The sequence below is a fragment of the Cetorhinus maximus genome, chromosome 15, assembly GCF_964194155.1.
Source record: "Cetorhinus maximus chromosome 15, sCetMax3.hap1.1, whole genome shotgun sequence".
NCBI lineage: Eukaryota > Metazoa > Chordata > Chondrichthyes > Lamniformes > Cetorhinidae > Cetorhinus > Cetorhinus maximus.
In genome coordinates, this window is record NC_135893.1 from 90,851,269 (window position 1) to 91,099,741 (window position 248,473).

At 42.8% G+C, this 248,473-nt stretch overlaps 4 protein-coding genes and 1 long non-coding RNA gene across 13 annotated transcripts; 3 read left to right on the forward strand and 2 right to left on the reverse strand.

The window, feature by feature from the left end:
- The first annotated feature begins 2,799 nt into the window (after nucleotides 1-2,799).
- LOC144690310 (transmembrane protein 94-like) lies at nucleotides 2,800-28,072 on the forward strand. Its single transcript, XM_078557665.1, has 8 exons — nucleotides 2,800-2,880; nucleotides 10,952-11,051; nucleotides 14,788-14,896; nucleotides 21,674-21,857; nucleotides 25,235-25,312; nucleotides 26,752-26,837; nucleotides 27,682-27,763; nucleotides 27,998-28,072. Exons 1-8 carry the CDS (start codon nucleotides 2,800-2,802, stop codon nucleotides 28,070-28,072), a joined length of 795 nt encoding a protein of 264 aa, XP_078413791.1.
- Nucleotides 28,073-47,485: 19,413 nt separating this feature from the next.
- On the forward strand, nucleotides 47,486-93,508 carry LOC144691001 (transmembrane protein 94-like). Of its 2 annotated transcripts, XM_078558966.1 has the most exons (5): nucleotides 47,486-47,630; nucleotides 51,742-51,839; nucleotides 55,926-56,019; nucleotides 56,630-56,800; nucleotides 93,377-93,508. In XM_078558966.1, the coding sequence occupies exons 1-5, from the start codon at nucleotides 47,512-47,514 to the stop codon at nucleotides 93,447-93,449; spliced, it is 555 nt and encodes a 184-aa protein (XP_078415092.1). In that variant the 5' UTR covers nucleotides 47,486-47,511; the 3' UTR covers nucleotides 93,450-93,508. The 2 variants fall into 2 exon arrangements, with proteins under 2 accessions (XP_078415092.1, XP_078415093.1); XM_078558967.1 differs by lacking the exon at nucleotides 56,630-56,800 and having other exon boundaries at nucleotides 93,377-93,487.
- Nucleotides 93,509-93,833: 325 nt separating this feature from the next.
- Nucleotides 93,834-126,422, reverse strand: LOC144691002 (uncharacterized). The gene is made up of 3 exons (XR_013579026.1): nucleotides 126,284-126,422; nucleotides 97,564-97,637; nucleotides 93,834-93,944 (listed from the first exon to the last, which is right to left on the reverse strand). It is a non-coding gene; the product is annotated as an uncharacterized LOC144691002 (long non-coding RNA).
- A 12-nt stretch (nucleotides 126,423-126,434) lies between these two features.
- On the forward strand, nucleotides 126,435-197,813 carry epn2 (epsin 2). 6 transcript variants are annotated; one of them, XM_078558944.1, is made up of 10 exons: nucleotides 126,443-126,545; nucleotides 140,817-140,950; nucleotides 142,798-143,590; nucleotides 164,525-164,637; nucleotides 179,129-179,236; nucleotides 180,481-180,634; nucleotides 181,324-181,512; nucleotides 183,139-183,234; nucleotides 184,642-184,860; nucleotides 192,266-197,813. In XM_078558944.1, the coding sequence occupies exons 3-10, from the start codon at nucleotides 142,993-142,995 to the stop codon at nucleotides 192,583-192,585; spliced, it is 1,797 nt and encodes a 598-aa protein (XP_078415070.1). In that variant the 5' UTR covers nucleotides 126,443-126,545; nucleotides 140,817-140,950; nucleotides 142,798-142,992; the 3' UTR covers nucleotides 192,586-197,813. The 6 variants fall into 6 exon arrangements, with proteins under 6 accessions (XP_078415069.1, XP_078415071.1, XP_078415074.1 ...); XM_078558943.1 differs by lacking the exon at nucleotides 140,817-140,950 and having other exon boundaries at nucleotides 126,435-126,545; XM_078558945.1 differs by lacking the exon at nucleotides 140,817-140,950 and having other exon boundaries at nucleotides 126,435-126,545; nucleotides 181,324-181,488.
- b9d1 (B9 protein domain 1) lies at nucleotides 194,113-243,568 on the reverse strand. Of its 3 annotated transcripts, none has more exons than XM_078558962.1 (7): nucleotides 243,399-243,568; nucleotides 233,220-233,288; nucleotides 210,405-210,516; nucleotides 210,100-210,196; nucleotides 205,906-205,968; nucleotides 202,167-202,234; nucleotides 194,113-194,804 (listed from the first exon to the last, which is right to left on the reverse strand). In XM_078558962.1, the coding sequence occupies exons 1-7, from the start codon at nucleotides 243,459-243,461 to the stop codon at nucleotides 194,638-194,640; spliced, it is 639 nt and encodes a 212-aa protein (XP_078415088.1). In that variant the 5' UTR covers nucleotides 243,462-243,568; the 3' UTR covers nucleotides 194,113-194,637. The 3 variants fall into 3 exon arrangements, with proteins under 3 accessions (XP_078415088.1, XP_078415091.1, XP_078415089.1); XM_078558965.1 differs by lacking the exons at nucleotides 233,220-233,288; nucleotides 243,399-243,568 and adding exons at nucleotides 213,633-213,759; nucleotides 224,097-224,114; XM_078558963.1 differs by lacking the exon at nucleotides 194,113-194,804 and adding an exon at nucleotides 200,977-201,206 and having other exon boundaries at nucleotides 243,399-243,565.
- Between the last annotated feature and the right edge of the window lie 4,905 nt (nucleotides 243,569-248,473).

Sequence of the window (248,473 nt, forward strand, 5' to 3'; positions counted from 1 at the left end):
GGATCTCCCTTTCCCAATGTAACTTTGAATCCAATGCCAAATCAAGGGAATGTCTTGACATGCAGCAGAAGTGATGTCAGCGGGCAGTGTAAGCAGCCAATCACATTGAATTATCCTCACAGACAGCATACCAGGAAGTTAAAAGTACTAAATTGCTTGACTTTTACTTTAAGATTTCAGATGGCAAAATAAATAATTATGGTTGGATTAAGATAGAAACTAGCATTAAGATGAACAACTTCAAAATTTTTTATTATTATTTTAAAGATGTGGAAATCTTTTATCATAATGGAGAAATTTAACATTCGACAAATACATATTAGCTCTCGGGGTCAATAAGGGTGTTCAGCAGTAATTATCAACTTAGTATGCCATTAAAAATGCAGGGCAGAGTCTTCCAGTCCGCCAGCAGCAGGTAGCTTGGTGGACCGGGCAACTTGATTTGGCGTGAGGCCAAAAATTTCCCGACAGTGGATTGAACTTTAGCAATTAAGTTCTTGGAACTTTAAAGATAGGTTAAGGGTGAGTCTAGCTTCCTGACGAACAATGTTGGGAAGTCCTTTTGCATACATTAGCATTCCATGCATACTCATTAAAAGACCAGCTCGCCAGAATTAAGCGCAACCTCCAAATTAAGTTCCCCACCAGCGAGAAATTAGAAAGTTCACTTTTATGGCTTGTTACAGACAGGAGGGGGTTTAATTTAGAACAGCCCTGATTTCTCCACTCACCAGCCATTCGTAAACAGAAAGGTGTTTTTGATTTTTGATTTCCCTCTTTTATAAGTAAGTTCCCCAATCCTTCAGTTTGGAGTGATCCAATCCTCTATTAATAACCCCACAGCAAACTTGAGATAAGGTCAAATAAGACGGTTGGTTTATATTACACACAACAAAATGCGGGAAAGGGGTTTTGCAACGTCCACCCCTTTTTGCATTCAATCAATAAAAGAGGGATAAGGGAAAGAAAGGGGTTCAGGGCAGAGACCACGATAAAAATAAGAATTATGGTTTCACGTGAGTCCAGGGTCCTGTAAGTCAATGTCCAATGAAAGTTCTTTAAAGTGGCTTTGTTTGGCAGAATTCCTGGTCTTGGTCCTAGGAACTCAGTTGCAGGTTGAGTCCATTGAATGTGCAACGAAGTATTCTTGTATCCTGGAAATTAGCTCATTCAATAGGAAATCTCTCCAAGTCTGGAAATCAAACTTTGAGAGAGATGGAGGTCAAAGGCAGGCTGCTAGCCTGGAGTCTGGTTCTCTTCAGAGATTAAACCACAACTGAAGATAAAATTCAAAAGCTGCTTAATTAAAGGAATTCAAACAGCTCAAGTCTCAGTCATGTGACAGGGTGGTTTCGCATCAAGCTATTCAACTAACGAGGTCGCTTGTTAAAACCTAATGTGTTTTGAGCAGGTAACTGTAAAGCCATTAGCACAACGTTGGAGATGAGGAGTCACAAATAGCTTTGCCTTTGTCCTTAGCTGGCTGTTGTAGACATCTCATCTGCTAATCCATAGTGTTGGTTTGGCAGGAATGTTTATGCAATGCAAGGAGTGTTACATTCCAGGAGTTTGATGGTTATCCTTTGCCCATGTTTAAACTGCTCAGAAACTTACCATCATGTGGTCAGCAGTGGCTATTTTATCAGTCCCGCCATTTGTCCATTTAAATAAAAACTATAAAGTAGCCAGGCTGACGTAGATGTATGTATTTTCCTTCCTGTCTCCTGGATGGGACAGACTGCACATAAATGCAGTCTTCCATGAATAACAGTGAGTTGCTGCTGCATTGTCCTCTTTGGGGAGCAAAGCCAGTCTATGCTTGAGACCAGGCAGTTGCATGAGGATGACCAAGTAAGAGAGAAAGGGTTAGTGGGGAAGGGTGGAGCAGTGGCCAGGTGAAGGTGGAAGGGATAGTGCAGGCTGTCAGGGTACTTTTTAAATATCGTGCCCGGACCATTGACCCTTTGAAGTAACAGCTGGGGCGATGACTTCTCGTCTGCCTCCACCACGAAAACTGGCGAGTTCCTCATGGATGCTTATTTAATGAGCTGAATAGCACAAGATTGTGCATGGTCAGCTGTTCCCCCTTCCCACTCCCTGCCAACCCCATCAGCCAAAATCATTCCCACTTGCATCCCTGCCATCAAATTTAGATTCCAGAATGGGAGATTCTGGCCCCAGTTACACCTTATTCAACAAGGTGGAACTTTCTCAAGGATTTTTATAGGAAGGTTAACATTGTAGGAGTGCAGGTTCTCATCAGTTAAAAGTCTCCCATTGACTTCAGCCTAGACCAACCTCAACGCCACACCCCCCTGGAGAAGAGTAAGATCACTGACAGCAACTTTTGGGTTTCCACATTATTCTGCATGTATATGGACTCCAGAAGTTGCTACCAGTTTCAGTTGGGTCATGATGGCGAGTACTGACAGTTTCACCGCAAAATCTGGGCCATGGTTCCCAGAACCTCTTGAGGCAAAACACTTTGTGGAACTGTAGTGAAGGAATCCATCAATATTTCTTGAATGCTCAGGCTATACATATTGATTCAATATGTAACTTTGTTTAAGTAACTGCTGTGGTTCCAAATTTTTATACAAAAATTCTTAGCAAAATATTTAATGATATAAACATTCATTGTCTACCTAATTGGTGATATCCATGGCTTTATTATAACAAACACAATATATCTTTACTTGAATTTCAGAATTAAATTTTGAGCAGGAAGATAATTTACACCCTCTTGGCAATCAGATCTTACTTGGTCTCATATCCTCCCAGTACCAAGCCAGACTAGACATGGTCCATCTGATTGATGGCTTGGATAATGCCTGCATTCGATTTGTTTACTTTTCCTTGGAAGATGAACTGAAAAGCAAGGTATAGACCCAAAAATACAAATGATTACTGATTTAACTATTGAGTATTGTGGCTGTGTTCTCTCCAGGGTATGAGGTCACCACTTGTTGAAGACGAGCTAAAGACAAAGTCATTTCATAATGTCTACTGCAGGATGTTTATTCTTGAGGTTGGAAAACTGATCGTTAATTCTACATAAAACACAAAGGCATTGGTGGAAGATTTCTTCTGTTCCCTACTCTGCATTAAGTACACATTTACAGCCTTACTATGAGTAGCAAACACAACATGTTGTCCCCCATTGAAAAGGCACAATGGTCCTCTGCCCTTAAATCTATTAAGATTTTGCCCTCAGATTTCCTTACTGTAGTGATAGCATCAAAATGGCTACTCTGGTATAAGACTTAAAGACAAATATATTGCTACACAAATATATTGCTACGTTCTGACCTAAATTATTTGTATTATGGTGTAATATTTTTATGATAATGCTTTAAAAGCTCCTTGGTACATGCCCATTACAGTTGAGTGCAGGATGCCATCCTGTTATAAACACTGAGAAATGGTGTGTGCTCATATTTGCATGTATTTTAATAATAAAAATAAGCTCCTGCAAACAATGTTCAAGAGCTGTCTATGTGGGCATCAATTGGAAATGGGCTCATTGCAGGGGGCTTGGGGTAAGGGAATTCCTACAGGGACTAGGTGCAATGGCCCTTGTAAAATTTTCTGATCTCTATGTGTCCAACTCATGGGGCAGGATCTTCCCATCAGCGAGCAGGGCATGCATGCAAAGGAGCACTCCGATCTCCCTGAGACTAAATACTGCCTCAGGGAGATCGGTTCCCAAAATAAAAAAGTTACTGCAGTGAAAATTTCATTCACCATCCATGTCCCCCATATGTGACAATGTCACATGAGTTGGGACATGGACCTAATGTTAATTAAAAGTGTCTCTTAATTTTTTGATTCAGCAATGAAACTTCATCCCGCCCGTGGATGAGATTTCATGCTTTTTCAGGCGGTCGCCAGTACTCCCGACCTGCCCGCCAACCTTAAGGTTGGACGGGCAGGTCCACTAATGAGCTTAATTGTTTTTTGAATGGCCTCAATAGGCCGTTGACAGGTGGGCGGGCGCACTGCTGACTCAGCTGCGCCCTCCCCTCCGCCGACCTGAAAATGCAAATGACGTGCAATGACGCCGGGAGTTCCACCTGACGTCATTCCGCGTCATTTTATGCGTCGTATATTCATAAATTGAGTCAATGTTGTTTCATGTGTGTCTTGCACGATCTTCATAGAATTAGATAGAATTTTACAGCTCATTTTTGAGCACAGGTCATTTAGCGTAACAGTTCTATGCTAGTGATTATGCCCCACATAATTATTCATGTTACACATATTCCATCTTATTTTATCTGACCCTATCAGTTCCTAATCTTTTCTCCTACATGTGCTTATCTAGCTTCCCCTTAAATGTATCTCTGCTATTTGCCTTAATTACTCAACTTCAGAATCTTCATTTAGGCTTCAGTACTGACTGGGTTAACATAGACGTTAAAAAAAAATACTATTTGTCAGAAAATCTGTACATTTCTCTAAATGTTTGCAAGCTTTCCTCTTGCTGTGTGATTTGAGTTAGTTTGACCTCACAGCCCTCTGCTGGTACATTATAGAAATGGGCAGATTACTATAAGCTAAAGTGCAGGCACATCTTCACTATTTTGGACACTGTCAATGGCGGAGAATATGTTCCAAAATATGAAGTTAGTCCATTTATACCAGGGCATTTAAACATGTAAATACTTGACTGTCTTTGCAGGGATTTGCTGAGAAGATGGGCCTAGAGACAGGTTGGAATTGTCACATCTCCTTGCAATCGGATGGATTTGTCATAGAACCATATCATTTAATGTCCACTTCTCAAAACACTGTGGAGCAACAAGGTCATACATTACATTTCCAAAGTTTAATACTGCTTATTACTTGATATTTGATACCTAGCTACAGTTTTTCTTACAGCCATGCCCTGAAAATGAAGGCTTATTTAATTCAGCATTAACAAAGAGCTTTCATCAGTGAATTCTAAGCATTGGCTCTTAATGAAGAATCAACTTTCTGTTTGAAATTTAAAAGTATTGCAATTTTATCTCATGCTTATTCTACCGCTCAAGGAATTCGTGTTTATAAATGTCAGTTAACAATCTTACTTCACAAGTTTGTCATGTACATACTAGCTATATAAGAGGTTTTACTTCATAAATTCTAACCATGTGCACTTTAAATTGTCAAATAGAGTGCTACTCATGAGTCTCTTTCATGACTAATTGATGGTTTTCCTTAATGAATACATTATCTCTTCCTCTTGTTGCTATTTGCAACATTAAGGAGCGTTTGAAGCTAATTCATTCTCATAGTATGTATCCTGTAACTTCCATGAAGATTCAGAACCATTATCTGATCACTTATGCCATTTCTACTTATTAATTTTGCAAGTCCATTAGTCAGTGGGTGAGGTAATTCCAAGACAAGAGTAATAGAAAATCAGTGATTTCATAGAAAATCATAATAAGAACCTGTGAGATTTGATGTATGTCCAACAGTGGCTAACCTGATGTCACAAAAGTCATGGAATTAGAATCTTAGGGTGGAATCGTCCTAGATTTGCACTAAGTGTGGTAGCGGGCGAGTAAAATGATATTTTACCCGCCGGCCATGATGACAGGTTATCATGCCGTGTTGTCCCAAATCCGCTGCATTACTTATGCACCCCCGGGAAACATGTCGTTTCCATGGCAGGCGGGCTCTCATTCGCCCGTCACGCCATCACCTCACCACTTCATCACACCAGGCGCCATATTTAAAGTGCAGCCGTGCACACACATCTCAGTGCTTCCAGTCCAAGATGACTGCAGGGAAGATGTCCACGAAAGGCAAGAAGACTGCAGCCCCCAGGTTTAATGACCTGTCACTGGAATGCCATTTGGATGCCGTGGAGGCCTGCTGCGATGTCCTCTACCCTTGCTCTGGCTGCAGGACAGGCAGCGGCATCATCAATCCAGCATGGCAGGCAGTGGTCAGTGCCAATGCTGCACAGAAGAGGTTGACCATACAATGCAGAGAGAGGATGAATGATCTAATCCATGCAGCCAGGGTACGGCAACTATCTCATCACTCTAAACTCACACATTCAAGCCCATCACACTTTCACTGGCATCTCACTCACTGCCAGCTCAAGGGACATCATCACCCATTCTCACACCCTCACATGTCCACCTGGCCTCATCTCCTCTGGAGACTGCCTCCTCAGCCCTCACCATCTGAAGGCCACTTGCACAGATCAACATGTGCCCCCCCCACCCCCCGTCCCCGTCCCCACACACACACCCTGGGATACCCTCCTTCTCCAGTACAGCCCTCGCCCTGCAGCCTCTTCCCTTGCCTTCTCCCCCTTCCCCAAGCAAGATCTTACCCTGCAGCCAATTAAAAGCCACCCACATGTGGCTGATCTGGCAGGTAAAGACCTACCTATGAGCCCCCTAAAGGTGATGCGGTGTTGTCTGTGAAGCCTGGTGCTGATGCGAGTGCTGACTGAAGCAAGATAGGCAAACAAACCTTGAAGTCCCGAGCAAAGTGCAACCCACCAGGTGCCCATCACTTATGTGCTGTTGTGAAACGCGTCAGCGTGTTTTCCCACCAATATGGGCAGACGATCCAGCATGGTGGATGAGTCCAGCGGGCTGATCTTGTAATGATATGCTGATGTATTACATTGAGGTTCCCAACATCTGCTGGTGGGAAACAAGGCACGCTATCGACGGGCTGAGCGGACGATCGCAAACTGGTTTCACAACGTCATCAAACCGATCATGCCATAGTGCCTGCTCAGGGGCATGAAAAATCTGAGCCTTAGTTTCAGAAATGTAAACAATAAGCATGGACCATCTCCTAGGAAATCAGCTGGCTTCGAAATTCAATGGCTTAAAATTGAAGCAGCGTTAAATGAGGACTTCCACCTGTTTCTCTTTCTCTCAACCAATATTTGGCACTGAACTTTTCTATCAACAAAAAAGATGAGATAATTAGTTGACAAAAAATGGAACTAACACTAACATGAAGGCATTCTATCTTTAATTTTCCCATTCTACCTGGCCCTCTCTACCCACAGATTGATAGGGCTGCATCTTACCTATGTCGGGCAGGGGCGGGCGCAGAGCCGATCGCTGCCCGCGATTGGTTGCATGCCGCCATTTTATGTGGTGTAATACGTGGCCGGTAACCTGTGCTGGCGGGGGGAGGAGGGAGAGTCAGGGCCTGCGCTCTTTCGCACTGGGTGAAAGAACACAGCAATCTCCCTGAGGCACGGAGCCCCAGGGAGATTAAGTTGGTAATGTAAATTTTGAATAAGTGATCTGAAAAATTATTTAAACATGTGTCACATGACAGTGTCACATGAGCTGGGACATGTTTGTGCGTTTCACATATTTTATTTAATTTTTTAATTATACTTTCAGGAAACCTCATCTCGCCTGTGGATGAGGTTGTCTGAAAAATGCGAAGGCCACTTGGGCTCTTTGCCTGCCCGCCAACTTTAAGATTGGATGGGCAGCGCTGTTAATTAGCTAACTTACTTTCTTAATGGCCTTAATAGGCCTTTGACAATTCAGCGTGCACTCGCTGGATGAAATATCTAAATGACGCACGCCCAACATCATCGCACATCATTTTGCGCATCAGCGTGTCGAGCCGGCCCCCACATGCCAACAACAATATTCTTGCCATAATATTTTAAAAGTTTATAAAGCAGATAAACAAAGCGAAAGTGTTCCTCTCCTTCCACTTCCTTCTCCCCTTTCTCACTCTTTCTATTCATCTATCCACCTTTATACAAACACATTAGCACTTAACATAAATTGTACCTCAACTTTTGAAATCCTGGAAGAAGATCATCCAGGCAAGATTCGGTGGAGTGCATGGAAAGGTAAACCTAGAAAATCGTGGCAGGGAGCCAGAACACAGAATAATATTGGCCCTGAAATCCTGTGGACCCACAGCGGGTCTGTCATTGTAAACTCTGTCAGAAGACTGACAGAAAGAACAACTACAGGCAGCAACGTCTCAACGTGGATTACAGGAGCGTTACCAAACAAAATTTAACAGCAAGTCACACAAGAAGATATCAAGACACAGGTCTTGGTCAAACAGGTTTTAAGGAGAACTTAAAGGAGGAAAGAGAGGTACATAGGTGGATAGGTTTAGGGAGGGAATTCTGGAACTTAGGGCTCAGGCAGCTGAAGGCATGGCCACTAGTTGTGGAGCAATTAAAATCGCAGATGCTCAAGTCAGAATTAAAGGAACACAGGTTTTTTTGGAGGATTATAAGACTGGAAGAGATTACAGAGACAGGGAAGGGTGGGGCCATTGAGGGATTTGAAAATAAGGATGGGAATTTTAAAATCAAGATGTTACTTAATCAGGGACCAATGTAAGTTAATAAGCGCAGGGATGATGGATGATGCAATTTAGGACATGGCAGCAGGGTTTTGGATGACATCAAGTTTACTAGGGGTAGAAAATGGGAAGCTGACATTGAAATAATCAAGTCCAAAGGTAACAAAGGCATGGATGAGGGTTTCAGCAGCAGATGAGCTGAGGCATTGGAAGAGTTAGGCAATGCTAAAGAGGTGGAAATGGTCCTATTGATGGTGTCAGGGTCAAACACAGCACTACATTTTTTTGAAGAATCTGGTTCAACCTCAGATAGTTCCCAGGGAGAGAAATGGAATTGGTGGCTAAGGAACAAAGTTTGTGTCGGGGGTTAAAGTCAATGGCTGCCTGATATTGAATTGGACAAACATTTCTGTTCTTCCATTATTGGATGTCAGATAAACAGTGTGACAATTCAGTGATAGTGGAGTGGTTGATGGAGGTGGTGGTGAGGTAAAGCTGGATGTCGACAGCATACATGAAAAAGCTTGTGTGCAGTTTCTCTGGGGTTCCAACGGTCTCCTGCTGGAGCTACGGTGGGAGACCAGTGATAGCCTCACTGAATTTTAAGGCCATTGTATTTTTTCAGAAGTGTATTGGACAAAAGTAACATTCATACCAACTTGTGAAGAGCTCTCAAAGATAATGTTTTGAATTGGACATCCTAAGACTGGTCTAGTTCTTTTAGATTCTGAGACTCAGAAACTGATGAGAGAGGATGGGAGTCTATCAGGAACAAATGGGCAAAGGACACCAGACAGTGAAACATGCAGCTTTATGGAGGATCTCAACCGGGTGAGATTGATGTATTAAAATTTATTGTGCTTGTATATTTGTGTGTACAGCTTTATGCATTCATACCCTGAGATGAAGTGTTGCACATATACCATGCTTGTTTTTCATTTGTGTTAATTTTTTTTATTCATTCAGGGATGTGGGCATCGCTGGCTAGGCCAGCATTTATTGCCCATCCCTAATTGCCCTTGCGAAGGTGGTGGTGAGCTGCCTTCTTGAACCGCTGCAGTTCATGTGGTCTAGATACACCCACAGTGCTGTCAGGGAGTTCCTGGATTTTGACCCAGTGCCAGTGAAGAAACGGTGATATATTTCCAAATCAGGACGGTGAGTGCCTTGGAGGGGTGTTTCCAGGTGGTGGTATTTCCAAACACCTGCTGCCCTTGTCCTTCTAGGTGTGGGTTTGAAAGGTGCCGTCTAAGGAGCCTTGTTGAGTTTCTGTAGTGTATCTTGTAGATGGTACACACTGTTGCTACTGTGCGTCAGTGGTGGTGGGAGTGAATGTTTGTGGATGGGGTACCAAAAAAGTGAGCTGCTTTGTCCTGGATGGTGTTAAGCTTCTTGAGTGTTGTTGGAGCTGCACTTGTTCAGGCAAGTGGAGAGTATTCCATCACAGTCCTGATTTGTGCCTTATAGATGGCGGACAGGCTTTGGGGAGTCAGGAGGTTACTCACCACAAGATTCTTAGCCTCTGACCTGCTCTTGCAACCACAGTATTTATATGGCTAGTCCAGTTTGTTTCTGGTCAATGGTAACAGCCAGGATGTTGATAGTGGGGGATTTAGTGACGGTAATGCCCATTGAATGTCAATGGGCAATAGTTAGATTCTCTCTTATTGGAGATGGTCATTGTCTGGCACTTGTGTGATGTCAATGTTACTTGCCACTTGTCAGCCCAAGCCTGGATGTTGTCCAGGTCTTGCTGCATTTGCTGCACATGTTCAAAGTAATTGGAGGGTCCTGTTCTCAGGTTAGCGATGAATGTCAGAATGTTTAATCCCGTTTGTTGTGCATGAGTTCCATTTTTGCCCCTTATTCTAACCTTCTTTTCCTTCCTCATGGGCACAGTAGTGTGGTGGTCATATCACTAGACTAATAATTCAGAGAATGGAAGTTCGGATCCCAGGAATTTGAGAAGTTGAACTCAATTTATATAGAAGTAAAATTGCCTGTGACCGATTGATTGTTGTAAAAACTCAAATGATTCACTAATATCAATTTTTATTGGGCAAAAGGGGAATCAAAAGATATGTAAAGAGGATAGGAAAGTGAATTTGAGTTGGAAGATCAGCCATGATCTTAGTGAATGGTGAAGGTGGCTCGAGGGGCTGTTGAGAGACTTGACACCATTCAGGACAAAGCAGCCCACTTTTTTGGCACCCAGTCCACAGAAGCTCCTGCTTCTGTTCATTACATTCTCTTGTAAAGACAGTAGCTGAAGTTTAGGGGATGGTCCTGATGGTTCCGGTAGCCTTAGCCTAGTGGCCATTCTTCAGAGGTGAGACTAGGAACTTGGACAAGGCACCAAAGGTTGGTTGGAGCCTGTAAGGCAGTGCCTCAGCATGTGTCAGTGCTTTCAGAAGAGGAAGATTGGAAAATGGGGGGTTACATTTCTCCCACTGTCCCACCCCCTGACATTGCTCCAAATTTCCTGTCATGCTGTATTTAATGAATTTCCAGTGAAATTCCCATAATTTATGTATACTTCAAAATGAATGAATTACCTTGTGGAATGTTTGGGTGGTAACGATTTTCTCAGTTACAAGGTTGCAGAACCTCCTGTTAATAAAACCTGATATTTGTTTCACAGGCCAAATTACCCAGGGGGGTTGAGAACATTCGACCACACCTAGAGCATGTTGACAACGTTCCTCTTTTAGTTCCGCTTTTTACAGACTGTACTGCAGAAAGTAAGTACTGATCAGACACTGGGGTACCAAGTGAGCAAAAGTAAAAGAGAAATGTAACAGAGCACTTTGCTGCAATAAAGTAAAACCCCATTAAACCTGCATGCCACTCTTTCTTTAAAGGATGGGAGATTGCGTCATACCTGATATTGCTTCTTGATGCCAACTGACAGCAACTTGCATCTTGAGTCTAACCAATTTTCTTTGTTCCACTATAGGCGGGCATGCCTTCAGCTGCTATGGCCCTATAGGCTGTGGAATTCCCTCCCTAATGCTCTCCAATTTCTACCTCTCTCTTGTCCTTTAAGATGCTCCTTAAAATCTACCTCTTTGACCAAGCTTTTAGTCGCCTATCATAATACCTCTATGTGGTTCATTGTCAAATTTTATTTGATAATAGCTCTTGTGAAGCACCTTGGAGTATTTAACTATGGTAAAGATATTACATAGATGCAAGCTGTCCTTGTTCTATCAGGCAATGATATTCATGTGTAAGGGCAGTTCTGCCCAGAGGGAGTATATCTATTAAAGCAGTGGTGCCATACTTATTACAATATTCCAAACTGTGTTGCTTCATCAACGATGCAAAATATGTAGTGACACACCTGCCCAGCTGGCTCAAGTCCAGGACTTCGCTTCGGGCATGTGATGACATCAGAAGGGGAACCTCACAACTCTATGGGTTCAACATTTCCAGTGCAAGGCCAACATTTTAAGTTTGCTTACGCACATACATAATTTTCTCCTGACAACAGTCATCAGGTTGGTGGTGTAACTTGATGCTGCCAGTTTACAGCACTCCCAAAAAATACCTACAATGCAACTGACTCTGCTGAATATTATATTGTTGTGTTTGTGCAAGGCTGCTTTACCGTGTTACATACATGTAACTAATAGTTGACTATCGTGTAAATGTTTATGATCCATGTTGATATCAATAGTATTCAATGAAACAAGTGTATTTGCGATGGCTATTACACTGGTAAGATTGTAGTTTATTTTACAATGAGGCAGCATGGATGAATTATTTACTTCCTTGTACCTCTGTGAAGTGCTTTGAGGCGCTCTTCCTATGTTAAAGGCATTCCATAAATGTGTTTTGCTGTAGTTCCTTCTAAACCATCTAATTATACAGGGGAACTTTGGTGACATGCTACCAATCTCCCATCATAACTTTGGAGAAATGGGGTAAGCAGCTGTTTTTGGCCATCTAGCCATTTCTCCAGGGGTTTTGAATCATCACCCAGCAGAGAACTCCCATGGACATTCTAGGCCTATTTTGTTTAAATTACTAGTGAATTTTCCACAGCATTGTCCATAGCCAGGTGATGAATATAAAGCTTTTTAAATTATAGCTATGGTGGCAGTGGAATTGGGAGAAAGAATCTAGCAGCTCACTTCACAGTGCCACCTGCTGACCACAGCCTGCACTGCATTGTTACAGGCAATTGTTAATATACAAAATTTCCATCCTAAATGTTTTAATGGGCTACCGAAGTGCTAAATATTTGCAGAAAAATGTGAACAAAAACGATGACAATAGGAAGTGTGAGAAAATACAAGATTTTAAATCATAAACTATCCATAAAAAGATCATTTTAATCACCTCTTTTGTTTTAACACCTGGAAACCAAAATTTAGCATTATATGCATCATAAATACAATTAGGAAATTTGTTTCAAAAAAGGAATTAAAGAAGAGTAATTTTCAATCACGGTTAAATTCAATTGAAAATATCAGAAGCTAAACAGAACCTTAGTTGTGTGTTGAACGCATTTATAAACTTAATTTGGAAGTGAGTTAATTTAAATCAAAATATGCATTTTATTTTTCAGGACAATCAGCATAACTGTAACTGCCATTCATTGGCTGTTGACTGCATTTATCCTAGTACCAAGAGTAGACCAAAGTTGATGACATTGATTTTAACTGAGGAAATTATTCATGAAAGGTTGGCAGACAGCGAGTTAAATAAGTTCCAGTAAAATCACCAAATTTGGAGTCTCTGCGAATCACATTTAAGACTGGCATCCATGAATCTAGCTTCACCTCACATCCGTGTCACAAATTGGGTTCCAGGTGTCAGCTGTGACCCAGTGGGTTGCACTCTTGCCTCTGCATCAAAGGTTGTGGGTTCAAGTCCCACCCCGGAGACTTGAGCACAACATCTAGGCTGACACTTGCTGTGCATGAACCGGCAAACTTGGATCCCTCTCAGGTGGACATAAAAGTCTTCATTTTTGAAGCAGAGTGGTGGGGAAGAGAGGGGGTTCTCTCTGGTGTCCTGGCCGATATGTACCCCACAATCAACATTCACAAAGCAGATTATCTGGTCATTATCACTTTGCTGTTTTTTCTGGGACCTTGCAGTACCCAAACTGACTGCTGCACTTCCTACATTACAACAGTGACTACTCTTCAAAAGTACTTCATTGGCAGTAAAGCACGTTCTGAAGCTGTGAAAGACGCCATATAAATGATTTCCCATTTCTTTCTGTTTGCCAGCCATTGTAATAATTGGCAGAAGTCTGACATTTCTTCATTTTATGAGGAAGGCAAGAAAAAAGAAAAACACTGAAAATAATTAAAAAGAAAAAAATAAGTGATATTAACCTCTGAATACACTAATTTGATTGGCTGTGAACTTGATGGTGGGTTGATATTAATCAAGCATTATAATTTCCACTGTTTGAGAAATAGAAAAGGAGCATAAATCAGGTGGGAGAAGTAGGCCATAGTTACAGTGCCGCCATCAGAACCCTTCAGTGCTGCAGCAATGTCTCTTGAAGGTGGCCTCCTTTCTGACATTAACTGGGGATTAGTTTTGAGCAAACAGTAGGTCAATATTAATATAAGATAGACTATAGATTGGGGAATTCTCCAGTCGATGGTAGAACTTGCGGGAATGTTGCAGTTAGTTCCAATTTAAAAGGAGCAAATACACAGAAAAGAAACAAGCTTTAATTAGAAACCACACTTTTGCTGTGTACATTGCAGCTACAGAATACAGCTACTGTACACCTGATAATCATCATAGCACAGAAGGAGAGAATTCAGTCCATTGTGCCTGTGTCAGCCATCAAAGATAAAATTGAATCTTCACAACTACTTTTATGCACATATTTAATGGGTGTCCTTAAAGATCCGGCTCTGAATTTATTTGAAGTGTTGCATTAATGAACTCAGAGCAAATTTTTAAAAAATTACAAATTTACATTTCATGTATTTTTGATATCTGGGGCCACATTTTGTTTTATTATTCTGTGAACATTTTGTGAAATTTCAGATCAAAATAATTGCGAAGCACTATAGGGGAATTTTAATTGCGAGTGGGGTGTGGGCAGGCAGGGCCAAACATGCTCGATAAAAACAGCATAGGGCCCAGGGTATTTTAATGCCTCTGGCCAGCTGCCCCCATGAAATAGGCAGAAAGCAGCAGTGGGTTGGTTGGTCAGTGGAGCAGAAGCTGAGGACTGGACCTGCAAGGAAAGTAAATGAATTTACCTGAAACGGCCTTTTCTGGTCCTGGGTCCTCGTCTGGTTACCTCCTCCTGGCAATAGCAGCTTCCCACCTCCCTCAGACCTGAGATAAAACTGCAGTCGCCCCCAAGTTACAGAGACATGGATGCAGCAAGTGTTATGAGTTCGCATAGAGACCGCAGCATTTCAATGAACACACTTATTGAGCGTTGTGCCAAGTGTTATTGTCTGACGTGACTTATTGTCTCTCTCCTCAAAGCCATGTGCGAAATGGTGCGAATAATGCAGGAGTATGGAGAAGTGGTTTGCTGCCTTGGAAGTTCTCTTAATATAAGGAACGTTGGAATGCTTCTGCAAAGTGATATCAGGTAAAGATTTAAGCCATAACCTGACAATATGGCATGCTGCATTTCAAAATTATGTCTTGTTGGTAATTTTTTTTAATGTCATCAGGATTTTTCTTTTCTGTCTTCTTTCATGGCAAGATCGGCATTTGTTGCCCATCCCTAATTGCCCTTGAACTGAGTAGCTTGCTAGGCCATTTCAGAAGGTAGATAAGAGTTAACCACACCGCATAAGGACCTCAGCATGTGCGATCTTGTTTTGACACTTTTGAGTACACAGTGTCAGCTTGATGCATTTCCCAGGTCAAATATGTAACAGGCTGAAGTCCTGCCGCAAAGTTGACTCCACTGTGCTCTTTCCCCTGTTCAGTCTGAGTTCAACAATTTCTCCTACTCATCATCCCAACCTTACCACAAACCAAGCCCCTGAATAAGATTGCCAATTAATGGCAAACCGTTTGGCACCAATAACCAGCAAAGGGGAGGAAAATGTAATTTTATCAATCTGGGTTCTGTTCAAACCTGGAGGTGATAAGTACTGTGCAAACATATTGCATTGCCCATTCCCAGCACTGGTGACATATGAAGTAGTAGATCTGTTGGAAATTGTTGCTAAGGGGGATACAGCCACACAGGGTCCGCCACTTTTATCATGAGTATCTCTGCTCCATTTAGTGAGTTCTCCACTTTGGCCATTATGCCAGTCCAATGTGATGGAAGGGTAGAATTTCTAGGGCTCTTTTCCTGATCTCTTTCTGAAACTTCATTGGCCCAGAACTTCCGATCTCCAGATGGACGAACCCAAGAGGTAAACGCCCACCACCAAGTTGTGCTGGGGACCTCTCGGAGGTCACCAACACTGACGACAGGGGAATTTCCTAGGAACTTTGGACTTCTGATAGGCAATTCCCCTGCATCTGGAACCCTCTGAAACTTTGAGTTAAAATCGGAGACTTCGAATGGTTCTGATTCACTTACCAGAATAGTTACCCAGGAAAAGTTAGAAGGTTTAGAACCAGTTCTAACTCCTGACTAACTATACTACTGACCCCTGACTATCCCCACATCTGACTACCCCACCTGACCCCCTGACTACACCCCTGACCTGACCACCCCTGAACTCCTGACTATCCCTCCGACTACCGGCTGACCAGCTGACTACCACCCCTACCCGACTACCCCACCTGACCCCCAACTACTCTCTGACCCCACCGATAACCCCCCTGACTACCCCACCTGACCCCTCAACTATCCCATAACTCCCCAACTACCCCCCACTCAACTACCCCATCTGACTCCTGACTACCGCCCGACCCTGTCCCCCCCAAACCCACCTTACCCCCTCACCCACTAACCTTCCACACTTACCTTCTCTCCGTACCTTCTCACAGTGGCTTTGGGACATTGAAATTTATGGGAATATGGCACTCGTGCCATGAAAAATGGGCTTGTCTTGGCTTCCTTCAACGGCTCCTGTACTACGAAGGAGAGACTCCCGAACGGGCGCACTCCACATCTCTGAGAAGGCCTGGTTTGGAAATCCAGCTGTGAAATGCAGAGCTTCAGTGCAAGGTAAGTAAATAGGAGCAGTACGGCAATCCAATGGTGATTGCCACTCCTCGGAAAATTTGGCCCTACTTCATAGTCACACAGAGCGGAATTTTCCATTCCGGCACTATGTCCTGTGACGGGGCCAGGAACGGGGAATGTTTCCAGCCACAGAGGCCGGTGGGAATTTGCGCTGTATCACGCGACGTTGGCCTCATTAATGATGCAGTTGGGAGTTTCCCAACGTTTTGGGCGGTGGGGCAGGCTGGATGGCTCACACCTCGTCATCATATTTGGGTGCCATATTTAAAAGGTGCCTGGACATCAACTGACCCACCGTTGAAGATGGAAGATCCACCTCCTGGAAGATCCTGAAGACAGATGATCCACCTCCTGGAAGTTCCTGAAGACAGATGATCCACCTCCTGGAAGATCCTGAAGACAGATGATCCACCTCCTGGAAGATCCTGAATACAGATGATCCACCTCCTGGGAGATCCTGAAGACAGATGATCCACCTCCTGGAAGATCCTGCAGATAGAAGATCCACCTGGTAGGTGTTTCACCCGCCCACTGCACATGGTGTTCAAGGGCCCACGGTCACTGGAGGCCTCCGTCTTCCATCCCGATCCCTGGAGGCTTCCCCAAGTCTTCTTCAAGTAAGTCCCAACATCTCCACGCCATGTTAGTCCAACCACTGGTGTGATATCCCGCTGGTGGTGCAGACAATCAGGCAGGGGGGGGACAATTGCAGTCGGGCCTTCATCTGCATCCCGTTAATGGGATACAAAATGGTTTCACACCGGCCTCTGGCAGGAATGACAACCCGTCATGATGGGAGGGAGCGCAAGATCCTGCCATCAATCTACACCGGCGGGAAAATGATTTTTCAGCTCCCGACACATTGTCCTCTTCACCGCCCACCATTAAACCCACCGCAGGGGGGCTGGAAAATTCTGCCCATAATATATATATAGTTACATAGAATTTACAGGACAGACACAGACCATTCAGACCAGTTGTTTTATGCTTCTGTTTATGATCCGCATCCTCCCATCCTTTTTTATCTCACACTATTAACATACCCTCCTATTCCTTTTTCCTTCATGTGTTTATCTAGTTTCCCCTTAAATGTATCCATGCTATTTGCCTCAACTACATTTGGTGGTAGTGTGATAGCCCATGTGCTTCTAGGGAAAAAAACGATGGGTGGAATTTTATGGCAGCAGGATTTTATGTTCCCGCCGAACTTAATAGAGTTTAGAGTGACTCGCCGTATTGTCTGGCCCCATTCCCACTGCAACGGGTCTGTAAAATTCTGGCCTATATTTTATGTGCGGTGGTGGTCCCTTGAAGCACTAGGCTTCTCTAAGATCTGATTTCTGGTAAACAGCCACTGGCTTCCAGTAAATGATCATGTGATCAGGTTGCCTGGGAGATAAATAATAGAGCGAGAAAGGGTCAACATAAGTTAATTATGGAGGGTGGTTCTCTGTTCAAGCAGTTTAGTTTTAGAGTTTAGAACTAAAGGAGTGAGGGAAATATCTCCTTCTCTCTAGTATATTCCACAAATGTCTGGCTAAGTTTTTTACTGACATTCTAAAATATTAACTGATATGCCTTGGGAACCAGATCAAAAGCATCAAGTACTGCATTTCTAACAAGTTTAAAAATGTTACTGCACAATCCAAAGATTGCTCTTCCGAAAGACTCGAATAAACATCCATTTCCTTACTCACCAAAATAATGTGTCATGTGGTGGCCAAGCTTTATCACCACTTTCTCAAACAACACAAAATGTCTTCTAACTCCATCCTCAGTGAATTTAGGCACTAGACAAAAACTTTTTGTGAAATCAAACTCTGGGTGAGTGAAACTTGACTCATTGTCCGATCTGTTAGTTTCCCTTTCACCCCATAATTTAAGCTTCTCTTTAGCCAATTCATAAGAGGGTCATGTGGAACTTGTATAAGACACCATCTGACCTCAGCTGGAGCATTGCGCTTAGTTCTGCGCACCGCACTTTAGGAAGGACCTGAAGGCATTGGAGAGAGTGCAGAAAAGATGCACGAGAATCATACCAGGGATGAGGAACTTCAGTTTTGGAGATAGGTCAGAGAAGTTAGGATTGTTTTCCTTGGTGAAAAGAAGGCTGATAGGAGATCCGATAGAGGTATGCAAAATCATGAAGGGTCTGGACTGAGTGGATAGGGAGAGACTGTTCCCACTTTTGAAAGGATTGAGAACAAGAGGGTTCAAATTTAAAGTAATTCGTAAAAGAAGAAAAAGTGATATGAGGAAGAACATTTTCACGCAGTTTGTGGTTAGGGTCTGGAATGCATTGCCTGTGACTTTGGTGGAGGGGGGTTCAAATGAAGTATTCAAAAGGGAATCAGACAGTGATCTGAAAAGGAAGGACGTGCAGGATTACAGGGAGAAGGCGGAGAAATTGAACTAGGTGAGTTGCTCAATCGGAGAGCTAGCGCAGACACAAGGGGCCAAATGGTCTCCTTCTGTGCCATAATAATTCTGTGATTCTGTGATAGTGTCTGAATTCTTTCTCTTTAAGACTCTCTGCCTCTTTCCTTGTCTCTTTTCTCCCTTGCTAACTTCTCTCTCTGGAACTTTAAGTTCAACTTTTTAAAATTCCATTTGCTGTGGTCTTTCTTTTTCTTCTCTCTTTTCTCTAGATCATTTTTTTCAGATATTTTTCTTTTTCTTCCAATTATTGGCAACTGAATCCTGGCCAATTCAAGCTGCAATTTACCTGGGTTAACCTTTTCTTCTTTAAATTCCAAATGTTGTGCTACTGCATCAAATATTTCAGCTTTTTTAGCCCCTGCTTTATCTCTAATTTCAACTCTCCCGCTCATTCTATGAACCTGGTTAATTGTTGCAAATCACTAAGGGATAAACCTTCCCTCTCCAAAAAAGTCTTCACAACTGACAGAGCTATCCTGCTTTTTGCTATGTACGGTAAAATTCACTGTGAACTCATGTTAGCCTAAACTTTAGCCAATATCCCAGTGCACCTAACACAGCCTCTGAGTTCATGATCCTAATCGTTGTGATCTCATTACAGACGTGTAACATTTTATTTTTTTAACTCTTAAAACCCAAGTATTTGCTAAAAGAATGAAGCCGCAGGTTCACATTTTAAAACAAAATAATTTTGCTACATCAAAGGCAAAGAACATGAATCCTAATAACTATACGCTAACTTAAATAACGAGTTACATTAAAGATATTGAAAATACGATGAACTCCGTTACTTATAACCTAAGTTGAACATCTTAACTCCACTTTCCTTCTACACCCATTTGGCTTACACCCCAAAAATTCAAGTCAGATACTTACCAAATATTGGATGACTAACCATTCAGTCTGAGTGCTGCTCCAAAGGTTCATAGAAGGGTTGAGGTTTCTTGGGCCTCCAACTGACTTCCAAAAAAGTTGTCCCTTCAAATTTCTTTGAGCTGCCCAATGGTTGTAAATGCCCCATTCAACACAGGCGTCTTCAATGTCTTAAACATGACCATCTCAGGTCAGAACTTTCCTGGGTCTAATATTTTTTAATTCTGGAGCTTTGCATCTAAATCTTTCTCTCCTCAGCTTGGCAATACCAAAAATTCAACTCACTGGTAGAAGGTTCCTTCAGTTAACAAAAGTTTTAACTATTTTAGCCAACACCCAGAATTTCAACCAAATTCTACTGAAAGAGATGTTTCCTTCACTCCAGCTTGTTCTAAGCTCTACAACTAAGCTGCTTGAACAAAGAACCACCCCCTATAGTTAACTTAATTTATCCTTTTTCTTCTCAAGTGTTTATCTCCCAGGCAACCTGATCACATGAACATTTGTTGGAAGCCAGTGGCTGTTTACCAGAAATCAGATCCTAGAGAAATCCAGTTCTTAAAAGGACCACCAGCCCACAAAACATATAGGCTTCCACCCCTCCTTCCCCAAAGCACATGGCCATTATAGTGGTGAGCTTCATGTTCTCATGGGTCTTTGGGTGAAGCGGTTTCTCTTGACTTCCCAACTGGATTTATTAGTGACTATCTTATACTTTTGGCCCCTAGTTTCGGACTCCCCCACAAGTGGAAACACCTCTATATGTTGGGTAGAGATCAGCAGAAGCCTTGGAGAATTGTCACGAAAGGGCCATTTCTCTGAGGTTTTCACTGATCTCTCGCCAAAGATTTGGCAAAAAATCTGAAAATCTAAGTGGAAATTCCATCCACTGGCGCTTCCCCTTAGGAAATTACTTAAACAAAATCCCTTTGGATCTATTAATTTAGATTTCAGCTGCGCGCCCGCCGAACTGTCAAAGGCCTATTAAGGCCATTTTAAACCAAATTATTTCAATTTAATGAGCTGTCCACCCAACCTTAAGGTTGGTGGGCAGGTGAAGAGCCTGAGCGGCCTTCACATTTTTCATGAAACCTCTTCCAGAGGCAGGATAAGGTTTCATGAAGTGTTTTAAAATCTAATAAAAATGTATACATTTATTCTTTGACATGTCCCAGCTCATATGATAGTGTCACATGAGGGGAGATGTTTTAAAAGTGTTAAAAACCTTTATTTAAAACTTTAGCACTGAAACAAATCTCCCGGGGGCACCTCCATGCTTCAGGCAGATCTCTGCGCTCTTTGGCGCACATGCGCGAAAGAGCACAGGAAACCTCTCAGGTAATCCCCCCCGCACACCCGCACAGCTTCCAGGTGAGCGTCACGCTGGGCGGGCCTTAATTGGCCCGCCCATGTAAAATGGCGGCGTGTCCCTGATCGGGGGCGCCAATCAGGTTTGCGCCCGCCCTTGCCCGCCCCTGCACAACCCCCCCGTCAACGGGGGGAAATTTAGAAGTTTGGAACTCTCTTCCGCAAGCAGTAATTTATGTTAGATCAATTGTTAATTTTGAATCTGAAATTGATTGATTATTGTTAGCGCAGGGTATTAAGGGATATGGGGCAAAGGAGGTTATATGGCGTTAGATCACAGATCAGCCATGACCTCATTGAATTGCAGAACAAATTTGAGGGACTAAATGGCTATTTCTATTCTTATGTTCCCTTGACAGAAATAAGAGGGGGTAAGTGAAGCAGAATTATCAGATGGAATGTTTCAAAATTAGTTCTGATCAAACGTATCTTTTTTATGAAATGTTATGGATTATGACATCAATAATACTGAGCTGTGTAAGTTAACCAACCCAGTGATGGAATTTTTGCTTTGAAATTTTGAATTTGCAGTTTTTCCCTGGATCCCTTATGTTCCTCATGCTGCAGGGAGCCTTGCAACAAAGATCACGAATACTTAACATCACGGTCACAGAAAATTACACCAATCTACTTGGCCAGCCTCTTTGGTAGCCTAGCAAGCTCTGTTCACCTCAGAAACCATGGTAACATCAGCATCATCCAGCTAATCAAACAGGTATTTGAGAATAAAGAGAACAATAAACATCTGGTATAAATGCAAACGAAATCCATGAATCCTAGAGATTCCAAAATAAAAACAAAAAGTCCTGGAAATGCCCAGCTGGTGCATCATCTTGTTCACATCATACAACATATAAACACCTTTATCCTTTGCCTTTCCGGAATATTCTGTGCTTATTTCAGATTTCCAGTATCCATAGTTTTCACTTTTAATTTTTGGTCTTTATGTGATAGATTGTTAAGATTTGAACAATTTAATTTTAAACCAAGCTCCTCCTGCCACAGATCTCTAAGTTTAGTCTCCAAACTAAATTGATCAGGAAGTTGACAGTAGATTCATTTTGCCTATATAAAAAAAATACTTGCCTTTTCTGTTTAATACCATTCTTCTGAGCAGAAACCCTGATAACAATACACCTTTAACCAAATAGCAGTTATTTTTGCTAAAGAGAAAACTTACATTTAGATAGCATCTTTCATGAGCTCAGGTAGTCCCAAAACACTTTTATAGCCAATGAAGTACTTTTGAAATGTGGTCACTATTGGAGTGGTGGAAACATGCAGTCAATTTACACCTAGCTATCTCCCATTAACAGCAATGTGAAAATGACCAGATAATCTGTTTTTGTGATGTTGATTGAGGGATAAATGTTGGCCAGGACAATAGGGATAACTCCCCTAGCTGCTCTTCTTCAAAATAGTGCCATGAAATCTTTAATGCCCACCTTAGTGAGCAGACAGGGCTTGTCTATCTGAAACATGGCACCTCCAAGAGTGCAGCACTCTCTCAGTACTGCAGTGGAGTGTCAGCCTAGGTTTTTACACTCAAGTTTCTGGATTGGGACTCAGACTCACAACCTTCTGACTCATGAGGCCAGATTGCCACCAACTGAGACATAGATGATGCTTTGTCTAGCTCTTTATCCACCTCTTTCACCATCAGTGTACTGAGTGTCACTACTTGCATGTTGTTGCACTGTCTTTAGTACAAAAATAACGTAAAAGTGATGTTATCTAATGATTCAATGTGGTGGCAGCCAATCATGTTCAGTTATGTATATCTTACTAAAGTGCATGCTAAGGTGTCATTGTGTCAATGAGCTGTGTATGGACTGGAGATGCCTGTGGTTGCATTATTGAAATACAAATGAAATGCAATCACCATCTGGCAGCAGAAGGAAAGATTGGGGAAAGACTGCCTTCAAACTCATCCCATCACTCAGTCTGTGTGCTGCCTGCAATTTGCCAGGTTCCATTTAAAGAGAAGCCAAATTTAGTGCACCCACTGTTCTCTTGGTTGAACTTGGTTGTCAACACAACCAGGGAGTGAACTTGGGAGCTTCTTGATCTCCATGACTCAATATCATACCAAGTAGTTCTCTTAACACCAAATCACTGCAGTAGTCTAACAATTTTATTTGTACAGTGTGTTGTTGTGATCTGGAATGCACTTCCTGAAAGGATGGTGGAAATAGATTCAATAATAACTTTCAATAGGGGAACTAGAAAGGTACTTGATAAGGATAAATTTGAAGGGCTATGGGGAAAGAGCGAGATGAGTGGGACTAATTGGATAGTTTTTTCAAAGAGCAGACACAGGATGGGCCGAATGGTCTCTTTCTGTGCTTTATCATTTTATCAATTAAAATGAGTCTTGGCCTTACAAGAGCTCTGGCCTTTTGCCAGGTACACGTGAGTTATCCTTGCAGTGGCAGAGCTGCACAAAAGTTAAAATATGCATATCATTGAGTCTTTCATAAACATTTCAAATTGTTTCACAAGGAATGAAGTTTGTTGTGAATTGACTGCCTTCAAACCCATCTCATCCTCATTTGTGACCCATCATTCAGCCCATGATTTGAAATTGGTTAAGTCAACATAACAAGGGAGTACATCGGCAAACATAGCATCTAAAGGCGATTGAGCATCCCATGTTCTGTTCGGCAACATGGTCATTGTTTGGGTGATCCATTAATTCTGCTTCATTTGGTGTTTGTTTAAAGGTGGTCTGGCGAAGTGGGCACTGGTGCTGGGGGCTATAATTCTATTTCCTTCAAGGTGTGAGAGAAGGGCTAAGCATCTAAGGTATTTTCTAAATGGTCTAAAAGGGAATCTATAGATCTAGGAATCCATTTCCCTGGCCGATCTTTGCAAATGATGGGTATTTAAACAAATAAGGTTAGCAAAGAGCCTAATAACCCTTGCAAGTCAAAAGAGGGCATGCCTTAATAACATTAGTCACCCGACACTACAGAACTTGAGTATTGCTGAAAAAAATAAATCATGCGGTCAAAGCTTTTCATCTTGCACTCATCAGGACAGATGCAAGAATGCCAAATTTCAAAGGGAACAACAATTTATAATGAATTAGAAAAGGGATGCTGATTGGTTGGCAAGTTAGCTTTGGTCAAGACATTGCCATGACAATTGTACCCAGGAGCTATTGTCCCTCACGCTATTGTTTATTCAAAAAAAGTACAATGTCTGGGCATATTCCTTTTGCCTGCAGAGGACAGGTCCCTGCATATGAATATATGTAGCTTCTAGCAAACGTAAGTGAGCTACATTGCAAGCCTGACTGATAATCTTAAATTGGTTATTACTGCAATTCTTAGTGCACTCGGGATTATTCAGCAAATGAACAATGAGTAATGTGATATATGCAATGCCAGGTAACAAACAGAACGTCCCTTCGTCTGTTCACAATAGGCAGAGTACTGACCATATTCAGCCAATCTGTGCTGGCAAAACTCACAACATAATAGCTGGAATTTTACAGTCCCATCTGGAGCGGGAATCGTCGCAGGCAGGAGAGAAAATTTGGCAGACCAGCCAAAGGTCTGTTGACTTCAGGCAAGAATTCCCGGTCCCACGGTGGGCGGGACCAGAAAATCCAGACCAATGCCTAATATTAAATGTGATTCCATGACTGGATAGCATTTGCTGACTAATCCTGAGTGTGCTTTGAATTACACTAATAACCAATTTAAGATTATCAGTCGGGCTCACAATGTGGCTCATTTACACTTGCTAGAAGCTACATATATTCATATGCAGGGACTTGTCCTCTGCTGGCTAAAGGATGATGTCCAGAAATTGCAATTTTTTTGAATAAACAAAAGCATGGGGGACAATAGCTCCCTGGTGCATTCACCATGGCAACATTTAGGCCAGTCAGAGTTGACTTGCTAACCAATCAGCATCCCTTTTCTCATGCAGTATAAATTGTTGTTCCCTTTGAAACTTGGCATTCTTGCATCTGTCCTGATGAGTGCAAGACGAAAAGCTGCAATAACATGTTTTATGAACATCAATTCAGTTCTAAGTCTCTGTTTAAAATATGTTCAATCCTAATATTCTATTGCTGTCTAGGCTCGGCAAATGAGCTCAGGAATTAGGAAATGTTTTCTGTTTCACCTTCAGTGCCAGCTTTCCCTGACAATGATACAGGTAATTTATAATTATTTTTGTTACACATAATGTATAACTGATGACTGAAATCTTTAGCCTGCAGAAGGCAAGTAAAGATATCCTGATCATGCAAACCATATGGTATGAAGTGTAAGCAGGCATCAGCAATGGGAACTGCTGTAAGGAACTGCTTTTATTGTTGTGGGCACTGCATCCCTTAGACATGATTACTTACCCTGGGTCTCAGGTACTCCAATTACATGAGTACTTGAACAGACTGTGGTTACTCTGATGGAAGTGGCGATATGGAGCTCCCTTGACTCATCAATTGATAACTACACAGGTCGGTGTGGTGCACAGCCATCATTGTGCTATATTCTCCTTAGTTCATACAGATTTTCCCTTGAGTCTTTGTTTATAATAGGCACTCCAAGTACATCTGCGTGGAGCAGTTTCAGTTTTCCCATAGGTCCTGAATCCTTAATAAGTCTATGCACTTGGTAATGTGCAGGCTCTCAGTATGCTATCATCCATACGTATTCTGGTGAATCTCGCATGTCTATTCACTCTGGTAGGTTGATTACTTTAGATACCTGACTTGCATGTGAAACAGCTTGAATCTGAGAAAAGCCCGAGAGTATACAACAGCCACCTGCCAAGTTGTGCATATATTTAGCATTCAAATAAATTAGTGAATTCCTGATGTGATTGATTTATGGATGTATCACACATCAGCATGGAAAGCTGGCTGGGCTGGATCCCTTTGGGAATGTAAGTGTCTCCAGACAATTTAACACATCTACTCTACAAAGATGAAGGAACCTTTTTTAAGAATACGCTTTTTAAATCCACAATATTTTTGGCCCATTTAATGTTTCAATGTTAGAAAGATGTAACAGTGAAATCTTACAACCAGAAAGATTTTTTCATTACAGTGAAGGGGAAAGTCTGAGTAAATAGCTTCCATGGAGCTACACTTCACTATAACCTGGATACTAGACCAGCTAATTGTGGACATAAATAAATATGAAGCAAGTTATGTTGTATAACTTTTCATTCATACTGGAACTGTATTTTCACAGTGTATCACCTCACCAGATAGAGATCTATTAATGGGACAAACTGATTTGGAGCAGGACTCAGTTTTTCTGTAATTACATTATTAATTCTATATTGCTTGTTCTGTGGGTAGAAATTGTATATTATGTCCAATTGTATGCATTACATGTTACATTCTTTTTCACAAGGGACTCTGGTTTGAGATAACTCAGCTTCAAACTTAGCAAAATTTGAAGGATAGTAACATGATTAGTGCAAAGAAATAAATACTTACCTTACAAAATATTCCTACCAACAAACATCACATAAGGCGAAAAACTGTGTCACGGTCTTATGGGAAAACTGGTATAGTTATTATTATATGTCTCAGAATTAAAATACATAGACATGAGTCTAATTGTATGTTTCATGCCAATCAGGTTCTGGCTTCTATGGCTCAGCTACCTCCACCTCTTGGGACAACAGACGTGTTTTGTCTCACTTGTGTCTACTTCCCTCTCGTAAGGTGAGACTTTGCTTTCCAGACACCCTTTTGGTCTAATCAGTTTGTGAAAGGCCTCCCATGGAACTACTATATAACTACCATTTAACAGATGACAGAAAAAAACAAATTCAACTGCAAGCTGTAATTTATGGCCTGGCACATCAGTTACAAAAGAAAGTTGGGAGTGAAAATACATACAGTATTTTTTTTAAAAAAAGCTTGCCTGAATTCTGTGAAAAAAAAATCATTGTCACTGTTCTGGTTCTAAGCCTCTGTTCTTTGGAGATGTTTTGTACTATCCTGTTGAACAGGAGATAAGAATGGAATGAGTTGTGCCTCGCTTTGATCTCCATAAGAGATGATGCAGCTGGGACAAGCATGGGGAATGTTGGTGTTCTCTGGTAAAAAGAGAGGACATCATGATGAGGCCATCCAGTTGAGTGAAAATTGATTTAAATAACTTTTAATAAGGGCATTTTCCCTCTAAATCAACTTTTAAATGGCTTAACCCAGCGGCGTATTTCACTTAAATCCCATAAAATTGCATTTTTAGCGCATTTGTGTCATGTCTTATATCTAGTGTTGTTTGATAATTGTACACAAAAAAACTGATACTCTTCCATTACAGCAATTCCAAAATCCAAAACCGCACACTGCTACAAGCTAATCATACCAATTCAATTTATTTTGGACTTTTTTTTGAATCTGCCAAATTCATTTAGAGAAAGTAGACTGTATCAGCAATAGGACGATTGTGAAGCATTAAGAATGTAGGTCTTGAATATTTTATTATCTGTGAAGCATTTGGGAATACCTTCTGGAATATACTAACACATGTCAAATAACAAGTTATGCATCTTCACAGCATTTCCCTCCTGGGAAAACCTCCAGACAGCGCAGTGATGAAACTGGCTACAGGAAAGAACTTCAAGATCCTACCAAAAAAGGCAAGTTTCAAAAAGCTAACCCATTTGACACCAGTTTGTACAGGGCAGTTCAGCTGGTTTGCTATGTTTATTGTGATTGTGCTGTCATGTGTTTTCACCCACACGCAGAGGGTGATATCTAATTTTAGCGTGGGATGGGTGGGTGTGAAGCAGGATCAGTCACTCATTATACACTGTTCGAATTTCCTCTTAACTGGTACATGATTTAACTTAGTTGTTCATTTCTGCCTGAAGGAAACTTTGATTGCTAAGCTTTCTATGGATTTAATTGAATTGTTGAACATTAACCCAACTGAGGTCCCTGCATAAGCCAGACATATATAGTCTGCATTAAATCAAGGTTGATTTCTGCTTCACCATAACACAAAAAACGTGCTGTAATAATTAGACTGCTATCCAACATTCAGTACTGGATGAGCAGAATTTCCTCCAATTAAACATTGGCAGGACTGAAGCTATTGTTTTTGGTCCCTGCTCCAAACTCCACTCCCTTGCTACTGACTCCATCCCTCTACCTAGCAACAATCTGAGATATGACAAGTCTTAAACCCAGAGTTTAAACATAGGTGTTACATTTGACCCTGAGATGAGTTTCTGGCCTCATAATCACACCATCACTAAGACCGCCTATTTCCACCTCTGTAATCGTACCTTTGTTATATTTAACCTTGACTATTCTGATGCGCCCTGGCTGGTCTACCAAATTCCACCCTCTATAAACTTGAGGTCATCGAAAACTCTGCTGCCCATGTCTTAACTCGCATCACGTCCCACTCAACTTTCACCCCTATGTTCGCTAACTTACACTGGCTCCCAGTCAAGCAACATCTTGATTTCAAAATTCTTTCATCCTTGTTTTAAAATCCCTCCACAGCTTCATGCCCCCTCTATCTCTGTGATCACCTCCATCCTAACAACACTCTGCGATATCCTTTAGTTAGTGCTCCTTTAGTTTTGGCCTCTTGAGTGTCCCCAATATTAATTCCTCAGCCTTGGTGGCCATGCCTTCAGTTGCCTAGACCCTAAGCTCTGGAATTTGTTCTCTACATGTCTCTGCCTCTCTACCTCACTCTTCTGCTTTAAGGGACTCCTTAAAACCTATGACTTGACCAAGCTTTTGGTCATATGATCCAATATTCTGTGGCTTGGTGCCATATTTCATTTTATAATGCTCCTGTGAAGCACCTTGTTATTAAGTTAAAAGTGCTATATAAATACATGTTGTTGTTATAATTCAATTGTATAGTTACCCACACCATTCTTAGGCCAAACTTCTGAAACTCCAGCAAGAATTTGTCCCCCATCCCTTTGGCTTGTGCTCACTGCTCCATTGCTAAAGCCAATGTGAACCAGAAGTTAAAAAAATAACAGGCAATTCCTATTTTTTAAACCTTTTAATGTTGGCAGAAACTATAGCGAGTGTGATAGTTACAATTCAAATCAGATACCTGTTCATTCGGTTTCCCTTTGCAAGAGAAGTGATGTGATTTAGAATTGATTCACTGCTACTAATCTTTAAATAAACATATAAACCAATGGATTAGATCAAAGCTCTGCAGTTCTGCACCATCCACTCATCAATGGTGGTGGAGAATTAAGCAACTAACCGGAGGAGGAGGCTCCACAAACACCCCTGCCCTCAATGATGGGGTAGCCCAGCAAGTCAATGTAAAAGATGAGGCTGAAGCATTTACAACCATCTGCAGCCATCTTCAGCCAGAAGAGTCGAGTGGATGATCCATTTTGGCCTCCTCCTGAGGCCCCTACCATCACCAATGCCAGTCTTCAGCCAATGCGAGAAAATTGGTAGGGTATATCCAGCTCACAAAAAGCAAGACAAATTCAGTTCGGCCAATTACTGTCCCATCAGTCTATTGTCATGAAAATATAATCATTTTCACAATGTTATTGGGATTTATCGTAAAGTAGGAATAGTGGGATTTGGATAGTGTGTGTGTGTGTGACTTAATTGAATTAAAGACAGCTGGTCTGAAGACTTTGATGTATCAGAAGAGAAGCTAGATTTGAAATTCTAAATAAGTAAACATGGTTGAAGTTTTAGAATGTGAGGTGTAAAGGAAAATTTGCGTTTTTAGATAAACCAGAGCAGTTTGAGTTTCAAAAGTGATGGTGAAATGTTACACTCAGCCAGAAGAAGCCAAATGGTGTGTTTATTTTTCTGAAAGCGTACTGATAAAATTGGTACGATGAAAGAATTTTATTATTAGAAAGGTAAAGTCCAAAGACATATTGGAACAATGGGATTTACATTAAAAAGGGAGAAACATGAGATGAGGTTATGTGTAAGGAAAGAAGGAATTCTAAGATCTAACAAGTGTGATAAGCCTCCAGCCTCTATGTACCAGACTGCTGCCTGTAGGAACCGAATCTAATAGAATTCACTGTGAATATCCCTGTCCAAAGTATCATGTGCTTTGCCTGGGTCCATTAAAATCTATTTTGGTTTTACTGTTGCCTTAACGGAGATGTAATTGGGAGCCAGATTCATTAGGGGATTTAGGAGTTATTATAGCAGTAATTTGTAGACCTATGTATGTGCTTAAAATTTTTTCTACTATTAATAAATGTTTAATTTAGTTTTGTAAAAAACCTCTAAGACTCTATGGTCTTAGTACTGCTGAATTCAAGGCACACATCTCAAAATAAAAAACAAATTGGAAGAACAGCTGTGGCAGCTGTTTCAAGTTTCCCTCTGGGATTTGAGCAGCTCAGCATTTACCATCTGCTGTGCCATAACACTATGCTCAATCATCATCAAAGTGATGATCATTGACAGTGCTATCAAGCAGCATTTATTCAGCAATAACCTGCTCACCAATGCTTAGTTTGGGTTCTGCCCAGGGCACTTGGTCCAAACATAGACAAAAGAGCTGAATTCCAGTGGTGAGGTGAGAATGACTGCCTTTGACATCAAGGCAGCATTTTACCAAGTGTGGGAATCAGGAGGAACACTCCATTGGTTGGGGTCATACCTAGCACAAGGGAAGATGATTGTGGTTGTTGGAAGCCAATCATTGCAGCTTCCAAACCCACGACCTCTACCACCTGGAAGGACAAGGACAGCAAATGGGAACACCACCACTTCCAATTTCCCCTCCAAGCCACATACCATCCTGACTTGGAACTATATCGCCGTTCCTTCACTGTTGCTAGTGTAAAAATCTGAAACTCCATTCTGACCAGCACCATGGGTGTACCTACACCACATGGACTACATGGACTTCAAAGAGACAGCTCACTGCCATCTTCTCAAGGACAACATATTCTGATCTTGCCAGTGACACTCACATCCCATGAAAGAATTAAAATATTCCAAAATTTCATTCTAAGGTGGATACAAATTTTCAATTTTTACTGTGAATGATTCTGTAAATATAAAGGTATAAATAAATACTGATAGTCTCCACTAGGGGGCAAGATTGTTTTATTGAGTGATAATTCATAATTTGCTACTATATACCACTACATGGAGCAGAATCTCATCTTGAAATTTAAAAGTATTAAATGTTTGGTTAACATGTGTTGATTGGTATATTGTATGCTATTTATCCTTCACAGGTTATGCTGAAAATAGGGCCAAGGGAGTAAAGTCTTACAAAACAACTCAGGGAACAGAATAAAAAGTTACACGGTTTCTTCTCTTTCCCAGTGATGTATAAGTATTATCTCCCAATATGTTAGAGAAAGTATTCAAACAGGATAGATTTCCTCTCTTATTTTTCATGATATAATACTATTGGCTTGATGGACAAAATTTTAGTGAAGTCCAAAGAACCTTGAAAATGCAAAAATGCTCCCTGTCCTTTCACTACCATCACCACCGTGAGACATCCTTTTGTGTAGTTTTGTCTATTTCTTGCAACATAGATGATGGAATGTTGGCCTTGACAGCTCAAGTCAAACAGTGAAGTCAATTGGAAAGAGAGTCAGGGGTGGGTGGGGGGGTGGTGCGGAGAGCGGTGGGTGGGGGTGGCAGGGGGGTTGAGACAGTGAAACAGGCAGCCAATGAGCCACCCAAGAGGAATTTCATCCATTTTCATGATCGTAGCATAGGGCCGAATGCCTGCCATGCTGCTGGCTGCCTCTGCATTCAGCAGGGGGGCCGAACAGTTTTCATTAGCAGCATGTGGTGCATCCAAGCTTCTGTTCTTAAAGGCAGTCTATCCCTCTTAAAGCATAGCTGCACTGAATTACAAGACGCTGCTGCTGGATATTACAGTATGGTCCTGCATTTCGTGACTTCCTTGTCCATGTTTTAACCTATCCACGCTTTGCACTTTGTACACTGCATTACATTGCATGAGCAATGTTCCCTCATCCGTGTTTTCTTCTCCATCTCTCCTCTTTCCCCAAGGAGACAGCAGCCATGACAATTGGTTGCATCATTCCAATGCCAGGATCACGTGACACGGGCAGACGCTCACATGACTTTCTTTTACAAATGGCTTTTGGCTGGTGCTGAATGTCAGTGTGTTGATCCAGGCGGGAAGAAGTTTCCCAACATGCAGGCGACACAGCAGCTTGTCTTCTCGCCTAGGCTCTTTTTTTAAAAAGAAAGTGACAATCAAGGCATTTTGTTTGGTCAAATGATTATTATCCTGGGAGCTGCAGTGCAGCCTGAACAACGGGATTAACCCAGAAATGTCCGAATCTCTCAGTCCAGAACTGCAATAACGATGCTGTTCAATTTTGAAATCGTCACCAATGTATTGTTCAGAGGCTCCTCTGTCTTCGTATACAGGTGTTGCACCACAATTTGCTGTAGAGTAACTGCCCAAACCAATGCTGCCCTTGCATAGCTGAAACCTATCCAATTGATCCCCGTTGAAAAACATGTAAATTGTTTGCGATTTCGCTGTTTGAAAAATTTCGCAAGAACGTAACCCCCCCACCATGAACGGCTGGACTTTACTATATTGCTGCAATTGTAAACAATGAAAATGGAACACCAATGCAGAGAAAGGGCTCCAGGGTCATGGATGTGACATTAGAAGTCTTAATGATGGAGGTGGACAGGAAGAGAGATGCCATGGTTTTCAGGGGTGTGGGCTAGAGTGGGGGCAGAAGTCTTTAAAGATAACCCTCAGAAGGCTTTGGGAGGAGGTGGCCAGGGAGCTCTGAATCTCAGGATGTGGCAGCAGTGCCACAAGAAGTCCAATGACCTCACTGAGGCAGTCAAAGTTATTGAATGATTCTTCACATGACATTTGCTACCTGCTGCTCTACCAGTCTCTCACACTGCTCAATGCACCACACCCCTTGACTTAACCAGCACCAATTCCTGGCACTCAGGACTCATGCCAAACACTCAGATCTTCCACCTCACCTTTACACACCTGCCAATGCTGCCTCTGCATTTCTTTAGCTGTTCAGCTATGACAGGCACATTACACAAACACAGTGCAACACAATCACTGACATTCGTCCTTCTCTCTTGCAGGACAAGGTGGCCTACATTAGAAGGGAGCAAAGCAAAACCAGTAGATGACAAAGATGCCTGCATTTCCCAGCCCCACAGAGGAGATGGTTCTCCACATCCTGGGGCCGGCTGTGTGAGCCCATGACATCCATGTCACCGGGCATTGAGGATGATGGTATATTCCTGCCAAGTATCGCTTCTCAATTCACAGCTCACTCTCATCCTGCTGTTTAATACGATGTGTAAGCTGCAGATGGTGCCACCATGTTCCTCTTACTTTCCATTCCATCCCCTTCTCTCACCCCAATTTCCTGATTTCCTGCTTGTAGATGTCCAAGAGCTGCTGCCCGCCCAGCCACTGCAGCTCCAGGAAGAAGAGAGAGATCAGCAGCGCAATTATAACCAAGTGGCCCTATCATTTTATCTGACACTCGCAGCCACTAGTTCAGGTTCTGGCCCTGCACATACATTGGAGGCTAGTACAGAGTTGGAATCAGCACATGGTGAATCATCCAGCACAAGCGGGCTACAGCCAGGCTAGGGATGTTGGATGGCTCTTGGGCCAGTTCCACAAGCGCAAGGTCACAGATGGGTTCCGCTGTGGAGGACTCAGATGAGGATTTCGATGGGGCAGTATACAAAGAGAGTTGATGTGCATTCAGACTGGGATGCTGGATGCATTGGCTGACCTGCCAGACAGCCTCCTGTGACAAGAAACATGGAGGAGTCTGGCTCCCTGCCAAATCCAGAAACTCCCACCAACATCTCCAAAAATACTCCAGAGTACTTTGCCGTAGCAGAGGTAATTTAATATCACCTTTCCTGCAAGTTGGATACCTGACCCTTTAAATAACGCTAACGCAGGGCCCATCTTGCAGCTGAACACTTGATCTTTTGATTAACCAATGAATTCAACCAATGGGCCTGTGTGGTCCAAATTTGGAAAATGAGCATTACATAAGTCAGGTGAGGTGTGTGACATCATGCTAGGATGAGTTCAGTTGCTTCTGGTGTACATAGGAGATGCCCACACAAGCACGCTTCCCAAGATGGTGTGCTGTGTAGGCCTGCCAGAAGTGGCTGGTGGGGGACTGCATGCCCCCAGAAAGACATTCAGCTTTAGTTTTAGGATCAGAATTTTATGCCCTAGAAATCTCAATTGCAACGATGTCAAGTGACTTAGGCCCTGGCTGCACTTAACTCTTTGGGGGTAAGTCTATGCCAGCATATTACTGATGTAACTAGGATACTTGGACAATTCAGTCTGTTTTTGCAAGGGGACGCAGAGCTGTGTAAATGAGTAGCAGAGTGCTTATCTGGAAGCGGCACAAACAGTTCAAGCTTATTCAGGTGTACCGATGTTTCAGTGTAAAATGGATTTCTCGCAAATTTTCTTGCGAGAAACCAACACTGTGTTTGCGCTGAAAAGTTTCAGGAAATTCCAGGCCTATATGTTATTCCGGAAAAATTGGCAAGCCAAATAAAGAAAGGTTTAGAGAAGGCACTAGATTGATTCTTGGAGGAGAGGGATCTCCTATGATAAGAGGCTGAGTGATTTGGCCTATGCTCTGTGGAGTTTAGAAGAATAAGAGGCCATCTCATTGAAACATACAAACTTCTGAACGGGGTTTGCATTAGTCTCCTTGATCTGCTCAGAATCTCTGATATGTGCCAACAGCCTAGGATGTGATGCTTAGATCTGAACCTACAATCTTATGAATCTGAGCGAGTGAGCGTGGACTACATTTAAACAAAGAGCGAGGAGACTTCATTTAAAATGATTGTGGAGGGCAGCTGATTGGTGAGTTGGATTGGTGAATATTTCTAGTCTTTAGATTAAAATTAAGATCTATAGTTAGTGTTTAGATCTCTCGTCTTCATTTTCTCTTTCCTAAAAATTGCTTGTTAAGTATAAGATCTATACTGGTGTAAATAATTAATTTCAATAAAGTATAAAGAGCAGGGATACCAGAGTAATTAATTAATGAATTAAATAAAATAAGATAGCAATGGCAGGGCAGGCGATATGTTGCTGTTGCAGCATATGAGAGCTGCTAGACACCGAGGTGATCTGGAATAAACACATCTGTAGTGTGTTTGCAGCTCGAGGAACTTTGGATCAGAGTTAAGGAGCTGGAGTCTGAGCTGCAGACAATGTGGCACATCAGGGAGGGGGTAAGTCACCTGGACTTTGCTCCAGCAGGCGGTCACACCCCACAGGTTAGATAATTCAAATTTGGTCAGGCTATTTTGGATCTGGTAATGTGTAATGAGGCAGGTTTAATAAATGATCTCAGAGTAAAAGATCACTTAGGAAACAGTGACCATAACATGGTGGAATTTAGCATTCAGTTTGAGAGTGAGAAACTTAGTTCGGAAACAACTGCGCTAAGCTTAAATAAGGGTAATTACAAAGGAATGAGGGCAGAGTTGGCTGGAGTGCACTGGGAAAGGAGTTTAGCAGAAAAGAAATTGATGAACAATGGCAGAAGTTTAAGAAAATAGTTCATGGCTCGCAAAAAAGATATATCCCAGTGAGAAAGAAGGATTGTAGGAAAGGGATAAACCAACCATGGTTAACCAAGGAAGTTAAGGATAGTATCAAAGTGAAAGAAAAAACATACAATGTGGCAAAGATTAGTGGTAAGCCAGAGGATTGGGAAAGTTTTAAAAACCAACAGAAGATGACCAAAAAAAATGAGGGAAAATAAACTTGGAGGGTAAACTAGCAAGTTATATAAAAACAGACAGTAAGAGCTTCTTTAAATATATAAAGAGGAAGAGAGGGGCCAAAGTCAATGTAGACCCCTTAGAGAATGAGGCTGGGGAAATAAAAATTTCCTGGGGAACCAGGAAATGGCAGAGGAGTTGAATAAATGCTTTGCATCAGTCTTCACAGTAGAAGACACTAATAACAAATAATCATGGGGCAAAAGTAGGTGGGGGGGGAGGAAATAAATACAATAACTACCACTAGAGAAAAAGTACTAGGGAAACTTGTGGGGCTAAAGGCCGATAAGTCAGCTGGGCCTGATGGGTTGCATCCTAGGACATTAAAAGAAAAAGCTGCAGAGATAGTGGATGCACTGGTAGTAATCTTCCAAGAATCCTTAGATTCTGGAAAAGTTCCAAAGGATTGGAAAACTGCCAATGTAACATCCTTATTCAAAATGGAAGGGAGATAAAAAACAGGTAACTATAGGCCAGTTAGCTTAACATCTGTCATTGGGAAAATGTTAGTGCCTATTATAAAGGATGTAATAGCAGAGCATTTTGAAATGCATAGCATAATCAAGCAGAGTCAGCATGGCTTCATGAAGGGGAAATCATGCCTGACAAATTTATTAGAATTCTTTGAGGAGGTAATAAGTAGGATAGGTAAAGGGGAGCCAGTAGATGTAATATATTTGGATTTCCAAAAGGCGTTCAATAAGGTACCGCACATAAGGCTACTTAATAAGATAAGATCCCATGGTGTTGGGGATAGTATATTAGCATGGATAGAGTACTGGCTAACTAATAGAAGACAGAGAGTTGGGATATGGGGGGCATTTTCAGGATGGTGACCTGTAACTAGTGGAGTGCCATAGGGGTCAGTGCTGGGGCTACAATTACTTAGAATATTGTTTGCCAAGTTTGCAGATGACACAAAAATAGGTGGGAAGGCAAGTGGTGAGAATGACATAAAGATGCTACAAAGGGATAGAGACAGGTTAAGTAAGTGGGCAAAAACATGGCAGATGGAATATAATGTGGGAGAATGTGAGGTTATGCACTGGCAGGAAGAATAAAGGAGCTGAATATTATTTAAATGGAGAAAGACTATAAATCTGCAGCACAGAGGGATTTGGGGGTCCTCACGCATGAATCACAAAAAGCTAGCAGACAAGTTCAGCAGGTAATAGGGAAGGCAAATGGAATGCTGGCCTTTATTTCAAAGGGAATGGAGTATAAAAATAGGGAAGTCTTGCTAAAACTATACAAGGCACTAGTTGGCCACACTTAGAATACTGTGAACAATTTTGGTCTCCTTATCGAAGGAAAGATATACTGGCATTGGAGGCAGTCCAGAGAAGCTTCACTAAGTTGATCTTGGGGATGGAGGGATTTTCTTATGAGGAGAGGTTGAGTAGGTTGAGCCTGTACTCATTGGAGTTTAGAAGAATGAGAGGCAACCTTATTGAAACATATAAGATTCTTAGGGGGCTTGACAGAGTAGACGCTGAGAGGTTGTTTCCTCTTGTGGGAGAGTCCAGGACCAGAGGGCATAATCTCAGAGTAAGGGGGTGCACATTTAAAACAGAGATTAGGAAGAATTTCTTCTTTCAGAGCGTAGTGTATCTGTGGAATTCTTTACCGCAGAAGGCTGTAGAGGCTGGGTCATTAAGTATATTCAAGCTGAGATAGACAGATTTTTAAACAGTAAGGGAGTCAAGGGTTTGGGGGAAAGGCAGGAAAATGGGTTTGAGGATTATCAGATCAGCCATGAATGGTAGAGCAGATTCGATGGGCCAAATGACCTACTTCTGCTCCTATGTCTTATGGTCTTATGGATTGACCAGCTAGACACTGAAAAGTTGTTTCCCTTGGCTGGGGAATCTAGAAAATGGGAGCACAATCTCAGGATAAAAGGTCGCTCATTTAGAACTATGAGGAATAATCTCTTCACTCAGAGTGGTGTGAGCATTGGAATTGTCTACCCCAAAGGGTTGTGGATACTCCATCGTTGAGTATATTCAAGACTGAGATCAAAAGGTTTTTGGTTTCTCAGGGAATCAACGGAAATGGGGAGCAAGCAGGAAACTGAAGTTGAGGTTGAAGATCAGCATGATTGTATTGAATAACGCATCAGGCTCGAGCAGCCAAATGGTCTACTCCTGCTCTTAGTTCTTATGTTAAGAATAGTTTTCTGATAAGGAAGTCAAATGATCAATGGCAGAAACTGTGAAATGTCAATGCAGACATTTTCAGAGTTGGAAACAAAACAAGCCAGGGCAAAGAAGTATGTGCTGGATGCAAGTGAAGCTCAACTGTTTTAAATTAGTAAAACTTGATACAGATCAGAAAAGGGATGGAAAGAATGTTAGCTATGACTGGAGAAGGTGTAACCCTACATGATCAATGCATCAGGACAGAAGAAATCCTCACAAATTGCCAAATGTTTCCCAGCATTTTCAGAAGTTAAAAGAATGTAATACTAAAACTTTCTACTGTGGGGAGAAAAAAATAAATCTACCTGCAATGCACCAGCAGGAGTACAGTAGCCAGGTCACAATGACTGAGACACCAGCTTAAAGGCCGAATTCGTCAATCAAATTCTTCACACTGGGGCTGAAATTGGTCAACACCAGTAGTACCGTAAGGGCCGTTAGCAAATCGGCAATCTTTTTTTACACCACACCTGTATTTTTCAACAAATAGAATTTCTCTCCTCCCCCTCCCCCCCTTTCAATACATGTAAAATGGCATCTAAACTTTAAATGAAAAAAAATCATGCATTTATATAGCACCATTCACAATTTCAGGACATCCCAATGAAGCGGATTATAGTCCTGGCCTCTTTTTGAGACTATTCCCAATCAGCCGTACTCCTCGGATGATTACTCCCACTTAAGGTTGAAAAAGACAGGCCTCATAGACACATGAATGGGTCTCACGAATTGATCCAACACTTCCTGAAGGGGAGGACCCACCAGAGCATATTACCGTCCTCTAGATAGCCTTTCTAAAACATTTCAGCCAGATTATAACAACCTGGATATTATAAGAATCTGGGAATCTCTCCTCAACAATGTTCCTCTCCATTGAAAAGTGTATGGAGAGTGGGGGGCGCTGGGTGGTATGGAGGGGCAAGGGCTACCCTGCAGTTGAAGGTAGTGCACAAGCACATGCAGGGCTGGGGGGAGGGAAGTGGCAACACATTAGGGAAACCTTGTATAAAGTGACCATTCCTCTGCAGCTGAGACAGTTCAGATGCAGCCACATTGACAGGTGTGGAGTTGTGCCTCTAGCTTATCTGCCCACTCAAGCAACGTAGAGGAATGAAAGTGCCACCAAGTGCTCCAGAGCTTTTCACCCTTTGAGCACAAACTGCAAACTACAAAAAGCATTTTAGTGGACTGCAGAACAGTTGGACGTGGAGCAGTCACTGGTGGAGGCGCTCACAGCCCCTTGCAATGTCATCATCCTGTTTGGACCAGTCTCCCCCATGGTTCAAGCTAACAGCGCAGCCTTGCAGTGGGGGTTGGGGGAATGCCTGTGCCTGAGCTGAGAGCACAGCGTGCGATCCAATGGGCAAAGCTGCCGCCAATCGGTCAGGTGGAGTGGGGCAGAGGTGGGTGGGACAGCCATGCAGCACACTAAACTCTGGCCATCCAAGTGGTGGCCAGCATTCTCTGGGATGCATTAAGGGGTCTTCATGACTTAACCAACAGAGGTTCTTAGTATACCCAAGCTAACCCACGCATCTCCCTCTTTCACCCTGCAGGAGAAGTACATCAGGAGCATGGAGCCTAGTGAACTAGCTGTATTCCTCATGGCGTACAGAGATCGGAGATGACAGAGGCACCTGGCTGCGCAGAGGGAGGAGCAGCACCTTCAAGAAGAAGGGGTGACTGGGGCTTCTGCACACATGGCTGAAGAGCCACAGTGAGCCGTCACTGGTCGGCGCCTAGCTAGACCCAGGAGCTATAGACGCCGCCTTTCATTCCTGCAGGTGACTGAGGGCCAGTGTCGCCAAAGACTATGCATGTCTAGGGAACTGGTCAGTCACATCTGCCAGCTACTGCAGGATTTGATGTCATGTGGACTTGGAGGGCATCCACTGCCAGTGGCCGTGAAAGTGACCGCGGTGCTTAATTTTTACACCAGTGACTCCTTTCAGGGCTCGACAGGTGACCTCTATGGGATATCACAAGCCTCCAGCAACAAATGCATCCACAAGATCACGGATGTCACCTTCACGAGTGTACATGAGTTTGTGCATTTCACCTGGGACCAAGAGAGCCAGGATGCAAGAGCGATTGGATTCATCCAGATCTTGGGTTTCCCACAGATGCAGGGTATGATCGACTGCACTCATGTGGTGCTCAGATCTCTGTCACAAGAAGGGTTCAACTATGTCAACTGCAAGAGCTTCCATTCGCTGAACGTGCAGCTGGTGTGTGGCCACCAGAAACGCATCCTGTAGGTCTGCGTATGGTTTCCAGGGAGTGTCCACGACTCCTACATTTTCAGTAGGTCACGGATCCCTGACGACTTCCGGGGTCCACAAGGCTGCAGGGTTGGATCCAAGAGGACAAGGGCTACCCGGAGAGGACATGGTTGATGACATCACGCGGCAGCCTCAGACTGCAGCAGAGCGAAGAAATAATGAGGCTCATGCTGCAACTCTCAACTTGGTGGAGCAAACCATCGGGATGCTGAAAATGAGGTTCCGGCACCTGGGCCGGTCTGGTGGAGTCCTGCAATATAGTCCACAGAGGGTATTACACATCGTTGTCACCTGCCGCGCCCTTCACAACCTGGCACTGTAAAGGAGAGAGATGCTGGCTGAGGAGGAGATGTAGGAGTTGGAGATCTCCTCCGATGAGAAGGACGTCGACGGTGATGAGGGTGAGGAGGTCCTTGAATTGATGATGATGGTGATGAGGTCCTCGCGCTGGCTAGATGAGGCAGACATGTTCAAGAGGCCCTCAGCTGCTAGATTTATGGAGTGTGATGACGACATGCAGTGAGGAGACGCCATGGATCCTCATATTGCATCCATGAACGTTTGACTCCAGTCTGGGTTATGGCAGCGCACATACCCTCTGCGATAATGCTCCTGCCATTGAGACGCAGTGGAGGCCTTAATAGTGACTCGATTACAGGAGAACAATGACGACATGCAGTGAGGGCACTCGATCGATCTTCACATAGCCTCTGAGAATGTCTGACTCCTCTCTGGCTGAGGGCAGCTCGCTTGCATTCTGTGATCAGGGTCATACCATGGGGATGCAACCATGAAACTTTAAAAGCATCTGATCCTTTGTCCGCCTTCAGCACTTGAGCTCTTCAGGAGCACAGCATCACTGGTCACAGATGCTGAAGAGATGGGGGCCAGCCCCACCTTAAAGGTGCTGAGAGCACACAGAGAGCATGTTGGAATTCTGTGACGCTTGGCCACGACATCCTGGCAGCAATGACCAGCACTGTCAAAGTGCAGACATCATTAACATGTCCGGGGTGTGTGAGGCTGGACCATCACTTTGGTCTGAAGGCTGCACAAAGCCCAGGGAAGAGGCCCTGGACTGAGACACCTGCCTTTATCTTGTGCAGAAAGGTTTCATATCTGAGTGACACGAACACTGCTCATCAGAACAAGGAGCCATAGGCAGGGAGGCTTTCTTGGGAGTTTATTTACAATAGTGAACATTATGTACAAGTGATTAAAACCCGTGCTCAGGCTGTGCAACTACATCTTCTTAACTTTCATAACTCTGTGGATGACTGGCGATGAGGCCTGGACATCCACAGTGGACTGGAGGCAGCCTGTTGACTACTACACCCTGTTGTCTGTGATGACGTTGGCGGGTGTCTTCTGGAGGGCCAAGACCTGGAGGGCCCCAGCCTGCTTTCGGCACCCTGCTGTGTGGCAGTGGCACCCTCTTCGGCCTGTGAAGCTGGAACTGCTGGAGACACAGGAAGAAGGGATTGGGATGGGCCGGACACTCTCGGAGTCAACGGGATGGATGGCCTCGGGGTGTAAACCTGCTGATCCTCCTCCCTATGGGTGCCTGAGGGCCCCTGACTGACTCCTTGAGAAGGGGTAGCTGGGGTGAGATTGGGCTGCCTTTTACCCCTCTCACATACACACAGTTGTAGGCCAACAATGGCATCAGTGATGGAGTTGAGCTTGGACAGCAGTGCAGGAACGACATCCTGGACCAGGTCTCCATGGGAGCCACCATCCTACCAGTGTTGACCTTGGTGCGTTGGCAAGCCAGCACTATCACCTCAGCCTGAACATGGACGGACTCCTCCATCATACCTTGCAGCCTGCGAGTGTAGCGGACATCCTTTCCTGATGTTCCCAAGCTTGCCTTTGCAGCTCCAGCAACTGTGACATCACTGAGTTCAGAGGCTCATCATCTGACTCGGACTCAGAAAATGTCTGGCCTCCAGCAGTCCTCTGAGTGCCAGACACCTGGAAAGTCCCTGCCACTGCCTGCTGTGGATCAGAAAGTGTGATGTGCTCACCAGATTGTGATCCCGAGGCTAGGTCCCCCCGAGGTGTGTGTCTCTGCGCTGGTGGAGGGTGTGGGTAAGCACTGTGATGGGTCTTCAGGGAGGGTTTCAGCGCATTCATCTTCTGAGCTTCCCTCGTGGCTTGATTGGCGGCCCTGGGTTGTGGACTCTCTTGGCTGTTTTCCCAGATGTGCCTGCAAAAGCAAGGAGGGATAATTAATGCAAAGCAGTGGCCTGTGAAAGAGGGCACATCACTCACAGCATGGTTGTCTGATGGATGTTGCACTGCTGGACCTTACTTGGTACAGCACCACTGACCTCACCGTCAGCACAGGACCAGTTCAGATCATAGCCAGCCAGCTGGATGGCTCTGTTTTTAAAGTCCGTGAGGACCTTGATTTCAGGCATTCCTCCACCGGTCTGCGACCTCTCTCTGTTGTTGTCTGCCAGCTTGTCCTGCATGAATAGAGATAGAGAGAGTGAAAACAGGATGCTTGTCAGGCCTGATGATAAGTATGCCTGGCCTGTGTGGGTGGTGAGTGGTCCTATGGACAGGATGCGGACAATGAACGTGTGTGAGAGAGAGTGAATGGTGATGTCCCTTGAACTGGCAGTGAGTGAGGGCCCCTTGGATGTGTGATGGGTTTGTGAGTGTGTGAGTTGAAAGTGATGAGAAGAGTGACTTACTCTGGCGGAACAGAGGAGATCATTCATCCTCTTGCAGCACTGGATGACTGTCCTCTTTGGCAAGGCTTTGGTGCTGACCACCATGCCTCCCAAGCTGGATTGGAGATGTTGCTGCCCATCCTACAGCCAGAGCAGGGGTGGATGACATCACAGCGGGCCTCCACAGCGTCCAAAAGGCACTTGAGAGATGTGTCATTGAACCTGGGGGCTGCAGTCTTTTGCCTGTTGGGGCCATGTCTTCCATGCAGCAGTCCTGGGCTGGAAGCACTGAGAGGTGTGCGTGTGGCTGAGTTTTAAACATGGCGCCCAGCGTGATGACGCGGTGAGGTGATGGTGTGGCGGGTGAATGAGCCTGCCATGGAAATGGTGTGTTTCCTGGGAATGCATAACTAATGCGGTGGGTTTGGGACGATACAGCACGTGAAGCCGCCATTGCATCCAACGGGTTAACCACCTGACACCGCACTTAGTGAAAATCTGAGACAATTCCACGCAATGGATCTTCTAAATTATATAACAGTCTATTTCAGAATTGAACATGCAATTCACATTTGATGGCAAGTCAGTCGCAACAATGATAGTTCGAGGAAAAGAAAGTATAATCTTGTTTCTAACAGAGACACTGGGCAGAATTTTCTGCCTGCCATTGACAGGTCGGCGGGCACACAGCTGATTTCGCTGTGCCCCCGCCTTCCTGAAAATTTAAATGGGGCGGGATGATGTCGGGGGTTCCACCCAATGTCATCCTGCGTCATTTTACGATTCGGCGAGCGGGCCCGCCCCCTGCTCGCCAACGGCAAAATTCTGCCCACTAAGTCTTAAATCTAAACAATGGTTACGGAGAGATATTTAAGATATCCTTCAAAACTTAAAGCAGTATTTACCTTAAATCCCCCAGTAGAAAACTAGAAGCATGGTGAGATACCTCTATCCCAATTAAGCAGAGAACTATCGTGCCTACACTACAGTCAGCCGTACAATTACCTTGAGAGACACTGGAGTGAATCCAAGAAATCTAAAAATCACATTGTGTGGCCCAAATATTCCTACCATAAAAGAGGTGAACCATCAGGCAGCATGTGAACACGTGTGCTGGACAACACCTTCTGTATTAGTCAACATCCTTCAAGCAAACAGGATATTGAGCAGTGACTGATCACTTTCTTTCTACACCAAGATTCGGTTGACAAATGGTTTAGGGGCATCCTTAAGGTTATCCATTGTTAGATCATGGTATCTTACAACTTATCAGTACCTTAGTGAGGTGATGTAGAGGCCAGTTCCTGTCTTGTTGTCCTTAAGCACACAATTAGGCCCAGGCATGTTTAGAAACTTCTGAACACCTTCATCAGCAGACAAACTCTGCTTTTAATTTTTATCCCTACTTCATAGGACAATCACTCTTTTTAATCGTGGAACTACGTATTTATAGCTGGATATTCTTATAACTCCAAATTTATAACTGCGTTCCTTCACACCAAAAGTGCTTCATAGGCAATGAGTTATGGTGTAAGGTAAGAAAATGCAGCAACCCATTTGTGCAAAGCATTGTCCCACAAACAGCAGTGACCAACTAAATTATTTTTAGTGATATTGGATTAACTGTTGGTCAGAACACCAGGCTAGCACCTCTTCTCTTGTTTAAATATAGCCAAGGAATCATTTATGTGAGGGCTGACTGGACCTCGATTTAACATCTCATCCAAAATCAGCACATCTGACAATACAGTGCTCTCATTGCTGCACTGGAGTATCAGCCCAGATTACTTGCTCAAGACCTGGAGAGGGGCTTGAACCCATGATATGCGATTGAGAGGTCAGTGTTATCACTGAGCCAAGGCTGACAACTACAACACCAACTTATATTTATATAGCACCTTTAGCGTAATGAAACTTCCCAAGGTGCTTCACAGGAGCATTAGAAAACAAAGTATGACACCGAGCCATATAAGAAGATATTAGGTCAGCTGACCAAAAGCTTGGTCAAATGGGCGGATTTTAAGGAGTGTCTTAAAGGAAGAAAGGAATTTAGAAAGGCGGAGAGGTATAGGGAGGGTATTCGAGGGCTTAGGCCCCAGGCAACTGAAGGCAATGACACCCAGGGTGGAGCAATTAAAATTGGGGATGCACAGAGGTCAGAATATGAGGAATGCAGATATTTCAGAAGGTTTTGGGGCTGGAGCGATTATAGAGATAGTGAGGGGAAAGGCTATTTGAAAACAAGGATGAGAATTTTAAACTCAAGAAGTTCCTTGACCTGGAGCCACTGTTATTACATGACAGGTGATGTGTGCCAGGCTTCATTTCCTTAACCCATCTTACACTATCTCCTAAACCTATCTATATGCTCACACTATTACATTACCAGATACGTGCATTAGCATAACAATATATATACAAATCACAATAATATTATGAGAATTATTATACTTTCGTGACAGCCACCTAAAATTAACAATATAAACAATCATAATTCCTGTTATGATCCAAGCTGAGGTTACCCCTGGACCAGCCTGATCCCAGAGTGGAACCCAGCTTGATAGATCCTAACTTTTATTTTTGTTTGTTTAGGTACGTGGAGAGTAGCTACTGAACAGAAGCATAGGAGTCAGCTGTTGAACTTTAAACAAAAGAATAAAACATTTATTCAACAAGAAAAGATGAACTATGTTACAAGAATATTCTTTCACCCACAACTATACCTTTACAGATATGTACAGATTTGTAAGGATAACACAAGTTACAAAAGCTATCTTATACTCTAATGTTCACAGTAAGTTCACAGTCCATGTAAACCTATGGCACCCTGTGGTCAGACACACCACACTCTGAAACCAAGTGACAGATGTCACCTCAAAAAGATGCTATGGATCTCTCCTCAACTCCCCCAGACGCTTGTCACACTGTGAGCCAACCAGTCTCACTGAATTCCATCCTTCACACGAATGTTTCCAATCTCCACACCCATGCCTTGGAATCTTCTCCCAAACTAATGTTTTCAATCAGGCACCTTCCATAAGGGTTCACCTCCAGGATTTCGAACTCTCCTTCTGATGTTCCTCTTCCCTGGGTCACCACATGCACTCAAGCTGTCTTCCATGCACTCTCTCTCACCAACTCAGCCTTAACAGTACACCATTGCTTCACATGCCCATAGCAAAGAGTTACAGACCTTCAGTTGTCTCTTTGAACCTTCTTGCTTCTTGCAAGCTGTTCTCACTTTAAATCTGAAGCTTAGAGCCTTTCTGTCTGTTCCCCACTCTTAACTTCATTTAACAGGACCTTTTCCCAGGTTCCTTTCCTTCCTTTAACTATAAGGTCTTTGGAATTTCTCTTTTTCCATTCCCCTGGACCTTTGGGGTTTTTCTTAGCTTGGGACTTTCTATCTGTCCCCTTTTAGGCTGCTTCTGCTTCACAGCTGCCTTCAAACCAACTAAACCCAAACAGCTTCCAAAACAAACTGCTGTCTTTCTTCTTGTGTGTGTGTGTGTCTGTGGGAGGAACCTGCCTATCTGGCCCCCTGTTGCTAGATAACAGCACTGTTCTTCCTACTCTTGTGTTTACTTTCACTCTATAGGGATCGTAAACATCTCATTAGAAATGCAAGCAGCTTTTTAAAGTGAAACTAAAACTCCATTTGACCTTTCTTAACACACAGATACAGAAATACAAATCAAACCTAAACTTCAAAGCTAAAACTCATTCCTAACACCTACAAATAAAAGTATAACTTACTTAAGCTGTCTCTCTTTCCTAACAATTCCACTAGCTGAGCCAATCATTATTCCACTATTTGAGCAGGCAGGAAATTAACTGATGTAAGATAATGTATTATTCTAATGAATATGCTCATTAATTTGATTGTGCTATAATTCGCTTTAGATACCCAACTCACTAATATGCCCACTTCAACCCAGTTTAGTCAGGTGGCACTGTGATTGCTTGGTATTTGGTAAATTGCTTCCTCACTAAATTATTGGGTGAAATATCTCCTCATGGATATATCCAACCCTCCATCCATTTTATCCTCCAAATTATTTCTCATGTCCATCGGCCACTATACATAGTAACATCAACAGCAACATGAAGAGTAGAGACATGTCTGCCTGAATGTTTGAATTCAGAACCTGAATGTTCTGTTGAAGAGTCATGCGGACTCAAAACGTTAACTGTGCTCCTCTCCACAGATGCTGCCAGACCTGCTGAGTTTTTCCAGGTATTTTTGTTTTTGCCTGAATGTTTATAGTTTGTGGAAAATGGATAAGAAGCAACAAAAAAAGGAAATACATACTAAAATATATTTTGAATTCAACAGAAAATGCTGTGGTGTTTGACTAGTTGTTTGCTCATGTTTTATTCCTAGACCCAGCAGTTTTTCGTGCTGTATTTTTTGATGAAGGCTGGGTTGACTATCTGCATGCAGTTGACATGCTTTGGGTTGATGCTGCATGGGTTCTGTGTGAAAGGACAATCTAAAGCCAACTTCTCTTGTCATCCATTTGGACCATTCATGTAAGTGGTATTTTGATATCTGATATTTTAGAATTGTAGAATGGTTACAGCACAGAAAGAGGCCATTTGCCCCATTGTGTCCACCCAGACTGTGTGATACTGATTACTTGTTTGATATATTTACATTTGAGGTCAGGTTAGCTCAGTTGGCTGGTAGGTGGATCAAATTAATGCCAACAACGTGGGTTCGATTACTATTTCAGCTGAAGTAGGCTTGGGGTCTGCCTCCTTGTCCTATCCCCAAGGTTGGGAAGCAATGACAAACCGCCACTGACACAAAAATTGCCCAAAAAAAAAAATCTCAGGATGAAACATCAACAGACAATGAGCCATGGACCTGCTTTTGGGCAGAGCACACATGAATGAATTTATAGATTTTTTATGAAATATGCATGCTATTTGTCGGCAAATCACAAAATCTCATAAGACCATAAGACATAGGAGCAGAAGTAGGCCATTTAGCCCATTGAGTCTGCCCCGCCATTCAGTGAGATCATGGCTGATCTGATAATGCTCAACTCCACTTTCCTGCCTTTTCCCCATACCCCTTGATTCCTTTACTGATTAAAAATCTGTCTATCTCAGCCTTGAATATACTTAACGACCCAGCCTTTACAGTCCTCTGCGGTAAAGAATTCCACAGATTGACTACTCTCTGAGAGAAGAAATTCCTCCTCATCTCTGTTTTAAACGGGCAGCCCCTTACTCTGAGATTATGCCCTCTGGTCCTGGATGTCAAGAACTGGTAATTCAGCTGAACACCATCTTTCACATGGCACTGTACTGTACTGTATACAGCCATCTCATAGTGACATACAGCAGATACAATACAACTTAACTCTGTCATGTTTAGGATGTGAACTGGAAAGGAGCACAGTTGCCGTGAGGAAAATCTCCAGTTTTGTAGCAGGCTACATTAAGTATTTGATAGTAAAGCTAGCAATTCAAATGTGTGTAATTACCAACAGCTATGGGAGGTCATCTGGAATCACTAGCATTCATCGCACATGTATGTATATCTGATTGTGAGAGTAGTCCCAATGAGGGAGTGTGGCTCTACTGAGATATATGATCCAGGTTCATGTCCATCATTCCGATTGAGGAAGGGCATGAAGAAGCAAGTTGCTGCTGTAGCAAGAGAGAGATCAATAGTTGATGCTGCATTAGCATGTCAACAACAAACAGGCGACAGGACATCTGATTAAAATTTTAAGGGATAAAAGGATTGGTATAATTTTCCCTCCTTTACAAAAGTGGATGCTGGAAACCTGAAATAAAAGCAGAAATGCTGAAAATATTCAACACGTCTGGTAGCATCATGGAGACAGAAATAGAGTTAACATTTCAGGTTTATGACTTTTCATCAGAACTGGGAAAAGGTAGAAACCTGATAAGTTTTGAGCAAGTGACATGGGGAGGGTGGGAAGAATAACAAAAGGGAGTGTCTGTGATAGGATGGACGGCAGAAGATGCCAGATGACAAAAGATTTCTAATGGTTCAAGGTCTTATATCTTCTTTCTCCTCATCATCCAAGGCCCCAAACACTTCTTCCAGGGGCAATAACAATTTACTTGAATATCTTTCAAGTTAGTATACTGTATTCACAGCTCATGATGCGATCTTCTCTACAATGGGGAGACAAATTGCAGACTGAATGACCGCTTTGCTAAACACGTCCATTCAGTCTGCAAGCATGAGCAAGCATGACCAGTCCTCTATTGTTTTAATTCCCCATCTTGCTCCCACTCTGACTTCTCTGTCCTTGGCCTGCTACAGTGTTCCAACGAAGCTCAACACAAGCTCAAGGGATAGTACTTCATCTTTTGACTGGGCACTTTACAGCCACATTGTGTTCAACAATTTTAGATCATAACCTCTGCCTCATTTTGTTTCGTGTTTCTTTGCTAGTTTAGTTTTTTTCTCTCATTTCACTCTTATTTCCTTTATTTTGCACTTGGATGACTGTTATTCAGGACCCTACCATTCACATCTCCTCCAGGCACACCTTTTGTTTCTTTACTTGTCCCGTTACCGCTCTCTTTTGCCTTGTAGCATGAAACCATTTTTCATTTTGGGTGGAATTATACTGACTGGGCGGTGTTGAGACTGTGTTGGGGGAGGGGGGGTGGTGGCACTGCCAATAAAATGCCAGGAAGCTCTGTTGAGACGGCTTTCCAAGCAGCTGGAACAGGAGCTACTTGGCTTCCAGCCAAACAGAGGCAGACAGCAAATTTGCATGATTAATGGCCCAATTACCAGCCATTGGCGTTTTGCCAGTGCAAAGCAGCCCACCCCCGCCCCCCACCGACCTCCACCATGTAGGGAGGCCACTAGCTGCATGAAAGTGGCCTCCTTGTGGATTTCTGGGAGGCGGCATGGGCGAAGGGAGGGAGCCACTGGCAGCAAATAACGTCCCCCCGACCCCAATGACGTGGCAGGAGGTTCCACCGCCACCCACCACCCACCACCTCCCCCCCCCCCCAAATTCTCCATGCACCACCTGCTTGGCCTACAGAAAAATTTATTTAATGCTCACCCTTCTGAGGGCATCTCTAAATGGAGCCGCCCTCGCGTTTGCCTTGCTACCTCAGTAGTGACCACCTCTCTCAGTTGGCTGCCACAGTTTCAGAATTTACAGCCCTCTGATTGGCCAGAGGCATGGAAGGCCCACCCCGCTATCCTTAACTGGCTGCCTCCCTGCTTGCCAGCTCTTAATTGCCTTCTCTTGACAATATCGTGGCAGAAGTCTTGACTCCCACCCGAGTGTGCCGGCCACTGGAAAACCACCCTGCTGACGGGAGCTCCACCACTTTGGCAAAATCTCACCCTTAATCACTTCTGCAGTCTACCCTATCACAGAGCTTCCCTTTTGTTCTTCTTCCTAACCAATACTTCCTCTCATCCTTTCACATCCTCTTTAACAGTTCTATTTCAGTTGCAGTGCTATTTTTATTCGGCTTCCAAAACTCCACTGTATTTGTACTGAGAAGCAGCCAAATAGGTCATAGAGTAATAGAATGATACAGCACAGAAGGAGGCCATTAGGCCCATTGTCCCTGTACCAGCTCTTTGGAAAAGCTATCCAATTAGTCCCACTCCCCTGCTCTTTTTGACATAGCCCTGCAAATTTTTCCCCTTCAAGTATTTATCTAATTTGCTTTTGAAATATTTGAACACTGGAATGTGGAACAAAATGGTTCCAGATGCCTTGGGACCTCAAAAATTAACAGGTCTAGAATGTGTAAGGCAAAATGCGAGACCATGGATATTCCAGAATTTTACTTAATTTATCTTTGGTGTGCAGAAGAGGGAAAAAAGTGACTTTGTAGAACCTTCCATTCGGAGATGAAATGGGGGAGGGTAATTTCCATGATAAGGCAAATTGCACATTATCAAAATAACTCATGGAGTCTCTTGTTCCTATTCCTCTGCCAATTTTACACTGTAACAAGCTGCAGGGAATTGTAAGGACAAGAATAGCCTTTCCTTGCTATATGCTTTATGTTCTTACAACTCTCTGCAGCTTGTTACAATGCAAAATTGACAGATGATATATGAGCAAGTCTCCCCTGCTCCTTCTGCCAGTGAATGCTGAGAAGGAAAAAGTGGAAATGCAAATTTAAGAAATAGGGAGTTGCTGGTTGTTAGCAGCCTTTTCTGATCTAGGGCTCAATTCCTGTTAATTAGCACTCTACCAACTGACAGTTTGTTGCTTATAGTGCTTGTAGGTAAGATTAAAAAAAAGGGAATAAAATGTTAATATTAATGATTAATATTCCCATGCAATATTAAGACATTTGTGATGGGGTTATCAAGACATTTTAGCATAACATTCATTTCTAATTAATTGTGTAGAATTGTACATATCATTGATTCAATTATTAGACAGATCTTTTATGTATTACACAATAAATCCTACTTTAGCTGACTGATACGTTGTTTGACATAAAATCTTAAATGCATATAATTCAAGAAGAATTTTAATCAAGCATGACAAATGTTTAATAATTACATGAGTCTCTTACAATTCAGAGTATTAGAAGAACTGGATACACATGATATGGCCTTATGGTACTTATTATCTTTGCACTTTAATCTTAATTGAAACAGGAATTCAACTAACACGTCACCCGATTGGTTTGGAGAATATGAGAACGCTCTTATGCTGGCTCAAAAGATAGTAGCTTTTTTCATCCTTCTGCATGGATGTAAGTAACTAAGATTATCAAAAGATCTAAAATTGAAAGATATCAAGGAAAAAAAGCTTAGAAAATCAAGTTCTTTAAAATCTAGTCTTTATTATGATCTGCATCTGTATGAAACCTTGATGGGATTTTCAGTGAGTCTGCTAATATGGATATACATCTGTAATGTTACTCCACTGTTGTAGCTGAAATTATTTCTATACAAATGGTCATCAAGGCATGGTTTCATTTTCTCTTTCTTTTGAATCCAGTGAAAACCAAAGTCTCTAAGGTGTAAGCATTGAAGTGCATGAGATACAAATTGTGACTGGCCTACATCCCATTTAATAGTTTTAATCTTCTGACTGATACATGAGACTTCAAAATTCTGAAAAAGGATCTCCTGACTTTTGAGCAATTGTTGTACAGATTTACATTCTGGAAGATGTTTTTTTTCTGAACTGTTCCTCCTTTTAGTCCTATTCAACTTTAATTATTAATTACGTACAAATACCAACGAAACAATGGTGGGGTTTACTAAGCAAATTGGGTTACAATTTCAAAAGAATTATGTTCATTTGATTGCGGGTAGGTGCCCCAAATATCAAGATCACCCAACTAATGGCAAATAGTGTGCAACTTAGCCAACCATTAGTAGATCACTAATAGACGTTACATTGAAAAATATTCAGTTCAAGACATTCAATAAAAAACTCAAAGGGGAGGATTTTTCAGTCGGCGTGTGGGGGCTGGCCCGACATGCTGACGGGTAAAATGACGCACGATGATGTCGGGTGTACAAGCCGACGTCATCGCGCTGTCTCGCGATGTTTCCTTCGGCAGGCGCACGCCAGAGTCGGCTGTGTGTCCGCCGATATTTAAACGGCCTATTAAGTAAGTGATTAAGGTAATTGTTAACGCTGCCCATCCAACCTTAAGGTTGGCGGGCAGGCGAAAAGTCCAAGCAGCCTTCGTGTTTTTCAGGAAACCTCATCCACAAGCAGGATGAGGTTTCCTGAAGCTTTTATTAATGTAATAAAAAAATTTGCCTACATATAAAAACACGTCCCATCTCATGTGACACAGTCATATGAGGGGACATGTTTAAATAAATTTTTAATCCATGTACCTAATATTATCAGTTGCAATTCAATCTCCCTGAGGCAGCTCCGTGCTTCAGGGAGATTGAAGCGCTCTTTCGTGCACATGCTGGCCCTGACTCTCTCTCCTCCCCCCACCCACACAGGTAGCACTGAGCACCACTGCTCACGTCTTACGCTGGGGGGTGGCTTTAATTGGCCTGCCCACGTAAAATGGCAGCGATCAGCTCTGCACCCTCCCCTGCCCGCTCTAACCGAGCCTGCCCGCCGCCTGAAAAATTCAGGCCAAGGTGACCAGAGGACTTTAAAAATGAATGTTTTTAAAAGCAAGTCTACAAGTGAACGTTTCTTTGAGGCTTCGTTCCATAACGTTCAGGAATTCTTAATGCAAACAGAAGACTATTACTGGAATACATTCATCTTTCTCCAAAATGATTTAAAATGCTTAAAGAAGTTGTGTTCCAGTAGGTTCTTTTCTGTTCAAAGATCTAAAAACTCTACATGTTGTGAGTGAGGCACCTTAAGGAGTGTAAGTTTGGGGACAGAAATTAATGCCCTCCCTCATGATGAGTTTGGTGGTGGGGGCATTTAATCAGATGGGAGTGTGGTGGGTAGCGTACCCTCCCTCTTCCCACCACTGCCCCGATTAAGTCCACATCAGGAGGTCCATAGACAGCCTTGCTGCCACACCAGCAATTGAGGAACTTAAGTGGGCAATTAATGCCCACTTAAGGGCCTCATCCCACCACTGCTGGTATTCACCTAGTGGTGGCTGGGCACTTCATCATGCAGGAAGCCCAAAAAGCAAATCCTGTCATGTTTGTTTGTGGGATGGGTCCCTCATTATCAACCACTCAGTGACCCCACCTCCCTCATCATCACTCACCTGTGCCTGGGTCCATGGCGATCTTAGTACTCAGATGAGTATAGTACTGACAGTAGATACCACCTCCCCAGTGGCGCTGCTTAGCAATGAAGAGCTGTTGGCCTCTGATTATCTGGCAGCTCACAGTGGGCAGGACATTCGCACGGGATCCTAGATACTGTGGAAGGCCTGTCACTGCCCAGATAAGTATATGATGCAGTGCGACTTCTTGAAAAGTAACAACATGGGGTTCTTAGCAGCTTTCCAGCTGGCGGGTGAAACCCCCATCACCTCCATTAAATCCTGCCCTGGAAGTCTAAAACTGCTAGTGCAATAGTAATTCCTAGATCCAAGAACTGAGAGCAGTGTCTTTACTAGAAAGAAGGAGGTCATTTCACAAACAGCAAAAAAGCATTCGGGATAGCCACAGTGAGTGATCTATAATTTCAAGATACTGAACAGAATTTCCACAAGTCATTGGTCTCTGATTTCAAAAGTCAGGTTCTGAGCCAGTCACAAACCCACAGACTGAAAATGTTCAAAATCAGTGCTCTCCCCATCAGATTTTATGTATAATGAACCAAATGTGACATCAGTGAATTTTCTGGAGGATGACGAGTAATGGTTAAGTGCTCAAATAAAATTAATGGTCCAGCTTTTGCATTAATGATGGCAGTGAAACTGTAAGTGTTTGCTGTTATTACTCCACTAACTGACAGCAACCACACGTGCAGAATAACGTGGAAATCCAGAAGTTACTGTCAGTGATTCTATGCTTCCCCAGAGGGCGCATTATTAAGAGGGGCAGATTTTCGTTATCGAGGTGGGAAGCTCGGGTTGGAAAATTTCCCGATTCAGCAGACCTGTCTCCATACAAGTGGCCCCCGTCTGCACTGTTTTCACTCCAGGGAGGTGGGTCAGGATTCGGTCGGGCCCGCCGAACCCGCAAGCAGTTCAGATGTGGCCAGGGAAGTGGGCAAATGCTGAAGAGTGCAGGCTAGGAGGCCTGCCTCAGTTGTATTAAAGGCTATTAGGCCCTGTGACACTCACCCCTCAACCCCATCTGAAGAAACAGATGTCAGGCCATTTGTTTCTGTTAATACAGTTCACAGATGGTCTCATTATGAATTCTTGGTTGAGCTCCAAGACTTACTAATGGATCAATTCAGCAGGGGCCTGCTTTCAGAGGTGGAAATGGAGCGTTTAATTGATTGACATGGTCAGCATGTGTCCTTCAGAAACTGTCCTTACTCCACAAAAATTGCGCTGGTGTATGAGATGCCTATCGCTGCAATGGAACCAGCCAGGTCAGGAGCACCACAATGAGGGTGGGAATCTTGCAATCAGGTCCTGCTCGCCATCTTTAAAGGTCTCCAAAGTCAGCCTGACTCTGCAAAAATGAGGTCCAAACATTCCCCATTCTGCTGTCACCACCCACCACCCCCCCAACACCCCCGCCCCTAGCATGCATTCAATGGGAAATCATTGGAATTGACAAGAACTTCCATCTTATGCTGTCAGTCTCACTAAAAAAACCTTTATAAAAAGTGGCAAGTTGATGAATGAGGTGTAACTGGGGTTGTTAAAGACTCACGAATTTCATAATTAGTGCCAAACACCCTCACTGACCCTTAAAAGTGAATTTCATGTTTGTGGAATGTCAAATTTCTCCTTACTATTTTTCAAAATAGTTTGCTTATCTTTATTTTAGCTTCTATCTTAATCCAATATAATTTTCAGCTGGCAAAATAAATGATTTAAATTAAAAGTTAAGGGTATTACATGCTTTTAATTTCCTGGTTTGCTGTATGTGAATGCTTGATTGTGTCTGGCTGCTTACCACTTGCTGACTGCTGCACCCCAAGACATCTCCTTTACTTGGCACCAGATTTAAACTAATGTCAGGAAGGGGGTAAACCATGATATAGCAATCACTACGTGTCCGTGGGCAGCTTTCTTCCAGGTCAGCAGCAAGTGCCCTTGCTTCTCCACTGACTGCAAAATCAAGGCAATGAAATGCTTGTGACATCAACAATCAAGGTTACAATTCATTGATGCAGAAAATGATGATAAAATTAAATTTATTGGTTGCATCATAAACTTAATTTATGATTAAGTCTTTAAATGCACTCTTCTATTTCTCAGTGTGTACGTCTATGAGTCATGTTCACCGATCCAACCCTTTGTGGAAACAGAGCCCGCTAAGTAACCGATGGTGGTGTGCTGCTGTCATTATTGCGTAAGTGTAACTCTTGCAATAGTTTTACAAAAGAAGATTTGGCTTATCATGCAGATGTAGAGTGCAGTAAAATCTGATAGACTAAATTATGCACAATGCAGATGCTTGTGTACAGGATGTAACTTAAGTAACAGTGAGACAAAGAATATAATTCATTAGTGAAACTGCAAATGAATAATTCTCAAATGAATTAGTGCAGCATTGCTTTGCTCATTTAAACTCCCACTCAGGCTATTCATGGACACTAAAATGACAACAAATATTAAAATGAAGACAGTCACTTCGCCTCCCCACAGATGCCCTCCCCGCTCCCAACCCCCCCTACCCCCATCGCCATACTGATTCCTGTACCTAAGAGGTCATGGACAGGATTTTCCCTGCAGGCTTCTATAGGGAGTTAAGAGATGCTGAGATTGAAATGAAAATGTTTTCTGGCTCAAATGAGCAGCGTGAGCTTCTTGGAAGCAGCTTTAACAATGGAGCAGACATAGCAGTTCCAGTGGGGGTCAAACTTTGATGTACGGAGACTGAGTAGAGGTTGGCCTAGATGAAAAAAAAAGGGGAAATGTTTTCAATATCACCTCAACACTTAACCATATTTTATCTTTAGGTTTCTTCTTCACGTTATCCAAATAAATGCAGCCTACTGCATGTGGAATCATAAATCCTCACCTCTTGCCTTTCACTTCTTGGACATTCCAGCAGCAGCTTGGTTTCTTGGTTTCCTCTGGCTGATCCCACTGATGGTCATTAATGAATTTCTTAAACTTCATGAAATTAGGTGAGGGTGAACTTGACTATTTATTTTGCAGAGGCTATACATTTCTAAGATCAAAGGAAATTGGGATTAGAAAAACATTTTCCTAACTACTATATACAAAACGGGAAAGTGCATTAAGATAACAGTTCATTCCTCAGCAATCAGTGCTGTATATATTTTACATTGGCAAATTAACGTTCACAGATATGCATGAAGCTGCCTTAGGGTTGTGATCTCAGAGCTAATCTAGTACCTAGGAAAGCAATTTTTGTGCAGTGGTAGTTTAAACTATAAGAATAACAGATATGCCGTTTCTATAGATTTGTCAGGAGTTTGCCAGTGGTGGTTCAATTTGTATCAATAACAATGGGCTGAATTTTCTGTTTGTTGGACGGGGGTGCCCGACACAATTGGCGGTGGGCGCGTAGCCAATCACCGCCAGCGAAACGGGCCGCGCCGCCATTTTGCGCGGACGGGCCAATTAAGGCTTGCTCAGCGCGTTTCAGACTCCTGTGTTCAGCGGGAAATTCAAATCTGCGGCGGGCGTGTTCAGACCGCCGATGCCAATGGGGAACCAGCAGTCTGTATAAAGAAAAGCCAGGCAGCCTCCTTTAGGCTGTTCACCATGGCCAGCGACCGGGCTCCAGAGGGGGTGAGGGCAGAGGAGGAGGAGGGGGGCAGGCTGCAGGGTAGACCAGCGGGGGGCCAATGAGCCCCTCGGTTCTCCGATGCCTGCCTTGCTGCCCTCCTTGAAGAGGTGTCAAATCATCGGGAGGTGTTGTTTTCGGAGGATGGGAGGAGGAGGGCCCCCCACGTGACCAGGCAGGCATGGCAGGAGGTGGCGGAGGCTGTAAGCTCTCAAGATGCTGTGCGGCGCACAGGAACCCAGTGCCGCAAGCGCTTCAATGATTTGTTGCGCTCTGGAAGGATGAGTACCATGTTGGCCTTGGCCATTTTACCCAGCAGGTAGCCTTAGCCTTTGAGGCCCCCCCCACCCCATGTCTTAGTGTCGTTACTGCATTAGGCATTTGACGCAGGCTGGGTGGACAAACAGATAGTGACCATGCTTACATCAGCCTTAGTGGTTGAGGAGAAAATGGGTTCTCCCCGCAACATATGTTGCTGTTTGTCGCATTTGAGTAGTCTGGGGGCAACCTGCAGGGGAGACAGCTAGGCACATACTCAGAACTCCAACACATGTCTTATTGATTGTGATGAGATGGTGGAAGGGGAGCCTCAAGGTGTCGTGGCCAAGAGCCATCTACTGGCCTCGGCGCCGCACCTAGTTGCGCCTCCTTGCCATGGGCGCTAAGACCCGTGTGTTACTGAAAGTGATGGACGCTAAATATGTCCAAGGTGGCCGTTGGGGGAGGGGGTTGGGAGCAGTCGTACTATCTTCTGGTGACTTATCACCAGTAGTGTGGACAGGAGCCGCTGGAGGTCTCAGATGGGCCACTGTGGTTGGGAGGCAGTGTGCGTGTGCAGAGTACATGAGCGATAAATGCTCTTCTCTGTTCTGCAGGCAAAAGCAGAGCACAATAGCCAGGAGCATCTGCGGACTGGTGGTGGGCACGCCGTGCTGCAGCGCCTCACCGCTTATGAGGAGCAGGCCATGAAGCTGGGGAGGAGGCAGGCGGCCAGGTCGGCAGGTGTCTGCGAGGCTGGGGTGCAGCGGCCAGGTAATTGAGGGCCACAGACCCATCCACTCTGTCTCCCCACCATCCAAAGCATTGATGATTGCTGCAATCATTAATGCAGCAACACTGCTCATTCACAGACTGATACAGACAGACATATGGGTCATGCACAAAGGTCCCTTGGCCCCTTGAGGATGCGCATCTCTAGCACCTTCCAGTCGCCTTATCCCACTTGTGACCACTATCCCCATGGCCTAACATGCCATGGCATCACTGCTGCACATCCAAAGACTTATTGCATTTTAAGAGGGTTTGTACCTCCACCACCCTTTCAGCCAGTGCATCCCACATTACTCTGTCCAAAACGTCCTCAGCACCTCGCCTGTCAACCTCATGGCACTCAACTTAAATAAATGCCACCACGTTAGTCATCCCTGCACCAAGGGGAAATGTTGCCTTCCGTCCACTCATTCTATGTCCCTCATAATGGTATGAAGGTCAATAATGTGACCTGTCAATCTCCTGTGCTCCACGGCAAATGTCGCAAGTGTATGCAATGTTTCCTCATAACTCCAACTCTCCAGGCCAGCATGCATCCAGGTCAGGACCTCTGCACTCTCCCCACTCCAATGCCATCCCTCCCATGAAGCGCAGGTCACAAATGAATGCAGAAGTGTAGATGTGGCCTCAACAGCATTTTCTGCACTTGCAACATGACCTCCCTTTTCCTACATTCTATTCCTTGGCTAATAAAGGCAAGTCTGGCTTTGACCTTGTTAAATGCCTTATGTTCCTGTTCTGCTACCTTAATGGGTCTGCCCAGCAAGGTCCCTGTAATTGTCGTGACTTCCCACGGCCCTGCCATTACTCATGTATTCCCGTACCTTGTTTGTCTTGCCCGAGTGCTTAACCTCACACTTATCCACATAACATTCCATGTGGCATTCCTTAGGCCATCTGACCAGCCTGTCTGTATGTGTGTGTAATGTTTGAGCCTCCTCTTGACTATTTACCACCCCACCAATGTTCGTCTCCTTAGGTTCTCGAAGGCTGAGCGCACTATGAGCCCGGGGTGGGGGACTGAATGGTGTTGCTGACTGAACGCTAACTGATATGCTGTCCTTGTTGTTAATTTCAGCATCACCACCGCATGGCCGCCAGGAGGACGTCCAGGGTCCCCCCTCCACACCTGAAGGGCATCAATTGACACTAGCGTCACATCATTTCAGCAAGCCAGGCACCTGCAAGCCCTCACAGCGCTAATGGCCACAGGTAGTCACTCACAATGTGGGAGATGTTCTGGGCACCAAGTGTCGCAGCTCGGTGCCCATCCACCTGCAGTAAGCAGGGAGGTCCAATGTGACCTCACGTTGGCGCAGCAGCTGCCTGTCGTCACTGTGAGCTCCTCTCAGGGCGCTCCAGACGAGGGCAGCAGCTCCTCCGCCCCTCTGCCAGTGACCGTTGCATCCGTTGAGGCTGCGACAACTGGGGAGGTGCCAGTTCTGGAACTGGCCACTCCCTCCCAGGCGGGGCCAGCACAGGCTCCACAGGCCAGAGGATGGCCGCCAAGGTCATCGAGGCCAACAGGACAGCAGAGCCAGCAGGCTGTCTCACAAGCCACTCTGAGCGATGGGGCAGCACCTAGACGTAGCACCTGCAAACATAAGCATAAGGTACGTTAGACACTCCACAGGTTTGTCACTGGTGATTTTGTGTTGGCCCTAGATTAGGGAATGTTTGATTCTCAACGTCAGAGCGACGTTTGTTGTTTATTTGGTGGCAATAAAGTCCACTTTTCTGACCATGGCTGAGGGTGTTTCCTTTGTGCTGCATTTGTATGTTTCACAGACATATCATGAGTGTTTGAGTGGACATTGATGTTTCTGTACTAAGCCCTTAGTTGCAGCTGATGTGGTGGAAGATGTAGCACCTAAGTGCCATGTTTGGAAGCGCCAGGCAATGCTGGTCCTGCTGATCCATGTGTGTGGAGCTAGCTGAAGGTTCATTGGATTAAAGTGTCCCAGATGTCCCTGCCTCCTTGGTGTAGTAGCGGGTCGGCGTGCTGCTCCTCATCATTGCCCTGTGCTTCCCCATCCTCCAAGCCACTGCTGGATTCATCATGTGCAGCCTCATCCACTGTGTCAAGGTCTTCATCGTCAACTGCATCCCCCCTTTCCAGCGACAGATTGTGCAGAGCGCAGCATGCAACCACTATCAGAGAGATGCGATCTGGGGAGTACTGGAGTGCGCCCCCTGAGCGGTCTAGGCAACGGAAGCGCATCTTGAGAAGACCAATGGCTCTCTCCACCACAGTCTTTGTGGTGCTGTGGTTCCTATTGTAGCGCTCCTCAGCTTCTGTTCTTCGATGGTGGAGAGGCGACCTTCTGAAGGGATAGCCCTTGTTACCCACCAGCCAACCATGCAGCCGAGATGGAGCACTGAAGAGTCCCAGCATCTGGGAGTGTCTGAGGATGTAGGCATCGTGGGAGCTGCCTGGGTACCTTGCACAAACTTGCAGAATCTGCATCCTGTGATCACACACTATCTGCACGTTCATGGAGTGGAAGCCCTTCCTGTTGACGAAGGCACCGGGCTCACCTGCTGGCGCCTTGATGGCCACATGTGTACAGTCTATAGCACCCTGGACACGGGGGAAGCCAGCAATGGCTGCGAAGCCTCTGGCTCACTGTGCCTGACTTGCCTGGTCGCAGCGGAAGTGGATGAAGGTCAATGCCCATCTGAATAGAGCGTCTGTAACCTGCTTGACACAAGTGTGGACAGCTGATTGGGAGACACCGCAAAGATCACCCACAAAGCCCTGGAAGGAACCAGATGCATAGAAGTGGAGGGCAACTGTGACCTACAGAGCCGCTGACATGGGGTGTCCACCCACACAGTTAGGGGAGATCTCAGGGCCAATCATCTGACAGATATAGTTCACTGTCCCCCTTGAGAGTCACAGCCTCCTTCAGCACTGCACCTCAGTCATATTGAGGTAGCTGCTTCGCCGCCTGTATACCCTGTCTTCTGCGGCCCTTTCCACCTTGGACAACCTCTTGGCCCTGCGCCCCTTGTGCCTGCGCCTGGCCTCCCAAAGGTGGCTCCCCTGGAGGCTGATTGTCCAATCCTGGCCTCCTCCTTATTCTATCCCTCCCTTCCTCCTCAGAGGAGCTGCCTCCAGTGGAGATGTCAGAACCCATACCCAGGCTAAATGGAGGCCTCCGGAAAGCTGCAGGCCCGATAAGGATTACTGTCTGCAGACTGGTGAGCTGAAGCTGAGAGAAAGCTATTGAAAATCGATCTGAACTGCTAACAATCACACAGGCAAGTTTAAAACACTTTCTGCAATAAATACTTCAGATAAAACATTAACAACCCCTCTGAACGCACATATCCTGCCCATGGATGAGGTCTGTTAAAAAATCAGTTACCCTCCTGCCCGTTGCCCCCATGCACTGAGCCGAAGATCACACGGGCTCCTCAAAATCAGCGTTGATTGCCGAGTTAAGGGCCTTAACAAGGCCTTTAATTAATGGCGGGCGCGCGTTGTGCTTCATAGCGCACCCACCCAGCTAAATATCACGATGCCACGCGCTGACATCGGCACGCTCGCCCGACGTCAGCGCGCGACATTTTAAGTGCTGACGTGCGGGCTCCGCCACCCGCATGTCAGCCATAAAATTCTGCCCAATGTGTTTTTGACCCAACCATTAAAAAAGTCCAATAGAGCGAAATACTCAGCTCTTGAAACAACAGTATATTGTCGCATATTATACACTCAGCAATAGTTCCAAGGAACAGACACTGACAGGTTAAATCTCACTTATATCGGGCACTTGGTAAATAAGGGATGTGATCCACGACAGGGGCTGCATGGCTTTGCTGTGCCATCTACATGTACCAAAACAAGTATGGAATGAGAAAAGGTTATTCATTTTTTCCAGTATATCATGTACAAATTGCCCTATCATGGATTTTCCTGCATTGCCTGCAACAGCAATCACACGTTTCTTTGTAAAGAAGTTTCATTCCCAATTATCACTTTCTTTTAGCTTGGAAAGTTACTCACATTTTTCCAGGTTTCTCACCTGCCTTGTTGTTTGCACTACAGGAGAGGCAGCAAACCTACTGATAGGCCTATGTAACCAGCCACCAGGGAGTGCACTAGAACAGCCACTGCGGTGTGCCAAGCTAAAAGCAAAATACTGCGGATGCTGGAAATCTGAAATAAAAACAGAAAATGTGGGAAAACTCAGCAGGTCTGGAAGCACTTGTGGAGAGAGAAACAGAGTTAATCGGCTGAAATTTCCTCTCGGGCTGGCGCGCGCCCCACCCGAACGAGTAGAATAGTGCGCGATGACGTCGGGACGCTCACCCGACGTCATCGCGCACTCTCTTGATATTTGATTCTTCCTCAAGTTGAGCACTTGCTGGCTCCATCTGGCACTCAGCTGCCACCCAGTGTGGAGAGCCCGAGAGATCTCATCCCATCTTCAGTCATTTCTATAAAGGGACCTATACCATATTTTAAAAAAAATTCTGGAATAGAAATTTTCTGTGGTTTTGCTTGTCCGGCCCTAGCAGCACACTTCTATCAAACCTCCTTCAATTGCTTGGGATTTCCTAATTAAATGCATGTCTTGACCTTTATCCAAGCCATTTCACCTGACTCCTGCCACAGTTGCAGTGAGAGTCTGACAAAATGGCCAAGGGAATTCTGATTCCTCCTTCACTAGTTCACAAGATAAATACAAATGGGGGAGGGACTTTTGCTCAGTCAATCCATTTCTACTGCTATTGGCAGTTTTAAAACCTCCAGAAGCTGCAGATCACTTATATTTACAGCATCACTAGAATGCTCTAAAAAAAAATTAGCTCTCTCCTATAATTTTCTGTGGGCATACAAGGAGAGATCCACTAGCCTGTATTCAATTTCACTGCTGCCATTCTCTACATTTACAGATCTTATTGTACTTCTTTTGTTATGGTTATGTACATACGAACATACGTACATACAAATTAGAAGCAGAAGTAGGCCACTCGGCCCCTCGAGCCTGCTCCGCCATTCAATAAGATCGTGGCTGATCTGATTGTAACCTCAAACCCACAGCCCTGCCTACCCCCAATAACCTTTCACCCCCTTGTTAATCAAGAATCTATCTAACTCTGCCTTAAAAATATTCAAAGACTCACGAACCTCTGAGAGAAAAAATTTCTCTTCATCTCTGTCTTAAATGAGCGACCCCTTATTTTTAAACAGTGACCCCTCGTTCTAGATTCTCCCATAAGAGGAAACATCCTCTCCACATCCACCTTGTCAAGACCTCTCAGGATCCTAAAGATTTCAATCAAGTCACCTCTTACCCTTCCAAACTCCAGTGGATACAAGCCTAAGCTGTCCAACCTTTCCTCATAAAACAATCCACCCATTGATGGTATTAATCTAGTAAACCGTCTCTGAATTGCTTCTAATGCATTTACATCTTTCCTTAAATAAGGAGACCAGTACTGTACACAATACTCCAGATGTGGTCTTACCAGTGCCCTGTACAACTGAAGCATAACCTCCCTACTTTTGTAATTAATTCCCCTCAGTAAAACAATAACATTCTATTAGCTTTCCTAATTACTTGCTGTACCTACATACTAGCCTTCTGTGAATTATGCACTATGACACCCAGATTCTTCTGCATCTCAGAGCTCTGCAATCTCTCACCATTTGGATAATAAGCTTCTTTTTTATTCTTCCTGCCAAAATGGACAATTTCACATTTGCTCACATTATACCCCATTTGCCAGATCTTTTCCCACTCGATTAATTTATCAATGTCCCTTTGTAGCCTCCTTATGTCTTTTTCACAATTTACTTTCATACTTATCTTTGTGACATCAGCAATTTTAGCAGCCATTCCTTCGGTCCCCTCATCCAAGTCCTTTATATAAATTATAAGAAGCTGAGGCTCCAGCACTGATCCCTGTGGCACAACACTCTGCCACCCAGAAAAAAGACCCATTTATGCCAACTCTCTGCTTCCTGTTAGCTAGCCAATCTTCTATCCATGCCAACCTGCTACACCATGAGTTTTTATTTTCCGCAATAACCTATGATGTGGCAAATTATTAACTGCCTTCTTGAAAGCTAAATACAGTACATCCACCGGTTCCCCTTTATCCACAGCACACGTGACTCCTTCAAAGAACTCCAACAAATTGGTTAAACATGATTTCCTTTTCACAAAACCATGTTGACTCTGCCTGATTGCCTTGAATTTTTCTAAGTGCCCTGCGACAACATATTTAATAATAGCTTCTAACATTTTTACTACAATAGATGTTAGGTTAACTGGCCTATAGTATCCTGCTTTCCATCTCCCTCCCTTTTTGAATAAAGGAGCTACATTTGCTATTTTCCAATCTAATGCAACCTTCTCCGAATCTAGGGAATTTTGGAAAATTAAAACCAATGCATCAACTATCTCACTAGCCACTTCTTTCAAGACCTTAGGATGAAGTCCATCCAACAATTTGCCCAATACCACTTCCCTGGTGACTGTAATTTTCCCAAGTTCCTCCCTCCCTTCCATTTCTTGATTTACAGCTATTTACTGGATGAGGAATCTATCCTGGACTAATATTCCAGTGAGTGTGGTTTCAAATCTCACTATGGTAGTTTGAGAATTTGAATTCAGTTTAAAAATAATCTGGAAATAAAAAAGTTTGTGACATGAAACAGTTGGATTGTCATAAAAACCCACCTGGTTCACTAATGCCCTTTAGGGAAGAAATTCTGCTGTCAATTGCCCGGTTTAACATGTATGTCACTCCAGGTGCACATCAACATGGTTGGCTCTTAACTGCTCTCTGAAGTGGCCTAGCAAGCCACTCTATCATATCAAACTGCTCAAGGCGGCCCACCACTACCTTCTCAGGGCAACAAGGGCTGGCAAAAATGCTGGCCTTGTCAGCAACATCCACATCCCAAAAACTCCTTTTAAATGATTTCTACCTGCTTCCCCCAATCAGCCTCATCTCTAGTTTGATATCATATGTGAACTTGACCACTTTAGCTTAGTTATTTCCACTTCATCGCAATGAGCTCTTTTAATCACAGAAACAAGGCAATATGAAATAAAGAAAATAAACCAGAAGAAGTGGAATAAATAATCTGTGAATAAGACTAACAAAAGCCTCAAATACATTATGATGATAACTATATATGATTAGCAAAGCAGTCACAAGTAAATTGGTTCTTAATAATAGGCAAGGAAATAATTTGTGAACCGAAGCTTGAGGTAGACATCACACATAGGAAGAGCCCTCACGTCATATCAATCAAAGTTCCCAGTTTACTATGACATTATAATAAAAAAACTAAAGTACTGGTACAAATAGAAACTCTGTGGGCTGATGTAATTCTAGATTTACAGATCTCCCTTCTGATCTCAAATAACGTAAGCAATATGACTTGGCCAAACACATATTAAGAGATGAAGCAGGGCTGAAATAAATCATGGCATAATCTACCCATCGCAGTTAAATATTAATCATTCAACATGCTAAAATATTACTTAACCATCTCCAAGAAACCATATATTTCCACAAGGACAGGGCTTAGGCAGCAGGAAATGCACTAATCTGCAACTAGCAATGATAAAAGGGAAATGATAAAAATGCATTGAATGGCAGCAGACTGGCAATAAATTTCAGCAACGACAGAAGGGCTTACAATCTGACAAGTGATATCATCTGAATCACAGATTAGTGCCAGTTTCAACTATACTGAACATTGTATTAATGATTCTAATCAAAAATATTCATAAAAAGATCATTGCACTTGTTCAGAGAAGGATCAAAATAGTTTATTTCAAAAAATATAAAATGTGCGCTACGAGTACGACAGAGGGCACAAGTCTAGAGCTCTCAACTTTTTTAATAATAGTCTGTGAAATACAATTGAAATGCATCCAAATTTGATCTGCATTTGAAAGTAACATTTTAAGAAATAAAGAATTTGAATGCACAGGGTCATTTAATATACTCCTGCAAATATTAATATTGCAGTTTTGAATTCATCTTATTTATTTTTCCTCATGCCATGTTGAATTTGGTAAAAAAATAACAAATGTGTTAGAATTTGTTTTTAAGATCGATATCTTTATAATTGCTAATTGCTAAACTGCACCATTTTGTTCCTATATGGCTTTCAGGGCTGATAGCTGGGGATGAACATGGCTGCCATCTTCCTCACCCTTTCCCAACCCTTCCTGATCTCCAATAGTCAGGTCAACTTTTGACATAGCAGAGTTTTATTTCCTCACTTACACATTTTTATGATTTAGTTAGGTCCTTGCATAATGTGCCTGAAGTTCAAAAGCTATTTCAATAACATTACAGAGATGATGATGCATCATTTCAAATGCTCCAGTGGACAAAAGTGAAGCATTGTTGTCTATACTGTAATTCTTTCGTTCTATCTTTCATTCTTTTTGACAACTGTTGTACTCAACCATAGTTCTCTAAGTACTACTCCTGCTTCTGAGTCAGAAGGTTGTGGGTCCATAATCCCGCTTAGGGACTTCGTGAGAATTTTGGCCGTCACTCCAGTCATAGATTTTAGGATGAGAAACCAATACCCCGTCTGTCCTCTCAGGTGAAAGTAAAAAGATCCCATGGTACTACTTCAAAGATCAGCCGGAGAGTTCTCCCCGGTGTCCTGGCTAGTACTAATCTCAAAACCATTATCACTAAAACAGATTATTGGGCTATTATTGCATTGCTGTTTGTGGGACCTTGCTGTGTGCAAATTGGCTCCTGCATTTCCTATATTAAAACACTCACTATGCTTCAAAAGTATGTCATTGGCTGTAAAGCATTTTGGGACTTCCTGAAGTTATGAAAGGCACTATATAAATGCAAATTCTTTCTGTCTTTACTATATGAAAATAATTCAAGCTTCCAACCCCACCAAACCCTGAACTGTGGAAAATTCCAGGCATCAAACTGTTAATCTGGCTGTGTTTCAACCAGTGTTTAAAACCAAGGCTTTAGATATTAACATAAAGTTATTCCCATGGGATTACAGTCAAATTCCTTCCCCATGAAGTCACACAGGACAATCTTTTGGCCTTTCTTGCAATCACTGAAGGATAGCATTAGAAAAGGCTGAGAGAAGGGCACCACACCACTTGGCTTCAAAACAGTTTTGCTAACTCAAAAAGGAAGAGAAAACAATTCTTCAAAATGGAGGGAGGTGTAAATTAGGCTAAAAGAATACTGAAGTTTACTTTTTCAAAGGTCAATCATATTAAAGGATGGGGAAACAATCGCTTAAGAGGCACATTCATGAAACAGTTCTGCAGTCACTCTCCTTTCCAGGGATGAAATTCTTCCTGTGTATAATTTTTAGTGAAAAAGTTGTTGAGTACATAAATGGAAAATCTCAATCTGTTGTAGCTTTTCCTAAAATTATTGATGGTGCATTTTTACCACATTAGTGGCACTCTGAAGAAAAATTAGTGATTGTTTGCAAAGGAGGACTGACTTTAATAATACTGTTGTGACAACCTTTGACCTGGAAGCAGAACAGTAAGAAAAATTTGTAATTTCTTTAAAATGTCCAGGGAATCTGTTTTCAAGAATGTTTGAAAAGGAGTTTGCATCAATTACAAAGGGATCAATTGTAATGTTCTTGGAAAATAAGAAATACATGAGACCTAATAAAGAATTGATGCCTCTACCATCACTATCCATAGCTCCAGGCTACAATGTTCACGTAAAAGTGTATGTCGCCACAGGAACTCAGACTCCTTGGGCGGGCCGGTTAGATCAATTGGCTTGATGGCTGGTGTGGATTAGATTGGTACCAACAGCTTGGGATTCAATCCCCATTCCTGCTGGGGTGCATTCAGGACCTGCCTCCTTGCCTTAACAGCTACTGGAGGTCATGGCACTATGGGTCAGGCCTGCCATCGGTCAGAGAACTGAAGAAGTGACCTGGCAACCCTTGACCTGGAAGCAGTACCTATAGGAAACAGGTTCAATACAGAAGCCATTTATGTGGCCGGAAACAAAGGAGAGCTACGAGCAGGAGAGCTGCAGGGGAAAGGCGATTAGCCCTAGAATGCAGACACAAAGATAGAGCAGACAGTGACAGAAAGAGGAGCACATCAAATTCTTGTGAGAAGAAGAAAATTTCTTTCAGGAAGAGGTCAGCTTTCTGTTTGACAGAGGAGGATACAGGAACTTTTGGAAGCAATGTGGAAGCTGGCTAAAACCTGGAAAGCTGTGTGAATAGCTCTGAGATGCTAAAGAGCTTGATGTTTTCCCAGAAGTGGTCAAACTGTGAAGCAGAGTGTTCCTGGTTGATCAGTTGAAAAGGAACTCTGGAAAGCTATACCAGACTGTCATGACCCAAGGGAGAGAGGGTTTGTAGACATGTACCTTGCTGATGATAATTGTGCCCATGAAACTTGGAGGTGAAAGCTGCTGTTGGATAAGACCTCTGACCTATCCTGCATGAATAAACAACAGCATATTGTGGAACTGTGTTGCTACATAGTACCACATACATGCGGGAGTGATGTGGGTACTTGTAGTTGTGTAGACGTACCTTTGTTGTATAGATCATTTAAAGTGAAATTTACCTTTTCATTTGAAAGTATGATTTGCATGTTGATTCATGTTTAAGTTGGTTTGGTTCTGATTCATGTTAAAGTCTTGTTGGTGAATTCTTCATTTGGGGGTCGTTTGGTAACTTTGGTTATTTTGGTTTATGGTTCCCCCATGGGGATTGTAGCAATGTTCATAGATGGTCCTAGTTGTCATCATTGGCTGTCCCGCGACTTAAGGATGATGCTTACTAAGGGTTGCAAGTTTCTGCCATGGGTCTTCATGGGACTGAACAGGCTGATTCCTGTCCTGGAGATTTTTGGGCACATGAGGCAGGACGTTTCACAAAGTAGTGAAATCCAGAGTGCAAGATTTGCTTCCTTTTCTTTCTTTCTCTGCTGACGCTCTGCATCGTCATTAAGACACTGTGACTCAAAGCATGATGCAGCTTGATGGACAAGTAGTTACCATTTTAAATGGTTGGTAGCAAGCACCTCCGAGTCATTAATGTCAATGCTGCTGAGCTTCAAGCCAAACTTCAGAGTGTCTCTGAAACGTTTTCTTTGCCGTCCATGTGTCCAGTAATGCTAGCCAGTGTTAAGCAGGCAGCCTCTGTGGGTGGGTGGCGTGAGGTTTGTTCATTCAAAACTCAATTCAAAACTCATACTATGCAAAACTAAAACAAAAACAAAAATACCTGGAAAAACTCAGCAGGTCTGGTAGCATCTGCGGAGAGGAACACAGTTAACGTTTCGAGTCCGAATGGCCCTTCAACAGAACTAAGTAAAAATAGAAGAGAGGTGAAATATAAGCTGGTTTAAGTGGGGGGGGGGGGGGACAAGTAGAGCTGGATAGAGGGCCAGTGATAGGTGGAGATAACCAAAAGATGTCACAGACAAAAGGTCAAAGAGGTGTTGAAGGTGGTGATATTATCTAAGGAATTAAGGGTAGAAAGCAGGACAAGCAAGGTACAGATAGCCCTAGTGGGGGTGGGGTGGGGTGAAGGAATCAAAAAAGGCTAAAAGTTGGAGTTGGCGGAAATGGCGGAGGATGATCCAACTCCAGCATGATGCCACCACCAAACACATCTTCCCTTCACCCCCCCGGTGGCATTCTGCAGGGATTGTTCCCTCCGGGACACACTGGTCCACTCCTCCATCACCCCCTACACATCAACCCCCTCCCACGGCACCTTTCCATGCAACTGCAGAAGGTGTAACACCTGCCCCTTTACTTCCCCTCTCCTCACCGTCCAAGGGCCTAAACACTCCTTTCAAGTGAAGCAGCATTTCACTTGCACCTCCCTCAATTTAGTCTACTGCATTCGTTGCTCCCAATGCGGTTTCCTCTACATTGAAGAGACCAGACGCAGACTGGGTGACCGCTTTGCAGAACACCTTCGGTCTGTCCACAAGCATTACTCAGACCTCCCTGTCGCTTGCCATTTCAACACTCCACCCTGCTTTCATGCCCACATGTCCATCCTTGGCTTGCTGCATTGTTCCAGTGAAGCTCAATGCAAACTGGAGGAACAGCACCTCATCTTCCGACTAGGCACTTTACAGCCTTCCGGACTGAATATTGAGTTCAACAATTTTAGATCATGAACTCTCTCCTCCATCCCCACCCCCTTTCCGATTCCCCCCTTTTTTTCCAATAATTTATATAGATTTTTCTTTTCCCACCTATTTCCATTATTTTTAAATGTATTTCCATCCATTGTTTTATCTCTACCTTTTAGCCTTTTTTGATTCCTTCACCCCACCCCACCCCCACTAGGGCTATCTGTACCTTGCTTGTCCTGCTTTCTACCCTTAATTAGCACATTCCTTAGATAATATCACCATCTTCAACACCTCTTTGACCTTTTGTCTGTGACATCTTTTGGTTATCTCCACCTATCACTGGCCCTCTATCCAGCTCTACTTGTCCCACCCGCCCCACCCCCCCCTTAAACCAGCTTATATTTCACCTCTCTTCTATTTTTACTTAGTTCTGTTGAAGGGTCATTCGGACTCGAAACGTTAACTGTGTTCCTCTCTGCAGATGCTGCCAGACCTGCTGAGTTTTTCCAGGTATTTTTGTTTTTGTTTTGGATTTCCAGCATCTGCAGTGTTTTTCTTTTATCTATGCAAAACTAAGTTGGGAACATTTAAAATTGTGAGTGTGCCCCTTGCTGTCTTGTAGGTAAAGATACTTTCCAGTCAACACAAAGCCATGTAGACTAAAAGGGACCAATTTCAAATTCCTCATCTGTGCTGAGTTGGCTGATCTGAAACAAGTGGCGCTACAGTTTGCCTCAGAATGACTACATGGGGGATATACTGGCGACAATGAAATAATGTCGTGTTGTGAGTCAGCACCTTCAGGGGAGCAGGAGAAGGCATTCAGGATACAAAATTGAACAGAAACATAGGCACATATAACATCTGTTGGTTGTTCTAGACAACCTGCGTGTAATACCGGCAACAATGGCATCATATCCTAGTCTGAGTCAGTATTTCAGGAAAGCAAGAAGGGTGTTAAGGATACAAAGTTGAACAGAGGTGTGGCCATTTGTAACATCTATTAGCAGTTGCATCTGGACAATTTGAATTACACATTTTGTTCTTAATTTGTTTATGGATAGAGTATCATTGCTCATAGGATATTGTGAGAGTTAAAGTTAGGGGAGAATTAGCAGTTTATATACAATGCAGACCATACCCAATTCTGTCTGCACTTAGAGAAGTAATTGATTACTTGTCTGCCAGTAAAACTTGGAACATGAATGTATCTTTGTGTTAAGAGCATAATTTTTTTAATTCATTAAAACAAAACAAAGAATTCTTTTGTTTGTAATGAATAATACACCTCTTCATTAGAAACAAAATGGGTACTGTGCAAAGCTTTTATCTGAGGGATAATATTCTGTCATAATGTACGTAGAAAAAAACAGCCAAGATGGGAAAATTAGTGATAAAACATCAAATAAATTAAATATCTGAATAATCCCCATACTTATAACAAGTAACTATATTGTATACAAGTAATATAAAAGGGCACTTCCCCAGTGGTCCAGTAAATGCACCATGTAGCACTGAGCCATACTAACTAGGGAAGTCTGAGGTATGATCATATTCTATGCTAAGTTAGCCAATTTAGCAACAGGATAATTTTTTTAAAAATCCATTCACGGTATGTGGGCTTCACTGGCTGGGCTAGCATTTATTACCCATTCCTAGTTGCCCTAGAGAAGGTGGTGGTGAGCTGCCTTCTTGAACCGCTGCAGCCCATGTGGTGTAGGTACACCCACAGTGCTGTTAGGGAGTTCCAGGATTTTGACCCAGTGACAGTGAAGGAACAGCAATATATTTCCAAGTCAGGATGGTGAGTGACTTGGAGGAGATATTCCAGGTGGTGGTATTCCCATATATCTGCTGCCTTTGTCCTGCTAGATGGTAGTTGTGGGTTTGGAAGGTGCTGTCAAAGGAGCCTTGGTGAGTTCCTGCAGTGCATCTCGTAGATGATACACACTGCTGCTACTGTGCGTTGGTGGTGGAGGGAGTGAATGTTTGTCAATGTGTTGCCAATCAAGTGGGCTACTTTGTCCTGGATGGTGTTGAGCTTCTTGAGTGATGTGGGAGCTGCACTCATCCAGGCAACTGGGGAGTATTCATCAAACGCCTGACTTGTGCCTTGTAGGTGGTGGACAGGCTTTGTGGAGTCAGGAGATGAGTTACCCATCGTAGGATTCCTAGCCTCTGACCTGCTCTTGTAGCCACAGTATTTATATGGTTACAGCAGTTCAGTTTCTGGTCAATGGTAACCCCCAAGATGTTGATAGTGGGGCATTCAGTGATGGTAATGCCATTCAACATCAAGGGGTGATGGTTGGATTCTCACTTATGTGGCTCGAATGTTACTTGCCACTTGTCAGTCCAAGCCTGAATATTGTCCAGGGCTTGCTGCATTTGGACGTGGACTGATTCAGTATCTGAGGAGTTGCGAATTGTGCAATCACCAGCGAACATCCCCACTTCTAACCTTATGTTAGAAGGAAGTTCATTGATGAAATAGCTGAAGATGGTTGGACCTAGGACACTACCCTGAGGAACTCCTGCAGTGATGTCCTGGAGCTAAGGTGACTGACCTCCAACAACCACAGCCATCTCTCTATGTGCTAGCTATGACTCCAACCAACAGAGAGTTTTCCCCCTGATTCCCACTGACTCCAGTTTTGCTAGGGCTCCTTGATGCCACACTCGGTAAAATGCAGCTTTGATGTCAAGGGCAGTCACTCTCACCTCACTTTGGGAGTTCAGCTCTTTTGTCCATGTTTGAACCAAAGCTTGTAATGAGGTCAGGAGCTGAGTGGCCCTGGCGGAACTCAAACTGGGCATCAGTGAGCAGGTTATTGCTAAGCAAGTGCTGCTTGATAGCACAGTTGATGACCCCTTCCATTACTTTACTGATGATGGAGAGAAGACTGATGAGGCAGTAATTGGCTGAGTTGGATTTGTCCTGCTTTTTGTGTACAGGACATACCTTGGCAATTTTCCACATATCCGGGTAGATGCCGGTGTTGTAGCTATACTGGAACAGCTTGGCTAGGGGTGCGGCAAGTTCTGGAGCACAAGTCTTCAGTACTATTGCCGGAATATTGTCAGGGCCCCATAGCCTTTGCAGTATTCAGCGCCTTCAGCCTTTTCTTGATATCACGTGGACTGAATCAAGTTGGCTGAAGACTGGCACCAGTGATGCTGGGGACCTCTGAAGGGGACCAAGATGTATCATCCGCTCGGCACTTCTGGCTGCAGATTGTAGCAAATGCTTCAGCCTTATCTTTTGCAATGATGTGCTGGGCTCCCCCATCATTGAGGATGGGGATATTTGTGGAGCCGCCTCCTCTAGTGAGTTGTTTAATTGTCCACCACCATTTACAACTGGGCACGGCAGGAGTGCAGAGCTTAGATCTGATACATTGGTTGTGGGATTGCTTAGCTCTGTCTATCATTTGCTGCTAATGCTGTTTGGCATGCAAGTAGTCCTGTGTTATAGCTTCACCAGGTTGACATCTTGTTTTTAGGTATGCCTGGTGCTGCTCCTGGCATGCCCTCCTGCACTCTTCATTGAACCAGGGTTGATCCCCTGGCTTGATGGTAATGGCAGAGTGGGGGATATGCCAGGCCATGAGGTTACAGATTATGTTCGAGTACAACTCTGCTGCTGCTGATGGCCCACAGCGCCTCATGGATGCCCACTCTTGATTTTCGAGATCTGTTCGAAATCTATCCCATTTAGCATGGTGATAGTGTCACACAACACGATGGAGGGTATCCTCAATGTGAAGGTGGGGCTTCATCTCCACAATGACTGTGCAGTGGTCACTTCTACCAAAACTGTCATGGACAGATGTATCTGCGGCAGGCAGGCTAGTGATGATGAGGTCAGTATGTTTTTCCCTCTTGTTGGTTCCCTCACCAACTGCTGCAAACCCAGTCTAGTAGCTATGTCATTTAGGACTTGGCCAGCTTGGTCAGTAGTGGTGCTACCGAGCCATTCTTGGTGATGGACATTGAAGTCCCCCACCCAGAGTACAGTCTGCACCCTTGCCACCGTCAGTGCTTCCTCCAAGTGACGTTCAACATGGAGGAGCACTGATTCATTAGCTGAGGGAGGCCGGTACGTGGTGATCAGCAGGAGGTTTCCTTGCCCATGTTTGATCTGATGCCATGCGACTTCATGGGGTCCGGAGTCAATGTTGAGGACTCCCAGGGCAACTCCCTCCCGACTGTATACCACTGTGCCGCCACCTCTGCTGGGTCTGTCCTGCCGGTGGGACAGGACACACCCAGGGATGGTGCTGGTGGTGTCTAAGGCATTATCTGTAAGACATGATTCCGTGAGGATGACTATGTCAGGCTGTTGCTATTCAGTGGCACCAAGGATGAAGAATGTAAAAATTGTCTGGCATTTCCAGTGCCAATCAACTATTAGTACTACAGTAAACATGTGTGCGGTTACACAAGAGCTGGATCAGACTTTGTTGGGTACCAATCTTTTTTTATATTTGTTTATGGGATTTGCACATTGTTGGCTCGATGAGCATTTATTGCCCATTCCTAACTGCCCTTGAGAAGGTGGTGGTGAGCTGCCTTCTTGAACCACTGCAGTCCATGTGGTGTAGGTACAACCACAGTGCTGTTAGGGAGGGAGTTCCAGGATTTTGACCCAGCGACAGTGAAGGAACGGCGACATATTTCCAAGTCAGAGTGGTGTGTGGCTTGGAGGGGGACCTGCAGGTGCATGTATCTGCTGCCCTTGTCCTTTTAGATGGTAACAGTCATTGGTTTGGACGGTGTTGTCTAAGGAGTCTTGGTGAGTTCCTGCAGTGCATCTTGTAGATGGTACACACTGCTGCCTCATGCCAGAAGAATGATTACTTGGTACTGGATAGCTGACATACATTGTTGCCATCAGCAGAAGAAAGCTAAGGGAAGAAATCTAGACAGATTATTTGAGGAGAGGGAAAAAAATCAAAGAAATTAGATCTTCTGTAGCATTACTCAGAATGAAACAAGACCTGGAGCATGGGTTTTGAAATAAACATCCTTTGTAGCCTCAACTCAGTTGCCAGCAAAGCTCCTATGGTTTCTGAATCATAACTGGTGCCAAAGTAGAGCCTAAGCAATGTGAAAGAAAACTGATGAAACTTTTTTAGAAAGCAATTGATCATAGACATTAATATCATGGATTGGAATCATGGTCCAGCAAGTTCTAAACCCTGGGGAGACAGTGGTGTAGTGGTAATGTTGCTGGTCTAGTAATCCAGAGGCCCAGGCTAATGCTCTGGGGATATGGGTTCAAATCCCACCATGGCAGCCGGTGGAATTTGAATTCAGTTAATAAATTTGGCATATGAAACTGTCATCAATTGTAAAAACCCATCTAGTTCATGAATGCCCTTTTGGGGAGGAAATCTGCCATCCTCACCTTGTCTGACCTCCATGTGACTCCAGACCCACAGCAATGTGGTTGCCTCTTAACTGCCCTCTGAAATGGCCCAGTAAGCAAGGGCAATTTGGGATGGGCAACAAATGTTGAACTTGCTGGTGATGCCCACATTTCATGGAAGAATAAAGAAAAATCGAAGGGCAATATATTCTATCCCGTGCTAACCTGCATAAAATTGACTCTTGATACAGTCGCACCCTCTTTATGCAGTGTTTCACTAACACATAGGGGGGAATCGTCTCAGATTTGCACTCAGGGCGGTGGTGGGTAAAATGACATTTTACCTGCCGGCTGCAATGGTGGCTTTTCACGCTGTATCGTCCCAAAGCCGCCATAGTAATTACGCATTCCCGGGAAACCCACTGTTTCCATGGCGGATGGGCTCTCATTCTCCCGCCCACCATCACTTTACCATTTCATCATGCTGGGCACCATATTTAAAGTCCAGCCACGTGCACACTTCTCAGTGCTTCCAGCACTACTGCAGGGAAGAAGTTCAAGAAAGGCAAAAACTGCAGTCCCAGGTCTAAAGGTGCATCACTCGAATGCCTTTTGGACGCTGTGAAGGTCCACGCAATGCCCTCTACCCCACTCTGGCTGCAGGATGGGCAGCAGCGTGACCATCCATGCTTGGGAGGTGGTGGCAGTGGTGGTCAGCGCCAACGCCCTTAAAAAGAGGAAGCCACCAGGGCCGCAAGAGGTTGAATGATACCTTCCGTTCTGCCAGGGCAAGTCACTCTTCTCATCGTTCTCAACTCACCCAATCACAAACCCATCACACATCCACAGGTCCCTCACTCACTGCTGGTTCAAGGGACATCACCATTCACTCTCCCTCACACACCTTCATTGTCCTTAGCCGGTCCATGGGACACTCACCACCCACACATGCCAAGCATACTTATTATCTGGACTGGCAGGCATCCTGTTTACACTCTCTCCATCTCTATCCATGCAGGACAAGTTGGGATACAACAGGAGAGGTCGCAGACTGTTGGAGGTATGCCTGAAATCAAAATCCATGAGGACTTTGAAAACAGAGCCATCCAGCTGGCCAGCGACAATCTGGACCATTCCTTTGCTGACAGTGAGGTCGTCGGTGCTCCACCAAGTGAGGATCCCGCAGGACAACATCCATCAGAAAACAATGCTGTGAGTGATGTGTCCTGTTTCACAGGCCACTGCCATATACTAATTATCTCAACTTTCTTTCGCAGGCACATCTGGGAAACAGCCGACAGAGTCTACAGCCCAGGGCCTCCAATCAAGCCCCGAAGAAACCTCTGAAGAGAAATCTGAAGGCACCCTCCCTGAAGTCCCGTCACAGCGCTCACCCACACCCTCCACCAGCGCAGAGACACACACCTTGGTGGGATCTAGCTTTACAGTAGCCTCAGGATCACAATCTGGCGAGCAGGCTGCAGCAGGGGCTTCCCAGGTTTCCGGGTGGCCAGAAATTTGTTGAGTCATGCACTTTGGTAAGAAAAATCAAAAGGCAGACTATTATTTAAATGGTGAGAGACTCCAAAAAAGTGCATCACAGAGGAATCTGGGTGTTCTTGTGCATGAAACACAAAAAGTTAGCATGCAAGTGCAGCAAATAATTAAGAAGGCAAATGGAATTTTGGCCTGTATTGCTAGGGGGTTGGAGTTTAAAAATAGGAAAGTTTTGTTACAACTGTACAGGGTGTTGATGAGGCTGCACCTGGAGTACTGTGTACAGTTTTGGTCCCTGTATTTAAGAAAGGATATACTGGCATTGGAGGCAGTTCAAAAGAGATTCACTAGGCTGATTCCTGGGATGAAGGGGTTGACTTATCAAGAACAGCTAAACGGGTTAGGCCTTTATTCATTAGAGTTTAGAAGAATGAGGGGTGATCTTATTGAAACGTACAAGATTCTGAGGGGGCTTGACAGGTGGATGTTGAGAAGATGTTTCCATTAGTGGGGGAATCTCTCACTAGGGGACATAGTTACAGAATAAGGGGACACTCATTTAAACCTGAGATGAAAAGGAATTTCTTCTCTCAGAGGGTAGTGAATATCTGGAATTCTCTACCCCAGAGAGTTGTGGAGGCTAGATCATTGAAGTATTTAAAGAGGACGTAGATAGGTTTTTGAAATATTGGGGAGTTGAGGTTTATGAGGAGCTGGCACGAAAGAGGAGTTGAGGCCTGGGGCCGATCAGCAATAATCATATTGAATGGTGGGACAGGCTTGAGGGGCCGAATGGCCTACTCCTACTCCGATATGTTCTTATGAGTCCAAGTCAGATGACAAGCCTTTGGACTCAGTCATGTCACAGTTGTTGGAGCTGCAAAGGCAAGCTCGGGAACATCAGGAAGGGATGTCCGCTGCACTCCTCAGATTGCAAGGCACGATGGAGGAGCCCATCCACCTTCATGCTGAGGTGATAGCGCCAGCGTGCCAATACACTGAGGTCAACACTGATAGGATGGCGGCCACCAAGGAGACCCTGGTCCCGGATGACACTCCTGCACTGCTGCATGGGCTCAACTCCATCGTTGACACCACAGTTTGCCTCCAACAGTGTCTACATGAGAGGGGTGCAGGGCAGCTCAATCTCACTCCAGCTATCCCTTCTGCTCACAGAGTCAGCCAGGGGCCCTTGGGCACCCATAGGGACGGGGATCAGCAGGTGTACCTCCCGGGGTCATCCACATAGGTGACTCCAGGAGTGGCTGGCCCATCCAAATACCCTCTTCCTGTGACCCCATCAGCTCCAGCTCCACAGGCCGAGGGTGCCAGTGCCACACAGTGGGACCCAAAAAGCAGGCCTCCAGGTCTCAGCCCTCCTGAGGATACCTGCCAGGGTCATCACAGATAGGGCGTAGTAATCAGCAGGCCGCCTCCGCTTCTGCTGTGGATGTCCGGGGAGCATCAGCAGGGTTATGCAAGTTGAGAAGATGTAACTCTTTTGAGTTATCAACAGATCGCATGTAACTCTTTCGAGTACATTCACAGTTCTTGGTTTCCGGGAGTGGGACATGAACCCACAACCTTCTGATTCAAAGGCGAGGGTGCTATGAACTGAGCCACGGCTGAGTAGTTGCACAGCCTGGGCATGGGTGTTAATCACTTGTACAGAATGTTCACTATGGTCAATAAACTCCCATGAATGTCTCCCTGCCTATGGCTCCTTGTTCTGTTGAGCAGTATTCATGTCACTCAGATGTGAAACCTTTCTGCACAAGATAAAGGCAGGTGTCTCAATCCAGGGCTTCTTCCCTGTGTTTTGTGCAGCCTTCAGACCAAAGTGATGGTCCGGCCTCACACTCCCTGATTACGTTACTGATGCCTGCACATCCATGGTGCTTGTCATTGCTGCCAGAATGTTGTGGGTAGGCGTCACAGAGTACCATCATTTTCTGTGTGCTCTCAGCAGCTTTAAGGTGGGGCTGGCCCCCATCTCTTCAGCATCTGTGACCAGTGACGCAGTGCTCTTGAAGGGCTCAGGTGCTGAAGGCAGACAAAGAATCAGATGCTTTCAAAGTTTCATGGCTGCGTCTCTATGATATGACCCTGATCACAGAGCATAAGCAGGCTGCCCTCCACCAGATAGGAGTCAGACATTCTCAGAGGCTATGTGAAGATCTATGGAGTGTCCTCACTGCAAGTTGTCATTATCCTCCTGCAATTGAGCGACCATTAGGGCTTCCACTGTGTCTCCATGGCAGGAACATTCTCACAGAGGGTATGTGCTCTGCCATAAGCCAGGCTGGAGTCAAATGTTCATAGGTGAAATGTGAGGATCTATGGTGTCTCCTCACTGCATGTCGTCATCATCCTCCACAAATCTAGCAGCTATGAAGGCCTCCCTAGCATGCCTACCTCATCTGGCCAGTGCCTTCAAGGACCTTCTCACCCTCATCCCCATTGGCGTCCTCATCAGCTAGCTCCTCTCCCTGTTGCAGCACCAGGTTGTAAGGAGTGCAGTAGACGACGATGATGCATGACACCCTCTGTGGACTATGTTGCAGGGCTCCACCAGACTGGTCCAGGCACCGGGACCTCATCTTCAGTATCCCGATGGTGTGCTCCACCAAGTTGAGAGTTGCAGCATGAGCCTTGTTATACCTTCACTCTGCTGCAGTCTGAGGCCGCCACATGATGTCATCAGCCACGTCCTCCTCGGGTAGCCCTTGTCCCCTGGGATCCAACCCTGCAGCATTTGTGGATCCTGGAAGACTTCAGGTGTCTGTGACTGACTGAGAATGTAGGAGTCATGCACAAACCCTGGAAACCGTTCACAAACCTGGAGGATAAATTTCTGGTGGTCGCACATTCAGCGAATGGAATCCCCTGTGGTTGACATATATGACCGCATGTTGCAACGGAGATCTGAGTGCCACATGAGTGCAGTCGATGGCACCCTGCACCTGTTGGAAATCCGAGATCTGGTTAAATCCAATCGCTCTTGCATTCTGGTTGTCTTGGTCCTGGGCAAAATGCACAAGTTGTGTGCCCTCATGAAGACAGCATCCGTGACCTCATGGATGTATTTGTGGGTGGAGGCTTGTGATATCCCACAGAGGTCACCTGTGGAGCCCTGAAAGGAGCCACTTGCAAAGAAATTGAGCGCCGCGGTCACTTTCACGGCCACTGGCAATGGATGCCCTCCATGTCTCCGTGGCGCCAAATCCTGAAGTAGCTGGCAAATGTGACCAACCACTTCCCTAGACGTGCGCAGTCTTCGGCAACCCAGGTTCTTGGTCATCTGCAGGAATGAAAGGCGGCATCTATGGACGTTGGGTCTAACTAGGCGCCAACCATTGATGGCTCGCTGTGGCTCCTTGGCTGAGTTTGCGGAAGCCCCAGCCGCCCCTTCTTCCAGAGGGTGCTGCTCCTCGCTCTACGCAGCCAAGCACCCCAGTCGCTTTCTTCTCCACAAGGACGCCACAAGGCATACAGATAGGTCACCAGGCTCCATGACCCTGATGTACTCCTCCTGCAGGATGAAAGAGAAAGATGCGTAATATCACAGTTAGGGGATCTTCTTCCCTTGATTCCTAAATTTGAAATATTTATTTACATACTAAATGAAAGTGGCCCCAACACAAACCCATCTGGATTACCACAGACACAATGATTGCAGGGAAACCCTTTTATGAGTGGACACAAAATTTGTTACTCCTTGGCAGGCTTCTCAAGATTCCAGAAAACTTTTTTTACATGCAACCTGTGTGATTGTTGGGTTTACACTTGTAAACCTGAATGCATGTACACGGGAATGTATACCATTCTATGTGCAGGCAGATTTAAATGTGATGCATTTGTATAATACCAGTATTAGTTATAATATTTAAGAAGAAACTTGAAAAGTACATGGGGGAGAGAGGAATAGGAGGAAATACAGATAGGGTTAGATGATGTAGGGTGGGCCAAGGCTCATATGGAGCATAAACACCAACAGAGACTAGTTGAGCCAAATGGCCTGTTTCTGTGATGTAAGTTCTAATATCTGTTATTCAGGGAGTACCCATGATGCTTTTATTGTGCTATGATCCAGTATGCTTGCATTATTTGAAGGTCCAAAGAGAATAGCTGTTTGAAGGCTAGGGCTAGTGTGTGCAGTCTCTCCCGAATTACAACTGAGAATACCATAGGGATGCTGAAACAAAAACTGTAAGAATGAGTGTTGAATCATATAGACACCTGGTCCAGCAACATCTCGGTTTTAAAATTCTCATCCTTGTTTTCAAATCCCTCCCTGGGCTCACACCTACAATCTTCCAAGATTCTGATTTTCATCACTCCATTGCAGTTGTGCCTTCAGCAGTCTAGGCCCTAAAATCTGCACTTCTATAGCTCTCTCTTCTCCTTTAAGACACTCCTTAAAACTTAACTCTTTGACCAAGCTTTTGGTCACCTCTCCTAATACCTCCTTATGTGGATTGGTGTCAAATTTTGTTTGTTTACACTATATAAATATAGGTGGTTGTTGCACTTTACAGCACTCCCTTAATGGAAAACTCATTGAATCCGGTGTGAGATTTGCCCTTTGGGAAGGCCCAAACACCTCACTTACACCAATATAAATGGGTTTAAAGTCACTGCAAACTTTCAGCATTGATAGATTTTAGAAAACTTCAGCTGCCCTCTCCAGTTTTAAGATGTTGCTAGGGACGAGAAACAATGCCAAGCTTTTATAGGAGCAATGAGGGTGATGTGGATGCAAGACGTTTCTTTCTACGACTATAAATATTTCACACTCTTACAAAGATTAACAATAGCTAGAGTGTAAGCATTTCTTTGAATACCTGGGCAGAATTTAGTGAAGCTGCCAGGAGCGAGAGATGAGGCAGGTGGGGGAACTTAATTGTACGGGAGGCAAAATGTCAGCTTCAAGATGGTGGGATGAAAGTTGGGAATTAAGTTGGTGGCAGATTAAAGGCGGATTGTGGTTCCCAAAGGCAAGTGGCAGGAAGCTCTTTTTAATGTAATGCATACTCATTAAAACACATGGTCACCAGATTAAATTATACCTTTGCGATTAAGGCTGCAGCAAATGAGAAACACATGCTTTCAGATTCACCACTGGTTAAAAGTGGTGTGTAGCAGGTGGGGCAGCCTTCCCTTCGGATATGGCGTGAGTAGGAGCTGCTTTTCTACTATGTGGAGCTTTGTTGGACCTAGGAGAGGAGGCTGAACTGTTGCATCAAGCTCAGGTGGCAGCTGTCCAGGGAGGTCGGAGCATGGCTGTTTGCAGAAGGGTGGGTGGTGGCTGTTTAGGGAGGTAGGAGGGCAGTATGGGGTGTCAGATCAGCTGGTGGTTGTAGCAGCAGATTTGCGGGGCGGTCAGATCAGCAGTTTGCAATCAGCAGCAATTAAACTTCCAAAACAGAGAAGGTTGATAAGGGAAACACTGTTGATGTGGTGTATACGGATTTTCAAAAGGCATTTGATACAGTGCCACACAACAGGCTTCTGACCAAAATTCTAGGTCATGGAATAAAAGGGAAAGCAGGCTCTTGGATAAAAAAATTGGCTGAGTGACAGAAAACAGGTAGTGATAAACGGTTGTTTTTTAGATTGGAGAAAAGTCTGTAGTGGAGTTCCCCGGGGGTCAGTGTTGGGATCCTTGTTCTTCCTGATATATATTAATGACATCGACTGTGGTGTGCAGGGCATGATTTCAAAATTTGCAGATGATACGAATATTGGAAATATTGTCAACTGTGACAGGGATAGTCTTGAATTTCAAAATGGCATAGACACGTTGGTGGATAGGGCAGACAAGTGACAGATGAAGTTCAATGCAACGAAGTGTGAGGTGATTCATTTTGGCAGGAACAATATGGTGAGGCATAGGCCCATAACTTCTGCGCTCCCCGGTGTCAGATTTGGGGGGTACCCCAAAGGTGCACCAGGGAATCCCTCTGGCAAGTTCCCAGGTAAGGGTTTGCACGGCAATTGCCCAGAAGTGCTAGCTTCCTCTGGACAATTGCGCTGCACTGGGACAAATCTGAAAATGCGGTTTAAATCGCAAACTTCGCATGGTTCTGCTGGGGTTATACCGATAGTTATCCAAAAAAAGTTAGAAAAATTTAAACTTCTTCTAACTTCTGGGTAACTATTGTAAAGGCCCCGGCTGACCACAAGGGACTCCCACAAGCCTCTGACCCTGCCCCCCCACCCCCCACCCACGGGAGCCCCCCTTCCCCCGCCGACCTCGGATCCCCCTGACCTCGGAACACCTCCCTGACCTCTGACCCCCCCCCACCCCTCCCCTGCCGACCTGGGCCACCCCGACCCCGGATACCCTTCCCCCAACCTCGGAACCGCCCCCCCCCTCCCCCCACCCTGACCTCAGAACTCCCTCCCCCCACACCCCAACCTTGGAACCCCCCGACCTTGAAACACCCACTGACCTCGGACCTCCGACGCCCCCCTGACCTTGGAACCTCCGAACCCCCCTCCGCACCCCCACCACCCCCCAAGCTCAGAACCCCTGACTTCAGAAACCCCTCCACCCCAGACACCCCCTGCCCCCGACCTCAAACACCCAACCCCCACCCCAATCTCAGACCCCGGGACCACCCCTGCACAACCACAACTCACAAATCCTATCCACTTACCTTCTCCCTGACCTGCCAATGTCCCTGGCCTTTTAAACTTACCTGCTTGACGGTAGCTAGTGCTATAAAAAAGGGGTCGTGGCCTCCTTGAATTCTCTGGAGCTACACTACGCTGGGGCTTGCGAGGAGTCTTTTGCTGCAGGCCCCAAGCAGCTTCGGTGAACAGAAGGGGCCACACAGTTTTCAAGACCAGGTAAATACGTGTTTATTTCTTCTAATTTCTGCAGCCAGGGTGAAACCCAGCTCGATAGATACTTGGAGAGTAGCTACTGAACAGAGTCACCGAAGTCAGCTAATGAACTTTTAACAAAAGAATAAAGCATTTATTAAACAAGAAAAGATTAACTATATTTCAATACTTCTTCACCACAACTATACCTTTACAGATATATACAGATTTGTAAGGATAACACAAGTTACCAGAGCAATCTTATACTCTAATGTTCACTGTGAGTACAGTCCACGTAAATCGACGCTAGTCAGAGGTTACGGCCTAGAATAAAATAAAAGGAGTGCCTCCAAAGGACGTGCAGGAACAGACGGTTCTTGGTGCATATGTACATAGGTCATTGAAGATGGCAGGGCATGTTGAGAGAGCAATTAATAAAGCATATAGTATCTTAAGTTTTATTAATAAGGTCATGGAGTACAAGAGTAAGAAGGTAATGTTGAACTTGTATAAGACACTAGTTAGGCCTCATCTGGAGTATTGCATCCAGTTCTGGGCACCATACTTGAGGAAGGATGTGAAGGCTTTAGAGAGAGTACAGAGGAGATTCACAAGAATGATTCCAGGGATGAGTATCTGTAGCTATTGTATGATCCCCAGCTGAAGTTACCACTGGACAAGCCTGATCCCAGGGTGGAATCCAGCTCGATAAGATACTTGGAGAGTAGCTACTGAACAGTCACTGGAGTCAGCTAATGAACTTTTAACAAAAGAATAAAGCATTTATTAAACAAGAAAAGATTAACTATACTACAATACTCCTTCACCTACAACTATACCTTTACAGATATATACAGATTTGTAAGGATAACACAAGTTACAAAAGCTATCTTATACTCTAATGTTCACTGTAAGTACAGTCCATGTAAACCAATTGGCAAACCGTGGTCAGACACACCACACTCTGAGACCAAGTGACAGATGCCACCCCAGACAGGTGCTATGGGTTTCTCCTCAATTACCCACCCCACCCCCCGCTAGACGCTTGTTACACCATGAGCCAACCAGTCTCACTGAACACCGTCTTTCACACGAGGATTTCTAATCTCCACTCTCCAAGAACTCACTTTGGAATCTTCTCCCAAACTGATGCTTTGTCTCAGATGCCTTCCACAAGAGTTCACCTCCAGGGTTTCGAACTCTCCTTCCTTTCCTCTTGTTCCTCTCCCCTGGGTCATCACATGCATTCAAGCTGTCTTCAAGCACTCTCTCTCACTGACTAAGCTGTCAATTGTATACCACAGCTTCACGTGCCCTTAGCAAAGAGTTACAGACCTTCAGCCATCTCTTTGGGCCTTCTTGTCTCTTGCAAGTTGTTTTCACTTTAAATCTGCTTTCTGCAGCTTTCGTCTCCTTAAATCTGAAGCTTGGAACCTTTCTCTCTGACCCTCATTCTTAACTTCATTAACAGAACCTTTTCCAGGTTCCTTTCCTTCCTTTAAATAGAAGGTTTGCTTGGGACTTTCTCCTGTCCCACTCCCCTCGATTTGGGGACTTTCTTCTTTAGCTTGGAACTGGCTATCTGTCCCTTCTAGGTGGCTTCTGTTTGGCAGCTGTCTTTAAGCTGAACTCAAAACTGCTGTTTCTTTAGTTTTTCTGTGTGTGTCTGTGCAGGGGACCTGCCTCTCTGGACCCCTGTTGCTAGGCAACAGCCCAGTTTCTCCACTCATTGGTTTAACTTAGCCGCAGCAGTCGTAAACCTCCCATTAGAAATGCAGGTACCTTTTAAACTAAAACTCAATTTGACCTCTTCTTAACACAAAGATACAGAAATAGAAATCAAACTTAAACTTTAAAGCTAAAACTCATTCCTAACACCTACAAATACCAATATAACTTACTTAATCTATCTCTATTTCCTAACACTATGAGGATAGATTGGAGAGATTGGGACTCTTTTCCTTGGAGAAAAGAAGGCTGAGAGGAGACTTGATAGAGGCATTCAAGATCCTGAGGGGTATGGACAGAGTAAATAGTGAGAAACTGTTCCCACTCAAGAGAACATCACCAACCAGAGGGCACAGATTCAAAATAGTTGGCAAAAGGAATAAATGAGATGTGAGGAAAATTTTTTTCACCCAGAGGATGGCTGGAATCTGGAACAAATTTACTGAAAGGGTGGTGGAGGCAGGTTCGATCGAGGTATTCAAAAGGCAATTGGATTGCTACCTAAAAAGAATGTGCAAGGTAACAGGGATAAGGCAGGATAGTGGGACTAGGTGGAATGCTCTTTCAGAGAACCAGTGCAGACTCAATGGGCTGAATGGCCTCCTTCTGCACTGTAAAGGTACTGTGATACTCACACAGCCAGACTGATGCTGCTGAATTGCAGGGACCATGGGAGTGTATGCCTGTCTGGGTGCATTTTAAATATGGCACCCAGCCTTCCAACCCTGTGAGGTAATGGCAGGGTTGGTGACTTCCTGCCCAGCCTCACTGCACGATTGGCCAGGCTCCTCAACCCTAAATATCTAATTGACTGGCTGCCAGATGATTGTGCATGGTCAGCCATTCCAGCCTCTGAGCAGATGTCACACGCACTTCCGGTTCTGCTGCCGGAACACTTGACACAACTACACCAAGACTTTGATAAAAGCAAAATACTGTGAATGCTGGAAATGTGAAACAAAAACAAAAAATGCTGGAAAAACTCAGCAGGTCTGACAGCATCTGTGGAGAGAAAGACAGAGTTAACATTTCTCTTCTCCGTATGAGTCTTCTTCGACTCAAGACTTTGTCAGGGTGTAAATGAAGAGGGAACAGTGATAGAGATTGGCTACTGAAATGTGCCAAAGGAACTTCGACTGTACATATCATCCAGAGATTCAGCTGCTGGGAATTCCGGTTGTTTCAAATTCATTAAAAATCAGATTTCATACAAATAAATGTAAAATATACCAATCTTCTGTGCAACATTCTCACTGTAAAATTGACGTATCATTCAGATTTCTATGCAATGGAGACATGCAAGCAACCTAGATAATGATAAAAAGACAACCTTTGAATAAGATTAGTAAGTGGGCAAGCTTCCAATCACTTCAAAGAAAAGCTTTATTGTTTTGCAGTTTGAACTCATGTCAGCTGTGGTTATTGACCAGTTGGTGCAAGTTTCATGGTGTAGGGAAAGAATGCCTGTGTCTCTGATGACCTTTACTGCTAAAAGCACTGACAGAATGAGGAAATGCTGTCAACAAAGTCATTGGCAGAGTTCCTGCATGGTTACGATTGCTCATGGTGAGCTGAATTTCTGGAGAGGTGCCAATAGGAAGTGTGCTAGACTCTGGCATTGCGCCTACATAGTATACTCATGTTAGCAAAGCCATTTGTGATAGGTTGTAAGATGTCTGTAAGATGAAGAGATTTCAGCTGCATAGTCACAGTGAGGTGAGATTGCCATTTCCGGATCTCTCTGTATGTACAACTGTTACAGCATTCACAGGCATTTCTCCCCCCTGCCCCCTCCCAAAGGATGCATCAGTTAGTGTGATCTTTTATGGCACTTCCTGTAATCAATAAAGCCCATTAATTCTTATTTCTGTATTCATATTTATCATATTGCAAGTAGGGTGGGGTGGGAACTGTGTTAAGAGTCAGGAGATAAATAACCAAACCCCAGGAAATAAATATAGGAAAAATTCACATCATTAGGGATGACCACAGAATTAAATTGTGAAACAAGAGAGATCTGCGTGGACTTATGCAATATTATCCTGGGTTATTGTGACAGTTACCTGCTTTATTCAATGGAAAACAAGGTTGGGTGGGGTGTAAAATAGGCTGCTGATTCATTATCACTCATTCTACACTGTCGCCCAAGATCAATTTCACCCCAAATGAATCAAATAAAGATTCAACAAGGGCTTTTGAAATAAATGCAGATGAATAGCAATACTTGTACAAAAGTTCATAAATTTGTAGAAACTGAAATGCACAATAATTCAAAGAAATATTTGCACTCCAAACATCATTGCTATCCAGAATACCCATGCTGGTACTACTTTTAATCATATCCTAGTAAAACTTAATCTTGAAATGAGTAGCTTATATTCTTTTGTGTAATTATTTCTAAGATGGATTTTTGACAAGCCACAATCAGTAAATCAAGTTCCATTTTCCCTTAAAATTGATGCTCCTGTCAACAGTGTATTCATTACAGCTAATTTTTTTACCAAGGATCATGCTGATTTGTTGTCACAGGGCCTTTTAATCAAGCCTGAACTGAAAATCATAGGCTAGATGTGGATCCTTTAACCTCTGCTGTTAGGTTTAAATGGGCCAAAGCCATTCAGCATCTTGCATTGAAAATTGCTGTGCATAAATTGAGCTGTAAACCTGTGTACACTAAATTACTCTGTCATCATGTAACTCATGTTGTTGATGTTCCACCTTCAAAACATTTGGAGGAAATTTTATTCTACTATTGGAGTTTCTTTTAACAATAATGAAGCTATTTCCTGTGAAAAGAGTATTTTGCATCACAGAGAGGATTCAAATACTCAGTTATTTTCATGCCATTTGCTTTGTATTCATCTGTAACATTGTTGGCAATCATTGCTATGGACTTATTTGGCTGTATTCCCGCAAACTAACCAATAGTTTGAGTTGAATGGACAATCCACAATTTGTATTGGGAAAACTATTTTCAGGATCTTTAAGTCTGAGCTTTGGATTCAGATTTCTTAATGTTTCAGTATGAGGAATGAATGGCCATATATCTGTTGGTGTACTTATTGGATGGAACTGAATTGTGTACATTGATCTGAATTAAGCATACTAAATGGTGAAAAGTGGGAATGGCAGGAAGCTAAACTAATCTAAAAATAGCCCAGTGCAAATAACCTACTCACAATCACTGCTCAGCCAACTGTGCCACACAAGAGTGCTTCTTGTGGGATTGTTTGAGGTCAAAGTAAACATTCAAAACTTTAAAATAATAAATATAATTTGTAACAATGTATTTGGTTCTACAATAAGCAAGCCATGCCATTTCCTAGAGATTGATGAGTTTTTGGTGAATCATTGCTAATATATTGTGTCTCTAACTGTGCCTTATTTCACTGTATTGAATGTTGCAGGAATCCATCCCCTTCCTAATTTAATCAGAATGGTCAGTTATCTGTTGGTAAGTATTGTGTTTGACAAAAACTAACCTTACAGATAGATCACTGGAGACTAAAGAGACACTGAGCAATTGAATCTCTGCAACAGTCCTGTTCACTATAACTTTAGAAGATCTGCAGAAACCCAAGAGAAATGGCTTGGATCTTGCAGTCGGCAGCAAAGCAATGGTGCTCACCAATGACCTTGAAGAAAACACCCACAAAGATCTCGTAATCTCCATGGCATGGGTTTTTCCCCTTTCCCAACAGCAGTTTAAAGTCTGGCGCCATGTCAAGGGGATGTCTTGGTGTGTCACAGCAGTGATGTCAGCAAGCAGATAAGCAGCCAATCACACTGAAGTATTCACACACAGCAAACCAGGAAGTTATAAGCAACTTTTATATTTCACCTTCATTTTAAATTTTCAGAAAACGAAATAAAATATTCTGGTTGTATTACAATAGAAATATAGATAAACAAACATTTATTTTTAAAAATGAGCATTCTTTTATCTTTACGTAGAAGCTAGATATTCCACTCATATCAAATTAGCTTTTCAGGGCCAGTGAGTGTGTTTAGTAGTATTTATGAAGTTAGAATGCCATTAAAAAATCCAGTTTCACCTCATCCAACAACGCGTAACTTTTTCAAGGATTTTTGCAGTGAGATCAATACTGCGGAAGCTTTCGTCAATTCAATTGATTTCCCATTGAATGCATTTTGGTGGGAGTTTGGGGTGGTGTGGGTGTCTCAACAGCACAGCCTCTGGTGCAAGGCAGAATCACTAACAGCAACTTCTGGATCTCCGAGCTACTCTGCGCACGTGCAGCTTCCAGAACTTGCTGTCAGTTTCAGTATAGTAATGACAGCCATTATTTCCTCAGAGTTGCTGCGGATGATCAGGAAATGCTCTTCATCAGGCCAAACCTCTCAAGAGCATAATTCAGCTGATTTTGTTTGAGTGTGAGAGGCTATGATTAGAATAGTTTACATTTAGTAAACTGTCTTCATTTTAATATTTTAATCAGTAAGTTGGCTCAGTTGGTTCTCTCTTACCTTGAGTCAGAAGAAGTTGGTTGAAGTCTTATTCTAGGATTTGAACATATAAATTAGGCTGAAACCCCAGTTCAGTAATGAGCATTGCCACAGTTGAAGGGTCATTTTCAACCAAAATCCTATTCACTATAATAGTCTAGATATGGTTGTGCTAGCACAGAATATTTGTAGAATTTACTAAGGTAAGGAAAATGATAACTTTATTGGAACATCTCTTAATATGGCTTCCTTGCCATAAGATCTACAAGAGAGAGCAAGATCATGAGATATTACATCACCTCCTGTGATGATGTACGCTTTCATTAGCATATCACAGTTAAAATGAATCCCTTATACTATATCACGCCGCCCCTCCACCCCCCGTCCAAATCTCTCAATTTCTCTTTTATAGGGACAACCACTATGGCAGTTTCACTAGTCTACCTGAACAGGCCCTCAGCTCCTTTGGAGGAGATTGAGATTTGAGTTCCACGGGTGATTTCTCAGACTCTGCTGAGCAGAAAGAGGATGTGTAGATGACTCTGGTTTACCAATCTGGTTGTCATCTAGATCTCTCAATGAACACGGCATCTCCGGTCTGTTCAGTTTGTGTAGATGACTGCTTCACCTGTGTAGGAGATTGCTTCTGTGTGGCAACTAGTGAAGGCCTGTTCTGTCACACCGTTTCAATATTTGTTTGGTTGAGGTAGGACCATGGATATGGTGCCTGTTCAACCACTTGCACGTAGCAAGCTTGGTCTCAGATCCAAGCTGGCTCTTCTGGGTGGAGGTCTGGCAGGTTGCGTGCTTTGTGACGTTTCTTATTGTTCCATCTGAAGTAGAGCAAGGATTTCTTCTAGATTTCTGACTGACATCCCACCCTCAACCAACACCATTCTTATTTCTTTGCTGTTTGATGGATTTGTGCAGAATGGTATCCACATTTGCCTACATAATGACAGTCATTTCATTTTACATTAATTGTAGGTGAAATGTTTTAAGACATTTCTGAGATGTAACAAGGAATTATATAAATGTAAATCTTTCGTCTTGAATACAAGGCAAGTTTTTAAAAAAATGTATTGAGATTAATGAATGATAAGGAAACAGATGTTGCTTGAAACAGTGAGTGAACTTTTACTCAAGACTGCAGGGATTGATATTAGTTTTATTACATGTTCCACTGTAAAGGACATTATTTGAATTAAATAATCTTGCTTTAAGTAGTAGTAGCATACAACTTGGACTGATAAACGTGCCTTTATGTAAGAATGATAATAGGTGAGTTGAAATCTCTGATTTTTGATGGAATTGCAGTGCTTCTTTCCAATGTAGTACTACCAATGTAGTACTGATAGCTTCACCTGGAGTTGTACAATGGGTTAACCTGTGGGGTGTGGTGGCTGCCCCTAAGTGCAGTACGATAGTTACTTATAGTTCAAAAGAGACATCTCAAAGGTAATTTATTTTAAGATTCAAGGGCTACCTTGCCCAACTATCAATTAATTTTCTGTACTTTAAGGTTGTCATAAATACCAACTTCAGTTTAGATATAGTTCCTTGTGACCACATCAAAAAGGGACAAACACACTCTGATCTTTTTCATCTCTCCTCAGTGATAGTAAATTCCCATTACAGATTAAACCTGTAGTGTGTAAGATAATAAGCCCAAACTGTTCTCTATGGTTCACAGCTCCTGAGCATGCAACTGAATAGGTATTGTGTAAGACGCAGCACCAAACTGTAAGTGGAATTTGTGGGAAGACTGGGAAATGGTTTGTGAAGGAGGCTCCAGCCTATATTGGTCCATTGCTTACCAATCCTTGAGGAGAAATATCTAGTTCAACTCCATACACGTGGCTCACCCTCTCCAACTGTTTTATCCCAGATTCTGACATTAGCAATATTCTTGCTGTAAGGCCCCATGAATGCTGGAGCACTAACTTTTTAGATGATTGGAACATCAAGGTACTGCCATGTCATAAGATGTTTTGCATAGATCCTTGTACAATGTCAAAAGCAGATCTCCATCATCCAGCTCCTGAAGTAGTGCCAAAGTTTGGGATAACCAACACTGGAATGTGTTATCTGGAGGCTGAATGTAAACAAGTATTCATGTATCCAGGATGCGGTGTTTTTCCTTGACTGGGTCATAGTGAGGCACATTTTATGAAAAGTTGAGCTGCTCATCATACCACTTGGTCTATGCTATCTGTCTAGTGAGCTCTCAAATCCCCACATTAATGACCAATTACTAGTGGCAGGAACAATAGGAGAATGGGTAAGCAGGGTCTCTTTCAGAATTGAGTCAGTTCCATGGTGACATTTGAGGCAATGAGAAATTGGAACTGAGTTAATTCTCTATGGCAGAGTTAAAAATCCAACTGGAAAAGGCCCACAATGTGCCAGGACACTGCTGTTGACTAGGTAGCCAGGCTCCCTGTTATGATATGGAATGCTGGATCTGCTTCTGGGAGCTGGGGTTCTTCCCAGTTAAGTCCAGTTAACTCTGCAAACCAATATGCTAATGGATACTGTGGTCCTAGTTGCACAAGTACCACAACATTTAGCAACGCCACGTGTTGGTCAGCAGTGCACTTATAAGGAGATTACATCCCACTAGTCCATATAGTTGATCCCTAAGTCTTGGATCATGCTAACCTGTAAATTCTCAGTGTTTGGGTAAGTGGAGTGCATTTTAGTGTAAGTGTATGTTGGACAAAGAGAAACTATGCAAATTTGGATTTCACAGTTGTTTGGTTTGATAACTCAAGTATGATGATGGGTTTCTGCTGATGGGTTTCTGCACACATCAGACATCTGGCTGACCAAAGGCAAAAAGCCTCAAGTGAAAAAACATAACGTTTTTGTTTTCATGTTTCTTTCGTTACAGAATGCGAAGGCGTTACCAAAAGAAACAGAAGTTGCAGTTTGATACCAAACTTGGAATGAATTCCCCCTTCTGAGAGAAACTGGGAATTAACGCAATTTCTGATTAAAAAACATCCTTCTACTTAGAACTGAGAATGAACTCATCCTTTAAATATAAACTGAGGAAATTTGTCTCTGATTCTGCATTTAAGCAAACGTTTTTGAAAAGAAATGGTATTCAAATAACAGCTCACGACTTAATTAAATTGATATAAGTAATTAGTAAAACGCATTAAAGCATTTCATTAGTTTTTTTTAATGAGGCAGTGCATGATTTCTGTATTTCCATAGTAAAATGTAGTCATCACTTTGCATTGGTTACAAATGTAAACATTATTTGTGCATATTATACATGACTCCCAGCTGTACTTGAAGCTATTAATAGAGCAAATATATTTTATTCAATAGATGTTACTAATTCTGATCAAAAGTTGTAGAATTGTTTCTTTAGCTGTCAAAAAAGACAGTGCAATATTTTTAATTAGTTGTTTCTCTGCCATTGAGTGCGGTGCAAGAGAGGAAACAGATGGCTGTAAAACGTTGGGGAAATCTGAATCAGTTAAACAACTGAATCTAATAGAATAAGAAAAGTACATTAAATTTAACAACTTAGTATGGAGTAAAATACCTTTCTTAGAAAAAAAATCAATTTGTTTTGAATTAGAATTTGCTGTCAGTGGATTTCCTATTAATTTGTAGTTGCCATCCTTAACCTGTGTGGTTGAGAGGATATTTTTTCTACATCTTGTTTACCAAATGCTATAAGGACATTAGGTGGTTCTAAACCTGTGGCCATGCATAACATTTGGAAATAATGTCAGCTAATGGATCAATTATACAATATTTCCTTAATTAGTGAAAACTATGTCACATTGATACAAGAAGTGCAACACAAGTCCAGCTTCTCAGCAGAAAACCGCAAGCGCTTTGAATTGTTTTTGGTGGTGCAAGACCAGCTAAGTGAGTTGCATAACTTCAGCTTTCCGCTCGTAAATGCAGCTGGTGCAAGGCTAAATTTTGTAAGTCTTCAAACAGTCCACTGAACCACCTTTTAATAAAGGTTGAGCTTTTAATATTAGGAGGAATTGAGAAGTTCACAAACCCTTTTGTAGCTTTAAAGATTGCACCATTAGTTTTAGGCTTATATTTAAGGATGCTTTCACAGAACAGCATTTTGCCTGTTCAGGCAGCATAAATCTATACTGTCCACTGACAGCATGCTAAAACTAGTACAAGTGTCAATCTGGTATGTGCAGAATTGCTAACATGTAAACTGTGAGCAGTATATATAAAAACAATGAAAACTGTCAATTCAAATAGCAAATTCTGATAGTTGTGATACTTTTTACATATGAACCCTGATAAGTAAAAATATAGGAAGTAAAATCTGATGCTTGCATTAGGAGTGTATTTTGGCCAGGATATCTAAACTACAGTTAAAAATTGCCTATTTTGTAATCAATTTCACAATTCAATTCAAAATTAAAACACTACAAAAGTTTTTTTTTTAAAAATACAAAACACTAATTTTTAAATAAATGGTTAACAGTGAATTTGCCATGTTGGGTGGTTTGACTACATTTTGTGCATTGAATAAGGAATGAATGGGAAGTGGTTTTGAATTCAATGGCTGGATTGAGGGATAAGGTGAAAATATTTTTTTGCCATTTGTGTAAATTTGAACATTTTTTGCTGAACATGTTAATTAAGAAGTGTTTGAATGATCACAGTATCTTTGCAATCGCCAGCTACACAGAGTTGTATGTTGTATTTTATAATCTGCATAATTATGGTGAAACTTCATTATGTCTGCCAGGTGTCAGCTGTACCAGCTATTTACATTAGCATGTTAATGTCCCTCTTCCTCTCCTTCAGGTACCATGCCCTAACAGGGCTTTAGTGACTATGAACTTCCATTGGACTGATCCATGGTTATGCTTAGCAAAGTACTGCAGTGTGGCTGACCAGGAAACTCTCCCACTCTTTACTGCCTGTCATCAGACATATTAGAAGGATCTACAAGCTGATAAGCACCCTGTTTGGCTATATTATGCACACATCTTCCATGGCCATCAACTCCTGAAATGGGACGAGTTTCTGGCCCAGAGGTAGGGACTCTACCACTGCACCACAAATTTCCCTGTGCTAATATCCCAGTAAATGTAAATCATACTTCTCTCAATTCCAGAGTTGGTAATGCACACCAACTTTACTGCCAAAATCATGCTGATATGAAAGTTTGCCCTCTACTTCTGAATTGCAAACTGAGATAACACCAGTATCAATGCCTTAAAATTTAAAGTGCAGTATGCCTAGTATTTTGATGTAATGAGACTGCAATGTCTCTAAGCAGCAAGAAACACTTTTTACGAATATAAAATTATCTGCGAATTATATTAAGATTTAAGAAGTACAAAATTGAAGGAGATCGCTAATGCGTAAGTAAACGCCTTATAGCCACGAGGCACTGCACTACCAAGTGATCCAAAAAGAAACAAAATTACATTTTCAAGACAAAAACAGAAACAGAAATACCTGGAAAAACTCAGCAGGTCTGGCAGCATCGGCGGAGGAGAGCACAGTTGACGTTTCGAGTCCTCATGACCCTTCAACAGAACTAAGTAAAAATAGGAAAGGGGTGAAATATAAGCTGGTTTAAGGAGGGGGCGGGGGGGGGAAGAGAAGTTGGGGGGGGGCTGTGGTTGTAGGGACAAGCAAGCAGTGATAGGAGCAGATAATCAAAAGATGTCACAGACAAAAGGAACAAAGGGGTGTTGAAGGTGGTGATATTATCTAAGAAAATGTGCTAATTAAGAATGGATGGCAGGACACTCAAGGTACAGCTCTAGTGGGGCTGTAGACTAAAGACTCTAGACTAAACGCAAACTGGGCGACCGCTTTGCAGAACACCTGCGGTCTGTCCGCAAGAAAGACCCAAACCTCCCTGTCGCTTGCCATTTTAACACTCCACCCTGCTCTCTTGCCCACATGTCTGTCCTTGGCTTACTGCATTGTTCCAGTGAAGCCCAACATAAACTGGAGGAACAGCACCTCATCTTCCGACTAGGCACTTTACAACCTTCCGGGCTGAATATTGAATTCAACAACTTTAGATCTTAAACTCCCTCCCCCCATCCCCACCCCGTTTCTTCCCCCTCCCTTTTGTTTTTTTCAATAATTTATATAGATTTTTCTTTTCCCACCTATTTCCATTATTTTTAAATCTACAACTGTAATACCTTGTCAGCCTTTCCACCCCACCCCCACTAGAGCTGTACCTTGAGTGTCCTGCCATCCATTCTTAATTAGCACATTTTCTTAGATAATATCACCACCTTCAACACCCCTTTGTTCCTTTTGTCTGTGACATCTTTTGATTATCTGCTCCTAACACTGCTTGCTTGTCCCTACAACCACACCAACCCCCTCCCCCCCACCTTAAACTAGCTTATATTTCACCCCTCTCCTAACTATACTCAGTTCTGCTGAAGGGTCATGAGGACTCGAAACGTCAACTCTTTTCTTCTCCGCCGACACTGCCAGACCTGCTGAGCTTTTCCAGGTAATTCTGTTTTTGTTTTGGATTTCCAGCATCCGCAGTAGTTTTTTGTTTTTATTGTTGTCCATATGGCAAAAATTATAAACAACTCAGACAACCATTGTCGCTATGGTACTAAATAACCAACAAACCAAATTTAACCAATGGCTCAGGTAATTATCACAACCGCTAACATTGCATAACTTGTACATAGCAAAAAGTACTGATGAAAAATAATTAGTAGAAACTTTAGCAACCAATTAATATTTGAAAGCTCTCATTCATCCAGCCAATTAAATTGCTCAAATAATTTTTCACATTACTTTTAGCTGCCATTTTCTTTCATTCTCAGGTCAATGCAACCAAGAAATAACTGGCATCTCAAACGATACAAAGAAAATCACAAAATAAACTCTGAAAATTAGCTCTAGAATTAAAAATGCCTGTCAGAAGTTCTCCTAAATGCATCAATGATTGATTCTCTTGGCAGGCTGAGGCTTGAGTTAGAAATTTTAGCCTGCCCTCATGTACTGGGGATTTCCAGCTGTTGTGAACGAATTCTGTGTGTAAATGTTTGACATGATTGGTGGAATTTCTAGTTTTCTCCCTACCTCCGTGAAACGTCACTCAAAGCTTGCAGTAAAATCCAGGCATGACGTTTCCAAATACATATGAGGTGCAAATCCTGGAAGAGAAAACTCAAAAGAAAAAATGATTTAATTTTATGCTGTTTAAGCCATTAAATAAAAATTGTGAGTCAATGGTATTGCTTGGGGCTTGGGATTTTATTGTATTGCTGAGTGTTTTTCCAAGGGCCAGAGGGGATGTTTATGAGCCTCTTTGATACTGATATCAGAGGTTGAAGATTGAATCTTCATCTATTCATTAACTGAGAAAAATGGAGGAAGCTTTAGGAAGACAGGAAGAATGAATAAATAAATAAAATGGCACTTTAATGAAAAACTGCAAATCTTTTATTGAAAGGAAAAAATGTAACTAATTACAAATAAGATGTTGTGGGGAGGAATGTACAAACAAAGCTACTTTCATCTTGAGTATTCTTTCTAAAAATATAGTACCCAGATTTTCTAAGGTCAGACTGAAGGAAATAAGTCATTAGACTGGTGAAGTTTGCCAAGGATTTCAGGAGGGTTTTTCTTGATCTCTTGTTGGGACTTTGATGGAGGATTGGCAGAAACCCCCAAAGAAATAGTGTAAATGACAGAATTTTTACTCCTAGCGGATGATTTCTGTGTCACTAGAACCTCAGCTGGATTTCTATTGTGTGTTTGGGAAATGCAAGTCCGGAGTGTTTCCAGGTCCCAAACCCACTCCATGGGAGGGAACAATAATGAGTTTCACAGTGGTGGCCACTTAATTGCTATGGAGGCAGGTTTGGCAGCCAATTAATGGCCGTGGGGGAAGTGAATAGAGGCAGGAAAACTCAAGTGCAGCCCGATTTAAACTCACCATGACAGCAGTGGCTGCCGTTTCACTGCTGTGACTGCAACATGAAAGATCACAGAGTACTTCAATTCCACAATGTCTCAGCAGAGCCACAGGCCCAGAACCCGGTGCAAGTTAGCCCCTCGATTTTCAGGTGAAAAGTTGGAGATCATGTTGAAGGCCATGAAGGAGAGGAGGAGATCCTCTTCCAGGAGAGTGGAAAGAGGAGGCCACCAACCCGACCAAGCAGCTTGGATGGATGTTGCTGCCATAGTCAGTGAAAGAAGTGTGATCAGGAGAATTTTGATCCAGTGTTGAAAAAGGTTCAATGAACTGATACACTCTGGCAAGGTGAATGTTACCTCCAACCCTCAGAACAGGTCTTCACCCTCTAGCAGACACACCAGCTGAAGAGCCTCAGAGTGCATGCTGCTCCAGAACATGGCAGAGGTGCGTGCACAGGGCACTCAGTGACCCTTCAGAATGGCTCAGAGCCATAGTGCTGCTGAGGGCCAGTAAAGCAGCGGGTGCCATTCAACACAGAGGGCAGCAGTGGTTTTATTCATTCACTTTTGTCCTTGCAGGAGAAACAGGCACGTAATGCCCAAGAGTGGGCCCATACACGTGAAGGTGTCAACGTACCTAAGGAGGAGGGGGTGAAGGAAACAGCCAGGTTGGCAGACCAGAAAGAAATCGGCCATGGTGAGTTGGGCACTCATGCTGGAGATCGTGATTAGTCAGGGCAATGTGCTAATTAAGGGGGTGCATTGCACTCCACCCCATCTGACAGCATGCCAAACACTGAGTTGCATTAGAAGCATCAGCATCAGCCTCTGCTCTCCAAGGCTAGCTCTCACGGTCTCTTCTTGTATCTTCCACAGGTACAGACAACAGTCCAAGGAGATCTTCTCCCTGATCATTACCAAGCCAAGAGGAGTAGCAAAGTTTCAAAGAAGCATCATCACACTTTATAAGCATACCATCCACCAGCACACATACACTTCTCTCAATGGGTCCTCGCATGCATTTAAAACAGGGTGGCACTGTGATGACTATGACATTAGTGTGAATAAGGAGGTGCCGGAGGCAGAGACACCTGTGGGCAGTTGCCCTTGGAGGAGGAAGGTCAGACACAGCTTTGCTCAGCTGGGCACAGATGCAGTGCCTCATGAGTCACTGGAAAGGAGGCTCTATCTAGACGAGTAGCAGGAGGTGTGCTCCCACATGTCAAAGTTCCTTAAGGTGGTGCGGGTTCATGGACGGAGAATGGAAGAGGCCATCCAGCTCATGTGCACCATGGCTTAGGGCTTTGAGTGCATGAGCTTCTCCATTGTATGAGTGAGCTTGTGGAGAGTTGCATGCGACTGCACTTACATGCATACAGGAACTGCACACTGATATTCACAGAATACATGCCATATTATGTAGCCTAGACCAATTAGTGGCTCTGGTGGCACAGACGTTTGGCTGGAATGCCCCAGCTGGTTCTCCGCTCCAATCATCCAGAGTGCCAGCCAAGGGCTAAGGATGTCACCAAGAAGGATGAGAGTGCCACCCCTCACAGGGCACCATCATCATCTTTGGCCCCCTTGGCTCCTCTGACAGAGGAAGCATCTGTGCAGCAGGGTTCAGTGATGGAGACCGCCCCTGCAACGACTCAGGTGCAGGAAACTCTGGAGATTTCCCTACTGGCACCCTTACAACGAGAACAACCACTATGTGCATCTCTGCTGCAAGCCAAGTGAAGAAACTGCCTCCAACTCCTCTGAGGTTACCAGAGGAGAACTGCATAGAAGTGGCTGAATGCAGAGGCCACCCCATCACATGGAGCAGTGAGTGGGTTGCTAGGGTGTCTTCTACCTGTAACAGTGCACTGATTTCCTTTAAGAGCACCGTGTAAATTATGACTCATGAAGCCGCACTTGTGAGACTTTTTATTGATGGCAGGACAAAACAGATATGAAGTGGTGAAGGAGGTCAAGGGTTCCTTAACATTGACAGCAAAACCTCTGGGCAGAAGTGCTTCCTTTATTTGTGGTAAGATTTTATATGTTCCAGGCTGTGTCCTCAATGGAAGTGATAGCACAGGCACATCAGAATGAGTTCCATACCATGCTGTTTATCCTGGGTTGAAGGGACTCAGTTGAAACGTTCCTAAATTGAAAAGTAGCTGCCATTCATGGTATCCTGAGAGCTTTGGGCCCTATGCCATGCCTAGCCACTTCCTTGTCAGTTGGAGCACCTCGGTGTGCTGCATCCTTCTACTCCATCTCCTCATCCTCCTCCTCACCAACGTCTTTTGTCTCCTCTTCCTTTAATAAGTTGTGTCCTTCCAGGCTCTCAATGTCCTCAAGTTCCACGTCTCTCTGGAGGGCTATGTTATGGAGAGTACAGCAGACCGCCATAATGAGTGGGACCCTTTCAGGAGGGTATTGCAGGGTGCCATGCGACCGGTCCAGGCATCAGACCTGCATCTTCGGATGTCCAATGGCCTGCCCAATGTCGGTCCTGATAAGCAGGTGGCATTGGTTGTCTCTCATCTGTGCCTACCTGGGGCTCTCATAGAGCGGTGAGTAGCCATTTCTTCAAGGGATATCTCTTCTCCCCTAGAATCCATCCATGGACTTTGGGGGTTGGAGTTAAGTGGTACGGCAGCTTGGACTGCTGGAGGATGAATGAGTCAAGGCAGCTGCCAGGAAAATGACGCACAAATAGAGAAAACCCTTGGTTGCAGACCAGCTGAATTCTAAGGGAGTGAAAGCCTGTTGATGAAATTCACTAGTTGGCCACTCGGTGCCTAGAGGGACATAAGGGTGCAATTGATACCCTGCATCTGCAGCGATGCAACAATGGCAGAGAACCTGCTGCCTTCTGTGCCTGCAATGTCCCATCTTCTGTGAATTGAGTATATTGTCCAGCTCTGGCAAGTAGGGCATCAGTGACCTGTGAGATGCAGTGGCGTGCAACCGTTCGCAAGATGCCAAAGTATGAAGCTGATGTCTGGGAGCAGCCAGAAACAAAAAACAAAGGAACAAAGTTCAAGGCCACAGTGACTTTGATAACTACTGGCAGGGCATGGCAACCAGTACTGAGAGGTGTGAGGTCGCCAGTGACGAGGGTGCAGATGTTTGTGACCATCTGCCTGGAGAATCGCAGTTTCCTGTGGCACTGGTCCTTGGTTGGCTGCAGTTAGCTCTACCTATGGCAGCAGATCCTTTGCTGAAAGCATGACCTCTGTAACTTCCTGCTCCTCTTCCCTGTCACTCAGATGCTCGGGGCTTCATCCCACCTGTGCAGGGTGTTGCTCCTCATTGCCACTGGGCCCAAAATCTGAGAGTTGCAACTCCATTGCCAGCTGTACACAGATATCACCCCCAGTTTTGCTTGGTAGTCTTGCTTCCTCTTCTTATGCCCTCACAATGCCAGGAGGGTGATGACCCCTGCATTGCCCAAGCGCTTACCTCCACTTTCGCTACCACCTGTGACAATGGCATCTGTTTCCCAATAGCCAAGGCCCCTCTGTGGCTTTCACTCTTCTATGGGGCCCAGCTAATTCCATGGGGTAGCTATGACTGGCGCCCCACTATGTACCCACCCCTATTCACCTGATCTGCTCCAGAAGGTGTGTGCAGCCAATGTGCAGAGGGTCGCAAACTGGCTTCCCAACAGCATGAAATCGATTTTTTGCCTTCTTGTCATATTCCCCCCACTGGCCTGCCATGACGCCTGACACCAACAGGGCTGGAAAATTCCGGCCTATGTCCTAAAGATAAATTCAGATGTTAAGCCATGGAAATTCTCTTGCAGCATGCCTCCATGTTATCATTGGTACAATAGCATCTTTATGATGTCTTAACAAATCAGGTATAGATAAAAATTTTAACAGTCTCTGTAGATTTTTATGTTATGTTTGAAAATAGTTGTTTTAGATGATTGTGTTAAATTTGCTGATCTCAGTTTCATAGGGTAATTGCAGCATTGCTAAGCTACAAAGGCGAAAGTAAAGGATTTCTAGCATCTATCTACTTAGCCTGCTAAAAAAAAGTGCGTGTGTGGGCATAGGTTTGGAAAGGGTCAAGCTCAGTTGTGATGACCTCACAGCTGAATAGCTGGTTGACACTCAATTCCAGGTTGCACATGAAGAATGGGTGTACTTGGGTGAAGTACTGAAGAATAGGGCACCCCAAGAGTCAGCATGAGTTCGTACTTTCAGGATAGGAGGAAAATTTGGAGGGATAATTTAAATGTTTAAACAGCTCAAATTTGGTCAGGTAATGGGTTGAAAAATCGTGTTGTCTTCATTTATACAGAACAAATACAACCATAAAATCCCAAGATGTCTGTCCTGAGAAAAATAAACATGCACCGGGCTCAACAGGCAAACATTATAAATGTGACTGGCTACAATAGAGATTTATAAACATTCTTTAGTTGCGATACCTTTTTATTCTGGTCAAGCAATGCCTACTTCTGATCACTATTCAGTGACTCTTGCTGGAAATGTACGTGTGATCATTGGGTAATGTGACATCATGGTCATATAAGTCTCTTAATATTTAAGTACATTATTTTCAATGTTTAATTGCAATTTTAGCTATTTACAAAGTGTTGAAATTATACTTTTAATTTCAGAATCTCAGGCTTTCAACATTCAAGAAATATAAGATAATTTGCCATAGTTGCAAAATGTCTGTGAGTACACCTTACCTAAATATTTCTGGAATTTCCATTGTTTTCTAAAGGAATTCCTGTTATTCTTAAGGTTTTTTGGGGGTTGAACAGGTTATAGCTGGGGCCAGTCAAAACAATAGAAAATCACTATGTAAGCCTTGTGTAAGTTTTATGATTAGCCAAAATTTTGGGCTTCCAAAACAAAATATTGTCAGTCTTGGTTTTCCCATCCTGGTAATTTCTATGTTCTTGTGACATTAGTAAATGACTTGGAAATTACTATCAGTGATATTGTCAAACTCATAGGCAGAATTTCCAATTTATGAGACTAAGGCTCGAATTTTCCATCCCCGTTGGCATCGGGCGTCATGGTCGATGTGAGCGGACAATATGGCGAGAAGGCCAAAAATCGGTCTCACACCTTCATGAAACCAGTTTGTGATCATCTGCTCCACCAATCAATGGCGGGCCACGTTTCCTGCCATCGCGGGTTGGGAAAGTTTTTTTTTAATACATTTGCATCTAATTATAAGCCCTGCTAGATGGAATCATCCACCCACGTCAAATTTACTGCCAACATCAGTGGGAAAACAAGCTGGCCCAGAATACGTCTTGACAAGTGTGACGTGCAGAAGTCGGTCGTGGACATCCAAGGCGCAGAAAATGCTGGAGCCCTACAGCTACCAGACCCTGGAGGGACATGTGCATTGCATGCTGGGTGGATTATCATGGACATGGGCTCCACCGTGAAGCAGCTCACAGAAGATGGGAGGTTTACGTATTTTTTATTCATTCGTGGGACGTTGGCTTCACTGGCGCCAGCATTTATTGACCATCCCTAGTTGCCCTTGAGAAGGTAGTGGTGAGCTGCCTTCTTGAACCACTGCAGTCCATGTGGTGTAGGTACACTCACAGTGCTGTTAGGAAGGGAGTTAAAGGATTTTGACCTAGCGACAGTGAAAGAACGGCAATATATTTCCAAGTCAGGAAGGTGAGTGACTTACAGGGGAACTTTCAGGTGATGGTGTTCCCATCTATCTGCTGCCCTTGTCCTTCTAGATGGTATTTGTCATGGGTTTGGAAGGTGCTGTCTAAGGAGCCTTGGTGAATTCCTGCAGTGCATCTCCTGGATGGTACATACTGCTGCTACTGTGCATCGGTGGCGGAGGGAGTGAATGTTTGTGGATCCGGTGCCAATCAAGCAGGCTGCTTTGTCCTAGACGGTATCAAGCTTCTTGAGTGTTATGGGAGCTGCATTCATCCAGGCAAGTGGGGAGTATTGCATCACACTCCTGGTTTGTAACTTGTAGACGGTGCACAGGCTTTGGGGAGCCAGGAGGTGAGTTGCCCGACGGCAGGGTACCTAGCCTCTGACCTGTTCTTGTAGCCATAGTATTTATATGGCTAGCCCAGCACAGTTGTCCATCACTGCTCCTGCAGTGAAGTTCTGGAGCTGAGTTGACTGACCTCCAACAACCACAAACATCTTCTTTTGTGCTAGTTATGACTCCAACCAGTGGAGACATTTCCCCGTGATTCCCATTGACTCCAGTTTTGCTCAGGCTCCTTGATACCACACTCAATGCCTTAATGTCAAGGGCAGTCACTCTCACCTCACCTCAGGAGTTCAGCTCTTTTGTCCATGTTTTGACCAAGGTTGTAATGAGGTCAGGAGCTGAGTGGTCCTGGTAGAACCCAAACTGGGCGTCAGTGAGCAGGTTATCACTAAGCAAGTGCCGCTTGATTGTACTGTTGATAACCCTTTGCTTTATTGATGATCGAAAGTAGACTGATGGGGCGATAATTGGCCGGGTTGGATTTGTCCAGCTTTTTGTGTACAGGACATACCTGGGCAATTTTCCACATAGCTGGGTAGATGACAGTGTTGTAGCTGTACTGCAACTGCTTGGCTAGTGGCATGGTGGGCTCTGGGGTCTGCTTTGGGACATCACAGTCTTGGCCATGGGCTATTATGGATGACCGTCAAGGGGGGGGGGGGAAAGAGGTAGGTTCAGCTGTGAGTGGGAGGGTAAGGTGTACCGGGGAGGCGCGTGGGTGGGGTGCGATAGGGTTGTCTAGGTTTGACTGGGACAGGAAAGTGTCCCGGGGAAGGGGGTGGGGGTGAGGTTGGGAGGGGAGGAACAAAGGTGTCAGTGGGGGGCTTAGGCTGGGAGTGGAACAAAAGTTCAGGGGGGTTGAGGCAGGGAGGAGGGTATAAGTGGGGGAGAATGCAGCAACTGGGGAGGTGGGTGTAAGGGCGGAGGAAGGTGTAAGGGAAGGAGTTTGGAGTGGGGAAGGAGTTCGGAGAGGGGCAGGATGTCAGGGGGAGGAAGGACTTCGGAGGGAGACAGGATGTCAGGGGGAGGAAGGACTTCGGAGGGGGAAAGAGTCCGGGGGAAGGAATTTGGGGTCAGTGGGGGGAAGAGGAGTTCATGGGAAGGGAGGAGTCCGGTAGGGTGGGAGAGTGAAGGTGCGATGGTAGTGGTAGAAGGGACGGCGAGGGTGGTTGGTGGGGACTCGGAGGCAGACATGGACCCTGGGAGTGGGGAGGAAGAGGTCAATTAGGAATGGGGTGGGATTCTTGGGAAGATAGGGAACATATACGTTCACCTGGACATTCTAAAAAGAAAAGGGTTCTGGTTGGTAGGTGATGGTGGGGGAAGAAAGGCCCACTTGTGTTCACCCTTCCACCTCACAGCCATTCCACAGTCTTTCCTCCCCTTTTCCCTAAAAGTGTTCACCCTTCCCCCTCACAGCCCTTCCACAACTTTCCTTCCCATTGCCTACCTTGTGTTCGTCATCCCCACCCTTGCCTCACACCCCACTCCCAGTTAAAGTGCTAATTTCTGAAAGTGGAGTTCTGCCTGGCTACCACTGCACAGTGGTGCCCTTGTGGACAACGGTCTCAGCCACCGGAAGAAGAAGACCCCTGTACTCCCCAACCTGGGCCACAGTACTGGTCACTGTCTGAAAGTGGAGGCCTGCATGGTTACTGCAGCACAGTGATGTCCTTTGGGACAAGATAGGCAAAGAGCAGGAGCAAACCAACCTTATAGCCCAATAGTGTGGCATTCATTTCAACAAGACCGGCATAGCGCAATGGCAGGTAGGCTATGTATGTTGCACTCACCTCAAAGTTACAAGCAAACTGAGGTCAGACTTGTGCACACCACTCCCTTTCAAATGGGTTTGAGGCTGACATAATTTCCCGCTGGCATGACGCAAGATTGGAAGGCGTGACAAGATTGCGTCGAGCAGCTGTTTTAATGAGCATTCATGAGGTGTTATTGAATGCAAACGGTGTTCACGTTGGTGGGATAACTGACGCTGGGAGAATTGCAAACTGTTTTTACACCAGTGGATTTCCAACATTTTGCCTGGTGCTAAATTCTCCACTCCGCCCATCACAAAACCCCACCACGGGCAGGATGGAAAAATTCCATCCAATGTATTCAGTCCAATTCCCACTCCTTACTGTTTTAATTGAAGCATTAACACATTTAAAATATATTTGATATGAGTGTGTTAAGCATTTATACAATAACATTACTGTCAGTAATTTCCAGGCTGCTGATCATAGAACTCTTACTAAAGAGATGATGTTGTCAGTTAAGTGACTCAGTTCCATTACTTATATTGATGTGATTGTAAATGGTCTAACATCTCCCAAAAAAAATTGGCTGAAAGGCAATACAACTCAGATCATTATCATGGCTCTTCCAACATTGCATTGGAAATGTTTTGTCTATTTGAGCAACATTTCCAGCTCACTTTGAGTCTTACAGCTGAGACCTGAAACTTTAATGTTGCTCTTGGGGAGCGGTCCCTTGGCCCTGTCAGATAGTATCTAATGCTGAGCTCTGAATTCAGCAGGACTGAACTTATAGCTATTTTTGAGCATGTTTTGAGAGCGTGCGTTAGCCTCATTATAGTGCCAAAACATATCTTGATTAATTCAAATTAATCCCATGTTATATGGCTTCTGAACCTTGTGCGTGCTGTTAAAACTAGGCATTCTCGCACATTTTAATAACTTCCATACTCCATAATTAAGAGAGTTTTAATCTGAAAAAAGAAAAACAAAGGTATATTTGGATTTTCAGAAGATAAACTCAACCATTAATTGTCCAAGCATTATCTCAACAGCAATGTTCCCAAAACTACTTCCCCAGTTCACAAAAGAACTTTAGCCTCCCAGACCAACTTCACTGAGACACTGTAAACTATTTAACTTCTTAAACCTTTCACAAACGGATATCTTCTCCTTTAACCCTCCACGTTCATCCTGCCATTTCAACTCATTGGCAGTCAATTTGGCTCCTTAGACCCGCTCCTTATCCTGAGATCAGGGTGGCAATCTCCTGCCCCAGTCCTCAGTTAATGCTGGCATTCTCCTTCCCAACCAATAACATTACTCTAAGCTGCAATATCTTTCTTCTCCCTCTCCCTTTCAATGCAATCCACCACCTTATATTATCCATTTTCCACTTCAATTGCCATCCGTTTTCCCCTTTCATTGGCATCCATTTCTCCTTCCTTTTCCTCTGCATTCCCCTTTTGACTTTCCCCACCACTGCCACCACTCAGTCGCCCTTGTCCGTGTCCAGCTGCCATTGTACCAGGTGAGGTTCTCTTTCCTCAGTGCCACTGCTGGTTCTAACGTAAGGATTGCCATCTCTGTATATCATAGGTGGGAACTCCAGTTCTCAGAAGAGTTCTGACTACAGTATAGAGACTGCTATCTTTTCCTTAACTCTAGCAATGACTGAGTCCTAGACCAATACTGTAGCAACCTGGCTCAGGTAGAAATGGCACCAGAGGTAAACCCAGTTTGCAGTGATTTTTATCAGTAAAAGCTGACACACTGACCAGCCCCCCAAATGCTGTCACCATGAAATGCTGATGCCTGGCATGTATACTGCAGACTCATGTTGGTTTTCTGTCCACCAAAACATTAAATTTAAAATCTTGACCTTGGGTTCAAAATCCTTCATCATCTTCCTGCACATATCCCTGAAACCTCATTCAGTCTTCTAAAAAATCCTTTTCAATCAAGCTTTCAGTCACCTCCCATAAGTCTCACATTATAGTTTGGCTTGTGTTCCTTCATTCCTTTCATCTTTTTTCCTTCTCCAAAGCCCCCATGTAAAGTGCTATGGCATATTTTCCATGTTAAAGGTGCTCTTATAAATATAAGGCATTGTCACTTTGCTGGTATGATTGAGCTGTGAGATCACTGCTGGGCACATTCATAATACTGGCATTCCTTTCCTTTCATTGAGTGCATTGTTAGTCAGCCCTACCTTGGCACCCTTTCTCAGTCTGGTGAACTACTTTCTCATTTGCTCCCACAATCTATGAACATAGGAGGCTGCATCCACTCAGGCGGTCATGTTTGGCCATGTTTTCTGTGGGAGTCAGGGCTCTCCTCAGCTTCAAAAATCATCATCTTCTCATACTGTACTTCCTCTGGCAGCACATCCAGGCTCAGTTGCCACCACTTGCTCCAGGGTGCACAAACATCTTCACCATTGTATGTTGAACAACCTGCAAGAAAAATAAACAGTAGTCATTTAAATGAAGTAGCCTTTTAAGGGTATACTCCCACACACCTGCTGATATATGACCCCCTCCACACTGAAAATACACAGGGAGGATAGTTAAAATTAGGTGACCTCACATGTCCATTGGGATTTGCAGCCTACCTTATCAACACATCTGCAGACACAAGCATCAGCACTGCAACTGCATTTTTCTCATAATTGAAGAATCAACCCTATAATTCTGTCAGGATATGGACTGTCTTAGTTTTATTTAAAGTACATTGTTCCTTTAAAGTGGCTGAGGAAAGTTCTGTTGATTTCATAAACCATCAGAAATAGTTTGTGCTCTAAAACATCTAAGATCACGCTGATTGCCAAGATCCAGCAAACAGCTGCTCCACCTGCTTTAGTACATTATTTTCCCAGAGATTTTGGTGTAAATAATGTACCACTGATTTATATTCAAAGTTCAGCCTGTTGGGAGCCTGAATAACATTGTGGTTAGAGCATTGTCCTTTCACATCTGAGAGTGGTTTCAATCCAGCTCAAACTGATGGAATGGAGATAAGGGTTGGGGATAAACTGGGATGAAGATAAGATCTTAACTGAAACAAGTTTGGGCAGTCTGATTCCATTCCTGCTGCTTATGAGTTCATGGCACAGAAATAACTCAGACCTACTTATAAAGGCCAAGGAGACAAGCTGGTGTGAGAAAATTAAAATGTCCTGAGGATACAGGTGAAGCACACTGAAGATAATTTACTAATATGTAATATATAATTTGCTGTTTAATATATAATTTACTATATATCCAGCCAGTGCTGTATTTGACCTGGGAATGCTAGATTTTGACATCTGGGATAATTTGAACACCAAAAACAGGTGATATGTTAAAATATTAAAAATCTCAAAACCACCTACTTCTGGTTTTAATGATAGTGGGACAGGGTGCGAGCAACCAACCTACTTTCAGGAGGTGGGCTGGCAATTTAAATATTATAATCAGGCTGTGTCTCATGTTTAACCTGTGTTCCAGGTTTTACCCTGGCTAGGTGGGTTTTCTGGGCTTTAGGGAACCCAGCAGCTGAATGAAGATCAGAACTGGTTTGTGGAAAAGTTAAATGTCTTTACAGCATTGCTTGTGGGCCAAGCAAGAGTGCTTCCTCTCAGCCAACCAAGTTTACTTGCTTCCCAGCCCATCAATGGACCACTCTGTCCAGGTTTAGGAATCAGACCCCCTCCACGGTGATTGCTCCCAATCTAATTGCAATCAGACAATTCCCCCTCCACCCAGACTGTGGGCTTCCACCTCCAAGTTTAGGACCTGCACCCCCTTAAACTCCCACTAATCCAACTGCAGGTTCCTTTCCTCCTCCTGGGCTGCAGCCTCCTCCAGAGCATTTCCTGCCAGTAGGGTACCAAGCCTATCAATTAGGTTGGCTTCCGGGAGGGAAGCCTGCTGGAAAAATAAAGATGCACGCTGTGGGAACTGCACGGCTGAGCCCATCGAAACCTCTCCCTGTTGCTTACAAGACTCATCCCAGTAAATTTCGGGGCCATGGTGTCAGAAATGGAAAAGTGTCAATGTCCACCATTTATTAAAATTCAAAAAAAAGTTCACCTTGATATTGCAATTAGTCCTCATGTTAGACAATCATTTACTGATCATGTTAATTATTCCTTTTAGAACTATTCAGTTTGACAATAATGCCTTTTTAATAAACATTGTAGAACTGAAATATCAAAAAAAAATTGCCAAGGTATATTAACCTACAACAGAGAATTAATGCAAAGTTGCATGTGATGAGAAAATGTAAAAGCTAACTTCTGATGCGAGGAAGGGCCTAAGTCTCGAGCATCAACAGGAAAACTTGTAGGCGTTATATATGCTCATATTTGACTTGTGTTTTGCAAAGTCAAGTTTCCACAAATCCTAAAATTAGAATGTCAACCTTTTAGGCGCAAATAGTATTGCTTAACTGGATACAAATGAAAAGGTGAGTGACCACTCAACAAGGATAAAGAAGGTTGCTTTCTTTTCTATTAGCGGTAAAAAGGCAGGGAAAATAGTAGATGTTTGCAATTCTGGACAGCTAAATGGAAAAGTTGAATGAACTTGTTCTCTCAGTTCAGTGATGGTTGATTCAGAGTAACATATTTAGTGTAGGCGGATGTTCAACTTGTCTATTTTTGTTCCTGGAAACAAATGAGTGATTATATTTAAAGTTCTCATTTTCAGAAAAACATTTTCTTTACCGAATTCAGTAAACCATAATGTGCTGAACATAGAAGAGTTATTGAAATAAATTGCATGGTGAAATAACACAATGAAACGGGTGAATTATGTTGCTAAATTAAAACATATGCACATCTTTGGATAAATGTAAATACTTCAAAAGCAGTAAACCACACATAATAGAAATAATGGTCACTTGGAATGAAATACAACACACTAGGTGTTCAAACATATTCTGAAATTATATATGAGTGTTGTAATAAGTTTTGTAGAGCAAACTTAAACAGGATGCAACCCATACTAACCTGTGATTAGATTATGAGCAATCAAATACATCAGTATTTGGTAAAGAAACATTGTACTCATTAGAGTATATTGATTATGAATCCCTGTGCTTTGTCGGTAATGCTGAATGCTGACAACACTCTTTTCTGCTGCTACAGGTTAAGTAGTCACCACCATTTAAAGATCTGAAAGCTAAAGTGAATGAAAATATGAGCCTGTTTATGGTTTCTAACTAGACGGAGTTAAAGTGAAGGTTACAGTATATTGAATTTTCTGTATTAAATTATATTGTGTTCACAATTTAAATAGAATTTTTTATAATAAAAATTAAAAACAAACATTAACTGACTAGATAACATCCAGCAATTGTTCAAATTCAGCTTTGTCTCATTATAAAACAATATTCAAAAGCAAAATACATACAAAGCTACAATCTTTCAATTTCCTAAATAAAGCATATTAAAATATTGCATCAGACCTTTGTAAATAAAAATCTTATTTATTCTTCAGTTTTAAAAATAATGTGTACCATGAGTTTTAAATTAGATAGCTCCACTGATGCATATCAAGCAATAACAGATGACCAGCACATGCACATTATTGGTTTCACTACACTATTGATGGCTTTCCCTCGTGCTAGAGTTAATGAGGACTGTATGGATTTGGTTTTAACTCTCAAGTGGGAGCGTGGCAAAGCATGCAGCGACCTGTCTAGGAGGAGGGCAAGGGAAGCTCAGACATTTTTAACGTCCGGCTTCATTAACTTTCCTCCTACCAACTTCTCAACCAAAATAGCTTGAAAGTTGGCGGGAAGCAGCTGGTCAGCCAATAAAGTTGGCACCCAGGGAAACAGTCCTAGGACAAGGCAAGTAGTCTGGGGTAGGAGATGCTCAAAGTTTAAGTTATTTTTTAATAAGTGCCTTCTGATCCAGACTGCTGTTCTAGGTATGTTTTTCCTGGCAGGGAAGTAACCGCTATTCCCCTCGCTCAGGCACCTCCGGTTAAAATAGCCAATGAGGCCCAGATGATGTTATTTATTGCCTGGAAACAGGCAGTGTTATGACACAGCAGTTGGTAAAGGCTGAGTTGTTTAAATCGCAGAGGGAAACTTGAACAACTGTCATAATCTATATTTTCATTTGGTATGTTTGAGATGCAGCTCTGAATTCAGGAATAAGACCACTGAGCCTCGAAAGTTTTTTTAATATAAAACTAAATTAAACGTATTAATTTAACAATAAATTAAACATATACACATCTACAAATTACTACCATAATAACTTTTAAACAAATCCCCAAATTATTCATTCCCAGGTAAATCTTAACAGTAACCCATAGACTTTAAACAGAAACCAGGCAAAGCATGTTTGACATTACGAATTCAAAAAGAGGTTCTTTTCAATTTGTTTCCTTTGCAGACACAGATGTAGGCTTACAGGCTGGTTAGATCTTAAATGCCTCTGGCTCATACACGCAAACTCCTTTCTGTTTATAAAAGCAAAAAACTGCGGATGCTGGAAATCCGAAACAAAAACAAAAATACCTGGAAAAACTCAGCAAGTCTGACAGCATCTGCGGAGAGGAATACTGTTAACGTTTTGAGTCCGTATGACTCTTCAACAGAACCATGGAAAATAGAAAAGAGGTGAAATATAAGGTGGTTTAAGGTGGGGTGGGACAGGTGGAGCTGGATTGAGGGCCAGTGATAGGTGGAGATTGCCAAAAGATGTCATAGACAAAAGGACAAAGGGGTGTTGACGGTGGTGATATTATCTAAGAAATGTGCCAATGGTGACATTAAGGGTAGAAAGCAAGACGAGCAAGGGACAGATAGCCCTAGTGGGGGTGGGGTGGGGGGAAAGGATCGAAATAGGCTAAAAGGTAGAGATAAAACAATGGATGGAAAAACATTTAAAAATAAAGGAAATAGGTGGGAAAAGAAAAATATATATAAATTATTGGAAAAAGGGGGATCGGAAAGGGGGTGGGGATAGAGGAGAGAGTTCATGATCTAAAGTTGTTGAACTCAATATTCAGTCCGGAAGGCTGTAAAGTGCCTAGTCGGAAGATGAGGTGCTGTTCCTCTAGTTTGCGTTGAGCTTCACTGGAACATTGCAGCAGGCCAAGGACGGACATGTGGGCATGAGAGCAGGGTGGTGTGTTGAAATGGCAAGCGAAAGGGAGGCCTGTGTCATGCTTGGGCTCGGCACGATGCTGAACTCTTCTTCCGCCGCCTTCGTCTCCATGCTCATTTCTTTGGGCAGGAGTCCTCTCCCCGTTCAACGGATCCTTTTACCCACCTCCAATATTCTCCCTCCACCTGGACCCCTTCCTCTGGATTCTTACCTGCTCTTAATCTTTTAATTGAGAACTGTTGGCGTGACATCAGTCGTCTTAATTTCTCTCCTGCTCTCACCCAATCTAACCTGTCTCTCTCTGAACTTGCGGCACTCCGTTCTCTCAGGTCCAACCATGACATTGTCATCAAACCTGCTGACAAGGGTGGTGCTGTTGTTGTCTGGCGCACTGACCTCAAAGAGGCTGAGCGTCAACTCGTAGACACTTCCTCTTACCTCCCCCTGGACCATGACCCCACCACTGAACATCAAGCCATTGTTTCTAGGACTGTCACTGACCTCATCTCCTCTGGAGATCTTCCCTCCACAGCTTCCAACCTCAGTCTCCCAACCTCGGGCGGCCCGCTTCTACCTCCTACCCAAAATGCACAAACAGGACTGACCCAACAGACCGATCATGTCAGCCTGTTCCTGCCCCACGGAACTCATTTCTTGCTATCTTGACTCCATTCTTTCTCCCCTTGTCCAGTCTCTTCCCACCTACATCCATGATTCCTCTGACACCCTACATCATATCAACAATTTCCAGTTCCCTGGCCCCAACCGCCTCCTCTTCATCATGGACGCCCAATCCCTCTACACCTCCATCCCCCACCAGGATGGTCTGATGGCTCTCCGCTTCTTCCTCGAACAGAGGCCCGAAAAATTCCCATCTCCACTACTCTCCTCCGTCTGGCTGAACTTGTTCTCTCACTGAACAATTTCTCCTTAAACTCCTCTCACTTCCTCCAAATAAAAGGTGTCGCTATGGGTACCCACATGGGCCCCAGTTATGCCTGTCTCTTTATGGGATATGTGGAACGTTCCTTGTTCCAGTCCTACTCCGGCCCCTCCCACAACTCTTTCTCCAGTACATCGATGACTGCTTCTGTGCTGCTTCATGCTCTCGCTGGACCTGGAAAAATTTATTAATTTTGCTTCCAATTTCCACCCCTCCATCATTTTCACATGGTTCATCTCTGACACTTCCCTTCCTTGACCTCTCTGTCTCAATTTCTGGTGATGGACTGTCCACCAATATTCATTACAAGCCTACCGACTCCCACAGCTACCTTGACTACAGCTCCTCACACCCCGCTTCCTGTAAGGACTCCATCCCATTCTCTCAGTTCCTTCACCTCCGTCGCATCTGTTCTGATGATGCCACTTTCAAAAACAGTTCCTCTGACATGTCTTCCTTCTTCCTTAACCGAGGTTTTCCACCCATGGTGGTTGACAGGGCCCTCAACCGTGTCCAGCCCATTTCCCGAGCATCCGCCCTCACACCTTCCTCTCCCTCCCAGAACCATGATAGGGTCCCCTTTGTCCTCACTTGCCCCTTTACTTCCCCTCTCCTCACCATCCAAGGGCACAAACACTCCTTTCGAGTGAAGCAGCATTTCACTTGCACTTCCCTCAATTTAGTCTACTGCATTTGCTGCTCCCAATGCCGTCTCCTCTACATCGGAGAGACCAAACGCAGACTGGGTGACCGCTTTGCGGAACACCTTCGATCTGTCCGCAAGCATCACCCAGACCTCCCTGTCGCTTGCCATTTCAACATACCACCCTGCTCTCATGCCCACATGTCCATCCTTGGCCTGCTGCAATGTTCCAGTGAAGCTCAACGCAAACTGGAGGAACAGCACCTCATCTTCCGACTAGGCACTTTACAGCCTTCCGGACTGAATATTGAGTTCAACAACTTTAGATCATGAACTCTCTCCTCTATCCCCACCCCATTTCCGATCCCCCTTTTTCCAATAATTTATATATATTTTTCTTTTCCCACCTAAATGTTTTTCCATCCATTGTTTTATCTCTACCTTTTAACCTATTTCAATCCCTTCCCCTCACCCCACCCCCACTAGGGCTATCTGTCCCTTGCTCATCTTGCTTTCTACCCTTAATGTCACCATTAGCACATTGCTTAGATAATATCACCACCGTCAACATCCCTTTGTCCTTTTGTCTATGACATCTTTTAGCAATTTCCACCTATCACTAGCCCTCAATCAAGCTCTACCTGTCCCACCCCACCCCCTCACCCTTAAACCAGTTAATATTTCACTTCTTTTTTATTTTTCCTTAGTTTTGTTGAAGAGTCATATGGACTCGAAACATTAACTGTATTCCTCTCCGCAGATGCTGTCAGACCTGCTGAGTTTTTCCAGATATTTTTGTTTTTGTTCCTTTCTGTTTATACCTAGCTTCCCTTTGAATGTAAATTTGTATTACTAGGTTTTTAATGTTATCTTTCCGAACAATAGTATCCTTTCACTCCACCAATTTTATTAGTAATATAAACACATTGCTTGGCATCTCCCAGCTAGGTGTGAGATTTTACTCCCACTCTTGAAAGCTTTATTCAACAAATGCAAATTTACACTTTACCTTTTAACTTCCTTACGTTATCTAATTAACATCTCAAAACTACTATACATCAAAGCACCCAGACTAGCTGGCTTTAATCCAATTAAACCACACACAGACATGCATAGACACAGACCCTACTACAATTCCAATTTAAAAATAATTTCCAATAACATTATAGACATTTATTAATGACAGCAGGAAGAGCATCAATTTCTCCCCTGTAATTTTGTTAGGCCTTTTAAAGTTAGTCCACATCATCTATTCTCAAAATCATGAATCCACAATAAATGGGTGGTATAGCTATAACATATTCTCATTTAACCTTGTCTGAGACCAAGCCAGACAGATTGCCTGAAGTGTCTTTTGGTCCGACAGCTGTTGTTGGTTTCAAAGGGAAATTAGTTTGTGCAATCTCAATTTAGTTTGCAGAAGATGCAACTCAACAAAGCTTACCCTAAAATTTGGCAAAATTGACCCTAATTTAGGGAATTAATTCATAAAGACCAAAAGCAGAAACAGTATGGAAAATAGAAAAATTATGGCCATGTAATTATAGCCATAGGAGTGTTTCTCTGAGGATAGTGCTGAACTACATTGTGAACACAATATAGGCCCCTGCAATGCATTTGGGGGAGGGCATAAAGCGGTTCAAAGTTGTCCTTGGGAGTATGTTGCCAAAAATATCCAGTTGCCAATGCTAATTGTATATTATAAATAAAAACTAAAATTTGCCAGAAATACTCAGCAGGTCGAGCAGCATCTTTGGAAAGAGAAACAGGGTTAATGTTTCACGTCTGATGAAAGGTCAACAACCTGAAACATACTTCTTCAAATATATATAAAGGAAGAGAGAGGCCAAAGTGAACATAGGCCCCTTACAGAATGAGGCTGGGGAAATAATAATGGGGAACCAGGAAACGGCAGAGGAGTTGAATAAATTCTTTGCTTCAATCTTCACGGGAGGTAACACTAATAGCATGCCAATGCTAAAAAATCAAGGGGCAAAAGAGGGGGGGGGGGAAATAAATACAATAACTATCACTAGTGAAAAAGTACTAAGGAAACCAATGGGGCTAAAGGCCAATAAGTCCCCTGGACCTGATGGGTTGCATCCTAGGATATTAAAGGAAGTACCTACAGAGTTAGTGGATACACTGGTAGTAATCTTCCAAGAATCCTTAGATTCTGGGAAAGCCCCAGAGGGTTGGAAAACTGCCAATGTAACACCCTTATTCAAAACAGGCGGGAGACAAAAAACAGGCTATAGGCTACAGGGTATATATAAGCTAACAATAGGCCAGTTATCTTAACATCTGTCATTGGGAAAATGTTAGAGTCTATTATAAAGGATGTAATAGCAGAGCATTTAGAATTACATAATCCAATCAAGCAGAGTCAGGATTTCCCGGCAAATTTAATAAAATTCTTTGAGGAGGTAACTAGCAAGATAAAGGGAAACCAGTAGATGTAATATATTTGGATTTCCAAAAGGCGTTTGATAAGGTACCGCACATAAGGCTACTTAATAAGATAAGAGCCCATGGTGTTGGGGGTAGTATATTAGCATGGTCAGAGGATTGGCTAACGAATAGAAGACAGAAAGTTGGGATAAGGGGGCATTTTCAGGCAACCTGTAACTAGTGGAGTGCCACAGGGATTAGTGCTGGGGCCTCAATTATTTACATTATATATTCATGGCTTAGATGAGGGAAGTGAATGTACTATTGTTAAATTTGCAGATGATACAAAAATCGGTGGGAAGGCAAGTGGTGAGGATGACACAAGGAATCTACAGAGGGATATAGACAGGTTAAGTGAATGGGCAAAAAAGTGGCAGACGGAATATAATGTGGGAGAATGTGAGGTTATGCACTTTGGCAGGAAGAATAGAGGAGCTGAATATTATTTAAATGGAGAAAGACTATAAATCTGCAGCACAGAGGGATTTGGGGGTCCTCGCGCATGAATCACAAAAAGCTAGCATACAAGTTCAGCAGGTAATCAGGAAGGCAAAATGGAATGTTGGCCTTTATTTCAAAGGAAATGGAGTACAAAAATAGGGAAGTCTTTCTAAAACTACACAAGGCACTAGTTAGACCACACCTAGAATACTGTGAACAGTTTTGGTCCCCTTATCTAAGGAAAGATATACTGGCATTGGAGGTAGTCCAGAGAAGATTCACTAAATTGATTCTGGGTATGGAGGGATTTTCTTATGAGGAGAAGTTGAGTAGGTTGGGCCTGTACTCATTGGAGTTTAGAAGAATGAGAGGCAAATTTCTTGAAACATATAAGATTCTTAAGGGGTTTGACAGGGTAGATGCTGAGAGGTTATTTCCCCTTGTGGGAGAGTCCAGGACCAAAGGGCATAATCTCAGAGTAAGGGGTCACCCATTTAAAACAGAGATGAGGAGGAATTTCTTCTCTCAGAGGGTAGTTAATCTGTGGAATTCTTTACCACTGAGGGCTGTGGAAGCTGGGTCATTAAGTATGTTCAACACGGAGATAGACAGATTTTTAATCAGTAAGGGAATCAAGGGTTTTGGGGAAAAGGCAGGAAAGTGGAGTTGAGGATTATCAGATCAGCCGTGATCTAATTGGATGGCGGAGCAGACTCGATGGGCCAAATTGCCTATTTCTGCTCCTATGTCTTATGGTCTCATAGATGGTTCCAGGCCTGCTGAGCAACATATCCTCTAATTTTTTTTTGTAATCTGTGGTTGGTTTGTTTAAGTATGCAGGCCCTTTAATTTTTTGTGCAGCAACAATAGCAACAGCTATTCACAATATATATTAATGATTTAGATGAGGGAACCAAATGTAATATCTCCAAATTTGCAGATGACACAAAGCTGGGTGGGAGGGTGAGCTGTGAGGAGGATGCAGAGATGCTTCAGTGTGATTTGACAAGCTGAGTGAAAGGGCAAATGCATGGCAGATGCAGTATAATGTGGATAAATGTGAGGTTATCCACTTTGGTAACAAAAACAGGAAGGCAGATTATTATCTGAATGGCTATAAATTGAGAGAGGGGAATGTGCAACAAGACCTGGGTGTCTCCGTACACCAGTCACCAAAGGTAAGCATGCAGGTGCAGCAAGCAGTAAAGAAGGCAAATAACTACTGTTATAGTGACAGGATTCGAGTACAGGAGCAGGGATGTCTTGCTGCAATTATACAGGGCCTTGGTGAGACCACACCTGGAACATTGTGTGCAGTTTTGGTCTCCTTATCTGAGGAAGGATGTTCTTGCTATAGAGGGAGTGCAGGGAAGGTTTACCAGACTGATTCCTGGGATGGTGGGACTGACATATGAGGAGAGATTGAGTCGGTTAGGATTATATTCGTTGGAGTTCAGAAGAATGAGGGGGAGCTCATAGAAACCTATAAAATTCTAACAGGACTAGACAGGGTAGATGCAGGAAGGATGTTCCTATGGTGGGGGAGTCCAGAACCAGGGGTCATAGTCTGAGGGTATGGGGTAGACCATTTAGGACTGAGATGAGGCGTAATTTCTTCATCCAGAGAATGGTGAGCCTGTGGAATTCGCTACCACAGAAAGTAGTTGAGGCCAAAACGTTGTATGTTTTCAAGAAGGAGTTAGATATAGCTCTTGGGGTGGAAGGGATCAAAGGATATGGGGAGAAAGCGAGAGCAGGCTAATGAGTTGGATGATCAGCCATGATCATAATGAATGGCGGATCAGGCTCGTAGGGCCGAATGGCCTATTCCTGCTCCTATTTTCTATGCTTCTATGTAACACAGCCCCAATAACTTAAAAGGGGCTGACCTTTTAATTGCTATAATGCATCTGAGTATATCTAGCATTTTCTGTTTTTATTTCAGAGTTCCAGGGTCTGCAGTATCTTGCTCTTATACTAATGTTTATTATCTTGATATGCAAAAAGAACATACAGAGAATATGTACAAATATAGAGTAAATTAGAACTTAAATTAATGACTGATGAAAGAACTGGAAATATCCAGAAAAATGTACAGTATTTATTCTTGCTGTGCATTAAAAATTACATATACAGCAATACATTGATTATATGGAAAGAACAAAACATTAAGACACCATACCGTTTTGCTTTTAGATCCTACAATCAATTACCTCTGCTGAAAATGCTGCAGGGAGAACCTCAAACTATTCTGGATTGGATCATCACAATCAATATTTTTCAATTTCCAGATAAATGAGTGAACATTGCTGACAAAACATTAATAGTTGAGTATTGTGTCTGTGTGTCATAAACTCCAGCCTGCATCATCCTCCATATGTCTAATTGGTCTTTTGACAGTGTTTCAAAATTATCTGTAATTTGGAATTGACCAGCAGATCTTTGGAAACCTTCTCCATTTTGTTCTTTCACAAGCCAAAGACTTCCCTGAGTAGGCCGGAGGAGGTGGGGGCGGGAGGTGTTCAATCTCTATACGGATGTTCTCAAAGCATCCCCGAAGTGTTTCCATTGTCCTGCTAAGTATCTCCTGCTGCAACTGAGTTCAGAGCAGTTGTTTTGGGAATCTGGCATTAGGTGCCTGAATTTTTCAGGTGGCGGGTGGGCGGGGGCGGTCGCGGAGCAGACCTGCCCGCGACCAACTCCGCGTCGCCATTTTACGTGGGTAGGCTAATTATGGCCCGGCTAGCGTAAGAAGCAAGCGCTCAGCGCTACCTGTGCGGGCAGGGGGAGGAGGGAGAGTTGGGGCCAACGTGAAAGAGTGCTTCAATCTCCCTGAGACACGGGGCTGCCTCAGGGGGATTGAAGGGCTTTTGAAATTATTAAATAAAAGGTTTAAAAATGTATTTAAATATGGTCCCCTCATGTGATTGTGTCACGTGAGATGGAACATATTTTTATATTTATGAAAACTTTTTTATTTATTTAATAAAAGCTTTAGGAAACCTCATCCCACTCGTGGATGAGGTTTCCTAAAAAAGTACGAAGGCCGCTTGGCCTTTACGCCCATTCACCAACCTCAAGATTGGACAGGCAACATTTACAATTACCTTAATTAATTTCTTAATGGCCTTAATAGGCCGTTTACATATCAGCGGGTGCGCAGCCGACTCTGGCGTGCGCCCGCTGAATGAAACATTGCAACTCAGCGCGATGACATTGGGACGCACACCTGACGTCATCGTGTGTCATTTTACGTGTCGGCGTGTCGGGCCCACCCTAACTGAAAAATCTTGCCCAGGAGTACAAATGATATGTCCAGCCCAGTACAGCTGGTTTTGAGTGATCAGTGCCTTAATGCTGGCATATTGGTTCAGAAGAGGACACTGCTGATGGACAGGCTTTCTTGCCATCAGATTTGGAGGATCTATCGAAGGCACCGGTGATGGTACTTCTCCAGTGCTTTGCATTGCGTGGCAAATCCAATAAAAATGCAAGGAGCAGAACCAACCGCTCTACATGCCCTTTTTCAACCTCACCAAAGGCTTTGGTGAGATTGAAAAAGGGCATGTAGAGCGGTTGGTGCTGCTCCTTGCATTTTTATTGGATTTGCCACGCAACTGTGAAGGCTTATGGATTATCTTCCTCAAGTTTGGCTGCCGTCAGAAATTTGTCGCCATTCTCTGCTTACTTCATGATGAAATGCAAGCCATGATCCTCTCCAATGGAACCACTACTAACCCTATCTCAGTGAAGACTAGGGTCAAACAAGGCAATGTCATTGCACCAACTCTCTTCTCCCTAGTTTTTGCTGCAATACTGCACCTCACCTCCGGCAAATTATCCACAGGCATGGAGATAATTTATAGAACAGGCAGGAAACTGTTCAACGGTCTTCAGTCTAAAACCAAAATCACTCCAACTTCAGTCATGCAGATGAAGCTTGTGTGTGTACTCACTTAGAAACCTAGTTCCAGGCTACTGTCAACTTCTCTGAAGCATAAGACAAAATAGGCCTTTCACTGAACACCCAGAAAACTAAGGAACTCTTCCAACCAGCTCCCACAAGACCTCTCCCATTGATTAAGATCAATGGTGAGATCCTGGAAAACGTGAACCATTTTTCACATTTGAGAAGCCTCCTCTCATGAAGGCAGACATAGATGATGAAATTCATTATCGCCTCCAATGTGCCAGGTCTGCACTTGGTCAACTAAGGGAAAGAGTATTTGGGGATCAAGATCTCAAATCCGAGACTAAGGTCATGGTTCACCGGGCAACAGGGATCCCTGCGCACCTAAATGCCTTGGAGATTTGTACAATCTAGAACAGGCACCACAAAGCACTGGACAGCGTGAAGACTAAGGTAGCAAAGAGTCTCACAGTATTAAAATCCTGGTATGAATTAGTCTAAATGTGCAATGAGTCTTGCTTTCAACATAATGGGAAGTAGGGAGAAGGGCATTTTGAAGATGTCGTATTTGAAGCTAAAATGGATAAAAATGTTCAAAGGGCTACTAACTGGTGTATATTGATAAAGTGGAGAAGATGAGGTAGATTGTGATAAAAGAGAGGGAGGAAGGAAAGAGGAGGATGGAGAAGAATGGCATATAATTACAGAGACTACAATGCTTTATCATAATCTCAAAACCACTGACTTGGCACTCGAACTACATGGAGAGTGTCATTCTTAAAACACAGTGCCAGTGGAGGGCATTGCCCTAATGGTACATAACAGGTATTTCACACTGTAAATGTCAATCACAATGCCACCTTTACATGTAACAGGTAATGAAGATAAATGTTGACATTTAAAATTCTTACCCCTTTGATGAAACATAACATAAGAAGTTTGAGATAGAATGTTGTGACACACAGCATTTTAAATATATAATGAATCGACTGAACATTACCAGTAATGGTTTAATAGCTAGTTTTCTTTTTACTGATCAGGCAAATTAAGAAATGCAGCTTTAAATTTGAGTTGGAATATCTTGAGCTCACTTCCACCACAATTTTAATATGTCTTTTCCTATTCCTCAGTTGTTTATGCTTTTCCAATTGCTCCCTTTAAGACTTCTCATTTCCTTCCTTTACTGCGTCCTGTCAGACTTACTATTTTTCATACATTGCCTCATTTCTCCAGAATTTCTTTCCTTCCACTTAACAGCAGTACTTTACTACTATGACTTACAGTAGGAAAAAATAGATTTTACACCTTTTTATGGGAGGTGTTCAGCAGTCCCACTTGCTTTACAATTTATTTTTATTTTCTTATGCTGGCTGTATCTTCAGGCTTTTTTATGTTTTCCGTTTGCAACTACAAAATTCACTGCATTGTTGCGTTGTTAAGTACAGAATGTATTAAACAACTACTTCATAATGCAAAGCATTCTAGGCTGACTGTACTTCAATTATATGTCAAACTCATTAAATCCATTAAATTAGCTATTGTCAGAAAAGACTAGGTTTGGTGAAAAGGGACAATTGGGCAAATAAATTATTGAAAACTTTAAGGGAGATGACATGAACCTCATTATTTCTAAATTACACAAAAGCCAATCCCAATTCATTACAGGATTGACATTTCAAAAGTGGAAAAATAAGTAATTTTTAGCCTAAATGTTAGGAAACCCTGTTTTTTAAGCTATGTAATGAAAATTTGTAAATTTAAAAACAGATTTGGCAAACCTTCAGCTATGCAGGCTATCTCTGAACTTAATCAAACCGACCTTACTCATCCGTACCATCAATGGGGAGCCTTGCAATCACATACTAGGAATTCAGCCACATTGCCCAGAACTGATTGGGAAGCCTCATCCGAATTTCCAATTAAGCAATGACAGACTGCAACATTTGCCAATGGTTATGCAAACATACAACATCGTCCCTGTTGTGGTTTCTGATGTTTTTCACTTTTCCTCAATATTTGTTTGGGATGGGAGGAGAAAGAGGAGCAGTGACAACCAGTTGGAGCTATGTTTTGTACAGTATCCTTCCATTGATGCCAATTATGGAGATCATCCAGAATGGCTTCATGACAGACACCAAGTGCCATGACTTCAAAATAGCTTGAGGAACTCGTGTTACTAGCATGTGGCATGGTTTCCTACAGTCAGTCTGCTCTGGACCACTACCTGCTATTTACAATGGAGGCACGCATCATAATCGCCAGAGTGACATAACACAGAACACTTAAGAAATTCTATGGCTGCAACAAAATTGATGTTCAATAATTCAGAGATTTCAAGTATGAGTATTGTTTTCTAAAGTAAAAAGGTAACTACTTCGGAAAAAACATCTCCCTATAGACATTTTCTCCTATTCAATCTTTATGAAGCCAAGTGCTTGTTGCCATTCTGACAATTTTAATTAATAGTTCACTTTTTCAATAGTGATTGGAACTAAAATTTGACTAATTTTTAAAATTTGTTTCACAACTTCTCTCAAAGCTTTTCAAAGGGACTAACATTGGTTTAGGTGACTATGGCTTCAAGCTAAAGATTTTTGGGGTCAAACTGATCTCTGACAGAAGTGCAATATAGGCAGATTGGCTGATCAATGGAAAGCGGAGTCGAGTGATGCATATAACAGTCAGCCATCTGCTACCATCCATTCTATAAATGGCAAAGTTGAACTTCACCACCACTCCACTTGACTTTAAGGGACTGACTTAATCTGCATGTTTGTATCCAAAAAAAATCTCATATTTGTAGATCTGCTATATTATGATGTCCACCTCTCTATGATGTTTCTATCACAGTACTATGAAACCAATATTTTATCTAACACAGAAAACTGGAATTTGCAATAAAACTGACATCTAACAGCCTATTGAGAGCTGATAGTGTGCAAATTGGCTGCTGTTTCCTCTATTACAATAGGGATTAAACCTTAAAGGTGATATATAAATGCAAGTTCTTTCCTTCTTGCTCTACCTTGTTTTGGTCACTATCTTTCCAACATACCAGAAGGTGAGGCCTCTTCCTCTTTATCCATAAAAATTGAAAGCAAGAGTGGGAACAACTGCAACTACGTTCAACAAAGAAAATATTGTTTTGTGATGTGTCCAATTCTAGACGCCACACTTAGGAACGATGTCAAGGTCTTGTAGAGGGTGCAGAGGAGATTTGCTAGAATGGTACCGGCAATGAGAGACATGGATTTAAAGTGGTAGAAGAGCCAGAGGTGAAATCAGCAAAAAGTTTAGGTAGTGAGTTATGGTTATTCTGAATGCACCAATCAGTGAGAATGGCAATAACTTATTCATCAAGTTACACCACACTTCAAGTCACAACACTTTAATCTTGAGTCATAGAGCGATGGCAGAGAAGGAAAAAAAAAGGAAGCAAATCCTGCACTCCAGATCCCAGTGGGAAGTACTGCCCCATGTGACCAAAGATCTACTGGTTGAAAATTGGCCTGCTCTCACATATAACCCATGACAGAAACTTGCAACCGAGTAAACGTCATCCTCAAATCGAGGGACAACCGACTACAATAGGTCTCTAGATTTTGAGCCAGAAGGTTGTGGTTTCAAATCACACCACAGGTACTTTAACGTATAATGTTGGTTGACAGTTCAGTGCAACAACAACTTATATCTTCATAAGGCCTTTAATATCATGAAACATCTCAAGGTGCTTCACAGGAGCATTGTAAAACGAAATATGACACTGAGCCACATTAGAAGATATTAGGTCAGATAACCAAAAAGGCTTTGTCAAAAAGCAAGGTTTTAAGACGTGTTCTTAGGAGGAAGGTGAGGTACAAAGGCTTAGGGAGGAAGAGAGCTTGGGGCCTAGCCAACTGAAGACATGGCTACCAATTGTGGAGTGATAAAAAGGGACATACAAGAAGCCAAAGTTAGAGGCGTGAAGATATCCTGGAGAAGATTACAGAGATAGGGAGAGGTGATGAGGCCATGGAATGATTTGAAAGTAGGGATGAGCATTTTAAAGTCAGGATGTTGCTTGACCAGGAGACAATGTAGGTCAGTGGGCACAGGGGTGATGGGAGAATGGGAGTTGGTGCCAGTTCTTTTTATCCATTCACAGGATGTGGGCTTTGCTGGCTGAGCCAGCATTTATTGCCCATCCCTAATTGCCCTAGAGGTGGTGGTGAGCTGCCTTCTTGAACCACTGCAGCCCATGTGGTGTAGGTACACCCACAGTGCTGTTAGTTGAGACATGGACAGCAGAGTTTTGGATGATCTCAAGTTTATGGAGGCACAGAATGGGAGACCAGACAGCAATGCGTTGGAAAAACTTGGAACAGTCAAGACCAGAGGTAACAAAGACGTGAACAAGTGCTTTAGATGGACTGTGACAGGTGCTGGATTTACCCGTTCGTTACCCCATGTTTGTGGGATCTTGCTGTGTGCAAATTAACTGAACTTGAACAGTGGCTAAACTTTAAAAGTACTTCACTGGCTGTAAATAAGCACTTTGGGATATTTGGGTAAGTGAGTCTTTTACTCTATCCAGACGTAAAGAGGTTTTGTTGGGGGGAGGGGGTAAGAAATGAAGGGGTTTATTTACCCGAGGTAGCTGCAGTGGACACTCCTCCTTTTGTGCTGCCTTTCCTCTGGCTAGCTCTCTCTCTCTCGGTCCGACTGTGTTGTGGAGTTGAGGCCACACCTCTGCCTGTCTGTGTGTGTGTGTGTGTAGTGCCGCTACCGCCATGTTGTCGAGGGGCGGACTGCAGCAGCTCGAGCGAGAGAGCGCTCGGCCGTTAGCGGGGGAAACGCCCAGAAGCTTCTAGGCGCCGGCGCGCGGGTGCGGCTGCGGAGCTGCCATGAAGGTAAGAGCGACTATACCGTGGAGAGAGAGAGAGAAAGGGGGCAATAATAGTGTTCGAGGAGGAGGGTGACAAGGGGGAGAAGAGAAACAGATTTCTTACCCTCTTTCCCTCCCTCCCCCCCATAAAACCTTCTCCATGTCTTTCTCATCCACGAAGCCAGCCAAGGCCGGGAGGGGCGGCGCAGGCTTCGACCAGCAGTCAGGCCCGCCCGGGCTTTAAATTTTTGTTTTTATTATTTGTTGTTGTCGTCTCCCTCTCAAGAGAAAGATAAAGGAAACTTTGCACCGGTTTCAGGCTGGCAGAGCGAGTTAAAGGGTTGGAAGATGTTGGTCCCCAGTTTCTGTTGCCCACTAACTGTGGGCACCCCCGCCCGCCCGATCAGTGTCTGTCAATGTGACTAAGGTGTGTTTTAAATTGATTTCAATAGCCAGCTTGCCGATTCAGTCATCTCCCAAGTCTACTGTGACTGCAAAATCCATCATCTTGATATGTTGTCTTCGTAAATCAATTTTTATCATGAAACAAGCTTAGTATGTTTAAACATATTACAAAAGCATTCATCAGTTCTTGAAAGTTCCAATTTTGCAATGTTGTCATGTACTAGACATGCAATTTCAAAAAAACCTGGGTGTTAACTTTCAGCTGTGTCTGTAAACCGTGTAACCCTGGGCGATCTTCCTCCTCGCCCTTTACTAAATGTAACGAGACATGTCTTTCTCCATTTCGTCTTTGGGTGATCACCAAAACATTGGTTTATGGTTTTTGCCCAAAAATTGATGGAATAGGGGAATTTTTTTACCCTCCTCCCAAAAAAAAATCACTGATAATTATAGAATCTTACGTAATTTTAAAAAATGACTTACTTACTCATTCTAAACCAGTGATCCTGGTAGTTAATGCTTTTTGAGCAAAGGAAGAACAATTCGCAGGATTTGAATTGGAAAAATTGTTTTTCTGGAAAGTTAAGATAAGGATATAATTGTGGATGAAACTGTAAGTTGGGTTTACGGTGCTTAATGTACAAAGATTTGCATTTATTTAGCATCTTTCACAACTTCAGGGTATCCCAAAACGCTTTGTAGCCCATCAAGTACTTTTGAAATCTTGTCATTGCTGTAAACTGGGAAAATAGTTAAAATTGTATTAGTGAGAATATATTTTGCTGTCACTTCTGTTCATAAAGTTCCACTGTGTATAAGTTACTCAAGAATGATGATTCATATTTTAAATTGAGCAGTTACATGCAGGGCTGTGGTGTGTTAGGAAATTTGTGACATACAGGATAACTCAGATTCTAAGAGTTCTTTGACAATCGGAATGGACAGAAATATTTGCATTTTTCTATTGAGTAAATTCTTGTCTGTTCAGTCACGTTCTCATTCTGACACACCTTTAGCAATAACCAAGGTGTGTATTTCTATGTTGATAAGTAGAATCTGTCCAAACACATGACAGCATAAAATATTGCATATAATTATTTTGTGTGATTTGCTTACACTTGTTTTATTTGTTATTTGTGAAAAGTGCAATGCTGCTAACACCTACAGAACAAGGATATAAAAGCTTTCAACTCTTGTTACAATTGTTTATTAATATGGGTTATTTTATCACAGTTTTATTTCCTTGTAATTTTTAAAAATTCTAATGGTTTTGTTGTTCAAAACATATTGGATTTCACCGGATGTGAAATCTAGTGATAAAAACAAAAAGCTAAAAGCTACTGCGGATGCTGGAAATCCAAAACAAAATAAAAACAGAATTACCTGGAAAAACTCAGCAAGTCTGGCAGCATCGGCGGAGAAGAAATCAGTCAACGTTTCGAGCCCTCATGGCCCTTCAGCAGAACTGAAGCATAGTTTCAACAAGGGAGAAATATAAATTGGTTTAAGGTGGGTGGGGGGGAAGAGACACATTGAGGGTGTGGTCTCAATGTGTCTCTTCCCCCCCACCCACCTTAAACCAATTTATATTTCTCCCTTGTTGAAACTATGCTTCAGTTCTGCTGAAGGGCCATGAGGGCTCGAAACGTTGACTGATTTCTTCTCCGCCGATGCTGCCAGACTTGCTGAGTTTTTCCAGGTAATTCTGTGTGAAATCTAGTGAACTTGGTGAATGTCATCTACTAATCTTCACTAAGTATAAAAGACTCATATAGTAAGTGGAGTTAAGATCTATGTTTAAATAAAATCTACTGCTTTGGAGCTCAGTATCAGCAATGTAACATTTTGATTGATGTTTTAAATGCTCTTACATGAGCTTTATAGAGCACTACATTTTGCTGGTGGATGTTGATTAATAACGATTATCCTTTAGCTTGAAGTTAAATGTCACCGAACAGTTGGATTGACTTTTGTGACAAAAGTGTAATGCAACTGAGCAGTTCTGATTTCAAAGCTGTCTTAAACCTGAATATTGTGTTACATACGATACTCATTTTAGATGAGCTGTTACATGTCCCAAGATATTCATCCAAACCTATTGGCCCTATAATTCCAGCCTTCTCCAATACCTGCTGTACTGTCTTTTAGTTGCAACTTTAACATCCTTCATTTGAAGGATGAGCCTTTGACAGTGCAACATTTCTTCAGTGCATCACTGAAGATTATATACCCAAGTTCTGGATGAGAGCTCAACCCACAAGCTTTTGTCTCTAGGTCAAGAGTGCTACTAAACTGGCATCCAAAATGCAAATTTTCCATCACCAATTCCTTTACCTACATTTATGATAGAAACTGCCAAAAAAAGCTTGTCGCACTTGATGATGTTCTCCTGCAATTGGTGTTTGTACAGTACCTCCCCTGCTCTGCAACTGTGATTGTCATGTAATGTATGGATACAGTGGGAATGCCACGACTGTCTCTAGACAGTAGGAAGAAGAAATGTTACAGTAACTTTTGTGGCATATATGTTAGGTTGTCAAGGATTTATGACAGGGAAATATTTGTTACAATACTTAAAAGCATGCTTGCTGTATGCAGTTTTACATATACATAGTATATGACATTAAATCTCAAGGGTTTAACATACAATGAATAACTTTAAAGATTGTTGTCATCCAAGCAATTGTGACAAATATTTTTGTGAGCATCAGATCTCTCAAATCAGTTAAGGTGAACGTTAATTTTTTGACTCTTGTTGGAGTGAAATGTTGATCAACATTTAAGAAAACTCATTCTTCAGATTGTAGTAGGATCTTCAGTATGAATCACTAGACCAACAACGGCAAGAACAATGTGCATTTACATAGTACCTCTAACATAGTAAAATGTTGCAAAGCACTTCACGGGAACAATTATAAATAACATTTGACACCAATCACCAAGCAGGAATTCCTTTGTTTGACATCTATTGTATGGTACCCTGATAATGTAGAATTCCCTTAGACTTGCATTGTACTTCCTTTTAATCCAGAACTTTCAGATTTAGAGGCATGAGTCTAAGCAACTGAGTCAAGTTGATATACTATGTGCAATAGCAGCTATGAACTCTAGTCCTATTGTCCATTAATATAGTAAATGTTGCTATGCAGTTATGAGAATATTTTTTTTCTTCTAAAGGAAGCCATTTTTATTGGTTTAAAAGGTCCAACAGTTAATCGACAGCTGCACTCATTTGACTTTAGTATCATGTGTTACTCCCTTTGTGGCTGTTCCTATATAAAAAAAAATTAGCAAGTAATTCCAGATTTTTGGCATTCCAATATTTTGGGAAATGGGTGGAGAAGAGAGCATGTCATGACTAAATTAACAGGAAGTCTCACTTTCCCAGAACCATCCAGAGATCACGTTAATTAAATGCAGCAGACTATTTCAATCCATTTTAATTTATTCATTAGAGATCCTAATGTGTTCTCCCTTCCACCTCACATTGTAGCCTACAATTGTTTTTTTAAATGGCTGTCTGTACGTTTATTCCATATTTTGATCAGTGTGTGTGAAGAAGAATTTACTGATATCAACCTCAGAATTACCCTTTCTTTTAAACCTGTGTTGCCAAGTTCTACTTCTACAATTTAGTTGAAAGATGTATTTTGGTTTAATGTTTACCCTAACAATCTGATAAAGTTCAATTATACCTTTCCAGATGAAAATCCCCCGTCTTGTATTATGCTGTTTTGGCTGTGTCGCTCAACATTTGTTAACTCTGCATTGGTCGGACATATTTGGCATTGAGTCTACTCAGACCCCCAAGTCTTTTTCAGCTTTATTAGACCATAAGACATAGGAGCAGAAATTAGGCCATTCGGCCCATCGAGTCTGCTCCGCCATTCAATCATGGCTGATAAGTTTCTTAACCCCATTTTCCCGTAACCTTTGATCCCCTTACCAATCGAGAACCGATCTATCTCGGTCTTCTTGGTTATTTGAACACTATTCATGGAATATGCAGGTTGTTTATTTTTCTGTCCTATACATAGCAAGTTACGTTAGTCTGGGTTAAACTTCATCTGCTGTTGTTCTGTACTCTATTGTTTTATTATTCATTGTGTTATGATCCCAGCTGCTGTTAAAACTAGACAAGTCAGATCCCAGAGTGACATCTGGCTTGATAGATCCTATTTTTTTTTGAAATGGTGAAAGCTACTGAACAAATTCACTGGAGTCTGCTGATGAACCTTTAAAACAAATAATAAAATATTTATTAAAACAAGAAAAGTGAACTATATTACACCAGACAAAAAGATTGGAAAAATTTCAATACAAGCAGGAGAAGATGATTTAAATTCTGACCATTCCTTTAATCCAGCAATATCTTTACAGACACACAAACCAGTGAAGAGCTTCTTGCTTGGGACTGGCACAGATGCAAGCAGTTGTCTTCTGGTGAACTCCTGAGCATTCACTTGATGCTTCTCACCCAACTTATATCTCTTCTCAAGTCACCCTAAAACCACACTCTTATCTCACTGTTTCTTCAACTGTAGAGCAAACAATTAAGTTCCCTAAACAGCCTTCCTTTAGCACCTCTGCTAAACTGATGACTTTACTGAGTCCCATAACTGATGTTAACTACTGTCCCATTAGCCTTGCTATTTTTCTTCTCAGTGAGCTTCAAATCCCTGTCTTCTCTCTGATCCATGTGCATGCACACATCAAACTCCTCGCTCACTCCTGTCTTCTGTGTCCTGTGTCACTGGACCACTGTCGCTAAGCAACAATAAAGCTTTTCTACATTTTTTCTGCTGCCAGACCTGCTGAGTTTTTCCAGGTAATTCTGTTTTTGTTTTGAATTTCCAGCATCCACTGTAGTTTTTTGTTTTTTTCTGTCTTTAATTGACTGCCACTTCTCTTCAAGAAATGCCTTCCTTGAAGAAGTATTGCTCTGTTCTCCGACAGGATTTCCGCCTGTCTCTTCTGCCTTGTGCACCTTCATTGCTTTCCATTTCTCTCATGGTGTTTGACAAGGTGTTTACTAAAACCCGCTTTCACAGCCATATTTCCTTTCTCAGTGACTGTCTCCAACTCACCCCACGTGGATTTCAACTGAAATTCCATCCCTCTTGTTTCGAACCCACCCAGGATTACAGGTATCTCCGGGACATAAAACGTTTCTCGGACTGCTGTTCCCGTCGCGTTCTGAGATCCACACTCAGTGCCATGCGCCGCCATATGAACACACTCGACCTCTCCCTCCAGCAGCACCGCCGCACCCTTTTTCAAAGCTGCGCGTGCCCCCAGTTTCATTTTATTCTTCGCCTCATCCGACGCCTCAACAAGAAACTTTTTCTCTTTTTCTCAAGTGCTAAGGAACGCAAGCTCCAACAACTCATCGACACCAACACCCATCTGGGACCCTCCACCCCTGCTTGTCCTTCCGTCCCTACCCCATCTTCCAATCCCAGCCCCAGCCACGTATTCACTATACCCCCTGACTTTCCCCTCTCCGATGCTGAACGTTCAGTGCTCAGCAAAGAACTTGGTTTCATACCCTTGCGCCCTCGTCTCAATGAATTTCGGGCTCGGCACGATGCTGAACTCTTCTTCCGCCGTCTTCGTCTCCGTGCTCACTTCTTTGGGCAGGAGTCTTCTCCCCGTTCAACGGATCCTTTTACCCACCTCCAATATTCTCCCTCCACCTGGACCCCTCCCTCTGGATTCTTACCTTCTCTTGATCTTTTCATTGAGAACTGTCGGCGTGACATTAGCCGTCTCAATTTCTCTGCTCCTCTCACCCATTCTAATCTGTCTCTCTCTGAACTTTCTGCACTCCGTTCTCTCAGGTCCAACCCCAACATTGTCATCAAACCCGCTGACAAGGGTGGTGCTGTTGTTGTCTGGCGCACTGACCTCTGCCTCGCGGAGGCTAAGCGTCAACTCGCAGACACTTCCTCCTACCTCTCCCTGGACCATGACCCCACCACGGAACATCAAGCCATTGTTTCCAGGACTGTCACTGACCTCATCTCCTCTGGAGATCTTCCTCCCACAGCTTCCAACCTGATAGTCGCCCAACCTCGGACGGCCCGCTTCTACCTCCTACCCAAAATCCACAAACGGAACTGTCCTGGCAGACCGATCGTGTCAGCCTGTTCCTGCCCCACGGAACTCATTTCTCGTTATCTTGACTCCCTTCTCTCTCCCCTTGTCCAGTCCCTTCCCACCTACATCCGTGATTCCTCTGACACCTTACGTCACATCAACAATTTCCAGTTCCCTGACCCCAACCGCATCTTCTTCACCATGGATGTCCAATCCCTCTACACCTCCATCCCCCACCAGGATGGTCTGAGGGCCCTTAGCTTCTTCCTTGAACAGAGGCCCCAACAATCCCCATCCACCACTACTCTCCTCCGTCTGGCTGAACTTGTTCTCACACTGAACAATTTCTCCTTAAACTCCTCTCACTTCCTCCAAATAAAAGGTGTGGCTATGGGTACCCGCATGGGCCCCAGCTATGCCTGTCTCTTTATGGGGTATGTGGAACATTCCTTGTTCCAGTCCTACCCCGGCCCCCTCCCACAACTCTTTCTCCGGTACATCAATGATTACTTCGGTGCTGCTTCATGCTCTCATCGGGACCTGGAAAAATTTATTAATTTTGCTTCCAATTTCCACCCCTCCATCATTTTCACATGGTCCGTCTCTGACACTTCTCTTCCCTTCCTTGACCTCTCTGTCTCAATTTCTGATGATAGACTGTCCACCAATGTCCATTACAAACCTACCGACTCCCACAGCTACCTTGACTACAGCTCCTCACACCCCGCTTCCTGTAAGGACTCCATCCCATTCTCTCAGTTCTTTCGCCTCCGTCGCATCTGTTCTGATGACGCTACCTTCAAAAACAGTTCCTCTGACGTGTCCTCCTTCTTCCTTAACCGAGGTTTTCCACCCACGGTCGTTGACAGGGCTCTCAACCGTGTCCGGCCCATCTCCCGAGCATCCACCCTCACACCTTCCTCTCCCTCCCAGAACCATGATAGGGTCCCCCTTGTCCTCACTTATCACCCTACCAGCCTCCACATTCAAAGGATCATCCTCCGCCATTTCCTCCAACTCCAGCATGATGCCACCACCAAACACATCTTCCCTTCACCCCCCCCCGGCGGCATTCCGTAGGGATCATTCCCTCCGGGACACCCTGGTCCACTCCTCCATCACCCCGTACTCCTCAACCCCCACCTATGGCACCTCCCCATGCCCACGCAGATGCAACACCTGCCCCTTCACTTCCTCTCTCCTCACTGTCCAAGGGCCCAAACACTCCTTTCAAGTGAAGCAGCATTTCACTTGCATTTCCCCTAACTTAGTCTACTGCATTCGTTGCTCCCAATGCGGTCTCCTCTACATTGGAGAGACCAAACGCAAACTGGGCGACCGCTTTGCAGAACACCTGCGGTCTGTCCGCAAGAAAGACCCAAACCTCCCTGTCCCTTGCCATTTTAACACTCCACCCTGTTCTCTTGCCCACATGTCTGTCCTTGGCTTGCTGCATTGTTCCAGTGAAGCCCAACGCAAACTGGAGGAACAGCACCTCAACTTCCGACTAGGCACTTTACAGCCTTCCGGGCTGAATATTGAATTCAACAACTTTAGATCTTAAACTCCCCCTCCCCCCATCCCCACCCCGTTTCCTCCCCCTCCCTTTTTTTTTCAATAATTTATATAGATTTTTCTTTTCCCACCTATTTCCATTATTTTTAAATCTACAACTAATACCTTGTCAATCTTTCCACCCCACCGCCACTAGAGCTGTACCTTGAGTGTCCTGCCATCCATTCTTAATTAGCACTTTTCTTAGATAATATCACCACCTTCAACACCTCTTTGATCCTTTTGTCTGTGACATCTTTTGATTATCTGCTCCTATCACTGCTTGCTTGTCCTTACAACCACCCCACCCTCAGCTTCTCTCCCCCCGCCCCCCCACTTTAAACCAGCTTATATTTCACCCCTCTCCTAACTATACTTCAGTTCTGTTGAAGGGTCGTGTGGACCCGAAACGTCGACTCTTCTCCGCCGATGCTGCCAGACCTGCTGAGTTTTTCCAGGTAATTCTGTTTTTGTTTAAGCTTTTCTACTTTGTGCTTTGTTTTCTGAATCACAACTTTCAGCCCCTTTTAATCCATCTCTTCAACTTCACGGGTTGTAAGACCTCATTAGAAATGTGTATATATACTAACAAACCCAAAAAACCTGAAACTTTTTTAGGCACAAATCTATCCAGTGTCCCAGGAATCAAGGTTCATAAACAAAATCTAATTGAAACTGAAACCATTACCTTTATTAACACGCACATTTATATATTTGGGTGTACCTAAATATATATACGTTGTCCATGCAGTTGTTAGTTTCAGTAGGAAACATCAGAAATTAACTTCAGATGATTACAAAGGAAAAGAGTACATGAATGTCAAATCTTACAAAAATAAATTAAGTGCATTACCTTCTTTCTTAAGATCTTAATGCTAAAAGTGCATTTATACATTTCAATTGCTGTTTTCTGTGCATGGCTTGCCTCAGTTGAGCCATCTCTAAAATATTTTTGGTAATGAAAGAAGTGAGCAAGGTGAGGCTAAAATTCTATGTTTTTTATTTAGCTTCTCAATGCCATGAATTCATGTCTGATGACACAAAATTTTGATACACCATTACATTACACTGCCTGGACTGTGACCACTTTGGGTCATATATTTTTAGTTGATTAATGAAATCAAAAGTTGTTCCAGTTGTATTAAATGGATGCCTTAAATTAACTAAGCACTTAGGTTTATTATAACACCTTTTTTATGTTATAATCCCTCAGTCCGATAATGTACTATGGCGTGCAATACCAGATTATGTGGGTAAGTAATTGACCTAGGCTTTCCACACCCTCTCCATGATTGCCAAGCATCTCTGCGTGCAGCGAGAGGGTCTTTTACCTGCCATGGCAATTTTCCCCTGCCATTCTCTGACCTTGGGGCATTATCATTGGAGGCAGTCTTCTTGACCTCTACCCAAGAGCACACGTGGCATAAAAGCTAGCTTAACGTTGCAAATTTTGGTTTCCTGAAGATGTATGTTGGGTTTGCAGTAGGAAACTTAGTGTTTCATGAAAGCTGAGGCTTTATTAGAATAATGTACTGTATTCTGGTAATACCACAACCAAAGTGTAATCCACAGTTTTGTAACCAGGTCTTCATTAAAGTATAATGGTGGGAGTATGAAATTCTTGTGCCGTATTCTATTGAATTGAAAAATTGCTCAGAAGTGCAGTTATAGCTTTTTGTACTTTAGATCTTGGGTTGTGACTGAAGAGAACATTTTCAGCTACGTGAAACCGAGATAAAGCACTGGTGGAGGGAGCAATGTGAGGTGGTCAGATAATGTGTTCAAATGTATTGGCTTAAATGCAGTTTTTCCTAAAGTGTATTGGTACCAGTATGCTAAAACTTTGTGACAACACAGATCCTATTGACAAAACACCCTTGATGGTTTGATGTCAATCAAATTGATTTAACCCACTGTGCTAAAATTAGTTGGAGCTTTGTTCTGGTTCTCTCTCTGCTTGTGCCACTGTGTCAGCTGTGGCTCAGTTCATAGCACCCTCGCCTTTGAATCAGAGGGTTGTGGTTTCATGTCCCACTCCCGGAAACCAAGAACTGTGATTGTACTCGAAAGAGTTGCAATCTGTGACTGTTGATAACTCGAAAGAGTTTCCCTAAGTGTAAGAAGTATGTAATTTGATCACTTTAAACAACTTTATTAACTAACTCATTCCACTTTGTTGTCAAGTCATTGATTCAGCTCTGCAGCACAGCTGCTGCTGTAAACAAAAACCATCTGGTATAATTTTAAAATATTGAACCATAGTAAAGCTGATTCCAGATGGTACCTCTTTTTACTGATCACAGTGAAATGTTTGTCATCAATAACTGTATTAGGAATTTTAAAAGAATTATTTCAGGATAAGGACATGTAGGAGTCTTATGATTATGTATTTGTGGGAACTCTAATATATATCTAATTTGAAATCAAACTCCATGGGCTGGTTCACAAGAAGTGTCGAGAGATTTACAGTTTTTTTTAAAAGAGCAATTTTATGTACTTATTACCCTTGGCTCTAGCCGCTTTTAGGTGTTACTGTTTTCAGTGATCCTGGAACTTACTGATGGCTAAGCTCCAAAACTTTATGCCTCAGCCTAGCTTGAAAAGTTGGCCCAATCATTAAATGAGTTTAAAACATTGATGTACAGGGGAGGGAAGTTACAGCCCACTAATACTTGTGATTAAAATATAATCCCCCAGTAATGTCTAAAAATGGTCTATTTTTTTTTGTTATATTGCTTTGTAAGTGGAATAGCAACTAAGTATGTTAAGATTCACTCAGTTATGCATCTCGCAACACCTCTGGAACAAGTGGAAATAACATGCAATGTGGTAATATTTGTTTGAGGAAACAGTGCTACCTCTGGAGGAAGTACTAACACCAGGTGGAGGCAATGTACCAAATCTGTAACTTTTAATATATTCGTCAATCCTAGCATTGCACACAGTTTGGCATCGATACCATTACACAGACATATTTACTCCATCTCTGATTTCCTTACGACTATATACCAAAATGCAAGTTTGGTTATTAGCATTTTGTTAATTCTTCATGCATTATGTGTAATTAAGCTTCAATGTAATCTTTGTAATTGGAGGGTTATCATACATATGGTGAATTCAGCTAGTTCTTGGTAAATTGTTTTTTGAATTCAATTTTGCTGAGCTAAATCAAGTACTTTTATTTTAGAAACCACATCTAACATATGCATCTTTTGTTCTTTCATGCTTTTAAGTGATAACATTGGAATATACTTGGGATAAAATACCATAATTTTGCTTTAAGAAAGCTCTCGTGTCAAATTTTCTTCCAAATGGATCTCTATGGCCTTGGTCAGTTAGTCTGGCAAAATGTTTGTGCCTGTTGGTTCTAACAGGCTGAGGTTACAGCAACACCTCTGGAACAAATGAGAATAACATGCAGTGTGGTAATATTTGTTTGAGGTAACAGTGCTTCCGGAGGAAGCACTAACACCAGGTGGACACAATATACCAAATTTGTAATTTTTAAGATATTAGTCCATCCTAGCATTACACACAGGTTGGTATCGATACCAATTATAATCTTCAAGTGAAACAAGCTCAGATCAACGCATGCAGACATCATTTAGTCTATATCTTAAAGTCTTAAATGTTGTACTTTATTTGATGTATCAGTTTGATTTTTTTTAAAGTAAAGGCATAACTAAATTGAAAACAACTTATTTGGGAATCAAAGTTGGGATACAATTGTTTGGAGCATTGACAGTACAGGGAGCTGTACAACAGCAAGAAGATGCAAATGTAAAATTGACGCAGTGCATCAGCATTAGCAAGAGGGTTTAATTGTAACGTGAAAAGTTTGCTTGGGTGGTTTTTCTAAAATGTTAGAAATTTATGACAAAAATTTGACAACAAAGAATAATGTTTTGTAGATAGGAAATGATTTTTACCATTTTTTAAAACGCTAGTAGCAGCTGTGAACACTTCTTTTCCCTTCTTTTACTAAAAAGAACATTTTTAATATAACATTAAACGATAATGTATTCTAGGGGTGTGATTCACTGATTCCTGCAGTTGTATTTGAGTATTGTGTATGAGGCACTGATAGGTCTATTTTTTTTAACTTTGGTAAAGAGATTAAAGTTTAATTAATTTGTTTGCAACACTATCAGTTTGAGACATGGTTCATCTAGATGACTTTATGTATATACAGCACTTTCTTTCCACAGTGGTTATGGAAAATATCCAACTCTCATTCTGTGGCAGCATTCTGTGTACAGCAGCTGCTCCTTGTTTCTATTCTAATTTGGTGCTGAGGTAAATGTGAAATTATGCTGGAACAGTGCAGGCCTTTCTAAGAGCTTGGACCAAATTTTTAATGAAGAAAATAACAATATAACCTTAAGTGTGCTTTTTTGTGTTGGCCCTTTGGGAGTTGTCTTCATCAGTGAACTGTTGTACAGGTTTTTTCAAAAATGTTAATACCATGGAAAGAAAGGCATTCAATAGTTGCATAACTAGTTTTCAAATTACTTTCCAAATTCTGCTCCATTAGAAATGGGATGAGGGGAACGGACTTGGTAAAGAACATTTCTTAGTAGCAATTCATTGCCTGAACCAGGATATTTTTGTTGTACATTATTAAAGATGTTGGGGGTTGTATTTCTTTCAGCTTAGTTACTTCTTGCCTTGCCTAATAATGAGGTCCATATGAATGCCTGGCTGCACAACTTAGTTTGGAATTTTACTGCAAGAGGATCGTAGACTCTAATCAAAATCCCATCACAACAAAAGACTTGTGTTAGTCAGAGACATTGGTAAGATTGGTATGATCCTATCATTGTCTTCTATGGTGTGGATGTAACTTAATTATGCAGACTGCACGTTCTTTAATTGTTTAATATGTGTGAATTCTGAATAGTGTTGGGACTAATGCATTTCATGTATACGTCTTATACTTTAGTGTGCTTTTATTGAAGTTTCAGTACATTACAGTAAAGTCCCACCATTCCCATGAAACCTCACAAATGGCGAAATCGCAAATGATGACCGTGCTTTTCAATGGGAGTCAATTAGATAGGTTTCAGCAATGCGAGGGCAGCATTGGTTTGTGCAGTTACTGTACAGCAAATTGTGATGCCTGTATAGGACAGACGGGGGAGCCTCTGAGCAATGCGAGACATGTATTAAAAATTTTAAAGAGGCAACCCTCATTTAAGAAAAAAAGAATCACCTCAAAACTGGCAGTCAAAATCTGTGTACATTTAAAAATTGAACAGAGCCATTATTGCAGCTCTGGACCGAGAGATTCGGACGTTTCCAGTTTAATCTCTCCATTTGGGCTACACTTCAGCTGCAACCGTTCCAGACATTGTTCTCACCCCTGTCGGAAAGGTGCTTAAAGAAAAAAGAGAGCTGAATGTCCAGAGCCAGGACTAATGGAGGAATCCTCTCCCATAGACTCCGACACCACTGCCCTGTTAAAACGTGTCAAGGTCTCTGCTCCGTAATTGCTGTCATCTCCTCGGGGAGAGAAGGGAAAGAAACTGCGGATAAGTGAACAGTTGCTCATGTGATGGGCGTTGCGGTGTACAAAGGCTTTAGTGTGGGTAAGCAAATACGTGAACAAGGAAGTCGCGAAGAAGGGACTTTACTGTGTTTTAAAACAGGTGTTAAATGTTTTTATTCTAAAAAGATTAATGCTTGTTTTCAAATAGAATTTTATAAGAACATATTTATATGCAAACAAAGTCAACCTCAATCTCATAATTCTGTGCACTATATCATAATGTAAATTGAAGTTGCTGGACAGAAGTCTGTGTTTTATCCCAGTTTATTTTGGACTTGCACCTAAAGCTTCAGAGTAGCCATGTTCTTACACAACCATGTGCATGGTGGCACTTGTCATGAAGGAATTGAATATCTACTGCATGAAGCCAGTATTACCTGGCTGATATTGCATTAGTTAACATTCCTCACTTGTGCAGGCTGACTGGCGTGGTAATGATGCAATTCCCAGACTAGTCCAGAAGTCTGGTGCCATACTGCTTCATGGGGCAATTCAGGGAAGTGTGGAACCTTTTTACTGAGGCAAGACTTGCTATCATTGCTTCTATATTTGATCCCAAGATGAACCTTCAACTGCATATTTGCGCCATGACCAAGCCTGCTTTTTTCCACCTTTGTAACATTGCCAGACTTTGCTCCATCTTGGCTCATCTGCTGCCTAAACCCTCGTTCGTGCCTTTGTTACCTCTAGACTTGACAATTCCACTGCACTACTGGCTGGTCCCCCACAATCTACCCTCTGTAAATTTGAGGTCATCTGCTGCCCGTGTCCTAACTCGCACCAAGTCCTGATCTGCTATCACCCCTGTGCTCACTGACTTACAGGCAAGCACAGTCTTGATTTTAAAATCCTCATCCTTGTTTTCGAACCCTTCCACGGCATAGTCCCTCTCTATCTCTATAATCCAGTCCCATAACCCTCTGAGATAGCTGCACTCATCTAATTCTGGCCTCATGAGCATCCCTGATATTAATCGCACCACCTATTGGTGGTTGTTCCTTTATTTGCCTAGGTTCCTAAGCTCTTAAATTCCCTCCTCGCACCTCTCCACCATTCTACCTCTTTCTTTTAAGACACTCCTTAAAACATGGCCAGGATTGTACTGCCAAACTGAATGGAGATTTAAATGGCCCACCGCATCTGCCGGAGGGGGGAGACACGCCATGGCGGGGTTGTGAAATCCTGGCCCATATCTTTTTGGCCAATCTCTCGGCCATCTGACTAAATATATCCTTATATGGCTCAGTGTTATTTTGTTTAATGCTGCAGTGCTATGCCTTGGGACAATTAATTATGTTAAAGGTGCTCAATAAATGTAAGTTCATATGCTTGTGTTGCATTAATATTACTTGATAATGCATGGCTACAAATATCAAAGGCTACAGTTCCATTCAATGTGTAATTCAAATTACCCTGTAAAGGCAAAGTATCTCTTTTGATCAACAGGTTAAGCAAGCCGTTTCATGCTGCTACTATGCAGTGGCTACGCGAGTTGTATTTTTCACTAACGGGATGCTGCCATCAGTCCAAAAATGCATTCTGCTACCACACATCTGAACAATGTTGCATATAAATTTCTGCCAGTGCGATGCCAGGCACATAGGCTGTAGTCGCAGTGATTGACTGATTGAGTCAAACTGCATGTTCCTTCGGTTGTTTGAATACAGTCTGCTGCTTATTGCAATCAGCCTGCGCTTGAAAAACCCAAAACAAAATGTCTACAGTGAGATGTGATTCCACAATTGGCAGTGCTTGCTGAACAATCCTGAGTGCGTTAGTAGCTGTACTAACAACCAATTGAAGATAATCAATCAAGCTCATAACGTGGCTCATTTACGTTTGCTGGAAGCGTCATACATTCATACACAGGGATCCGCTCTCTGACGATGATAGGAATATGTTCAATCCTTGTGCTTTTTTTGAATTACTTGGGAGCCTGAGCCTGTAGTTCCCCGTGCTTTCTCCATGGCATCCTTAGCCAATCGGTTAACTTGCCAACCTTTCAGCATCCTTTTCTCCTATAGTATACATTGTTGTGATCATTTGAAATTTTGGTGGTTTTGCTTTTGTCCTGATGAATGCTAGATGTCGAAAAAATATTTTCAGCAATATTCAGATTTGAACTTTATTTCCAGAAGCAATTGCCAGAACCTAATTATGCTTCTGAATCAACTTACGGAAAGTCTGGTAATCCCCATTGATGCTTTTTAGTAAAAGAAATCGGACATAATTGGGCAATAATTTTCAGAAGAGTTGTTGACTAGTTGTGCGCCTCCTTCAAAGAGTAAGTTTCAATATCGGTGCTTAATTTTAAATATAGAAGTTGCAATTTCTATGTTTTTTTTAAAAAAACTGTTAGTGCTGATGACCTCATTAGCTGAATTTGATTAACCGGTAACATTGGTGGTCATGAACCCAAGCTAACTTCACGTTATAATTTGGCCAGTAAAACGTCTCAACAAAATGAAATTTGAACATTGATCATTTTTGTAACTTTTTTTGCCACCATACTTTTACAAAATTGTCTGCTACTAATATGGGTAAATTATATGCATAGAAAGTCATTGTGTTGAATTTTAGATAAGATTTGATAATTGTAGGTTTTTGAAAGGCAGTTTCTAATACTGTTGCTTTAATAAATGTTCTTACTCAAAGCTGTGTTCTTTCACAGGTAATATGCCCAACAATGAGAATTCTTTTTGAAGAAAGGAAATGATTTCCCTAGAAGACCTACGACACACGTTGAAATATACAAAGATTTTGAATGATATTCCCAACGATAGCTGTTGAATTAAAAAATTATAAATACCATTTGAGTTATTGAAAGAAGCCTTTTCTACTAGATTTCCTTTTGACTGGGTTCATCATGACTACATCAGCTATTAGACGGCAAATGAAAAACATTGTAAACAACTATTCTGAAGCTGAAATTAAAGTACGTGAGGCAACCTCCAATGACCCTTGGGGACCTTCTAGTTCCTTAATGACTGAAATTGCAGACTTAACCTATAATGTAGTAGCATTCTCAGAAATAATGAGTATGATATGGAAACGTCTCAATGATCATGGCAAGAATTGGCGACATGTTTACAAGGCACTTACGTTGTTAGATTATATGATAAAAACTGGATCAGAAAGAGTTGCACAACAATGTAAGGAAAACATATTTGCCATTCAAACTCTGAAAGACTTCCAGTATATTGATCGGGATGGCAAAGATCAAGGCATAAACGTACGAGAAAAGTCAAAGCAGCTTGTCACTTTGTTGAAGGACGATGAACGGCTCAAGTCAGAGCGAGCTCAGGCCCTTAAAACAAAAGAGCGTATGGCTCAAGTTGCCACAGGAGTAGGAAGCAATAATCAAATTACTTTTGGTCGTGGGTCTAGCCAACCTAATCTGTCCACAAGCTATTCAGAACACGAGTATGGAAAATCAGGAGGATCACCTGCTTCATATCATGGTTGTAAGTAAAGTTTAATACTTGGCAATTTTTTGCTGTTATTTGATTATTGCATCTTTTTGAGTTTGAGTATATTTGTTGTCACGTAAACTGCATAAAAGAATACTTTTCTACGCCATAACACCCTACTTTAGGGCTACTGTTTTATGACGATTGAATAAATAAAATTATGTATACTCTTATACCAGATATTATGATACTGGCAGTATTTTGGGATACGTTTTCATGAAAATCATAAACTGGTGCATTTGATTACCCTGTTTAGCTGTGATGAATAATTTTATGATTTATCTCATTTTAAAGTTCCAGAGGAAAATTACATGTAAGATGCTCAGATGACAGGTAGTAAGATGTAAGAAGCAATATGAGGGGAGTGATAGGCCTTCAGTGGAATTGGGAAGGTAATCTCAGGATATGCACTGAGTGGGAAGAAGATGGTGGGTATGGGAGGATCACAGAGGTATTGGGCATATGGAGAAGTAAGATGAGACACAAAATAAGCCTGATAGATAAGCTTGACCCGCACAAGTCTACACAGCCACAAGAATTGAATACACATTACTAGTGGATCTGACATGGCATTGTTTATTGGAAGGTACAAGATGTAAGATTCTGCAAATTGCATTATGACTTTGGTCATTGTAATTGAGGGAATGCACTGTTTGGGAGTGGCTTACCTTGAATCCTTGCAAACTCAATGTGTGGGAGCAGTTTGAGGAACTAGGGGAAAATAGAGTTTAGTGAACTGATTGTAAGTGTTAAGACAGGGAGAGGTTTAATTTAAACAGCCCTGACTTCTCTCACCACCCATCGTAAACAGGTGATTTTGACTTTTTATTCCCTCCCCAACCCCCTTTATAAGCAGTGGCCTATTTCCCAACCCCTCGATTTTGGTATGATCCGATTTCTATGAATAACCCCACAGCAAACTTGAGATAGGGTTAGTTTATTTACACCTACTCAAACATGAGAAGAGGGTTGCAATGTAGACTCCTTTTCACGCATACAATAAAAGTCGGGGATAGAGAGAGAAAGATTTACAGGGCAAAGACCACAGAGTAAAGAATTATTGTTTCACAACAGTCCAGAATCATAAGCTCAATGGTGAATTCCTTCAGAGGTCAGCAGGTTGAACTCTTACTGGATAGTTCACTTTTCCAGTAGAGTTGACTTCCACAAAGAGGTAGGCACACAGATGAATTAGTCTTAAAGGCAATGATATAGAAGTTCTGAAGTCCCAGTAGAAACAGTGCAGATGGGGGCTAGGCATTTAGACCTGGACAGAGCCCTTTTTCTGAGCTGCTGCTTGCTAGATGGAAGACAGCAGACTGCCTTGCAGTCCAGCGAGACGGTATAACTGATTCTCTTGGCTTTTTCCCCTTTCATTCATGGGATGTGGTGTTCGCTGACTAGGCCAACATTTATTGCCCATCCCTAGTTGTCCTTGAGAAGGTGGATTTTTACCTAGCAACAGTGAAGGAATGGTGATATATTTCCAGGTCAGGTTGGTGAGTAGCTTGGAAGGGAACTTCCAGGTAGTGGTGTTCTCATATATCTGCTGCCCTTGCCCTCCTTGATGGTAGTGGTTGTGGGTTTGGAAGGTGTTGTCGAAGGAGCTTTGGTGATTTCCTGCAGTGCATCATGTAGATGGTGCACACTGCTGCTACTATGCGTCGGTGGTGGAGGGAATGAATGTTTGTGGATGTGGTGCCAATCAAGTGGGCTGCTTTGTCCTGGAAGGTGTCGAGCTTCTTGAATGTTGTGAGAACTGCACTCATCCAGGCAAGTGGGGAGCATTCCATCACACTACTGACTTGTGCGTTGTAGATGGTGGACAGGCTTTGGGGAGTCAGGAGGTGAGTTACTCATCACAGGATTCCTAGCCTCTGACTTATCTTGTGGCCACAGCATTTATATGGCTAGTCCAGTTCAATTTCTGGTCAATGGTAACCCCCAGGATGTTGATAGTGGGGGATTCAGTGGTGGTAATGCCATTGAACATCAGGGGTCAATGATTGGGTTCTCTTGTTGGGGATGGTCATTGCCTGACACATGTGTGGTGCGAATGTTACTTGCCATTTGTCAGCCCAAGCTTGGATATTGCTCAGGTCTTGCTGCGTTTGGACATGGACTGCTTCAGTATCTGAGGAGTCGTGAATGATGCTGAACATTGTGCAATCATCAGCAAACATCCCTATTTCTGACCTTATGATGGAAGGAAGGTCATTGATGAAGCAGCTGAAGATGGTTGGGCCTAGGGCACTACCCTGGGGAACTCCTGCAGTGATGTCCTGGAGCTGAGATGACTGACCTCCAACAACCACGACTATCTTCCTTTGTGCTAGGTATAGCTGCAACTAGCGGAGAGTTTTCCCCCTGATTCCCATTTGACTTCAGTTTTGCTAAGACTCCTTGATACCACACTCGGTCAAATGCGGCCTTGATTTCAAGGGCAGTCACTCTCGCCTCACCTTGGGAGTTCAGCTGTTTTGTTCATGTTTGAACCAAGACTGTAATGAGGTCAGGAGCTGAGTGTCCCTGGCGGAACCCAAACTGGGCGTCAGTGAGCAGGTTATTGCGAAGCAAGTGCTGCTTGACAACACTGTTGATGACCCCTTCCATTACTTTACTGATGATCAAGAATAGGCTGATGGGGCGGAAATTGGCCGGGTTGGATTTGTCCTGTTTTTTGTGTACTGGGCAATTTTCCACATAGCTGGGCAGATGCCAGTGTTGTAGCTGTACTGGAACAGCTTGGCTCAGGGCGCGGCAAGTCCTGGAGCACAAGTCTTCAGTACTTTTGCCCGAATATTTTCAGGGCCCATATCCTTTGCTGTATCCAGTGCCTTCAGCTGTTTCTTGATAACACATGGAGTGAATTGAATTGGCTGAAGACTGGCATCTGTGATGCTGGGGACCTCTGGAGGAGGCTGAGATGGATCATCCACTTGGCACTTCTGGCTGAAGATTGTAGCAAATGCTTCTGACTTACCTTTTGCACTGATGTGCTGGGCTCCTCCATCATTGAGGATGGGGATATTTGTGGAGCCTCCTCCTCCAATGAGTTGTTTAATTGCCCACCATCATTAATAGCTGGATGTGGCGGGACTGCAGAGCTTAGATCTGATCCTTTGGTTGTGGGATTGCTTAGCTCTGTCTATCGCTTGCTGCTTATGCTGTTGGCATGCAAGTGTTCCTGTGTTGTACCTTGACCAGGTTGACACCTCATTTTTAGGTATGCCTGGTGCTGCTCCTGGCATGCCCTCCTGCACTCTTCATTGGACTAGTGTTGATCCTCTGGCTTGATGGTAATGGTAGAGTGGGGGATATGCTGGACCATAAGGTTACAGATTGTATTCGAGTACAGTTCTGCTGCTGCTGATAGCTCACAGCGCTTCTAAGATGCCCCGTCTTGAGTAGCTAGATCTGTTTGAAATCTATCCCATTGACCATGGTTTAGTGCTACGCAACACTGTGGAGGGTATCCTCAATGTGAAGGCAGGACATTGTCTCCACAACCGACTGTGCAGTGGTCACTCCTACCAATACTGTCATGGACAGATGCATCTGCGGCAGGCAGGTTGATGGGGATGAGGTCAAGTATGTTTTTCTTTCTTGTTGGTTCCCTTACCACCTGCCGCAGGGGGGGACACGTCACATGACTCCTGCCTCTCCACTTTGGCTTTGACAAAGGGTGTATGTTCCTTTGACTGGCTTCTGAGGTTGTTAATGTTCCAACCATTAAGAACTTGAAAGGAGGTTGCAGGGTCCTTTGTCCTAGCAGACTAGGAGAATAGTGGTGGCCAGGCCTGGCTTATGATGGTAGATGGCCTTTGTATAATTCCCTTTGAATATGGTCTTTGCAGTGCACAGCATCGTTAGCGCCTCTTCAGGGAAAACAAGGTGTCAGCTTCTCTGATATTGCCAGAAAGTTCCTTTTTATTCAGGGTTACAGCCATACAATATGGATGGCCATATTTTCTTTTATTCATTCACGGGATGTGGGCTTCACTGGCTGGGTAATAAATGCTGGCCCACATCCCATGAATGAATAAAAAAAGCATGGCTTCAGTCATTTTAAAAGGTTATTGACCAGTTTTAAAATTACATTTTTTATACACATGAAATAATATATATTTGTGTACTTTAACCGTTTCTCTTCATATTTGCTCCCTGACCTGATTATTACTAGTGTTTTCTGCTTTTATTATCGGTAGCAAATACTGTTAATTGGGAGCAATTGGAGTGGTGACTATGCAGGTGAGTTGTGTGAAGCAGTGAGATTTTGGGTTAGGGAAGTGACTACGAAGGCAGTACTTGTATTTGGTTAGGACAATCAAATTTGTGGTGGATAATGGGTGGTCAGTCAGTGTTTGCTTGCAAGGGAAGAGCCATTGACAAATCTAGTTAAGCAGGATTCAAATACACTGGGGCAGTGTGCAAATTTGCCCTCAAAAGCCCCCATAAAACCCTTGTGACAGAATCTGTGAGGAGCTGCTTCTCCAATCACAGGCTGTTTCTCTCCCCCATTTGTTGCCGATAGGCTCACCAGTGCGATGCAACTGTGTGTCTACAGCAAATGTGGGAGAGAAATATCCTGTGATTAGAATAGCAGCAGGAAAGTGAGTGGCAGTGCATAAGCCTATGCGGCCGGTGGCGAGGGGGGCTGCAAGGGGGAGAGAACAATTATAAACTTGTCAACAAAGGAATACTCTGCTAACTGGGAGCCAGGAAAACTTGGAAGCCACTGAGGTATTGAATTTCTTGCAGATGGATATGTAGAGACTCTAGCTTAAGGCTGCATGCAGCTACTGTTTGGGGAAAAAATAGTGGATGCTATTGTAATGAATGCTATTAATTGGATAATCTAACACAACTGTTTTATTGCATAAGAAATATTTGCAATTGTGTTGCCACATCTGAAAGGACTTTACATACTGTGAATTACTCGAGGTGCAGTGACTGTGTTAGAGACAAACATGCAAACATTTTGTATATACTGAGATCTCAAACAGTAATGATTGACTTGAATTTTTACAGTGCTTTTCATGACCCTCAGACATCCCAAAGTGCTTTATAGTCAGTGAGATACTTTAGAAGTAGCTGTTGTAATGAGGTAAATGATTGATTAATTTAGGGGAGCCTAGGACTTGGGAGCATAATCTAAATATTAGAACCAGACCTTTTATGAGGAAAATTAGGAAACACTTCTACACAAAAAGGGTGGTAGATGTTTGGAACTCTCTTCCCCAAACAGCAGTTGATGCTAGATCAGTTGTTAAATTTAAATCTGAGATTGAGATCTGAGATGCAGTAAAGATCTGAGATGCAGTAAAAAAGTTAGTAACTGCCGGGTTAAGATTTTCCAGCTTTACGCATTTGAGATGAAAACACATTAGTTGTGACCCCACCAGTCTATGGGAGACGTGTTTAAAGTGTGTGTAGAAGTGTGTCAGTTATTTTGGAAAAAAACTTTTGATGTTGGTTTATGCTTGCTGTTTCCTTGTGCCAATTTAATTACTATTGTATCTAGGAAATGAATGCCTTCCTTGTGTGATGTGGCTTTTAACTTTAATGGCGGGGCAATGATTATTGAGGATATTGATGAATTCTTCTAATCCTGCTTCTGGTGAATCCAAATACCCCACACGTCAACACAAATACAAAAGGTAATGTTACTTTGCGACTGTATTGCCTAATAAAGGAGTTAGTGAGAATGAAAACTGAGCCCCTGAAAACCAAAAAGTAGCCCCCAAAAATCAAAATGGAGCCCTTGAGAAAATCTCAAGGAGAACCCTCGAATGTGAGTAACGAAACCGATCAGATTTTTGAGTTAAATGGAGTAGTGACTATATATGATTCAGGAGTGACTATATAAATATAAGGTTCAAATGAAAAAGGAGAAAAGGAAAACAAAGGTACCGTAGTGGACTAGGGCAGATTTTAAAAGATGATTGATCTAGGTGAGGGAGAAGTAGAAATGTGCACAAAGAGCTACTTCAACCATCAAATTTTTCTGAAAGATTAATTTTTGATTTTTTTAAAATGGCATACATTTGAGAGTCACAACGTTACATAAAAATATTAGGAACAACCTAACATTGAAGAGGGCATAGAGGGCTTATAAATATGACAAAATTAAAATGAGAAGATATAGAAAAGTAAGGAGTCAGTATGAGGAGAAAGCCTCCACAAAAAAATGTTAGTAAAAATAGAATTGAAAAATGAGGTTGGATCCGTGAAAGGAGCAGGTAACAATTTAGTTTCAGAGAGTAAATTAAATTTGCATGGAGACATAACATTTTTCCATCTTTAGATAGATAATATTTGGGAGATGGTAAATCCTGAATTGGTTAAAAGCGAGATGAGAGTTATTGCAATAAATCTAAGTTGACCTGAAGGAGGACAATGCTTGGACCTAATGGGGTGCACCCAAAGATTCTGAGGGAAATGGGGCAGAAATAGCGGAAGCCCTAGAAAATTATATTGGATTTCTGTTGAGAGCAGATGTGTGGTGGAAGACTGAATTACTCGGTCTTTGCCCCACATGAGACTAGAGGAACTACGGGCAGCAAAACTCTGCCACCAGCCCTAGTCTATCACAGTCACTTCTGCCGCAGCCCAGGTGGTCCTTCTTAAATATTCTTCACCAGGTCTTCTTTGGCTGGCCCCGTCTTGTTCCGCCTGGTACTCTGGTGGCGCGTATGCCTGGGAGGTGAAGGACTGACCAATTTAATGCAATTTTTCAAAAGGGATGACAGAGCTAACCTGAAATTGCAAGGCAGCTAATTTAACATCTGTGGTAGGGAACATTTCGGAATCTTTAATTAAAGATGAAATTAATAATGGAATGCTCTCCATTTGCCTGGATGAGTGGAGCTCCAACAATACTCGAAGCTCGACACCATCCAGGACAAAGCAGCCCACTTGATTGGCACCCCATTCACCACCTTCAACATTCACTCCCTACACCACCGAGGCACAGTGGCAGTAGTGTGTACCATCTACAGGCAACTCACCAAGGGTCCTTCGACACCACCTTCCAAATCCACGACCTCTACCATTTGGAAGGACAAGGGAAGCAGATGCATGGGAGCACCACCACCTAGGACTTCCCCTCCACATCCTGACGTGGAATTATATTGCCATTCCTTCACTGTTGCTGGGTCAAAATTCTGGAACTCCCTTTCTAACAGCACTGTGGATGTTCCTACAGCACATGGACTATAGTAGTTCAAGAAGGCCATCTCCTTCTCAAAGGCAATTTGGAATGGGCAATAAATGCTGGTCTAGCCAGTGATGCCCGCAGTCCGTGAATGAATAAATAATTTAATAAGAAAATTAGAAGCAGCCAACATGAATTTCAGAAAGGAGGATATGCTTAAGAAACCTGGGTTTTCTTCTGAGGAGTTAAACAGCTAAAATTTACAATTTTGTGCTCCTGTGCTGCTGTTATTTTGGCAGATTATTATGGGAGTCAATAATTGAGAGATTTGTTTTTCTTTCTGATAGCATTGCTGAATCTTTGGTTTCCAAATTTGAGTGTTGAAAAATCTGACTTTGAAATTTCCAAAATATTCACCTGACGCTTCTGTGATGCCAGGTGCCAAAAGCAACATTCGTGCTTTTCTTGAAGGAGTGTTGAATTGAATTGCTTTTTACCTAGTGCTGATTACATGTGGAGCCTATGCCTGAGATTCATGTGGCTGAGTCAAATCCAGAAATCAAACCAACTCTTACAAGACTCAATTCACTATTTGGCTAATTTGAAAAATAGATTTATTTTAAGACCTGGATGATGTTGATCATGATGATGACTTCAAATTCAAATAGAGATTATTATCTGGAGCTATCTGCTAGGTGGACGTCTTGTGCACAGTGGTAGCGTCCCTACCTCTAGGCTAGAAGCTCCGGGTTCAAGTCCCAATTTAAGACTTGGCCAAGGAAGGTAAGTTCATAAGATGGCCAAATGGGTTGATTATCAGCTTTAAATCCTTCAAATATGCCTGATGGCAGATGGTAAGAGCAGGAGAGTTTCCTGGTCAGTCATACTGCAGAAGGCAATGGCAAACTGCTGCAGTACTTTGCCAGGCATAATCATGCACCGATCCTCCTCTTAGGGCATGGTACCTGAAAGAGAAGGATGTGCTGGGTATTTGGGGTAAATCCATGCTCCTAATCAGCACAAAATGTCAAACTTTACTCAAGGTAGATATCTCACATAACACGTATCCTAATTTTTCCAAGCTGTGTTTGTCATTCCTGAGTGAGTTCTTAATGGTAATTATTTGGCTATTACCATGTTAATTGCTCACAGTATCATAATATCTTAGTACAGTATGATACTGAAGGAGGCCATTTGGTATCCTACCTGTGCTGGCTCTATAGAGCTATCCAATTAGTCCCATTCCCCTGCTTTTTCCCAATAGGCCTTTTTTTCTCCCCCCTTCATGTTTTTATCCAACCCCCTTTTGAGATTGACTGACTATTGAATCTGAATCTGCTTCTACCACTCTCATGTAGTGTTTTCCAGATCATCATAATTCGCTGTGTCTTTTTTTTTAAAGAAGCAGTTTCCACATGTTGCTTCTGTTTTTTTTGTCATTCAATTTAAAATAGTGTCCTCTGGTTACAGACCCTTCTGCCATGGAAACAGTTTCTCCTTAGTTATTATGTCAAAACCATTTATGATCTTGAACACATGTCAGTTTTCCTCTTAACTTCTCTGTTCTAAACGCAACTCCAGCTTCTCCAGTCTCTCCACGTAACTGCAGACTCTCATCCTTGGCACCATTCTAATAAACCTGCTCTGCACCCTCTCCCAAAGCCTTGACATCCTCCCTAAAGTGTGGTGCCCAAAATTGAACACGCTACTCCCACTGAGGCCTAACAACGTTTTATAAAGATTCAGCATAACTTTCTTGTTTTGTACTCAATGCCTCTCAAAAGCCAAAGATCCTGTATGCTTTTTTTTTTGACAGCTTTATCAACAACTTCTACCACCTTAGAGATTTGTGAAAATACAGTCCCAGGTCTCTGTGTTCCTGCATTCCCTTTAAAATTGTACCCTTTAAGTTTATATTGCTTCTCCCCGTTCTTCCTACCAAAATGTTTTACTTCCCAATTCTCTGCATTAAATTTCAACTGTCATATATTGTTTTACCAACCTGTGTCCACCTGAAGTCTAACACATGTAAATAATGTTGGAGATGGTTGACATATTACTAACTGTTGCTATTTTGAATGGAATTCTAGATAGTTTGAAGAAAATAAATTTCAGCCAAGTTTCTATTTCACTGAATTTTTGGATTTGTACAACATTTTGAAATTTACCTTAAATTTGCTTAGATTTCCATTTATATGTTTTTTAAAAAAAATAAAGTTCTGTATTTTTGAAAGCAGTTTAATCCCAGAAACATGCATTTTAAGAGATGTTTGAGTAATTTAAGTGTAGCAACACAGTCTGAATATAATCTCAGAAGTGTTAAAATTATAATCAACAAATAAAACCTCCATTATAAATTACTGATGGAAAGGTTCATAAGCAAAGACTGCAGCTCACTGTTCACTTGAATGAATTGTCTCAAAACTATAATAATTTTCATAATATTATTGTGGTTTATTGTAAAGTAGGTTTATGGTTGTGAGTGCAAATGTTCTGTCTGCGTGATTTAATTACATTTAGAGTCAGGCTGCAAGCTTGAAATTATCAAAAGAAGTTAGGGGTATAAAGCATTTGAAATGCTAATGAGTAAACATGGGTGAGATCTTAGCATGTAGGGTGTGAAGGAATTTTTTTAGATAAATGGAGGAGTTGTTTGGGTTTCAAAGGAATGGTAAGATGTTTATAACTAACAAGATAAATAAGGCAAGGTTATTATGTTTATTTTTCCCAAAAGGTACTGACCATATTGGCAACATGAAAGATTTTTATATTTTGGGAAAAGTAAATTTCAAAAGACATGTAGAACAATGGAGTTTACAGATTAAAGAGGGAGAAACATTTATAAGGAAGGTGATGTTGGGGGGTCATTTAAGAACTAAAAGAGTGTGTAAAACAGCCTAGGGGAAACCTCCAGCCATGTTTGCAAAAGTCTGCTGTGTCCAGTAAATTAAGTTGGATAATAGCCTTTGGAATTCCCCTGTCGATTGGGTGCTGTGGTAAACTTGCTGGCTTGATACTTAAATTAAAAATATATTTTGGACTATTGCCTTAAAGGGGGTGTTTATTTGGAAGTCAGGTTAATTAGGAATTATGGTTATAATAAGTAACTGTAGTCTTTTGTTATATGCTTGAAATCTTTTCTTTTGTTAATAGATGTTTTAATTTAGTTTTTAAAATCCCATAAAGGTGTTAGTGGACTCATCACTTCTGAATTTAGTGCCCACATCTTGTAATAAATACAAATTGCAAAACTGTTGTGATAGCGTGGCCAAGTTTCCCTTGTGGATTTGTTCTGCCTGGCACACATCATCTGCCACGTCATAACAGAATTTTCACTTATGCCGCCAAGTGGAAGTGGGTGTACTTCTGTTGATTTGGAATGGATAGGAAAATCAAACAGGGTGTAAAACAGACAGATGATCTGCCTTTGGCTGTTTTCCTCCTAGTTGTAAAAGTGAAAATTAATCAGTGTCATTTGATCCATTTTGTTCTACCATCCGCTTCCTATAAATGCCTGTTCACTTTTCAACAAGCTTCCAGTTAGCTGATATAGGTAAATTTCTGCTGTCTTCCACTGAAGTAAGTGTTGACGTAGCTGTAAGAAAACTGGGAACTGCTCATCTTATAAGCTTTGTTGATTTTGCATTTAATTTACCTTATGGTATGCACTTGTGAATTTGATTATTTTTAAATGCCTGATGGGAACACCATACATAAAACTAACATTTAGTGTAGTTTTGTAATGTGATGTTTTTCAAATCTCTTGTGCTGACATTCGGTGTTTTCAATTCTACATAACCTTCCCACTAGTTTTGTAGATATGGCCCAACTCTAATATTTTCTCCTAATAGAAGGGTAGACAAATAAAGATAATTAAAGGAGGACCTCCAGACTTCTCTCTTGGGTAATACCACAAGAAACAATGTGAACATTACCAGTTGTAATCCAATGTAGTGAAGAAGGAAGCTGCTGTGTTTAAACTATACATGGAAAATTATATTCTTTGTTTTGCATAGGGCCAGATTTAACAGGACTCATGTTCATGCCCCAGGTACTTACTATTAGCTTTGGAGTTTTAAAGGGGCTGGATAAAATATGTGCACGATAAATAGTTTATTGCCTGCTGCATAAGCTTGTAAAAGGTGTATATAGCTTCTTAACACGATGATGGGAAGAGTGGTTCAAAATGTAAGTGAAAACACCCTTTTATCTTAGGTTATGAAGATGGATTGGAGAAGTTACTGTTTTCCTTGGAGAAATGAAGGCAGAGAGGAGATTTGATATTCAGAATTGTGAGGGGCCTGGAAAGAGTGGATAGGGAGAAAGTGTTCCCACTCGTGAAAAGATTTGAGAACGAGATGACACAGATTTAAAGTAATTGGTAAAAGAAGCAAAAGCGATATGAGAAAAGCTGTTTTCATATAGCGAGTGGTTAAGGTCTAGAATGCAGTGCCTGAGTGTGTAGTGGAGGCAAGTTCAATTGAAGCACCCAAAAGGGGATTAGACTGCTATCCGAAAAGGAAAAATGTTGCAGGAAGAAAGTGGGAGAATGAGCAATTCACTTGGTGCCATCAGAGAGCTGGTGCAGACACGTTGGGCCAAATTACCTCTTTCTGCACAGTAATGATTCTGTGATTTTGCTAAGCTTTTCATCTTGCACTTGTCAGGGCAAACATGTTTTGGGACAGATTGACGGGGAATAGTGAGGACATCCTGCAGTGATTCATTATTCCTTTATTTATATTTTCTTTAAAAAGAATATTTCAAATCTGCAGAGTGAACACTTTTATTTCCTCATCCAGTGCCAGCATCAAGATCTTGCAAATCAGACAGAGAACTGTTAAAGACCACATAAAGCTCTCTTTATTCTATGTCAGCAAATCTCTTCTACTGTGGTATTTTCCCACTGTGCTGTGATTTGTCTGGGTGAGATTGCTGCAAGGTGAATTTAGGGGCAGTTTTGAAGGAAGGAGCTGTGAAAATTGGATAATAGTTGGTGTATGTAATATACATTCCATCTATGATGGTGGTGTCCTTCGAGTACGAAGAAGACGATGGATGTGCAGACTCATCAACGATGAACATGGACTTATGTAGTCCCATCCTGGAAGCACAGAGTCGGAAACAGTTGGGACATTGGAACTTGTGTTGTGACATGGGCAGATGCTGCTCTATGACGTTGTTCACAAACAGCAATGAGATGTTGACATAGATCCTTTTCAATAGTGACAGAAGCTCTACGGATCAGGGCACTCACGTGAGCTCCTTCTTGTGCCAATTCTTCCAGCTCATTATGCTTGAAGCCACAACGCTTCAGATTTCTGTTAAGCACCAAAAGTGTGGCGCCCAGAAGCCAAACTAGCGGTTTATGTAAGTTCAACATAACATCCTTGCTCTTGCACTCTCTGCCCCTATAAGTAAAGCCCAGGATACTGTATGCTTTACTAACTGCTCCCTCAACCTGTCCTGCAACCTTCAATGGCTTATGCACATCATCAGCTTCCTCTGAGATCTCAAATGGAGTGAAGCAGGCCTGCGTTCTAGCACCAGTCCTCTTTAACCCGTTCTTTACTGGTGTCCTGGCCATGCTGTCAAGGATCTCAAAGAGGGAGTGTATCCCCGATATTATCTTGAAAGCTCTTTCTTTGACCTATGACACCTCAGTGCAAAACTGAGAAACTCATACAGGAAGTCCTCTTCGCTGATGATTGTGCCTTCATGGCTCACAAAATGAAAGATTTGCTGATCATGATTGTTAGATTTTCAGAGGCTCTAAAGCTGTTTGGATTGATCATCAGTCTTGGAAAGACGGAGGCTCCATACCAGGTTTTGCCAAATTCTGACATTGTAGCGCTTGCGCAGCTGACCTTGGTTTCTTTTGTCAGACACTAGCTCTCCATCCAGTAGCTGTTTCGGAATGGGATGGTCCTCCATTCTAATTTACATGCCCTACCCAGTGCAGTTGGGCTTACAGGAGCATTGCTTCAGTACTTGTTGTCTGGGTTCGGTCTAAGATATTGAGGTTTGTAATCCAGTTTTACCAGTGGAGCAAAGGGTACACATGTGAAATTGTTCCAACTGCCTTAAGTGTTTGTAGTATAAAGCCCAGAACTCTTAGCCATTGAGGAGGGAAGTAATGACAAGAGCATTGTACATCTTGATCTTCGTGCACAGCCTAACGCTGTGGTGGTTTACTACTCTGGTGCGAAGCCTTCCGAGCTCCTAGCTCGCCTTGCTGATCATAGCTGATCTCTAATTACCAAGCGAACTGTCGTTGGAGATAATGGTTTCAAGATGTTTGAAGCTATCGACAGTCTTCAGTTTTGTATCCTTAATGGAGTTGTCTAGTTGAAAAATGCTGGAATTTGGCAAATGCTGGTATGGAACCTCTGTCTTTCCAAAGCTGATGGTCAGTCCAAACAGCTTTGAGACTTTGGAAATCCATGATCTGCAAATCTTTCATTTTGTGAGCCATTAAAGCACAATCATTGGCGAAGAGGACTTCCTGTATGAGTGTTATGGCACGGCTGATGGTAAATGCTGAGCTGCCCAAATCTCAAAGAGAAACTTGAAACAGCTGCCTGTGACGAAAGCATAATAACTTTCTGGTTTCTTGTGAAGTAGGTTTATAGGTGTGATTAGAGCTGGGTCTGTCTGTGTGATTTAATTACATTTGGAGTCAAGTAGACTGCAAGTTAGAAATCATCAAAAGAAGCTTGGTGTAGAAACGTGCTTGACATGCTAATGAGTAAACATAGTTGCTGGCTTAGCATGTAAGGTGTGAAGGGAATTTTCGTTTTTATATAAATGAAAGGATTGTTGGATTTCAAAGGAATGTTAGTCTGTTTACAACTAGCCAGATAAGCAAGGCTAAGGAGTGTTTATTTTTCCCAAAGATTACTTACAATATTGGCAACATGAAAGTTTTATATTATGAGGAAGATATAGTTTCAAAGACATATGGAACAACAGAATTTACATATTAAAGAGAGAAACACATATGTGAAGGAGATTAAAAGGCTATGTAAAGAAGACCATGTAAGATCTAACAGGAGTGTGTAAAATAGCCTTCAAGAAGCCTCCAGTCATTTGTGCCTAAGTCTGCTATGTAAAGTAACTGAAGCTGAGGAAAAGCCATTTGGAATTCCACTGTCAAGTGGATATTGTGTTAATTTGCTGGTTTTGTTTTAAATCTAAAATTTTATTTTGGACTGTTGCCTTAAAGGGGGCCTGTAACTGGGAGTCAGGTCAGTTAGGAATTTTAGGATTTATTATAGTAATAAGTAATTGTAGTCTTATGTATATGCTTGAAATCTTTTATTTTGTTAAATATTTTAATTTAATTTCTTAAAATCTCTAAAGGTCTTGGTGGACTCTACTTCTGAATTCAATGCACACATATCTCGTAATAAATACAAATTGCAAAACCACTGTGATAGCGCGACCAAGTTTCCCTCGTGGATTTGGTGTGCCTGGCACATCTGCCATGTTATAGCACTGCTAAAACGGTTTTTGCGATTTGTATGGTATGAGGAGAGGTTCTGAAATCAGTAAATGATGTCTCCGACTACTTGTGGTGATTTTATAGTAAAGCGAACATTTATTTAAAACGTTAAAGCAAAAAAACCCACAATTACACTTAAACACAAGAACGGCTTCATACAGTAAACAGTACTTTAAAACAGTTCCACAAGATCTTAACTTGCAGCTAACCTTCCTGTTTTCTGTTCAACTATCTTCAAAATCTGTAGAATTCCAGTCATTTTTACCCCACAGTGCCATTTTTTCTTGGGATGTCCTCTGCGGCTGACAGCGACTGGATCTTAGGTCTGGCCTGGTTCACACTGTCTTTTCACTGTTCTGACCAGCTATCCTGCTGTCTTCTGGGGGATCTAAACAGCTACCCCCTCACATAGGCTTCAGTGTTTCCTTAAATGCGTTCCTTCCCTTTGATCTCTATTGTCTCAACCAGTCTCTTTAGAAATGCTTTTTCCCCAGATTTGATTAGACTCTACTTTAGCTCTTCGGTTTTTATAAAAAAATAAACTTACCTTATCTTCACCTTATTTACTTACACCTTTTTACAACCTGCATAGATCCCCCTTTAGTCTAAAACAACTCAATCCAAAACTTTTCTGCACTCTCTCTAATGTCTTCACATCCTTCCAAAACGTGTGGCAGCCAGAAGCCAAACTGGTGGCTTATGCAAGCTCAACTTTAATAAAGTATGCTTTATTAACTGCTCCCTCAACCTTTCCTGCAACCTTCAATGGCTTATGCACATCATCAACTCCCTCTAAGATCTTGAACGGAGTGAAGCAAGCCTGCATTCTAGCACGAGTCCTCTTTAACCTGTTCTTTACCTGCGTCCTTAACCATGCTGTCAAGGATCTCAAAGAGGGAGTGTATCTCCGATATCATCTTGACGGCTCACTCTTTGACCTATGACACTGAAGGGCAAAAACCGTGACAAGAAAACAAGAAATTATAATATCATCTTCTGTTAATAACCCTGTCATATTTCTTGTGTACTGGAAGACAGGCTGTTGGGGGTGTAAATATGGAAACTGGATTAAGAACCAGTGTGACTGCAAGAGTCTAAAGCCAACAGTAAGAAGTGGGTTTGATATGTTAATGAACCAAAAAGGACTTCAGTCAGAGTTTTACATAAATTGTCTCTTGTTGGAGATGGTCATTGCCTGGCACTTTTGTGGCGTGAATGTTACTTGCCACTTGTCAGCCCAAGCCTGGGTATTGTCCAGGTCTTGCTGCATTTGGATATGAGCTGCTTCAGAATCTGTGAAGTGGTGAATGGCGCTGAACATTGTGCAATCATAAGCGAACATCCCCGCTTCTGACCACATGATGGAAGGAAGTTCATTGTTGAAGCAGCTTAAGACAGTTAGGCTTAGGACACTACCCTGAAGAACTCCTGCAGAGATGTCTTGTAACTGAAATGATCGACCTCCAACAACCACAACCACCTTTCTTTGTGCTAGGTATGATTGGCAAAAGAAGCAAAAGTGGTTTGAGAAAAAGCTTTTTCACATAGAGCGGTATTGGGATCTGGAATGCACTGCCTGAGAATGTGGCAGAGGTAGGTTCAGTCAAAGCATCCAAGGGGGAATTGGACTGGTATCTGAAAAGGAAGAATGTGCATGGTTACAGGGACAAGGTGGGAGAATGCCACTAAGTGAATTTCTCATTCAGATAGGTGGTGCAGACATGATCGGCCAAATGGTGGCTCCTGCGCTGTAACGATTCTGAAATCTCTGCTAGTGCCTGTTGATTTTTTTTTTCCTCCCTGATTATTGTTTTTAAAACCTTACCCATCACCTTTTATTCCATGACAACTCTTCCATGCTATCAAAGCCATCATGCTCAACATTAGTTATTGAACACATTACAACCTTCTCCAACTTAGCACTGCGTAGATCAAAGCCATTGTTTGCAGCCTCTACCATAAACTCTTTTTCCATGTTTGATCCTTCTCTGCAGTCATTTGCTGGAGATGAACCAAAGCATAGTGTCCTGTTCAACACTGAGCTGAGCTTGCATTTGTGACTTCCTATTTATCATCAAGACTGCAGATTTCTACCGGTACAATATTGATGATGAATCACCATTTTAGTCACCATTGGGCATATGCTTCCCAAGTCTCATTAATAGAGCAGATCTTCATGGAGGTTTTGAGATTGTCTTTGTCTGCTCCTTTGGCCCCCTTGTGAAAGTGCTCCCTGGCGTAGCTCTGAGTAGAGCATTTTTGAACAGTCTTGAGTTGGGCATCCTGGCAGCATGTCCCATCCATCTCAACTGATGTGAGCATATCATGGCCTCTATACTTGACATGCCTGTGATTTGGAGAACGTTCATTTTTTTTAGTATTCTCACTTGATTCACAATATCCTTCTAAGAGGGCTTTAATGATGTTCTCGGGCCTTGATATGATGTTTATAAATTGTCCAAGCTTCAGCACTGTAGAGGAGCTTGTGGAAAACCACTGTAGACTCAGTTTAGTGTTGGGCCTGACACCATGATTCTCAAACTTGAGCACCCTAGGTTGAGCCATTACCTCTTCTTCATCGTCAACCTTTTGGGATAGATAGCTTCCAAGTTATGGGAAGTGAGGGGCATTTTCTAATACTTCACCATCAATCTCAGTTGAAGGCGTTGGATTTGAATCATTTTTTGTGGGTTGGTAGAGGACTTTGGTCTTCCTGGTGTTCATGGCAAGTCCCATGCTCTTGTAGACTTCAGCGAATACATCAAGTATTTGTTGTGGTTCTTCAGAATGAGCATTAACTAGTGCACCGTCAACATACTGCACTCCTGTTACAGAAGTGGAGCGATTGTACAGTACCGTTATTTGCATTTGTCACGTAGGAGACTGATGATGTTTATGAATTTAGCTGGGCATCCGTATCACTGTAGCACTTTCCAAATGGCAGTTCGATTCACCGAGTCAAAGACTTTTGTGAGATCAAAGAAAGCCATGTACAAAGGGATGTTCTGCTCTCTGCACTTTTCCTGAAGTTGGTATGCTGTGCAGATCATGATCATTGTTCAATTGGTGGATCAGAAGCCACACTGGGACTCTGGAAGGATCTTCTTTGCAATTGACAAGAGATGATTTCTAAGAAGTAATTTAGTTAGGACCTTGCCAACAATTAAGAGCAAAGTTATGTCCCTGTAGTTGCTACATTTCAACTTGTTTCCTTTCTTGAAAATTATGATCATCATGATGTCCCCCAGATCAGTAGAATTTCTTCATTCTGCCAGAGCTTCACAAATAGGCCCCCATGTTTCAGTACCTCCGCAGGGCTGTTGTAAAGACCAGAGGCTTTGTTGTTTTTTATTTGTTAGCACTTCATTAAGTGTAGGATCATTGTCTAGCTCACTTCCAGTTGCATGTTGTGGGAGGATCTCCAGTAGTGCATGTCCACAGGTGGAGTTCTCATTGAGTAGTTCTGCAAAGTGCTCTTCCCAGCAGGTGTTGATGGTGTTCATGCCTTTGAGGAAAACCTTACCATCTTTGGATCTTAATTGGTGTTGGCCAGTGTGTTGAAGGTCTATAGATTTCTTTGGTCGTTCTGAAAAAGGTGCACCTGTCATGCATGTCAGTGATTAGTTGAATTTTCCCTGCTTTCGCTGTCCATTCCTTCAAATTGCTGGCTCCTCTTTGAACTTTAGTTTTGACTTTCTGGTGGATGAACTTCTTTTCTGTGGAGTTTGGATCCTGTTGCTGGGTTTTGGAATGTTGCCGTTTGCAATTGACAGTTTGCAAATTTCTGCATCTCTCTCATCAAACCAGTCTTGGGGTCTTTCAGTGGTGTGCCACGGATTCCTTAGCAAGTATGAGTGGTGATCAATTTCAGTGATTGCATTCCATTTTGGCCATTGGTTAATGGTGCGATGATCCATTCCTGTAGTTTCCGATCGATTTTGTTCTTAAAATTCCTTGAGGTAGATACAGTTTGACAGACCAAAAACCTCAAATTTTCTCTGAAGCTGTCTCAGCTGTTGGGTCATTTTGCAGACTGCCTCAAGTGCTAATAACAAGGGTATGAGTCTCTGGATCTGTCCAGCATTTATCAGCCATTTTCATAACACATGTAATGTGCACATCTTTTCAATCCCTGGTCCTGGCTATCGCGTAGTCTATGAGGTGCCAGTGCTTGATTATGGATGTTGCCAAGATGTCTTGAAGCAGTTTATTGCCTGAATAGGGTGATGGTAACCACAAGATTGTCTTCAATGCATAAGGCAAGGAGGCAAATACCATTGGAAATGGACTTCCCATGCTTTCCACTGGTGTTTGGTGAAAGGGCATGGTTGTCTTCCACCCTGGCATTGAAATCACCGAGAAATATGATCTTTGACTGTGATGGTACAACTGTCATAGTAGCGTCTAAGTTGGAATAGTAGGTTTCTTTCTCTTCATCCCCGGAGTCCAAGGTAGGTGCACAAGTGCTGATGAGGCTGACAGATTGATTCCTTTGCGCTTAAGATTGAGTGTCATAAAATGCTCATTGACCCCAACAGGGAATGAGATTGTTGGCTTTGCCATCAAAAATACCATGAATTCTGCATTCTTCCTGCAATTTCCCTTTCCAGAAGAAAGGGGCTACTTTGCCAATGTCTAGGCACAGAGCTTGTGGGCTACTATTGATGTTTGTTTGTCTGTCTGTTCATCTGTTCTGAGTCATCCGTTAACGTCCTGATATTCCAGGATCCCAATACCTTTGTTTTTGAGTTTCTACTGCTGATGTGTAATCCCGTTGAATGTGGATTCTCCAGCCAATTTGGAGTAAGGCAGGTTATTTTTAGGGTATCTTTTCTAGCCCCTACCCCTAGTAAGGTGAGGAGATCTAACCCTGAAGAAGGGTGCTTAGACACAGCTACAATCACTGAATCATGCTTCCATTTCAGTTAAGAGTGGAGTAGTTAATTGGTAACTGCTGCCTTTGTATCAGGTTGTGACCAGAAGTTCCCAGATATCTCAATCCTGCTGCCTTACCACTAGCTGATCGCCAAAGGGCTTGAGGAAATTTGCCATCCATAGAAGTGCCTCTGCATGGTGTAGTGGGAGGCCTGTCACACAGCAGGCCCCACACTGTTTTGGTGGGGCATTGCCTAGTGGCAATGAACAGGTGAGCCTGTATAATTGAGGACAAGGCTTTGCTGCATCCTTTTGTCCACCTTCACATGCAATCAGCTGATTTACTGTTGAAGAATTTTGTTGTGGTAGGACTTATTGAATGGTGGCCCTTACTCACCATGTCACAGGGAGCTGTAAAGTACATTCATGGAGGTTTTGAATAACGTAGAGGCACTACCCTACACTGTGGTCCGCAACTGCTTAGTTGCCAGGAGAGGTCTTGCTTATTTTGCAGCTAGCCTTCATATGTGGAGATTGTTCTGGCTATCCGTCACCTGTCAACATCGTTGATAGTTGCAGCTCATCTTCAACAGAGACTGAATCACCAATTTTTCCTTAAGTATGTATGTTTTACTCCACAGTCAGTTGGAGGTATAAGCACAGTATTATGAGAAAACATCCCTAGAATGTAAATAAAATTAATAGCTTACTTTTTGATCCTAAGATAATGTGTAAGGATTATTGATCTTAGCATCAATAACTAACTCTCTGACACTGTTTTGTGCAACAGCATAATACATTTGAGAATTTAACTTTTGCTCAGCTCACCTGCAGTCTCTGATGCTGTGACCTTTAGGCTTCCAGTTTGTAATTCACAGGTAGTGTGAGCACGTGTTGAGGCTAAGGGAGTTGTGGTTGGGTAGAAGTTCATAGTGTTTTTAAAGGCTTCCACAACTTGTTTTATTAGTAAGCAGTTTAAAAGTGTAAATACGTGACCGAGCCAACAATATTTCTAGAACCCATGGTTGCATTGAAATTATGGAATAAAAATGAAAAGTTCCTCATTACCTTTCCTCCATCCCCACAATGGCCAAAGCTAAACCTACTGGTCAAGCTGATTTCAAAACTCAAATACATATGGAAAATAAATTTTAATTTAAGCTTAAGTGTACCTTTCCAAATAAAACTACATTCATAGGATGTCTTTATCTTGAAAGTGGATGTATTTTCACTCTGCATTTAAAACCATTTGCAGTACTCAATTGCAGTTACTTAATTCTGACGTGGATATTCTGTATTATTGCATCTGCAGTTTGGCATTCCTGTGGTGTCAATCAAGTTGAAGTGTTACCTTTTTTTGACTGTTAGTTTTAATATATGCCTTTTTTTTTAGCAACCTCTCCACGTGCTTCGTCAGAATTGGAACAGGCTAGACCACAAACCAGTGGAGAAGAAGAACTTCAGTTGCAGTTGGCTTTAGCCATGAGTAGGGAAGCAGCGGAACAGGTACAGCCTGCAAAATTAGTTTCACTCCACGTTCCTAGTATATTACTTATCGACAGTCAGATTGTGTGATCCTGTTCGCAATGGGCAATTGCTTGTTGATATTTGTAATATAATTTGTAAAGTTGCACGTTTTTAAAGGGCTGCACTTTATTTTTGAAAGGAATCTCTGAAATTCCAAGTCTTGCAAATCTAAGAGGTATATAAGTCTTCTAAAACTTCTATAAAACAGTTTGACATTGAGTTTAGTGGGCTTCCTAACTTCAGGTATTCTGTGCAAAAATACAACTCGTGAACATCCTTCCCTCATCTCAGGAGAATGTCATCTAACATTACTTTTCGAATTCAAAAAGAAAGCGCTGAGACTTAGTTTCAGACTTTTGCATTACTTTACCACATGCATCACTGTCCAACTGAAGGAAAATTGTATTAATCCTACCATTTTCTTTCTCCTTCCTGCCTTCTGTAACAGATTTTGTTTGCAGTTCTCTTTTTTTCTGATTCTTAATTTTTATTTCCGATCCTTTTATGTAATCTTTTTAATTCCTGGCTGTTCTGCACTCCTGCAGCTTGGTACGTTTCCCCTGCTACCCATTAGGGCAGTGGTTTGGAGGATTAGTTGGAGCTGAGTGGGAAGAATCTCAGCCCCAAGTGACAGGCTAGTTCTAACGGGTTACATTAGTGAGCTAGGCTAGGCAAATTGTCAGTAGTGCCTTAAAATACTACATACAGACCTGCACAATTTAGGTATCAGCTTGTGTTGTCTTCTATGATGAGTTGAGTGTTTTAAGCAATAGTCCTCAGGCACGTCATCGCAGACCAGTCTTGATCCTAAAAGATACCTATGCCCTTCTTCCCCTCCCATGCCCGCACAATGAGATAACAGACAGGAAAAGGTTTGAGTCCTCACTAGATAAACAGTAGGTGCAAGGAACCCCTCACAAACAGCATAGGGAGCATCACAACTGACTAAGGCTTTTGATAAAAGTCTCACACAGGAGGTTTGAAAACCAAATTAGAGCATATGGGATTGGGGGTAATATATTGGTATGGATTAAGAATTGGTTAACGGACAGAAAACAGAATAGAATAAACGGGTCATTCTAAGGATGGCTATTACTAGTGGGATATAAGGATCAGTGCTGGCCCCAATCTATATAGATGATTTGGATTTAGGGACCAAATGTAATATTTCCAAATTTGCTGATGAACACAAAATTAGGTGGGAATGTAAGTTGTGAGGAGGAGGCTTCAAGGGAACTAGGACAGGCTAAGTGAATGGTTAAGAACATGGCAGATGGAATATAATTCACTTTGGTAGGGAAAAAAAACAGAAAGGCAGAGCTCAAGAAACCTACTTATGTCGCTTGCTATGATTGAGTTGCATTCAGTTGTTATGATGTTGGCATAGGAATATGGGAGCAAGATTAGGGCATTCAGCCTGTCAAGCCTGCTCTGCTATTCAATTAGATCATAGCTAATCATCTATCTCAACGTCACTTTCCTGCGGCATCCCCATACCCCTCGATGTCATCAGTATCCAGAAATCTATTGATTTCGATCTTAAACATGCTCAATTGTTGAGCTACCACAGCCCTCTGGGGTCAAGAATTCCAAAGATTCACCACCATCTGAGTGAAGAAATTCTTCCTCAACTCAGGCCTAGATGGCCTGCCCCTTATTCTGAGACTGTGCCCTCTGGTTCTAAACTCACCTGCCATGGGGAAACATCCTATCAGATTGTCGTAAAAACCCATCTGGTTCACTGATGTTCTTTTTAAGGAAAGAAATCTGTCTCCCTTACCTGGTCTGGCCTACAAGTGACTCCAGACCCACATCAATGTGTTTGACTCTTAACTGCCCTCTGAAACAGCCTAGCAAACCACTCAAACTGTACCAAACTGCTACAGAAAAGTCAAAAAGGGATAAAAATGGACAGACCCTCCGGCATTCACTGAGGCACCGGAAACGACAATGGTACACCACACCCAGTCGACCCTACAAACTCCTCGCTGATATCTGGGGGCTTGTGCCTAATTGGGAGAGCTGTACCACAGGCTATTCAAGCAATAGTCTGACATAGTCATGCTCACCAAATTATACCTTAGTCATTGTCCCAAACTTATCCCTCATGATCCCTGAGTACATCTTGTTCCGCTGGCAGGACAGACTCGGCAAAGGCGGTAGCACGGTTATATACCACTGGGAGGGAATTGCCATGGAGTTCTCAATGTTGATTCCAGACTCCATGAAGTCTCGTGGCATCAAGTCAAACATGGGCAAGGAAACCTCCTGCAGATTACCACCTACCGCCTTCCCTAAACTGATGAATCAGCCCTCCTTCATGTTGAACAGCACTTGGAATAAGCACCGAGAGTAGCAATGGCACAGAATGTACTCTGCATGGGGCACTTCAAAGCTCATTAGCATTACTACTTGACCAAGCCTATTGAGTCCTGAAGAACATATCTGCCAGACTGGCCCTGCAGCTGGTGGTAAGGAAACCAACAAGAGGGAAAAACCTACTTGACCTCACCCTCCGTCTACCTGACGCAGATTCATCTGTCCTTGATATTATAGGTAGGAGTGACCACTGCACAGTCCTAGTGGAGATAAAGGCATGTTTTCACACTGAAGGTACTGCCCATCATGTGTGGCACTAACACTATACTAAAAGCGATGGATTCAGAACCGATTTGGCAGCTTAAAACTGGGCATCCATGGGCCATCAGCAACTGCGGAATTGTATTCAACTGCAATCTGTAACCTTTTTTTATTCTTTTCACGGGATGTGGGTGTCGCTGGCAAAGCCAACATTTGTCGCTCATCCCTAATTGCTGTTGAACTGAGTGGCTTGCTAGGCTTTTTAAACGGGCAGTTAAGAGTCAACCACATTGCTGTGGGTCTGGAGTGACATGTAGTCCAGATCTGGTAAGGTTGGCAGATTCCCTTCCCTAAAGGACATGATTGAACCAGATGGGTTTTTACAACAATTGATAGTTTCATGGCCACCATTACTGAGGCTAACTTTCAATTCCAGTATTTTTAATTAATTAACCAGATTTAAATTCTACCAGCTGCCGTGGTGGTATTTCCACGCACGTTCCCAGGGTATTAGTTTGGGGCTCTGGATTAACAGTCGAGTGACGTTACCACTATACCACTGTGTCCCATAAGAGCCCAGCATATACCTCACTCTACCATTACCATTAAGCCAGGGGATCAACCCTGGTTCAATGAGGAGTGCGGGAGAGCATATCAGGAGCAGCACCAGGCATATTTAAAATGAGATGTAATCTGGTGAAGTTACAACACACAACATACATGCCAAACAGCAAAAGTAACATGCAGCAGACAGAGCTAATCCCACAACCAATAGGTCAGATCAAAGCTCTGAAGTCTTGCTGCATCCAATCATGAATGGTGATGGGCAATTAAACAACTAACTGGAGGAGAAGGCTCCACAAATATCCCCATCCTTAATGATGGCAGAGCCCAACACATCAGTGCAAAAGACAAGGCTGAAGTATTTGAAATCATCTTCAGCCAGAAGTGCTGAGTAGATGATCCATCTTGGCTTCTCCTGAGATTAGTATCACAGATGCCAGTATTCAGCCAATTCGATTCACTCCATGTGGTATCAAGAAATGGCCGAAGGCACTGGATACTGCAAAGGCAATGGGCTCTGACAGCATCTGGCTGTAGTACTGAAGAATTGTGCTCCAGAACTAGCTGTGGCCCCAGACAAGCTGTTCCAGTACAGCTACAACACAGGCATCTACCTGACATTGTGGAAAATTGCCAAGGTCCTGGCTACAAAAAAATCAGGACAAATCCAATCCAACCATTATTGCCCCATCAGTCTGCTCTTGATCACCAGCAAACTAATGGAAGGCATCATAGGACTTGGGAGCAGGAGTAGGCCACTTGGCCCTTCGAGCCTGCTCAGCCATTTGATAACATCATGGCTGCTCTGGTTGTGGTCTCAACTCCACCTTCCTGTCTGCCTCAGAACCCTTGACTCCTTTGTCTATCAAAAATTGATCTAACTCAACCTTGAAAAAATTAAATGACCAAGCCTCTACTGCTCTCCGGGGAAGAGAATTCCACATACTAACGACCCTCTGAGACAAAAGCTTTCTCCTCTTCGCTGTCTTAAAAGGAAGACCTCTTATTTGTTGAACTGTGTCCCCTAGTACTAATCTTCCCCACAAGAGAAAGCATCCTCCCGGTATCCACCCTGTCAAGTCCTCTCAGGATCTTAAATATGTTTAAATAAGATCACCTCTCATTCATCTAAACTCCAGTGGGTATAGGCCCAACCTGTTCAACCTTTCTTCATAAGGTAAGCGGCAATTTGTTGAGTCAACCTTCTCTGAACTGCTTCTAATACAATTATATCCGTTTTTAAGTAAGAAGACTAAAACTCTACACACAGTACTCTAGATGTGGAGCCCTAGCAAAATTGAAGTCACTGGGAATCACACAATACTCTGCACTGGTTGGAATCATATCTAGCACAAGAAAAGGTGGTTGTGGTTGTTAGAGGCCAATTATCTGAGCCCCAGGACATTGCATCAGGAGTTCCTCAGGCTAGTGCCCTCGGCCCAACCAGTTTCACCTTTTCCTCCATCACAAGACCTGAAAGTGGAGATGTCCGCTAATGATTACAGGCTCAGTACCATTCATGGCTCCTCAGATATAGAAGCAGTCAGTGCCACATGCAGCAAGACCTGGATAATATTCAGGCTTGGCCAGATATGTGGCAGGTTACATATCCAGCAAGAGAGAATCTAATCATCTCCCCTTGAAATTCAATAGCATTGCCATCACTAAATACCCCACCATCACCACCCTGGGGATTATCATTGACCAGCAACTATTCTGGACCAGCCATATAAATATTGAGGCTACAAGAACAGGTTAGAGGCTGGGAATTCTGTGGTGAGTAACTCACCTCCTGACTCCCTAAAGCCATTCCACCATCTATATGGCACAATTCAGGGTGTGATGGAATGCCCTCCACTTGCCATGAGTGCAGCTCCAACAACACTCGAGACATTTGAACAATCTAGGATAAAGCAGCCCGCTTGATTAGCACCCCATCTAGCACATTAAACATTCACTCCCTTCACCACAGGCACCCACTGGAAACTGTGTGTACCATCTATAAGATGGATTGCAGCAATTCACCAAGGCTCCTTGGAGAGCACTTTCCAAACCCATGACCTCCACCACCTAGAAGGACAAGGGCAGCAGATGCAAGTAACACCACCATCTGTGCGTTCGCCTCCAAGCCACACAGCATGCTAACTTGGAACTATATTTCTGTTCCTTCACTGTCGCTGAGTCAGATTCCTGGAATCCCCCTGCTAACAGTGCTGTGGGTGTACCTACAACAGATAGACTACAGCAGTTCAAGAAGGTGGCTCACCACACTTTCTCAAGGGCAATTAGGAATGAGCAACTATGCTCACATCTCATGAAGGAATGAAAAAAATGACCTGGCCTACACATTCCTGATGAGCAGAATCCAATCTGTACAATATACTGGTCACTTTACAGGTTTTCAAGGCACCCAATATACATATTGTAACAACCTAAGGAATTGCCTTAAGTTCCACTGATAGCATTAAGCTTTTTTAATAGTTCTTGGCCTCATTAGATTGCCAAGGGCATGCCTGTAAGAACAAAAACACATTTGCTAACCTCAGAAAAGCAGTCCCAAGAAAATCTGGTGTTACCAGCACAATTGACCAAGGCTTCTGCTGCTGTCCCTACTTCTCATGACCCACTTCTCTTTCCAGGTGTGGCTGGACTTCATGTATTTCTATAATGAAATATTTCTAATGAAAGTTGTAGAATTACAAGTGCAGGGTACACTTCATGTTTCATCTCTTTTCAAATTGAATTATAGTATGTTTAAAAATATTTACATTGTTAGTATTTTGATCTCCGGTAGAGACCAGTAAAGTTTTTATTATTTTTTTTTGAAACCAGAAAACCCAGGTATTTACTAAAAGGTTCATGGGTAAAACCAAAGAATTTTACTACACAAAAAATCAAAGAACATGAATACTAATAACTACACTGTAACGTAACTGACTGTCTAAGGTATATTCAACGCACAGTGAACACAGTTACCCATATTCTTAACCGAGCTTCTTAACTGAAATTTCCTTCCACACCCATTTGACTTACCCCAAGAAATTCCAGTCAGATACTTATCAGAAATTGGAAGATTAGCCACTTGATCTGAGTGCTGTTCCAAAGCATCATTTAAGGATTGAGATTTCTTGGGCCTTCTGCTTACTTCCAACAAGGCCTTCCATTCAAATGTCCTCCAGCACCCCACAGTTGTAGACTCCCAATTCAACCTGGGTGCCCTTCACTCTCTCCACTCTTGCCTGCACACCCTCCTGTCCTCGCACCCCCCCACCCCCCAGCTTGGCTATTCCAGAAGTCCAACTCACTGTTAATAGAGTCCTTCAGTTATCAAGGGTTTTAAACCCTTTTAAGTCAGCGCAAACAATTCCCACTGAAGTCTGTTAAAAGCGAAGTTTCCTGCAACCAGCTTGCTCTAAAATAAAGTGATTGAAAGAGATGTTCTCTGCAATAAACTCATTGCTTACCTTTGGCTTTTCTATTGTTTATCTCACCGGCAGCTTGTTCCAGGAACTGATCGTGTAACCAATTTACTTTTTAAATAAATCATCTTCTAGAGAAAGCTATTCTTAAAGGGGCCATCCCCAAAAGCTCACGGGCCATCAAATTCATCAATTACCAACCAAAGGTTGAATGCATGAAAACTCGATAATTGTTTGAGTTCAGAGTATTGATGGTTGCATTCAATTGTTATTTCCTATTTGACTCTAAGGTGAAAGTTGCGACAAACAATCTGGTTAAAAAAAAACAGCAAAATCGCGATGTGTCAAACTCGGATGACATGAAATTCTGGTCATGTCGAAATCGTCAACCATTCCTGCAGGTAGAATATCCCCTATCAACTTCCTGGGGATTACCATTGGCCAGAAGCTGAACTGGACTAGCCATATATATACTGTGGCTACAAGAGCAGGTTAGAGGCTAGGAATCCTACGGTGAGTAACTCACCCCCTGATTCTCCAAAGCCTATCCACCATCTACAAGACACAAGTCAGGAGCGTGATAGACTACTCTCCATTTGCCTGGATGAGTGCAGCTCCAACAACACAAGAAGCTTGACACAATCCAGGACAAAGCAGCCCACTTGATTGACACTCCATCCACAAACACTCACTCCCACCACCACCGACAAACAGTGGCAGCAGTGTGTACCATCTACAAGATGCACTGCAGAAACTCACCAAGGTTCCTTAGGCAGCTCCTTCCAAACCCACAACCACTACCATGTAGAAGGACAAGAGCAACAGATACATGGGAACACCACCACCTGGAAGTTTCCCTCCAAACCATTCACTATCCTGACTTGGAAAAATATTTTTAAAAATCCAATAGTTTGATGCCCATGATAAGCCAATATTTTGCAATGCTAACTCCAGATTAGCCAAGCTTGGCTAATCCAATCATATGACCGCGCCAGCCAATCAGAGTGGAGTTAGATCACTTCATGAAGCCCTGGGCAAGCCATCATTTGACACCGAGACCTCCCTGTGAAAGGACATGCAAAACCTGCAATTTGGCAAAACTGTTGTCAGTTGGAGATCACCCGCCTGTTTCCCTAACCGAGATCGTAGAGATGCTCTAGTATTTCGTACTGCAGCATACGCACACCTAAAATATGTTTGACTGCATTGAAGACATGCTGGACTGTATTGTGTATGTCTGAAGGCAGCACACTAAACAGAAAAAGATTGTTGAGTTTTCCAGTGCTAACTCAACGTTTTTCAATGTAAAGCGCTGACCTTTAACAAGGTCAGGTCATTGTAAGGTGGGAACAAATTGAATAAAGACTTTTTCACGCACTTAACTGCTTTACTGTGTTTCATTTGGTATTTGAACCTGTTGTTTTTGACATGGGGTGGAATTTTCTGTGCCCGCTAGCAGCGGGCGTGGTAGGTGGCATTAGCAGACAATATTGGTTTCACAACGGCAGGAAAGCAGGTCGCAATTGTCCACTCAGCTTGCTGACGGTGGACCGCATTTCCTGCCATCGGTCGTCGGGAGCCTCATTGCAACCCATCAGCATATCATTATCAGGCCATCCCGCCAGGCTCTTGCACCCCCGCTGGATCATTTGTGCATGTCGGCGGGAAAGCACGTGTTTCACAGCAGCACAGGGGTGACAAGCACTTGGCAGCCTGCACTTTGGGTTAATTGGAGGTGAGCGCACAGCAATGTTCTGCAGGGCTGCCTGTTGCTTTGCAGGCTTCAGGGATGCCGGAGGGGTCGGGGTTAAGTGCAGCCTTGCCCCTGAGGTGAATTGTGAGAGGGTGCGGGGGGGGGGCAAATGCAACCTTGCCATTAAAGGGACTTGTGAGGCGGGAGGCAAGTGCAGCCTTGCTGTTGAGGCAACTAGTGGAGTGGGGAGCGGCAAGAGCAGCCCTGTTGTTGAATATAGCGCACAAGCATTTGGGGTGGGGGTGGCTAGGGTGGGCAAGGGGAGTGGCCACGCATTCGGGAAACCTGTAAAAAGTGACCATTCCTCTGCAACTGAGACATTTCAGGTGCAGCCACATTGATATGATTGGGGTCGGGCTCCTAGCCTGTCTGCCCACTCAAGCAACACAGAGGCATCAAAGTGCCACCAAATTCTCCAGAGCACCCCCCCGGCACAGACTGAAAATTCATGAGTACTTTTATTGGACTGCAGAGCAGTTGGATTGCACACGTTGTACAATCTCCTTGCTAAAGCTGGCCATGTAGCAGTCATTGCTGGAGGTGCTCTCAGCCCCTTGCAATGTCAGCATCTCGGTTTGGACCAGTCTCCCCCATGGTTCAAGCTAACAGGGCAGCCATGCAGCGCATTAATCACTGGCCATCCAAGTGGTGGCCAACATTCTCCGAGAAGTGTCAAGGGGCCGTCACACTTAACCAGGACAAGCTCTTAGTACACCCATGCTAACCACGTGTCTCTCTCTTTCATTCTCCAGGAAGAATACATCAGGATCATGGACCCTGGTGAACTAGCTGTATGCCTGATGGCCTACAGAGTGCGAAGACGATGGAGGAGAGAGTGACTGAGGCTCCTGGCTGCTCAGAGGCAAGAGCAGCAACTTCAGGAAGAAGGGGCGGCTGGGGCTCCCACACACACCGCCCAAGAGCCAAGCCATCGCAGACTAGCGCCTAGCGACAACCAGGATCTATAGACGCTGCCTTTCGTTCCTGCAGATGACCAAGAACCAGTGTCACTGAAGACTGCGAATGTCTAGGGAACTGGTCGCTCACATCTGCCAGTTACTGCAGGATTTGGCGCCATGGGGACATGGAGGGCATCCACTTCCAATGGCTGTGAAAGTGACTGCAGCGCTCAATTTCTATGCCAGTGGCTCCATTCAGGGCTTGACAGGTGACCTCTGTGGGATCTCTCAAGCCTCCACCCACAAATGCATCCACGAGGTCACGGATGCCAAATTTGCGAGGGCACACAACTTTGTGCATTTCGCCTGGGACCAGGGCAGCCAGGATGCAAGATTGATTGGATTCGCCCAAATCTCTGGTTTCCCACAGGCGCAGGGTGTGAGTGACTGCACTCATGTGGTGCTCAGATCTCCGTCGCAACACACAGTGGACTACATCAACGCAAAGGCCTCCAATCGCTGAATGTGCAGTTGGTGTGCGACAACCAGAAACACATCCTGCAGGTATGCGCACAGTTTCCAGGGAGTGTGCATACGCCTACATCCTCAGTCGGTCACAGATCCCTGGAGTCTTCCAGGGTCCACAGAAGCTGCAGGGATGGCTCCTCAGGGATAAGGTCTACCCACAGAGGCCGTGGCTGATGACACCCGTGCAACGGCCTCAGACTGCAGCAGAGCAACTGTATAATGAGGCTCATTCTGCAGCTCGCACCTTAGTGGAGCAGACCATCGGGATGCTGAAGATGAGGTTCTGGTGCTTGGACTGGTCTGATGGAGCCCTGCAATATAGTCCGCAAAGGGTGTCATGCATCGTTGTCATCTGTGCTCTTTACAACCTGGCGCTCCAACGTGGAGATGAGCTGGCTGAGGAGGAGATGGAGAAGCTGCATGTTGCCTCCGATGAGGAGGACGCCGATGGGGATGAGGGTAAGGAGGTCCTCTGAGGCGACGATGACGCACTGGCTAGACGAGGCAGGTGCACTCAGGAGGCCCTCATGGCTGCTAGATTTGTGGAGGATGATGACAACATGCAGTGAGATGATCCCATAGTTCCTCACATTGCATTTGTGAATGTTTGACTCCAGTCTGGCCTATGGCAGCGCGAATACCCTCTGAGAATGCTCCTATCATAGAGAGGCATTAGAGGCCCGAACAGTCGCTTGATTGCAGGAGGATGGTGACGACATGTAGTGAGGACACTCCACGTATCTTCACACAGCCTCTATGAATATATGACTCCTGTTTGGCCAAGGGCAGCTTACTTGCACTCCGTGATCAGGCTCATATCATAGAGATGCAGCCATGAAACTTTAGAAGCATCTGATGCTTTGTCCACTTTCAGCACTTGAGCCCTTCAGGAGCTGGAGCACATCATCAGCGGTCGCAGATGCTGAAGAGATGGGGGCTCGCCCCTCCTTAAAGGTGCTGAGAGTACACCGAGAGAATGAGAGAACTCTGTGGCGCCTGTCCACTACATTCTGGCAGCAATGATGAGCACCGCCGAGGTGCAGGCATCAGTAATGTTTTCAGGGAGTATGAGGCCAGACCATCACTTTGGCCTGAAGGCTGCACAGAGCACAGGGAAGAGGCCCTGGACTGAGACACTTGCCTTTATCTTGTGCAGAAAGGTTTCACATCTGAGCGCAAGAGCATTGCTCACCAGAACAAGGAGCCATAGGCAGGGAGACATTCTTGGGGTTTATTGACAATAGGTTGTGTAACTAATTCTCCTTAACTGTCCTAACCTTGCCGCTACGTCTTGGTGCTCCTGGATATCTACAGCAGAGATGGAGGCAGCCTGCTGACTGTGATGCCCTGTTGTGATGACTTTGGCGGACGTCCTCTGGAAGGTTGAGACTTGGAGGGCCCTGGCCTGCTTTCCAAGTCCTGCTGGGTGGCAGTGGCACCCTCCTTGGCCAGTGGAGCTGGAGCTGCTGAGGTCACAGGAAGAGAGGAGTCGGGTGGATCAGACACTGAGTCACCTGGATGGATGGACCCGGAGCGTGCACCTGCTGATCCCCCTCCCTGCGGGTGCTCGGGGGCACCAGGCTGACTCCTTGAGGAGCAGTGGTTAGCTGGAGTGAGATCAAGCTGCCCAGCACCCCTCTCACTACACACTGTTGAAGGCCAACTATAGCATCAACGATGGAGTTGAGCCTGTGCAGCAGTGCAGGAGCAACCTCCTGGACTAAGGTCTCCATGGCGGCTGCCATCCTACCAGTGTTGACCTCGGTGCCTTGATATGCCAGCTCTATCATCTCAGACTGAAGGCAAACAAACTCCTCCATCGTGCCTTGCGATTTGAGGAGTTCAGCAGCATTCCTTCCTGATGTTGCTGAGCTTGCCTTTGCAACTGTGACATGACCGAATCCAGACGATCATCATCTGACTCGGACTAAGCAAACTTCTGACCTCCAGCAGCCCTTTGTGTGCCAGACACCTGGGAAGTCCCCGACGCCGTCTGCAGTGGATCAGGCAGTGCAATTTGCTCACCAGATTATGTGGGGCTACTCTCTAGGTCCCACTGAGGTGTATGTCTCTGCACTGGTGGAGGGTGTGGGTGAGCGCTGTGACGGGATTACAGGGCGGGTGCCTCCAGATTCCTCTTCAGAGGCTTCTTTGCAGCTTGATTGGAGGCCTGGGTCATGGACTTCGCCAGCTGTTTGGCAGATGTATCTGTGAAAGCGAGGGCATGGCAGTGGCCTGTGAAAGAGAACACATCATTCATAGCATGGTTGCCTGATGAATGTTGCACTGCTGAATCCTCACCTGGTACGGCAGTGCTGACCTCGCCGTCAGCATGGGACCAGTCCAGATCCTGGCTGGCCAGCTGGATGGCTCTGTTTTCAAAGTCCTTGAGGACCTTGATTTCGGGCATTCCGCCACCAGTCTGCAACCTTTCTCTCTTGTCGTGTGCCAGACTGCCCTGCATGGACAGAGATGGAGAAAGTAAGCAGGACGTCTGCCGGGCCAGATGATAAATGTGTGGGTGTGGGCTTGTGCGGGTGGTGAGTGGTCCCATAGATGGGATGACGACAATGATGGTGAGTGAGAGAGAATGCATGGTGATGTTCCTTGAACAGGCAGAGAGTGCGGGCCCTGTGGATGTGTGCTGGGTTTGTGTGTGTGCGCTGAGTGATGAAAAGAGTAACTAACCCTGGCTGAACAGAGGAGATCATTCATCCTCTTGCGGCACTGGGTGGCTGTCCTCTTCTGAAGGGCATTGACCCTGACCACTACTGCCACTGCTTCCCAAACCTGCTGCCCATCTTGCAGCCAGAGCGGAGGTACAAAACATTCTGGCGGGCCTCCATGGCATCCAGCAGTCGCTCGAGGGACTAGCCTTTACAGTCCCCTGGTTTAGCCTTCTTGTCATTGAGGGCCATGTCTCCCTGGCAGTAGTGGTGAGCTGGAAGCACTGAGTGCTATGCTTGTGGCTGGCATTTAAACATTGTGCCTGGCGTGATACAACGGCGGGGTGATGGCGGGCGGATGAGGAGTCTGCCTGCCCTGGAAACGCTGTGTTTCTCGGGTTTCTCAGCATAAATACTGAGGTGGGCTTGGGACGATACAGCGTGAAAACCCTTCGCCGTCGATGGGCAGCACGTAGTTTTACCCAATTGCTACCGCGCTTATTGCAAATTTGGGAAAATTCCGCCCATAGACTGTGTTTATCAGGTTACATTGAGATGCATTCATGTGGGAATGGGGTCTCCTCTGCTATCACAAAGCTTCGCTTAACACTAATTTGTGGGAGGATTCCCTCGGACTTGACTCATCGGAGCTTTACTATAAAACAATCTGTACCTTTTGCTGTGGTGATGCTCTGTGCGGGAAAAGGGCATAGTAAATAAAGCCACATGTCCTGGTCATTTTGAACCTCCCACTTCTAATCACCAAACATAAAAGCTGTTTACATATTTATTCTCCGTCTGTAATCAGTTATTATAAAACTGTTAAATGTGGAACTTGAAAGCATAAATTTAATTATCAAATGTAGCATACATTTAGGTAACATTCAGTGATATGTAGTTCTTTTCTCATGTTTAGAATGAAGCAGTTTGCAGTAGGATAAGAAACCTGCAGATTGAGAACGTGTGAATTAAAATCCAACAATTGAGTTTTCTGAATATTTTTAAGTTTACGGTATTTTAGGAAAGTTTTGGATTTCAGAGGAACACTAGCCATATCAGTATTGATGCAATTGAATATGAACGACAGGCTCCAAGGTAGAAAGAAGGATGTTAACCAGAAAACCTTCTCGTATCCAGTCTAGAAATGTATGTAAAATGCTATAAAAGCTTCAAGATGTGGGAGAAGATACATTCTCAGTTCAGCTTTTACTTTGCTCGCATGTTTAGTTTAGAACTGAGTAGCATAACATTTAGTGCATTCCATGTTGGGACAAATGGCAAAGGAATTTGCTCAACAAAGTTCTGGATTTGGTAACAACTTGCATTGTGCTGAATTTGTGAGCAGATTTTGGATTGCAAGTGAAAATCACAACTCGATGAAATCTTGGCAGGAGGTTACCAATTCCTTTAACTGTATACTCAAATGGATTTTTGTGTTGAAAAGCATAGAAATATATAATGCAGCATTTCTTGTATACTTTTTTGTGCATTGATCAGGTTAAAATGTCAAAAGACATAGATTAATAAAAGTATTTGAAGATTAACAATTGAATTGCATATAAAGTAGGGACAAATGAATAATCAGCTGCTTTGACTTAGGCTGTTATTTGGGTCTCACTGTAGGATGTAAGAGGTTCAGAGATGAGACAATAAATTTTGGACAAGGAGCCACTTGACGCAATGGTATCAGGACAATTTATTAAGCAACAAAAGTTATACTTAAACTAAGGCAATTGGCATCCTAGCTCAGATGGTTCTTGTGTCCCACCGACTCTAGGGGCACAGATGGTTCATGACTCCTTTTCCCTTTTCTCTCCCTATGTCTTCTTGAAATCTTGCAACACACCCCTTCCCTGTCCTTTTTATTCTCTGCAGCCAGGGGTTTTTCCTGTGTTCTAATGTTGCTGTCATGCTTTGATATTGTTATTTCATCCACCAATACTTACTTTAACTCATTAATCGTGGTCATGACCCGAACAACTGTTCCAAAAAGTAGTGAAACTAACTTGTTTTTGTAAATAAAGCAAATTCTTTCTAATTTTGTACTGTAATCCTCATCAGGAGGATCGTCTTCGCCGTGGTGATGATCTTCGACTTCAGATGGCCTTGGAGGAGAGCCGCAGAAATTCAGCTGTAATAGTGGGTAGCACAGCTCCAAAGAAGAAAAAGGTGAGGGTTATACTGTCTGCTTCTGAATATAATCTAGAAGTCATCAATATGAGATAGTTACTAATAAATTCAGTAAGGAATTCAGGCGAACCTTCTTTATCCAGAGGGTGGTTAAAATGTGGAACATGCTATCACAGGTAGTAGCTGAGGTGGATAGCATTGATACACTTAAGGGGAAACTAGGTAAGCACATGAGAAAAAAAGAATAGAAGGATATGTCTATGGGGTTAAATGATGTATGGGAAGAAATTATTGGAACAGCCTGCTTCTGTGCTTTGATACTTCTTAATTTTCAAGATTCAAGGTCTGTAAATAAACTTATCTTGAAATTAAGGCAAATATTTTAAGACTACTCTGTTGGGAAGGGGGAAGTTTGACTCAGCAATAATAAGCATTTAAAATTTATCTTTTGGTTACCAAAAGATATGGTTTGTGTCTTCTATAATATTTTTCAGCTGGTTTATCACTCTAGCAGTACTGGCTTAAAATGTTGCTTTTGTTAATCACGTATGCTATTCCCCTGACAGAATTTCAATTATTTTTTGGGGGTGGGGTGATGAATATAAGCCTTAGTTACTTAGCAGTAGAGTTACATAATCAACTTCAAATGTAAATTTAAAAAAAAATGCATCCAGCTACAAGACCAGGATATTGGTTGTTACTGTATCCTGGAGTATGGGAATACTGGCTTCTACCAATCACCATTTGCTAATTTCTCTATATCAATCATGCTGTTATGAGAGGTGAAAATCCGATGATGAACACTTTACATAGAAAGTAAGAGTCAATCATTGACCCTTCTTGCACAGCTCCTGCAGTCATTGAGAGAAATTTGTCCGCTTGTCCTTTCATTTGTGGATGGTGTAGGAAAGAAATAACATTAGGGGAGATCCCTTGCTGTTAGTACCCTTTCAAAAAAACACTATTACTCATAAACTTTCAGTCCTGAAAGTTAGGGCCTAATTTTAATTCTGCGTAATTGAATGAGTTTTAAGTTGGTTAAAATCGGGCCCCAAGAGTATGAATTGTATAATGTTAAATTATGTAAAAAGAAAATGTAATAGACACACAAAGGAAGCACTTTTTAAAAATTTGCTCCAATTTGGAATCTGAAAATGCAAATTTGGAATCTGAAAAGAATTTGAATAATGTAAATATATCCCAGGTCAGAATTTGTTTATGTCTCACAGTGACTTTTCGTATCTGAAATAAATACTATAACTTTCTTTCCTTCTAAATAACAGGCATCCATGGTTACCCTAATGGATCCCTTGCCAACTGCAGCAACACAAAAACCTGATATCTGGGAAGTATCTATCCGACCAGTTCATATAGAAAAATATGACCCATGGAGAGAAGCAAGCAGTCCAGTAGCATCAGACCCATGGCAATCTATTGGTATGATTACTTGTACAGTGAAAGTGCTCTTTGCATTTGTGTGTTATGATAATATTGCAGGGTCCTTTGGAATTTAAGTTACCTGATGATAATTTACATTTATAGTACTAAATTTCCACTTTTCTGTATTATTAACTTGATTAATTCAAATTATTGAATATTTCAGATTTTCTCAGTGCTAAAAATAATTTTTGATTCTCAGAGGATGGCAATTTAATAATTAAGTGTGAAATCTATCATCCTGAATTAAATACATTGAAACGATAGAGACATCTAAATATCTTCTTCAAGGTATCAGGCAGCTGGAAACTTAAAACATAAACTATGAGGCAAATACGACTGAGGGCAATTTCCTTTGTGTGTGATCAGAGACTTATTCTGTAGGCAGTGCCATAGTATGTAAACTTATCAGTGAAGTATTTAAAAATTCATTAGGACCAGATATTTTTTGAAGTTTAGTTCTTGAAATAATTACTTGAGTCTTATTTTTAGGTTGTAATCATCCGGCTTTTCTTCTAGTAGCCTGGCCAGGACCTGGCAATATCCACCCACTGTAGGTACCGCAGGTTCAAATATCAGTTTACATTGTTACTGGATGGGAATCTAGAACCATCTTATTCTTATGAAATTTGCATTAAAATACATTTCTTTTCAGATGCTACCAACGTTTTTGTCTTATTTGGTTCTAGATACCAAACCGACTGCTGCTGTTGATCCTTGGGGTGCTTCTTTATCTGCCACACAAACACTTCCTAAAAGTAATGATCCATGGACTTCTTCGCAGAGCACCACTGCTGTCCTGAAGTCTTCAGCTGACCCCTGGGGACCAGGTCCTTCAGCTGATTCTATTTCTGGTAGGCCTATTGAATCATGTGAAGGTGAATTTGTAATTTTCCACTTTGCCGCCTATTGTCAGTATTATGCACTCCAAACAAAAGCATAATACAAGAATATGCATAGTAAAGACCTCAGAAGTTGCTTCACATCACCTTTTGAAAACCAGTGGGTTATTTTTTTCATATTTCCAACATTATCAACCTTTGAATTAGAAAACTCCCTCTGAGTGAAACTAGATATATCGGTGCTGAATTATGAGCAGCTTTTGACTGCCCATTGGACATAGAGGATACAGTCTTAAATCATTTATTTCTGCTGTCTGCATTCCATTGCATTTATCTGGGCAAAATTCAAGCCCGTGTCTGGATTGAAAAGGGGATGAATGCGGGAGATGGTGGTGTAGTGGTAATGTCACTAGACTAGTAATCCAGAGGCCCAGGCTAATGCTCTGGAGACATGGTTTTAAATCCCACCATGGTAACTGGTGGAATTTGAATTCAATAAATCTAGAATATAAAGCTAGTCTCAGTAATGGTGACCATGACAACTATCTTCGATTGCTGTAAAAACCTATCTGATTCACTAATGTCCTTTAGGGAAGGAAATCAGCCATCCTTACTCAGTCTGGCCTACACATGACTCCAGCCCCACAGCAATGTGACTCAGTCTGGCCTACACATGACTCCAGCCCCACAGCAATGTGACTCTTAACTGAAAGAGCCTAGCAAGCCACACAGTTCAAGGGCAATTAGGGATGGGCAACAAATGCTGGCCTTCCCAGTGAATTTCAAATCCCATGAAAGAATAAAAAAAATCGCAACCCTATTGTATAGCCCATTCTGTCAAACTGAAAGAATTTCAACTTCTTATGATTTATGATCTTATGATTTATTTCTGATCGCTAGTTTGATTTTCAAAGAAATGTCACAACTTGAAAAATTCAGACATGTTTGTCATTTCATCATAACTTTTTAAAGTCAAACCAGCTAGATTTATCTGTAGGCCCATGGTCTAATGGCAACTGTGCAACGGCTATTTCAATTTGATCATACATACATTGATGCACTTTAAGATAACACTCGAGCTGCATGAATTCAAAAGCCAGTTGATTATTGCAATTATTAAAAACTGATGCAGTACTGATATTCTGACCGATGTAACTAGAATACTTAGTAAATATTGTGTCTGATCTTATTCACAAAGCATACCAGAGACGTCCAAGGACAGTACGTCATTTACTGTCTCTGTTTTAAATTGATTTACCTGATGTTCTACTCAAGTCCAAATAGTTTTAGGATTGTGGAATTTAGCTTTCAGGGCTGCAAATTAAGCAAATCTGTTCTGTTCTTGTTTGGCTGTTTGATGATTAATAGCAAAACTTTGCTCTGCACTTTTTGTCAAGTACATTTCACTATTAAATGACAGCTATATTTTTTAAAATAGCAAGTAAACCTGGATTTAGTTGATGCAAATATTTGGCATGTTTGCCTTTGACTAGTAATCTAATTGTTGCCTCTCAGAATTGATCTGTGTAATTTGGTAATCATAATCTAAATACCAATAAGGTATTAATGCTGCAGGATCACAAGCTGATTTAAATGAATTGCAGTTTAAAGTAAATCTTAAATTATAATCTACATCTCTATCACTCCCCACTCCCACTGTAGGCGGTACAGCTTTTGACCCATTCAGCACATTAAATGGTGCAGCAAAGGATGACTTTGCTGATTTTGAAGACCTTCGAGCTTCATCAAAAAAAACAGGTAATGAAATGTTTATTTTGTTTATTTGTGTCTCCAGTGCCATTTTCCCTCTTGATCCTGTTACTTTCCTGTTTCAGCATGTAACCACTTAACCCTGCTAGTGTAACCCTAATGGTTTGTAGAATGTTTAGTCCCATATGGTGGTTCGATTACCGGAGACATCAGCTGACATTAACGTACTCATCCAGAAGGTGTCTCAAACATGCCATTTCCAATACATTTTCCTTAAGTATATGCTGTAATTTGATACTTGTTGATTTTGACATATAATTGTTGTTCATATTACTAAGTGGGAAGCCTATGAATATGGATTTTAATTCCCCAAATAAATGAGACCTACACAGACTTGTAGCTGCAGTGCTTGAGTTATTTTGTGTCCTTTGTTTGAGAGTTAACTGATATTCAACTTCTTGCTGTTGAACATCCATTTTACATTCAGTAATTTCCAAGGCTGTAATTTACTCAAATGCTTACAATTTTCTTTTGACAATTTTAATATTAAGTAATTTCCAAAAGTCAGAACCCCAGGATTGAAATGCAGCCTTAAATTTAGTGCCATTTTTTAAAAACCAGAGTTAATATTTCTTTTTAATCAACTTTTTAAGATCTATGTTCCTTAATTAAATCATTTTAATGCAGGAGTATGTGAGTGGAAGGATAATGATGATGTTTTCATATGACCTGGCATGCAGTAATCTAGTTGGCCTCTCGTCATTTATACTGGGTTCTTAGAATTTTTGGAAGATAACAATTATCAAATTTTAACCCAAAGTTATCTTGGTATCCTTAGCACCTGACTCATCTGTGACACACAAGTTATGTTCCTTTTGCATAAGGCACATGCGTACATCCAATTAACAGGACATATTTTATCGTATTTTTTGAATTTTTTTAGGCTGATACTTTCATGGAAATTGTAAATCCAGCATAATAATTGTTAAACCTTTCCATTGAAATGATTTTAATGTCTACCCTTTTTTTAAAAAGTGCAAAATACATAGGAAGATGCTTCAGGTGGCTAGCAGGAATGCAACAGTGCTGGAAAGCTTTCCAACCATAAATGCTGTTTCCATGTTTACATGATCAATAAATAAAAGTTAAAAATATGAAAGGTGTGGGGATGTTGGACAGGATTGTGATTTTTATGGTTAAATGTGTTGATCCTGTAGTTAGTTTACAGTGCATGTAGTATTTGTCAGCATTATTAATATCTGCAGCAAACTGTTAGTATCATAGTAAGAATGTAGTATTGGATTAATTCAGGTTATTATACATAGGAAGTTATAAAGACCAATATAAAAAAGACAATTCAAGATATTACCTTCAGCATTTGAAAACTCTGCATTATAGAATTGCCTTAAAGTTTTTTAAAATTTTGAGTTAAATGTTTGTCAACTTTTACTTCAGGTGAGACTGACATGTTGGGAGGAAGCTCTAAAGCCAGTGGTTCAATTAGTCCAGATTTATTTGATGCTCAGCTTACTAGTTCAGTGCCATCAAAACAGACTGCAGCTCGAAAAACACCAGAGTCCTTTCTGGGCCCTAATGCAGCTTTGGTGAATCTGGATTCCCTGGTATCCAAGCCTGCACAACCTTCCAGTATATCTAATCCTTTCCTGGCTTCAGGTATGCTTTTTGGAAATATTTTATGTATAAATTGAACTGGCCCCCCCCGCCCCCCCGCCCCCGTTCTGAAGAGCAGTGGTGATGCTCTGTAAATCACAAATCTTGAGTTTTGAGATTATGTTAGGTCAGAGCTTGAATCTTTAGTTTTCTTTCTGTATAGTGGAATATATTGAAATAGTTTGAAAATATGTTACAAGGTAGCCTTTGTGCTTGGGGCTTTCATACTAGCATTCAACCATGATGGCTAATTCCAAATCTAATTAGAAATAGTTAAGTTGCTGATTTTCCCATGCCCCACACTGGTTTTACTGAAGTCGTTATTTAATACTCTCCTCAAGGTGGTTGCGACATTGAGAAATATTGCTTATTTTCCACCACATTTAAGAGATGTTTTCAACTGGCATGTTTGTTGTACAACAGCTCTGGTATTTTTGTAAGTGTTTGCGGTTATTGTGGTTCCTTCCAAGTCAAAAGAGCATTATTTCTCCAACAGTGGAAACTTGGCAGATGTGGAAGAGAATGATGTGAATGGGAAATTACTTCCAGCAGCTTTTCTTCCCCAAATGATCTGCGTACATCATACTTTGCTGCTTGCTTCTTTCTTTGTACATAGCTTTATTCTATTAAAAAGGGAAAAGATTATGGATTATGCAAAGTCATTTGGTGTATCATCAAAAAATGTAAGTGGTTATTGTCAATGTATTGTTTAATAAATGGAAAACCAGATGTCCTTGCACTGAGATGTGTCAGAGGCCCAAAGTGGCAAATAGTTCTCTGATCTTTGACACACTTTTTCTCTCTTTGCGAGAAACATGCTGTGAACTTAACAAATCACCCTCGGGCAAAGTGCATACACATCTGTGTTACAATCGGCAGATCGTGCCATTTATCTGATGCCTAGCATTTAAGAATAGTTTCATAAATGAGCCTTCGTACCTTAGATAGCCAAAGATAAAGGCCAAACATAATTGACTATCTCACTGCAGACAAGCCAGAATGTTAGAACCATTACCATGCCATTTTGGGCTTCCCTTAGCAATTATTATGTGCCCTGGATACAAAGTGACCCTTTAACCTTGCACTTTGCTATGAATCCAGTACTTTCTGTCTGGCTTCCCATTTAACCTGTCCGTCCTTGGCTTGTAGTATTCCAATGAAGCCCAATGCAAACTGGAGGAACAGCACCTCATTTCCGATTAGGCACTTTACAGCCTTCCAGACTTAACATTGAGTTCAACAACTTCAGACCATGAACTCTGTCCTCCCTCTTTACCCCTTTTTTAATCCATTTTGTTTTGTTGTTTTAATTTTTTATGTATTTATTTATTTTTTTTATCTTATTTATTCATTTTTTAAATCCTTTTGCCCCCCAACCGTGCCCCCCACAGGGCCATCTGTCACTGGTTTCTGTGTAGTGCTTTCACAGAGCGCTGACCCTTGTTCTGCTATTAACACACATTCTGCTCTCATCTTTATGCCTCTATCAGCACCTGCTTTAGCCAGTGCCATTAACATTAAAGCTCACTTTGTCTTGTGTCCATGACATCTTTGTCAATCTCTCCTGAGCTCCCACCTATCCTTGACCTTCCTTCTATCTTGCTCAACTTGCTCCACTCTCTTTTAAACCCTGTGAAATCCATCACATTTCTACGTTTTTCTAGCTCTGAGGAATTCATATGGATTCGAAACGTTAACTTTGTTTCTCTCTCCACAGATGCTGCCAGACCTGCTGAGTTTTTCCAACATTTTTTGTTTTTATTTTGGATTTCCAGCATCTGCAGTATTCTGCTTTCATTCTCATTTAACAGCTCTGACTTCATCCTTTTTAATTAAGTCATTCAGTGGCTATGCCACTGAAATCTTTGACTACTTTTATGCTTGTCAAAGTGGTATGTTCCAATCAGTGTTTGGTGTTGTTGTCCAGTGACAGTGCACATGGTTCTCTGGAACAGCCAATAGAAATTGGTCCCTTTAATGTAGGCTTACTATGTTTTCCTTCCCTCTCCTCCTCTAATCACAACTTTTGCATTTGTAGAGTTAATTTTTTGTATGTACTGTTTTTGACGTTAGCCTAAATTGATTCTTTCAAGCTTCAGGCATGAGATTACAAACTGTACATTACTAGAGTCAACACTATGTTCTGATGTATGTATGAGAACTAAGTGGCAGTTTGCTCTCTGCCTCTGCCCTGCAGGTGTTTGAAATACCTGTAAAATCACTAGATCTATCATTAAATTTTGGAATCAAGTTAGATTTACTGTGCATCATGTTTTTACCATTACTCACTGACGTAGTTGTTGATATGCCCTTTATTTTCAGTTGCAAAGTTGATGCTGCTTCTCCTCAAGGTCTACCATGTGATTTTTGTGGAGTGGTTACATGCTGTCACTGTTTCATCTTTTCTTCCGCTTTGAACCTGCAGTTTTCATTCTCCTTGAACTTGGATCACTGCTCCTTAGACTTCTGCTTTTAGCTGTCTTTAAGCATTTCAAATCGATATATCCATTCTTCGTCCTTTTCCACAGCTCATTGGACTAATTCTAGCTTGTAGTCTGTGTCTCTTGTATTTATTTTAACCACTGTTTGTTTTCTACTGCTAATTTACTTTTAAAACTGTGAACCGCCTATTTTTGGTCTATCCTCATAGTGATACTTGTACATACTTTGCTGTAGCTATTGTTACATTGTCCTCCAAATTTTCTTCTGCTCAGCATCATAATTGAGGCCTTGCTCAGGTGAACTGAAATGTACTCTTGGAGATACAGTATTGGATAACAGCATTGCTGAAGGAAATAAGGGAAGTAAATCCCCTACTCTTCAAGTAGAGTTATGTGACCTTTTACATCCCCTGAGAGGGCAGAAAGACCTTGTTTAATGTCTCATCGGAAATATGGCACCTCTAACAGTACAGCACTTGCTTAGTTCTGCACTGGAGCTTGGATTTTATGCTCAAATCACTGGATTGTGGCTTTTATGGTTTCTCATCTGTCAATTATAGTTTGCATTTTGAGTTCTACAATCATTTTGGGGAAGTTGGTGAAATACCTTTTTGAAAGGTTGTAGGAGCAAGTGAGGAAATGAATGACCCAAAATTAACCACTGACATAGCTAAATATGCTGAGCCCTCAGGGTCATCCTACTTGCATCTTCTTTTGCACTCAATTTCAGAAGAATAGATTGACAAAAGAAAATATGAATTTTAAACATCAAAATCAATGTATCAGTCTGGGTTTTTACACATGTAAAATGTAAATAGAAAATTGTTCTTCACCCAGCTAGAGGTATCTCCGAACTAGCTGGATCAATATGGAGACAGGATTGTCTGCTTTCTGCAGGGATTTTGTTGCTTCTAAATCGCATGAAGGTTGTTTGATGCTGTGCCAGACACACAATTTGGATAGCTTGACATTGTTTACCCGTTTGTACTTGCAAGCTACATTATGATATACTACAAACCCAAATGCACTCAAAACCTGGTTTTTAATGTAAGTCTTGAGCTATTCCTGATCTGAGGCAAACTGATATAAAAGAAATTTACATCTCTTGCTGTTTTGTTTTGATTTGCCTTGAAATGCATTACAGGCCTTCACAACAAACGTTATACTATTGTTACCAACTCCACCCCAATTTTGGGGGTAGTATAATGGTGATGTCAGTGGACTAGTAATCCAGTGGCCCAGGCTAATACTCTTGGGACAATGGTTCAAATCTCATCATGGCAGCTGATGGAATTTAAATTCAATTAATAAATCTGGAATTAAAAAGCTAGTCTCAGCAGTGGTGACCATGAAACCATTGTCTATTGTTGTGAAAACCCATCTGGTTCACTAATGTCCTTTAGGGAAGGAAATTTGCCATCCTTACCTAGTCTGGCCTACATGTGACTTCAAGCACACAGCAACGTGGTTGACTCTTAACTGTACTCCCGCAATAGCCTAGCAAGCCACTCAGTTGTAAACTGCTACAGGAAAGTCAATAAGGAATGACGGACGGACCATCTGGCATCGACCTAGGCACCTGAAACTACAACAGCACACCCAACCCTGTTGACCCTGCAAAGTAGGGGCTTGTGCCAAAGTTGGGACAGCTGTCCCACAGACTAATCAAGCAACATAGTCATACTCACGGAATCATACCTTACAGACAATGTCCCAGACATCACCATCGCCATCCCTGGTTATGCCCTATCCCACCAGCAGGGCAGACCACAGTGGTACATAGCCAGGAGAACGTTGACCTGGGAGTTGTCAAGATTGACTTCGGACCCAATAAAGTCTCATGGCATCAGGTCAAACGTGGGCAAAGAAACTTCCTCCTGATTACTGCTTACCACCCTGCCTTTGCTGATGAATCAGCACTCCTCCATGTTGAACACCACTTGGAGGAAGCACCGAGGGTGGCAAGAACACAATGTAGTATGGGTGGGGGACTTCAATGTTCATCACTAAGAGTGGCTCAGTAGACTGGGTCTATGGCAGGTGGTGAGGGAACCAACAGGAGGGGAAAAACAACATGATCTTGTCCTCACCAAACTACCTGTCGCATATGCACTTATCCAATAGTGGTAAGAGTGACCACTGCACAGTCCTTGTAGAGACAAAGTCCTATCTTCACGTTGAGGATACCTTCCATTGTGTTTATGTGGCACTACCACCATGCTAAATGGGATATATTTTGAACAGATCTAGCAACTCAAAACTGGGCATCCATGAGGTGCTGTGGGCCATCAGCAGCTCAGTGTTGTGTTCAACCACAATCTGTAACCTCATGCCCTACTCTACTATTGCCATCAAGCTGGGGAATCGACCCTGGCTCAATCAAAGGTGCAGGAGGGCATGCCAGAAGCAGCACCAAGCATACCTAAAAATGAGTGTCAACCTGGTGAAACTCAACACAGGACTACTTGTATGCCAAACAGCAGAGGCAGCATGCAATAGACAGAGCTAAGTGGTACCACATTCAATGGATCAGATCTAAGCTCTGCAGACCTGCCATGTGAATGTTGGTGGACAATTAAACAACTAACAGGAAGAGGAGGTTCCAGAAATACTCCCATTGTCAATGATGGAGGAGCCCAGCACATCATTACAAAAAACAAGGCTGAAGCACTTGCAGCCAGAAGTGCCGAGTGGATGATCCATCTTGGCCTCCTCCTTGAGGTTGCCAGCATCACAGATGCCAGTCTTCTGCTATTTCAATTCACTCCACATGATTTCAAGAAACGGCTGAAGGCTATTCATGACTCCTCAGACACTGAAGCAATCGATGCTCATATGCAACAAGACTGGACAACATTCAAACTTGGGCTGATAAGTGGCAAGAAACCTATGCATCACAAGTGCCAGGCAATGATCATCTCCAACAAGGGAGCATGTAACCACCTTCCCTTGACATTCAATGGCATTACCATCGCTGAATCCCTTCTGTCAACATCCTGGGGGTTACCATTGGCCAGAAACTGAACAGGACCAGCCATATAAATACTGTGGCTACAAGAGCAGGTCAGAGGCTTGGAATTCTGCAGTAATTAACTCCCTTCCTGACTCCCCAAAGCCTTTCCGCCATCTACAATGCTCAAGTTAGGGGTATGATGGAATACTCTCCACTTGCCTGGAGCCTGATGGAATACTCTCCACTTGCCTGGAGCCTGATGGAATACTCTCCACTTGCCTGGAGGCTGATGGAATACTCTCCACTTGCCTGGAGCCTGATGGAATACTCTCCACTTGCCTGGAGCCTGATGGAATACTCTCCACTTGCCTGGAGCCTGATGGAATACTCTCCACTTGCCTGGAGCCTGATGGAATACTCTCCACTTGCCTGGAGCCTGATGGAATACTCTCCACTTGCCTGGAGCCTGATGGAATACTCTCCACTTGCCTGGAGCCTGATGGAATACTCTCCACTTGCCTGGAGCCTGATGGAATACTCTCCACTTGCCTGGAGCCTGATGGAATACTCTCCACTTGCCTGGAGCCTGATGGAATACTCTCCACTTGCCTGGAGGCTGATGGAATACTCTCCACTTGCCTGGAGCCTGATGGAATACTCTCCACTTGCCTGGAGCCTGATGGAATACTCTCCACTTGCCTGGAGCCTGATGGAATACTCTCCACTTGCCTGGAGCCTGATGGAATACTCTCCACTTGCCTGGAGCCTGATGGAATACTCTCCACTTGCTTGAATGAGTGCACCTCCAACAACACTACAGCTCGACACCATCCAGTACAAAGCAGCTTGCTTGATTGGCAGCCCAACCACCACCTTAAACATTCACTTACTGCACCACCAATGTACAGTGGCAGCAGTGTGTACCATCCAGAAGATGCACTGCAGTAACTGACCAAGACTTCTGCGACAACACCATCCAAACCTGCAACCTTACCACCTAGAAGGACAAAGGCAGCAGGTGCATGGGAACACCAGCACCTGCAAGTTCCCCTTCAATCCACACAGCATCCTAAGTTGGAACTGTATCGCCATTCCTTCACTGCAGCTAGGTCAAAATCCTGGAACTCCTTTCCTAACAGCATTGTGGGAGTTCTTACACCACGTGACCTGCAGTGATTCAAGAACACGGCTCACCACCTTATCGAGAGCAATAAATGCTGACCTAGCCAGTGATGCCCACACCCTGTGTGTGTGTGTCGGTGAAAGAATATAAACCTCCTCTTTCTTCACCTCCCCAATCAACCAGTGTATCAGACTGAACCAAACTATTTGCATACTCTGTATCCTATTCGACCCCAACCTAAGCTTCCAACCCCATGTACTTTCCAACATGTAGACTGCCTGCTTCCACCTTGCCCATCCCTAATTTGGCATGGGAAATAAATGCTGGCCTTAGCCAACAATGCCCTCATCCCATCCTCCTCCTAATACCTAATACCTCCTTTGTCTCAGCATCCATTTTTGCCTCATTACACCTCTGAGTAACCACGGGACACTTTTCTACATTAAAGGCACTGTATAGAGACTAACTGTTGACTTTATGAACTTCTCTACTGCTTTATAACATTAGATATTTTTCCTGGCCTAGATATACAATGTATGTGGAAGAGAATTAGAAATCTTACACCCATATTGTGTGAAAGACAAGTGCAAGAGTGCATTACCATTGTAAATGAATTTCTGATTGTTAAATTACAAGAACAGATAAGCTTCTTTTGTTTTCCTATTCTGCGATTTTTTTTTTAAAAACAGAAATGATTGATTTTCTTAAAGGGAATTTTTTAATAATTCTGCCTATTACTATAGTGTGTAGCCAAATAAAAGTGAGACCAATAAGAATTTATAAAGATATAAAAAGCAGTTAAATGCTTTCAAAGACTGTAATTTAATAAACTAATACTTGTGTGCCTTGTAAAAACTTACTTTCTGATGTTCAATTATAAATTTTTTGTAGGTTCAACTCCAGTCCAAGTCACTCAGATTAATCCCTTTCAAATTAACCAGCCGCAGCCTCCTACACTGAACCAAATGCGAGCAAGTCCTTTGATGGCCTCGGGACCGTCTACGTTTGGCACCGTACCTGCAGTCAGTATGGAACCAATGCCGCTCAGCTCCATGTCAGCATCAATGGCAATGGGCATGGTACCAGTGCCGGTTATTGGTCGGATGGGTACAGGAATGAACATTGCTGGAACAATACCCCAACCACTTTTATCAACTGGCATCCCTCCACCTACATCCCAGACGTCTACAACTAATCCTTTCCTATTATAAAAGAGCAGAGGAAAGATCTTGATTACAGAGAGAAAATCTAGATAGGAGTGTGGCTAGCTAAGTTAAACGTATTCTAGACAGCATTTATGGCTGTGGTGAGGAAACCTTCACAGTAGGTTCAGCTTTTGCTGTGCTGGTTTTTTATGAAGTGTATATTGACAGTGGTTAATTTTCACTATTTTCTAAAGAAGCTATTTGCTGCCAATGGAGGTATCATATGGTAGTTGAACAGTAGTAACGTGAATTTAATATTCACAACTAATGAATCCTCCAATCCTTAAGTGCATATTACAGTTTGTCCAAAGGTAACATAGTGTTTTGTGTGGTATAATCACTGATTTGCATATTTCACAAGTATCTGACGATTGACCTGTTTCAAAAAAAAATTATAAGGCCACGATGACTGTTTCCAGCAGTTAGAAATTTGCTTCCTAATCATAAAAGCAAATATGGAACTTGGATAACCAAAATCACAACACCAATAAACCTACAAAACCCTGATTTCATAGCTGATGGATTGAAAATAATTTTGCAAACCTGTTCATAGCAGTGAGGAGTTTTTAAATTGTGCTATCTTCTGAATAGGCTGTTACAAAATTGCTTTTGAGTTTGGACTCTTGCATGCACCTTTTAAATTGCTGTTTGAAGTAACATTCTCAGCACTAGATGCTATTTAAGCAGAAGGTATCAGTTATTGTTCAGTATTAATCATGATTCAGTACTGATAGGATTGAAATGCCTTGTAAAGTTGTGATCATTAAAAATCATTGCAATGATAATGAACAAACTATTTACACAAGTTTCAGTAATTCGGTGGAGATTTATTTTAAGTGGAAGAAAGCTGCATGCATCAGTCTTTTTCTGTTATTGAAATCTGAGATTTGCTAATGATGACAATGGCTATTCTCTAGAATATTTAAAACACTTGTCTAGGTGAAAGGTTGTAGTGCTCACCATTGTTAATGAAACAGAGTAGACACCAGACAATAGTAGAGTTTAAAGGAAAAAAACTTACATCAGTGTAACTTTGGAATCTAGGTGCTTTTCATTTTATTTCTTTAAGATTTTACTAAGTAAAGCAAACATTAAGCTAATCCAGACTCGGTATATGCAGTTAATCCTGTACACTTTGCACAGCTTTTTTAAATAGATGAGTCTTCATGTAAAGGTTAAATAGCCAAGTTTTAGAGTCTGTAATTTGCAACCATATTGTAGTTTACAAAAGTTTTATGCTATTTTTAATCTTTCTGTCTAGGGATTTTGGTAAGATTTTGCAAGCGTGTTTTTTATCTGCTTTAAAACATTGTGTTGACAGGTGCCATGAAATGTGTGGTCCAAATTGTATCTTTGCTTCATTGTTGAGTTAAGATTAAGCTCTGTATTTTAGAAGAGAAAAGGGAATCCAGTAACTGAAGAGTGTATTTGTCTCTTGTGTTAAGTGTGTCATGTTGGTTCAACACTAAGTACATAGCAGTTTATAAAGTTTTGTAATGAATTTGAAAACAGATTTTCTTTTTGAATCAGTGGATGACCAGACAGGTACTTAAGGGTGAATCGCTATGCAGAGAAGGCAAATAGTAGTCCTATGTTTGTATTTTAGTAACTTAATGAGCAGACTACAGTGATCAGTCCGCGTATTGCTTTTAATGAATGAGGAATTTTCTGTTAAGACCTCTTGAGATGGCAGGAGTGGATTGTGACATTTGAGTGTTTTTTAGAGTCCATTTCTTTTTGTTCTTAATATTCTTATTTTTTTGGCTAGGAAATGAGTTTGTAGACATGGCCAGCAGCACATTAGTATTGTTTTAAAGGGAAGTGAAAAGCTTGGATTTGTTTTCCTTATCCAAATTCATCCACTTTTTATAAAGAAAAACAATAGCCTTCATTTCTATACTATTCATTAAGTTAAAACAATGTCTTGGAGTGGTTTACAGGGCAGTGGATAGTGAGCAGTTTGGCATTATAATGATAGTGATGAACATTTGCTCAATGTGGACATCAATTGCCAGGTACCATTTCTTCCAGTAACACTTAACATGAGCATACAATATTTCATACCCACATTGGATAACTATTGTGAATAATCTGTTGCATTTTTCTCCTGCTCAGATCTGCATTCAGAAGTTGAATAGAGATTTGTTCTGTATCACCTGTCATCCATATTTGAGTGAAATGCTGAGTTCCAACTGATATCATTTTGCTTAGATAGAGACAACAGGCTGTGAAAAAGAAAATAACCACAGTAATAATTTAAAATATGGATGTGGAATAATTGTTCGTGTCAAACTAATTTGTCTAGTTATAGCATATCCAGGCTACAGTGGTGTGCACCTTACTTTTTTTTAAGTCATTACTATCAATAAAAGTGTGGCATATTATGTAACTTAAAACTCTCAATTTCTGAATGAGTATTGCTTTTGAAGTTAATTTCACACTCTAGTGTGTGCATTTTTTATACAGAAAGTGGTGATCTGCATATTAAACATAGAAATGCCACAAATAAAATTCATACTAAGCACGTTCATTTGGAATGTGATCCTATTTGATCTACCACATATATGTTTATATTGTACAAGACAAGATATTTTGAATTTATTTTGAGTTCTTGGGGTTCAAGTGAGTGTGAGAGTATGCATGCTAAGAGTGCAGCCACTACTTGTATAGTCTTGCATTTAGTCACTAAAATTTATACAAAGCTTCTGGTAAGATTTGTATCAATAACTGTTTTCATTATGTACTGTAAAAATTTTATTTACTGTCATTCTATTACATAACTGCATCAGTGTAAATGTATGGTAGTCTGTCACCTGTAACTTGTGTAATTTCAGTGTACTGTTGCTATGTATTAATTTTACTACAGGAAGCTATACAGTAGGTTTTTGGTCACTTGCATAGTTAATACTTTAAATGCTTGTCCTTTATTATTCAGTATCCTCAACACACCATGAATTAAGTAAGCCATAGAACTGGAAAATCAAAGAACGGGATCACAGATGGAAGTTAACACCTTACACCCACATGCTTATCTATTTTTTTCACATGTCCTAACCTGTTCTGTATATTACAGCCTCTCCTAGCTGCTACTTGTGTGACTTTGGCTTAGTTTATTTTCTGTAATAATCACTTATTTGTGATGGATCAGGGCCAAACCAATGTTCCCACTAAGCATGGAATTCAAGATATCTTGAGTAATTGCAGTGATTCTTCCTGCCTAGTTTTGCACCAAGATTTAGAGACACCTGGAAAGTAGTTCCAGGGCTGGATGAGCTCCTCCAAAACAAAATATTTACACGATCATGCTAACCCACTGTTCAAGCAACTTTCATGGTAGGTATGGACCTGCTTGTTAATCACCTCTTTGTTAGTCACAGAATTTACCCTTACACATGCTAGCAAACTGGAGAAAATTTAGGTAGTGTAAACCATTTGGTAGACTTCTTCAGGGAATCTGGAGAGATTCCTACAAAATACTTGCAAGAAGAAAATGTTTATAGGAGATAGCCTCCAGAAAACAAGAAAGCTAATTGCCCTACCAGAGGGCAATATTCTGGACATCAGAAAAAAATGACCTGTGCTCACATTGAGCAGCAAGGTCACAATAAAACTACCTCAGCCACCAGTACTTTTTGATTGTTTGCACTCCTTCAAAAAAAATCATAGTTTCTCATAAAATCTACTTTTAGTTTTCCATGTAGGTTTTGTCTAGGATACAATATGTACTAATTTTGTAATTGCTTTCATTCAGTTCTTTACATTTTTATTCAAAAATATTCACACTTATTTTGTTGTCCTCTAATTGAGATAAAGTAGAAGTGTCTTTTACGAAAGATAGATGACTGGAAGTCACACGAGTTCAGAAAATTACACTATTGATCTACATTGTTTAAAATGCAGCAATTTAAGAAGAAATTTTTGATTAAAATATTTTCTGGAACTTGCAGAAACTCATATACCCTTAACTTTTGAGCATTTGCGTGGGTATCTTCATTATTTCCTCTCCTTATTAGATCTCCAAGTTATGTACAATCGATCATCCAGAAAGTATGTAAGCATTCTGCTTCTGAGTGTCTGTTGATACTGCTCTTCTCCCTAATATAAAGAGGTGCATAAGACTGAACAAATGGTGGCTTATTCCATGCTGCTGTAGGGAAACATAGCTAAAATCAGCAACTTGAGAGTGGCAGACTGTGGCTGCAAACCCGTTTCTGTGCCTTGGCATAGTGCTGCATAAAGTCCTAAAAAGACCTGAAACTCTTCAAATGCAAGTGTCTGTTATATCTGATCTGTTTGGAATGAATGCATTGAATAACATGGGAAAGTTTTTTTTTTTTGCTCACAATTGAGAACTTTGGCTTCCACGAAAACATAAGTGCTCCACTGCGCATGTGCAATCATCTCTGCATTTTGTCAGGATTCATTTCCATGCCTTGGTTTCAGAGGTTGCCACATTATTCAGTGTGAATAATCAGTATAATCAGCAGGCGAATTGTAAACCCCTTACTAGTGCTGGTTGTTTGGGATTACCAACACTTCGGTATGTGATTGCTATAATGCAGGTTGGATTGAGTATTGTGTGAATTGTAGTTATTAACTTGGAGTTGACACATTGTTATAGTACTACCAAACACTTATCTCAAGTCGATTGCAGTAGAAGCAATATGGCCGAAGCAGCGTGCAATTCTTAGAGATATGAGAGTGGTTGATACGGCCTGGTCTTTTCACACAGGCTAATTTACACCTGTTTATTTGAAAATTAAGATAACCATTTTTTCTTGGTGGGAAGTGGAGGCAATAGGCACTTATTATGCCAAGGAAAGCAAGTTGTTGAGATTTTAATTGAAAAACCCAGTAGAGGGACTGAAATCTTTAATTTTCCAGTTATTTGGCTTACATCTTTTAAGGCAAAGGATAACTACATTTAAAGAATGAGGACTACTGCATATAATGGTGAGTAACCTACCTTTTCATGTATTATGTTCTGTATATCTACCAAACTCATTCATAATGCTGGGAGCAGGCTGCTTTTTTGTGGTATTGTGCTCAACTGTCATTACTGTATAATATAATTTATCATTTGTACTATTGTAACATATGTTCTGTATCTTATTTTCTATGTAATGGTTTTGTAGCAAGTCACACAAAATCTTATTGTTTATGCCATTTGAACAGCAGAAAAGATCCAGGGGCCTGTTGCTTAAATGATGAAATTAAATTGTTGGTATCTGTTACTGTGGTTTTGATACTTCATTTATTTTCTATAAGAAATATATATTTATATTCCTAAAAGTTACTAATTCATATTCAAATCCCACATTTGTGTTCTTGATTGCTTTATTAACTATAAAACCCTGCATTATATACATACATGGATGCAGAATTGACAGTTGGACATTACATGGGAAGTGTTAGACACGGAGTTGAGAAGGAAATGCATTTCATTGTTTTCATGCATAACAACAGTAATTGCACTTCAATTAATTGTGAAGCGATGTGTTACATGCTAAGGATGTGATGAGTTGCTGCATAAATGCAACTATTTTCCTTGCAGAACATGGAATAAAATATCGACATGTGGGTAGGCATTTATCATTTTCACTAATCAATGGAATTGCCTTGTCAGTTCATAAACGATATAAACTAACGCAAAAACCTAAGCTAATGTTTCCCAACTGATATGGATTGCCAAAACAAAATATAAGATTGAGGGATTTTCCTGATTGAGGCTTTAATAGCACACTGGAAAGTGCAGTTAGCCACTGAGCTTTGAGAAAAATCTTAGATATCCTGATTGCAATCAAATTAGGTAGCATTTATAGGTAAACTAGTCATTTGGTAATTCAGAACTTAAGAAAGGAGAAATGCATTTGAAGCTTTTCATCTTATACTCATTAGGATGATGCAAGAATGAAAAAAGGGTGCAATGCCTGGATATATTCCTTTTACCTGCAGAGGACAAGTTCACGTGTATGAATATATGTAGCTTCTAGCAAACATAAGTGAGCCACATTGCGAACCCGACTGATGATCTTAAATTGGTTGCCACCCAACCTCGGACCCCGCCACCCCCCCTCACCCCCCACTCCTCAAACACCGGACCCTCCCAACTACCCTGGGCAACCCCAAATCCTATCTATATACCTTAGACACGTACCTTCCCCTGGCCTGTCAATTTCCCTGGCCCTTTAAACTTAACTGCTTTACGGCAGCTTGTGCCGTAAAAAAAAGTGTGGCCTCCTTGAATACACTGGATCTAGACTTCGCTGGGGCCTGCGAGGAGTCTTTCAATGCAGCTCCAGCAAACAGAAGTGTCGATGTTATTTTCAAGACCAGGTAAGTAGGCATTTCTTCTAATTTCTGCAGGCCAGCCTTTTCCAACGCTAGTCAGAGGTTACGACCCAGTATGTTCTGAGTTTTGCAAGCACTGGCTGATTAAGTAGTCAGTGCTCTGCTTCTTACAGACAGCCGAAGGGATGTGCTGTTTAATATGATCTGCCAGTCTTTGGGACATACGGCCTGTGTACCTGGCCTCACACTGACACTGAAATTCATATATGCATTATTGTGTTGTGGGCAGGACATCTTTTTGGCATCAAGTACCCTTCCGGGCTAATCTGACATAGACTGGGCACTTCTCATGTCCAAAGATGGCAGCCTTAGGCCCATTTTTGTGTGCGTAATACACAGCAACCAATGACCTGATTAGGGTAGCCATTATCTAGCAGTATAACTTTGCGTCCGATTTCGGCATCAAGCTTACACAGTGAACAAATGGCTTGGGCCCTATTTAAGCGATTCCCGCTAAGGCCAATCTTGTAGTACAGAAAATAAAGGATTTCTCAAGTGTTCTCAAAGATTATGGGATTGATTTTACCTGACAGCAGGGTTGGCTGAGAAACCATCTGACTCTCTGTAGGCTGAGGCCTAGGAGACTACCTGTTCATAATAATCATTAGGTGGTTAGATGGCAGGAGACAACCAAGAAGGACTCGACAAAATGGTCCCTAGCACTAAGGTAACAGTGTGACGTAAGGAGGCCATCATGGCCAGGGAAGTGGGGAAAGCGGTTTCTTTGTGGAGTGCTGCCTTTGCATTTTGTTTGTTGTTAGAATGCCATTTGAATAATTCCTTCATAATCTAGACAGTGGCAAACTATTTCACCTTTGTTCAGAACAGTAGAACCTGAGACCAAGCCCTGCGCTTGAAGAGAGGTAAACTCAAAACTAGTCTGTGGAAGCTATATCTCAGTGAGTCAATCAATGGAATGTGCTCCTATTGTTCTCGGCATTTTCCAGATCTCCAAATGCGTCACCAATGCTATTTTGCTCAGCATAAGAGTATTCATAGAAGGCAGAAGGTTTTTTCCGCCGGAGAAAATTTATTTCCATTCTGGTAAAATGAGTAATGCCAGTCTCGTTGTCCAAAGATTCAATTTTTCCTCCCCAAATCTTAGGTGGTCACATGGTATCATCACTGACAGTGTATGAAATTTGAGAATAGTCCTAATACTGACAAACACACATGGATAGAAGTCAAATTCTGTTGTTTCTTTAATAAGTTGTTTTTTTTTTAAATACAAAAGATTTACCATGGAAAATGCACTCCATAACAACTACAGTTATTGGATAATATTACTTACTCTCAGTTCAAATTTTAGAATGGATTGAATCGTAGCTATTTCAAATGCATTTTGTTACAACAGATATGAAGAAAACATGCGACAGTAAATGTATTTAGACATTTGACCATACTGATAAAGTGCTCCAGTCAAGCTGTGGAGTCCTTTTGCCTACTTAAAATGTTTCACCTCTTGGCTAGTATATGCAAGACGCTACTATTGAGCCACATCTAACGTCTGTCAGAAGTTTTGAGAAAAGACAGGCATAGTGTTGAAACATGAGCTTTATTCCGCATCTGTTAGGGGCAAGGGCAAAGCTGAATAAAGTGTTCCACACCTGTACATTTATAGCCCTTACCTCAAGTTTTTGGAAACTTTACCTATATGACCTGGAGAAGATTTTTAATGTAGTTCTATTCATAATGTCAGATATTGCTTAAAAAGAGGTCAGCTTTTCAATTATGATGACCTTGACTGGTAGGTCAACAGGACAATTCTCAACGTGCAGAATGGGAGGGGGTCAGTGGACAATCTTTTTCCCTTGCTCCCTCTGAAGCAATAAAGCATGAGAAGCAAAATGTTTACTCTTCAATGAGGCAATTGAGTGACTCCAGGCCATACCTATAAAAAGTCAGATGCCAGTGGGACAATCATGCAGTCATATATGTTATAGTACACCTTTGATTGAATGGTTGTGAATACTGTCTTAAATACTTTTCAGGCAGAACACGGGTGCAATATTATGTTATGATCCCCTTGGGTCACAATGTTTAACTAGATGCTTTCCTGATCAGAGGAGAATTTGAGGAGTAACTGGTGATACTGAACCTTAGGCTACAGACATACTGTTCTTATAACTTTATGCTAAAATACCCTTCCACTTAAACATCTGACAATACAGGATGATGATTATTAGTAGGGGTTGAATCATATCCAAGTTTCTTCAAATCCTTGGTGACAATGTTGAAAGAGATGGTAACATAGCCTTGTGATAAAACCCTTGTAACTAAACATGCAAAAGAAAAACATTTGTGAATATTCCATTTGTTTCCATCAACAATTGCTGTAAAACTTTTAAACCATTTAAAGGAATACATTACATGTAAAATCATTCCTTGTATTAAGTAAGTTCGTTTTTTCTAACAGCATGGGAATATCCCCTTCCTTTGTCATCCTAACATGCTTAGTTAAATTACAGATCTTTCCCAATGGAGGCTAAAAAGATGGAGATAAGAGGACTTTTTATTCTGAGGGTTGTTAGTCTGTGGAGGCAAGGTTATTGAATACTTCTAAGGATTGACAAGGGAGTCAAAGGGTATATAGGAGGTAAACAGGAAAGTAGAAGCCACAATCCGATCAGCCATGAACTTATCAAATGGAATAGTAGGCTCAAGAGGCTGAATGGCCTTCTCCTGCCCCTAATTCATAAGTAGCAACATAATTTTCTTCTGCATTGTTAGAATACTTTAATGTTAAGTAATTCTGGTTGTATCACTTAACTAATGCTTGCAAACAGTAGAATCTACATAAAATCTTTGAAAAAATGGGATAGTTATTCTTGTTTTGGACACTTTCTCTTCATTGTGATTTTGTAAAAAGTCCCCTACATGTACCAATCAGCAATATTGCTGCGCTAGAACATACAACATGCCAGAACAGTGGCAGTTAATTAAATTCAAACCAAATACAAAACTTCCTGCTTGATCATTCTTATTGCAGCCTGGTTAGCACAGTTCTTAACCAGGGCAAAGATTGTGACCTTACTCCAATACTATGGGGCAGGAGAAATTCTGTTCAATGAAGTGCCATTTAATTTCTATAAAGGCATCATTTTCCCCAGGGTTTGAAATATAAATTCAGATGCCATTGCTTGTCAAATCATTTGCCATGATTTGATCACATGAAGCTGCCATCCCCCTGTCCAGCAAAAACATGTAAACTGGAAATAACGTTCACTGACACAAACCTTCTCTTCCTTCCCCTTGTGCAACCACTTTAGGATCTGTGAATTCTGGGCGCCTTCCCATGAGCCAGCTAAACAAAAGAACAAAACAATCGTTAATGGAAATTATGACTGAGAAGTAGAAGAAAAAATCCTGTTGCTACCCTGACAACTCAGCAAACTTATTCACTATGTTGTAGACCACATACACCTAACAAATTCTAATGCATGGAGGTAGCTCAGCCAGGAAACTGGCCGGATTATAGATTACTGTGGCCTAGCAAGGAGTCTCTACCCAACAGAAAGAACCCTGGCAGTTATGAGAAAGTGTCATTGTGGATCTGTCACCCATTATTGGTAGCACAGTTTTATTTCAGGTGGCAGTTTTACACCTGGGCTGTGAATTGAGAATCGAACCCCATGTGTGGATATTGGAGATTAACCACATTTGATGCACTCCATAGTAAAATGACTCGGACAACATTGTGGTTTTGATAGTGAATGTTGCTATGTCCAATGGAAAGTTAGAAAACTGTTTTAAAAGGAATAAAAATGCAAGTTATGTTTAAACCCCCTAGTGTCTTCCATTACTGTTGGGGGGGAAAAAAACAAGGATTCAAAGTAAAGCAAGAAACAGTTTTATATGATTAAATTAGGACTGAGAGATATTTATGAAGCTCGTATGTTACCCTAAACCACCTCCTGAACCTTGAGCAGGAAGCATTTAAGCATGCTGCTCCAAATCATGTCTCCTACTCATTTTTGAATGCAGAAACCTTCCAAGCAGTCAAATTCCTACCAATATGCAGTGATTAAAAATGTCGCAGGCCTTCAAAAACTTCATGAGACAAGTAAAAATCTAGCATATAATCTATTTTCAAGCTGAGACTGCCACATTTTCTCCTCTTGTGAATTGAAAATTTCCCCAGTTCACAGCTGATAGCTATAATAAACACAGGCCACACAAGGATGGAGAATAAACCTCAATGGAATATTTTTAAAAGTCCAGCTAAGTACAAAATCTCTATCTAATTCTTTCTGCTCACTAACTACCGATTATTCTTCAACAAGGCCACACATTGGAATAATAAATTAAAATGTGACTTTATCCATTACTGGGGGAAGAGTATGTTATCAAGAACTTTGCAAGGACCAAAATCAAATGTGTTACAAAATTTTTAACTACAAATCACAAATTGTAAATTTCCCACTGTGTAAAATAAATTCAGATACTGTTGTTCATCATAATTGTGATTGGATCAAATGAAACTACCATTAACTGTTTTGAGACAGTTATTGCATAAACTTCTGCCCTGTTTGGAGTTATTGCCTCTTAAGATTAAATTGAAAATTAGGGGAAATGAAACATCTTTGTTACTGCAGTAAGCAAGTTTCAGTGAAAAGCAGCTTAGACCCTAATGCACATTTTAATGATTCAGATGCACACCAGTACTGAGCCACCTTAACAGATAATCCTTTCATCACTTTTCCAAATTGCACACACCTAAATTCCTATCACTAGTTGTCTGCATTAATTTCCTCTTTACAACTTACTTTCAGCAGCTGTGCATCAATCATTCCTTTTTCATCCTTCCAGTGGCCAAGTTTTTTCAATTTCTTGGATTGTTTTTCTTGCAGTTCATTTCAACTTAAAATTAGTGCGGGTGTGATATTAAGTTTATATAGCAAATAATACAATACATAGAAAATAGATGAGCATTTAAAATCCCACCTAACAAATTATATGACTAAATCAAGAATGACTTTGGATCAGAGGCTGCCTGCTTAGGGTTGCTCCCACATTCAACAAAGACCAAGAGAAACCATGCAGGGACCCAGAAATATGAAAATTGTAGTCCCATAATGTACATAGGAGCCTGATTGCTATTTTCGGACTCAACTGGACGTAATGCATGCCTCACCCATTTCAGCTAACCATCCAGCAAAGGAAAGCCCAGCTGTAATTCATTTTTGTGCAGCCCAGTGGAAGGCTGTTCCAAATGTCCATCTGGGTCTCTGCCAGGATCCAACTTTGTGGCTCAGTTCATAGCACCCTCGCCTTTGAATCAGAGGGTTGTGGGTTCATGTCCCACTCCCGGAAAACCAAGAACTGTGATTGTACTCGAAAGAGTTGCGATCTGTGACTGTTGATAACTCGAAAGAGTTTCCAACACCTGTTACTGAGCCCAGAAGCTGACTGGCTGCCAGATAGTGCAGGGGCTCTTAAAGCTGCCCAAGGGTCCTAGTTTTTACCTGCACCCAGCCAGCCCCATGTTAATGAGACTTGGACAATATCCAGGCTTGGTCTGACAAGTGGCAAGTAACATTTGCACCACACGTGCCAGGCAATGACCATCTCCAACAAGAGAGAATCTAACATTCAATGGCTTTAGCATCGCTGAATCCCCCATATCAACATCCTGGGTGTTACCACTGACTAGAAACTGAACTGAATTAGTCATATAAATACTGTGGCTACAAGAACAGGTCAGAGGCTAAGAATTCTGCAGCAAGTAACTCACCTACTGCCTCCCTAAATCCTGTCCACCATCTACAAGGCACAAGTCAGGAATGTGATGGAATACTCTCCACTTGTTGGAGTTGCAGTCATCCAGGCAACACTCAAGAAGCTTGACACCATCCAAGACAAAGCAGCCCACTTAATTGACACCCCATCCACAAACATTCACTCCCGCCGCCACCAATGCACAGTGGCATTAGTGTGTACCATCTACAAGATGCACTGCAGGAACTCATTAAGCCTCCTTAGACAGCACCTTCCAAGCCCATGACCACTATCGTCTAGAAGGACAAGGGCAGCAGACACATGGGAACACCATCACCTAGATGTTCCCCTCCAAGCCACTCACCATGCTGACATGGAAATATATTGCCGTTCCTTCACTGTCGCTGGGTCAAAATCCTGGAACACCCTCCCTAACAGCACTGTGGGTGTATCTACACCATGTGGACTGCCGTGGTTCAAGGCGGCTGCTCACCACCCACTTATCGAGGGCAATTAGGGATGGACAATACTAGCCTAGCTAGTGATGCCCAAAAGCCATAAATAATTTTTTTTTTAAAAAGTGGACCAGGCCTCCTGCACTATCTATCTGGCAGCTGGTGAGCACACCAGTCACCTAAAAACCACACCAAAGGAAAATCTACCCCCGTCTGTTCCCAATTTTGACATCATTTTTGTGATGTCAGAGAGATCATGTGCTACTGAGCTACTGCAATAAATTATCAAGCTGAGTAAAGACTCCACTATGTAGTCAGAGAGATGGGAAACACTGCATCTGATAAGAGTCGATTTATCCCTCTTATTATGATTCTTTTTCCCCACTCATTCTTAGGATGTGGGCATCGCAGGCAAGATCAACATTATTGACCATTTCAAATTACCCTGCAAAGGTGCTGTTGGGCCACCTTCCTGAACCACTGCAGTCCGTGTGATGATTCTGGTTATTCTTTTGGAAATGGGTCAAGACAGGGCAGGAGGATGAGGCAGCTTAAAGACAGGAAACAACGACTAATAAATCCTATAGCTTTTGATCATTTGTAATAGAAAATGAAAATGATGCTAGTAAATAGATATGGCACTATGGTTAGGAAATATGTTGATAAAGTACTTTGAGAAGTGACCAGACAATATATTACTGCTTATACTTTACTGTTCTGGAAGTTCGCAATAACCATCACTGCTTTAATGTTCTATGCGGAAACAACCTGACTAAATTGTGATATCCAAAAGTGTAAATACCTTGTTAACTTTTGCAGTTTAGATGAAGAGTCTGGGACAAACATTGGAATGGTTCTCTTATGCCTACAAAAAAGCAAACCTCTAAAGTAAATTGCTAGTAATATTTCATTAAAAAACTAATTTCTGTGCTATAAAGATGTGGCACTTATAAAAATTTACCTATTATTACATGACTATGAACTAAATTAAAAATTGTAAAGGCAATTTGTACAAGATTAAAGGAGGTTAATGCCTGGTTCTGGTATTGAGTACCACAACCCATCCAGTATTGTACCTCTGTTACACTTAATTATAATTATAGGCACATTTCTTGCAGCCGATTGGAAGAAATTTGCAAATTTCTTCCAGCAGTCTTTACAAATTACTTGCAATTTATTTCATGTACAGAGAAACTCTCCATCAACTAAAGAAAAAAAAGTTGAATACATTGAACATTGCAAAGGCTTTGGGTCTTGACAACATCTGCCTCTCATGTTGAAGACAGTGCACCAGAGCTAATTGCTGTACCTGCCAGTTTCAGTACAGCTATGACACTGACAGATATTGCCCAGGTACACCCTACTCACAGATCTGGTTAAATTTGTCATGTGTTATCAGCCCCTCCTAACCATCAGTAAATGAGGGAAAGCGTCATCTTCATCAGTCTCCATCGAGTAGCACCTCTCACCGTTGACTCGCTCACAGATACGAAGTCAAGTTCTGACAGGACAACTTCACTCCAAACCTCATTACAAATTTTGAAATTAAATTCAAGATATTTCCTCACTGGATCTGCAAAGCTTTCAAAATTAACATAAGAACATAAGAAATAGGAACAGGAGTAGACCATCCAGCCCCTCAAGCCTGCTCCAGCATTTAATAAGGTCATGGCTGATCTTCTTGTGTTTTAATTTCCACATTCCCATCTAACCTCAATAACCTTTGATGCCCTTGCCAAGCCAATCTTATCTACCTCTGCCTTAAAAATATTCAACGACCCCACCTCCATTACCTTCTAAGGCACAGAGTTCCAAAGTCGCACAACTCTCAGAAAAAAATTTTCCTCATCTCTGTCCTAAAAGGGCGACCCCTAGTTTTAAACCAGTGCCCCCTAGTTCTGGACTCACCCATAAAAGGAAATATCCTTTTGACGTTCATCTTGTCAAGGCCATTCAGGATCTTGTATACTTCAATCAAATCACCCCTCACTCTTCTAAACTCCAGTGGAAACGAGCCCAGTCTGTCCAACCTTTCCTTATAAGACAACCCATTCATCCCAGGTATCAATCTAGTAAACCTTCTTTGAACCACCTCCAATGCATTTACATCCTTCCTTAAATAAGTAGACCAAAACTGCACTCAGTATTCAAGGTGCAGTCACACCAATTCCCTGTATAGCTGAAGCATAACTTCCTTACTTCTATGTTCAATCCCTCTTGTAATAAAGGATAGAATTCCATTAGCCTTCTTAATTACTTGCTGTACCTGCATACTAACTTTTTGTGACTCGTGCTCGAACACCTAGATCTTCTCTGCATCTCCGAATTATGCAGCCGTTCCCCATTTAAGTAATACGCCGCTTATTTGTCGTTCTTGCCAAAGTGAACAACTTCACATTTTCCCTTATTAAACTCCATTTGCCAGACCTTTGCCCCCTCACTCAACCTATCTATATCCATCTGCAACATCATGTTCTCTTCACAATGTACTTTCCTACCTATCTTTGTATCACCTGCAAATTTAGCTACCATGTCTTCACTCCCCTCATCTAAGTCATTGATGTAAATTGTAAAAAGTTGAGGCCCCAGTACAGACCCCTGTGTGACTCTACTCGTCACATCCTACCAATCCAAAAAAGACCTATTTATGCATACTCTCTGCTTTCTGCCGGCCAGCCAATCTTCTATCTAGATAATATGTTACCTACACCACGTGCTTTTATTTTCTGTAATAAACTTTGATGTGGCACCTTATCAAATGCCTCCTGGAAATCCAAGTACAGTACGTCTACAGGCTCCCTTTTATCCACTGCGCATGTTACTCCTTCAAAGAACTCTAATAAATTGGTTAAACATGATTTTCCTTTCACAAAACCATGCTGACTTCCTGATTGCCTTGAGCTCTTCTAAGTGTACAGCTATAACCTCCTTAATGATCGAATCTAATAACTTTCCCGCGACAGACGTCAAGCTAACTGGCCTATAGTTTCCTGTTTCCTGCCTCCCTCCCTTCTTGAATAGAGGGGTTATATTTGCTACTTTCCAATCTAATGGAACCTTTCCAGAATCTAGCAAATTTTGGAAAGTTAACACCAGCGCATTAGCCACCTCTTTTAAGACCCTAGGATGTAGTCCATCAGGACCCGGAGACTTGCCAGCCTGCAGCTCCATCAATTTGCTCAGTACCGTTTCCCTAGTGATTTCAATTTCACCAAGTTCCTTTTTCCTGTTCACCTACCAATTTGCAGCTATTACTGGAATGTTTTTTTGTATCCTCTATAGTGAACACAGAAGCAAAATATTTGTTCATCTCTTCCGCCATTTTCTCATTATCTACTATTAACTCCCCATCGATACTCTCTAGAGGACCAACACTCAATAAACTTCTTTTTTCCTTTTTAAATACCTGTAGAAATTCTTGCTATCTATTTTTACATTTCTAGCTAGCTTCCTCTCATACTTTAATTTCTTTCTCCTGATTAACATTTTAGTCATTCTCTGTCATTTTTATATTCTGTCTAATCATCTGTCCTGCCACTCGTCTCTGCGATGTTGTATGCTTTTTCCTTAAGTTTGATGCTTTCCTTAACTTCTTTAGTAAACCAGGGATGTTGGGTCCTCCCCTTAGCATTTTCTTTATATTAGGAATGTACTTATTCTGAGTACTCTGAAATATCCCCTTAAATGTCTGCCACTGCTTCTCAGTTCACTTCAGCTAGCTCAGCTTTCATCCCCATAGTTGCCCTTATTTAAGTTTAAGTCTTAGATCTACTCTTCTCCCTTTCAAACTGGATGTAAAATTCAGTCATATTGTGGTTGCTGCTACCTAGGGGTGCCTTTACTTTGAGGTCATTAATTAATCCTGTCATGTTACACAATACCATGTCTAATATAACCTGCTCTCTGGTTGGTTCCAGAACTATCATGAAAACATTCAAAGAGCTCCTCATCCAGGCTCCTACTGCCAATCTGATTTTTCCAGTTTGTGTGTAGATTAAAATTACCCATGATTATTGCCGTCCCTATATCACAAGCACACAATATTTTCTCTTGAATACTTTGTCCTACACTGTGACTTCTGTTAGGGGGCCTGTAGACCACTCCCACTGCTCTACTATTCCTCATCTCCACCCAAACCGATTCTACATCCTGATCTCCTGAACCAAGGTCATCTCTAACTATTGCACCAATGTCCTCTTTAATTAACAGTGCTACCCCTCCACCTTTACCTAGCTTCCTATTCTTCTTGAATGTCACGTACCCTTCAATATTAAGGTCCCAATCTTTGTCGTCCTGCATCCACATCTCCATAATTGCTATTAGATCATATTTATTTACTTCAATATGGCCAATCAATTCATTTACTTTGTTATGAATGCTACATGCATTCAGACAGAGAGCCTTCAGTTTGTCTTTTTGTTACCTTTGTAACATTTAGTCTTGACTGTTGATATATTCTGAGACTTTTTCTCTCTGTCCCCCATTTCTCATATTACTATTTTGCTCTCCTGTCTTGGCTCTATACCTTGAATTGCTACCTTTACCCAAGCTTGATCCCTCACCCCTCTTTGGTTTAAAACCCCCTCTACTTCCCTAGTTATGCGATTTACAAGGACACTCCCCAGCATGATTCAGATGTAAACCGTCCCAACGGTACATCCCCTACTTTCCCCAGTACTGATGTCGGTGCCCCACAAACGGAACCCATTTCTCCCACACCAGCCTTTGAGCCACACATCCGTCTCTCTAATCTTATTTTCCCTATGCCAATTTGCATGTGGCTCAGGTAATAGTCCAGGGATTATTACCTTTGAGGTTCTGATTCTTAATTATGAACTTAGGTCCTCATACTGACTTTGCAGAACCTCTTTCCTAGTTCTGCCTATGTCATTGGTACCTACGTGGACTACAACAACTGAATCCTCCCCCTCCCTCTGCAAGTTCCAATTATTCTAATACTAACCATAAAATGAATTGAAAAACATCTATGACTTACCTTCCAGGAGTTGTGGGAACGTGAACACCTCCATAGCCACGGACCACATCATTTCCAAACAAATCAGCTCCATACACACTTATAACTATCTGTGGCCCTTAAGAAAAGGACAAGCAAGGGTACTCATCTAGTGTACGTGCTTCAAGTGATTAACATATATAATAAAAATGTCATACTGAAGGCATTCTGATTTCATGAAATGTGCAGGTTACGTTTTTATGATGATCAATTTAAAGATTTAAAAGCTATGAGTTCTTTCATTTAAAAATAAAAGATTTCTTGAATTAAAAAAAAGACAAACTTACAGCCAAATGGGTTAGTGCTCTTGAATGTGATCTCCATTGGAAAGTTCCACACAAAGCATTGATTGCAATCCCTATTTTTAGAGGTGATCTGGGATATCCCTTCCTCCAGACCCTAAAAGAAGAAAAAAGCAGAAACAATAAAACCACAAATGTTATTACAAGGAGTAAGCTTTTTCCTGCAGATAGTCTTCCACTCCACATGCCCTATGCAGCTGCTGACATTCCATAACTGACTACCAAGCCTGATGCCTCTGAATAGAAGCACAAATGAATTTGGTAACTGGCTGCTGAGGTGATCTTGCATCCTACCTCTCTACAATGTTGTTGAAACTCCACAGCAATTCCAACGTGGCATATATCTGTATTAAGGGAACTGAATTTTGTTATAAGAGATGGATAGTATTGGAGATTATCAAATTGCAAACTGGATAGCTAAACTTTGCTTTTACTCTTCTAACATTATGTGCAGTCTTTACTGGTTCTCTACTGCCCTCAAATGTGAAGTAGCAAGAATACAACAACGAGAGCATTTTTTACTGTAGTATATATTTCAAAATTATTTCTAATGAATGGAATCTATTTTAATTATCATGAACAGATGTTGCCTGTTTAAACCCCCCCCAATGTTTCAAAACATTGATTATAAAGGTGAAGAATATAATTTTTTCATCATACACAAGTCTGAGGTGATGCATTTGGGGAGGTCAAGCAAGGCAAAGGATTACACAATAAATGGGAGCATACTGGTGTGTAGAGGAGGTGAGAGAGACCTTGGAGTGAATGATGTCCACAGATCCCTGAAGGTAGCAGGATAGGTTGATAAGGTGGTTAAGGCATATGGCCTTTCATTTATTAGCCGAGGCATAGAACTTAAGAGAAGGGAGGTTATGCTGGAGCTATATAAAATATTAGTTAGGCCACAACCAGAATGCAGTTCTGGTCACCTCATTACTGAAAGGATGTAATTGGATGAGAGAGGGTACAGACGAGGTTTACAAGGACGTTGCCAGTAATGGAAAATTGCAGCTATGAGGAAAGATTGGATAGGCTGGGGTTGTTCTCCTTGGAACAGAGGAGATTGAGGGGAGATTTAATTGAGATGTACAAAATTGTGAGGGGCCTGGTTAGAGTGGATGGGAAGGGCTTATTTGCTTTAGCAGAGAGGTCAGTGGGGGGAAATAGATTTAAATGATTGGTAGAAAAATTAGAGGGGAGTTAAGGAAATTTTTTTTCACCCAGGAGGGTTTTGGGGGTCTGGAACTCTCTGCCTGAAAGGGTAGTAGAGGCAGAAACCCTCAACTTATTTAAAAAGGTATCTGGATATGCACCTCAAATGCCGTAACCTGCAGGGCTACGGACCAAATGCTGGAAAGTGGGATTAGGCTGGTTGCATCGTTTTTCAGATAGTGCAGGCACGATGGATCAAGTGGCCTCCTGCTGTGCTATGAACTTTCTAATGATTCTACATGGTATTCAACTAATATCAAGATCTCATTTGCCTAGTTTGCTATTTCAATTTTCAAACTTAATTTGTCTGACCATAGAAAATTTGAATGAAACTTAAGAACTAGGGGGAGTACGCTGTATGGACCCTCAAGCCTGCTCTGCCATTCAATAAGATCATGACTGATCTGACCTTGGCTTCAATTCCATTTTCCTGCCTGTTCCCCATAACCCTTGACTCCCCTGTAGTTCAAGAATCTGTCTAGTTCAGCTTTGAATATATTCAATGACTCAATCTCCACAAGTCTCTCAGGAAAATTCCCCCTCATCTCCAACTTAAATGGACAGCCTCTTATTCTGAAACTATGCCCCCAAGTTCTAGATTTCCCCACGAGGGAAAACAGCCTTTCAGCATCTACCCTGTTGAGTCCCCTCAGATTCTTTGTGTGTTCCAATAAGATGACCTCTCATTCTTCTAAACTCCTATGAGTATGGGCCCAAACCGCTCAACCTTTCTTCATAAGACAACACCTTCATCCTAGTGAACCTTTTTCTGAACTGGAGAGCAAAACTGAATGTAGTACTCCATATGTGGTCTCACCAACACTCTGTACAGTTGTAGCACTGCTTTTATACTCCAACCTCCTTGCAATAATCTCTTCAGTTTGCTGAATTAGCGCTGAACAAAAAACTAATGTCATAACCAGTATTTCTGGAAGTTAATATAGAATCACACATTGGAATGGAGTAAGAGGAAGAGCCTTTAATTACTCCATACACAAGTTCACCTACAGAAACCTTTTTTAATGATTGCCTTCTTGGAACTGAAAGTTAGAAATACCCAATGTTTGTCACGGCTCAGCTTTAAAGTAAATATTTCTTAAAATGTTCTTTTACATTAAAATATCCTCAAAGCTGTCAAATATGGGAATAATTTGCAATACCTGGTCCCAACTGGAAAAACTGGTAGATTATCCTGTCAGGTTGCAAGACTTTGGAATTAACTATTGCTAACCTTTAGTAATGCATGTGAATAATCACACCAGGTAAAAGATAATTAAATGTTTATATTTCTCAGCTTTTTGCATGGAGAAAAGTAATTAATTTTAAGGATAGCAAGAGGCTTCAGAGAACAACCACCGATGGAAATCCATGTGATGATGGATTAAACAGTGTACAGAAATTATCCCCATAGACATACATACACAGTGAATGACTGTTGATCTGTGTTACTGTGCTTTGCAGAAAAGTTTACTATGCAAAGTTTACTATGAACTGTTTTATGGATTTTCAAGATTTGATCCATGACATTTAACGATGGGAAACCTGACATTCAACCAGCTCCAACAGGAAATCTTTTTTAATGCTCTATATTCCCTTGAGAAATAAGACTATGGTGTATTTAGACAGATGTGGAAATCATTTAAAAATTCAAAATATCATGAGAGCACAGAAATATAAAATTATGTTCCTAAAATTATTTTTTATCAAGTGAACTAACATTTAGCATAAGGAAAAACAATTTTCAGTGGTGAAACTTTTAAACCAATAGGAGAGCCAGGGTCTTGCAAATTAAAATTATTAAGCCATGCATTTCAGAAGATCTCAGGAAGGAAATCTGGTCTGTACAAAGCTATCTGATTTAATCTTGGACTGCTGTTGGGACACTATCGTTTTGCACCTATCATTGTGGAGAAAAATCACTTCTGAATGCTGTTGAATGACCTGCTGAAAAGGGCATGCATATGGATATTTGGTAAGGAGTGGCAGGGTTAGATGTGTTACCCTATAGGATCCACATTTTCTGCATAGGCTCATGCATCTAGAATGGCCACTTGAATGAGATACTGGAAGACTGCCAATAATTATGGAGCAGCACTCAAGCAAGAATTAACGCCTAATTTTGTATGTCCTGTCCAGAAGGAAGAAAAAAAAACTTAGTATTAATGGTACTTGGAACTTGCATTTTTAAACAACATTCTGATGAGAAACAATATCAAATTCAATTAAAATCCACTGATGTCTAGCCACAGAGACTACAACTCCCCCTTATAAACCAATAAATATACCAAAGAACCAATAAAATAAAAGCAAAATACTGCTGATACTGGAAATCTGAAATAAAAACAGAAAATGTTGGAAAGACTCAGCAGGTCTGGCAGCATCTGTGGACAGACAAACGGAGTTAATGTTTCGAGCCCATTTGACTCTCCTTCAGAGCTGGAGAGAGGTAGAAATGTGACGGATTTTATACTGTTGGGGGAGGGCGGGGTGGAGCAAAATACAAGGTCAGGGATAGGTAGGTGCTGAGGAGAGATTTGACAAAGATGTCATGGACGCAAGGCAAAGGGAGTGTTAATGATAGTGTTAAAGGCTAAAGAAGGTGCTAATAATGGCATACAAGGTAGCAGAATGTGTTAATAGCAGAACAAGGGTCAGTACACTGTGAAAGCAAAACAAGTTACAGATGGCCCTGTGGTGGTGTTTGGAAAGAAAATTAAAATAAGATCAAAATGGAGAAGAGAGTTTATGGTCTGAAGTTGTTGAACTCAATGTGAAATCTAGAAGGCTGTAAAGTGCCTAATCGGAAGAGGAGGTGCTTTCCTCCAGTTTGCATTGGGCTTCACTGAAACATTGCAGCAGCCCAAGGGTGGAAATGTGGGAATGGGGGCAAGACAGTGAATTGAAATGGCGAGCAGCAGGAAGGTCTGGGTTATGCTTTGCAAACTGAGCAAAGGTGTTCCACAGTGGTCACCCAGTCTGCGTTTTGTCTCCCCAATGTAGAGGAGACCGCATTGTGAGCAGCGAATACAGTAGACTAAACTGAAGGAGGTGCAAGTGAATTGCTGCTTCACCTAGAAGGAGTGTTTGGGGCCTTGGACGGTGAGGAGGGAGGAGATAAAGGGGCAGGTGTTATACCTTCTGTGATTGCATGGGAAGATGCCATGGGAAGGGGATGCGGCATTGGGGGTGATGGGGGATTGAACCAGGGTGTCATTGGAGGGAACGGGCCCTACAGAATGCTGAAAGGGGAGGTGAGGGGAACAAGTCTTTGATGGTGGCATCATGCTGGAGTTGATGGAACTTAACATTTGAGTTCAACAACTTCAGACCACGAACTCTCTCTTCCAATTTAATTTTTTTTTAAATTCCAACCTCTCCCCCACCCAACAGGGCCATCTATAAATTGTTTTGGTCTCTCAGAGTGCTGACCCTTGTTCTACTATTAACACATTCTGCTACCTTACCTTTATGTAATTATTAGCACCTTCTTTAGTCTTTAACACGACCATTAACACTCCCTGTCGTGTCCATGACATCGTTGTCAAATCTCTCCTGAGCTCCCACCTATCCCTGACCTTCCATTTTGCTCCACCTGCTCCATGCATCTGACACCTCCCCCCCACCCCCAAAACAATATAAATTCCATCACATTTCTACCTCTCTTCAGCGAGAGTCATAGGGACTCGAAACGTTAACTCTGTTGCTTTCTCCACAGATACTGCCAAATCTGCTGTGTCTTTCCAGCATTTTCTGTTTTTATATCAAAGAACCATTACTACTTTCGCTTACCAGGTGAAACGAAGTCTATTCACACTACTACATTAATACAAAGCAGTTTAATTTCATACCACCATTAAAGTTATAATGTATGTAAACACAGCCTAATTCCAGAATCAGGGTTTCAGCTTGTACTTCTGATATTATACTGAGGCTTCCTAAAAGAATTGCAGATTGCCAACAGCTTATATTTATACAGCACCATAATGTCTTAAATGTCTTAAGGTGCTTCAGGGGAGCATTATGAAACAAAATATGACACCGCCCCATCAGTCTACTCTCGATCATCAGTGAAGTCATAGAAGGGGTCATCAACAGTGCTATCAAGCAGCACTTGCTTAGCAATAACCTGCTCACTGATGCTCAGTTTAGGTTCCACCAGGGCCACTCAGCTCCAGACCTCATTACAGCCTTGGTTCAAACATGGACAAAAGGGATCAACTCCCGAGGTGAGGTGAGAGCGACTGCCCTTGACATAAAGACCGCATTTGACCGAGTGTGGCATCAAGGAGCCTTAGCAGAACTGGAGTCAATGGGAATCAGGTTGGAGTCATATCTAGCACAAAGGAAGATGGTTGTGGTTGTTGTACAGGACATCACTGCAGGAGTTCCCTCAGGGTAGTGTCCTTGGCCCAACCATCTTCAGCTTTTTTTTTCATTCATTGGATGTGGGCGTCATTGGCTAGACAGCATTCATTGACCATCCCTAATTGCCCTGTTCAGAAGGCATTTAAGAGTCAACCACATTGGTGTGGTTCTGGAGTCACATGTAGGCCAGACCAGGTAAGGACAGCAGATCCCTAAAGGGCATTAGTGAACCAGATGGGTTTTTACAACAATTGACAATGGTTTGACAATGACAATCATTAGACTTTTTATTGAATTCAAATTCCACCACCTGCCATGGCGGGATTCGAATCCTGGTCCCCAAAGCATTAATTCTCCAGTGACAATACCACTACGCCATCGCCTTCCCTAGTTGCTTCATCAATGACCTTCCTTCCATCATAAGGTCAGAAATAGGGAGGTTTGCTGCTGATTGCACTATGTTCAGCACCATTTGCGATTCCTCAGATACTGAAGCAGTCCATGTCCAATTGCAACAAGACCTGGACAATATCCAGGCTTGGGCTGACAAGTGACAAGTAACCACACAAGAGATAGGCAATGACCATCTCCAACAAGAGAATCTAACTATCGCCCCTTGACTTTCAATGACATTACTGTCACTGAAATCCCCACTATCAACATTCTGGGGGGTTACCATTGACCAGAAACTGAACTGGACTAACCATATAAATACTGTGGCTACAAGAGCAGGTCAGAGGCTGGGAATCCTGCAACGAATAACTAACCACCTGACTCCCCAAAGCCTATCCACCATCTACAAGGCACAAGTCAGAAGTGTGATGGATTACTCCCCACTTGTCTGGATGGGTACAACTCCCACAACACTCGAGAAGCTTGACACTGTCCAGGACAAAGCAGCCCGCTTGATTGGCACCACATCCACGAAGATTCATTCGCTCCACTATCGACACACAGTAGCAGCAGTGTGTACCATCTACAAGATGCACTGCAAGAATTCACCAAGACTCCTTAGACAGCACCTTCCAAACCCATGACCACTACCAACTAGTAGGACAAGGGCAGCAAATAGATGGGAACACCACCACCTGGAAGTTCCCCTCCAAGTCACTCACTATTCTGACTTGGAAATATATCGCCGTTCCTTTACTGTCGCTGTGTAAAAATCCTGGAACTCCCTTCCTAACAGCATTGTGAGTGTACCTACACCACATGGACTGCAGTAGTTCAAGAAGACAGCTCACCACCACCTTCTCAAGGGCAATTAGGGATGGACAATAAATGCTGGCCCAGCCAGCAACGGCCACATCCCATGAATTAATTTTAAAAAAATAAAAGATTGGCCACATAAGGAGAGTATTAGTTGCCCTTGGACTGGGTGGCTTGCTTGGCCATTTCAGGGGGCAGTTGAAGGTCAGCCGCATTGCTGTGGACCTGGAGTTGCATGTGGTCCGGACCGGGTGGGGATGGCAGATTTCCTTCCCTGGGGACATTGGTGGACCAGATGGGTTTTTGAGGCAATCAATGACAGTTTCATTACTTGCTTTAAATTCCAGATTTCATTAATTGAATTTAAATTCCACCAGCTCATGTGATGGGATTTGAACCCATGCCCCCTGGGCATTAGCCTGGGCCTCTGGATTACCTGTCTACCAACATTATCACTGCCATCTCCCCATACAGATTAAAAAGGGGACCAAACATGGCTGCCTTACTATGTGATTTCACATAGTTCCCTTTTCCAAATATGGTGTTGTGCTTCAGTGGATTAGCCACAATTTGGGCTATTGTTTACAGGCATTCACCCTGAGGGTTTGTGACAATCACTGTCTTAGTTTCGGAATGACCCATTCAAATCAGGAAACACCTTTATGGATGGCTTTAGGAGGTGAGTAATGACAATTCTTAGTCTGGAATGTGTTCTGTAATGTGACAGGATTAATTAATGACCTCAGAGTGAAGGCATCCCTAGGTAGTTGCGACCACAATATGATTGAATTTTACATCCAGTTTGAAGGAGAGAAGAGTGGGTCTAAAACTAGTATTTTAGAGTTAAATAAGGGTTTCTATGTGGGCGTGAAAGCTTAGCTAGCTGAAGCGAACAGAGATACTAGGCAAGGGGATAGATGAATAGAGAAGCAGTGGCAGACATTTAAGGGGATATTTCAGAATGCTCAATAAGTATATTCCTACTAAAAAGAAAAATTCTAAGGTGAGGACTCACTATCCCTTGGTTAACTAAAGAAGTTAAGTAAAGCATCAAACTTAAGGAAAAAGCATATAACTGCGCAAAGATGAGTAGCAAGTCAGATGATTGGTCAGGATATAAAGAACGGCAGAGAATGACTAAAAGGTTAATCAGGAGAAAGAAATTAGAGTATGAGAGGAAGCTAGCTAGAAATGTAAAAACCGATAGCAAGAGTTTCTACAGGTATTTAAACAGGAAATGAGTAAAGTGAATGTTGGTCCTCTAGAGAGTGAGAATGGGGAGTTAATAGTAGATAATAAGGAAATGGTGGATGATATGACCAAATATTTTGCTTCTGTCTTCACTCTAGAGGATACAAAAAACATTCCAGTAATAGCTGTAAATCAGGAGGTGGAGGGAAGAGAGGAACTTGGTGAAATTACAATCACTAGGGAAGCAGTACTGAGCAAACTGATAAGAGCTGCGGGCTGACAAGTCTCCATCCTAGGGTCTTAAAAGAGGTGGCTAGTGAGGTAGTAGAAGCATTGATGTTAATTTTCCAAATTTCTCTAGCTTCTGGAAAGGTTCCATCAGACTGGAAATCGAAAATATAACCCCTCTATTCAAGAAGGGAGGGAGGCAGAAAACAGGAAACTACAGGCCAGTTACATTGGCTTCTGTTTTGGGAAAGGTGTTAGAATCAATCGTTAAGGTGGCTATAGCTGAGCACTTAGAGAAACTTAAGGTAATCGGGAAGAGTCAACATTGTTTTGTGAAAGAGAAATCATGTTTAACCAATTTATTGGAGTTCTTTAAAGGAGTAACTAGCGCCGTGGATAAAGGGGAGCCTTAGGCGTACTGTACTTGGATTTCCATAAGGCATTTGAAAAGGTGCCACATCAAAGGTTATTGCGGAAAATAAAAGTTCATGGTGTAGGGGTAATATATTAACATGGATAGACAATTGGCTGGCTGGCAGAAAACAGGGTATGCATAAATGAGTTATTTTCTGATTGGCAGGATGTGATGAGTGGAATCTGGTAGGGATCTGTAATGGGGCCTCAACTTTTTAACAATTTACCTCAATGATTTAGATGAGGGCAGTGAAGGCACGGTAGCTAAATTTGCAGATGACACAAAGGTAGGTAGGGAAATATGTTGTGAAGAGGGTATAAAGAGGTTGCAGACAGATATGGATAGGTTGAGTGAGTGGGCAAAAAATCTGGCAGATGGAGTATGATGTGGGAAAATGTGAAGTTGTTCACTTTGGCAGGAAGAATAAAAAAAGCAGAGTATTACTTCAATGGAGAAAGACTGCAGAATTCTAAGGTGCAGAGGGATCGAGGTGTTCTAGCACGTGTCACAAAAAGTTAGTATGCACGTACAGTATTTAATCAAGAAGGCTCATGGAATGCCATCCTTTATTACGAGAGGGATTGAACATTAAAGTAAGGATGTTATGCTTCAGTTATACAGGGCATTATTGAGACCACATCTCGAATACTGTGTGCAGTTTTGGTCTCCTTATTTAAGGAAGGATGTAAATGCATTGGAGGTGGATCAGAGGAGGTTCACTAGATTGATAGCTGGAATAAGCGGGGTGTCTTATGAGGAAAGGTTAGACAGACTGGCTTGTTTCCACTGGAGATTAGAAGAGTGAGGTGAGATTTGATTGAAGTATAAAAGATCCTGAATGGTACGAACAAGGTGGACGTCAAAAGGACATTTCTTCTTGTGGGCAAGTCCAGAAATAAGGGGCACTGTTTTAAAATTAGGAGTCGCCCTTTTAGGACAGAGATGAGGAGAAATTTTTTCGCTCAGGGGGTTGTGCGACTTTGGAACTCTGTACCTCAGAAAGCAGTGGAGGTACGGTCATTGAATATTTTTAGCACAGAGGTAGGTAAATTCTTGTTAGGCAAGGGAATCAAAGATTATCGGGGACATATGCGAACGTGGAGCTCCAAACACAAACAGATCAGCCATGATCTTATTGAATGGCAGGGCAGGCCCGAAGGGCTGAATGGCCCAATCCTGCTCCTATTTCTTATGTTCTTAATACCATTCAGGATCTTTTATACTTCAATCAAATCACACCTCGCTCTTCTAATCTCCAGTGGGCCAAAATCTTGGTCAGAGAAGTGGATTTTAATCCGTGCTTTAAAAGAGGAAAGCAAGGTAGAAAAGGCGTAGGGAGGGTATCCCAGAGATTAGGGCCTAGGCAACTGAAGGTGTGGCCCCTATTGCTGGAAAGGTTAAAATTGGGGAGCTCAAGAAGCCAGATTTAGAGGAACACATATGTCAGAGGGTTGTGGAGATTACAGGGATGAGGGAGGCTGGGGGCCAGGGTGGGGTGTGGGCAGGTAGAACGTGCAGCCATGGAGGAATTTGAAAACTAGGATGAGAATTTTAAAATCAAAACATTGCTTAACTGGGAGCTAGCCAATGTAGGTCACTGAGCACTGGGGTGATAGGTGAACATTCTACATCTTGATCACCTTAGTTCTAGAGATCAAGATGTAAAATCAGTTTGGATAGAGATGAAAAATAGCAAAAATAAGAAGTCTCTTGTGGGAATGGTTTATAGCCCATCTAACAGTAACCACATGTAGGTTGGGGTATACAGGAAGAAGGAATGGGAGCTTGTGGGAAAGTACGGTGATAATCATGGGTGATTTCAATCTACTTGTAGATTGGATGAATCAGATTGGCAAAGGTAGCCTGAACAATCAGGTAATAGTGTTTTTGGGACAGTTTCTTAGAGCAGCATGTTCTAGAGCCAACCAGACAGCAGGCTATACTAGATCTGGTAATGTGCAATGAGACAGGATTAATGAATGACCTCATAGTAAAGGCACTCCTAGGTAGCAGTGATCATAATACGGTTGAATTTCACATTCAGTTTGAGGGGCAGAAGAGTGGATTTAAGACTAATGTTTTAAACTTGTAAGGGCAATTATGAAGGCATGAAGTCAGAGCTGTTAAAAGTGAACTGCGGAATTAGGTTAAAGGATAGGTCAGCAGAGATGCAGTGACAGACATTTAAGGAGCTATTTCAGAATACTCAAAAGATACACTCCAATGAGAAAGAAACACTCTAAGGGCTGAATTTTTCATCCAGCAGGCGGGTGCGTGCCCGACCCGAACGGGAGTAAAATAATGCACGATGGCGTCGGGTGAGCATCACAACGTCATCACACACTTGCTCGATATTTCGCTTGATGGGCGCATGCCAATGCCAGAGCGGCGCCCGCCATTAATGGAGCATTGCCCACCATTATTTAAGCAGCCACTTAAGGCCCTTAACAGTCCAATTGGCTGTGATTTTTCCTTGCCCGTGCAATTTTCTGCTCATCGCACAGGCAAAAACGGGCAGACGGCCAGCCGGCATTTTCACAAAGCTCATCCAAGGGCAGGATAAAAAAAGTCAGCAGCATTGCCAGTGTGAGTAGTCAGGAGTTTTGGAGAAAGTTTGCAGCTGGTTGCTTATTGGTACTTGGCAGCTTCATCTCTATTCAGGGCTTCATTCTTAGCATTTCCGGACATCATTTCAGGACTCATTGTTGTCTGACAGGCCCCGGGGGATACGGACAGAGCGGACTCTTCCAGGTGTCAAACAGCCTTCCATTACCCCGGTAATGGGGATTGTGGTCTCAGCTGGAGGCACCTCCTCTGAGGAGGAAAAGAGGGGCAGAAGGGAGAGGAAGCCAGGTGTCCCTATGCAGCTTCCAGGGGAGGGACCTGTGGGAGGACAGGCGCAGGGCCAGAAGGTAGTCCAAGGCGGAAGGGGCCACAGAAGACTCCACTATCCTGCTGCCAGCAGCTACCTCAATATGTCTGAGGTCCAATGCCGAAGGAGGCTCCGCCTCTCAAGGGAGAGCGTGACCTCCATTTGCCAGATGATTGGGCCTGAGATCAGCTCCGACTGGGTGGACACCCCATGCCAGTGGCTCTGAATGTCACAGCAGCCCTCAGCCTCTATGCCTCCGGCTCCTTCCAGTGCTCAGCGAGGGACATGTGTGGAGTCTCCCAATCAGCTGTCCACAGTTGCATCAAGCTGATCACGGAAGCTCTGTTCAGGCAGGTACTGTCCTTTATTCTTTACCATATGGATGAGGCCAGCCAGGCTGAGCGAGTCAGAGGCTTTGCAGCGATTGCTGGGTTCCCCCGTGACAAGGTTCAAATCGACTGCACGTGGCCATCAGGGCACCAGCGGGTCAGCCGGCTGCCTTTCTCAACAGGAAAGATTCCACTCCATGAACGTGCAGATAGTGTGTGACCATAGGATGAAGATTCTGCGAGTCTGTACAAGGTACCGTGGCAGCTCCCATGACGCATACATCCTCAGACACTCCCAGGTGCCGAGGCTCTTCTGTGCTCCAGCCCAACTGTTTGGATGGCTGCTGAATGACAAGGGCTATCTGTTGAAGAGGTGGCTCGTGATGCCTCTCTGCCACCCAAGAACAGAGGCAGAGAAGTGTTACAATACGAGTCATGCCTCCACAAGGGCAGTGGTAGAGAGGATCATAGGTCTTCTCAAGATGCGTTTCCGATGCCTGGACCGTTCATGGGGAGCACTACAATACCCCCTCAAAGCAGGCGTCACTGATTGTGGTTGCATGCTGTGCTCTTCACAATCTGGCACTGGCAAGGTGGGACCCACTGGTGAAGAGGATCATGAGGCAACTGCACAGGACACAGGTGATGAGTCCAGTAGTGAGTCCGAAGATGAGCACAGTGAGGAGAACGCTGAGGACATGGAGCCAGGTCTCGGTAACCTGCAGGGAGGCAGGGACACCTTGATCCAACACTCCTTCAGCTAGGCTACCAAAGATCAGCTTCAACTGCATGCCAGGGCTACCTCCTCCATCCCTGTTGTCTGAAAGGACCCTTTCATTTGAACACAGAGGGTACTCAGTGCCTGTGCAATAAAGTTCAGAGCCACCTACATCCAGCATTACGTACTGATGTTCCCTGCACCAATGAAATACAAAGGTGAAGCATACTCAGGCCATGAAGACAAAAACACAGTTTATGTCATTCTGATAATTCAATAATCTTAACAGAAATGTTTCTGGTATATAACTGGACTAGTATATATAAAGTTAACAACAATGAACACAAAATCACCCGTGACCTGTCCCTCTTGTGCTCATGGTGCCTTTAACTTACGTTTGTGAGTGCTACGTTGAGATGCTCCCCCCTTACAGGCACCGGCATCGGAGACAGCCTGCTAACTCTGCTGGCCTTGATGGTCATCCCTGGCCAGTGGAGCCTATGCTGGCTCCAACTGGGAGGAAGCAACCAGTGCAATGGCTGGCATCTCCCCTGTCGCCACAGCCTCATCAGATGCCATGGTCACTGGTGGAGGGGCGGAGGAGCTGCTGCCATCATTCAGAGCAGCCTGAGAGGAGCCCACAGAGACAACAGACAGCTCGTGCACCAATGTGAGATCGCTGTGGACCTCCCTGCACACCAGTGATGGTGGGGCACCTAACTGGGATACTGTGTGCCTCATCCATCTCCCACACTGACACTGACCGCCTGAGGTCAGTGCCTGTATGAGAGCCTGCAGGTCCAAGCGCAACCCCAGGAACCCCTGATTCTGTCCCTGGAGCTGCCTCTCCATGACAGTCGCCACTCTCAATGGAGGAGACAATGCGCTCGGCCATGACTGTCAACGAAGTGTTCACACTCCTCATGGACTCCTCCATCATGGAGTCCATGGCACGCAGATCCTCATGGATCTCCACCAGATCCTCCTGCACATCTTGCTGGACATCCAGCATCTGCCGCCTAATGGACGACTCCAGGGGCTCATCATCAGACTGAGCATCGCCCTGGTCCCTAGCAGTCCTCTGACTGCTGTCGCCCTGGGCGCACTCTGCCTCTGTCTGCAAGCGAAGTGCTCTCACCAATGTGCACCGAGATACTAGCCACCACTCTTAATGTCCACTGAGGTGCTGGAATATGCGCTTGTGCCTGCTTCAGAGAACGGGTGTGACACAGGTGCAACTGACACCCGGTGGTCCTCCGATGTCAGGGGTGACCCTTCAGGGTCTGGAGATCGAAAGCCTGCTGGCAAACCTAAAAGGGAGAAGGAGGACATGTCATTAGTTAAAGTCATCACACTGTCACTGAGTATGCCAGGTACCCTGGTGAAACAACGGAGATCTGCATCATGGTGCCCTTGTCTTCCAATGATCAATGGGGGCTCCAGGTTCAAGGCTCAAATCAATGAATGGTTGCACAAGCCAAAATTCTCTCTGTGCACTGCACTCTTACCTTCGTCTAGCACCCCCGCCTCTCCACACCTGGTTGCACGCGAGGCATGCCAGCTCTCAAGCTCCAGGGTATCTTGCTCACACCTTAAAAGGATTAGGAGACTAGCGGGGCCTCCGCTGGTCCGTGACCTTTCTATATTGTTGTGGGCAGTCTTCTCCTGAAATAACAGGGGAGCTCTGATTAGTCCAATCTGTACCTGCAGCACCATTGCAGCCTGCCCAACCTCAGCTGAGGAGCACCTGGCAGGGCACTTCCGAGTCATGGCCTTCGAGCCACCAGGCACTCAGTCGAGGCAGTCAAGGCTCACCCCCTTGGCCAGCTCCGGCATGATTGACAGTTGGCACTCAGACTCGAGCACCCGAGGTCCACGGGAGGACGGCCAGACCTTAACACATCTGCACACTGACCCATGCCAACATGGTACTCACCCTTCCTAAGTGCAGCAGGTCTTTGAAGCGCTTCCGGCACTGCACCCAGGAGCGCCGCACCACGTCATAGCTGCTGACCAGCATTGCCACCTCCTCCCATGCCCTCCTGGTGAGGTGCAGTGGCCTCCTCCTCCCATTCCTGGGATAACGATGTCCCTCCTGGCAGCCACCTCATCCAGGAAGACGGAGAAGCACTCATCAGAGAAGCGGGTGGCCAAGTGCCCACCCGACCTGCTGCGCCCAGCTGCACTCGGGTCCATCTTGCTGGCTCAGGGAACGTCCTCTGTGGCAGTCTTCCAGGCTGGTCCGATTTTAAACCAGCCGCCAGGTCGCCATTGGACCCAGCAGCTGACAGGCCTCCGCTCCCACACGGCCTTTCCCAGCCAGTGCGGAGCCACGTTTCACACTGGGCGGGCCTGACAACAAGGTTAAAAGGTAGGGCAGTAGAGATACAGTGGCAAAATTCTAAGGAGACATTAAAACTCTCAGCAAAGATTTATCCCAGTAAGAAAGAAAGAAGGATGCATCATCTGTGAATGAATAAGGAAGTTAAAGATTGTATCAAATTGAAAGAAATAGTGTTTAAATCTGCAAAGATTGGTGTTAGGTCAGAAGATTAGTCAAATTTTAAGAACCAGCAAACAATGACTAAAATAATATTAAAGAGGGAGAAAGTTGAGAATGAGAGAAAGCTAGCTAGTAATATAAAAACAGATAGTAAGAGCTTCTACAAGTATTTAAATAAGAAAAGAGTAACTAAAGCTAGTGTTGGTCCTCTGAAGAGTGAGTCTGGGCAATTGATGATGAAAAACAAGGAAATAGTGGAGGCGTTGAACAGGTAATTGAACAGGTCTGTCTTTAATGGAGAAGATTTAGAAAACTTCCCAAAGATACTTGAAAATCAAGAGGTGAACAGGAGGGAGGAACATAAAAACAATCTTCATCATTAGGTAAAAGATGCTGGGAAGAACGTTAGACCTAAAGGCTGACCAGCAGTCCCCAGGACGAGACGCCTGCACCCGAGGGTCTTAAAGGAAGTGATGCAGAGATAGTAGATGCATTCGTTATAATCTTCCAAAACTCCTTTGGTTCTGGAGGGGTCCCAGTGGATTGGAAAATAGCTAATGTAACACCTTTATTTAAGAAAGGAGGGAGACAGAAAGCGGGAAACTACAGGCCAATTAGCCTAACATCTGTCTTAGGGCAACTGCTAGAATCCATTATTAAGGAGGTTATAGCAGGACACTTAGAAAATCATAATGTGATCAGGTAGGTAATGGCTTTGTGAAAGAGAAATTGTGTTTAACTAATTTATTAAAGTTTTTTAAGGAAGTATCAAGCAAGGTGGGTAAAGGGGTACCTGTAGATGTGGTGCACTTGGGAGTTCCAAAAGACATTTGATAAGGTGCCACATCAAAGGTTACCACAAAAAAATAAGAGAACATGGTGTAGGGAGTTACATATTAGCATGGATAAAGGATTGGCTAGCTAACAGGAAGCAGAGAGTAGGGATAAATGGATCTTTTTCAGGTTGGCAAGCTGTAACTATTGGAATGCCACAGGGATCAGTGCTAGGCACAATCCACATCAATGTTTTGGATGAAGGGATCAAATGTATGGTAGCTAAATTTACCAATGATGCCAAGATAGGTAGGAAAGTAAGTTGGCAAGAGGAGATAGAGAGTCTGCAAAGGGATATAGTTAGGTTAAGTGAATGGGCAAAGATTTGGCAGATGGAGGAAGTATGAACTTGTCCACTTTGGCAGGAAGATTAGAAAAGCAGTAGAGTACTAAAATGGAGAGAGATTACAGAACTCGGTGACACACTCCAGGTTCAGAAAGTTAGTAAGCAAGTACAGCAAGTGGTTAGGAAGACAATGGAATGTTGTTTTTTTTTGTAAGGGGAATGGAATGTAAAAGTAGGGAAGTTTGACTGCAGTTGTACAGGGCATATGTGAGACCACATCTGGAATGCTGTGTATAGTTTTGGTCTCCTTATTTGCAAAAAGATATAATTGCATTAGAAGCAGTACAGAGAAGGGTCACTCTACTCATTCTAGGCTTATCCTATGAAGAAAGGTTGAACAGGTTTGGCATATACCCATTGGAGTTTAGAAGAATGAGAGGTAATCTTATTAAAACATATAAGATCCCAAGGAGATTTCATAGGGTAGGCACCAGGAGGATATTTCTACTTGTGGGGGAGACTAGATCCAGGCGACACAGTTTCAGAATAAAAGGTCTCCCTTTAAGATTGAGATGAGGAGAAATTTTTTCTGAGGGTTGTTAGTATGTGGAATTCTGTTCCCCAGACAGCAGAGGAAGCTGGGTCATTGAATTTACTCAAGGCAGACCCCACCACCGAACATCAAGCCACTGTTTCCAGGACTGTCACTGACCTCATCTCTGGAGATCTTCCCTCCACAGCTTCCAACCTCATAGTCTCCCAAACTCGGACAGCCTGCTTCTACGTCCTCCCCAAAATCCACAAACAGGACTATCCCGGTAGACCGATCATGTCAGCCTGTTCCTGCCGCATGGAAATCATTTCATCCTATCTTAACTCCATTCTCTCCCCTTGTCCAGTCTCTTCCCACCTACATTGGCGATTCCTCTGATGCCCTAATTCATATCAACAATTTCCAGCTCCCTGGCTTCAACCACCTCCTCTTCACCCTAGACATCCAATCCCTCTACACCCCCATTCCCCACCAGGATGGTCTGAGGGCTCTCCGCTTCTTCCTTGAACAGAGGCCCAAACAATCCCCATCCACCACAACTCTCCTCCATCTGGCTGGACTTGTTCTCTCACTGAACAATTTCTCTTTAAACTCATCTCACTTCCTCCAAATAAAAGGTGTGGCTATGGGTACCCGCATGGGCCCCAGTTATGCCTGTCTCCTTATGGGGTATGTGGAACATTCCTTGTTCCAGTCCTACTCAAGCCCCCTCCCACAAATCTTTCTCTGGTACATTAATGACTGTTTCGGTGCCGCTTCATGCTCTCATCTGGACCTGGAAAAATTTATTAATTTTGCTTCCAATTTCCACCGCTCCATCACTTTTACATGGTCCATCAGTGATGCTTCCCTTCCCTTCCTTGACCTCTCTGTCCCAATTTCTGGTGATAGGCTGTCCACCAATATTCATTACAAGCCCATCAACTCCCATAGCTACCTCGACTACAACTCCTCACACCCTGCTTCCTGCAAGGACTCCATCCCATTCTCTCAGTTCTTTCGCCTTCATCGCATCTGTTCTGATGATTCCACTTTCCAAAACAGTGCTTCTGACATGTCTTCCTTCACCAAGGTTTCCCACCCACGGTGGTTGACAGGGCCCTCAACTGTGTCCGACCCATCTCCCACGCCTCTGCCTTCACACCTTCCTCTCCTTCCCAGAACCGTGATAGGGTCCCTTGTGTCCTCACTTTTCACCCCACCAGCCTCCGCATTCAAATGATCATCCTCCGCTATTTCCACCAACTCCAGCATGATGCCACCACCAAACACATCTTCCCTTCACCCCCACATTGGCATTCTGTAGGGCCCGTTCCCTCCGGGATACCCTGGTCCACTTCTCCATCATCCCGTAAACCTCAACCCCCTCCCACAGCACCTTCCCATGCAATCGCAGAAGGTGCAACACCTGCCCCTTTACTTCCCCCCTCCTCACCATCCAAGGGCCCAAACACTCTTTTCAAGTGAAGCAGCGCTTCACTTGCATTTCCCTCAATTTAGTCTACTGCATTCGCTGCTCCCAATGCACTCTCCTCTACATTGGAGAGACCAAATGCAGACTGGGTGATCGCCTTGCGGAACACCTTCGGTCTGTCCGCAAGCATGACCCAGACCTTCCGGTCGCTTGCCATTTCAACACACCACCCTGCCCTCATGCCCACATGTCCGTCCTTGGCCTGCAGCAACGTTCCAGTGAAGCTCAACACAAACTGGAGGAACAGCACCTCATCTTCCAATTAGGCACTTTACAGCCTTCCGGACTTAACATTGAGTTCAACAACTTCAGGCCATTAACTCTCTCCTCCATCCTCACCCCTTTTTGATCCCTTTTTTTCAAATATTTATTTTTTAATTTTTATATATATATTTTTTCCCACCTATTTTTATTATTATTTTTAAGTTTATTTCCACTCATTGTTTTATCCCCACCTTTTAGTCTATTTCAGTCTTTTTTCCCCACACCTTCCCCTCCCCCCGCCCCACCCGCACTAGGGCCATCTGTCACTTGCTCATTCTGCTTTCTGCTCTCCTTTAGCTAGTTTCACCACTATCAACACCCCTTCGACCTTTTGTTTATTGCCTCCACCTATCACTGGCCTTCTATCTAGCTTTACCTGTCCCACCCCCTTAAACAGTATATATTTCACCACATTTTTACCTCTCTTTAGTTCTGAAGAAGAGTCATACGGACTCAAAACGTTAACTCTGTCTTTCTCTCCACAGATGCTGTCAGACCTGCTGAGTTTTTCCAGCAATTTTTGTTTTTGTTTCAGATTTCCAGCATCTGCAGAATTTTGCTTTTATCTTAGACAGAATTTTTTTGGACAGGGGAATAGGGGGAGCAGAGGAATAGAATTAGTAGCTAGGGAGTGGAGTTTGGAACCGGTACCGAAAACAATGGACTCAGTCTTCCCAATATGTAATTGGAGGAAATTTCTGCTCACCTAGTACAGAATGTCATAATTTAGCAACAGTCAAGGAGCCTAGAGAGGTGGTAGTGAGCAGGAGCTGGGTGTCCTCAACGTACATGTGAAAATTGGTGCAGTTCTTTCTGATGATGTCATCGACGGCTGGCATGTAGATAAGAAACAGGAGGGGGTCACCAGAGGTAATGTGCAGGTAGAAAGAAAAGCCATTGCAAATGATATTCTGACTATGATTAGACAGAGAAGTATGGAACCACATGGAAGCAGTCCCACCCAGCTGAATGATAGTGGAGAGGCACTGAGGAAGAATGTTGTGGTCAACCATGTCAAAGGCTGCAGACACGTGAGGTCTGAGGAGGGAAAGACTACCTTTTTGTCAGTCACATAGGATGTCATTTGTGACTTTGATAAGAGCCGTTTCAGTACTATGGCAGGGATGGAAACCTGATTGGAGGGATTCAAACATAGAGTTCTAGCAAAAATTGGAATGGATTTGGGAGGCAACAACATGTTCAAAGATTTTGGAGAGGAAAGTTAGGTGGAGATGGGGTGTTAATTTGCAGGACGGTGAGGTCAAGGAAGTTGGGCTTGAGGATGATCTTTTGGGAGGGGTGATGGCAGAAGATTTAAAGGAGAGAGGACGAACCTAATGAGAGAGAATCGTTAACAGTATCGGCTAACATGAGGGACCAGGAGGTGAAGTTGGGTGGTCAGCAGTTTAATGGGAATAGGATGGAGGGAGCAGGAGGTGACTCTCATGGACAAGATATGTTCAGAGAGGACATTGGGGGAGATAGGTGAGAACCTAGAAGAAGATGCGAGTTAGGGTTATTGCAGGGGAGAGCATTAGAGGAAGTTTAGCCAGGTGGGCAAGTGGAAGGGAGGTACGTGGCAGAGGCAGCTGATCAGATGATCTCGATCTTAGTGATAAATAAATCCATGAGCTTCTCACACTTATTGTTGGAGGTGAGGGTGGAGGGGATAGGGGAGAGGAGTTTAGGAAGATGGTTTACAGTACAGAAAAGAAGCCAGGTATTATCTTTGCGTTCCAGGATGATCAGTTTTAGCAGACATGATTTTAAGCAGACCAGCCAGATGTGGCAGTAGATGTTGTCCACTATATACTTTCATGACTGCATCCCTTGGACTTCAAAGAGCAGAGATAAGGACCGTACCAGGGAGAATAAGCATGGTGAGAAAGAATGGTTTCATCAGCGACTACAGTATCAAAGGTGGAGGAGGTGCAGTTGAGCAAATCAGTAGCTGCAGAAATGTTGTGGCGAGCAGAGGGCCAAAGACCAAACAGTTGGGATTTTGAAAATGCAATTGTAAGTGAATCGGGGGATAGTTTTTTCCAGGAATGGATGAAGGAGGAGGTATGGTTGGGCCATGGAGCGGCAACGTGGATGGGGATTGATACCTAAGGAAGTGGTCAGAGATTGCCTTATCTGTAATGGATATGGAGAGACTAGCATGCTCATGTGAGGTGGCAAGGTGAAGGGAGTGGCCATGAATATGGGATAAGGAGTTGATATGGAGGGAGAGATTTATGCAGGACGAGAGAACAGTGAACTCAGAGGAGAGAGAACATTATGAGTTGAGATTGAGGTTGAAATCACCAAAGATGAGAAGTCATTTGGTGCAGAGAATGAGGAAGGAAAGTTGTGAAGATAGCTCGGTGGGAAAAATGTTATCACTGCACAATTTTAGCATTGGTGCAAAATGAGAACAAAACTAGTAAGGGTGAATGTTCCAATTAGCTTCCAGTGGGTGAAGCTCTGCATCAGGAGCAAATGATAAGATTGCAATTAAGAAACTATACACTGTAGTGCAAACAGACTGTAGGAATGCACAACAAGTAGTTGCTGGTCAAATTGGTCATGAAGTGTAAGATAATGAAGTTCAGGATGATTACAAACACACAGCTAAAAGCATCAACACAAATCTGTCCTGATTTTAGCAGGAAAAAGAGGTTAAAATTATAATTTTGCTCTCTCTAAATAAGGCTGATAGAACAATTATTCTGACATTGAATTACCATATTCTAAAAGATCAAGCAATTTTAAAAAGCACAACTGACTGGAGGAAAAACTAATTTTCAAATAAATTAAACTAAAGCATTTATCAACAAGTGAAGTGTAATGTAGGCACAACCCCATTAATTTGTCACAACTCCTTTACATGGTGAATGGTTTCAAAGAGTATAAATAAAATTACTGATCTGTGAAATTCAAGTTCACTCACAATAGCAGGCAGCTAAATCTGAAATTTGCGTTTAAGGTTAATACAAAGATTAATTAAATGACTACTTTCCAAACTGTGATCCTGAATTGAACTAGCGCTCGCCATTTTATTTTCTGCAAAACATTTCTAGATTTTTATTTTCTTCTGCTTCTATCCAAAAGATTGATGATTTTAAAAAGTAGTAGATAATTTCTTCTTTGACTGTTTATTGATGATACCAATGAATAAGATTCATTGGCTGAGAAAGACAGAAAGCAGGGGTGCCAACTCCATTCATTGTAACGCTTGGTATTACCATAGTTCCCTTCAAAGTTTCCCCCTGTGTGTGAGGCAATCACTAAATTATTAATTTAGAAAAGACTTTACAAGACAGCAAAAGGCAAAAGAAGATGCGGTCTTAAAGATGAAAATACAATGCGCAGACGCACAAAAAAAAACGTACATTCTTCTAGCCCAATTCCAATCTTCAAATGCAAAATTAAACTTTTATCTTCTTTCACCAGGTCTCATTCATATACTAATAAGATTCTCAGGAAATGTTGGTGTAACTCACCAAAAGGAAAGACTGGCATAATTTTTTCTGCAACTGATACAGCTCAAAATACTCTCCCCACACAATCTAAGTTTCAAACGTTAAAAATCTATAATACTACAGCTGTTTCTCACAGACAGACAGATATAGTGTGAAAATTTCACATACTGACCAATACACTACTGAAAGTCTGATGACAGCACTGCACAATGTAGATTTATGACCTTTCCAAATGTTAATTTGTCTACACCGCATCAAGCTACCTCATTAGTCGAACTACATGACAAGTCTAGTCATTGTAAATGTCAGGAAGGCGTCCCAAACTTTTCAATTATTATAAAACAGCACATTTAAAATTAATTTTATATTAAAGTACATTTATATACATGATGGGCAGAAATCGGTGAAAATCTGCTCTACGTAATGAAAAACACACTACCTTGCACTCATCTCATTAGCAATACAATTTATTTAAATCTAGCAACAAAGTTAGAGGAACAAACAAAAACTGAACTTAGGTTACTGGGAGCTCAAAAAATCTCAAGCAATTTCTTTAGTTTAGAATGACTGACGAAAACAGCATAACCATTGAGAAGTGCATTGGATTACAATGACAGAAACCCTTGCGTTTACGTCACCATTGAAGTGACATTTTGTTTGGATTTACGATTTTAATTAGCTGCTGTAGTGCAAGAATAATGCTACAAGGCAGCTGTAATTACACGACGACTCAGTATCCAAAGGAATAGGATTCAAGCTGTGTCACATTGGAAAATCACAGAATTCAGATAGCCATAGCAATAAGCTTGCAATCATTTATTTATTATTATAGAAGGAATATTTGTCATTGCACTGATCTGAACAAGCTAAGTTTAATACTCACTGTTGTTGGAGCCCAGTCTTGTCCATATACATAGGAGTATTTGCAATACAGCTCATCAAACTCTGGAAACTGGGAAAAGAAAATGTACTTAAGTTTTATAATTTTTGTTCAATTTTAATTTTCCAAATGTCAATACAGCAACTTCAAAGTTTTACATTTAATATTGGTGTGAGCTAAGTATTGATTAAAACTAGCAGAGTTCTGCAAAACATTAACAGTCTATTTTAGTAGCTTTATTGCAACAGTACTTCTTTAAATACAGGATTTCTAATTATTCTCTCAACAAAGATTTTAACAGAATCAAAACTTCTCAATCTGGAAAAAGCTACATAAAGATGTCCATGTCTAAAAACAGGCCCAGAAATATAAATACAAATTTTATTAAGAGTCTGGCATTGTGACTTGTTTATAGTCATAGAACATGAAACTCTAATTGGGAAATGACTTCTCCGGAGTTGAAAAGGCAGTTTACATCTGATTGGCTCAATAGCATTCAAGGAATAAACAATTTATTTTCTTGCAATCTGCCTGATATAACTTCCACAATTACCATAAAAGAAAACAGCTTCCTAACTACTGTGGATCATGACGTCAAAGTCGACCTTTGAAGTTTTGAAAGATCCTACCAAAAAAGGGGGTGGACTTATATGCCAAGTATAAATGTGAACCATCACTTGTTAGTGCAGGAGGATCCATTTCTGTTTGTCAGTCGCCATGTGTGGTCAGCTCTGTATGGGTGCATCTTAAACTCCTGCTTTGGGAACACGGCCTGTACTGCCTGCTTGATCCCATGCACCAATGAAAGGCAAATATCCCCCTATATATGTATCTCTGAGCTAGAAAAGATTTGAGGCCAATTCCTAAATTGAGTATAGCCTTAAACATGTGTCTAATGGCTGGTATAAATGGGGGGTAAATCAACTTAAACGCCAAGTTTAGGCCTAAACATGCATTTTGGTGCCGAAGAAAATGGGGCCGTCTTATACGCCATGATCTGCAGTACTAATCTTATTCCATGATAAAGTCATTGCTTAGGATTCAAGTCTCATAGCAGCATTGGGTAGGATTTTCTGGCCCCACCCACGGCGGACGACATGGCGTGCGAGAGCGGAAAATATCGCTCGGTTTACTGCTGTCGTAAAAGCAGTCCGGGATCATCTGCTCCAGCCGTCAATGGCAGGCTGTGTTTCCCGCCGTGGCACATCGGGAATGTCATTTTAATATATTTGCATCTCATTATAAGGGCTGCTCACCAGAATCATGCCACCCACACTAGAGCAAGAGGGCATGTCAACATCCAATTAGACTGACGGGTTTCAAAATGGTGTACAAGTGACGTGCACCTGGCGACCTGCACTTTGCTGGCAACTTCAAGGTTTGTTCACCTACCTTGCATCGCGAAGTGCTCGCAGCAACTTCGACTCAGCGCCAGGCTTCTCAGGCAGCCCCACATCGCTTTCGGAGGGGTGGGGGGTGTCAGAGGCAGGTCTCTACCCACCAGACCAGCGGTAAGGTGGGGGAGGCTTGTAATGTGCTGCAGGGTAAAGCTTCCACTAGGGAAGGGGTTGCAGGGCAAGGGCCCCACTGGGTTACGGGGGTGAGGGGGGTGGGGTGGGGATGGTTCTACTCAGGCACATGACTGCAGGGTGGGGAAGGAGTGCGGTGGGGAAGCGTCCTTAGCGCCAGGATGGGGAGAGAGTCGGTTACAGAATACCATACCATAAGCAACTTTGGGCCACAATGGGAGGGTCACTGAATGAAGAAGCACTTCAATGTTTGCAAAGACTGTCCTCGTCCCAGTCCAGGCAGGGAGTTGGCATGTCAATTCAATCTTAGTCATGTCCAAGGCATTGTCGTAACGCAGGACGTTGGTCCCAAGGGGTTTCTGGCAACATACTAGGCCGCAGGTGGCACACTCAGTCAGGGGAGCATCTGCAGCCTTTAGATGAGGAAAAGGTATTGTGAGGGCATTCAAGGGTGTTGGATGGGAAGGGGTGGGGGTGTATATGTCAGACTCTGCAAGTGTCCTCAAATGGAGAGGGGTGAGGTCTAGAAAGAGCATAGGCACACATACCTTACCACATTCCAGGGGTAACTAAGGGATATCCACTACAATCATGATGGGATCAAGAAATAGAGGGGGAGGATTGAGAGGTTCTTGGTGAGGGAAACCTGGACATTAAGCTCCTGCAGGATGACAGGAGGTATTTCCACACTCAAACAGGGACGGTCTAACTGTCTGGTAGTGAGACCTCAGCACCACCATCTTCCAACCTGCAGCAATGGTGCAGTACAAAATTAAAATGAGAAGGTGCTCCCACTTATTGGGGAGCTCAACAGTTGTACACTCGGAAAGTCAGAAACATGGTTGTCAGGCAGAAGCTCAGAGTATAGGCTCACAGCATGAGAACCCTGCCAGATGACAGAGAGCACAAGGAGTTGCACGATATATGATCCTTCTTCATATGGAAACACAACTCTCCTACACCATCACCTTTCAAGAATGCAGACGAGAAAGGAGAACACCTCTGCCTCAATCTTACACAGCCAAAAATAAACATGACATGGCCCTGCAAAGCATGTGAATGAGGTTCCTTCCGCAAGCACACTTAACTTTAACGTCGAAACATCACTGATGTTGAAAATGATCAGAAAAAGGGCCACATACTGTGGTGATACGGAAGCAAACTACATCGAGGAGAGGCCCATGATAGCGACATCGGCGATAAGTGGGGTGAGGCACCAAGGTATCACACCTGATTGACAGCAACACAGCTCATCATAAAAAGGAGGCATACATAAGAGGAAATGTGAAATGGGTGCGATTGTATTTACATCTGTGAACATTATATACATGTTGTGAACACCCATGCCACCACTGTGCTCCTAAATTTTTCTAACTTTCCTAACCCTACCGCTACGTCTGGGTGCATCCCTGACATCATCAGCAGAGGTGGAGGCAGCTTGCTGACTGCTGTGCCCTGTTGTCCACGATGACTTTGGCAGGCATCCTGGAAGGCTGAGACCTTGAGGGCCCCAGCCTGCTTTGGGTGTTCTGCTATGGAGCAGGTGGACCCTCCTCAGCCTGCAGAGCTGGAGGTGATGGGGTCACAGGAAGAGAGGATTGGGATCAGCTGGAGTCATCTGGGTGCAGGCCCTGGGATGTCCATCTGCTGATCCTCCTCCCTATGGGTACCCGAGGGCCCCTGCCTGACTCACTTGAAAAGAAGGGGCAGGTGGAGTGAGGTAGAGGTGCCCCAAAACCCCCCTCGCATGGCCACTAATGGATACCACCAATGGCTACAGTGATGGAGTGCAGGTCCTGCACTAGTGCAGGATGATGTCCTGGACCAAGGTCTCCAAGGTGGCCGCCATTCTGCCAGTGTTAACCTCAGTGCGTTGGCATGCCAGCGCTATCATCTCAGATTGAACGGGGACGGACTCCTCCATCGTTCATTACTATCTGATGAATGCAACTGACAACACTTCCTGATGTTCCTGTGATTGTCGCTGCAGCTCCCTTGGTCCCTTATGGGCCCTACTCTTTCCCTGGTTATGCTCTTCCCATTGGTATACTTTTAGAATATCTTGGGATTTTCCCTACTTTTACCAGCCAGAGCTTTCTCATATCCCCTCTTTGCTCTCCTAATTGCTTTCTTAAGCTCCACCCTGCACTTTCTGCACTCCACTAATGCCTCCGCTGATTTGCTTCCCTTGTACCTGCTAAAAGCCTCTCTTTTCCCTCTCATCGTAACCTGAATATCTCTGGTCATCCATGGTTCTCTGGGCTTGTTACTCCTTCCTATCACCCTAGAGGGAACATGTTGAGCCTGTACCCTCCCCATTTCCTTTTTGAACGCCCCCCACTGTTCCTCTGTAGATTTTCCCACAAGTAGCTGTTCTCAGTCTACCTTGGCCAGATCCTGTCTTATTTTAGTAAAATCCACTCTCCCCCAATCCAAAACATCTCCAGGTCCAGATGATTTGTGTCCAGACTGCTGAGGGAGGCAAGGGAGGAGATCGCAGGGGCTCTGACCCAAATTTTTAATTCCTCTCTGGCCACGGGAGAGGTGCCAGAGGACTGGAGAACAGCTAAAGTGGTTCCGCTATTTAAGAAGGGTTGTAGAGATAAGCCAGGGAACTACAGGCCAGTGAGTCTCACATCAGTGGTAGGGAAACTATTGGAGAAAATTCTGAAGGAGAGAATCTTTCTCCACTTGGAGAGGCAAGGTTTGATCAGGGATAGTCAGTGTAGCTTTGTCAGAGGGAGGTCATGCCAAACAAATTTGATTGAATTTTTTGAGGAGGTGAGCAGGTGTGTAGATGAGGGTAGTGCAGTTGATGTAGTTGTAGGAGACAGAAAGTGATGTCAGAAGGATGCTTTAGTGACTAGAAGCCAGTGTCCAGTGGCATATGACAGGGATCTGTGCTCGGTCCCCTATTATTTGTCATTTATATAAACGACAATGACAATGTGGGGGGTAGGATTAGTAAGTTTGCGGATGACACAAGGATTAGCTGGGTGGTCAATAGTGAGGTCGAGTGTCTTGGGCTACAGGAAGATATAGACGGGATGGTCAAATGGGCAGATAAGTGGCAGGTGGAATTTAACCCTGAAAAGTGTGAGGTGATACACTTTGGAAGGAGTAATTTGACAAGGAAGTATTTAATGAACGGAATGACACTAGGAAGTTCTGAGGAACAACAGGACCTTGTCGTCTGTGTCCATAGATCTCTGAAGGTGGAGGGGCATGTTAGTGGGGTGGTAAAAAAGGCATATGGGACATTTGCCTTTATCAATCGAGGCATAGATTACAAAACTAGGGAGATGTCATGTTGGAGTTGTATAGAACCTTGGTGAGGCCACAGCTGGAGTAGTGTGTGCAGTTCTGGTTGCCACATTATAGGAAGGATGTGATTGCACTGGAGGGGGTGCAGAGGAGATTCACCAGGGTGTTGCCTGGGATGAAACATTTAAGTTATGAAGAGAGGTTGGATAGACTTGGGTTGTCTTTGTTGGAGCAGAGAAGACTGAGGGGCGACCTGATCGAGGTGTACAAGATTATGAGGGGCCTGGACAGGGTGGATAGGGAGCAGCTGTTCCCCTTAGTTGAAGAGTCAGTCACAAGGGGACATAAGTTCAAGGTGAGGGGCAGGAAGTTTAGGGGGGGATGTGAGGAAAAGCTTTTTTACCCAGAGGGTGGTGACGGTCTGGAATGCACTGCCTGGGAGGGTGGTAGAGGCGGGTTGCCTCACATCCTTTAAAAAGTATCTGGATGAGCACTTGGTACATCATAACATTCAAGGCTATGGGCCAAGTGCTGGTAAATGGGATTAGGTAGGTAGGTCAGGTGCTCCTCACGTGTCAGTGCAGACTCAATGAGCCGAATGGCCTCTTCTGCACTGTGAGATTCTGTGATTTAGGACTAAGTCCGGAGGCTCGTCTTCTGACTTGGGCTCAGCAGAATCCTGGCCTCCAGCAGTCCTCAAAGTGCCAGCGATCTCAGATGTACCTGCCTTCCGCCCACTATGGGCCACATTGTGTGCTGTGTTCATCAGATTGTAACCCCAAGCCTGCTCTAGAACTAGGTCCCACTGAGGTGTCTGCCTCTGCACTGGTGGAGGGTGTGGGTGAGCGCTGTGACGGGACTTCTGCTGTGGTGTGCTCAGGATCCTCATCCAAGGTGTCGTCAGGGCTCGGGTTAAGGGCCTGACTGGTTGAGGCTGTCGGACACTTGGCTGAGGTTCCTATCAAAGAAAGTAGAGATAAATAGTGCATGGCAGGCGACTCTAAAACAAAACAATGCACTCACAGGATGCCAATCTGAGGAATGAGCTGGTGCAAGATCCTCACATGGGTGTTTGCCATGAACCCCACCATCACCTCAGGCAAACTCCACATCCTCTCCGGCCAGCTCAATGGCTCGGTTTACAAACAGAGAGGACCTTGAGTTCCAGCATTCCACCCACCAGTCTGGGACCTCTCCCTGTGATTGTCTGCAATCTTGTCTTGTATTATCAGCTGAAGGCCAGTAAGTCCCTTGGACCTGATGGGTTGCATCCTAGGATATTCAAGGAAGTAGCTACAGAAATAGTGGATGTACTGGTAATAATCTTCCAAGAATCCTTAGATTCTGGAAAAGTCCCAGAGGATTGGAAAACTGCCAATGTAACACCCTTATTCAAAAAGGGAGGGGGACAAAAAACAGGAAACTATAAAACAGTTAGCTTAACATCTGTCATTGAGAAAGTGTTAGAGTCCATTATAAAGGAGTATTCGCAGAGCATTTAGAATTACATAATCTAATCAAGCAGAGCCAGTATGGCTTCATGATGGGAAAATCATGCCTTATAAATTTATTAGAATTCTTTGAGGTGGTAACATAGCAGGATAGATAAAAGGGAACCAGTAGATGTGATATATTTGGATTTCCAAAAGGCGTTCAATAAAGTGCCACACATAAGGCTATTTAATAAGATAAGAGCCCATGGTGTTGGGGGTAGTATATTAGCATGGATAGAGGATCGGCTAACTAATAGAAGACAGAGGGTTGGGATAAGGGGGGCATTTTCAGGATGGCAACCTGTAACTAGTGGAGTGCCACAGGGATCAGTGCTGGGGCCTCAATTATTTACAATATATATTCATGGCTTAGATGAGGGAAGTGAACGTACTATCGCCAAATTTGCAGACGATACAAAAATAGGTGGGAAGGCAAGTGGTGAGGATGACACAAGGAGTCGACAGAAGGATATAGACAGGTTAAGTGAGTGGGCAAAAAAGTGGCAGATGGAATATAATGTGGGAAAATGTAATGTTATGCACTTTGGCAGGAAGAATAGAGGAGGTGAATATTATTTAAATGGGGGAAGACTGCAGAAGGCTGCAACGCAGAGGGATTTGGGAGTCCTTACGCATAAATCCAAAAAGCTAACATAGAAGTTCATTAGAAAATAGGGAAGGCAAAGGCAGGAAAATGGCGTTGAGGATTATCAGATCAGCCATGGCCTTATTGAATGGCGGAGCAGATTTGATGGGCCAAATGGCCTACTTCTGCTCCTATGTCTTATGTATTATGAAGACAGGTGGAGAGAGAATGAGCAAGACGCATTCCGGGCAGATGATAAGGATGCCTGGCATATGTGGATGGTCAGGGAAGCCATGGATGGGATCACCAAAGGAGATGAGTCCAGATGGAGATGTGAGGGTGTGCATGAGAGTAAACAGTGATGTCCCTTGAGCTGGCAGTGATTGAGATGCCAGTGAATGTGTGATGGACTTGTGAGTGTGTGAGTTGAGTGTGATGGGGTGGTTGACTTACCCTGGCAGCATGGATTAGATCATTCATCCTCTTCTTACACGAGGTTCCTGACCTCCTCTGTGCAGCGTTGCCACTGACCACTGCTGCCACTGCCTCCCAAGCCGGATTGGTCAGCTTGCTGGACCTCCTATTGCCAGAGCAGGGGTAGAGGACATCAGCGGGAGGCCTTGATCTTGTCCAAAAGGCATTCCAGTGAATTGTCTGAATTTGGGGGCTGCCATCTTCTTGGCTTTTTGGGCCATGTCTTCAGTGGAGCTGTCCTGAGCTGAAGGCACTGAGAATGCTGTGCGCCGCAGCACTTTAAACATGATGCCTGGAGAGAAGAAGCTCCCCAGTGCCAGATTTGGGGGGTACCTGAGAGGTGTGCTGGGGAATTCCTCTGGCAAGCTCCCAGATAAGGGTTTGCACGGCAATTGCTCAGAAGTGCACACTTCCTCTGGTCCCAGTTCCAATTCTAACCCAGAAAAAGTTGGAAGAATTAAAACCTTTTCTAACTTCTGAGCAACCATTGTAAAGACCCAGACCCATCCCAGAGGACTCCCCCACAACCCCGACCGCACCCACCCATGGGTTTCCCCCACCAACACCCCCCATCTCCCCCCCACCGACCTCCGACACCTCCCGCCCCGACGTCGGACCCCAGCCCCCCTCTCGCCAATTGGACCCCACCCCCCTCCCCCACAATGTTGGAGCACCCCCCCACCCCACCCCCGACTACCCTGGACAACCGCCCCTCACTGTCCTAGACACCACCAAATCCTATCTACTTATTTTAGACACTTACCTTCCCCATGCCTGTCAATTTCCCTGGCCCTTTAAACATACCTGCTTTACCACGGCTAATGCTGTAAAAAAAAGGGCGTGGCCTCCTTGAATACGCTAGATCTAGACTTCGCTGGGGCCTGCAAGGAACCTTTTGATGCAGGCCCCAAGCAGCTCCACTGAACAGAGGTGCCAACGTTATTTTCAAGACCAGATAAGCAGGTATTTATTTCTTCTAATTTCTGCAGGCCTGCACTTCCTGACGCTAGTTGGAGGTTACAGCCCAGTGCTCGGAGAGTAAAATCCCTCCCATTATAACTGCCCCTTTCTTGGAGTCTAAGTTTGTGTGGTGGCATGCCCATTGGAGTTAGATTGCGTAGGAACTCTGGAGGGTATTGGCTTTTGCCATCCTCTTTCTTCATCTATAAATGCTGATGTATTCTTTAAATTTACCCGACAGCTTTTCTAACATATTTCATTCTAATCTACTGAATCTTCATTTTTAGCACAAGGAATAGCTTTCAAGAAGAAGTTGTATCAAATAACTTCCTGTCATTTTGCCAGACTTAACCAATTACATAATCTCATCCACCACCCCAGCATCCCATTATCCTTCTCATGCCACCACATCCCTCCCATCAATTCCATCCCCTTCCTCATGGGAACAATCCCTCCAGCCAGTATAACTTTGTTGGGCACCCCTTGTTCTCTACTGTTTTTATTATCCATCAATGACCCCTCCCCCAACCAATGCCGCCACCAACTGTCAGCAGCTACACCTGTGTCATGTGCTTCAGTCCTCTGTGTACCCCACATGCATCTGCCTGGGCCAGGCACCACTCACCAATAAACCCACTATTAGACAGGACCTTAAGCTAGTAAATCAAAACAGTCCAGACAGACAAAAACCGAGTATTATTATTAGAAATACTTTTGAAGTGAAATCACTGTTGTAATGTAAGGAAACTAGTTTACTGTTAGACAATTGCTAAGTACCGATTGAGTCCTCATTAAATGCACAACAGTGGCATAGAGAGCAACACAATTCATCTTAAAACCCAAGTTCATTTCCACTATCCTACTATCTACAGCACAAACACACAACATATGCCATTCAACAAACGACACAAAGTTGAGACAGTGAGAAGGAAAGTGAGAGAGAAAGAAAAGTGAGCAAGACTTTGCTGCCAATTTGCACAGTGCAAGGCCCCACAAACAACAATTTGTATTTATATAGCAGCTTTAATGTAACCAAACGTCCCCCAAGGCTCCAGGAGCATTATGAAGCAAAATTTCACATCGAGCCATATAAGGAGATATTGGACAGATGACCAAAAGTTTGCTCAAAGGAAGCATCTGAAAAGTGGAGATGTGTAGGCAGGGTGTTCTAGTGCTTAGGGCTTAAGCAGCTGAAGGCCCTGCCACCAATGAGGCAGCGATTAAAATCAGAGATGCTGCAGATGCCAGAACAAAAGGAGCACAGATATCTCTAAGGGCTGCAGGGCTGGAGGAAATTACAGATGCAGGGAAGGGCAAGACAGAGGAATTTGAAAACAAGGACAAGAATTTTAAAATCAAGGCGTTGCTCAGCCAGGAGCCAGTGTAGGTCAGCGAGCACAGGCTGATGGATGAATAGGACTTAAATAAACTACCAGATCATCTGTTTGTGATAGCAGCAGCAAAAAGTTATTCCAAGGGCAATAAACCAGGTACAACTCCAAATGATCCAAACTTATAGTTATTCTGCTTTGCCCTTACTCTAGGGATAAAACTTCGATCTTGAACTCAGTAGCGCATTTATTATGGAAAAACACGTTGACTGCTCACAAAGTAATGGTCTTTAAAGTTTGCAATTAATAAAGGACACTCAGTGCGATTGACCACAAAGAATAGCGATTACTGTGGGTTGGTTGCCAGGGGGAGCGTAACCACCAGGCCCGGGACCGCACGGCATGCTGGGATTGTAGTCCTCCGGCCTCCCGCCTCCGCCCGCTTCCTGTGCGAGATTCAGAAGAGAAACTACAACTCCCAAAAGACAACACGCGCCTAACGCCCTGACCTATCTCCTTTCTTAAAAATAAAACGTTAAGCTTACATCGGCGCTCTCAATCTGCCCGTTGACCATTAGAAGGAAAACAGAAGGTTTCGCGGAGAGCATGTTTCTCAATCTTAAACTGTGTAAGCCGCGGCCCAACAACTCCTTGCTCCCGGCCTCACCGTCTCCAGGGCAACGCCCGCTATCGCCACTACGCCTGCGCGACACGTGATTGACAGCAGTGAGGATCCAGCCACAACAACTCTAAACTTCCTCCAGATGCTGCAAGCAGAATGCCAAAAGCGAATTAGCTGTAATCGCCTTCTTGATCCAAGAATGTGCAAAGACTATCTCCTAGTTAGGAACATTGCAACAGGTGTAGGACAATTAGCCCATCAAGCCTGTTCTGCTACAAAAACAAAAATTGCTGAAAATCTCAGCAGGTCAGACAGCATCTGTGGAGAGGAAGACAGAGATAACGTTTCGAGTCCCTATGACTCTTCATCAGATAAAAGCAAAAAACTGCGGATGCTGGAAATCCAAAACAAAAATAAAAATACCTGGAAAAACTCAGCAGGTCTGACAGCATCTGCGGAGAGGAACACAGTTAACGTTTCGAGTCCGAATGACCCTTAGGTTGAAGAGTCATACGAACTCGAAACGCTAACTGTATTCCTCTCCGCAGATGCTGTCAGACCTACTGAGTTTTTCCAGGTATTTTTATTTTTGTTTTTGTTTTGACTCTTCATCAGAACTGAAATACTCTCTGAAATACTGGTGATCACATGGGAATTGGAATCCACATAATAGAATCCCCATTTGTTTTTGCACTTTCGGATGAATACAGTTAGGTCCAACAGTCTGATCTACCTCAAGAGCCTTGGTACTAGCCAGAACGATTTCTGTCAAGACTTCCAAAGACTTAATTTTGGTAACTTTACTGTCCTACAGTAACACTAGCTTACCAACATCTTGACTTATAAAAACAGATGCAAAGTATCTATTTAACAACTCTGCTATATCCTGCTTCTCAGAATCTCTCAGGTCCTGTTGGGTCCTTGATCTTTCTCTTACCCTTAAAAAATCTGAAAAAGACCTTACTGGGACTACGCCACCTATTCGCAATCTTCTTTTATACTGTGTTTTAACAGCTGACATTATTAACCTCAACTCAATCTTACACTTATCCCAATTCTCTTTCTTTAGTGAAATCTAGTCTAGTAAAAAAAAACTTATTTTTGATGGAAAGCTTTATCAAGCCACTTGTGCTCCTTTTTACCGTGGACAATTTCCACCCACGATTTCATCACCTCCCTGAAGACCACCACTAGTAACAGAAAAACAATAGCATGAGTTTCTTTTTAATGCTGTACATTTTTACAGAACTATTTTACAATTTCCATGCATAAAGAACTGGAACAAACTTCAGTTTTCTATCTTAATTTAACTTAAATCTCTGGAGGAACTGCAGTCAGCCACTGCAAGCTCTGAGTTCTGTTGTTAATGCCAGATAACAAAATAAGCTTCTCCACAGTAATGAGTTCAAAGCAGTTCAGACAATCAGGAATATTTATCACAGGCAAAGCTTTGAAGGTCAGGCTATGGGTCGCACACACAGTCATCCAGCTAATTATTTTTAAATAAATAACTTGCATCAAAAACAGCATTCCATCACAGAAAACAGTTTCACCATGAATATTTGTTGAGTTTTCAGTTTCATAACCAAAGTGTTATTTTTTAAATTTTTTGCCTCACCTTTCATCACAACATCAAAGAATGGGCAGGCGGCCTGTTCCTAAGTCTTTGCCAGAAGTGCTCTGTTAGCAGTACTGGAGTCATGCCAGGCTGCTCTATGGTAACCTCTCCTTTTGCTTCCGCTTGACACCACTCCACATCAGCAGAGCACATAACTTACTAACTCACCTTGTTAGGAATCAGTTGGAGGATCAAGCATTCTAACATTGCTGTACTGGATTTGGAGTTTCAAATCAAATTGGCAATTCGTACTCAGATGTGCATTCCTCTGCTTGTTGTAAATTTGATCAGAAATAGTTGCTTGTCCATACAGAACTTGAATATTGCTGAAGCTTTTCATCTTGCACTCTTCAGGACAAACAATGACGAGCTTCAAAAAATCACAATTAATACATTGAATAAATTGTTCTAACTGTTTGAAATTTGGCATTCTTGCATTTGTCCTGATGAGTGCAAGATGAAAAGCTTCAGCAAAATCTCTCTTATTTCAGCAATATTCTTGATTGTAAATATTCAGACAGTTGCAATCCTTGAGAGTGACATGCATGTGACTTTTGTTACGGTAATATAAAGGACAAGCAAAAACAGAAAGAAAAAAGAAAATTATCCTTCCAATCAGAACCAAGAAACGTAGAGAGGAATTTTCTAAATCCTCAGTTAGTTGCAATTTATCTGCATCAAGCCACATACTGCTAGAATTATTCATAGAATTATAGAATTGTACAGCACAAAATTGTCCATTTTATCTACCATGCCTGCGCCAGGAATTTGAAAGAGCTATCCTAATTAATCCCACTCTCTGCTCTTTCACCAAAGTCATGCAATTCTTTTTTTCCCTTTAAGTTTATGTCCATTTCCTTTCGAAAGTTACTATTGAATTCACTTCCACCATTGTTTCAGCCAGTGCATTCCAACAACTCAATACATAAAACAAATTCTCCTCATCTTTCCTCTGGTTCTTTTGGCAATTATCTTAAAACTGTCTCCTTTGACCATAAGACATAGGAGCAGAAATTAGGCCATTCAGCCCATTGAGTCTGCTCTGCCATTCAATCATGGTGGATAAGTTTCTCAACCCCATTTTCCCACCTTCTCCGCGTAACCTATGATCCCCTTACCAATCAAGAACCTATCTATCTCAGTCTTAAATACACTCAATGACCTGGCCTCCACAGCCTTCTGTGGCAATGAATTCCATAGATTCACCACTCTCTGGCTAAAGAAGTTTCTCCTCATCTCTGTTCTAGAAGGTCTTCCCTTTACTCTGAGGCTGAGCCCTCGGGTCCTAGTCTCTCCTACTAATGGAAACATCTTCCCCACGTCCACTCTATCCAGGCCTTTCAGTATTCTGTATGTTTCAATCAGATTCCCCCTCATCCTTCTAAACTCCATCGAGTATAGACCCAGAGTCCTCAAACGTTCCTCATATGTTAAGCCTTTCATTCCTGGGATCGTTCTCGTGAACCTCCTCTGGACCCCCTCCAGGGCCAGCATATCCTTCCTGAGATACGGGGCCCAAAATTGCTCATATATTCTAAATGTGGTCTGACCAGAGCCTTATAAAGCCTCAGCAGCACATCCCTGCTTTTATATTCTAGTCCTCTCGAAATAAATGCCAACATTGCATTTGCCTTCCTAGCTACCGACTCAACCTGCAAGTTAACCTTAAGAGAATCCTGGACTAGAACTCCCAAGTCCCTTTGCACTCCAGATTTCTGAATTCTTTCCCCATTTAGAAAATAGTCTATGCCTCTATTCTTCCTACCAAAGTGCATGACCTCACACTTCCCCACATTGTATTCCATCTGCCACTTCTTTGCCCATTCTCCTAACCTGTCCAAATCCTTCTGCAGCCTCCCCGCCTCCTCAATACTACCTGTCCCTCCACCTATCTTTGTATCATCCGCAAACTTGGCCAGGATGCCCTCAGTTCCTTCACCTAGATCATTAATGTATAAAGTGAAAAGTTGTGGTCCCAACACTGACCCCTGCGGAACTCCACTAGTCACCGGCCGCCATCCTGAAAAGCACCCCCTTATCCCCACTCTCTGCCTCCTGCCAGACAGCCAATCTTCTATCCATGCTAGTACCTTGCCTCTAACACCATGGGCTCTTATCTTACTGAACAGCCTCCTGTGCGGCACCTTGTCAAAGGCCTTCTGGAAGTCCAAGTAGATAACATCCATTGGCTTTCCTTTGTCTAACCTACTCGTTATCTCCTCAAAGACTTCTAACAGGTTTGTCAGGCATGATCTCCTCTTGATGAAACCATGCTGACTTTGCCCTATTTTACCATGCACTTCCAAGTATTCTGAAATCTCATCCTTAATAATGGACTCTAAAGTCTTACCAACGACCGAGGTCAGGCTAATCGGCCTATAATTTCCCATCTTTTGCCTCACTCCCTTCTTAAACAGGGGGGTTACATTAGCAATTTTCCAGTCCTCTGGGACCCTCCCTGACTCCAGTGATTCCTGAAAGATCACCACTAATGCCTCCACTATCTCTTCAGCTATCTCCTCTCTGGGGTGTAATCCACCTGGTACAGGTGATTTATCCATCTTCAGACCTTTCAGTTTTCCTAGCACCTTCTCCTTGGTAATGGCCACCATACTCACCTCTGCCCCCCGACTCTCTTGAACTTTGGGGATGTCACTCGTGTCTTCCACTGTGAAGACTGACACAAAGTACCTATTCAGTTCCTCCGCCATTTCTTTGTTCCCCACTACTACTCCTCCAGCGTCATTTTCCAGTGGCCCAATGTCCACTTTTTCCTCTCTCTTACCCTTTATATATCTAAAAAAAACTCTTGCAATCTTCTTTTATATTACTGGCTAATTTACCCTCATATTTAATCTTCTCCCTCCTTATTTATTTTTTAGTTGTCCTCTGTTGGTCTTTGTAGGCTTCCCAATCCCGTGGTTTCCCACTGCTCTTCACCGCATTATATGCTTTCTCTTTAGCTTTTATGCTGTCCCTGACTTCCCTTGTCAGCCATGGTTGCCTCGTCCTCCCTTTAGTATGCTTCTTCTTCCTAGGGATGAATTTTTGCTGTGTCTCCCACATTACTTCCAGAAATTCCTGCCATTGCTGTTCCACTGTCTTTCCTGCTAGGCTCATCTCCCAGTCAATTCTGGCCAGCTCCTCCCTCATGCCTCTGTAGTTGCCTTTATTCAACTGTAATACCGTTACATCTGATTCCAGCTTTCCTCTCAAATTGCAGGGTGAATTCTATCATATTATGGTCACTTGCTCCTAAGGGTTCCTTCACCTTAAGCTCCCTTATCAAATCTGCCGCATTAACATCACTAAATCTAGAATTGCCTGTTCCCTAGTGGGCTCCACCACAAGCTGCTCCAAAAAGCCATCTCATAAACATT

Coding starts and splice junctions, on each gene's coding strand:
- LOC144691001 (XM_078558966.1), top strand. CDS start 47,512: ATGAAGGCTGGGTTGACTATCTGCATGCAGTTGACATGCTTTGGGTTG. Junction 51,840..55,925: donor TTTCATCCTTCTGCATGGAT/GTAAGTAACTAA, acceptor TCTATTTCTCAG/TGTGTACGTCTATGAGTCAT. Junction 56,801..93,376: donor CTTAAACTTCATGAAATTAG/GTGAGGGTGAAC, acceptor CTTTCGTTACAG/AATGCGAAGGCGTTACCAAA.
- epn2 (XM_078558943.1), top strand. CDS start 142,993: ATGACTACATCAGCTATTAGACGGCAAATGAAAAACATTGTAAACAAC. Junction 164,638..179,128: donor GTAGGGAAGCAGCGGAACAG/GTACAGCCTGCA, acceptor AATCCTCATCAG/GAGGATCGTCTTCGCCGTGG. Junction 183,235..184,641: donor AGCTTCATCAAAAAAAACAG/GTAATGAAATGT, acceptor CTTTTACTTCAG/GTGAGACTGACATGTTGGGA.
- b9d1 (XM_078558962.1), bottom strand. CDS start 243,461: ATGCTCTCCGCGAAACCTTCTGTTTTCCTTCTAATGGTCAACGGGCAG. Junction 210,517..233,219: donor AAGACTGGGCTCCAACAACA/GTGAGTATTAAA, acceptor TTCTTCTTTTAG/GGTCTGGAGGAAGGGATATC. Junction 210,197..210,404: donor GAGCACTAACCCATTTGGCT/GTAAGTTTGTCT, acceptor CCTTTTCTTAAG/GGCCACAGATAGTTATAAGT.
- LOC144690310 (XM_078557665.1), top strand. CDS start 2,800: ATGGTCCATCTGATTGATGGCTTGGATAATGCCTGCATTCGATTTGTT. Junction 14,897..21,673: donor CTTCTGCAAAGTGATATCAG/GTAAAGATTTAA, acceptor TTGAATTTGCAG/TTTTTCCCTGGATCCCTTAT. Junction 27,764..27,997: donor TCAAGATCCTACCAAAAAAG/GCAAGTTTCAAA, acceptor TTCTGCCTGAAG/GAAACTTTGATTGCTAAGCT.